The 288,358-nt window shown below is 37.6% G+C and overlaps 6 protein-coding genes and 2 long non-coding RNA genes across 10 annotated transcripts in view; 5 read left to right on the top strand and 3 right to left on the bottom strand.

Annotated features, from left to right (window-relative positions):
- klf13 (Kruppel like factor 13) overlaps positions 1–13,067 on the top strand; it is a 22,809-nt gene extending 9,742 nt beyond the window's left edge. The window contains exon 2 of the mRNA XM_055191691.2: positions 6,466–13,067. Coding sequence (XP_055047666.2) covers positions 6,466–6,791 — 326 coding nt within the window. The 3' untranslated portion in view covers positions 6,792–13,067. The remainder of the gene's footprint in view (positions 1–6,465) is intronic.
- A 15,036-nt stretch (positions 13,068–28,103) lies between these two features.
- On the bottom strand, positions 28,104–115,253 carry otud7a (OTU deubiquitinase 7A). Its single transcript, XM_055192383.2, has 13 exons — positions 115,072–115,253; positions 77,197–77,329; positions 72,686–72,816; positions 61,593–61,775; positions 60,532–60,750; positions 56,223–56,324; positions 55,834–55,961; positions 51,035–51,147; positions 47,993–48,120; positions 47,430–47,579; positions 31,880–31,994; positions 31,099–31,183; positions 28,104–31,017 (listed from the first exon to the last, which is right to left on the bottom strand). Exons 3-13 carry the CDS (start codon positions 72,768–72,770, stop codon positions 29,503–29,505), a joined length of 2,823 nt encoding a protein of 940 aa, XP_055048358.2. The 5' UTR covers positions 72,771–72,816; positions 77,197–77,329; positions 115,072–115,253; the 3' UTR covers positions 28,104–29,502.
- A 1,507-nt stretch (positions 115,254–116,760) lies between these two features.
- LOC129434157 (proprotein convertase subtilisin/kexin type 5) lies at positions 116,761–141,602 on the top strand. The gene is made up of 16 exons (XM_055193034.2): positions 116,761–117,054; positions 119,871–120,074; positions 120,676–120,744; positions 120,983–121,025; positions 124,181–124,326; positions 126,274–126,468; positions 127,471–127,557; positions 130,063–130,261; positions 130,539–130,762; positions 132,827–133,069; positions 133,476–133,721; positions 134,748–134,946; positions 136,275–136,480; positions 136,566–136,666; positions 139,148–139,319; positions 140,584–141,602. Exons 1-16 carry the CDS (start codon positions 116,847–116,849, stop codon positions 140,982–140,984), a joined length of 2,943 nt encoding a protein of 980 aa, XP_055049009.2. The 5' UTR covers positions 116,761–116,846; the 3' UTR covers positions 140,985–141,602.
- A 4,482-nt stretch (positions 141,603–146,084) lies between these two features.
- On the top strand, positions 146,085–147,616 carry gcnt3 (glucosaminyl (N-acetyl) transferase 3, mucin type). Its single transcript, XM_055193184.2, has one exon. It carries the CDS (start codon positions 146,198–146,200, stop codon positions 147,515–147,517), a length of 1,320 nt encoding a protein of 439 aa, XP_055049159.1. The 5' UTR covers positions 146,085–146,197; the 3' UTR covers positions 147,518–147,616.
- Positions 147,617–176,914: 29,298 nt separating this feature from the next.
- On the bottom strand, positions 176,915–197,332 carry bnip2 (BCL2 interacting protein 2). Of its 2 annotated transcripts, XM_073868815.1 has the most exons (11): positions 196,492–197,332; positions 189,339–189,434; positions 189,202–189,251; positions 188,887–189,063; positions 185,027–185,215; positions 183,004–183,109; positions 182,624–182,752; positions 182,459–182,545; positions 182,283–182,381; positions 181,903–181,938; positions 176,915–177,761 (listed from the first exon to the last, which is right to left on the bottom strand). In XM_073868815.1, the coding sequence occupies exons 1-11, from the start codon at positions 196,821–196,823 to the stop codon at positions 177,704–177,706; spliced, it is 1,359 nt and encodes a 452-aa protein (XP_073724916.1). In that variant the 5' UTR covers positions 196,824–197,332; the 3' UTR covers positions 176,915–177,703. The 2 variants fall into 2 exon arrangements, with proteins under 2 accessions (XP_073724916.1, XP_073724917.1); XM_073868816.1 differs by lacking the exon at positions 181,903–181,938.
- A 41,017-nt stretch (positions 197,333–238,349) lies between these two features.
- LOC129434345 (uncharacterized) lies at positions 238,350–271,631 on the bottom strand. Its single transcript, XR_008640722.2, has 4 exons — positions 271,457–271,631; positions 264,205–264,307; positions 263,424–263,555; positions 238,350–238,867 (listed from the first exon to the last, which is right to left on the bottom strand). It is a non-coding gene; the product is annotated as an uncharacterized lncRNA (long non-coding RNA).
- Positions 244,934–284,593, top strand: LOC129434360 (uncharacterized). Of its 2 annotated transcripts, XR_008640730.2 has the most exons (4): positions 244,934–245,092; positions 271,995–272,058; positions 283,491–283,646; positions 283,733–284,593. It is a non-coding gene; the product is annotated as an uncharacterized lncRNA (long non-coding RNA). The 2 variants fall into 2 exon arrangements; XR_012370065.1 differs by having other exon boundaries at positions 283,491–284,593.
- On the top strand, positions 265,267–268,584 carry foxb1a (forkhead box B1a). The gene has a single exon (XM_055193273.2). It carries the CDS (start codon positions 266,641–266,643, stop codon positions 267,577–267,579), a length of 939 nt encoding a protein of 312 aa, XP_055049248.2. The 5' UTR covers positions 265,267–266,640; the 3' UTR covers positions 267,580–268,584.
- Positions 284,594–288,358: the final 3,765 nt, after the last annotated feature.

The raw sequence follows: 288,358 nt of genomic DNA on the forward strand, positions 1-288,358 counted from the left end.
AGGACCTTTGTTAGATGTCCACCGCATGACGGTTTGTCTGTCTTAATGTCTGCCTGTCTTTATCTTAGCTACGTTTTACTGTTAAAGAAACCTGAGGAATTTTATCTCAATCGCACAGAGATGCTGGCACTCTTGTTGGAACAGGTGAAAGACACAGAGTCTGGTAGACCGGCATTCAGTCTGCACTTGCGTTGCTCTGATAGTGGCATGATCAGATGTCTGTGCCTTAGACTGCTTACCTCAAAAGGTCTCCATCTCCTATTTCCTAATGATTTATCGCAAAGCCTGGCCTAGTGATGCATTTGCGAGGCATGGCATGGAAAGTTTAATTACTGACCCACTGGCCCTGAAAAGGAACAGTTGTGTAAGGCTGCTGTACGTGACATAATGGTATCGCCACTGTAGGGAAACACAGTTGCTCAGCTACCTTTGCTATGGGATGCCACTGTGATGTAACTGCAGCAAAGGGTAACTGGGTCACCGTGTTCGTTAGTGTGAGGGTTGAATCCAAAGCCTCTTCTAATTATCCCCTGTTGCAAAAAAGACTTGGGCACATGCAGTGCTGGTAGCACCACACCAAGGAGGGAACATCTCATAAGTAGGATCACATTTGCCAGCGAAACAAGTAGCAATGCTGCGAATAAAATATAGACAGAGATACAGTTGCGTCATGGGTTGTGGCCTTGCTATTGGTTATTCCAATAAGGAAGTGTTCCCAATGCTGCCCGTTATGGTTCTTGACATGCTGACCTGAACCAAAGCAACTGCCATCTGTTATGAAACTGCCACATGCTAGACAGCACGACCTGTTTATATAAGTCTTCTTCATACACACGTCAGGAGTGCCCTCATTGATAATAAGATTCCTGGAATTGTGCCCCACTTCTGCATGTTGGTGTGACCATGACTAAGCACATTGTTTCTGAATGGCCATGATTTTTTTTGTTGTAAAGTGTTTTGAGCACACACCACATACCTGTAGATATGTATATGACTTTCTGTTGAACTGCTTTATATTAAAGTGCTATCTTCCTATATATGGGTCAACATGCCAAAGCTTCAAAAAGCACATCCATCCATCCATCTTCAATGTAATCCAAATGCCCCAGGGAGTTAACATATGTGACCCTGGACCAGAAAACCAATCATAAGTTGCACAGGGATATTTGTAGCATAGCCAACAACACATTGTATGGGTCAAAATATTTTTTAATGCCAAAAATCAGGATATTAAGTAAAGATCATGTTTCATGAAGATATTTGGTAAATTTCCTACTGTAAATGTATAAAACATGTATGTATCATTAGGAATATGTGTTGCTTGGGGGAACACTCCACTTTTTTTGAAAATAGGCTTATTTTCTAGCTCCCCATAGTTAAACCTTTGATTTTTACCGTTTTGGAATCCATTCAGCCGATCTCTGGGTCCGGCGGTACCACTTTTAGCATAGCTTAGCATAATCCTTTAAATCTGATGAGACCATTAGCATCGCGCTCAAAAATGACCAAAGAGTTTCGATCAATCAAGGATTTTACTGCCGTACCATGGCTGCAGCAGGCGCAATGATATTACGGATTGCCCGAAAATAGTCCCCTGCTATTAAAAGATACCAAGGGGACTATTTTCGGGCACTGCGTAATATCATTGCGCCTGCTGCAGCCATGTTACAGCAGCAAAGTCCTTGATTATTACGCCGGAATGAGAGTATAGTTCCTTGCCATATCGGCCTAGAAATCACAATTTTTAATTTTCCGTCAGTCTTAGTACACAATGTAACTACAGAAGAGACAAAGAAACTCTTTGGTCATTTTTTTTTTAGTGTGATTCCAATGGTCTAATCAGACTCAACGGTCTATGCTAAGCTATGCCAAAAGTGGCAGCGCCAGACCCGGAGATCAGCTGAATGGAGTGTCCCTTTAAGACTTGGTTTGCTCAAATTTAAAAGCGATTTTCTCAATATTTAGATTTTTTTGCACCCTCGTTTCAGATTTTTATCTTGGACAAATGTTCTCCTATCCTAACAAAACATAAATCTTATTCAGCTTTCAGATGATATGTCAAAAAGTTGACCCTTATGACTGGTTTTGTAGTATATCTAGTCCACTTGTGGTATGTATGTATTAGCCTGGTCCAACCAGACTCTCGTACATTCATTTCGTTTGTACAGAGTGTCTGGCCACGCTCCATTGCAAAGTGTTACTTCCGTTAAGGAGGGTCCTCTGTTGAAGTTTTAAACTATTGGATCTGCCCAGAGTCACTCTGAATCTGCCATAATCAATCGCTAACGTTTGGTCGTGACGTATTCACTCTGTCTGGCGCACGACCTCAACGTCATCGTTCTTAGCCACCCCCCTCTGTTCGCTGATTGGACCTGCAGATTTTTGCCAGAGAAAACAAAACTATGCAGCAGTCCCAGACGTTGTGCTGAAGCGAAATGAAAATTAAGCGGCTATGTATGTCTTTTAAAGCAAAATTATATACATTTGTGAGAGAAAACAGTTCATATTTTGAGCTTATTGAGCAATCGAGATATCACATATCCATGAAAACGGATCAGCGTGGTAAATTGAAATATGGTGGCACATTGATAGCGTTGACTCTCATTGTTTCTTTTATGTCTTTTTTGTGACGAAGCACACATATTATATTTGGGCTTACTAATTCTTAGATTTAGCTCATTCCAATTGGAAATCTACAGAAAACCTTGTGGTCGCAAGGTTTTTATGGAGGTATGGTACGACTAGCACCTGTGCATTGTATTGCAGTCGCTGGTCGCACCTTTAAAACTCCAAGCCCTGCTTGTTTTAACCTGTGAAATATTCATGCTACTCTTTTAGGTTTCTGAGCTGCCTCACACTTTTTTCGAACCCATAACTCACAATTTACATCTTCTGGTTCCCATACACTTATTCATATAATAATCAGACCTTAATGGGACCTTTGGGTTGGTTTCTATCATCACAAAAAGGGGAATCTCAACACTTCCACTGTTCCACCCCCTAATGTTTCTTTAAGAACTAATTTAATGTTACAGCTTCTCTATTTATGTTTATACTTCAATCATGGCCAGATTGAGGATGTTCGAAGAGTGTCCCTCCTAAATTAGTTTTATGGGCGCGTCACATTTGCGTGACATTGTGACTGTATACAATCCACGTATGAATGTGTGGGCCAAATGAGTATCAGATGATGCGCGTCTGGGGGAATGTAGTGATATGGGTTAACTTACACATTATGTACACAAAACTTTGTTCAAGTGCGTGTGAAGGTTTTAGTTGTTGACATAAAACACAACAAAGAGATATGTTAAAGTGTGCACGGTTTGTCACGTGGTTCTGCCTACGTTTTTGTATGCATTCGAGTGTGGTGGGAGCAGGACTGTGAGAAAGCGAGTGACAGGTTTTAGATTTAGACGGGGACAGTCTAGACTTGCTTCGCCTGCTGCTTTTTCCTTTATAACGTAACCACAGTAGGGGGAAGGGACCCTAGCAAAGCAACCGGCCCACACATAAATTTGGCATCACATAGATGTTCATTTGAAGTTGTTTTCAAGTGGCTGCTAAACAAAGGCAGCAGCTTTAAGCTGTCTGGATCACTGTGTACTTTGCCTGTTCTGTGCAATTTACCCAGGTAATGACTGAAATGTCTGGGGAGACACCGCTTTCATACACGTTTTAGCATTAGTTTTGGGCGCCACACAAGGAGTGTGATAAAATGTCAACCCTGTTTTTAAAAATCCAGCTGTGATGTACTGTTTCTCACATAAAATCATCCCACATAATGTAAAGAACATTCCGTTGAAAATATAACCTTGATATCTTTAATATTGACTGAGTAAGATCATGTCAAAGTTTGAAATCAAACTTTGTTGCTCTTTATCTTATTATTCGATTATCTGATACACATATACTGTATCTACTCGTTTCAGGTGAAACAGTGATGAAACCAATCCGAGATGTATGGTTCCATCTGTGTTAATTTTGTACACATTGTTGTGTGTTATGCTATTTAACAAATTATATGTTATTTTAACACATTTTGTGTCATTTGGTGTTGATTTTGTGTTCAAATAAATAAAACAGACAACACAATATGTGTTAAAAAATAACACAAAATGTGTGGTTCCAATAATAACACAGAGATGTGTCTAGTTAGGAACAACACATTAAGGGCCAGATTTACTAAACGGGGCTAATTAGCACGAGAGTGCAATTCCAAAAAAGCGCCGATGGGAGTGGTAATATCTGCGAGTTATTTACAAAAAAAAAAACACAAATTAAATAACACAGGCGCAACAGTTGATTTCCATAATGACCAACGGAATCTACTAACAGCAGCGCAAATTAGATCAGGGTCGCAAATAAGCGGAGCTGATCTTGAGTTTAGCACCACGGACATCGCAGCGGAAAATTGGGGTGTGTAATCCCAGCTAACAAACCCATAGTACCCTGGAACTGGATGACAAAAAAGTGAAGGTTTACAAGATTTTTTTAGCAACAATTGCAACCATTTCAACCGCAAAATGATTTAAGACATGCTTTATTCGCCATTAAATAATGCCGCAAATACCATTCATAACACACGCGCAAATATTAGTAAATTGCGTTGCGTGAATCATTTAAATATTCTCCTCCCATAAATTTTGTATCTGAAAGAAAAACCCCTAGAAATGCATATGCAATAAGGTCCGGCGCAAAAATAACTAGACCACACCTTTTCAGCGCTAATTATCCACTGCGCATCTTTAGTAAATCCCGACAGTCTCTTGCTGTTAGTAAAAAAAGTAGTCCCTAAGTGTTGTTGTCTATTTCCCCGCCATTGACGAGTTATCCTGTCAATTAAGGGAAAGCATTTGTGTGAAAAAAAAACGTGTTTCTGATGAGTTTTTATGGTTATGTAATACCGCGATTACCCAATTTATAAAAAATGAACATACATTTATTAATTTTACACTTCGTGTATGTTTTGATAATCATTCTGAATCTGGTCTCTAACAAAATTCCTTCACAAAAAATGCAATTATTTTAGCTTTTTGCTAAAAAAATTTTTTTTAAGAAAAATACCCATATTTAAGAGTTTATAAGCAGAGAAAAAATATTATATTTGTTTATTGTTTGTTTGAAAGCAGAGGGTCTGTTCTTTCATTTGATATATTTGTATGTTTATACGTTTTTAGAAGAAATTTTTTCTCGGAGGCACTTTGTAAAAATAAAAAAAATTCTGCCGAGCAACTTTTCAAAAAAAAGATTGGCGGGGAATGAGTTAAGAGCGTAGATTTGTGTCAAAGCCTACTTTTATTGTCTGATGAGGAACCGGATAGGGTATAATTTCCCATGATTTGAGGCGCTGATAGATTCATGTCAGAGTGTCTGCTGAGGCAGGGTGCCACAGTAAAGCCCATTAACCTCCCTAATTAAAGTCGCTGTCTGACTCGGCAACATGTGGGGGTGATGTGGGAAAATAAAATCATTGCTAACTTGCTATTTTGACGTGTACCGCATAAACAATACATCAGCAGATGAGTTTATTTCCATAAGGTATCTCAATAATAAGACGATAAATCCCATAATCCTCTTTAGAGCAGCCGAAGTGATACGTGTCCTACTAGCGTTCCCATGATTCTCCAATTAGCATGATGCAATGCTTAGCGAGGTAGAACATATGGTTCATTTTTAATGCAGCGCATTTCGGTTTTAATGCGTGAGCTTTTCGCTCGGCTTAAACTTTTTTTTAGACTTTTGTAGGGTTCTATAGGAGAGGATTAGCCACTCTCATGAAATAGTTGGGCATCATCAGGTCTTTCACGTCTGTTTCGAAAGTGCCTGCTTTGTAAACCCCCGCGTGACCTGGATCCCAATGGTCCAGATCATTCACCATAGCTTCTGTTGTCTTTGCCGTGAGTTGATTCTTGATTCCATGATGGTTTAGTGTGTAACAGGTTAAACTTTATGGTCACTGATTGACTATTTGCGTACCGTACTCGGTTCGCTTTGTGGCTCTGTGTATGCTTAACACAGCCATGATATGAGAAACCACAAAACTGGTTGTAGATCAGCCTAAAAGATCATATTTGACCAATGAGGCATGTCTGCACTGGCTTAAAGGGGGCCGTGTGGGAATAAAAAAGGGCGCTGTAGGGCTTACTTTGCTGAAAGAGTTCATTGTCCACACAAGGGCTGGCAAAAAAAGTCTAGGTTCACATCAGTTGGCGCATTCACCCCATTTGTCACTATTAGCCACACATGGGGGTGTTTATGAGATGTGGTCTCCTTAACACTTTCGTTTTTGTGTGTTTTTGAATTTCCTTCAAGAAATCAAAGTCAAAGGCAGATGTTATAAAAAAGCATAGTATAGTTAACAGCAACTTTGATGATATAGCAAAATACAGTTTCTCTATTTTGAAAAGTATTATACATCTAACAAACACTAACAGCTGTATGTTCTCCTTTATGTGTTTGTCACAGGAGAACGCCCCTTTCCTTGCACCTGGCCCGACTGCAGTAAGAAGTTCGCCCGTTCCGATGAGTTGGCACGGCACTATCGCACCCACACTGGCGAGAAGAAATTCGGCTGCCCGCTGTGCGACAAGCGATTCATGAGGAGCGACCACCTGATGAAGCACGCTCGCCGTCACTCCGACTTCCAGCCAGCCATGCTGAAGAGACAACACGGAGGAGGCAACGCCACAGTCTCAAGCATCACACGCCCCGGCTCCCTCAGCGATTACAGTCGCTCTGATGCGTCAAGCCCCACCCTTAGCCCCGCCCTCAGCCCAGCCAACTCGCCTTAACCTGTTCGCACTTTCTGCCTGGATCGCCAGGCTAACGCTTTTTGTTTTCCTTCCTTAAAATATTGCTGGCGGAATTAGCGCCCATGCTAACATCCTCCTCCCCCTTCGCTCGCTGTGGTGTACTGTACTGTACATAACTGCTTCTTGTAGTGCAATTTTCTCGTGCGAACCCTAAAAGAGCAGAAAAAAGAAAATGCCTTTTCCACATGGCAATATTTACACGATGTACCATATGTCTGTATTTTTATAGCTTCTGGCTGCGGCCTCTTTTTTTGTTTCTTTGATATACTACCGCTACGTTCAAAAAGGTCAAAAGTTTTGAAAGGTAAACAATGTTTCATCCTTATTTTATTTAAAACGGGTGAGGGACGGGGGCACACATACACCTCAGGATTCAGAACAGTTGTTTTTTTTCTCCTTTAATTTTCACGTTGACTGCACAATACAAGCATCGCTTTACTCCGAAATTCAACAGAGGTTGAATTTCGCGCCCTGCTCAGGAACGGCCTTGTTAGCTTGAAAGAATGAAGACGTACGTTTAGAAACAGCCTTACACTTGGACGAAAGGAAACTTTGCACTCTTTTGTTTTTGGTTGGGTGGTTTTCACATCAGGGGAAAGTCAGTCGTTTAAAATAAGAAGAGATAAGAAGAGTTTGGATAATTGTAATTAAGACTGGAATGACTCAAAACTTTCTCTTCAATGTCGCTATCTCCGGAAAACTTTGTGTAAACAGAGCTGTGCCGGCCCTAGTCCTTATTTCAAAGGGAATCCTCTCCATATACCACGAATGTAGTGATTGGTTCTTTACACGCTCGATGAAGGGAACAGACCGCTTCGACTTCTCTCAGTGGACTCAATGAAAACTCCCCTTCACAGTTCTGAGGCTAAAGTTTCAAAGCAGCTGTTTCCTCAATAAAAACAGCACATTTCATCAACTTCAGGGTTTTTCTCCACAGAACACGACACATTCAGGGGGACTTTTCTGGACGCTCGCCTACTTCAGACTGCGACGACAAAAAGCAAATGATGCGCCGAGAGGTTTTTTGTTTTAACGCTGCCCAGAGGAAGCAGGGTGGTAGTGAGGGAGGGATGTTGGCATCCTCTCAGGTAACAGCAGAAGTCCTGGCCCTTTGCCCTCCATCTGCATAGGCCTTCCACTTAGGAAACTGCATCTACCCACACAAGGCTATTCATAGCATACTAGGCAGGGAGACGAGAGCTATTACAGTGAAGCTTTACACACTCTTGTCTCACTCGCTCTATCTGATGAAAAAGAGTGGGAGGTAAAGGGAAATAAGGATGGAGAGGCAAAGCAAAAGCTTAAGTTGTTACGCCGCATACTCACGACAACTTTTCGAGTATACCTTTGCAAAATTCGTCTGTGCACCGATTAGCAAAGCTAGGTTTTTATCCAATAAGGGTTGCACTGTGGGTGGAGAGACCATCGAAATGTCTCAGAGCTTGTCGTTGGGGTTAAGATCTGATATATTGGTCTATAAGTTAGGGCATGGGTTTTAACTCAATGAGGACTTGAAGTGTCAGGGTGTGTATGTTTAGCTAGCAATACAATGGGCGGTAAGGACCGAGACATCCCTCCATTAGAACAAAGACGGCTATCTGCAGGAGGCAGGAATGAGGGGGTTGACCCATAGCGAGACAGATAAAGACTGAGGCTTTATCACAAGCTGAGCACTCTTGCAGAAGAAACACCCAGACATACCCTCCCCTTTCCTCTGAGCTACCCACCAACAGCATCCCACGATGCATTGCGGCTGGGAAAATGGTGTCATATGATTGGATGGTATTCAAGCAGAAAGTGGGGGGGTTATAATACAGGAAGTCGAGACCCAAATCATAAAAGCTGAGAGACAATGGCCATGATATGTTATCAAGTCAGACTTCGAATGTTTGAAAGGGAATTCTCAACAAATGAGATGTTATCAGTGTTTTTCTTTGCCAGTTTGGCACCGTGGGCAACTTCGCAGACAAGTTTCTCTTCTTTTCAATTACTGTACTTTACAAGCTTTTTCACAAGCACAGGGAAAACTTCACACACACTTTTTTACTGTTGTGGACACGCTGGGACGTCAGTGTGGCCGCTGAATGCATTACCTCAGTGAACCATAAAAGCAGCTGCTTTCAAACTTGGCTCTCATGACATTACTACTCGACTTGTACATACATACATATCAAACAAAAATTTACCGTCCATTATTGCTTCAGCCTTGACAAAGTTAACCGTGAGAACCAGTCTGCGAATCTAGCCGGGCTCGCTCAGGCGAAAGACCTACAAACCCTTTAGGAAGTGCGGCAGCACTATCTAAACTACTGTGCCGCTGCGTCTCTTTCTTTCACATGTACACTTTAATGTTAATTTATTAAGCTTACTATTGCAGTTATTGTTATCTTTATATTCATAAGCTCAACACCTCTACTTCATCTCTACTTTTATTCCTACCCGCTGACCAATGCAGATCGACCAGCGCAAAGCTGCCCAGCTGGATGAGCGCTCTAGGGCTTGACAAGCAGGTGGGGAGGCCTGTGAATGCTAGGCCTTGTCCCCCTTTTTTACTTCCTAGCGGCCCCCCGATCCCCCTCCCAGGGCCCCCTCATAATCACGTCTTTCTTTCATTCTCTCAGCTAAAAAAACACCCCCGATCTAAATAAACAGTGCCACGGCAGCAGTGTTTCTGCAATAAAACCGCACATAGTGCGGACACACCCATACCCCTCAAAAAAGTGATTTCATTGTGACGTCACTGACTTTAACTAGGTTGCATCTTTTCACTCGCCAGCTTTGCTTTATCAGCCAGGTTGGCACGTGTACTCTCTGCGCAAGATTTCAATCCTATATAGCCATTTATATTAGCTGTCCCGTGTTGTATCTGCGAATACTCCCCGCTGCTGGACAGGGGAGGGTATTTTACAGGTTACACGGGCAGAAACGGACGGTCCAACCTAATATCCACTTTATAATTCAGTAAGATGGTGCCTGCAGTAAGAAGTTGTAGCTGTAAAACTCTGTAGGCAACGAAAGGCTCTCGCATTTGGGTACTGGTTACACAACACACAACAATAAATATATATTTTCCTCGTGATATTTACTGAAAAAAATGTATTTTCTCAATTTAAAAAAAAACCATTCACAGTCTAGGTTAGTATCAGGAATACTCTAGCCAGATAGCATAGACACTGGATCCGTGCCGGAGCTGCCGACTTCGGAGCGGATTCGCCCCGGAGTCTATTGCTATCTGGGGAGTTTCCTGTATTTTTCACTGTATCGATACTACTTGAATGAAGAGCAAGACCATTGAACAACCAGAAACATTTTATTAAGTCATGACAGGCACCGTTTCTTACATTACAACCCAGCAATCACAAATCATTAGAAGGTGGATTTATTAATTTTTTTCATTTATTAAATATTTCTGAATTGTGTTGTAATTTTCTGATTATTTTATTGTCATGTATTATTATTATTATTATTATTGGCGATTATTGTTATTGTTGTTTTCTTTTCTGTCTTCTGCGACGATTTCTAAGTCCTATGCTAGTTGAGAGCTCTGTCGATAGCGGGATGCAAGTGTGTAATCCCTACATAAATATCCTGACGTCTCAAATGCGTAAGACTGAAAACATGATACTCCAATATCTCATAACCATAGAGACCATGTCATTGTGAGTAGATAGTCACACGTTCATTTTGTTGTATCTTCTTTGTTATTTAACATATTGTGTTATGTATCTTTTCAAGCTCATACCTCTATAAAAATTAAGAAGAAGGTTATGAAATGGATTTTTTTTATTCATATCTGAAAGAATTGTACTTTTTATGAATTATCAGGGTATAGCAAGAAACAAAGCATCATACTAAGCCGAATCATTCATGAACATAACTGATTCATAAATCCGCAGCTCATTTTGTATTTGTTTCGTGTATACGGATGTCAACGAATGGTGGCGTTTGAATGAATTTTGGCATTTTTAGGCATGTTAATAAATGTGCCAAAGGCATTAGAAGGGGATCTATACGTCAACGCAAACCTATAAACAACAATACAGTGATAAGAAAATGACCTTGTACAGTTTTCTATGAGTGATGTACATTTTTATGTGTATGTAGCCGAGTGAATGATGTGTATTAGATGCGCAAGTATTTCTAATTTTTTTCTTTTGCCGTGATCTTGATGTACTTTGATTTATATTGTTTTCCCTTAGTTATGTTATACATCTGTCATTGTACAGTTCAGAACAAATGCACATATTAGTGAAAACTCAACATGTTTATCTTAAGTAAAAGCTCAACCATTCCAAAGGATTGCAATTACATTTGCTATAAATTTGCTGCTTGTATCCAACCAATGCATCAATGCTTCATTTCTTGTTTGTATTTATTTTACAATTAGTCTTTTTGACTGTGATACCTGTACTTTCGGTACTTTTTTCCCTCCTTTCGCTGTGCTGTTTCTTATCTGAAGTTATCTACGCAGTCTGTAAAGAGACAGCCACGCCATGTTCTGATAAATGAAGCAGAACCAAGACCCTTGACAAGACAAGATGGCTTCCAAGTGTCTGTGCTTAGTTATCAGTTTAAGGTCTTCCCCTGCAAAACGCGATCAGTTTTGTGATACGAAAGCAAGACGACGTCTAAAGCTGTAGGATGCTTTTGCCAAGAACACTGTAGTGCCATGACCTATAGTTTGGTTGAATGGCCCTCACTTTTAACATAATCGAATGCACTGGAAGTCTCACGTTGAACTCGTTACCAAAGGCTTTAGGAACGAATTTATGAATGTCGCAGGAGTTGGAATTCAGCCATTTGATGTTTCAGACGAACATTTGAGGAAAAGTTAGGACATGTATAACTTAAACAAGGTATAACTCATTAACTTATTTCCTTTAGTACTTTTCTATTTGGACAGTTTGCAACGGGTATACTGGAAAATCATGGTAAATAATACCCTTAAACCTACTAGACTGTCATTTTTATTTCTCATAATCCAAGAAATATGATACCTGTGAATAACATGTAAACGAACTGTCCAGCAAACAGTTCACATCTTTTAAGCAGGTTTAAAACAGGTTTGTAGTTTTTGTAAAACTTACACTGTGCATTTGAAGATGTCCTCCAAAGAATCTACGAGTAGATGTGTAAAAACGCCATACAGTGATTTATTATCAGGTTATCGAAGCTTCGGAGACGTCAACGCAATTTAGGAATTGCTAGACAGCAACTGAATATTTACACGGGCTAATAAACATAATTTCATTGAGGTCTGACTAATAGATGCCTTTCAGGGTGAAGTGGATTTAAGTTTAGCCTCGGCTTAGGTTCGACTGTTGTTTATGTTTCGTCTTGTGCTCAAGAAGAGAGACACAAACTGCTTTTGAGGGCTGTGGTCATTTCAACAAGTCTGGTTGTCTGCCGAGTTGTGTGGTATAGGTTTGAACAAGCTCACTTCTGTGAATAGCGCAGGAAGCCCATTCATCGCCGAATCCCAGGTGTTATGGCGCGAGGTGACCTAGAAACTCATCTAGCAAACATCACCGACAATACATCATCAAAGTCGTATCAAACTAGCATTTGAGTCCCATAAATAGTTTCAACTATGAAATTCAGACACTGTGAAAATATTGACTGAATATTACATTGTTTCTAATCATTCCTGACATGGAATAAAATTAACCCCGTTTTCCAAATCTACAAGTTAAAAGATTTCATTCAAGTGTTGTATAGCGAATTATAGTGACGCATTAGCGTCTCATGCTAACCTGTAGATGTTTGCCGCGTGAACTCGACTCGCCTTCCTATACGTATCTGTCTGTATTTTAACAATATATTTTGATGATGCCGTGTGATGCCTGCTCCGGGGGTTACACGACGCTGGGTTCCTGTCTCCCAGCACTTCTCTACTTTGTAAAAAAGCTCTTCTTTAGCAACGGCCAGTTCCACTTTTCATAACCTCATTCAAAAAACTGCCGCGTAATGCAACTTTTTCTTTTTTGTTTTGCAATCAACCAAATCACTACAGTAAAGTATTACAGTTGTACAGTTCCTTGAAATATTCAGATTATATTATTGTTGCTGGTCTATGGTTGCTCTGCTGTACTTTTTATGACCTTTTTGTTTTTTACATGTTTAGACAATATTGTGACTATGTCCTATGCAAATACGAGAATTAACAAGAATTTGTCAGATGATGTATGTTGTCTTAACTTGTATGCATGAAATAGTGAAGTTTACATTTGAGAATAAATTCATAAGTAAGACGAAGTGCTCGGGTTATGTCGTTCTTGTTTACTGTAAAAATCAAGTTAATTCAGCTCTAAAAAAGTAAGTTAGCCGGTTGTTTTAAAATTTTAAGTTAATGCAACTTAAAAATATTAGTTGACAACAAATTTTCCCCACTTTTTTTAAAAAAAACTAATATTTTTACAGACTGATCTCACAGAAAGTCGTGTTACAGTCATGCAAAATTTGATCAATTGATTTGTGTCCATGGCACGAAATTCAGCTTTTTTGCGTGCCTTGAGCACGAATGTTTTTTTTTTTTTTTGGGACACTCGCATGAATTTCTATGGTTTTTCGTGCGTTGCATGACTTTCGTTTCATTTTAAGTTGTTTTTCATAGTTTTTTCTTATTTTCTTACCATTGTCGCTTGGGGTTGGGGTTAGAATCATTTTCTGTTACATTTTTAGACACCCAACTCTAACCCCAACTCCAGGCGAGAATAGTTTTATAAAAGCGGAAGAAAAACATGTAGAAACCAATGCATAAAAGTACATTCTAACCCAAACCCAAGCGACAATGATTTAAAAATGGGGGAAAAATTTGAAAACAATACATAAAGTGACACGAAAAAGAAAGTTGTGCCACGGACACGAAAAACTATAGAAATGATAGATAAACTATGGAAATTCGCTTGAGTGTCACGAAAGGGACATTCGTGCTCAGGGCACGTAGGGGGGTTGAGTTTCGTGCCATGGACGCGAATAGACTGATCGAATTTTGCATGACTGTGGCATGACTTTCCATGGGATCATGTTGTATTTTTAAGTTAAATCAACTCAAAACTTTAAGGCAACCAGATAACTTACTATTTAAGTTGAACCAACAAATCTTTTTTACAGTGTGTAATTTTTTTCAAAATCAATATACAAACCTATTTTAGAAGGTGCCTGATTCGTACGAATTTGTACGATTGCACATGTACACTTTAGTACAATCTGCCTTTTGTTTTTGTGACATTTTGGTTGGGGTTCATGCTTTTTCCGCATAATCATACGTTTATACGCTTCATATCATGCAAAACTGCCACTTCAAACAACAGGTACATGCTCCTTTGAGGTCAGGTGTGCAATACGGTTATTTTGCCTTTATTGTATGCTGTTTATGGGGGTCAAGCAATGAAGGTAGCAGCCTTAAACTGAGGTCCTGAACCCTTTTTGAGTTCATTATTAGGTACATTATCATACCAAAGCTTGTTTTCACCATTGCTGACATTGTCACACTTGTATTTTGTGGTGATTCAAATACTTTTGAAGAGTTGCACAATGCACAGCATACAGTATAACTGTCTCAAACTATAAAACAATAAATTTTGCTCATTTGTATGCCCAATAACTTCAAAACAGACATTGAGAGCAAACGGGTGACACGCACATTATTTGGCAGGCTTCAGCGTGCTGCAGTCTCTGGCTCCCATATCAAATGCTTTGGCAAGCAGAACCAAATTCAAGGCAGACTTTGAATCACAAATTCACCCGAACCCTTTATAAGGCAGCCAATGGATGCATTCGTTGCTCAGGAGGATGCCAATAAGAACGGACAACAGAGAAACGCCCATTGTGTGAAATTATATGCTCCAGGAAGTACAGTACACCTTGTTCTTGGCATATCTGCACCCATGCAAATATTTACTGGAACCAAGTCAACAAAGTGCGTGAAACAGGTGGCACTAGGGGTTTCTGTCTAGTCATTTGCAACACTGAACAAGGCCTAAAGTCGTAGTGGTTCAACAGTGCAGGATATTAAAGGAACAATGTGGTTGACACTGTGTGCACTGCGTCATCCATGTGTGTAAAGCAGATGGTCGCGTTCGCTCCATGTGTAGAGTTGCTAGAGTTTTACAGTAAGTTGTACACATGCAGCTTTTTGCACTTTAAATATGCTACAATGGGTGCAAATGTGAATTGGGTTTAACAGCTAACTGTTGCAAAAGTTAAATATGCAAGATGCACACTGATGCAAGGGTGCCAAAAAGAAGGCCTGACATACAGTAAAGGGTCAAAATGGTAGGAACAAAATGTGGTTGACACATGTATACTGTGTGGTCCACCAAGCGATATACTGCATCTTAAAAAAAAACTATGTCTGTAATGAATATCAGGGCGGTTGCTATATCAAAAAAGAAGTGATTCAAATGGAAAGAATGAGTGGCCCACATTTTGTCCTACTCAGTTATGTAATGATATAACACTTTACAACCACCCACCAACTTGCAAGTACTAGTTATTCTCATTTCCAAGCATGTGGAAAAAAAGACTAAAAATATATGAGAATGCTGATGTGATATTCACAGCGTCTGCTCACCTCCTGTCATTCTGTCTGTCCATCATGCACATGTGCAGACAGATATTATACAGTAGTCAACATTTGAAGTGGATCAGAAAAGTTCATCCAAAGACAACAATGGGTAGGCCTATTGGGAATTGGTTTTAAGACGAATTTTATGAGAGGTTTTTATCCACTTCAAATGTTGACTGTATATTTTCTTTATTCTCACCAACTCTCTCTGGACACTTTTTATATTTATACTCTTTTATATTTTTAACCATTTATATGCATACCCTATGTGCATGTGTTACTGACTAACCCTGTGTTTATATCTTTAAACTGCTAATTATACCAATTATATGTTTTTAATACTACCATAATATTAATATAGTGTGCAATTTGTATTTCTGCAGTACACTGCCAGAAATAAGTGGTCAAAAAAGGGTCCCAAGCCATCCCTGTTGCAGTACACTTATATATATAGGCCACTTTTAAAAAAAGGTACAGATGTGTATATATTTGGTATAAATATGTACCTTTGATGTACTAATATACACTCTTTGGTACCAGTATATACCTCTGAGATGCTAATATGAACTCTTTAGGCGCAAAGGGTCACTTTTTGAAAGGGTCCCTCCGCCCCACTAAAACTTAAACATATATAGGAGTCATTCTATAATGTCATGACCATGGACTTATAATTTGTACTAATTTTTCATATTTAAAACTTGAATCTTCTGTAGTTACATCGTGTAACTACGCAAACTACGCAATGCCCGAAAATAGTCCCCTGCTATTTAAAGTTACTAAGGGGACTATTTTCTGCTGCTGCGTAATATCATTGCGCCTCCTACAACCATGATACGGCAGCAAAGTCCTTGATTATTACGCCAGAATGGGAGTATAGTATAGTATATTTTCTGTCAGTCTTAGTACACGATGTAACTACAGAAGAGTCAAGTTTTAAATAGAAAAAATGTCAAAACTCTTTGGTTATTTTTGAGCGAGATGCTAATGGTCTAATCAGATTCAATGGATTATGCTAAGCTATGCTTAAAGTGGTACCACCACACCCGGAGATCGACTGAATGGATATTAAAATGGTAAAAATCAAATGTTTAACTCTAGGGGAGCTGGAAAATGAGCATATTTTCAAAAAAAGTGAAGTGTCCCTTTAACTTTTCACTTCAAGCAATGGTCACTTTTATATTAGGGTATCCAACAGATACCTATCTTTTATCTTGCAAAATTGGCAAAGGCCTATTCTATGCTGGAATTTGCTGTTTTTGTGCTGTCCTATTTGGTAAATGTGAGGTTTTGTTCTTTAGATTAACTCTAAAATACGTTTATGTATATATTCCTTTTGTCCAAAATGATCATTAAATTATGAAAAATGTGTTTTTTAAATATTTTGCTCATGCATCTGCATTAAATCATCCATTTTATGTATGTCCGAAAAATCAGTGTCAACTGTGTTACTCCCGATAAAACCCACTATAAATCAGCAATGTTTTTTTCCAAACTCACAAGTCCAACATCAAGGGATGTAATTTCCATTTTTAGATAAAAAACCTCATAAAAGTCATAACTTCTCTTCAATATTTTATCTATATTATTGTCTGCACACAGAGTAGATTAAAGCAACAAACACTAAAGAGTTTTTGCTCTTTGCTTCCCCTACAGGTTGGAAGCGGAATAGTCCATTACCACTGTCATAAATAATTTAGCCTACTGCAGCCAAGCTGGCTCTGATTGGAGTGTAGGTCTGCCGTTAAGCAAGTTTTTGTAGTTTTCACTCGTACTACAGGACCGTGACCCAACGGTTGGAAACTTCTTTAGTGCGGTTTTGGCCAATAGAGGGCTGCAAAGCAAATGTGAAAGTGCCGTTGACTCTGTTTCGAGTGGATGAACGACTGAAACTTTTTTGGAAACGTTATTTTAAGGTAAAAAAACTCTTAAGTGTTACTTTAATTTACCGTCAACTATGTTATCAACATGCTCTAGTGAACTTGCGTCACGTTTATTTATAAATATGTTGAGAAAGAATATAAAAATATAAGTTAATCAAGGTCATGTACTCACCAGTCAAAGGTCAGCAGTTTGCACAAGGCCCTAAAATTGCCCTGAAATGTCAACTGTGTTACCTGTCAACTGTGATACCCATCAACTGTAACATAATTGACAAGGATTAACACTTGCCAAATAATCAATTTAGCACATTAAGTGGATATAATATTTAACCAACTAATTTATTTATTAAAAAAGAATACTGACTTTTTGGCTGACACAAAATGTACCCCTAAATATAGAATGACTCATAAATACAAAATACATTTGAGATTTGATTATCACTCATGACAAACGACTTGATCTATTTTTTTATATACACTATTGAGTGGTTTCCCGGAGATGGATTAGCTTAAGACAGGACTAGGCCTTGGTTTAATTAGGAAATATAACTACTTTTAACAGACATGCCTTACTAAGACATTACTTGTGTGCATTTTGAAGCAAAACAAAGGGCACGTTTGTATTTTAAGATATGTCAGTGCAAGTTGGTTTCAGTTTGGACAGCTCTTACATTTATTTTAGTCTAGTCTAATTCCTGTCCGGGAAACTGCCCCTATAAGAAACAAATGGTCAAAAAATGGTATGATGAAGTCTATGAAAGTGATAAAACCTTGGATAACAACAGCTGTCCAATGCCATACTGCTCCACCTAAAAAGCTGGATTCAACAGTTAATAAAGACACATCGTTCCCTTCCCTCCAGCACATTTAGTGATCATACTGCAGTAAAAGTCATTGAGTATATAAGAACACACTGTTCCTCAGTGTGCGTGTATGTGTGTACACTGACTGATGGTGGGTGGAGGGGTAAAGAATCAAGATAGCAAGACGTTTCATTCTTTCAGTTTCTCTCTCTGGGTATCGGCTTTCAGTGTTCGTCAGTTGGCACACTAAATACCAGCCTGTGGTCGATTGATGTGAGGTCGGCAATAATTTGACTAGCAATTCATTCAGTTTTTTTCATGGCATGTCCGTGCAGTGCTCCTGTCTATATGCTGCAAAGATGTTGAAATTATGGTGTTTGTGGGCGAGAGAAAAAAAAAGAGAGAGAGAGAGATAAATAAGTGGGCTGCGTTGGGTACTTTATGATCAAGAGCTCAGACTGTGGGTGGGTGGGTGTCTGACTGTGGGTGCTGTCGTGGTGTGATACTCACAGTCTCCAGCATGGCAGTGGGGCAGCACCGGCTGGCACTGGCGCTAATGCTACGTGCCGTGTCTGTCCAGGAAGTTGTGGCACTGATGGGATGGGCAAAGAGCAGAAGTACACTACTTTGGACTTAAAGGAGCAGTGCAAACTAAAATGATGTCATCATTTACAGTACTTACTATTATCATTGCAAACAATCATATTCTGGTCATTTATTATCCATAATGAAAGACTAAGGGGCCAGTCACACCAAAAGCGTTTATGGCAGTTGCAGGCGCCTTTTTTGAATGATATTCTATGGGCAGGGCGCGTTTGCGCGCTGTTTATGCGCGCCGATCGCCTTGCAGTTTTTTGCCGCCTGCTGCGCACGCGTTTTTGAAGGAGCGCTGAGAGCGGAGAAGCGCCCGACGTCATTCACTTCTTTCCATTGTCCAATCGAATGAGGGGAGAGGCGGGCCTTACGTTGTGGTGAGGGAAGTTTACAGTTGCTTTGAAGAACCGGACACCACTCACTCACTCTCTCTCTCCTGTGTGTTTGTGCACCTCTCACCCTCAAACAAGGTCAGAGCAAGCCTCCTCTTTTTAAAGTTTCTGCTAATATGACAGTTAACAGCAAAAGAGCGCTCACGCTTCAATATTTGATTGACAAGACAGCTGACTCGGTGGTTGCTTAGCAATATGAAAAGCCGCGTCGCACTGCTCTTTTAAAAAAAAGGCAGTGCGTCGCGCCTTGCGTTTGCAAGCGTTTAAAGCGCTTTTGGTGTGACTGGCCCCTAAAGCTGTCAAACTCCAAAATGAAAGGAAAGGACAAGTAACATTAATTCAGGCCTTAAAGTTGTTAAACAGAAAGAAACTTACAATTTAGAAATTTGACCCACAATAGGGTAAAAGCTCATAGTCTAATGATAAGATTAGGAGCATCAACGTTTGATTTTTAATTTTTGACAGTCAGTATTAAAGACATCAAGGTTATATTTTCACACAATGTTCTTCTATGTAGGATGATTTTATGTGTTTATGTGTAGGTTTAAATCATTGCTATTGATCCATTTTCAATGACACAACCGTCCGGCCTCTTGTTTGAATTTAAATGCTCGATGATCTTGGCAGGAAAACAAGCATGCATATTTATTAGAAGCTTCATTTCCTCTTCTATCCTCTTTATATGAGAGCCAAGACAGTCACTGTTGTTACCAACATGAAAGCAATGATAATTTGCGTTTTTGATGAGCTTTTGTTGTTAAATGACTACAGCTGACAAACACAGATAGCTGGGTGTGTCTCCATTTTGGGGCTCCTGCAGTCCCAGCCAAAAGAGCAAAGCTGTTGATGGTTTCAATGGCAGCTATAAATCTTATGGACACAGAAAAGAAAAGACAGTTTTGTCAAGTAGTCTTTCAGAAAAGCGGACACTCCCACCAGTATTTTGAGTATTTTTTTGTTGTTGCTTGCTTTCCCGGCTCATCCGTGTCGCCTCCACAGGGTGAGCAGGTTCACCTGTTGAAACTTTCTGTTTTTCTACTCATTTTACATGGGTGTAGAGAAACAAGGATACAGTTATAAAGTCGTGTCTCTCAACATGCATTTTTTTTAAACATCACAAAATGGATCTCCACAGAAAAGATCTTTAGTTTGCAGTTCATATGCACACCATACTACTAACTTCATATTCCTACTAAGTTACTGAGACACTCCACTTTAAAAAAAAAATAGGCACATTTTCCAGCTCCCCTGAGTTTAAAAGTTGATTCTTACCATTTTGGAATCCATTCAGCTGATCTCCGGGTCTGGTGCTAGCGTTTTTAGCATAGCTTAGCATAATTCATTAAATCTGATTAGACCATTAGCATTGCGCTAAAAAATAACCAGTTTCAATATTTTAAAACTTGACTCTACAGTAGTCACATTGTGTAGTAAGACAGACAGAAAATTTAAAGTTGCGAAGGCCGACATGGCTGGGAACTACTCTGATTCTGGCGTGGTGGTCAGGGACTTTGCATTTGATGTGGCATGGCTGCGGCGGACGTTGTGATGGTGCGCAGTGCCCAAGAATGGTCCCCTTGGTTATTTCAATAGCAGGGGACTATTTTTGGGAACTGCGTAATATCACTGCACCTGCTGCCGCCATGTTGCATCGGTAGGGTCCTGGATTGTTGCGCCAGGGCGAAGTGTAGTTCCTAGCCATGTCTGCCTAGAAAATCACAGCTTTTGGTTTTCCGTCGGTCTTGGTACACAATGTAACTACAGAAGAGTCAAGTTTTAAATAGGAAAAATATCAAAACTCTTCGGTTATTTTTTAGCGTGATGCTAATGGTCAAATCTGATTCAATGGATTGCGCTAAGCTATGCTAAAAGTGCTAGCGCCAGACCCGGAGATCAGCTGAATGGATTCCAAAACGGTCAAATGTTTAACTCTAGGGGAGCTGAAAAATGAGCATATTTAAAAAACCCTTCGCCAAATTCGTTATAAATATGCCATAGCTATTGTAGTCAGCTTTCTCACAAGGTGACTTGTAACTTATCCTGGTCCAGCAGCTTTTTTATGGGTCCTGGTCAAACAACGATTATTAGAAACCCAAAATGAAACCTTTATCTAAGCCAACCCCTAACCCTACGGGCAGGTGCAGATCGAATTAAAACGTACACTGTCCTAAAAATTATCCCAAGCTGTCACTGGGCCTTTAAAACCCTTTAAAAAGGTCCAGGTATTGATATGTATACATTATACTAATATGCACTCTTTGGTACCAATGGTACCAATTTTGTACCTTTGATGTAGTAATAAGAACTCTTTATGTGCAATGGTGTACTTTTTAAAAGGGTACCACCCATAGTGATATCTAGGGACCATTTTTTGACAGTGTACAACAGCCAATTCATAAAACAAAAAAAGTTAATATTAAGAATTTCTATGTATTTGTATGTCTTGGACTTTCTTATGCGTAATATCCTGAACCAACTGGAATTAGGGTACTGTGAAAAACAGCCGTACAATAGCCGTGTGCTGGTATATACTGTACAACACAATAACACATTAACAGTCACATCACATGACCTCTTAACATTCAGTCCTGTAAACATGTGACAGCGTCGTGCCCAGCTTTTCCTTTCCACCACAACTGAATCACCAACATCTCTGCACAAATGCACATTGTTTGCACTGGATGACTTTATGCCCTTTTTTTTTACATTTTTGTGCAATTCAGTACTTAGCATGTGTAATGCAAACTAGTTCATGGGAGACCCGTAAAGGGGCCGTCGTGTTGATTGATGGCAGTGTGTTTTTGTGCATGCTTCTCTCACGTGATCATCTAAGAAGAAAAACATCTTTCCCCTTTGCTCACCTCCCCAGAGGTCAAAGCACTACATGCATGTCAGTAATGTTTTTCTCTCTCAACGTAAAACTCTCACTTTGAACTCTTTGAACTCTTCACAAAACATCCACCATGCTCACGAGCCCAAAACATATAAGATTAAAACATATAAGTGATCTACTTCCTGCATTGGCAAGCTTATATTTTGGCTTCTGATTCAATTGTGCACATGTGTGTGCCTGAGATCATTTTAAGAGTATCTTATTTCATAACAAAAACCTCATAAAAACTTCTCACGCATGATGCAAATTAAAAACACTGACAACGTGTATTTTGCATTTTAAGACATTTTGCTTCACAGATGAAAGTGGCATATTTATAACTTTTTTGTGTGTGTGTGTGGGGGGGGGATTGACTACCAATAATTAAGATCAATACTTCAGTATTATTGTAAACAAATAAGGTACATTCGAGTCGAAGAAAATAATTCAAGATGGCGGAAAATGCATATTTCTGTATATATCTGATAAGATTGGCATTTTATCTCATATATTTTGTTACTTTTATCTATAAATAAATACTTTTAAATCCAAAAACATCGTTCTTGTAACTTAACAATACCTCTGAAGTGACTTTTGATACCGCTTTTAGATACCAGCCAAGGAACGCCCATCAAGCGAGTGCGCGTCGCTCACTTTTGTAGCTAATGTGACTGTCCCCCCATTCATACAGCCAGCGACCAGCAGTAGCAGAGCGACGCGATCTCATTCATTTCAATGGAAACCGGGCAATTTCCGGCGGTACGAGCGAAAGTGACCGTTGGCGACCGTATGGGCGTGTCCAGCAACGCAAGAAAGTTAAGAAAAGTTTAACTTTATGCAAATGTAGAGCGAATTTCGGGAGCGACTACCAATGAGAACGAAGCAGTGGAGTTCACGTCATCCTTCTCTCGTCAGTTACTGGAGTGGATGGTCCTCATTTGTTAATGACAACCAGATTTAAACATGCCTCATTGAAAGAGATGGGCGACACACAGTGATAACGTCACATTATAAGCGACTTTGTCGCTCGTCTCTTTCAAAAGAGCCGTTTCTATATCTAGTTGTCATAAACAAATGAGTAACGTCCACTCCAGTAACTGACAAGAGACGGATGATGTGAACTCCCCTGCTTCGTTCTCATTGGTAGTCGCTCCTTATTTGCATAAAATTAAACATTCTCAACTTTGTCGCGCGACTGGACACGCCCATCGTAACACGGTCTCACACCCATGGCGTCAATATTTGACGACACTTGACCATGCGTCAATATGTTGACGCGGAGGGTATACCTTTCGCGTCATTTTTTGACGAACTGGGGACTTCAATACTATTAGGTACGCGAAATTAAATAGTTGTCGCCTGGCATTGGGGTTAGGGAAAGGTTTGGGTAGGGATGTCATTATGTAAATCTAACCCTAAACCGACGCGAAAATGGTAGAAAATGGTAAGAAAATAGGAAAGAGAATGCAACGGACTTAATAGTATTGAAGTCCCCAGTTCGTCAAAAAATGACGCGAAAGGTATACCCTCCGCGTCAACATATTGACGCATGGTCAAGTGTCGTCAAATATTGACGCCATGGGGTGAGACCGGGTTGCCCATCCAGCCTTCAACACCATACTGGCTGGCAGTCAGCAAACATAATGCATCGCTGCATCCGAAAACGCATATTTCCCAACTATATAGTAGGCAAAAAGCAGTAGGCGAGGCGAGTAGTATGTCCGAATTCACAGTATTTGAAAAACAATAGGCGAAAAGTACTTCCGGCAAGATTCGGAAGTGTTAATTCGATGGACACTTTACTATCCCGTGAGCCCACGGGAGAGCAGTCACCCAACGAAAAATAAGAAGGAGAGGCGTTGTTATATTCAAAAATGTCCGTAAGCGGTAACACGGCTCTATTCAAATGCAAATACATTTTTAAACAGCTGTCCCTTCTGGTTAAATTTAGCTTGTTTAACATCATTCCAGTTAACTAACTTGTTGTTATGACGAGGTACGTCATGTGATGCATCAACATGGCGGATGCAGTACGTTCGAATTCATTTATACTATCCATATTTATACTACTGTTTTAATGAATTTTGATAAAATGATACTAAATAGTCCCCTGCTATTGAAAGATACTAAGGGGACTATTTCGTCTACTGCGTAATATCATTGCGAGGTCATTGGGGGCTTTTCTAAATCTGGTTGTCATAAAGAAATAAGTAACGTCCACTCCAGTAACCGATAAGAGGCGGATGACGTGAACTCCACTGCTTCGCTCTAATTGGTAGTCGCTCCAAAAAGTTGCTTATCATTTGCATAAAGATAAACTTTTCTCAACTTTGCCACGCAACTGGACATGCCCCATCCTGTCGCTCGTGTTGCCGGATGTCGCAGAGCTTCCATTGAAATGAATGAGATTGCGACGCTCTGCTACTGCTAGTCTGAATGCAGCTTTATTGCGCAGCACCCTTAGCAACGTGTCGGTCAAGGACTGTATATATTGCTTTATGAAAGTTGTGTTGATACATATATTCTTGCTTTAATATTTGTATTGTGTGGTAAACGTTTTATAAAAACAAGGTACTCGGGGCTAGTGCTGTATCGTGAATAAGTCTTGACTTATTCACCATACAGCACAGTGTTGGACAGAAGCCGTGTAAACATCTCATTTTGTAATCTATAAAAGAAATACCTTCAAGCTTGCACCAACATGGAGCCAAGTTTCGTTTTTGGGTGTCTGTCACTTTAAATCTGAAACTCGTGCTCACTTTGAGTGACATGCATTTGAAATCCTAGGCCTCGAAAATACCTCTGGGTACAGTATGCAAAGAATGTCCATCTTTAGCGCTTGTGCAACACTACAGGGACTTCATTGTCAGTTTGGGGCCCTTAACAGATGTTAGACAGGTGACCTGCATGACAGCTGTTTGGTGCTGCGGATTATACAAAGGACGACAACAACTACTACAGATATACAACTATAAACTGAACCGCACAGGATGTGCAATACAGGATTCAATTCAGGTTTTACAGGGATCAATCAAACGTGAATGCAGACGGTCTAATATGGGTGTCGTATGCATCAGACTGAAACATCAGCCTAGGGCAGTGCTCAAATTACAGGACGCCGGGGAAAAACACACACTCGCAGGCACGCAAGCCTGTTGGCACACACAATTGTAGATGCACAAATGCATGCACCTTGCTTCTGCAGTATATTTACAATAAGGGTATTTGTGACCCTCAATGGCACTTTGTGTTATAGATAAAAAAATATACACAGACAACGTTGTTAACAATAAACTAATCTTATTTGTCTTTTTCTCCTGCTATTTACATTGGTACCTAATGTGCAAATGAATAATTTAAAGTAGTGTAAAACTCTCAAATGAATACAAAATCATATTTTACAATTCTAAGACAGCGAGAGTCCATGAGCTTGTCGAATATAAAGGAGGGGAGAGAGCAGGAGGATGGGACAGGAAAGACATACATGATTAAAGAGAAGAACAAAGAAAGCAGTGGACATCCTTGGCCAGGAAAGACAAAAACACTCACTGAGACACAGCTGGCGTGGGTTAACCTGGACATCATCACACAACTAATACAGCAAGCATTGGTCTCATGGTAATCTTGCCCATGTAGAAAAGCACTTGGTGGGGCCTTTGCTCAGCAGCGAGACACAAAATGGCTAGCATGCTAGTCACATTAGTTGATGGCATAAAGTCTCGTGGTGTTGCTACCCACAGCATGCTAAATTACTAGCACATAACGAAGACTAGCATTTTCAGCTGTGGAAAGTTTGGTGGAGAGTTGACACAACCATGTAATCAATGTCTTATCTGGGTGATAACTTGCATGTTTTACATTTATTTGGTTTTGTGTTAATCACAACTGCACTGTTAATGCTGTGCCCCAACTTCATAAAGCGATAAAATCATGTTGGCCAATTTCGTCAAAGACTGTAGATTTAAATAAGAAGCCACAGTTCTATTATTATGAATGGGGGAAAGTGCAATACAGCCAATATAGAGAAAGAAGTCCCTGAAGGCAATACCCATAATTTCACTGTCAACTTTAGACCCAATATTTGACCCAAAACCAATCATAAGTAGCATGAGTATATATGTAGCAATAGCCAACAATATATTGTATGGGTCAAAATTATAGATTTTTAATCATGTTGAAATTTTCTACTGTAATTATATGTCAAAAATGTATTTATCATTAGTAATATGTGTTGCTAAGGACTGCATTTGGACAATTTTAACTCTTTCCCCGCCATTGACGAGTTATCTCGTCAATTAAGAGAAAACATTTGCATGAAAAATAAACTGGTGAGTTTTTATGGTTATCTGTAATACCGCGAAATTGGGAAGACTTACCCAATTTATAAAAAACTGAAGCAAAAAAAAATACTTATTAATTTTAAACTCCGTGTATGTTTTGATAATAGTTCTGAATCTGATCTCTAACAAAATTCCTTCACAAAAATGCTATTATTTTAGATTTTTGCTAAAAAATATTTTTGAAGAAAAATACCCATATTTAAGAGTTTAAAGCAGAGAAAAAATATAGATAGGATGAAAAAAATGTTCCCGTTTTGTTTGTTTGTTTATTTATTGTTTGTTTGAAAGCAGAGTGTGTGTGTTCTTTCATTTAATATATTTTTATAGTTTTTTATATAAATTTTCCTAGAAGGTATTTTGTGAAAATCACCAAAAATGCTGGAGGGCAACTTTAAAAAAAGGCTGGCGGGGAATGAGTTAAAGGCGTTAATATTTAGTTGAGTTAAAGGTGCAGTGTGTAATTTTTAAAAGGATCTTTTGACAGAAATGCTAAATAATATACAAAACTATATTATCAGGGGTGTATAAAGACCTTTTTATGATGAACCGTTATGTTTTTATTACCTTAGAATGAGACGTTTTATCTACATACACCGAGGGTCCCCTTATGTGGAAGTCGCCATTTTGTCCCACCATGTTTCTACAAAAGGCCTTAACGGACAAACGGTTTTTACTTATTTGTCTCCGTCAATGATATTTTTTTGGTGGTGGCTACTGTAGCTTCTCTATGCGTTTTAAAAAGCGAGGGAAGAGCAGTGCACTCAGTCATTGGTTGCAATTCGCAACCTCACCACTAGATGCCGCTAAAATTTACACACTGCACCTTTAATATTTAGATTTGTTGCACCTTCAGATTATCAAATAGTTGTATTTAACAATCCATACATTATTGGAAAACTTATATATTCAGATGTTTTTTAAATCTAAAAAAAAAACATATACACTTATGACTGGCTTTGTGGTCCAGGGTCACATGTAGTCCGGCTTTGAGTAAACAAATTTTAGCCGAAATAAACTCGAATTTGGTTACATATAAAATAACTTGCGAGATATCCCATAATGTAAGCAAAGTCAACAGTAATTACAAGGTGTCAAAAAAAGGGAATCCAAAGTACTCTTCGTATTTCAAAAAATATTAAAAAAGCCTTTTTTTAAACATGACTATATAACATAAAAACATTAAACTGGGCAGCAACCAACGCGTAGCGGCACAGATAGCCTTCTTCAAAGAATATATATAATGTAATATAATTTATATTTAATTTATAATATTTTTTGAAATACGAAGAGTGCCTTGGATTCCCTTTTTTTCACATTTTTTATACCCTTTACCAAAAAGCACCTTCAATTTTTTTCTAAATAATTTCTTCTGCTATTTCTGAGCACTTTGGATTTATTTTTGATTTCAGTGATTACAAGGTGTTTGCTTTCATTTATTAATTTTTGGGCTATGGTTAGACGTCTATAAAATTTTCACTGACAGCCCAAGTTTTAGCCTAGACGTCTGGGCTGCGTTTGGACGACTATAGATGTCTTTCAATCCAAAATTATTTGCTGGGGTCCAACCTTTCAATTAAAAGAGCAAATCATTAAAGACTAATGATTTTCTGGGGGTCGAGCTCTGTATTTGCCAACCTCTGAGTTAGCAGCAAGTTTATTGTGACCTTGAGGACGAAGTATGGTCTAATTTATACGTGTACGCGAGGGTCCGCCTATAATGCGTGTGATGCAATTTTCATCATCAGAAGAGTACTGTGCACTGCCGGATGTGCGTAGTTCGCACATGCATGTACAGGAGTATTTAGTATGCAGACCACGAGAGGTATTGCAATTTGTTTCGCAATGCGCATGCGTCGAACGTCAGCACACGTGTGTGGGTTAAATGAACTATGCTTTGCACGGCTGTGCGTTCGACTGTGCATAAAAACAGACTGTACCCAGAGCTTTTAGCAAGTGATTTTAAAGGTAGCAGTCTTCCCCCATTCACGTTGATAGGACTTGGTCTTGTATGACTGAAATAATTGAAACATATTATTTATGAGAAAACGACCCTGCATTTATATATGTGATAAATGATAATTGTAACTGCATGGTTAAAACATTCCTGAGAACAAATCAAATGAGGCTGAGGAGCTTGTTTGGCATGTGCGAGGCTAGCATGGCAGAGTTAGCATGAGTGCTAAAGAATGTTGAAACACATAAAACGTTTAAACTCTCCACCTTTAGTCCACTGCTGATGCATATAAGGGTTTGCATTTCATACATATCCTCAGGTTGTGTCTCAAAGATGGTTAATGTTCATGATTTACTAGGATGGCTGTATTATTTACATTGCAAATACAGGCAGCAGTGAATGGAAGTCAAGTGCTTACTGTATTACATGTCAAGTAGCACACAATAGAAGGATTCAATTGATATCATGATGGAATGCAAACCCTTCTACATAAAGGCTTTATATTACAAATATGCTGAATATGATGAAAAGCCAGTATGTGCCAGTTTTGTGTGTGTATATACTGTATATCTATATACTTTATACACACACACACACACACATACACCACAATAATAATAATCTGAAAGGACATTGATATGCCACATATAGAATAATTATTCTTTTAATCCCACCCACTTCCCTTAAAATCACATGGGAAAAAGTAGAATATGGCTGACGTTATGAATGCATAGATAAAAGGGGAGGGGGGTAGCGGTTGTTAGCAAACTTATTGCTTTCAAATAAATTCCAGTACTGAACAGTGCATCTCCCTCCCTTTGTACTTATTTGCAATGCACAGCAAAATCAATGGTATTCGATATTGAGCTATGCTGTGAAGTATTGCATTATAATGACCTCTAAACAGAGTCGCCCCTTTGATGACTGGGAAGCTCCTATAGAGACTGACATATGCTTTTACATCTCTTTCAGCAGGTACAAGGAGTTTTACAACACAGACTGAGCAAAATGCACAGCTTTTACTCTAGAACAAGTAAAAGATTGAATTCGATTGGACGTAAGACAATAACACAAACTCTGGCCAAAGCTGTAAACTGATTCTGGTTGCACTTCCTGTCATTTTAAAGCAGTGTTCGGTTGCTATTGAGAGTAAGGTAACAAGAATACAAGGAGGCCAATCTTAAATAGAGTAGGAAAATGTTATGCCAGTTCTTTGTATCGCTTGCAAAGTGCAAAAAGGTGGTGACGTCGCAGTTGTTTTCACACACATCGGTGGTGTATTCGGGCTATCCAGGCCGATGCACCTTCAACTCCCGTTCCCTACGTTTCAACTCTTCTCTATAACAGTAGGAGCAGAAGTTCTCAGTCTCAGGCCGACCATAAAAGGTGCAGTTGTCCCTCCTGCAGCGTTTCTGCTGAAAGCAGTACATTGGACAGACGGTACCCTGCCCTTTGGTTTTGTCCTGTCCCAGCCAACTATGTGGCACAGGGTCCTCATCCGCGTACTCCAGACAGTCCCGCATATCACCCGTGTTGAAGCCATTGGTGTAAGTGTGAGACTTGTGTTCCCCGGGCATGTTGTAGGGGAAGTCGACTGCATTGATGGTACGAATCCCAGACATGCGAGCAGGGCTGTAGCTCTGAGAGGACAGTGATCGGTTTTGCTGAGGGTAGGTGGCACAGGTTTTGAGCGTTCCCACCAAAGGCTTGTAGGACTCATCCTGATAGCTGGACGACTGCACGTTGACATCCCTCAGGTGGATGACACTATGCCGCTGGATAGGTGGCGTATGGCTATAGTGGACTGAAACGGGGACTGGTCCGGATCTCTTAGCACCATTACTAGGAGAGGAAAAAGGGATGGGAGACATGGAGGATCCTTGAATGGATACTGGGATGGGTATTGGGATAGGAGAAGCAGCAAGCTTAGGGCTTCCCCGTTCTTGGACCTTCACAGCCTGCGTGTGATTATGGCTGGGGTGCAAAACCGGTGAGCAACTATCGGGTGGAGAGCTATCCGAACGCTCCCTTTGAAAAGCGCTTTCCTGCTCAGGCTTCTTCAGTGGCACACCATTAGTCTGTGGTTTCTTCTCAGCATCTGCTTTTCTCTTCTGTTCCTGCTCGGCACTAAAACGTTCTTGGGCGCTGCTCAGATAAAAGCTAATCATCTCTTCGTGAAACTGGTGTCTGTGACTGGTGAGCAGCAAACCAGCAAAGATAAACTTGCGCTCACCCTGCATGGCTGCCCGAAGGATGTTCAGGCTAAGTTTGACATCTGTGCTGTACTTCCAGTTGTCCAGTGTCCGGTCACCCGAGTTTTTGCCTGATCCTGGTTGTCTCTCGACAGGTGAGCTACCAGATGCGCGGTCCGTAGGAGAAGGACTGGTCGTCTTCTCTGAAGAGGAAGTACTGGCCGACTGACCTGACTCCTCTTTGCTGCCTTTTCGTATTTTAGAGTCTTTTTTCTTAGATTTCTGCTCTCCGTTCTCTACCGTTCGTCCGTTCGTTGAGTTGGACTTGCTGATCTTGCCATGGACAAGTCCTCCTAAGCCACCCATGTTCTTCTTAAGTTTGATACCCAACGTCTTGCTGAAGCTGCCCAACTTGTTTGCCACTGAGTCTGCCCTAGTTTTGTCTTTGTCTTTTCGCTGCTTGTCTTTGTCCTTCTCTTTATTTGATTTGCCGCTATTCATGTTGGAGTTACTGCAAACCGACTCCCGGTCCGAATCCATTGATTCTGCCAAAGACTGTACGTCCTCTCCTGCAGAGGCAGTGGGCGACTCAGGCTGAGCCAAGGGAGCCTGTAAAAAACAGATAATCAGGACTCATACTGTAATTACATTTAGTAAAATACTATCGAGCATCGGTAGGCGAATCCTCACCCTTGTTTCAGATGGAATTCGAATCCATGTTACATTCATGTAGTTGTGCAGAAGGTTTAGTTTAGCTTCTAGTGACAGAATAAGACTAGAAGCAAAGATATAAAAACACTGTTAAACATCTCTTTATTATCCGATATGGTCAAAATGGCCTGTTACAGAAGGATACAAGCAAGTTGGTCTTGGATACTCCATATCCTGTCCTACTTGTCAGAGAAATGGTGCAAATCAAGTGAGGCATGCAACTAAAAACCTAAGTCAGTCCACAAATCTAGTCACCAAATGATGATAGTAATTAGTTTATATTCATCAGTCTATTACAGAACCAAAGGAAAAACTGCCAACGCATTACAGCTATTTCAGCACAGATGTTTGTTTTGGTACTCTGTTCTTCCTTCTGTAAATCATGGGTTGGGTGGTGCTCTAGTATATTATTTATATGCTTTAATTGGCAGACCTCTGGACAATAACTCAGATTTAAAAACATCCTACACAAGTCAGCCTAACCATAGGACTCAATAAAGGAAAATGCAATACTGATAAAAGTAGTACAAATGAAATATTTAACATTGCATAGGCTTTGAAATTCATATATACTGCCTGTCAGGAGCAGTCCGTCCTCTGTGAGGATAACATGGCCAGGGACCTGCTAAATAGATTTAACCCATAATCCGTCAAATTTCTTTCTTTTTTAAGTACGCCTCATGCTAAGAAGTGAATTTGATTTGGCTAAGTTTGCCGTACTGGTGGTATGAAGGATGATAGAGAAAGAGAGGTTTCTTACTTTGCCAGCTTGCCATTGTCATTGTCATCCCTCCCCCAGTCCCAATCTCTCCCTGGGTCCACGGCAAAGTGCAGAGGCAGCAGCTTGTGCTCAGAGTCGGTCAGTGGGATAACAGCTAAAGGAGAGGGACAAAAAGGTGATGAGGCATTTAGATGTAATGTTAAGAAGCTGGATCTATTTTATGCAAATGCAAACCAGGCTGAACCCAGTTTACATGTAGGATTGCTGTGTTATGTATATTATTAATAATTATTTGTGTACAATATGTTCCTCATAATAATCATAATAACACTACTAATATTAATATTAAGCATATTAATAGTATTAATAATAATATTAATAGTTATAATAATAAAAACATGATTACTACTAATATAAATATTAATCATAGTAGTATTAATAATAATATTAATTGTAAAAATAATAAAAATAATAATATCTTTTGATTTGTGTACATTATTTTTATAATAATAATAATAATGATGATGATAATAATAATACTATCAATATTAATAATATGATTAGTATTAATAATATTATTAGTATTAATAATAATATTAATAATAATAAAATAATAATCTCCTTTGGTTTGTGTACATTACATTTATGATAATAATAATAATATTAACGATAATAATAATAATAATAATATATTTTGATTTGTGTTCATTGTTTCTTATAATAATAATCATAATAATAATAATATAATAATAGTATTAATAATATTAGTATTAATAATCATATTAATAGTAATAAAATAATAATATACTTTGATTTGTGTACATTATGTTTATAATAATAATAACAATAACAATAACAATAATAACAATAATAACAATAACAACAATATTATCACTACAAATAATATTATTAACGGTAATAGTATTATAAACATAATAATAATAATAATAATAATAAACATAATAATAATAATAATAATAATAAAAATAATAATTATAATATATTTTGATTTGTGTTCATTGTTTCCAATAATAATAATAATAATAATAATAATAATAATAATAATAATAATAATAATAATAATATTTATCATATTAATAGTATTCATTATCATATTAATAGTAAAATAATAATGATATAATTTGATTTGTGTACATTATGTTTCATACAACAATAATAGTAATAATAATATCAACATTAATCATATTAATAGCATTACTAATAATATTAATAGTAATAATTATAATATCTCCTTTGATTTGTGTACATTATGTTTCTTATAATAATAATAATAATAATAATATTAATAATACCACTACAAATAATATTAATAATGGTTATGTTATTAATATTAACTACAACAACAACAATAATAATAATAATATTAATATTAATCATATTCATATTTTTATTAATAATAATACCACTACAAATAATATAAATAATGTTTATGTTAATCATAATAATAATAATAATTTCAATATTAATCATATTTATAGTATTAATAATAATATTAATAGTAATAATAATCTCCTTTGATTTGTGTACATAATGTTTCTTATAATAATAATAATAATTATTATTATTATTATGAGATGACAAATGCTTTCATAGTATCTTATTCAAAATCAAATCAAATTTACATCGTTTTTACTACATTTAAACGAAATATATTTGAGTTGTATTTTAGAAAAAACACGTTGTTTCTTCATTTACTTCCACTGCTCTACGTAATGTGATATCTAATTTCTAAAATACTTATAACAGAAACAAAAAACATATTTTCTTTCCTCCATCCATTTGACAGGAAAAACATGTCAACGTTAATTAAGGGGTATGCTAGCCATACAAAAACAGGTCTTTTTGACACTGCATGGGCGTGGCATTGTTTTGTGAAATTGAAACCGTCCGAACCTTTCGACCTCCCTTTTCCTTTTTTACCACTCTATTCATCAACTACACCTGACTGGTCTTTTCAGAGTACAGGCTGAAAACAGAATGAAGCAAGTGTGGGTTGAGTGATTCAGTTCTCGTGAATGTTGGAAACTACAGCATGTTCAAACAGAGAACGTTCCAGACCCTTCTGTCACAACCCTACACACTGATAGAACAAACTGTCTCCTCTCCTCATGATCGGACTGCCGTTTGCCAGGTGACTGCTGGGTAACTCACGGTGTACCATACTGCACTTCGATGACTCATTTAAATGACACTATGGGTGTAATGTTCAATGCAGAGTGGGTGTCGGTGAGAGACACACAGTCACAGAAATGAATAAGTGTGTGTTTCGTCTTTATATGCTTTTTTTGAGAAAAAGAAAAGGTCAGGGATTGATGGGAGTATGTGTAGACAAGTGTATCATTCAGACACAGTAAAACAATAGTGCACCCTCAAAACATGCCTGTCGAATTTTCAATGAGCACACGACTTTGCCTCCCACTCGCGTCTTTTAATTCACAATCCTGTCAACTACGAGTGCCAAAAATGACCAGCTGGTCTAATAAACATTCTTATCATCCAAAATCTCAAAGTTTCTACAACGTTTTACTCAATCCAGTGGGACATTTTTTCTGAATAAGTACCGAAGAAACAATGAATGATATAGTTCATGAATGTTTACGCAAAGGTTATGGATATATACCATGGTACTACCAAGATCCAGAGTTTTGTAAATTTTTAGACTCACTTCAGCAATGAACAATATATGAAGAGTTTGGTTCCAAAACGCAATAAACGCCATTTAAAAAAAATAGTTACCGCCAAAATCAGTATTGTATCAGGACAGTATTAAAAAGTAAATACTTCATTTTACGCAAAATCCGATATCCGCCGTGTTATTCTGTCATCTTTTTTCCAAACGGCGACAAACGCCAGTCTCTTTTTCTGCAGAATGAAATAAATCTGCTTAACCAATGGCGGCGCTTTGAATACACACTTAATCCTAGTTTTCCTCATCTACTTTGTACTTTGTGATCAACAAACAAACAATAACAAAATAGTAATTTTGATGGCATTGATAAACCTGTGGTGGGGAAGAAATGTAAGCCATCAAAATCGAATGATTTACGTGAGAATCGCGTCACCGCACGTGCATCCGATGAAACCTTCTATACAGCGAGTTTCATCCTAAAGTTGTCTCAGACGACAACTTGTTTGTCCTGTGGCAGCTACCGTAGCTTCTCATTGCGTTTTGAAATTGAGGTTGGTTTACTAGATGCCGCTAAAACACATTACACCTTTAAAAGTACCAAAAAGACTAAATTAACTCATGACAGCAAATGTGAATTTGCCAAGCAGTTGGCTAAATGATCATGTATTAGCACTTGTTAACCTATCAAACTATATCTATAGTTAAAGTCGGGGTGCATGATCACTGAAAGCCAATGTTGACATTTGAAATCACCTAAACAAACACGCCCCTATACCTCAACAGAATCTGGACCTTCTTTTAATAGACCCGCCCCACACATACGCAACCCAGGCAATGATGTCAGTTAGTAGACACGCCCCTTACTGCTGATTGGCTACAAGTGTGTTTTGGTACTCGGCCCAACTCCCTTTTCCAAAGTGTTTTTTTTTTTCAAAAATCATGCACCCCGCCTTTAAAATATTACACTTATGTGTGGGCTATTGGCTTGCTTTTTTACTTATTGTTGGCTTACAAACAAAATTTTACGTGTACTCTCATTTCTAAGTCACATTGGATAAAAGGGTTAGCTAAATGAATACATGTAATGGCAACCATTTCCCTTATTTGTTGTTGTTCATAGTTAAGGTAAGACCTATGTAGGATAGACTTTGTTTCTTTATTAGGAATTTGGTTCCAAGACCAGGAAAAGTTGAAAATCTAATTTGGCAAAACCCATTTACCCCACCCTTTACCCTTCATGATATGCCAAGGTTGTCTGAGCAGCAACCGCTGACGCACTGGCAACCTCTCTTTAGTATTTTGTGGGTCAAATTCTTGCCGGGTCACTCCAGGACAAGAAAGAAGCTATCCAAGGTCCAAACAAAGAAAAACGTAGGTGGAATTCTCAATTCAGAGCAGACACTGTACACACTCGCAATTGTATACGCAGACTCTCACTCATACATTAGGCCGACCAACAAATACCCAATTGTGCACCCCCCCTCCCTCACCCGTCTAACAAACAGATATACAGTTTCCAGCACGGCAGGGTCAGGCGGCGAACGCTAGCACTATGTGGGGTTGTGTCCTGACTCCTACGTTGCAGCTGCCTTAGCCTCATTGCCCCGGCAAACACACTCCGGTGGACTCATGCACACTGGGTGGGTTCCAGGTCCAAACACCACCGCTGCCAGTTTTACCCCCGAGGAACTGGAGTATAATGTTTTTAGTATCCCGTCTGGCAGGCATAGAGATATGTCCTCAGCTGACCCAAATGAGCTGCATACACACAGAAACATTACGTCAAGGTCCCCTGCTCTCAAGGAATGAGAGACGATTCAGCTGATTCCTGAATTGTCTGGGGGGGGGGGTAGATGCGAAAAAGTGAGACAGAATATGGAGGTGGGAGTGAGACTGAATATGTGATTTGATACCCCTACGCTGTCTACCCGTTGTTATAACTACGCTACGTGTCTACCTAATAAGGAAACCTGCACACTAGGAAAAACAATAATGGGTCTTTGTGGAAAGAACCGGGTCAGTTCGAAATCCCGAAAAAGTGAACTATTAATTGTATTTCTCTATAAAGAGATAATTGGTCAATTGGTAGTGCATTGTGTTAACAGCGCAAATGTCATGGGATTGATTCCCAGCGAACATGCACACTCATAAAATGCTTACTACACCGTGCATCGCTTTGAAAAAGAAAGTCTAGCAAATGCATCAATGTAAATGTGACTGTAAACTAGCGTGCAGACGCCTTAATCATAACTTGGCAAGAATGTAAATGAGATCTGTTGCCACGCTTTCAAAAAGAAGTTGTTGACAGACATTTGCTTATGGAGTCTGGCACGCTACATTACCAATGCATTATTCCGTTGGCACAAAGGGAAAGTTGATGTATGCCGAATGGGTGCAGATGCACAATGTGGCACCAACAACGGAAAGTTAGACAGGCAATAAGTGGAATGTCTGTCATGCAAGGGAGGTGTGATTTAATCCTTTTAAATTGGGTGCTTCCAAGGAATTATTTTCCTGGGATGACTGTGGTTTTTTCCTGATTCTCCCCCCTCTGGTGGAAGATATCAATCACTGCAGTCGCACCCACCGGGGAAAACAATTAGTCGGCTTCAGTCACGCAAAGCACGCTTGCGCTTAATGAGGTGTGTGAATTCAGGAGTTTAGCATTTTCCTTCCCAGCTGTGTATTTTACGGCCACAATAAACAATAATCATGTGGCTAAACAAAGCTCGGTCCTCGGAACAAAAATAGAATTTCCAACTTATTTATCAGGGTCATATAAAACATATGGGCACACACACACACACACACATGCAGACATTGATACATTTATATTGTTTTTTTTAAACATCATATACACACAGTAGGCCTACTGTGCAAAAGTCTTAGGCCACCACCACCAGACATGTTTTTAATGTCCATCCATATTTATTTTTCAATCTATTTTATGAAGATACAAACAGAAAATACAGGAAATATGTACAAAAATGTATTTTCTGGATGTATTCTATTATATATGATCACTATAACATTAAAAAAACAACAAATCTAATTTTGGCGTGGTGGCTTAAACTTTTGCCCAGTACATTCTTCCACATTTTTAAATAATAGTGGGAATTATGGTGTGACAAAAAAACTACAATAAATCAAAACTAGGTTATATTTAACCATCTTCACTGTATTTGTACAAAAAAATTAAGGGCTCTATCATACACCACATGCGCGACGCAAGTGTCTTTTGCTAGTTTCCACCCTGCGCAATTATCATTTTTTAAGTTTAGCGCAACGTTGTTTAAATAGCAAATACATTTGCACCCACTTTTGCGCCCATTGCCGTTCTGGTCTGAAAACGAGGTGTGTTCAGGCACATTGTTGGCGCATTGCTATTTTGAGACAACTAAAATAGACTAGGCCATTGACCAACAAAAACCTGGTCTAAAGTCTAAAGTCAATGGCGCAATATGTTTTTTTGTTATTTAAAGAGCGCGTTAGTAATATGCGCCTATAAACGGGACGACAACGCGGGTTTGCATATCACACACATGAATGCGCAGCAGCACAAAAACGCTTTTAAATATGAAAGATTAAAGGATTGAAATGTAAAAGATTATTATTGAGTCTTTTGGATATAAATGAGGACCGATTATGAGACGTTAGAAGGCGTAAAGAGCTGCTTCACCTGTAGCATTGTAAGTAAATAAATGTTTTTTAAATGTTTTCTTAAAATGTTTTTTAAATGCTTCCCTACGGATTTATTGCATATGATGACTCTGTACCTGTGGATATGGTGAGATGAGAATTTTTTTTTAGTAATGCTTTAAAAAAAAACATGGCGCTGTCGCTGTCCAAGTGCTGAAACGCTTCGGCTTTCTCTTGTATTTTTAGAGCACAAACCCTTTCTTGCATATTTGCTAATTATTTTATGAGATTACAATGATATATAGGATATCAATACATTTACAGCAAGTAAAAGCCTGCTATTTGTACTTCTATGACTGAAAGAAAAAGGCTTTTAAAGGTTTTAATCCAAAAAATTAAAATTTTAATAAAAATGAAAACAATACAACACAATTTTTTTTTAAATTATTCTTAAACTGGTGGTCTTCTTCCTCCGCTTAGTTTTTCAGTTTACAAAGTCCGTCATCTAAACAGGGATTAGACATAGCGCCAGCGCAACAGGCTTTTAAAGGGGATGAGAGATAAGACTCTCATTGGTTTATTGCACGTTACGCCCAAAACACACCCATTACTCATTAGAAGGATAAGAACCATGCTTTTTGACCATGCGCTCGGCGCACAAACCATTTTTCCTGTAGTTAAATTAGCAAAAGTGGCATTGGACACGCCCATTCAGACCGTGCGCTTTAGACAATGCGCTTAGATCGTTAAAATAGGACCCTAAATGTACTCTTGGCATTTTATCAAGCAGCTTCTTGAGGTGCTTTTCAAACAGTATGTGATAAGGGCTCTTATTGGCAGATTTTCCTCACTATTCATTAAGGGTGTCACGATTTAGACTTTAAATCGAAATCGATCAAAATTAAGTCACAACCTCGAACTTCGAACGCGTGCACAGCAGAACGGCGTCTGTGCCAGGACCGTTCATTTCTCTGAACTGAGATCTGTTTAAGTTTCACAACAACTTATTTCAATTGCTTAAGAGTTATGAAAACAGCATTTAAACATAACTTACTGGGGTATAGTCTCACAATCTCGTCTGACGGTAATAAAGGCGCGTTTTTAAAATGCCATATTTTTCCACTGACAGCACGAATAACATGTCAGGGCATCTCTGGTTTCAAAGTCAGATATTATATTTCATAAAAGTCTAGTCTAAAAATGGCATAAGCAACCTGTTCTTTAAAAAAAAAAGATTAAAAACCAAGAGTTGAATCGAACCGTGACCTTAGAATCGAAAATGTAATCGAATCGAGGATTTGGAGAACCGTGACACCCCTACTATTCATTCATAAACATTTTAGTTAAATTGAGATATACAGTAGGGTCAGGTTTAGGTTAAGCCAGGACTAGGCCTTAGTTATTTTAGGCCATACCTTACAAATAACATAACTGGTGTGCATCTTGAGACAAAACAATGGCACTGGTATATTTTAAGATGTAAGCTGCTTTTAGTTAAGATATCTCAATCAAGCATTTTGGTCTGAGACTAGACTTAAACCCTGTCCAGGAAACCAACCTATAGCCTATATACAGTACTTAGTTTTCGTTTTTATAAACTTACTGTACAGCAATTTGTGTAACTTGCAATTTTCACCAGGGCCTTAGTAAGGCTGTGCACCGAGCTCGGTGTGATCTGCTGATGTGGGTACAAAAAGGTTTTTCACTCTAATACGTTGAAACTTTAAAAGCTGGTTGTCGAATGCCAAATAAAACAGACGTCTTAGTAAAACTGCACAGGCACATCTCAAAATAGCAATGCATGTTTCCTATTGGCTGACTAGTTTCACATAAAGTGCAACCACAGAAAAAATAAAGGTGCGCTAAAGTAATACTGGCAAGTATGTCTGTAATAGACTTCAAAGGCCTTATGTCAACGGAAAGTTTAATTTCTGTTTAAAAAATTACATATCGGAAATAAAAAAGTAAAAAAGAAAATGTTAAATGTTTAATTATTTTAATACATTTTTTTCACTGGGGTAGAAACCTTTCCAAAAACAAGTACACATTTCCTCCTAAAAAGTTAATATTAGTACTTTAGAGGTACATATTGGTACCAAATGTATAAATATCTGTACCTAAATGGTACATAATAGGTCTTTTTAAAGGGTACTGCCCCAGTGACCACAAGGGACCATTTTTGGACCTGATCAGCTTTGTATTAAAATAACAACAGAAGTTAATAACAGAAACTTCTCAATATGAGTACAAATTTGAAGACATATTTCTATCCCACACCTTCTCTATCTCCGACACACACACACAGAGTCTCAGTGTTCTTGAGAAACCGCTGGCACCTGAACACACACAGGGCAGACAGGCACTCACTGGCAGACCAGAGAGCGGAAGATCCGGGAGGGGTGAGGGGGGCTTAGGAAGGGAGCTGATCAGCCACCAAAACAGCCACACAGATAGACAGACCCTCCGTTGGGAAAATTAAGAGAGGAAGGCGGGGACATGGGAGGAATAGATTAGGGCCCAGACTAAACGTAGTGCAATTTGGGTTGGACCGGACTGAACCTAAATAGCAAAGTGTTTTTTTTTAGGAAAGGACAGAGAGAGAGGTTAAGAATAGAAACAGAGGAAATGAGTCAGAGTGTTTGTGAGCAGATTTCGTCTACATTGCGGGGTCCGGCCAACGGCCCCCCAAAAGGAAAACAGCTTAATAAACATGTCTTAATAAAAATGCAAACATTCAAAAATGTTTGTGAGAGGTTTTAGAGGAATTTAAGGTATAATAAACAATAGACGTAAATGGAAAGTCCACACCATGACAGAAAAGCAAATATGTGTGTGTGGACAAATTTGCCTCCAGAAGTGAGCAAAATTTGAAAAACCCTCTCTTGGGAAGATTTGTGGACATGGTGGAATAAACGATTCATACATAAAAGTAATTTACATTGATTTTATTCTAAAAAATGCAAACATTAAAGTCAAGGTAACCCACATGAAAAAATACTGTATACTATAGTATTTACTATAGTAAACTGTAATACAGTTCCTATGTACTACAGTGGTTTTGTCGTAAATATTAATATTGTAACTATTAAAGGAAAACACCACCGTTTTTCAATATTTTACTATGTTCTTATCTGAACTTAGACGAATTAATACATACCTGTATCTTTTTTCAATGCGTGCACTTAATCTTTGTACAGCGCGTCGTGAATGTGTTAGCATTTAGCCTAGCCCCATTCATTCCTTAGGATCCAAACAGGGATGAATTTAAAAGCCACCAAACATTTCCATGTTTTCCCTATTTAAAGACTGTTACATGAGTAGTTACACGAGTAAGTATGGTGGCACAAAATAAAACTTTTGTTTGGATCCTAAGGAATGAATGGTGCTAGGCTAAATGCTAACACATTTACGACGCGCTGTCCAACGTTTAAAAGTGCACGCATTGAAAAAAGATAGGAATGTATTCATTCGTCTAAGTTGTGGTAAAAACATAGTAAAATATTGAAAAATGGTGGTGTTTTCCTTTAAAGTATACTATACAGGGCTCCAAACTAACTTTTTTCACTAGGAGCACAGTGGCCCCCAACTCAAAATTTTAGGGGCGCAACCAGAAAATTTAGGGGCACACACCGTAAATCAACATGCTAACCAAATATTCACATTTCTACTAATTTTCACTGTATTACTAATAAATACTTTGATTATAGATGCAGAAAGTACAATGTGCAGTTTCAAATTCAGTGTCACATCACAAAAAAAAGGTCAATTTAACTGGTCGCACATGTGCGACTGGATGTAAAATTCAGTGGCACACTCTCAAATTTTGGTGGCAAAATTACACCATTTGGTGGCAGTCTGCAGCCCTGCTATACAGTATTTACTACAGTTTATCAATTCACAATAGGTCACTATCAATTTACTAAATACGATAGAATACTATTATATTATATTTAGTATAATACAGGGGGTTTCAAACTTTATAATGGCAGAGACCCCACATATGATGAACCTTTGGCGAGGGACCCCTTTCCTAAAATATATATCGCCATATTTTGTATAAAAGAAAAATTTAAACTGTGTTAAAAAATAGCAATTGTGATATTAGAAAGACTCCAAATTGTTTACAAACTTAAATAATTGGCTACAAAGTAGACTTTTCAAATTTTCTGGGGACCCCTCTGAACTTGTGGGGGACCCATGGGAGCCCCTGGACCCCAGTTTGAAAACCCCTGGTGTATTATACACAATTAAACTACAATTTTACTACACATCTTTATGTAGACGCTTTCAGCAGTAACAACATAAACAAGCGGCTTTTGTGGTCAACACGTAACTTCCGGTAAACCCCGCTAAGTAAAAATAACAACAAAGTCCTTTTAAAGTAGTTTATTTATATAACAAGCAAAATAAACAACGCGTAGACTATCTACGAAACCAAAACATTTGTTATTTTCGACGAGGTATTTGTTCAAGAGTTCAGTTTAGCAACTAGTCAGACCATTAAAAAAACTGACACCGGAAGTAAAGTTCGACCAGACGCGTATCGTGTCACCGCACGTGCGTCCGATGAAACTGTCTATACAATGTTTTCTTGTGGAAAGTCTATAAATATATTATACACAGAAATATATAAAAACAATAAAAGTAGGTATAGGGATGCACTGATACACATTTTCTATGCTGATACTAATCTAACAATACAAATAGTTTTTTGTATTTACTGCTTGTGTCATGAAATCTTAGTATAGTGCAGAGTGTACAAAGTACAATTCGGTTGTCATTGTGACCCAATTCAAAATAATCACACAGCATGAGTTATGATGTGTTTTTCAGTCCTTTTTGTTTCCAGGATACAATCTGCTGTTTTTAAACAATCCTTCAATGTCCGAAATATCCTTTTATCTGCTGATACCGATTATAGGTGGTGCATCCCTATTGATTTGTCTTTTCAATTCAGATATATCTAATTAAACATGTCCACATCTACTGAGCTATTGTAAGGGAAAAATGCATGCCCAAAAAGTGAAAATGATCCACTTGGGTCCTTATTTGGAAAAAGGATTTATGAATAAAACAACATTTTCTGTTTGGGTTTGAGTTAGCCTGCAGTAATTAGTTTAAATAATAAACAATAGAGGTCTCCCGGTGTCACCATTTAGATAGCTAAGTAAACATCTACGTGTGTGGATTTTTGTTAAGGCCTGCTAAATGCATTTGTGGTGCCTCGAGGCTTTAACTGCATCCAGACGCACAGCAACAGATGACCTAATACAGCTCAGAGGAAACTCGGGGCAAATGCTCTTTCACACGTCGAGCGAGTATCTACAGTATATATCTCACACCTTCTCCACATCTGAACTCCCACATTTCCTGCATAGATAAAACACACAACTGCAGGAAAACACCGAGGTATTCTACATTGTGAGTGCTGGTAAGGTGCCCTTTAAGTTTGTTTATTTTTTTATAGGAGTCAGTCACTTATATCCTAAAGAAATGTGGCTACAGGAGAAGCCTCTAATCTGTCAACAACCCGCGGCTTCAAATCCACCACATGCCTACAGGGTCAGCGGGTACATGAGGGTGTGATCGGAGATTCCCTGTGCTAAACAGAATGAAAGTGCGCCACCTATTGGGATGAAACGCATGGGTCTGTTCTCTTATGGCAAGAATATGTACATGAACTACAGACAATCCTGACTATGTCTCTTTACAGTCGATTCAAAAGATTTGTTGCATAAAAGCACATCAAATACTTCATTTAAAGGAACAGTATGTAAGAAATTGATATCAATAAATCATAAAATGGCCCTGATATGTCACTAGACATTAAGAAATCATTTTCATTTTAAATACTTGTATCACTGACAACAGTGGTCTGGCCAGGATATTGTCATTAAAAAAGTGGAGTTGCAGCCCTCAACTGATGTTTATGTTGTCATTTTGTGTATTGGCCACCAGTTGTGTGATTGCAGTACCAGTTTTAGCCACAAGTTTTGTGATTGCAATACCAGTCTTGGCCACAATCCTACATACTGTTCCTTTAAATAACTTACAATTGATATAAAAACGTTTAATGCTCTGATTGTTTTAAAGGGAAACACCACCATTTTTCAACATTTTACTATGTTCTTACCTCAACTTAGACGAGGTAAGATACCTATATTTTTTCAATGTGTGCACTTCTTTTTTGCACAGCGCGTCGTGAATGTGTTAGCATTTAGCCTAGCCCCATTCATTCCTTAGGATCCAAACAGGGATCAATTTAGAAGCCACCAAACACTTCCATGTTTTCCCAATTTAAAGACTGTTACATGAGTAGTTGCACGAGGACGTATGGTGTTACAAAATTAAATGTCAATTTTTTAAGCGAATAAAAAATAGGAACTATATTGTATGGCGGAAGAGCACTTAGTTTGCGGCACTTTGACCTCTGGCGCAGTGACATCATCACTCCTTTGAACCCCCCCTTTCGCTCAAACTCAGTGAGAAGGGGAGTGATGATGTTACTGCACGCCGAGGTCGAAGTGCTGCAAAATAAGTGCTTCAAACAGTCTTTAAATAGGGAAAACATGGAAGTGTTTGGTGGCTTCTAAATTCATCCCTGTTTGGATCCTAAGGAATGAATGGGGCTAGGCTAAATGCTAACACATTCACGACGCACTGTGCAAAGATGAAGTGCACGCATTGAAAAAAGATAGGTATGTATTAATTCGTCTAAGTTCAGGTAAAAACATGGTAAAATATTAAAAAAGGGTGTTGTTTTCCTTTAAGTACCAAATTCGTTGTTTTTTGTTATTTTTCATTCTTGTGGGAATAACATATTTTTATATACTGGGTTCTGATGGGATACCACGTTTGAACGTCTCATGCTATAGAAAATAATAATGGTGTAGGATGGGGGAGAAACCCCCCAAATAATAAAAAACAAGCAATTACAACCCCCCCAAAATGTACTGTATATAGTGATTAATGAAAACATATGTACAGTTGACACTTCAACACCCGCAATGTTCAAACCGAATCTATGTCCTTGTACCAAATGTTGACCATGTCTGTGTCTGAGCAAATGTCTGTGTAAAGAGATCAGCTTGTACTGTACTGACAGCATCAGAGAGAGAGAGAGAGAGCGAGAGAGAGAGCATGTGCTAATCTGTGCCTGCATAAATAGCTTTGCCACTCAGCCCCAGACAATAACAGCCTGTTGTGAACCTGATCCTCAAATTGGCACCGCTGCAGTCTAAAAATGAGACTTTGGTGTGTAAATGGATGTACAGATTAAAATATATTGTGCTTGCTAAGTCATGTATCACTTTACCTACTCCAATTCTCTCATTATGATTGTACATCGACTATGATGTGTGCCTTTAATAATTGATCAAAGGTATTTATATTTCAGGTCTGCATTATTCATTCAACTGAATATTGAGTCGGTGCTAAAATATATGTTCAGAATATCAAACTGCCATCTACTTTTCTGTCAAGGATGTGTCATTTTACCTTTCATGGATGGCCTAGTGCACTGGGCAAAATCTGCCGTATATAGTAACAAAGTTTACAGTGTTGTGGTGTTACAGTAATGCATTGTGCTCATTTTAAACATCCATTTCAGCTCGATATGCACAAATGAGCCTAATCTGTGATTGTTCATCTCTCGTGAGTTGAACAGACTGCCAAGACTTTAGACACTTTTATACAAAACTGGAAATGTAATACAGCATACTGCTATTTTAAGTGTATACTAGCATGCAGTATAGACTATACACTCACCTAAAGGATTATTAGGAACACCATACTAATACTGTGTTTGACCTCCTTTCGCCTTGAGAACTGCCTTAATTCTACGTGGCATTGATTCAACAAGGTGCTTAAAGCATTCTTTAGAAATGTCAGCCCATATTGATAGGATAGCATCTTGCAGTTGATGGAGATTTGTGGGATGCACATCCAGGGCACGAAGCTCCCGTTCCACCACATCCCAAAGATGCTCTTTTGGGTTGAGATCTGGTGACTGTGAGGGCCATTTAGTACAGTGAACTCATTGTCATGTTCAAGAAACCAATTTGAAATGATTCGAGCTTTGACACGGTGCATTATCCTGCTGGAAGTAGCCATCAGAGGATGGGTACATGGTGGTCATAAAGGGATGGACATGGTCAGAAACAATGCTCAGGTAGGCCGTGGCATTTAAACGATGCCTAATTGGCACTAAGGGACCTAAAGTGTGCCAAGAAAACATCCCCCACACCATTACACCACCACCACCAGCCTGCACAATGGTAACAAGGCATGATGGATCCATGTTCTCATCCTGTTTATGCCAAATTCTGACTCTACCATCTGAATGTCTCAACAGAAATCGAGAATCATAAGACCAGGCAACATTTTTTCAGTCTTCAACTGTCCAATTTTAGTGAGATTATACAAATTGTAGCCTCTTTTTCCTATTTGTAGTGGAGATGAGTGGTACCCATAGGGGTCTTCTGCTGTTGCAGCCCATCCACCTCAAGGTTGTGCGTGTTGTGGCTTCACAAATGCTTTGCTGCATACCTCGGTTGTAACGAGTGGTTATTTCAGTCAAAGTTGCTCTTCTATCAGCTTGAATCAGTGGACCCATTCTCCTCTGACCTCTAGCATCAACAAGGCATTTTCGCCCACAAGACTGCAGCATACTGGATGTTTTTCCCTTTTCATGGTTGTGCGTGAAAATCCCAGTAACTGAGCAGATTGTGAAATACTCAGACCGGCCCGTCTGGCATGCCACGCTCGAAATTGCTTAAATCACCTTTCTTTCCCATTCTGACATTCAGTTTAGAGTTCAGGAGATTGTTTTGACCAGGACCACACCCCTAAATGCATTGAAGCAACTGCCATGTGATTGGTTGATTAGATAATTGCATTAATTAAAAAATTGAATAGGTGTTCCTAATAATCCTTTAGGTGAATGTATACCATGTGTGGTATGCAAGAACTGTATACAGTCAGAAATGAAGGTACAAAAGCTGTCACTATTACGGTTGGTGCCCTTTAAAAAGGTCCTAATATGTACCATTAAGGTATAGATGTGTACCTTTGAGCAGTGTTTCTCAATCCTGGTCCTCAAGGACCCCCTTCCAGAATGTTTTTCTTTTATAAATCTGATTAAACTAAAGACTCTTCGGAGATATAAAGGATGTAATACTACTCTATAGGTACTCTAGATTAACATCAGAAATGCAGAAACGGCGTGTGTTATGTGAGCTTTAAGTCTGGTTTGATTGTCTCCTGTGCTGTGATTGGTTGATGTAATGATGTAGTGTTTACCTTGCTCTCTCTGTTGATCCCTCTGCTCCATGGACACCAGGGCGGAGAAGTGGGCCTGGTCGTAAGCCAACACCAGCGGGGAACAGTGACAGCGGTTGGGAGGCACCTCCAAAGGCAGGTACAGCCCTCCGAAAGGAATGGGTGCAAAAGCTACAAGGCAATCAGAGAATTCTTTTTTTCATTTGGCAGACGCTTTTATCCAAAACAACTTACAGTGCCTTACAAGCAAATACATTTTATCAGTATGTGTGTTCTGAGGGAATCAAACCCATGACCTTTACACAGCTAACCAAATGAGCAAGGAACATGTTGACTTTTTTCTTTAAATAAAATTTAAAGCATAAGCTATAAGATGTTTTTGGTATATCTTTGACCTCAGAGAAATTAATTTATACGTTGTTGTTTTTTTTAAACAGCAGTTGGTTTTCAACCACATATTTATCCTTTCTCTTTCAACAGGTTTGTTTAAATAGAAAGTGTTATAGAGACCTCTAGTGGTCTGAACATGAACTGCACAGGTGAAATTTGTGAAAGTGAATGTGGGATTAGATTTTGCCTCTTACCTTCACCTCCAGAGTCTCTAAGCATGGTGTCCGCTATCACCACTATAGGTCTTCTCAAAACGTGGGCCAGGACGAACACGTGAAACTCCTCTAAGCTTTCATAAACCGGGTCTTCTGAATTATCAACACTTTAGGACCAACAAACAAACACACAATGGCTGCAATGAGGCTATTGGATGGATATATTATACATCTCTCGTAAAAATATTTGTGTGTCATATTCATGATTTCACATCTTCAGATAAACAAAAACAAATAATTTTATATTAAATTGCCATCATGTTGTCTTCTTATATTAACGGCAACATGGTAACGCTCCAAAAAGCACATACATCATTACAGTAAATTAAGACTATAGTTTGGATATTAATATAAGTTGTTGGCATCTTATTTAACTAAATAAAATGTAAACAAACAGATCACATAACAGTGTACATAAAAACATGGTGGTACGTTGATAACTCTCAAATCTTATTTTTTTCTCACATGGTTATGACTACCCTGTTCTAATGAAAAAACAACAGACACCATCACAGAAATTCTATTGGTTTTAATTGGTAAAAGAATGGTTCCTATTGGTTCTAATGGAATATGGCCCATTAAACACACTACAGTGTAGTGGTTTTCAATGGCTAAAAGCTAATGGTTCCTATTGGTATTTTAGTGGAAACATTTTTTGATTAGAACTTTTCTGTAATGGTTTTTATTTTTTGCGTGACTTTCATACACATAAGAAGAGAACCAATAAGATATTAAGTAATTAACGTGTTTGTTTACATTTCAATTTCTCTAAAAAAAAAAGAGAAATGATTTTTTCACATTTCTGTGGTCAGGATTATTCGGGTGAGGGTCGTGAGGCTAAAACATCGAGCCACCGAGCATGGCCCCGCCCCTAACTGCAGCTTTATTGCGAATGGGCGTGGTTTAAGCGCAGACAGAGGACACGCCCCCAGCGTTTAAGAGCAGATAATCCTTCCTGTTTTTCCATGATTTTATTTTATTCATGCTGCAAAAAAATTTACTTAGTATTTTTGTCTTGTTTTCAGTAAAAATATAAAAAATTAAGATTTATTAAGATTAAGATTATTTTCTTGATGAGCAAAATGACCTATGAAAATAAGTAAAAAAAGAAATATAAAAACTTTAAGTAAATTAGTGCTTAAAACAAAACAAGCAAAAAAAATCTACCAATGGAATACATTTTTTGAAAGATTGAATGACATGTCCACCATAGCCTGATGGGGTCTATATCGTTTTTACTCATACTTTTAAACTTGGGGTTTCGGGTAGTAACCCGAGCACAAAACAAAAAACTACAAAAATCTGCTTTACGACACACGTCACTTCCTCCACTTCCTCAAATTCGGACATGAGAGCGCAACTTTTTATTTTCCTGATGTTTTTGTCATGGCCGAAGCAGCAACTAAGAAAAAGAAACCTATGGTTTTGTCGGAGGATACCAGAAAGCGAAAACTGGAGAGTGACAGAATAAAAAGAAGGACGAGGATCAATTATATTGGGCCAGTGTTCGCTCGCTGGCGTGAACTGAAGAAGTAGGAGGTGTTTCTCACCGATGCTGACTTGGCCCCCATGCTTTTGTACTAGTTATATTGCTTGCATATACAAGTCCTGTCTGATGCCCGAACACAATTTTTTTATATGAATTTTACTCACCAAGAAAATACATCTTATTTTAAGAATTTTTAGATATTTTTACCGAAAACAAGACAAAAATACTAAGTAAGTAATTTTTTGAAGTGTACTTGCTGTTTTTTTAATCTTTCAAATTTGTCTGGGTGGTTAATAACCTATTTTTCTTGCGTGTGACAAACTACACATTTAAAATCTGACTTTGCACAGACTTTAATGATGGATATACAATAGTGCTTATTGGAGCAATGCTGTGTTGATCCCCATATAAGTAAATAACATGACAGCATTATTGTGTTAAGCTAAAGAAATAAAGTCATAAACATACAGGATGGCATGAGGATGATTAAATTATTTTTGGATCAACTATTCCTTTAAAAAAAGTGACAAATCTAGAAAACCCACTAAAGCCAAAGCTCATATTGTATTGGCAAAACATTAAGACCTGTCATTCTGTGTGTGGGGTTGACAAAAACAGGAAGCTAATTCTATACGATTTTCCGACTCGAGGCTGTAAGCGACGGCTTGAGAGTTAGCGGTTACTACTTTCACCTCCACTGTGTTTATTTAACTTCACGTTAAAGGGAGATGATAGATATAAAGTAAGAGATCAGTTTCCTCTCGAAGCAAGGTTTGGTCGAAACTGTCAACCACATTGCTTCAGTTGACAATACCGTGTGGGGAAACCAAAACAAGCTGCTTTCTGCTGGTACACATTTTCCACCACGTTGTAAACCGTGACCCAAAATGAACTGGATTGGGTATTTGCATACTACTATGCCATATACGTACTGCAATAACAGTACTAGTGCTATCCCAAACACTCACGCTTGTAAAATCTTTAGGTAAAGTGTGACGGTACCATAAAGTTCCAATTATGGTCACTAGGTGGTAGTGTCCCACATTCCCTATAGCTTCATCACTTTTAAGAGGCAGTAGGTTCTTCAAGTCTTCCATTTGTTCTTTGGATGTTCATTGATGCTTTCTATTACGTAATGGGATTGTCTTCAACTAAAGATGCATTAACTGTGGCTTGTGGATCTCTAGTGGCCTTTAATGGTGTGGGTTTGTGAGTGGGTGCATCTCTAAACTGATGGAAGCTGGGATGCCAACTGCTTGTACTGTAGTAAACCTCTGATTCGAGAAACTTGAGTTTCACAACTATACACGCATACAACAATAGAAAAACATTGTAATAACGATTTTGGGGTTTCGTTTTTTCCTACGGAGGGTGTAGACAGCAACCATATAATGCATAATTTGCATAAGAGCGAGTGGTTGTAACTAAATGGAGCATCTATAAAGTGGGTGAGATGGAAAGGAAACCGAATGTGACATAATAATCGATGATTGTGTTAGTATATATGAAAGTGTGATATGTGGGTTAGTTACCCTCCACTGGTGTTGCCGTTCTTGCTAAAATGTGTGCGTGGCTCACTGGAGGCCAACTTCAGCAATTCATTCCACTCTCTTTCCCATTCCTCCTCAGTGTACACCAGTCCCGACTACAGAGAGAGAGAGAGAGAGAGAGAGAGAGAGAGAGAGAGAGAGAGAGAGAGAGAGAGAGAGAGAGAGAGAGAGAGAGAGAGAGAGAGAGAGAGATTAAACCTTCGAAAGGAAACACACCCACAAATTCTTTCTTCTCCACCCTTTTACATAAACTTTCCACTCCATACCCTACGCCTCACACCCACAATAAATCACTTGACATCAATAATTCACTTGCAAATTATAATATTTCTCACTATTTACTAAATTCCAACCCAAACCTGTAATACCAAAATATTTTGCACTGATATTTCAGTCTGTTCCTCATACAAAACATTGCCTGGCTTCAGAAGACATTTAAAGGGTTAGTTCACCCAAAAATGAAAATTCTGTCATTATTTACTCACCCTCAAGTTGTTACAACCTGTATAAATGTCTTTATTTTGCTGAACACAAAGGACGATATTTGTAATCAAGCAGGGAAAAGGAGCACCATTGAGTTCTATAGCAGGAAGGAAAAATACTATGGAAGTCAATGGTGCTCAAAGACGGTTCTGTTACAAACATTGCTTAAAGGACAAGTTCAGTATTTTACACTTAAAGCCCTGTTTTCAGATTGTTTATGATGAAATAGAACGGTTTTGACTGAAATTTGGACATATGATGCTGGCGCGAGAATTTTCGGTGTTTGTTGTATCACCTCCCACCTCTAAAATGGCTGCATAGGTGCACTGGAACAATCCTTCCTAAAATTCATTAAACTTTCGTTTACAAAGACATGAAACTCACCGAGTGGCCAGGGGTGCTCACCGACACGCCCACACAAAAATCGCTGCAAAAGACGCACCCCAACAGGTTTTATGGTAGTTTTTGTCCAACTCCATTGACTTGTATTAGATGTGCTGTGAGGTATTACTCCGCGGCGGGAACGTTGTTTGTATTCTTGCCATTGGCAAAGGCGGATTATCGCCACCAACTGGGCTGGAGTGTCTATTATTTAAATTTTCAACGGAAGAATATACAGGTGTGAGGCGTTTGGAAAAATAAGTCCACAAGTTAACAACAAATGCTAAAATAAAACGTAGCGCTTTTCTAAGCGGATTTAAAAAAGGAACTATATTGTATGGCGTAATAGCACTTATGGGAGTACTTCGACTCGGCGCAGTAACACCCTCCCTCTCCCATTATGAGAGGGAGAAGGGGAGCGGACTTTTCAGGCGAGTCGAAGTACTCCCAAAAGTGCTATTACGCCATAAAATATAGTTCCTCTTTTAAATCCGCTTAGAAAAGCGATACGTTTTATTTTGTACCACCAAACTTGCTCGTATAACTACTCGTCTTAAATAGGAAAAACGTTGATGTGTTTGGTCACTTCTAACTTTATCTCTGATTGGTACCATTGAATGAATGGGGCTAAGCTAAATGCTATCGAAGCGTCGCAGCGCGCTCCAGCGCTTACGTGCACGCACACAGATGATAGAGGGATGTATCAACAATTCTTAGTTAAGGTAATAACATATTTTAATATTGAAAATGAGTAGACTATTCATTTAAGTGTAAAATACCGAACTTGTCCTTTAAAGAGCAACTATGGTAGATTCTCGATTTTACATTTCCTTTGGTGTGTAAGTTTGTATTAGTACATGTTAATGATATGCAAAAGGTACAAACCCCAAAGTAAACGATGACGCGAGTTATTGTCTCCAAAGTAAATCTCTTTCTGACTGATTTTTATTTAAAGTGAATCGTTTCTTTAATCACTGATAATGTTAAGCAGAAACGCGTTTGAGATCTCCGGGCATGCAGTGAAAACAATACAGAGAATAAAGAATTCAAGAATTTGCCATCGATCAAACAGCTGATTTCCTGTCCTCCGCTATGCTGTTACAGCAATAAACTCTTAAGCTAAAAGCTGTGGGGGAAACTCGCAGGATAATCTGCAGAGGTGTTTTATGGGGAGAGCCATTATGATACAGGCAGGAACCGCAGAGTCGCAGAACAATGTATACATTTTACAATAATGTACTTGGCAGATGCCTTCTAACCAACGCTACTAGCAAGAAGTCCATTTATTGTGTTTTCTAATAAGAAACTAAGCAGGCAGCGAGGGAAACAAATCGAGTCTACAATTTGCGCTACAGTAACAGTATAGTCCTTTAGGATTCAAGTTTAAAGGTATACTGCACTTTGAAAAAAGGAATACTGCTTAAAAGTTTAAAGGAAAAAGGTTTAAAGGGCACCTATTTCATTGTTAAAAACAATGTAATTTTGTGTACTTGGTATAATACAATGTGTTCGCGTGGTTTATGGTTCAAAAAACACATTCTTTTCCACATACATACATTTATTTGTAGCTCCAGATTTCAGTCTCTTCCTGAAACTGACTGATTTTGACCTGATTGGCCAGCTATTCTGTACGTTGTGATTGGCCGGAATACCTCTGACGTCAGCAGGAAATGTGACGCTCCTTACCATGTTTGAAAGATTCGGTCACAATGCAATGCTAACAGGAGTTAACTTACAGGCTGTGAGTCCGAAGCGGGAGGAATTATGATAATGTCGGTCTTGTCTACATCACCAAGCCCAGGAAGTAAACTGTTGCCTACAATCCGTGTGTTTGTTGTAGTTCAAGAAAAGAGATTTACGTTGGAGACAATAACTCACGTCATCGTTTACTTTGGGGTTTGTACCTTTTGCATATCGTTAACATGTACTAATGCACACTTACACACCAAAGAAAATGTAAAAACGTGAATCGGACAATAGGTGCTCTTTAAAGGAATACGGCCCCCCTTAAAACCGAGATATTCATGAATATCAGTCATGTGACCTTTTAAGTCATCTGCTCTTTTTCCGCCATTTTGAGTACCTACTGAGTACCAGTAGGTTACTGACAAGCATTAGCTAGCTTGCTACGATTTAAAGATTTCTTAACTTTTACTGTCTATGATTCGTACGGATAAAGTAAATGGCTAAGAAAGACAACATTTCGCACCTTGACTGTCAAAAAATATAATTGTTAGGGTATGATGCCTACTTAATCCCTGATGCGTTCTTCCAGCTGCTGTTCGCTGCTAAGAAAGGGTGACACAACATGACACTTTGCTCGAAGTATCACCTGGATTTCTACACATGAACGCGAGCATTGAGAACATTATTTGTGTACACAGAGTTTCCTAAAAAGAAAGGTTTTGAACAACTGACTTTGGTTGTTTTGGTGTCCGCTTGCCATCTTTGCCTGACATAAAGAATCGATCTCCGAATGCGAATAAATCATGAATCTTACATTAGGCTCCTTTTTTATCTAGAAGGTCAATATTGTTTTTCACTTTCGACAAAACAACGAATTATTAGTGCATTTATATGGAACTATGCTTTAGGAGCTATCCATCTTTACTCTCCTCCCTCCTTACGTCGCATTCGAAGATCAATACATCTTGACTGGCAAGATGGCGGCGAGTGGACACCAAAACAGACAAAGTCAGTTGTTCAAAACCTTTCTTTTTAGTAAACTCTGTGTACACAAACAATGTTCTCAATGCTCGAGTTCACGTGTAGAGACACAGGTGATACTTCGAGCAAAGTTTCATATTGTGTCGAACCTTCTTATTGTTGTAAAAATAGCGATTTTGATGCTCACAACATATTGAAGGCATAGCTTCTAGTTCTTTTGTGACCACTTCAGGTACTCAAAATGGCGGAAGACAAGCTTGAGATGTGAGTGACGTCAGCTTATATTCATGAATAAGGGTCTTATCTAACGAAACAATCATAATTTTCGCCAAAAACAAAACAAATATGTACTTTTAAACCACAACTTCTCGTCTGGCACTAGCCGTGTGACGCGCCATGCGAGAGACGTATGCGAAACTACCACTCCAGTGTTGGAGAAAGAGGACCATTCCAACATTGTTGTATGTGGAATGATACTAGTCTTTGTGTTAGTTTATTGTTTAAAATGGTCTTCAAGTGTGCGTTACACATTCAACGTGATTACGTAATATGTAAGGTCACGCTGGTGCATCACACGGCTTATACAAGACAAGAAGTTGTGGTTTAAAAGTACTTTTATTGCGAAAATGACGATCATTTAGCTAGATAAGACCCTTATGCTTCGATTGGGATCGTTGAGAGCCCTTTGAAGCTGCACTGAAACTGAAATTTTAAACTGCATTCAAACTGCAAACCGTTGAGGTCCATTAAAGTCCACTATATGGAGAACAATCTTGGAATGTTTTCTTCAAAAAACTGACGTGGGGGTGAGTAAATTTTCAAGATTTTTTTATGAAAGTGGAGTATTCCTTTAAAGCTATGTATTTTACACATTGTGTGAAACCGGACATAGCAGCTATTTGTCTGAAACTGCTGAATGTAGCATCTATGCACATATATATCTATGGTCTGAGGTGAGTTACATTCTAGCTGTTTTTAAGCATGAAGAAATTACTGTCACACCAGGAAAAACTTTTACATATGCTATTATGATGCTCAGAGATGAGTTTTAAGCGATATAATGATCGACTACAGGGGGACTTTACGCTAAACGCATCTGCCAAATGCACACATGTAATAGGACCACTTTACAGAAGTGCATTATTGAAAAACGTTAAAACATCAAGTCAAATCAAGTCTGAATTAAGCAATCTGATATGAAAGAAGTTCACACGGTTATCTTTCTGCTTTATGCATTGGTAGTTGCTGACCTCTTTGTTTTGTTGGGTCTGCTGCCACCTCCATCTTCTCTTCAAAGCTTCTCTCTCTGCCCCGTTCTTCATCGTAGCATACAGACTCTTCCTCAACACCAGATCTCGGTCATGGAAGCCCCACATTCCTGAAACACACATTTAACACGCAGTCAAACATGTAACATATCAGCATGGAGCAGGAAAAATGGAGCCTTTGAACTAGATTTCAAACTCATTGATTTTCAGTAAAAATAAATTAAATTGTATTCACAATGAACAATTGTGTGATTGTCATTTGGTGCTCATGTGACACACTTGACATGCGCATGTTATCGGCATCTTCGCTGCCTTGACTTCTTTCCGCCCTTCACGAGCATTGTAATTCTGCAAACCAGAAACAGTCTAACCTAAAGAGGCTGCGTGCAGAAGGCAGTTTCCATCTCCTGTTGTGGCCAGAGGAAGTAGCTTCTTACAGCTGGTGCACATTGTCGACCACCAGTTTAAACGACCTACAAAATACCATAAACACATGTTAGTGTGGATGCTCTCCTGAAGATTGAACCCATGACTTGGGCGTTGCAAGCAGCTACAGTTGAGCTACAAGATTACCTATTCAAACAGATGATAAACTTCACTTGCTAAGGCATCTTACAAAAACAAATGCATCCAATGCAACTGTTAATAGTTAAGTTAAAGGCGGAGTCCACGATGTTTGAAAAACGCGTTGGAAAAGGAGACGGGCTGACTACCAAAACACACCTATAGCCAACCAGCAGCAAGGAGCGTGTCCACCAACCGACATCCTTGCCGGGTCGCGCATGTGTGGGGCGGGTCCATCAACAGAAGGCCCAGATTCTATTGGGGTAGGGGCGTGTCTGTTCAGGCGACTTCAAATATCAACATTGGCTTTCAAACATTGTGGACTCCGCCTTTAAGCTTAGTTTAAATGTAGCCTTACCCTCGTTTTCATAGGATGGTCCTAGACATGTTTGAACTGTCTCAACTAAACTGTTTTTTTCTAAGTCATGTTTATAAATTATTTTAATTTAACTAAGGCCTAGTCCTGGCTTTAGCTAAGCCTTGTCTGTGAAACCAGGCCTTAGTGTTTTGCTTGGCACTTTTATGAGATGCTGTAGATAAACCAGTCCAGTGCGCTGTTCACTTCTGCTTTCCGTGGTTTACCAATATCCCACTCCAACTTCTGCAGCTTATACCGTGGTAAAAATCAGTCTTTCCACCCTCATAATCACGGCCCCTTGGGGTCACGTCTTCCACCCACTGCCCCTGACCACAGTCCAAAAGCTCACTGCTGTTTTAAAAAACCCTAAGGCCATCCAACTGCCACATTTACCCATCTGAAATCTAACTTGCTGCTGTGGACAGAACATAAGTGCATCTTGCTACAGTATATAGTTTCTGTTAATTCATTTTAGCTATTTACAGAAAAGGAACTGGAAGGTCCAATAGTAAACAATCCTAAAATACTGGGGCAATACACATGGATGAATTTCGGCTTTACATTACACATATTTTCTTAGAATATCACAACATAAGTGGCATGTTTTATACGATGCTACTGTTTATAAAGTTAAGGTAGTTTAAAAACTTCTTAACCCAGTTTCATGTGAATGGCCCACAAAAAAAGCTGGGGTACTCAAACTCTAGTCCAGTTTTGAGTGAACTCAGACTTTTCTGATTACAGTTGAGTCCATCCTGAACAGAAAGATTATAAATAAATAACAGCATGAAAATAAGAAATGAATTAATGTCTTTCTGCTTGCGAGCAGTTATTTTTATCACCTCACCAGCAGGTAGCAGTATAATCTTGCAGACAATCACACACTAGGGGCTCTATCTTACACCTGGCGCAATGCAGCGCAATGCGCGACGCAAGTGTCTTTCGCTAGTTTCCACCCTGCGCAATTATAATTTCCACGTTTAGCGCCAAATGCATTTGCGCCCCCTTTTGCGCCCATGGGCATTCTGGTCTGAAAACGAGGTGTGTTCATGCGCATTCTTGGCGCGTTGCTATTTTGAGGCAACTAAAATAGACTACGCCATTGACCAACAAAAACCTGGTCTAAAGTCTAAAGTCAATGGCGTCATATGTTTTTTGTTATTTAAAGAGCGCATTAGTAATATGCGGCTACAAACCGGACGACAACGCGGGTTTGCTTATCACACACATGAATGCGCAGCTGGGGTACAAATGTAAGTTTTTGGTATATATATTTGGAAGCTTAAAGGATTGAATGTAAAAGATTATTATTGAGTCTCATGGACATAAATGAGGACCGATTATGAGAACGTTAAAAGGTGCAAAGAGCTGCTTCATCTGCAGCCTGGTAAGTAAATAAATGCTTTGCTTTAAACAAAATGCTTTTTTTTTTAATGCTACCTCACGGATTTATTGTATATGATGACGCTGTACCTGTGGATATAGTGAGATGAGAAACATTTTTAAATAATGCTTAAAAAAAACTCTTTGCTTAAAAAAAAAACGCTGTCCAAGTGCTGAAACGTGCAGAAAGACGTTTTTAAATTATTTATCTCCTGTTTGTTACAAATAAAGTATTTTTAGAGTACAAACCTTATCTTACATACTTGTAAATTATTTTTTATTTTTTCAAGCCTACTTTTTTACTTCCATGACTAAAAGAAAACGATTTTTTTAAGGTTTTAATAAAAAATAACAATTTCAATACAAGTGAAAAACAACACAATTATTTAACATTAATCTTAAACTGGGGATCTTCTTCCCCCGCTTAGTTTTTCAGTTTACAAAGTTCGTCATCTAAATAGGGATTAGACATAGCGCCAGTGCAACAGTCTTTTAAAGGGGATGAGAGCTGAGACTCTCATTGGTTTATTGCACGTTAAGCCCAAAATACTCTCATTACAATAGGACCAACCCTTTTCGACCATGCGCTCGGCGCACAAACCATTTTTCCGGTCGTTAAATTAGCAAAAGTGAAATCGGACATTTAGACGTTGCGCTGTGCGCTTTAGACAATGCGCTTAGATCGTTAAAATAGGGCCCTAGATCGCAATGCGTGGCTAGGACGATGTCTTCAAAGCTGTGCATAACTAGGCCCTTTTTAGGTAGGCTTTAGCCCGCAGAAATTTCTGCACAGACCCCCTAAAATATTTTTGATATACTCCACAATTTGTACACAAATAGTAATCACTTTAGTCCTCTTTAAACCTAAAATGAAACCAAATGAAATTAAACCTTCAGTGGGCTTTGACTCTGCCCCGTCTTTCAGTCATGGTCATTTAGGCTGGATTTGAGGGCTGATTATAGTTGTGTGTATGTCCTACAGTGTAGCCACGATGGCATAGGTTACGCGTCGGTTTTCATATATACTTCTGCACCGTCGTCCGCGTCGACATGCAAACACACATGCAGACCACTGGTAGGCAGTATCCAGGCGTGTAACCACAGTAGCAGCACGACCGTCAATGAAGAAGCAGTTTGGCAAGTTTAACCCACAAACGAAGAAGAAACAGAAACTTGTTTCCCATCGGCCCATCTTTGTTCTCACCGTTACAAATGGAAATACCCATGACGCAGTTTTTTTACCCGATGGGAAATGTACTAGTGGACCAATCACAGCGCTTGCGGTCCGCGTAGAACTGACGCTCTGTAAAAAAATTGGCAAGGTGCACGTCAGACTACGCAGAGCTACGTACAGGTTACGGATAACATGCGGCGTAGCTACGGCGTAGACCTTATGCACGTCTATAAATTGGACTTTACACTACAAATCTTGATGCTTAATTTCGATTTGTTACCTGTATACAATATTTTGATGACCCTCTTACATTATCTTTTAAAAGCGACTCTTATCTGCATTTACACTTGGCAAAACATCTCAAGGTAGACATACTGACCCGGAACAACTAAAATGTTGCGATATGCAATAGACACAGACAAAATAATTATACAAGGTTGTAGAGCTATATTTCTGTACAAAGACAAAGCTTCAACATTACTCCACTAAGCGTAGCCGTCGTCTTTTATTCCGCTGCTAAGAAGAGTTCGCACGCAGTGTCCACCTGAGTTGACGTCATTTGCCAGCTTTGCTTTTTTAATGACGCACGACACGTCTTGAAATGGGAATATCCGATCTGTCCGCCTACATTGTGGATTTCCACATATGAATGAGGCCTGACAGCAATCGGGGAATATCGGCATCTATGCGAATTTTTCCTGCTTACACACTTCTGGGTCATATCCTTTCTGTGCCAAATCTGAATTTAGTCACTTCAAACATTCAGTATTCAATATTTAGTGCCTTTTACAAGTTCATTCTGATTCCACAGCCATGGATGGCACAGAGCAGAGCGAATGTCAAAATAATAAGGATCCAGAGGTCTGTTTTTGGTACTTTCATTGGTGTACTGAGCCACACACCCCTTAGGGAAATATGACTAGATGGGATGTTAATCTCTCTGAGACCAATACAGATGTTTAGTAAATATCTTTATCTTAGTCGTAAATCAAAAAGCTTGGGAATTAACATGAGCTTTATTGTTTGATAGCACAGGTCTGCGTTCATCAGACATGTCTTTGTCGTTTATCCAAGATCGGGGATTACTTTTGCATTCAGCATAATAGTTTGCGAAATCTAATCTGACATTAGTTCATATCATAAATCTGTGCTTATCATCACTGTATTGAAGGACTTGTGACTAACTGCACTTGGGTCTCACCAGCCTGCTCCAGAGCCACCATGGTGGATTGTTCGATGAGGTCACGTTCGATGAAGCTGCGGAAGTCCTCGCTGTACACGCTCAGGTCAGGCAGCTGGAATGTGTAGATGGGCATCTCCAAGGGAAACTGCTCCCTGGCACAATCCCCCGAGACCTGCAGTCGGGCCAGAGACATGATGGCAGAGCTGGCATGGGAGATACCCCGAGACAGACGCTTCTCTGGAGGAGAGAAAAAGAGAGGATAGAGAGTTAAGTCATTACTTTTCTGCACCTACACTGTCAGAGAAAATACTGTCCTAAGCTGTCACTGGGGCATTACCCTACTGGAAAATCCAGCTAAGACCACCATAAGCTGGTAGCGGGTTTTAGCTGGTTTAAGGCGGCAGTAGCCGGTTTAAGCTGGCCCTCCCAGCCTGGCAAAGCTGGTGGGTCAGCTAGACCAGCTTAAAAGGTAACCAAAACACAGCTAGACCAGCTTGCTACACCAGCAATACCAGCTAAAACCAAGCTGGTAGACCAACAATCTTTGCACTTTTCAAGGAAATCAACCTACAAATGACTTGCATACAGTAGTTGTCAGAACATATTAAAGGAAAACACCACCGTTTTTCAAAATTTTACTGTGTTCTTACCTCAAATTAGACAAATTAATACATACCTATCTTTTATTTAAGCATGTACTTAATCTTTGTACAGCGCGTCGTGAATGTGTTAGCATTTAGCCTAGCTCAATTTATTCCTTAGGATCCAAACAGGTATGAGTTTAGAAGTAAAAAAAAATACATTCATGTTTTCCCTATTTAAAGACTGTTACATAAGAAGTTACACAAGTAAGTATGGTGGCACGAAATAAAACGTTTGTTTGGATCCTAAGGAATGAATGGGGCTTGGCTAAATCCTAACACATTCACGAGGGGCTGTACAAAGATTAAAACTGCATGCATTGAAAAAAGATAGGTATGTATTAATTAATCTAAGATGAGGTAAGAACATAGTGAAATATTGATTGGTGTTTGAGTTTAAGTTGGGATAGGAGAAGGTATTAGAAAACAAACACTCACCCTGATTGTTGTCCTCCTGTTTCTGGAGACATTGCTCAGGCTTGTTGATGTGCTGCGGGGTGCTGCTACGCTCCGGCTGCTTGTAGTATCGGCCCTCATTAAAGACGTTGGGCAGGTTGGCAGTGTGGACCTGCCGGAGCTGCTCATAGTCATTCAGAGCAGCGCTCAGGTCCCAGTTTTTACCTACATCCACCAAACAAACAGAGAATGCACATATTAGAGATAGCATCGAGCAAAAGAGGCGCTTGCGTTGGAGCAGAGCAAGCTGTGCCCTAAGCCTGTTAAGTTAAGAAGTCATTTGAACAATTCAAAGCAATCTTTTCAAGACCACTAAATGCCAGGTCATTATCAATAAACATGGCCTGGGCTTCCTCTTTCATTTCGCCCCGCCACTGTTTGACTCCACCTGCCGATTCCCATAAGACCTTTCAATCGAATCCCAATTACGGCGACTGCCAACGCAAGAACCACAAAACGGTTACGGTTCACATCAAACTCCAAACAATAGATTCCTACTCCACATCAGGTCTGATAATAAAAAGAGACAAGACATGCTTGTGCTTTCTGCTTGGGGTGAAGACAATCTGTTGAAAATACAATAAGGCTTTGATTTACATTTTGTTTTGTTAATGTCAGTGTGTTCAGTCAATAGAGAGAGAGTCGAAGTTTATACTTAAGGGGATCGCACACCGGCCGTGCAGCTCAGCGTCACGTCGAGTCACGTCTAGGACAAATATAGGAGGTATTGTAAACCGGAAGTGCACATTAAATAGCGCAAGCTTCGTCAGGTAGCGTCTATTTCAAAATGCTAAATATACGTTAGCAGCCAATGTTAATCGTTAATGATTTGGGACAAATATGATGCTATTTAATGTGAGTGGCGGCACCGGTGTGCGTATACTCATAGAAAGCAATGTGTTCGATTTTTTTAGAACGGCGCGGCGCTGAGCTGCGCGGCCGGTGTGCGATCCCCTTAAGAAAGAAAGGATGGAAATACAAAGCTAACATAAGCTGTTCATAGATGGATTTGGAGTTAGTTGATCTTAAACAGGTTAGAAAAATTTGAAAATGCAGAAACGTTTGTCTAAAGTAGCGTTTACAGTGGGTTCACACCAGATGCGAGTTCAACATTTTGCGCGAGTAAATTACATACAAAGTCAATGCAAAGACGTGATCAGAGTCAGACACGTCCTTACGTGGGGCGATGCAAATGACACGTTATTGCTGCGAAAACACGCGCTATTCGCCTCAAACGCGTCTTCCCCCAAGTTTAAAATATTAAACTCGAGCTAAAAATTCACATGACACAAAGTTAAATCCCGCAAGCGCAATGCCCTGTGTTTGGTGTGTACGTAGCATTACACCAGCCGCGGAAGAGGCGGCAAGAGCGAGTGATTTACATGATAAGTCAATGCAAAGATGCAAATAGGCATCCTGTGGCGCGGTAAGCGTGAATGGCGCATTCCGCGTGAAATGAGCATTACCAAGTAATCTGCACGAGTTGAAAAATCTGAACTTTGGTGGATTTACTGTACGCACCGCGTTAACCAATCAGGAGTTTGCTCTAGCAGTGACGTGATTACGGGAAGCGAGTGAAGGCAGGAAAACAAAACAACAATGGAGGACAATCATCATTGTACACGAGACATCTTCGTACTTTTACAGGAAAGAAAGTAAGTGAGGAGGTCGAACAATCTGATACGTTTACGCAATTTGAGCTATATAAGCCCCTTCCATGATACAAATTTACGTGTGAATGTCTCGAATGAATAGAATTTCACGCGAGACTTTCAAGCGCGAATGAAAATGTTCAAGCGTCCAACTACGCAAGAGTTTTTGCCGCCTCTTCTGCATCTGGTGTGAACGCGCAGTAACGCTTGGGTTAAATGTAAAGGATATACATGATTTATGATATAAAAAAAGATAGACAAACTGGAATGTGTGGATGTTTATAAAAGTAATTTATTCTCACCGCCTAACTAGTCTGGAAAAAGCTAAAACCGTTTTCATCGCCTATTGTATACAGCATTCAAACCCACATCAATCAATACAAATCTCATCATAGTTTATGGATTTGTGCATCTTTCAGCCAGCCAAAGATTTAAAAGACGCTTTAAGGTTTAATCGAATGACCACTGAGAGCCTCTGAAACATGTGCATCCGCACTTTGCCAAGGATTATGGGTATTAATCAATGAACGAGAGGCGGTAGACAGTAACTTCCTGTCCAATCTCTTTACTGTCTGTTTTTCACATATTCGTTTAGATTGTGTAGGCATTATCACATTGTTTTACTATATAAGATAAAACTTTTCAAGAATGTTTACAAAAGGAAAAATAGTCCTTATGATAAGTCAGTGCTTTCAAATTCTGGTGCTTGATGAGTTTTCAGCTTTCAAACTTGATCAAACACAACTGATTTAATAATTTAAAAAAAAATGCTGGGAAAAGCAAAGAAATATGTTTAATGCACTTACTGCATTTTATTCCTACAACCAGACACTGTACAAATAAGACAAAATGACCGAAGGGATAAAAGGAACTGAACAAATGACCAGCTTTAATTTAATTCACAGCAATGTCTCGACTAATGAACGGCAACATTCACAATCTCTCCATAATTAACCTTTGCAATTCCCATTATTTAGCCACTACACTTGAAGAACATTTGTTATTATAGTAACACATAAATAACAAATTTGATGTGAACGGATGACACAAGCTGGTCCCAAGAACTGATATATTTGTATTTTGGTAACATCTGAGCATGCATAAAGCATCTATATCATGTTATACAACAGTTGTAAGTCTAATCCCTGTCTGGGAAACACCCCTATATGTTTCAAATCTGAAGGCAATCTTGTAAATATTATTTTACCTTGTCTGTCCTATAGAGGGAGACAGAACACCCACCACAAGCCACAACTAAAGACTTGGGTCAGATGTTACTGCTTCTTTTTTAATGGCTGTTAAATCTTGACTTAATCCATTTAATCTTGCAAAGATTAAACAAAACCTTTATCTCACTGATTTCCTGAGCAAAACTTAATCACAACACCGGCTGTCCAAATCCAGTACAAGAGTCAGATCAAAATGCCTGCTAGTGATGGCTGAGTCATGTTTCCCAGAACCCTTCCAACCACACGTATTGCCTGTGCTGTAAGGATGTGACGGCAGAGCTTTGGGTCCGAGATGAATTTGTTTTCAACAACAGTTTCTGTAAGTCAGGTTCCACTGGGAAACAGTTGGCGGAGGGCAGGCAGCAGGAACAGCCAGGTAAGGTGACAAAATCAGGTAATCAACCCTTAACCAGACCTTGTGGCAAATCTCTGATCTCGTCTGGTTAAAGGAATAGTCTACTCATTTTCAATATTAAAATATGTTATTACCTTAACTAAGAATTGTTGATACATCCCTCTATCATCTGTGTGCGTGCACGTAAGCGCTGGAGCTCGCTGCGAGGCTTCGATAGCATTTAACTTAGCCCCATTAGAGATAAAGTTAGAAGCGACCAAACACATCAACGTTTTTCCTATTTAAGACGAGTAGTTATACGAGCAAATTTGGTGGTACAAAATAAAATATAGCGCTTTTCTAAGCGGATTTAAAAGAGGAACTATATTCTATGGCGCAATAGCACCCCTGGGAGCACTTCGACTCGGCGCAGTAACACCCCCCCTCTCCCATTATGAGAGGGAGAAGGGGAGCGGACTTTTCAGGCGAGTCGAAGCACTCCCAAAAGTGCCACCACGCCACAAAACACAGTTCCTCTTTTAAATCCGCTTAGAAAAGTGCTACGTTTTATTTTGTACCACCAAACTTGCTCGTATAACTACTCGTCTTAAATAGGAAAAACGTTGATGTGTTTGGTCACTTCTAACTTTATCTCTGATTGGTACCATTGAATGAATGGGGCTAAGCTAAATGCTATCGAAGCGTCACAGCACGCTCCAGCGCTTACGTGCACGCAAACAGATGATAGAGGGATGTATCAACAATTCTTAGTTAAGGTAATAACATATTTTAATATTGAAAATGAGTAGACTATTCCTTTAAGGGTTGATGGAGTGGATGGTACTAATTTGTTTATGACAACCAGATTTAGAAACGCCTCCTAATGACCTCATTGAAAGAGATGAGCGGCGGCACACAGCGAGAAAGTCTGAACGAGACGTGAGGCTCTGTGATGGGCTTAGTGCATAAATTAAACATTGCGGATGAAGCAAGTGAAATGTTGATTATAAACACATTTTATTTAATAAGCTCACTATACTGTATGTCGTTTTCTCTCTCTTCTTATACTGTATGTCTTCCTTTTAACAGTTCAACAAGCCGAGTCCTATACATATGTATGAAGTAAACGACATTGCAAATGTTTTCTACGGCATATCCCCTTGTCTTCATTTTCTGCAGACATCCAAGCACATGTGTAGGTTGATAACAACATTCCTGCCTTTTGCTTTCTGGAAATCGGCTCAGTCCTGTGCTTTAAGCTCCGTAGGACACAATGGATTACATAACAGAGCAGTGGGACAATCATCATTTTACTTTCAAACCTAATAACCCATAAACAAGACCGGGCTTGGTTTCCGACTCTTTCCCGATACAACGTACGTTGTGCTCGACTGAAACGACAGCCATTTATTTTGGATCTTCTATAGGGGGAACTGGAGGCAGTTGATACCCTTTTCATTCATAACTACGGCTTGTTAGAGGCAAGATTGTTGAAATGTCAGCAGCAAGCCCATTAAAAGAGCATTAGCAAATTGCTAATTCTGAATAACAAGCTTCTACTTTTAACGGCACCTCATATCGACAAACTGAACTGAGGCCAGTTTTGCTCGTTTGCAGAGATATGTGGGAATAAGATTGAGTAAGTAGGTGCTGATCCTAGATCAGTGCTAGAGGAACGTGTCTACTAAAACATTGAACAGCCTTAGAGAGAGGTTTAAATGCACGTTACAGCACAAAGATCGTAAAATTGCTTATGCGACATCCAGAATGGCTGGTTCAGTACATTCACTGATGTACGCCATGATTTATGAAGGATAAAATGCTGTATTAGACAAAACACTGAGCTGACTTTTTAATCTATGGACGTGCCTGCAAAGCAATACTTTTGGTTTTATATTTTAACAATATGTGACCCCGGACCACAAAACCAGTCATAAGTCGCATGGGTATATTAAATTGTAGCAATAGCCAACAATATTTTGTAAATTTCCTACTGTAAATATATAAAAATGTATTTATCATTAGTAATATGTGTTGGTAAGGACTTCATTTGGACAACTTAAAAGGCGATTTTGATATTTTGGCACCCTCAGATTTTTAAATAGTTGTCTCTCGACCAAATATGGACATATCCTAACAAACCATCCATCAATGGAAATTGTATTTATTTTGCTTTCAGAAGATCCAGAAAGTGACCCTTATTGCTGGTTTTTATAGTTCAGATTCACATAATTTTGTTTTATAATTTAAGCTATTTTAACGATCTAAGCGCATTGTCTAACTCGCACAGCGCAACGTCTAAATGGGCGTGTCCGAATCCACTTTTGCTAATTTAATGACGGGAAAAATGGTTTGTGCGCCGAGCGCATGGTCGAAAAGGGTTGGTCCTATTTATTTAATGATTAATGGGAGTATTTTGGGCGTAACGTGCAATAAACCAATGAGAGTCTCGGCTCTCATCCCCTTTAAAAGCCTGTTGCGCTGGCGCTATGTCTAATCCCTATTTAGATGACGGACTTTGAAAAACTAAGTGGAGGAAGAAGATCTCCAGTTTAAGATTAATGTTAAATAATTGTGTTGTTTTTCACTTGTATTGAAATTGTTATTTTTTCATTAAAACCTTTAAAACCCGTTTTCATTTAGTCATGGAAGTAAAAAATGAGGCTTTTAATTGCTTTAAATGGCTATCCAATATCATCAAAAAATAATCTCACCATATCCACAGGTACAGAGTCAACATATACAATAAATCCGTGAGGTAGCATTTAAAAAAAACATTTAAAACAGATGCATTTGTTTAAAGCAAAGCATTTATTTACTTACCAGGCTGCAGGTGAAGCAGCTCTTTGTTCCTTCTAACGTCTCATAATTAGTCCTCATTTATATCCAAGAGACTCAATAATAATCTTTTACATTCAATCCTTTAATCTTTCATATTTAAAAGCGTTTTTGTGCTGCTGCGCATTCATGTACTTTGTGTTAAGCAAACCCGCGTTGTCGTCCCGTTTAGGCGCATATTACTAATGCGCCCTTTAAATAACAAAAAAACATATTGCGCCATTGACTTTAGACTTTAGACCAGGTTTTTGTTGATCAATGGCGTAGTCTATTTAAGTTGCCCTTAAAATAGCAACGCGCCAACAATGCGCCTGAACACACCTCGTTTTCAGACCAGAACGCAAAAGGGGGTGCAAATGCATTTGCTATTTAAACAACGCGACGCTAAACGTGAAAATTATAATTGCGCAGGGTGAAAACTAGCAAAAGACACTTGCGTCGCGCATTGCGCATTGCGCCGGGTGTAAGATAGAGCCCATAGTATTTCTTTAATAAATGTTACTTGTTTTGTTATTTTGCTTCCTGCATGCATTCATACATACATATTTAATTAAATTGGGTGTCTGGTGACACTGTGCATACAATGCAATTTTTCAGAAGGAGTACACAATTTACTGTCAATAAATTATATTTGACTGTGCTATATATGAAGAGTTTAGTTTTTTTTTAAATAGTTACCACCAAAATCAGTATTGTATCAGGTCAATATTAAAAAGTAAATTTTTAATTTTATGCAAAATATGATATCCACTGTGTTATTCTGCCATCTTTTCTCCCTTTTTTCCCAAAATGTGATAAAACCTGTGGTGGTTTTCTGTGGCGGGGAAGAAACGTAAGCCACTCGGGCATTCAAGCAAAGGAAAAATGCCGGCTGTTGTTTGTTCTCACACGACAGCATCAAGCTCTGTCATGTTTACACACTGACACCAGCGGATCTTATGAAAAATTTTCAATTTTTAATTGAAGTCAACGAAAATCGAGCAGGACCAAAACATTTTACAGCTGATCGCTGTCAAAAAAGTTCAGCGACGACGTCACAAGTATAACAGCAGCAATGAAAGTGTTGTTAATACGACAAAGTAAGTGTTTTGATTAATGACATTTTTGGAAAATTATGGATTTGAATTTTTTATGTTTTACAACCTAAAGATGCTATGAGAACGTTTGTAACAGAAAATAGTGGTTTTCATCTTGTCACTTTCTTGGTATAATTTTTTTTACTGAAATTAGTCAAAACGGATTTATTGCGTTTTGGAACCAAACTCTTCAAAAATTCAAAAATTATAATTTATAAAAAGCTATACAAAACATTCCAAACTCCAATATTGTAATTGGGGTCAACTGATTGAAAGTTAAATAGAGTAGTAGCGCAAATATATACATCATATAAAAAATATACAAATATATAACGCTCCAGTTGCAAACCCAAACACTACACACAAATGTTTCACTGTTGGTGTTGCTATGTACATGTAATTTGCAATACCATGTAATCTTTATATTTCATAAGCCTCATTTTATGTCTATACTGCCTGTGCTAATATGTATTTACTGTAAAGCTGCTTTGCAACAATGCAAAGCTTTATAGATATAAATCTGAATTGAATTCAAAACAGTTTGCTGTGTCAGCGTCAAGCTGGTTGCTTTTTAAACAGATGGTTAATTTCATCCCACGCCATACAAGTTGTATGTCTCTGGGCCGCTGAGTGATTGTGGTGGCCTTGGTCATGCAGGTGAGGACAGTGTTAGCACCTGGAGAGCTGACTAGCTGATGCTGAACAAGAACTGGATGTTTGTTTTGGTGCATATGGGATGCAAAAACTGCATCTGACATGTTTTCTTGTGAGCATTTTTATCAAGCTCTTATGTTATTACATACAAAGCATGCTTATGATGCCTTAATATGCTGACTAAAAAGGCAGCTCGCTAGGGTTTGGAGCAGAGCCATGAGGTTTATTCTTCTCGTTTCCTTTATTGAAGGATGTGCTCGTCTGTGTTGTTCCATTACATTGTGTTTCAAAAGGTTGCCATTCTTTTTTTCTGCCAGCTCTGTTTTTTTAAGGAAATATTTCTTGCCTTCCTGTTTGTCGATACGTCTCCTACTCTCTCTATGGTCTGCATCCTCCAGACAGACTGTACCTCTGTGCCAGTGATTGTGGCCACTCGATGAGTTCCACTCAATGGGCACAAAGGTCTCCTAGGGGACCCTGCTCGTAAAGCCGTCGCACGGGGCCCTAAATCTGCCCCGACGCCCACTGCGACCGGCCCTCCCGGCTGCCAATCAGAGCAGAAAGTAGACCCAACACAAAGCCCTTATCACAGCAAAAAAAAAAAAAAAAAACAAGACCCATGAGACCCTCAAGAGAGTTGAAAGCGCTGAGCTCCAATGCGTCATATGACTACAGCCAAAAAGGCTAGAGTTAAAATACAGGTCGAAACATATAAATAAAGAATCTCTAAGGCACTCGAATGATATAGAAAAGTTAAAAAGCCTTTATTTCACATGGCTTAATCTTTTTAAAAACAGGTGACAAATACACCTACGCGTTGCAGCTTACAAGTCAGGGTGTAGGGTTGAACCATGACACACTGCAACTATTTGGCCCACACAAAGGTTATGTAGATGAGAAACAAAATAAAGATGTGCAACTGATAAAACTACCCTGCTGGAAAACAATATACACCACAATAAACAACAAACACAGGGCCACGTAGACTCGACAGTGCATTTTCCGGTTGACTGAACACTGTCGTGCATAAACGTAAAGACATCTATTCGGCACAACTATTCCAACTGCAGAGTCTAGTAAATACATTTTTTTAAGAGAAATCGAATCTTAAAGGAACAGCAGCAAGAACCCCAAATCACGAATCAAAAGGTTTAAAATATTTATTGAACTAAAATACTGTAAGACCACCATCAAATTTGACTGACATTATTGCAAGTGCACCACACTGAATAAAGAATAAATTGAATGACATAATGAGGTTGAAATGGCTTCTTAACCAAACAAGAAACGCATATTTCTCCTCTGAATAGTGCAATGCTGCATAATTTATAGTACACAGCTCATATAACATACAACATTTCCTGCAATTATTGATTTAATGATTTACAGCAAACACAGCACGCACTTTATAAATCAAAGGCATGCTTGATGATAGCATAAAAAATACAGCAAGACAAAACTTTCCTAAATAGTATACCCTAAAAATTATGTTTTTAAATCCAGTACAACGCACACACACACACACGCACACACAAACTTTTTGCATTAATTACAATTTTTAAAAAAAATTATTATATTTTATAGTGTTTACCAAATGAGGACATCACAACATGGAGGCTTTGCTAAGTTTTGCTCCCAAAAGTTTTGTAATTTGTCCCCAAAATACACTGTAAAAAGTGAAAAGTTGGATCAACTTAAAAAAAATGCTTGTTAGTATTATAATAATTTGTAACACCAAAAAAAGTTGTTTCAACTTAAATCTTTAAGTGAAAAAATAAGTTGAAACAACTTACATTTCTTAGCTGTTACCATTTAAAGTATTTTAAGTATATTCCAACTTTTCACTTTTAACAGTGTATTTTGGGGACATATTTTTTCAAAACGTAACAAACCGTAGCCAAGCCTCCATTTGGGGATTTTTGAATTGCAAAAATTCAAAAAGTTGATATGTGTGTGTGTGTGCTTGTGTGTGTGGTACTGGATTTAAACACACACGCATGTACGCACACACACACACACACAAACCTTCCGCATTTTTACAATTTTTAAAAAAAATTACTTTATTTTATAGTGTTTGGTTAAGTTTTGCTACCAAAAGTTTTGTAATTTGTCCCCAAAATATACCGTAAAAAGTGAAAAGTTGGATTTACTTAAAAAAAAAACTTTTATTAGTAGCGCCTTAAATAATTAAGTTAATTTAACTTATATCTTTAAGTGAACAAAATTTAAGTTGAAACAACTTACATTTCTTAAGTGTTATCAATTAAAGTATTTTTTAAGTTCCAACTTTTCACTTTTTACAGTGTCATTTGGGGACACATTTTTACCTAAAATGGAGCAAAACTTAACAAACCGTAGCCAAGCCTCTATTTGGGGATTTTTAAATTGTAAAAATGCAAAAAGGTTTGTGTGTATGTGTGCTTGTGTGTGTAGTACTGTATTTAAACACACACACACACAAACTTTTCTTTTACAATTTTGAAAAACTTTTACTATATTTTGTAACATTTTTACAATGAAAACATCCCAAAATGAAGGCTTTGCTAAGATTTGTTAAGTTTTGCCCCCAAAAGTTTTGTAATTTGTCCCCAAAATACACTGTAAACAGTTGGATCAACTTAAAAAAAATACTTCAGTTGGTAACACCAAAAAAATAAAGAGGTTTCAACTTATATCTTTAAGTGAAAAAAATAAGTTGAAACAACTTACATTTCTTAGGTGTTACCAATTAAAGTATTTTTTTAAGTTCCAACTTTTCACTTTTACAGTGTATTTTGTGGACACATTTTACCCAAAATTGATCAAAACTTAACAAACCGTAGCAAAGCCTCCATTTGGGGAATTTTAAATTGTAAAAATGCAAAACAGTTTGTGTGTGTGTGTGTGTGTGTGTGTGTGTGTGTGTGTGTGTGTGTGTGTGTGTGTGTGTGTGTGTGTGTGTGTGTGCAAAGTTGATGATTTAGGAAACTACCTAATCAACAATAAGTAATTTATATTTAAAGTATATTTCATCTTTTACAAATCACGATAAATATTTCAAATTCATACAGTATATGTTTCAAAGCAGCTTTACAGGAAAACTTGCATAAATGTCTTAAAGCCCCTAGTCAGGAAGCCAAAGCGGACTGTGACAAGGCAAAAACTCATAATAGCGCACTGTATAGCATTAAATGTAAGATAAACAAAGACACAAACAACAACGGGCCAATACAGTAATCCATGAATGTATCGTCAACTGTAATCAAACACAACATTTAAAAGTGTTGCAAACAATGTAGATTAAGTTTCTTACCTTCAAGCAGGTCTCGTGCCAGACCCGGTTCTGCCCCCGTGGACCGAACAAAGTCTGACAGGACCGCGTCCATGTCCAGAGTCATCGAAACATGTGGCTGCGCTGCCTGCCCTGCAGCTTCACACTCTCATCTGCATAAATGTAATATCAATACAATACAAATGATCAATATAAAAGATATTCAAAGAAAACAAATACATTAAACACAGAATGAATGAGAGGGGGCACATGATGAAGAATTGCTGAATGAATGTAGTCTAATAAATTTGAGGTGATATAAAGCTAACAGACACACAATATATTAACTCCTGTTATTTTTTAACTGTAATATAAGGTCAATAACTTGTTGCAATTGTATGTGTATGAGTGTTTATAGGTGTGCATGAGATGTCAAACAGCCCTATAAGTGAGTCAGACCACTGGACATCGGACAAGGTGGTGTGATGTTCCCGATTGAAGTCGCAGCGCTCTACTGTCAGTATTCGCACCGCATGTTGCATTCTTAAGCCGGGCCACGCTTGCTGTGACATTCTGCTCAAAGCCTTTTTGTCATTGGCCTATGAAATGCAGCGTTGTTCGATGTTGATGAGATCAGCGTGCTTTAAACCAAGCTATGTTGGGTGGAGGGGGTAACACCTACGGGTTAGCTGCAATAACAGAGCACTGTTTATCCGCACGTGTGCGGCGAGCGAGTGGTCGGACGGCCGACCGGTAGCTTCGGCAGCATGTACGGAGTGTGACACAAAAATGAGAGGAATGTGAAACTGCCCACGGTGGATATAAATGACTTCCCACTTCACAACAGGACAAAAAATCAGCAACACAAATACGTGAACGCAGATGTTTCAAGCTGTTTTATGCTACGTTTCATGGAATACCGATATTTTAACCAGCAGTGCTTTAATTACAGAAATAATGAACCTGAATGATTTAAGGCTTAAAGGGGTCATATGATGCGTTTTCATGTTTTTCTTTGTCTTTGGCGTGTTAAAAGTTGTTCTTGCATATAGAAGATCCACAAAGTCGCAAAAATTAAAGTCTCAAATCCAAAGAGATATTGATGTATGTATACACAAATAAAAATTGACTTTTTTAACTAAAAAAGCTTATTCTTCCAGTAAGTACACTGTAAAAAAATCCTTATTGCACTTACTGTACGTTTTTAAGTTTAAGCAAAGTTATTTCAACTTTCTTGACTAGCAAAGAGTTGGTTTGAATAAAAAATAAGGTTGAATAAAGCAATAAACCCCAAGAAGCAGTGGGTTACCAGTGCATTTTATAACAGCTAAGGGGCGTTGTTAGGCACGACGCGAAGCGGAGTGCCTAAACCCCCTTAGCTGTTATAAAATGCACTGGTAACCCAACGCTTCGAGGGGTTTATTGCGTTTATAAAACGGTTACTTCATATTCATAACGTTAGCGGGATTTTATAAAATAAAACACAAATAAGTTGTAATTATATTAGTATAAATATTACTCTTCCGCCAAACAAAGTAGTTCCTCAGAATCAAGTGTGGCTGCAACAGAGCGCAGTTCACAAACAACACAGATGCAGCAAAGGCACAATGAAAATATCTGATTAAAGACTGTGGTGTTTATTTTATAAATCAACATTCATCTAATTTATACATTAACATTTATATCGTGCAACTGTTGAAGTGATGTTGATCAAATATTTTTGGAAGCATGCTTAACTTTTTCCCCGTTTTTTTTTTACGTTGCCACCCAGTTTTAGTTGAATGCCTTACAGAAAAACTATCTTCTTTAAATAAACATAAGATATCAAATGAAAGAACAGTCCATCCGCTTTCCAACAACATCAAAAAACTTTCATCCTACCTTCATTTGTTGTCTTATCAGTTATCACCTCTCAAATTTTCAGCTAAATGCGGAGATAATTCCATTTTTGTGAAGAACTTTGTAAGAGATCAGATTCAGAGCCTGATCAAAACACACGCCACGCTAAATCCACCACAACGCTGTTGTGTCGAGTGAATGCCTCAGTGTTTAAGTTGGATAAGATTGCCATCTTGTGGATAATAGCGGAAATATCAATAAGACAAAAAAAACTTCAGAGAACGTTTTCTTTTTATTGACGAAATGTTTTATTTATTGACATTTATCTGGATATCGCCATAATTGTGCAAAGGTAGAAAAATTAAAAAATGATTAAAGACTGGTGTTTATTTTCATAAATCAGTATGAAGCAACAGTGGCGCAGTGATACTTGTGATGCGGTCTGAACCGTGGGTTTACCGGGGTATTTTATCACGGCTTAGAACGCGTTTCAACCAATCAGAATGAAGAACCAGAACGAGCCGTTTTATAATGGACTTTTTATTACAACTTTTTTTAAATAATTTATAGCAACTTCTAACTAATCAAAAAAACTTTAAATGACTTATAAATTCAAGTTGTTTAAAATTTAACTCCGTAAATAATCAATAACAACAGAGTCCTTTTAGAGTAGTTTATTTCTGAAAACAAGCAAAATAAAAAGTAGATTACCTTAGTTACCTTAGATAGCTAAAGCGTATCAAAAACTACACTGAACTAACGTTAAAATGTGTACTATATACTATATATGTATACAATGTTAACTACAGATCGGCTGCCAAATCTCCCTTAACATAGCAGCCCAGTCTCACGAAATAATGTACCGATAATCAAGTAATTTTTTGATAATTTTATTCGTGATACTGTCACAAATTTCCGTGTTTTTTCATGATTGTATCACAAATTTCTGTTTATGTGTCATTGTCACGTATTGGTTACTCAATTGTTTTTCCTATTTTCTTACCATTGTTTACATAAAATGGCATCCTTACCCAAACCCAACTCTAACCCTAACGCCAGGCGATAATGGTTTAAATTTAGACAAATAAATCAGAAAAAAATGTATAAACCAATACTTAAAGTGACATCCTAAAACAAACATTAAATCTAACCCTAAATCGAAGCGAAAATGGTTTAAAAACAGGAAAAACGCAGTTGAGTAACCAATACGTAACAATGACACATAAACAGAAATTCGTGATACGATCACAAAAAAACTTGAAAATTCGTGACAGTATTACGAAAAAGAATAAAAAAATTATGTGACTATAGGTACATAATTTCGTACGACTGGGTAGCACATATTGGTGATCCACCTTCTCCCCTCATCTTTAGGAAACCCAAAAATTTTTACAAGGTGTTTGTTCCAGAGTTCAGTTTAGCCACTAGTCAGACCATTAAACAAACAGAGACCCGAAGTTAAGTTTCACCCAAAAGCGTAACCGCGTGTCCGATGAAATGTTTGCCTGCCCATGCACATGTAGAATTTGTTAACCTTGAACAAACCTGTATTGCATATATTGTATCTGTGTGTGTATGTACCAAATAATAACCCTCTTATACAGTATCAAGATAAGGAAACCTTCTTTCGATATCTCTTGCTTTATTTACATAACAGCACTACACTTAAGCGTAGACCCAGATACATCCAATCCTTTGCATTGTGTGATATGTGGGCTTTCCTGTAAGCTAAACGCACTCAAAATATCAACGCAAAAATTCCCAGGGAATCCATATTTAAACCACATTTAACTTGAACATGTTTGCGTATAAATGTTTATAAAGCACCTCACCCAAATTTTAATTGGGATCTGCTGTCCACCGCCTGACCTATACTGTAATACATTACAGGGAATGATCTTTATCCACTTAAACTCAAACATAAATACGTCCAAAGTTATGACCTAAAAACCCTTAGGATTGTACATTAGATGCCAATTTTCCTTTTCAAGATGTGCTTTTAAGAAGGTAAGTCGCTGGATTCGATAAGATTTATGGCAGCCACAAATGTGGCTTCTGTATTTAAAGGGATAGTTCACCCAAAAATGAAAATTTGATCATCATTTACTCTCCGTCATGTTGTCCTAAACACATAAGAGTTTTTAATTCTTTTGCAAACGAAAGAAGATATTTTAAATAATAATGTTAAGCGCACAGTTAAGGGTACCTATTGACTTCCATAGTAGGATAAACAATACTATGGAAGTCAATGGGTACCGTCAATTGTGTGAAACTCATACAGGTTTTGAACAACATGAGGGTAAATTATCCCTATAAAAAAATCAAATGCACACTGCTAGTTTCATTTCAAACTGACTTGTACCTATTTAGGTTCAACAGAGTAAAAATTGAAGTTGCTGGTGCTTGCAACAAACCGGATGACAAATGAACAGTGTTGCGGTTAATGGTTGAAACTAATGATTGCTGTTGCCTGAAGGCGTAATGCTCTGTCTGTGTCAGCCACATCAGAACGCATATTTCTGGCTAATGTCTTGAGAAAGGCAGGTCTGCAATGAATGTTCTGAAGTGTCCCTTTCTGCCGGGGTATGAGTATAACTTTCAGGAATGATGGCCATTTGATGGGAGTCTTGCAAACGAAGTTGTGTGTCTGTGTGTGGGCCTTAACTAATGCACAAATAATACTTAAACAGATGAAGACAGGAAGTAATTCTTACTTTGTGTGTTCTCAATGAGAGATGAGCCACCTCACCACCATGGTTATGTCCAAAATCATACACTCGCTAACGCACGCTCCTCTTCTCTAGTCCATGGCTGGCAGGTGAGGAAGACTTAGACTCAAAAACAGGCCTAGAAAGAGAGAGAGAGAAAATTATAAATTTACAAATTTCACAAACTTTTATGTCTTATTTTTCTTTCAATATTGTGTACTATTTATTTTTCAATTTTTAATTCTTGAAACTGTTGTTGTTGTTGCTGTTTTACACTGCGTGGTTGAGGAAATGATATTTTGATACTCTGGCACATTCAGCAGAATTGTGCTTGGGCGTCGTGACGTCATTACTTGGCGTGGCGGCCATGTTGCTTGCCTCCTTTACTGCTACTCAGACTACTGCGCTATGTTTATAGACATAGTTCCTCTCAGTCATGTGTCTTACTGTAATTTGATTAACTTGGCGTTATTATTTCAACCATGGTAAACCGTTGCTGTATTAACAATAAAGTAACACTTTACATTAAAAATGACAGATAACGCACAAAATACGGGAAAATTTCAACATTTATCATTCTGTTGCTATTCCTCTGCTGATAGCAAAAATTCGTACTACAAAACTGCTGCATTAACTAAGCGAGTTGTGAAGCTAGGTCGTATGTGACTTTGCTAACAGATTGGCGTGAAATCGTGCTCTCACAACAACCACACTATTATCTTAAAAAGGCTCTTTAATCACTATTTTTCAGATCCAAACCATTAATAGTTCAGATTTTGTCCACATACTAGTCCCTGGCTTCCCCATTTAACGTATCCCAGTAAATTTCACATCCTTCTTAGGATTTTAAGATCTTTTTTTTCTTTTCATTCTCCCAACTCTGCTGCTTCTCCTCGTACGACTTGCTGTATATTTACATAGGTGAGGCCATCAACGTGGCCACCACGTCCCAGAATGCACTGCGGCGCCAAAGCCCTATTGACAATAAAGTTGACTTTGACTTTTACTATTATGCTTTACAAATGAAAATATGCTGTCTAACCAAATGTTGCTTAGATGTTGATATTGTCTGTCTATTATTGACCAATGATAGCCAGTCAGACAGTGTTTGATGTATAGTTTTGTGGAAAAGGAGCAATTTTTTAGATTGTGGGAGTGGCTGGCTACCCAGTGCAACATCACAGCAAAAAAAAATGACATGAACATGACTGTTTGAGCTGAAAACTCTTTCCCCGTCATTGACGTGTTATCTCGTCAATTAAGAGAAAACATTTGCATAAAAAAAACTTTTATGTTAATCTGCAAAACCAACGATTATACAGCACTTACTCAATTTATGAAAAAAACTGAAGCCAAAGTATGATGTACGAATTTTAAACTCTGTGTATGTTTTGATAATCGGTCTGAATCTGATCTCTAACAAAATTCCTTCACAAAAATGCATTTCAGCTTTTTGCTAAAAAAATATTTTTAAAGAAAAATACCCATATTTAAGAGTTTATAAGCAGAGAAAAAATATAGATAGGATGTTTTTTTTATTGTTTGTTGGAAAGCAGAGGGTCTGTTCTTTCATTTGATATATTTGTATGTTTATATATTTTTAGAAGAAAATTTTCCTGGAAGGCATTTTGTGAAACTTCTGTGAAAATCACAAAAAATGCTGGCGGGCAACTTTTCAAAAAATCGCTGGCGGGGAATGAGTTAAGCCAAAGATAGTTATTGCTAAATACTGTAACGTTATTATGTCATGCCAGGTTAAGACAACTTCAAGTCAAGTCATAATATATCCAACATAATCAATAACCCAATGACGTGCTGAAAGACGTCTTGACATTCTTTTATTGCTTTTTTGTTTGTAAACAAAACACCCATATAAACTCCCATATGAACTTTTTTTTAGTATCTTAGTCTATTTAAATATTTAAAACAGCTAACTTTACTGAAAAACAGTGGCGGCTCGTGACTGCTCATCCGAAAGGGCGCTAATTCGAAATAAGTGTTCGGAGTGTCATGTGTGTTGCTTGCGTTTTTTTAAAATATGTGTTTGTTGCGTCATGTCAACCATGTACATCACGTGTTTTGTCAAAAGGAGTGCCTGCTGCACATGCCTCAAAACCGTTTATTATAAAAGAGACGCTCACGTTCACAAAATACAAGCAAGCCACTCGCTTAACAGTAAACTCTGATTATGCATGAGATTATGCGAGTATCTGGCAAACGCGAGTGTCTCTTTTATCATAAACCCTTTGGACGCGTCTGCAGCAGGCACTTATTTTGACAAAACAACACATGCACATAAATTCACTCGACGCGCAGAACACATATTTTGAAAAAAGGAACCACACAAATGACGGGCTACATACATGTTGTGACGAACTTCGCATCGTGCGCCCTTGAAAAAAGAAGTCACTGGCCACCACTGCTAAAAACAGATTTTAGCTAATTAAAGGAATAGTTCACCCAAAAAGAATATTCTGTCATCATTTACTCAGTCTCATGTTGTTACAAACCTGTATAAATTTCTTTATTCTGATGAACATGAAGGAAGATATTTTGAGGAATGTTTGTTACCAAACCATTCATGAGCCCCATTCACTTACATAAAATTATTTTTTCCTACTATGGAAGTGAATGGGGCTCATGATCGGTTTGGTTACAGACATTCCTCAAAATATCTTCCTTATTTGTTTCAATGATCAGTTTAGCTACTAGTTCAGTCGTTCAGTCGTGTAACCACGACAAACCATCAATATGATATGATATAGTTTAACATTGTTCTGAGACATTCATAAAAAAATCGGGTACCATCTAGACACATTTGACAGGTTTCTTTTTGAAGCTGGTCTAATGTTATAATGAGTCAAACCTGCTTCTACTTTTAGAGATTGACCCTGATATCCTTTTTCCTTTGTGCAATGAAACAAGAAACACAACTGACAAATACACGGCTTCCTATTCACATAGAAAGTCCAAAATAGGTATTTTTATGTAAATTTAAAAGTTCAGAGAAAGGAAAATGAAGAAAAAACATCTGATTATAGGTAGTGAAAGTTTCCATTTAACAGACTTAAGCCTTCACCCACATATGCATTCACAAAAACACACACGCATTGGAAAAAGGAAATATTGTGTTGTTTAAACAGCATGCTGCATCGACCCGGCTGCTCAGGGCCCTGCAACAAGTCTTGTAGTATTTATGAGCTCACGTTAACAAGCTAGAAAACATTCATGGCGCAAATGTGTGTGAAAAAATTAAATACAGAGAGCACTTCGTTCACACCCACATCTACAATCTGGGCCTTCTCACCCAGCTAAAAACAGTCATCTCAACCGCGCCGCTCACAGTCAACAGAGAAAGCGTTGTCACAGTCGACAACAGCCATGCACCCGTTCACCACGTTTCCCTGTTCTCCCACTGATGATCAATGTTTCCAAGGCTAAATTTAACACGTTAACTTTCATAATTGCGCTCGAAGGCTGCCAGGTTTATTTTCAGAGTGTCAGACGTCTAGCAGCGGTGGAAAATGTGCCATTGCACCCAACTTATATGCTATACAAATGCGAGAATTATCAGAGGATATTATTAAAAAATTTCTCATAGCATGTATATCGAATAAGTGTGTGTGTGTGTGTGTCTGTGTGTGTGTGTTAGTGTTTGTTTGCGCAATTATATTAATAAGAAATATAAAATAAATTAATATTTTTTTGGATTATTGTTTTACTTAAACCACTAGTGATTTGGCCCCTATTTTTTTTTTTAAGTTGCCAGCCAGTGCCAGCATTTTTCATGATTTTCACAAAAGTTTTATGTCTTCCAGAAAATGTTCTTCTTTAAATATATAAACATACAAAAAATCAAATTAAAAACTAGACCCTCTGCTTTAAAAAAAGTTTTATCCTACCTTCATTAGTTTTTTATCACCTCTCAAATATGGGTAGGTTTCTTCAAAAACACCAAATTTTGAGCAATTTTGTGAAGGGCTTTTCGGATAGAGATCAGATGCAGGGCGATCTTTAAAACTTACACGGACATACAGCTGTTTGCCCTAAGGCGATACTTCCGGGTTTTATAAGTTGCGGTATTGTGGAAAGCCGAAAAATGAATTGACGAGTTAACTCATCAATGGCGGGGAAAGAGTTAATGATGGATGTATGTGATTTTTGAAGCCATGTGTTCATTGTATGCGTATGTTGCATATAGGAGAACATAATATGTGGCCCAATAAATGCGTTGCAGTTTATCGCAATGCGCATGCATTTCCCTCCTAGGACTTTTTTTTATTTCCTCGGCTAAACAGCCCGGGGTTTTTTTTCTCCTAGGGGTTTTTTTATCCCGGGGAGGCAGCCTTCTTGGGCTTAACTTAGCTTCCTCTTCTAGACGTTACATTAGTAATACGCTAGCTTATAATGTCGAGTCATAGCCGCAGCAAATTTGACTGCTAATGCTATCGTGTATTATGTTGTGCTATCTGTCGTTTTTCTGTGCTTTTACTGCTTCTATTAATGTAAAGCTGCTTTGAAACAATTAACTATTGTGAAAGCGCTATATAAATAAAATTGAATTGAATTGCTCCTCGGGTCCACATGCAATGCACTCACACCTAAATATTTCCTGCGAATACCTGACGGACGTTCAAACCGAGGCCAGACACAGCTGCAGGTCTAGCAGCACCGCAGAATTCTGGGATACAAGCCCGGTGATGAAAGTAAGACTCAGGACGAGTCACACAGTGCTCATTCAGCCGTGGGTGCTTTAACAAGCCCACGTGGTTTACAAAACTGTGAGCTGTGTCTTTTTGATTCTTGCTTCACGCAGCAAGCAAAAAGATATTTTAGAGATACTTAGAGACTTAAATATGGAGTACCGGTAAGTTATTTATTAAACACTTTTGGGTCATTCTGAAGCTTTAAGGTTTTTGTTACTATGGGAGTGGATGGTGACCAATGTGTTTACTATGCACTCCCATACTAACCAGAAAACCCCAAACAACACTTAAAAATCTGCATTTGAGTTCTGAACAGCAACAAAAGACATTGGGGGATCAAACGACATGAGGGTAAGTAAATAATGATAGATTTTTTGGGTGAACAACTGTAATAACCTAGAAGACCCTACAGCACCTTTTACATTTTCTCCTATAGATGCAAAATATAGTAAATCAAAATTGCAATTAACAACTGACCTCAATCCTTGAAGACATGATAACAGACGGGTTGTGCACACTGTCAGTGTACCGCTGACAAGTAAAAATTTAACAAAGACTAAGGTGCTCGTACAGCACTACTCTATCGATGAATATCACTTAAAGGGACTGTAAGTATGATTTACACCCATCTAGTGGTAAAATGTTATTTTCCATTCAAACGAACAGTGCTCTCTAGCACCGTGCCTTTCCAAATGCGTGTTGCAACTACGGTAGACGTTATGTACACCGTGATCTCCTTCCATTGCAGCTGGTTCACACGTTCTGAATGAAAACGCGTTGTGGAAACGCATTGGTAGGCTAGTGCTTTTTGTCCCTCTCTGCTATTATAGTTTATCAATACGTCGAAACGACATGGAAACCTCCTTGGACTTACCCGTTCAATGTAAGTAAAGAGGACAAATTCTAGGCTTACAAAGAAAAGTCAGATCATTGGCAGAGGTCATTTGAAACCAACGAGGACATATTTGCGATCAGCTGATCTCCCGGTCTGGCAGTACCACTTTTAGCATAGCTTAGCATAATCCACTGAATCTGATTAGACCATTAGCATCGCGCTCAAAAATGACCAACAAGTTTCAATATTTTTCCCATTAAAACTTGACTCTTCTAGTTAGATCGTGTACCGATGGAAAATTAAAAGCAATGATATTATGAACTGCACGAAAATAGTCCCCTTGGTAACTTTCAATAGCAGGGGACTATTTTCGCGAGGTGCTTAATATCATTGCGCCTGCTGCAGCCATGTTACAGCAGCAAAGTCCTTGATTAATACGCCAGATTGAGAGTATAGTTCCTATCCATATCTGCCTAGAAAATCGCAACTTTTAATTTTCTCTCGGTCTTAGTACACGATGTAAATACAAAAGAGTCAAGTTTAAAATAGGAAAAATATTGAAACTCTTTGGTTATTCTTTAGCGCGATGCTAACGGTCTAATCAGATTCAATGGATTATGCTAAAATATGCTAAAAGTGATACCGCCAGACCTGGAGATTGCCTAAATGGATTCTAAAATGGTAAAACTCAATTTTTTTACTCTAGGGGAGCTGGAAAATTAGCCTATTGTTAAAAAAGTGTGTCCCTTTAACATTAGCCTGGTTGACTCTGGTTCCAACAACTCCTGCTTATAAATATTTATGAAGTAAGAGGTGTGGCCAACTAATAAGCACAGTCATTTGGAGAATATGAATTTTTATATATTATTACTTCACATAAAGCAGCTTAGTGCATTCAATGTACACATTTTTTTTACCTTTTGTGCTGCTAACACTGTGCTCTACAAAAGCACTGAACACCAGATCACAGATATAAAAAAATCACATTGGCGAACAATGATGAAAGTCTAGAGTCATAACACCTGAATATTCTTACAGAGACACATAAAAGGACTTGGCCTTATTTGTATCCTGAAGCATACCTGCAAGAGGATCAAGACACATGTCGGAAAAAACTCAACTAAGACATCGGAGAAAAATGGTATTGCTCAGTTTCCTCTTTCATAGCTTATGCGACTTAATTACACGTCTAAAAAAAATAATTGAGATGTTAAAGAGATCTTATGGGATGGATTCAACCTCAGATTTATGTTAATTTGCTTATGTTAACATGGTGATGTTTAGAAGATAGTTGTGTTAAGTACTATTCGGACGGGATTCGTTTTACATAGGGAGGTGGGGTAAAGCAATTATTATCAGAGCTTCTCAGTGATTTTAGTCCTGTCCGAATGCTCCATGTCAGTAATCATTACGGACAATGTCAATAAAGATTATGGCGACTTTTACCTTCTGTAAAAAGGTCTGGAGAAATTACCTCAATACTAATCCAGTGCGAATAGACCAGCTGTAAATATACGCGTAAATTGCGTCATTTCCTTTTAATTTGCGGGTTTCTTTTAAATATAAAAGCGCTTAAAGCAGCATTTACTTGCGTTCTAGGCAGAAAAACAAGTCAGTGGCAAGTCAGTAACACGACACAAACTTAAAAAAAAGTCAAATTTACTTCTCAGAGGCATTGAACTGTTTCTGAAACTGACGTTCTCCCCAAACTGAAATTAAACACAGTGTTTCGCGTTTTCCTTGTCTGTGTCATGTTGTTTGCAGATGTGATATCAGGAAGCAAGGTAATGTGCACGTGATGACGAGAGGTGACGCGCTGCGCAACCGAGTTACCCCTCCCACTTCTGAATGTTTTACTGAGATTTCTAATCCCGTCCGAATTGACCATTAATATTACAAACGTCCTGTGGTAAAATTACATTATGCCATCTACCCCTGTAAAACTAATCCCGTCCGAATAGGGCTTTAGTCGAACTGGGATCAGCCTGTTTCCATACCTGATCCCGAATGATGGCTAATTACAAGAAGCTAATATATCTGTGTTCATTGGTGCTCGGCGACAAATCAGAAAACACTAAAGTGTACAGGGATTTAAAAGAATCAGAACCCCTCCTGTGCATCCACACTTTATATTTAGCAACAAATCAGAGAAGGCCTAGTTAGAGAAAAACAGAGAAAGGTGTAATCCCTCTTTAAGATGCATTTGGGATGGGCGGCTTGATGGAGATCTTGAAATAAACAAAATTGACAGCCAATAAAGAAAAGAGTTATAAAACTGACGTGGAAATAATATCTCAAATCATTTGGTATTGTACATTTTTTTTAAATGTAATTTCTCTATTAATATTAATTAATTAAATATTCCTAAATCTTATGCCTTTTTTATTGTTCATCTAAGCCATGACCTCCAAAATTGTAAGGCTTGAACGTATAACCCTCACCATGGCAGGATGCCTCATATGTGAAACAAGTCCGTCTCTAAAGGCGACACAGTCTCGTGGGTACGCATGACCCCTCGAGGTCTGTGAAACAAGGTAACCAACAGTGCACCTGCACCTATGGGAAGTTTATGTCTCTTTGTTTTGCTGAGTAATATCGGTAGACAACCCAGCTGCACAAGACAATGTCTACAACCTGAAAACAAACACTATATACAGCATATACTCAGTATTTCTTTGCTATACAGATGGTCTTTTGTTCTTGAAAAATGGTCATGTAAGCTGTTTATGTTTTTTTAGAAGCAACACGCAAACAATATTCGTACTGTCTGCTTTAACACAACACGCATATTGTTCTTCACATCCCACTGGACCAGCCGAGCTATAGCTAATATTTACACATGCCTCGACTAGCCAGAAAAATGTAAATTATTCAAACATTTAAATCTACCTACAACAATGGTTGTTTTATTTTTTGCATTGCACCAGTTCTTGCAGAAGCATGTTGCAAAATATGCCAAAGTGCTATGATAGGTGAGACTACTGTGCAGTATTAAGGCCCATCGGATGCCAGGCACACCAGATGGAAAAGCCAATAGGCTGTGCCACACCCCTCTGCCAGCTTCAGTTTGATGCCAGCTTCTCAAATTGCACTCCAATGTGCAATCTAATAAGGGGGGTGATGACATAATATTTGCATTACTGTAGTTACTGCTAATGCTACAGAAAAAATGACGTTGAAATAACAAAAAAAATTATATTATTCTCATCTCTGCATCTAAAAGTGACAACTGTTTCATAAAACATTTTTACGTAAAGACTTAGCAAAACTGTCTAAGGAATAAAATGGTATTTTTGTTTACTGGCTATTCAGTGGTGGCATTAGGAGGAGCATAATATTTAAATGCATTATAAGTCATCAATATTTCTTGGTCTGTTTTCCTGGAAGATAATTTGTCATTGTTTAATAACAACATAACATATAAATAAATCTCATGATGTCAGACATTTACATGATGATACAGAAACTGTTGTTGCCGTGCAAAACTAAACGGTTATGGATGAGCCATGTTGTCACTGACATTTCTGGCGTGTCCTTGCGTTCGCAGGAACAGATTGCTCGGTCAGATCATCACAGATATCCGACTCATTCACACTTCTGTTTTTTCATCTGTCATGTGTTTTAACACATCGCTATGCAAAATAGGGGGTTATTTTTCTTTATTTACACCGAGTGTATATTAAAGGGGACATTTCACAAGTTTTTTAAGATGTAAAATAAATCTTTGGTGTCCCCAGAGTATGTATGTGAAGTTTTTCCTTCAAAATTCCCCACATATAACTTATTATAGCATGTTAAAATATCCACTTTGTAGGTGTGAGCAATAATGTGCCATTTTTGGTTGTGTCTTTTTAAATGCAAATGAGTTGATCTCTGCACTAAATGGCAGTGCCGTTGTTGGATAGTGCAGATTAAGGGGCGGTATTATCCCCTTCTGACATCATAAGGGGAGCCAAATTTCAATTACCTAGTTTTCCACAAGCTTGCAGAGAATGGTTTACCAAAACTAAGTTACTGTTTTATTCTCACATTTTCTAGGTTGATAGAAGCATTGTATATAAACATTTAAAGCTTACATAACACAAGCTGTTTCTGCATTTCTGATGTAAATCTGGAGTACCTATAGAGTAGTATTACATCCTTTATATCTACAAAGAGTCTTGAGTTTAATCAGATTTATAAAAGAAAGATTAGCTTTACCGATTCTTTCCTATAACGTATGAAAAAATGAAGAAGGAGGAGTTACTACCGCGGGAGGAGCGAGTACGAGTCATGCAACACTATACAACACTGTTTTAACTTATGATTCACTACATGTTTGTGTCATTTATCTAATATACACGCGCCAACATAAGACAGAAATCTTACCGTGGGTTCCCACCAGCCGCGTCAAAATCGCGTATACCGCGTCTAGTTTGCAGTTTGAACATTTTGGTTTACTCACATCATTTGCACGTGAAAGCCGCGCGTGAAATTCTAGTCATGGGAGGGGCTTCTGCGACTCTGCTCGCTTTCTGTAATTACATCACTACTAGAGCAAGCTCCTGATTGGTTAACGCGGCGCGTTTTTCTTTCAAAGTTCAAATGTTTCAACTTGAGCGTTTGCCGCGGTAACGCTAAATACGTGGCTTTGCACGAACTAGACGCACGAATGAGGCAGAATCGCGTCGCACTAAACGCCTCATTCGCGGCACGAGACCTCCAGACGCACGTCAACGCCTCTTCACATTGACTTAACATTGAAATCACTCGCGCTTGGCGCCTCTACCGCGGCTGGTCTGAACGCAGCATTACTTGCCGCATGCAACTCATGACCCGGTTGGGACTTTTCAATGAAATCCAGCGCATCAAACACACATGCAAAACTCCGCTGCTACCCCGGATAATAAACTATATCCATTGTTTCCATATTGCTGGCTTTCTTCTCATTACATCCAAAAACACACTTCTTCTTTCTTGCCATTGTTGAGTTTTGAAATTAAACAAAGCTGTCCCGTGATATGATGTTTGTAAGTTCTAGCGTCTCCCGCTGATTGACGGGTGGGCGGGGTTTTCTTGGGGAAGTGGCCATAAAATTAAGTGACACGTATAGAAACCCCTGATAACGTCAACTGGACCCGTAATCGAAAAAAAAGTGCATTCGGCACAGAAATACTCGCAACTGCTTTTTTGACACTTTGCATTTGTTTAGCATGAGGAAACAACTCTTAAATGGTGTTAATAAGTCAAAATGCATGAAATACCATTGAACCACCCCTTTAACCCCAACAAGTTGTTTAACTTACTTTGTTAAGTTCAGTGTTATATATTAAAACTATATGTATTTACTGTTATGTAGAAAACAATAAATCATTAAAAATTACTTTAGCTGGGTTTTCACAGACTGGATCACGTATTTTGTATGTTAACTCAATAGATGACAATTCAGCACCCATGTGTCAACACACAGATTCAGCCAATAAGCATGCTGCTTAGACAAGATATCTGTTTCTTAATAAGTGATGCAATCTATTTAGTGTATATGTTGTTCTGTACCCAGTGAGTCACATGTGTGCGGGTTAGGTGTGCATAGAGAGATTGAGATTCAGATGTCACATTATGTTCCATCCTAATATCATGACGTTTGGTCTTACCACATATGGCTGATAATGTAAGAGGCTTATGCAGTACATTGAGTCTGAGCTACATTTGGCAAACCAGATGCATTATGATAATGTGTTCATCCCTGTACAAGTCGATGCTGCGATAACAAACTTTGGTGTGAATCTTAATGGTTTAAAGTCAATAAAAGCCCCAGTTTAGAACAAAATAGATTAAAAACATAGATCATAGCCATAGATAAACTTGCATTAGCATTAGGAGGCGGCTGACACTTCAGCTATGTATAAAAACACATAGATGTGATTAAAAAAACAATTAGATTGGTATTATTATCCCTTTAATACATCATTTGAAAATAAAAAAACTATAGTAAAGCCATAAATCACTTCTAAAACTAGGAAAAATTAACTTTAAGCTTTGTTCCAAAATAAAGTGAGTATCATGTGTTGGCTATGAGGATGGCTTTATGTAAAAAACATTTAAAAACATATGACAAATATCAGGGCTCCAGACTAACTTTTTGCACTAGGAGCACAGTGGCCCCCAACTGAAAATTTTAGGGGCACAACCAGAAAATTTAGGGGCACACACCGTAAATCAACATGCTAACCATATATTCAAATTTCTACTAAGTAATACACTGTATTACTAATAAATACTTTGATGATAGATGCAGAAAGTACAATGTGCTGTTTAAAATTTAGTGTAACATCACAAAAAAAGTCAAATTTACTGGTCGCACATGTGCGAATGGATGTAAAATTCAGTGGCACACTCTAAAAATTTGGGGGCAGTCTGGAGCCCTGAGTATAGTATTAATTTTTAGGTACCAAAATGCTTAGTGTACATTTACAAAGAGACATAAATATCACAACAAAACACAACCACAACAGTACTTTGGTATAGGCCGTAGCAGACACCGAAGAGTAGTACGGTAAAGTGATACAGTTACGCTACAAACCGCAATCACAGGAAGTGCTTCTGATCCAAAGCACGAGATTCAGTGACTGAATTTCAATGCAGGAAAAAAGGTCAACCCATTCAGCCAGCGAATCAATCACTCGGTTCCCATCTACCCTCCTCCAGCCACAATGGTAAGCCTGTGTCGCTGGTGTGTCTGCATGTTGGTATGGAAGCAAAAAGCCGGATGGAAGTATGGGGAAGAGGATACGTACCGGATCCGTTGAAGACTCAAGCATTCCCAAAAGCGATTCAATGTGTTTGCTTATCATGCTCTAATGGTACGGCGAGTACCATCTTCAGCTATGACTGAACTGTCTGTCTATCTGCCTATCTATCTTATTAAAGCTAGCTAATAACGTCTAAGCTGAGCAATTTGAAAAAAAAAAACTTTAAAATTGAGGAGAAAACATCTGTGGTATTTTTAGGAAATGGCTTTAATAATTTTAGATTAAATTTACACATTAATTTCAATGTGTAGCTCTACATGAATGCAACCAGAGATCAATAAGGTCAACAGCACTGAAACAAATGGAAAATACTTATCCCAGACGCCTTGGCTCGTGACTTGGCATGTGACGGCATCTCAGAACGTCTGCGCCTGTCACCTCTGGTCGAACTCGCTTGTGTGTGTGTGTGTGTGTGTGTGTGTGTTTGTTCCTTAAGCCAATGTTTTTTGACAGACAGTTCAAACTGCAGCAGATGTTGTACCCAGCAACAAGTTTGTAGACATGCCTGGCAGATAAATAGACGTCTAGAAGACGAAACTATGAGACAACAGGCCCTATATATAGTAAAACAGCATCCCTGGAATCAACTATAATCTGTTTTGACCTTACACTTTCAGAAGAAAGGTACAAAAGCTGTCACGTACATTGTGTGGATTGAAAAAAGCCACCCACTCGGTGTTAACGTCATTTTTGCCGCGTGCTCATGCGGACGCATCGAGTATAAACAATACCTAAACGGTACATTTTAGGAATAGGTAGCGTCCTGTGACCGCTTTTGTACTTTTCGTCTGAGAGTGTAGCAAACACAATAACAATCAAAAATCTGTTAGAAAACAAATTTTGTTAGAAAAAAAAAATTATGAATTTTAGGGGCTTATAATTTTTCGTATAAATAGTTTAATATAATAATGTGGATATCCTGTAACAAAAAATTACAACCGCACTACTCTAATCTGGTTGTAGGCTACTAATAACTACTGATAAATTAAAACTGCTATGTTGTTATTTTGGTTAACTTTCAAAATTTGATACATTGTGTACATACATGTGCACATCGACAGGCCCTTAACAAGAAAACCTCAGTGGCCCTGCTATCATAAGAATTAACTCTGTAATTTCTGGGCAGATTTCTTAAGATAATCTAATTGATAACTTATTTGTCAAAAATATTTTTAAAAATCTGGTGGTGGGGTTAAGGAGCGCTGAATGGGGGTTCGCCAAGGATGCCACACATGCTAGAACCGCTAAAAACTAATCGGGATTACAATTACAATTGCCAAAAGCCTCAATTACAGTTGTCCACTTGAGCTCATTTCTGAGCGTTTCGGCAGTATGTTTGCGCATCAAATACAGTGGTAAATAGAGATTTTGAAATTGATAAGTTGACGTGTCTTTATTCATTAGTTTTGGATTTTTTTACTTACAACATAACTCTAATATTTTTTTTTACATTATTTATTTAGATTATAATATGTAGTTTTGATGATAACACATTTAAAAACAAGTCTATTCACATTTACAATATCAAGGTGAAAAAGGTGAAAGTATGATTTTTGTAATCGTGCAACACTACAGAGAAAAACAATGCAGTGTAAGGATGCCTTAAAGTTTAAAGAATTAGCCACTCCCATACGGCCAAAAATATATTTTAAATGTATTTCAAAATAAATGGCCAAAAAATATATTTTCTGAAATATATTTTGGAATATGTTTACAAAAATATATTTTTCACATTTTTTTGTATATTTTGGAATATATTTTAAAAATATATTAATTTTAAAGACTTAAAAAATATATTTGGCCCTTAATATATTTCAATCCAAGGAAATATATTCACGTTGCATTGGAAAAAGAACTTTGTTATTGTTACGAACCTGTAAACATATTTCCATGTTTCAAAAAGGTTCAAATTCAATATATTTTCAACTTTAAAAATTTGTTTTAAATGAACTTATAAAATATAAAAATGTCAGGGTGACCATTCTTCCAGGCGTGTCCTGGCCAGGATTTCGGGTGCGTCTTGCGGAAGTCAACCGCATACGTCATAGAGGATTATTATTATTATTACAGAAAAGCAAATGTTAAATTTTAAGGTAAGAATGAAGCTACAAGACGCACCGAAATCCTGGCCAGGACGCGTCCGGGAAGAATGGCATGTATGGTCACCCTAGAAATGTATTTGTTTGCCCTTGAAATCCCTACTGAAAAATCCAGCCAAAACCAGCATAAGCTGGTAGCTGGCCTAAGGTGGTTTACGCTGGTCCTCCCAGCCTGACAAAGCTGGTCATGCTGGTGGGCCAGCTGGTATTCCAGCATGACCAGCTAAGTCCAGCTAGACCAGCTTAAAATGTGACCAAAACACAGCTAGACCAGCTTGCTACACCAGCAAAACCAGCTTCTTACACCAGCAAAACCAGCTAAACCAAGCTGGGGACCAGCTAAAACCAGCTTATGCTATTCTTAGCTGGATTTTTCGGTAGGGATGCATTTTGAAATGTAGATATATGAAGGTTAAAACTAAATATATTTCCAAATTCAAAAATATTTTCAATTGAGCATTACTTTCCACAAAATGTTTTTAGCATACATTTAAAATATATTTTTGGCCAGAGAAATGTATTTTTACCAAATGGGCTGGTCAAACATCTACTACAGTATATCATCCCTAACAAGTATATATTTCCTGTAGCTTCCGGTACATGATAATTGTTCCCGTAGCTCATCTGCTAAAGTATTGCATTAACAGAGCAAAGCAAAGGTCAAGGGTTCAAACCCAGACAACATAAGGACATTAGCTCATTTAGCTTTAGTATATTAGCATATTTGCTTCCTGTCAGATGCTATTTTGTTGAAGGCTCTACGTTTGGGTCTGGCTTGACTGAAGGTAGGATGACTGACTGTGCCAGAAAAAGGTCTTTCCCATTCTTTAAATGCGTCTTTTTTTGCTTCTGTCCTAGTTTTTCAGGCATTCGAACAAGAGCTTGGTTAATACAACATGAGATGACCCAAATCTGTGAGGGTCTATCAGGTGCTGTACATTAATACAATTCTGAAGAGTAGAAGCAGATGATTTCCCTAAGTGAGACGTAATTTGTTATAGAGTGCCATATGGAGCAAAGCGCTGAGAGAAAAGAGTTGCGTCTCGGTGCAATTTCACAGCTGAACATCGACACAGAGGTGCCAAGTTGTCTGTAGAGGAAAAACCGACAGCGAGTACAAATGAGATTTTAGTTATAACCTGTACAGACATAATGCTTATTACCAGTAAAACAATTGGGGTTATTACATTAAATCTCTTATTGTGGGTTAAAGGCGAAAATACTAACGAAAGTAAAAAAATAAACGTTCTGAAATTCAACAATTTTGTTAACCGCTTAGTAAGATCAGGTCAACACCAACTCGTTTGTAAATCAGCCAATCATATTTGTTTACAACTATATGATAAATAAATAGATAAAGTACATTCCAAATAAAGAATTACACTATTAAATGTTAAAGGAATATTAAACTATGTTATTACCTTAACTAAGAAGAGTTGATACATCCCTCTATCATCTGTGTGCGTGCACGTAAGCGCTGGAGCGCGCTGCGACACTTCGATAACATTTAGCTTACCCCATTCATTCAATGGTATCAAACAGAGATAAAGTTAGAAGTGACCAAACACATCAACGTTTTTTCTATTTAAGACGAGTAGTTATACGAGCAAGTTTGGTGGTACAAAATAAAACGTAACGCTTTTCTAAGCGGATTTAAAAGAGGAACTATATTTTATGGCATAATAGCACTTTTGGGAGTACTTCGACTCGCCTGAAAAGTCCGCTCCCCTTCTCACTCTCATAATGGGAGAGGGAGGGTGTTACTGCGCCGAGTCGAAGTACTCCCATAAGTGCTATTACGCCATACAATATAGTTCCTCTTTTAAAACTACTAACGTCTAACTACTCGTCTTAAATAGGAACAACGTTGATGTGTTTGGTCACTTCTAACTTTATCTCTGTTTGATACCATTGAATAAATGGGGCTAAGCTAAATGCTATCGAAGTGTCGCAGCGCGCTACAGCGCTTACGTGCACGCACACAGATGCCAGAGGGATGTATCAACAATTCTTAGTTAAGGTAATAACATAGGTTAATATTGAAAATGATTAGACTATTCCTTTAATAATTAATAAACCAAAGTACAAAAAAATTAAGACATCAAAAATCTGCACACAAATCTGATTTATTTTTTAAATCTTGAAATGAAATCTTGAAATTCTTTAGCAGTTCTCTACCATCTATGAATTTCTAAATACCACACATTAGATGCTAACATAAAAGATCAAATTTAGCAGAAGAGGGTATTATAAATGTTATCTTTCTTTTCTCTGGATACACCATCACCAGTTAAAGCTGGAGTCAATCCCTTTAGGTGTACTTGACAAGCAGAAGAATATGAATACGGCTTTTGTGAACAAGTGCTGTGTGGTGGTCTGATAAGGGCCTGGCTTTTTACCACAGAGAGAGCACATCACTTGACCTTTTCTCTTTTTGAAATACGTTTCACCTCACTGACAAGACCTGAATACCTTAAATATCTGCGCCACAAGCCTCACCAAATGTATTGGCAAAATTATATGTATGTAATTTCAGTAAAGACAGGCACTACTAGGCAGCCGTGTTTGCAACGGCTCCAGGCAGTTATTTCAGTCATGCAAAACTAAAGTCCTGTATACTACTTAGGAGCGAAAATAGTCCCCTGCTATTGAAAGTTAACAAGGGAACTATTTTCGGGCACTGCGTAATATTATTGCGTCTGCTGCAGCCATGTTACGGAAGCAAAGTGTCAGGATCCCGAATGTTATTAAGTGTATTTTGTCTTGTTTCTGGTGCCGGGATCCTGACACCCCCGTATACGTGTTCTGTGTCTGTGTGGAGAGTCATGTGGTCTGTGTTTATGTTTGGTGTACCGCATGCTCTCCTGTCTTTAGTCTTAACCTTACCCTCCTGTTTCCTTGTTAAGTCTTGATTAGTTAATTCCCTTCACCTGTTTGTCATTGTTCCCTAGTTTAGTTTTCCCTATTTAAAGCCCTTGTGTTTGCTGTCCTGTGCCGGTTCATTGTGTATCGTATGATACTGCTTGCGTGTGCTTTGTCTGTCCTGTTAAGTTTAAGATTATTTTCTAGTCATTGTCATTGTTTGCCCCCTCGAGGGTATTTATGTTTAATAAACATCTTTCAGTTAAGAGCTGTCTGCGCTTGGATTCTATCCACCACCACACCCTGACAGAATGAACCGGCCATTCTTGAACCCAGCAGACAGCTCTGTTTTGGTTACCTTGTTCAGTTCGTCTTCGTCGAGTGTTCCTGTCCGTCCAGTCCTGCCTTGTCCTGATGTCTGTCCAGTCCTGCCCCGTCCTGCCGTTGTCTGTGGAGTTGTGTTCCTGTGGCCGTGCAGTGAGCCCCGCGGGTGTGTTCCTGATCGGTGGCGTCTACGGTAGGGCTACTGGTCGACGAGCTTCGCGGGTGTGTTCCTGTTCGGGGAGCTCCGCGGGACGGATCCAGATTGACAAGCCCCACGGGAGTGGGCTGGTCGGTGAGCCCCGCGGAGAAGTGCCAGGATGGCGTGGTCTGCGGGAAGTTCCTGGTCAGCGGATCCCGTGGGAGTGTTTGTTCGTTGGAGTGTCGCCGCGATGGAGCTCTGTTCAGCGAGCCCCGCGACAGAGGATCGGCCAGCAAGCTCCGGGATGCTCACTGGTCAGTGAGCCCCGCGAGCGTTCCTGTACGGCATGTCCTGTGTCCTGTTCGGGGTCGGCGGGCCGAGCGGTGCTGGGTTCCGGGCCCACTTCCTGGGCGGAGACCGTCTGTCCCGTCTTGTTTTTGGGGGTCCGGACATTGGGCACTGTCGGCCTTCTGGCCGTTGGACTTTGTTTATTGTTTTTGTCATGTACTGTTGTGTTGGGTTGCCATGTGGCAACCCTTAAGGGAAGGGTAGTGTCAGGATCCCAAATGTTATTAAGTGTATTTTGTCTTGTTTCTGGTGCCGGGATCCTGACACCCCCGTATACGTGTTCTGTGTCTGTGTGGAGAGTCATGTGGTCTGTGTTTATGTTTGGTGTACCGCATGCTCTCCTGTCTTTAGTCTTAACCTTACCCTCCTGTTTCCTTGTTAAGTCTTGATTAGTTAATTCCCTTCACCTGTTTGTCATTGTTCCCTAGTTTAGTTTTCCCTATTTAAAGCCCTTGTGTTTGCTGTCCTGTGCCGGTTCATTGTGTATCGTATGATACTGCTTGCGTGTGCTTTGTCTGTCCTGTTAAGTTTAAGATTATTTTCTAGTCATTGTCATTGTTTGCCCCCTCGAGGGTATTTATGTTTAATAAACATCTTTCAGTTAAGAGCTGTCTGCGCTTGGGTTCTATCCACCACCACACCCTGACACAAAGTCTTTGATTATTACGCCAGAATGAGAGTATAGTTCCTAGCCATATCGGCCTAGAAAATCGGAACAGTTAATTTTCCGTCTGTCTTAGTTCACGATGTAACTACAGAAGAGTCAAGTTTTAAATATGAAAAATATCTAAACTTTTCTGGTAATTTTTGAGCGCGATGCTAATTGTCTAACTAGATTCGATGGATTGTGCTAAGCTATGCTAAAAGTGGTAGCGCCAGACCCGGAGATCAGCTGAATGGATTCCAAAAAGGTGAAAATCAAATGTTTAACTCTAGGGGAGCTGGAAAATTAGCATTTTTTTTTAAGTGGAGTGTTCCTTTAAGCTCAAGTTGTGCTAAATAACACAATATCTTTATTGATGGTTGACTCATAATTATCACTGCTTCTCCTCACTGATAGATCTTTTAATTAACTAAAGCTCTGATTGGTCACTTCCTAAATCTGAACGCTGTACATGACTGATGACACCATTTTAAAAGCAGATGTTGGATTCATTCTTCACTAAATGCCATCTTTTGAGCCTTTAATAATATATAAATATTTCATGTCATTGTAAAAGAAAAAATTACGACTTTATTTTAGCCCTCTGTGAACCTATACGTTTTTTTTATGCAAGCATTATTATTACTGTACGTTCAAACCGCCGCCGACTAGAGCTTCCAAAGTTACCGGAAGTCATTCATTTACAATGGAAGCTGGCATCTCTCAGCGGTAAGGAGCGTCAAATCCATTGGCGTCACGTTTTGGGCGTCAATCAGAAAGTTGAAAGAAGCTCAACTTTATGGTAATGAGCTATGACGCGGTTCAGCGGCAAGCAGCAGCAAAACGCCAGCAAACAATCGGAATACAGCCTAGCCATTCTTCGCTGGCTGATTCCGGAGAAACATACAATTTAAATTTTCAGTCCTACCAAAACATTAGTTCCGAGAAAACAGACTTCAGACTGGCCAAAGCGTCAACAAACTTCCCTTACTTTTTGACAAGCGCCCTTGACCGGGCGGCCTAAGCTTCTTTGGAAGCTCAAGTCGGCAGCGGCGGCGGTTGCTCATACTTAGAACAAATACTCAACCCAAAGTATTTATCAACACATAATTGTATTGGGAAGAGGTGTTTAATTCCCAAGGGGCAACCTTCTGATTCTATCGTGAAGCCAATACGGAAGTGACTTAAACTGCAATTCATCAACTGGCCGCTATACTGGCTCAAAAAGGGAGTAAATTCCCATAGACCCCAATGTTAATATGCCCAACTTTACAGCAGAAGTAAATGTGTTTACACATTTAGATACAAAAAGTGATTTTGGTCTATATAGCTAATTTTGCCCTTCATGACAACTGTGAGGGGGTGAATTGTTTTATAACTCAGTCCGTTTAAATTATATTAAGCCTAAAGTTCTGCATAATTAAGGGCGTGTCACTACCGTCAAGCTAGGCGGGCATGGTTTCAGCAACCAGCTACTTCAGCTTCACCCACGTCCCTCCTGTTTACCCATTTTCGGTTATCGGCGAGTGATGTGCGGCCAAGATGGCAACGGCAAGCCCCGCCAACTATTGCCTTCATAATATCTCTTCACAAACCTATGGGTGATGTCACGGACACTACGTCCATATTTTTTACAGTCTATCGTAATTACCCATAAACTGTGAAAATAAGGTGAAATACTGTAAATACTTTTAAAAAAGTAGCTATTTTGAAACTCTAGCCTCCTAACACATGTTTGTACTGATAGCAGTATAAGATGTTGAAAGTGTCATGTTGCAATCAGATTGCAGCTGACAAAACGTTGCACTATTTCTTGCAAAATAAGACATGAAGTAGTTTAAAACTTGGAGCTGCTTGGCACACAGGGCATAACTGTAATTGTGTATGTGTGTTGCTCAATGTACCCAACTTGGATTTCAGTTTCTGTATTCAAAGGACCAAACTAGGACATCCCACGGTATTTGGATAACTTCTGCATGTTTCACCAAGGCAGAAGTAGGACATAAATTAAGACAATCCGATGAGACCAACAGCATTTTTAACAGAACAAAAGCAGTATAGAAAAGTATAGACGGATAGGTTAAGGCAGTGGTTCTCAAACTTTTTGGCGTGGCCCCCCACTCTCATTACGCAGGGTGCCCCCCCCCAAAATAATCATGACATAAACAATCCCTAACTTAGAATTTGAATTAATAAAACATATAAGGTTGAATTACACAGAATTTATGACAAATTAATATATTTTATAACCCCCCCAGTTTGAGTTCCACTAAGGACACATGTTATAAACCAGCCAATGTGAAACGTATCTGGAAGAGTTATTGACACGCCAAAAATTCAGTCTTCGCACAAATACGCCCTCACTTGTCACACAAACACGCAGAGGGCTGGTAACCAGTGATGACAACGATGTTGTGATGTCTATTCTGACTTGACTTGGGGGGAGCGTGCGAAAATATGACAACCCAGATACAAAGTGACACACAGCAGTTCGACAGACACGTCATCTCCACCTAAAACCCTGCTGAGCCTTTGTTTCTCATCAGCCCCCTCCCAAGAGACTGCAAGGAGCTGCTGTGCACCACTTGCGGGTTTTGGTGTAAGATGGGTGTAGGAACAACCTGAAAGGATGGGGGAGGGACACCTTATAGACATGACTCATGAATATTAATTAGGTGTTCATGTATAGCTCAGTGGTAGAGCATTGCGTTAGCAGCGCAAAAGGTCATGGATTCGAACCCTACTAATAAAAACGCATACTTTGTAATGCACCGTAAGTTGCTTTGGATTAAAACTCAGTGGCGGCCGATGACTTCTTTATTCGAGGATGCTCGATGCAAAGTTCGTCACAACATGTACTGTATGTAGCCCGTCATGTGTGTGCTTCGTAATTTCAAAGTATGTTTTTGGCGCGTCGAGTGAACCTGTGTGCATCACGTGTCTTGTCAAAATAAGTGCCTGCTGCAGACGCGTCTAAAAGATTTATGATAAAACAGACACTCGCATTTGCCAGATACTCGCATAAACTCATGCGTAATCAGAGTTTACTGTTAAGGGAGTGTCTTGCGTGTATTTTGTGAACGTGAGCGTCTCTTTTATCATAAACGGTTTTGACGCATTTGCAGCAGGCACTTATTTTTACAAAACACGTGATGCACATGGTTCACATGACGCAACAAACACATATTTTGGAAACGCAAGCAACACACATGACACTCCGCAAACACTTATTTTGAATTTGCGCCCCTCGGATGAGCAGACACGAGCCACCACTGTTAAAAGGTAAAAGGTCGCTTTGGATTTCACAGATAAAAACATCTGCTAAATGCATAAATGTAACTACTTGCTTGGTGGCAGAGAGCTTCCCTTGCAAAATAATAAGTTAATCAGAAACAATAAAAGATGGAGATACACTAAACCACAAAGTCCACTTGTGATATATTGTGTATTAAAAGCATTTAGGTGTGTAATAAACTCCAGCTTTTCTACTTGAATCGCTTACAGATAACACAATGACAGGCCATACAATCAATGCTAATTGAATTTCCGCTGTCTACTCTAATGCTGACATCTTCACTGCAAAAAAAAAGATTTTCAAGAAAAAAAATTCTTAGTATTTTTGTCTTGTTTTAAGTTAAAATATCTACATTTTTTTAAATTGCTTTTTCTTGATGAGCAAAACGACCCAAGAAAATAAGTCTAGTTTTTAGACCAAAAAAAATCTAATTTAAGTGATTTTGTACATAAAACAAGCAAAGCAAATCTGACAATGAGGTAAGAAAATATTTCTTGAATTTTTCTTGAATTTAGTGTATAAAAAATGTTTTTTATTAAGATTTTTTTGCTTGTTTTATGCACAAAATAACTTAAATTTGATATTTTTGTTCTAAAAACTTGACTTATTTTCTTGGGTCGTTTTGCACATCAAGAAAAAGCATCTTAATTTAAGAATTTGTAGATATTTGTACTGAAAACAAGACAAAAATACTAAGAAACTACTAAATACTTTTTTCTTGAAATTTTTTTTTTGCAGTGTTGTAGATTACTGTAAATGCCAATATTCAAATTAAAAGCTGTGTAGTTTTTTTAATACGACAAATTAGCATTTTATTGCATAATACTATTGGAAGATAGCCTGGTCCAACCATTTCATTTGTACAGAGAGTCTGGCAACGCTCCATTGCAAAGCGTTACTACCGTTAAGGAGGGTCCTCTGTTGAAGTTTAAAACTATTGGATCTGCCCAGAGTCACTCTGAATCTGCCATAACCAATCGCTAACGTTTGGTCGTGACGTATGTCATGGGCCGAAACCGGTCGGAAACAAAGTCCGAATGATCAGACCAACAAAACTTGGCAAACATTGTTCTTGCTCCGGCTTTTGTAAATTCGACAGTTTGGCAACAACGGACCGAATATCTTTTCTTGCGTCTTTCTCCGCTGCCATTACTAAACTCCGACTCAAACTGACGCACGACCTCTACGTCATCGTTCTTAGCCACCCCCCTCTGTTCGCTGATTGGACCTGCAGATTTTTGCAGGAGAAAACGAAACTCTACACAGCAGTCCCAGACTTAGTACTGAAGCGAAATGAAAATGAAGCGGAAGCACGTAGGAGGGCGGAGCCAGGCTAATTGGAAGATGGTAGCATGATCAAAATAGCCCTTAAAATGATGATAAATGTGACCCTGTCTGTGAAATCAAGGCTAAAGTCTCCTAATCTGATTTAAGGAGATAAGGAAAATCAAAAGGTGACTTCACTCATTGATTTCCTATTGATTTCAGTCTTTGACATGACCTTACTCAAATCACAAAAAATGCTATGTAGCAATCTGCCCCAAATCAAGCACCGTAACCCCTCCAGGGCCCTGCCCTTAGGCCTCCATAGCAAACCTGTCCACCTCCACAATGTTCTTCAGCCTCTCACCACAGAGCCCTAAAATGACCTCGCGTCTGTCACATTGAGCATCATTTTACACCCGTCATGCCCTCAGTCCGGGAAACCACCGTTCCTGGTTCAGCCTCCAAGCTGTCAGCAAGATTCCTCACTTCACTTTGAGTATCTCCACAGGCTGTCGGTTCAACTGATGACCTCACTTAGGCACATAAGGACAAGCTGATATTTTCTGAGGACATCTACACTAGATAATTCAGATGATAGGACATTTTCCAGTTAAATCAGGCAGTGAACGTTTAGTAAACAATAAGTGGTACTGTAGTTAAAGTTACTCCCTGGTACGACTACTTTGGCTAATTTGTTAACATTATTCCATGTTTAAGTGCTATAATTTGGTCTCCAGTGCTTGTATCAACCTAGAAAATGTGAAAAAGAACAACCTGGTAACTTAGTTTTGGTAAACTATTCCCTGCAAGCATGTGACAAAATAGGTCTTTGAAATTTGGCTCCCCTTGTTATGTCAGAAGGGGATAATACCGCCCATTAATCTGCACTATCCAACCACGGCACTGCCATTTAGTGCAGAGATCAGCTAATTTGCATTTTTTGCTCACACCTACAAGGTGGCAATTTTAACATGCTATATAATAAATTATCTTTTTGAGCTAAAACTTCACATACATACTCTGGGGACACCAAAGATTTATTTGAAATCTTAAAAAAGTCTTGTGAAATGTCCCCTGTAATGCATTCAGTGGCGGCTGGTGACTTCTTTTTTTGAAGTTTGCCACAACATGTATGTAGCTTGTCATGTGTGTGGTTCGTCATTATGTGTTTTGCGCTTGAGAGATCGTGTGTGATTCGTGTCATGCCAAAATAAGTGCTTGCTGCCTTGAACTTGAAAGGAGACGCTCACGTGTGCCAGATACTCGCACAATCTCATGCGTAATCAAAGTTTACTGTTAAGGGAGTGTGTTGCGTGTATTTAGGGAACGTGAGCGTCTCCTTTATCATAAACGGTTTTGACACGTCTCCAGCAGGCACTTATTTTGACAAAACACAGGATCTCTCCACACCCATCACACATATTTTGGAAAACGGAACCACACACGTGACAATCCGAACAATTATTTTGAATTAGCGCATCCTCGGAAGAGCAGTCACGAGCTGCCACTAGTCCCTTTCACACATACAGTCTTTACTGGTAATTTACTGGTAAATTGCAGTTAACAGATCATGTGTGAACAGAACCTTTCCGGTAAATCAGTGCTCCCAATTTACCAGTAAGACAGGTTGTAAGATTACCAGTAATTTACCGGTAAGCGCTATGTGTGAACGAAAATTATAGGATTACCGGCATTTAGAACAGACGACGTCAGACCGTGCTGACAGCTTCGGGCCAATCATAGCGTTTTAATACAGATGACGCGTTTACCCCCGCACTGTTTACGGACGTTTCCACACACATGCTGCTTGAAAGTTGAGCACACCTGAAGTTTACGTCCACATTTCCTCACCAAAATGGTTAAAACAGCTTACCGCCGAATTGCCGACGTCCTTAGCACGCCCTCTGTGAAGCCTAAAGTGCAAACAGTACTGTTGTTTAAAATGCATTTTTGGTTTGACGTCGTCTCATTCAATGTTGTTTGGTCATGAGCAACTTCGTGACTGTTTACACAGACGTGAAAACAGCAAAATACGGACCGTGGATATGAACGACGTGGATTGTTTACAAATACAACACTGAGCTTGCCGCGTGCTACAGGTACTTCCGCTTTCTCAACGAATTTACCGGTATTTTGATACTGATGTGTGAATGATGTCTTACTGGTAAAATAACGGAACGCCACTGCGTGTGTGAACAGCACATTTTTGTATTTACTGGTAAATTCATTCTGGTAAATTCATGGTAATTTACCAGAATTACTGTGTGAAAGAGGCTACTGAATGCATTAGCTAACATGATCTAACAATGAACAATATTTCTAAGAATATGCAAAGCATAGATATACCAAAGCCAAAGACTGCGACAAGCAGCAAAGGAATACATACAGCACATTCATTAAAATGAACAAGGACATCATGGGTGCCTTGTAGAGTACGCCTATGGGTCAAAAATCTATTAAGAAAACTACTTAATAAAATCACAAAATGAATTGCAGGTCAGCAAATGTGTTACATAAAGAAGCTTCATTTAATTCCTAAAAGGCGGTACCTCAACAACCTGCTTGACTCGACATATTCTCCTCTCCCTGTTTCGTTTCTGTCAGTTCTTATCTGAAGGGCTTCTTTGTAAACGGTCAACAAATTTCAACCCCATCAGCACAGGGTTAGCTAGTGGCTGTTTGCAACTATTCATTCAACCGTATTTAAATAAACAATATGAACATTTGTTTGACCTTTTCACAGCACACATATAAAAGAGTTTATAACCATTTATTATAGGAGTCAGCGGTTAATTTATCTTTAACATGAGTGCAGGGATAATGTTGGTGTACATATCACATTTACGACCGTTCAAATTAAGTGAAGGAATATAAACTTAAATCCATCTTGAATGCAATTCTTTATATAGATATACAGTATTAAGGCATATGCATCCTCTTCATGTAAGCGTTACAAGAAACCCTGTACATACAACATGCAAATGTCTCAATAAATATTTGAGTTCATACTGTAGTAGTTTATCTAGAGGTTGTGCAGGCATGTACTGTAACAAGTCCTTGGTGATTTCCCTTGGGATAATGTGGGATTCAAACACTGATAGAGCTCCTGGTTGGTGACCTAATAGAGTTTAGGGTCCCACTATTAAACTTTAAATCAGTGGTTGCCAAACTTTTTCATTCTGTGACCCACTTAGACATATATAATCTGCCTCAGGACCCACCAAAATGTTTAAATAGATCCCCAAAAATCCCAAAATACCTGATATCAAAACCATTGCCATTAATTGTCATTTTTTGTCACTTTTGTGTCATTCACTACAACAAGTGACTTTGTGCAACTCACCTGATCCCACTGTGTGACCCAATAGTGGGTCCTCCTAAAAACCCCTGCTTTAAATCATACAGTTTCTTCGACGTATAAGAGCTCTAGGAATGACCCTGAGCTAGCCGATGACCAGATCTGGTATATCTACAATCACAGGTCTAACTTAAGTATCCCTACTAAAAACACCAGCTAAAACCAGCTTAAGCTGTTTGGCTGGTTTAAGCTGGTCTCCCAGCCTGATTTTAGCTAGTTATTTTGGTGTAGCAGGCTGGTTTTAGAGGGGTTTGGCCTCTTTTTTTAACTGGTCAAGCTGGTCTTAGCTGGTCAGGCTGGGAAACCAGCTCACCCACCAGCTAAAACCAGCTGACCCTCTAGCTTGACTATAGGCTGTAGTGGCCGGTTGCATAAACATACCCGTGAAGTTAAGACTGCGTCTTAAGAATGAGCCTGACTAACCAACAATTAGTTAGTGCTTTTGAGTCGTATTATTTGGATTTAAATTAGACCAATCTATCTTTCCATGTAACAAATTTTAAACAGTTATGATCAGTCTAGAAGAAAAAAATTCATGACTAACTTTTAAGACTAGTCGTATTATCTTATGCAACTGGCCACAGCTTAACCAGCTTTGCCAGGCTGAAGCACCATCTTAAACTGTCTACTTCCATCCTAAACCAGCTAAGATCAGCCAACTAGCTTAGCCAAGCTTCCAGTCTGGTCAAGCAGCTGGTTTAAGGTGGTGTGTGAGCTGATCTTCCAGCCTGACCAGCTAAAAAGAACAGCAAAAAAGTGTTCAAAACCCCACTAAAACCAGCCTGTTACACCAGCTTAACCAGCTAAAACCAGGTTTGGAGACCAACTTTAGGCTGGTTTTAGCTGGTCTTTTCAGTAGAGATAAGCCTACTGAAGTAAAAAAAAATAGAAACGACACAGCCCACTTGAAAAATTAATGTAATATATATTATTAACTATAGTTAACTCCAGTAAATAATAATAATATTGTATTTAATAATTACAGTAACACTATAATATACTACAGTACAGTTTACAATAGCAAGCACTACAGTATAGTACAGTAAATATAATATAATTTTTATTATTATTATTATTAGTAGTAGTAGTAGTAGTACTAGCAGTAGTAGTAGTAGTATTGTTATTATTATTATTATTATTATTATTATTAAATGTGAATTATGAATGCAAAATATTGTTTTAAGCCTTATGAAAAAAAAACATTTATGGATAGTACATTTTCTTTTGTCACTATTGGCAAGTTTATTATAGAAATTGGAAAACACAAATGTGTTTTTAACCTTAATATTGTATTAAATAATTACAGTAACATTATATAAAACAGTACAGTACAGTTTACTATAGTAAGCAGCACTAAAGTATAGTACAGTAAATATATTATTATTATTATTATTATTTGTATTATTATTATTAACTGTGAATTATTTATGCAAAATATTGTTTTAAGCCATTTATTATGGCTGATAAATTTTCTTCTCTGCATGTGTCACTATTGGCAAGTGAATTATAGAAATTGAAAAACACAAATGTTATTGGATAGGCAATTGACATTTTTCTAATCGACTGCATAATGAATAATCAAATGCACTACATTTTCAAGGTCAGAACAATGCACCTCCTACCTTCAACAAAACACATACTACTAAGTTTTAAAGTGCCTGTCCGGTTTTGATTTGGCCACAAAACCTTGTGACCCTCTATTAACATTGCATTCAAAACAAGCAAGTTATCTGGAATCCGGCCATATGTGTAGCCTGACGATCAGTACAGACGTCAACACTGAGATTAGAGACACAGTCCCTTCTGATCAAGAGCACGAATGAGAGATCACAGAAAATTAAAATCATCACAGGGTGACCTGACCGCCCCAGATAACCACTCTCTGACCCAACACTCCATCAGCTTTCCCTGTCTCCCTGGACCGATCCTCCCCACAATCCCTTTCGCCCTCTGGGTGACCTCTCCCTGCTTTTGGACAGACCACTTAACATCGCTACCCCACCTGCGGAGCCGCGGAGGGAGCGGGTGGCACTTCAAAGAAGCCGTGCGGTGATTGAGCACTGATTGCTGTGGGCCACTTGACTCATTTCATCTCATCTCAAGGACTAAAACTCCTGGAGAATTAGGTGGGAGGGAGATGGAATGCTATAGGAAAAACAAGAAGCTTTCTCCATGGGATGAGCTTCCATTTACGCAACCCTGAGACGTCTCGAAATCAAAAGCAGCACAATATATTCTTGTTTTTCACAAGTTTAAAAGGGAATATTTATTGCACGTCTTTAAATGTGCTATATTTAAACAACTTTTATTCAAGCTGGCTAAATATAACTGAAGTAAAAATAAAAATGGGGAGTGTTTTTCACTGAAAAAAAATCTTGTATAACAACAGAGAACTGTACAAGAAGATGTGAAAGAACATTATTTTTATGTCACTTTTAATTACATAAACATTTTACATTAGGCATACAAATGATTTCTCACTACAGGGACTTTTAATAAACTCTTGTTATCATTTTGTTAATGGCAATTCACCCAAAATAAAAACTGTTGTGGCATTTTGTGCTCCTGTATTGCTCAGTGATAGAGCATTGCATTAAGTCTGAAATATGGTCCAGTTTTTATGCGTACGCAAAGGTCCGTGTGACGCAATTTTCGTCATCAGAAGAGTGCAAAAAAAAAAAACATGCATCACCCGAGATTTTTAAAACCCTGCATACATTGTTCAGAAAAGTCGTGCATGTACCTACAGGAGAATGTAATATGTCGTTTGGGAGGTTTTGTCGCAAAGCGCATGCGTCAAATTTTTGCGTACACCTACAATCAAATAAACTATAGACGGTTTCAGCAGTAACAACAAAAACAAGCGGCTTTCCTGGAACACACATAACTTCTGGTAAACGCTAAGAATAAATAACAACAAAGCCCTTTTAAAGTAGTTTATTTATATAACAAGCAAAATAAACAACACATAGATTACCAAAACATTTGTTATTTTCGACAAGGTATTTGTTTAAGATTTCAGTTTAGAGTAACAGTTAAACACACAGAAACCGGAAGTAAAGTTTCAGACCAGATGCGTAATCGCGTCACCGCACATGCGTCCAATGAAACCATCTATACTTTGCAAGGGTGTGCTTTAGACCGTGTGCATACGTTTGCGTATACGTAATAAAACAGACTATACTCCGGGCTTAAGGGCTCGTTATAGTTGTGCGTAGGTCATACGGAACGAATATTCAAACGAATAGTGCTCTCTAGCGCCTCGCTTTCCAAATGTGTGTTGCAACTACGGTAGCCGTTATGTAATCACTGATCTCCTTGTCCGTTTCAGCTAGTTTATGTGTTCTGAATGAAAATGCGTTGTGGAAAAGCGTTGGTAAGCTAGTGCTATTTGTCCCTCTCTGCTATTATAGTTCATCAGTATGGCGGAATAACATGGAAGCAGTGGTGGACAGTAACGAAGTAAATGTAATTCGTTACTGTACTTAAGTAGTTTTTTCGCGTATCTGTACTTTACTCAAGTACTTTTATTTTGGAAGACTTTTACTTTTACTTTACTACATTTTAAAGTCAAATATCTTACTTTTTACTCCACTACATTTTAAAAAATCGGTCGTTCCTTTTTATTTATCAGTGGATAAAAAACGTAACTGGGCAAACTAAAGCTGCACAAAAAAAACTAAGATGCACACGTGATGCGTCAAACCACCAATCAGGGTACAGCATACGCTTCGTTTTGAACTTGTTTTGGTTGCCGGGCTGTTTCATGTAAGCTACGCGAGTCACGCGAGTGCAGCAGCCAGCCAATGCATCGTTTGGAGAATGAAACTGCATTCAAAAACAACGGAGGAGATAACTGACCCGTCACAACAACAATGGCCTTATTTACGCGAGTTTTTTTAAGTCCTTGAATAAAAGAACGAGTCCTTCGTGTCTTCTCTGCCTGCCTTGAAACTGTGCTATTTCGTTTTAAAAGAATACTCTTTCAAATCTAAGGAAACGCGTAGAGGTAAGCCATTTTTATTCTGCTTATATTTTTAAATGAGCAATCTTAACAGTAGCTTGCAGAAAACTGTTAATAGTGTTGCTAAAATATATACGACATTATCATGAATGAACTTTAAGCTATGCAGGCTGAAGCTATTTTTAGCCGTATAGTTAGCTGTTTCACTTAAGTTCATTGTATTTAAAGCTCAGTGTTCTGTTATTTTGAAATGACAATTAATCACTATCAACACTGTTGTAAAATATAAATGACATTTTGACTAGCCCAGAGTCATATAAAGAGAGAGTTACGAAACGCTTTGATCTCGCCGCCGCGCGGTCACGTGATTCATGTAACGTTCTACAGTTCCTAACCAAGCAGGGCTGTCAATCTGTTTGCATAGGTTTTCAGCTATTTTAGGTAAATATTAGCTTGTAATGTGAATTGATCACTATACTTACTATGTTTATAACGTTTTTTTTTTACTAGGGAGTGATGGAAATACAGTAAATCAGTTAATAAAGATAAACAGTTAATGATGACCCAAAGATAACTGTGGTTATCTATACCAACTACAGCAACACAGTTTATCTTTTATTTTTATAGCAAAAATATGGCTATATAAATGGCTATCAATCTGCTAAAAACATAATTCCTACACTTTTACTATATTAAAATCACAAAAAAGATCGCCAACGCGGTTATTTGTAACAGTGAAGCATAACAGAAACACACTAAATTCATATTTAATTGTATTTATAGTACACATTAAATGTTAATATAATTATACATGATTTTCGAGGATACATCACTCGTATTACTTACCAAACACAATGAAACACACAGCAGCATTGTGAAGCAGTGGGACTTTCTTATAAGGCATTTAGCTTGTCGCTGTTGCCCCCTAGTGTTACTCGTAATATATAAAAAAGATAAGTATAAAGTAGATGGCCACCAGTAATAAAATATTAAACCATTAAATCTATATTATTCACACATTATACACAACTCATTAAAATATAAAAAAAATTCTACTTATTATTAACGATAATCATTACCTACAGCAGAGTTCATAAAATATCACTGTTGACTATATTCATAAAATGTCTGAAAATGTAAAGAGAAACGGTAATTTCATCGATTTACCAGCAGGTGTCATTGAAATGAATGGGCTTCAGTGCTGCGTTTGGAACTATGCGTCACTACCGGTCACTACATGACACGCTGTTACTTCCGCATTCCATTCTTACAACGGTCGTCTATGTGAGTGTCGTAACTCTATTTTTATACGACTCTGGACTAGCCATTCAGTGTATGATGCTTAAACAGGCAGGTAGATTGGAGGGCTCCCTATTAACTGAGATTGTTATTAATATTTTCAAAAGTTTTGCTTCCAAAATATATAAATACACTTAATTATGTATTACAATATACATATGACATGCTAAAGCACATGAAACGTTTCTGAAATTATATTCTGTAAGGCTTGTTTTATTTGTCAAAGAAAGGGAGACTGATTTCTAGATAACGTTATGTATTTAATGTTTTGAAAACTATTGTGAACCTGTGCTTAAGTCAAGTTTTTATTACACTTAAACTGATAAATTATTTAACAAATAAATCTTGAAATGAGACTTACTGCTCTCAAATCCTGTTATTTCATTTGATGCTAAAGGACATTTTTTTGTTTTTAAGGTTTTAGGCTTATGATAATTTTAATAGACTTCAGTGTCTGATTTATTAATGTCCTTTTATTAATTGATTGGTTAGCCAAGAGAGTTATTTCACATAATTTAAGTTTTATGACAAAAATTATACGGCCATAATAAATCACAGTACTTTTGTACTTAAGTACATTTTGAGGCAGATACTTTTGTACTTTTACTCAAGTAAAAATTTTAAGCAAGTACTTCTACTTTTACTTGAGTAATATTTTACCCTGGGTATCTTTACTTTTACTCAAGTACACGATTTGTGTAATTCGTCCACCACTGCATGGAAGCCTCCTTGGATTTACCCATTCAATGTAAGTATAGAGAAGAAATTATAAGCTTACGAAGAAAAATCTGATCATTGGCAGAGGTCATTTGACACCGATAAGGACATATTTATGAATAATGACATTGATTTTGATTAATAAAACACTTAAAACCCTACATACTGTCCCTTTAATCTGCACTATCCAACCCAAGCCATTTAGTGCAGAGATCAACTCATTTGCATTTAAATCCCAAAACGGCACATTTTTGCTCACACCTACAAAGTGGCAATTTTAACATGCTATAATAAATTATATATATGATATTTTGAGCTAAAACTTCACATACGTACCCTGGGGACAACAACGATTTATTTGACATCTTAAAAAAGTCTTGTGAAACGTCCCCTGTAGTTTAATATCAAGATGTGGAGAGGACCAGACTGATTGTGACATCATCGTCTCTCAGCCTTTCTGCTGATAAAGTGTTTGTGACATGGACACAATTTTATGAAGCGACAAATCAGATGCCAAACATTGTCCCCCTGATGCCCTGAAACACACAAGCCCTCAGTGGTTTCTGCTTTCATGCCTTGCCTTAATCGACCCATCTGCGTCCGTATCAATCCATATTTTAAAAATCAAAAACCTAGAATGCCTCAGACCTGGGCCAAATGTGTGTGGTAAATGGTTGGACAGCGTCTAAAATATAAAAGGTGTCAAAGTATGCATTAAAATAATGTTAAATTATTACATAGAAGGTATGTGGCTTTATCAAGTACAAAAATTATCCAGAGAGAGTTTTGCATGTCTATTTACAATCCTAGGATTTGCCTTTAAAATGAAATAGTCTATTTTTGCCTTATTTGAAAGTCTCATGAATAATAATGTTGAGCTCTGCTCTAATTGGCTGTTTCACAGAGCAGCTCCTTCAGTAGCTCTGTGTGTATGTACACAGACCTTATATTTGAGCCTGTATCAGACGAAGATACGTAATTTGAGAAATAATCAATTGTTTGGAGATTGTTAATGGCCGTTTCTAAATGCCTAAATGTTAGCATATAACATAACTAGCATATAGTGCTAACTCAGCAGTCTGACTGTTTTTAGCATTGTAACAACATTGTACTTAATTTGATGTGTACTATGGCACCTTTAAGTGAAGATCATATCATTTCTAATTTGTGAAACATTTAATAATAAGACAGAAGCTATGCTATTCTGCTTTCTGAGGAGAATCACGGCATGTACTGGAATGCAGTTTCCTGTTTGTGAAGCAACGTGTCTCGTTTCTCGCATTTGAGTGGGACTTGTTTGGCCTTTTCGAAATTTCCCCCCAAGGATCAATAAAATATCTCTCTATCTCTCTATGTCGCTTTGTTATTTCCGTGTACCCTCTAGTACAAATTACAGCTGTCAGCCGAAATTGTAAGTCACTATTAAAAGTTTTCAGGGGCATAATTTTTATTGCAGCTTTAGAAATTAATATTACTGGTGGCATTTCATTTACGTGGTTAGTAAAATATTAAAACGCAGAATGGCTGAGCGCTCAAAGACAAAACAGGGAGATGAAAGACATTAGCTTTTATTTACGTCCTGCATGGACAATTGAGGACTTCCCAGAAATGTCCACAAAACCTCTCTTGACAAGCTGTTTATTAAGACCACATAAATTCAATGAAAACAAAATTCAAGTGCTTTATTGCTTGAGATGCTGTCATCATCCAGTCATCAGCCAGTGATCCTCTGGGTGCGGTCTGATGCTAAAACAATCAGACAAGTGCGTGATAGTAGCCAAGACTGAATTCAGCCTTTATGTAATACTTTTCTGGACTGACAGATTTAAATTGAGGTTTTGTCATTATTTATTCATCTCCTTGTGGTTCAACTTGTATGCTATAATTTTTGCCATGGGACACAAAAGAAGGAATTTTAATCAATCTTCATTCAGCTGTTTTTCATACAATGACAGGTCATGGTGACCACGTCTGTCAAGCTCCAAAGACACAATAAAACATCATTATTTAACGTAATAAAGTAGTTTGCATGACCTGATTATTCTGAGTGTGAGGTACAGATCTTAATTTAGGTTGTTTATGACTTTATAGCTATTAAGCAAACAACTTTAAAACTATGGTGGAGGGAAAGACTGACTTATTTCCAACATAAAGGGGCAGTTTTCCAGACTGGGTTTAGATTAATCCAGGACTGGTCCTTAGTTATATTAGGGCATTTAAGTAGTTTTACCAACGAACCATACAAAAAAAAACAATACTGGTGTGCATCTTGAGACAAAACAACAGCACTGATATATGATAACATATGTCAGTACAAGGTGTTTTGAATTTAAGGCAGTTTAGACATGCGTTTTGCTCTGGGACTAGGATAAGCCCTGTCAGGCAAACTGCCCCAAAGACATTTATGTTTATATTTTTGTCCCTTCCAGGACCTTAACAGCACTATACATACACTGTTAATACACTAGTGAAATAAATAGCTATAGACGGTTTCAGCAGTAACAACATAAACAAGCAGCTTTCATGGAACACACGTAACTTCCGGTAAACTCCCCTAAGAATAAATTACAACAAAGCCCTTTTAAGTAGTTTATTTATATAACAAGCAAAATAAACAACAAGGAAACCAAAACATTTGTTATTTTCGACGAGGTATTTGTTCAAGAGTTCAGTTTAGCAACTAGTCAGACTATTAAACAAACAGAAACCGGAAGTAAAGTTCCAACCAGATGCATAATCTCATAACGCACGTGCGTCCGATGAAATCGTCTATTACCAGCCTAAGCTTGGTTTTAGCTGGACTACCAGTCTGGTTTTAGAGGGGGTTTGGACTCTTTTTGGCTGACCCAGCTAGCTAAAGACGGTTTCAGCAGTAACAACATAAACAAGCAGCTTTTGTGGAACACGCGTAACTTCCGGTAAACTCCGCTAAGAATAAATAACAACAAAGTCCTTTTAAGTAGTTTATTTATATAACAAGCAAAATAAACAACATGCAGATTACCTAGGAAACCAAAACATTAGTTATTTTCGACGAGGTATTTGTTCAAGAGTTCAGTTTAGCAACTAGTCAGACCATTAAACAAACAGAAACCGGAAGCAAAGTTCCAACCAGACGCATAATCGCATAACGCACGTGCATCTGATGAAATCGTCTATTACCAGCCTAAGCTTGGTTTTAGCTGGACTACCAGTCTGGTTTTAGAGGGGGTTTGGACACTTTTTGGCTGACCCAGCTAGTTATAGGCTGGAAGACAAGCTGACCCACCAGCTAAAACCAGTTTGACCAGGCAGGAAGCTTTGGGCAGCTTGGCTAAGTTGGTTGGCTGGTCTTATCTGGTTTCTGATAGGGCTGTCAGGACTATGAAATTTGGCTGGTGGTTAATTGTCTAATAAATTGTGCAGATTATGACGATGAATTGCCTGTTTTAGTGCTTTGACGATTATGACGATTAATTGTCTGTTTTATTGCTTTGACATTTAATTCTCAAACATTTTTTGTTTGTTCATGAAATAATTTTCACACATTGTTGTGATTATTTAAATGAAATCTTTTGCAAGGTTTGCCACATATTTAAAAGTAATTATTTAACGAATATGTCCTTCAAAAAGTGAAAATTCTTTATAACCACAAATAAACACAATAAATTGTCTAAAAAATAACTCAAAATAAAAATGCAATCAAAATAAACTGTACCAGAGCAACCCTACTAAGATCATATTAGTACTGGACCACATGTCTATAGTGGCTGCAAAAAATAAAATTCCTGCAGCTCCCCCTTGTGTTTTTAGAGAGATGTGCAACTGCAATCATTGCGGTGATATGAAATTATCGCGATAAGGTCAAACAATCACGATAAGAGGATTACTTATTCATTGTGACAGCCATAGTTTCTGATGAAAGTAGCTAGTTTAAGCTAGTCCTCCCAACCTGGCAAAGTTCGTCTACCAGCCTGGTCAAACTGCTGGTTTTAGCTGGTGGGTCAGCCTGACCAGCTAAAAATGTGGCCAAAGTCCATCTAAAACCAACCTGCTACACCAGCTAAAACCAGGCTGGGAGACCAGCTAAAATCAGCCAACTAGCTTGGGCTGGTTTTAGCTTGTTTTATTCAGTAGGGATATGGAAAACTGCTCTATACGGATTCTTTAAAGATTCTAACTTTGGGATCAGCAGGAAATGATAATAGTAAGTGATTTAGGCAGATGGGTAACATTTGATAACAGAATGTCGAGTAGATTATATTTTGTAACATAACTGTCTATGTCAAAATACGTCCAGACAATAATATATTAAATCATAACTGTATGTAACAACATACATCTTTTGGCCTGTAACAAATAATACACCATTAAAAATAAAAACAGTGATGCCACAGAAGAACCATTTTTGGTTCCGCAAAGTAACCTTTAGTCAAAGGTTTTTAAAAGAACCATGTCTTTTTAGTCTAAAAAACCTTTTTCAACTACCATAAACCTGAAACAAATGTTTTAATATGTAATATATAAAACCGTGCAACCATATGGTTCTTCTGGCTTTTAACACCTATTTGTTTAAGTGTAAACGTACGTACTAAAGGCAGAAAGACACGTAAATCAACAGCCTAACCTCAAATAAATGAAAAGTAAATACTGAGGCTAAAACACAACTCAAGGCCTAAGTTGTTAGCCCAGGAGTCTGCATGGGCCATAGGTGGGCTATTTACAGGTACCCACTGCCTACAAAACCTATAAAATATGATATATATATTAAAATAATTAATTGGCTAAATAACCAATAGGTCTGTTTGGCACATATAAAGCAAGGCACGCTCATTTCAGTCTGCAATTAGCAGGTATAGAAAGCCAACAAGATAACATCAAACCCTTACATGAAATATATTTAATCACATTTTTTTTTCATCCATGAACAGATTTTTGCCTTATCAGCGCTGTTACGCAACAATCCCAGCCTATATTGATATAGTCATATTATCTCTACAGACAAAGACAATTCAACCCCCCATCCAGTCGCAAAGCCTTTGCTGGTGATGGGATAAAAAACGCCCTCATAACCATGTTCATTCCAGACACCATCAACCAAAAATCACTGTATACCCGCAAGATGTGCCGTATAGCGCCCGGGCACGTACAGAAGACAGGTGCACCTGACCCGGGTGCGCACTGCCTCTCAATGCAGACGGATGCTCCATATCCCAAAATCATTTTCCTGAGAAAAGCCAAAGAGACATGTCTTACCGTTTCTCGGTCAGCCCTTAAAATAATCCTCATCGTCAATATATCGGTCCGTTCGAGGATGGCTTAAAATCATACGGCCATATCGAGCCTCCGTCCGTCTTGCTGTCGCTGATTCTCTCTCACATCCTCATGTCATTCACTGATGCAGCAGAGGCTCCGAAAACACGCCCACCTCATCTCTAACCCCCTTCTGAATGACGTAAAGGAGAAACAGATCCCGCCCACCGATGGCTCTCACGTCTATGGTCACGCCTATTGAATGACGTGTAAAGGCGTTCCAGGCCCCGCCCACTGGAAAATACTGGCACAGCCTGTGGTGTTTACGCGATTTAGTTTGCGATAAAAATAAGATACATTTATTTTTTATATTTTTTATTAAGATTACATTATATATATATATATATATATATATATATATATATATATATATATATATATATATATATATATATATATATATATATATATATATATATTAAAATACAGAAAATGTATCTTATTTTTACTAAAACAAAATATTTGATTTTACTTAAATTCAACAGTTTGTTGTAATAATTATTACATTTTTTTCTAATTTTTTCAATATAACTTTTTTGTTATATATAGTAATATTGTAATTTTAAAATAATATTGTAAAAAATGTGTTTTATATTTTACAATTTTTTCCCCTCTTTCTTAGTAAGTTGCATTTATTTATTTTTTTTGGAAAGGATGAGACAGACTTTAGTCGACGATACCTGTACAAAACACAACTATGAAAAATAAATATAATTTTTAAATGTTAATTTATTCAAAATATTGATTCAAGACAGCTGTTTAGTGGCGAGTGTTTATACTGCCAGAAGATGGCGCTTTTGGCTTACTTTCAAAATTGACGGTATTTCATTTACATTTACGCACTGGCACTGGCAGACCCTTTAATCCAAAGTGACCTACAGCGCATTCAAGAACGTAATGAGCACGCGTGTTCCCTGGGGATCGAACCCATGACATTTGCAATACATACTAAGTTCTCCACCAATTTAGCTGCAGTACAGGACCGCCATCTGAACGTCATGTCATAATAAGGGAGTCTTATAAAAAATGTACAATCAATGCAATGCAACATGAGCATACATCATTTTTAATGTATGCATTTAAAGGAACTTTTATATAATAAAGTCTTTGAAGAATTGGTCTAATGTTATAAACATTTATTGTGTGAGTTAATTAAAAAAGGCACATATATACTGTTAAATAGCAAACACCTACAATAAAAACAAACGAGACCCTGTAATTTAGACCAAATATCACCAATACAGTACCCTGTACCTCCCTCTGCTGGTGGCATAATGATATGAAACAATTTCACCATGCAATTACAATGTCATTTACCTTAAGAGAAATAAACAACTTAGTAATTTTTTAATTTGAATATATTTTTAACTTTAATTTTTTATATTATCAAATGTATCAAATCAAATATCATAATTATGCTATATATATATATATATATTACAATACACAAACTTTGTAAGAAAACATTAGAAAGTTTGAATAGAGGTTAAATATGCGCTTATTGTAGCCTACATCTAATTACCACAATGCATTAAATTATCCTTGTTTATCTTGAGAACTAGACCACAGAAGTGGGTGGACCCCTAGGTACTGTTGACCAATCCCCTTGTAAGCAACTTGTCGGGCAAGTTTTGTTATTTAGACGGCTCTTTGTCATTGGCAGAGGAGGACTGACTGACCCACTTCATTGAATGGACTTTACAGTGCATTGCGAATAGATGCGCTTTGCAACATCGATAACGATGAACGCTGATTTGACGTTGTTTTTTGTATTCATCTGTTTAGGTTTTATTTACGCTAAATCTCAGCTGGTATCTTCTTGTCCCAGCGGACAGTTCTTGCTTAAAAATCAGTGCGTTTTATGTCACCCCACCTGCGCGGAGTGTGATGGTCACGAGTTATTCGAGTGCACTGTATGTGGTATAGGTAAGTGATTGCTCACTTTTAAGTTGGTTAGTTTAACATTCAAACATATTTTAAGTTAATCAGGTGCTTTGGTTATTCCTCAGCGAGCCGCTGAAGTGCGCATGCGCAGCACGCGCACAATACCTCCGTAAGAGTGCTTTGAAGAAAACCTAAAAATTGTTCTCCCGCATAAAAAATACAGTAGTTTAATTTATTATTATTTAGTATAGTAAACTGTAATAACATTTCTAGATGGTGTTTTACTATGTTTTTGAACTTTACCATAAATATTAAATTAGCCTATACAGTATTTAACGTCAATTATATTATAGTTATTATAGTATATTAATAATACAGAATACGCTTCTATAGTACAAATTAACCTAACAAAGTGTAGTAATTGGTATAATTTACTACAGCATGCTATATTTTACTACAGGTAACACTACAGTATACTTCAGTGAGTTTTTATGTAAGTTTTAAGTAATTCAAAACTAAAGCAAATACTCACAGGAAAATCTTCTGTTCATATTAGTTAATTATGCCACATGCATAAGTAGACATTAATAATAATAACTCCATATACTGTATATTACGTGCATGCATCACACGTTACAGTAATAGCATGTTATGCCATTACATCATTGGTGGTGCATTGTGCATTTGTGTTGATGTCATACCATTACAAATGACTTTTCCAAACAGTTATTCACCAATTTTTGAAAAAAACATTTCTGAGTCAGGTCTGGTTCGGTCATGGAGCGGTGCAAGTGATCTGGTAGCATTGTGCAGGTTCACAAAGGGCTTTTCCGCAGACAATTGTGAAGGCAAACCTCCCGTTCTCCATGCACAGCTGCTGCTGTGAAACAATGAAGCGGCTCTGCCTATTTATCAAAGTGACAAAGAGCGCCCTACCTCAAAAGAGGGCTTGTTTTATGACCCCTCACATGAAAGTGTCTTAAATACTTTAAATTAAGGCAAGATCCTTTATTGCATATATATTTACTTTTAAACATAAAGAATATTTATTTTAGGCTAGGAGGAAAAAATGAAAAGGTGAACTCTCTTCTGCATTTGTTGAAGCGGTTAATGTTTTTGACGGTCAAAAATACGTAAAGTTATCTGATACCTATGATAGCTACTGACATATTTTTGCTGCACTGTGTGTCCAGAGTTCATAAACAAGATTTGAACCCTACCCACAAACCCTTTTCAGCTTTAAAACTATACCTTTATGGCACTATACCTTTTATCATGGCAGTGTATTGTATAGTGGCGGTATTGTATGTGTGCAGATATGTGCAGATCATCGCGTTTGTTACAAACCCTCATGTTGTTGAATATTGTATTAAATATCGAATCAATGTAAATATTAAATAAAAGACACAGAATCATATGAGGAGTAAATAATGCATTCTGTTTAGCAGGGATTTGTGGTTGCTATCCCTCAAGCATCTCAAAGACAGAGTCCCATAACTCTTAATCTTTCTCTTTTAGTTGGTTTAAGGGGGGCGGGGGTCCACGTCTTGCTTCCATCCGTGTGTGATAAGTTATAACTACAACACTGCCCCAGAAGTTCCCATTCACTTTCTATAGCTCTTGTCTATGTGTCTCAGTCTTGGCAAAAGCTGTCAGTCAGAGCTGCGCTTGTGTTTCTATTTAAAGTAGAGGTTGTGATAGACACAAGCAGATGATGAGATCTGGGTTTCATCTAGTAGTGTTTTGTATGCAGAAAGAAAAACTTAGACATTTATCACTTTCAGTGCATATTTGATGGTATGCATCAACAGCATGATATTGCCAAAAATAATCAGAAGTTATCAAAATATGTCAGAAATGTCTCTAAGGAATGGTGGGGTTTTTTCAACCCAGTGTTGGGTCAAAAAAGGACGAACCCAGCTGTTGGGTTAAAATATCTGGATTTTTTTTATTTGATCCAATAATGGGTTAAAACAACCCAATATTTTCAGTTGAAACAACCCTGCATAGTAAATTACAACCAAACGGGTTTGGTTTTGTTCCCTTTTTGATCCACTGTTTGGGTCATATTACACCCCAAAATCGAATATAAAAGCCTATAGTTAACATTCTCTTCATATGACTCGAAGTTTAGTAATGATCCCTAAAGTAACCTTTATTTCCTTACTGCAAAATATATGGTTTTATCTTTTTGTTTTTGGGGTGAAATATGACCTGGCCATGTTTTCGTAAGCTTAACATTATTTGAATGTCCTTGGTTGATTGTGTATAAATCCCTAAAACCCTGCTTGGACACGCTGTTATTCATGAAAAGGACAAAAGCCTTATAAAGGGGACATTTCACAAGACTTTTTAACAATGTAAAATAAATCTTTGGTGTCCCCAGAGTACCTATGTGAAGTTTTACAATATAGATAATTTATTATAGCATGTTAAAATCGGCACTTTGTAGGTGTGAGCAAAAATGTGCAGTTTTTGGGTGATGTGTCCTTTTAAATGCAAATGAGCTGATCTCTGCACTAAATGGCAGTGCCGTGGTTGGATAGTGCAGATTAAGGGGCGGTATTATCCCCTTCTGACATCACAAGAGGAACCAATTTTCAATGCTTGCAGAGAATGGTTTACCAAAACTAAGTTACTGGGTTTATCTTTTTCACATTTTCTAGGTTGAAAGAACCACTTGGGACCCAAATATAGCAATGAAAACATGAAAAAAGGCAGATTTTGACATAACGCATCTTCTACCTAAAGCCAAATGTTATAATATCCTCTACGCAGTGTTAAATCATAGATTTAATGAATGGGTGTAAATTGTATTACAGGTCTCTGTGTTAAGTAGATTTTCTGGTTGGTTTCAGATGAGGACGGAAAGGATCGCTTCCTATATCAGGGCCACTGCAGACTTCACTGTCCACGGGAATTTTATCCAGACCGGGACCTGTACACCTGTCTTCCGTGTATGCCCAACTGTGAGATCTGTGCGGATCCCAATGTGTGTGCCAAATGCAAGGGGGGCTACAAGCTTCAGAATGGCGTCTGTCTGACGGTCCTCTGTGAAGTTGGTAAGCCCATCAGTTTATATATTGCATTATTCTGGAATGCTTATTGTTTAAAGGTGCAATGTGTAATTTTTAGAAGGATCTCTTGACAGAAATGCAAAATAATACACAAAACTATATTGTCAGGGGTGTATAAAGACCTTTTTATAATGAACAGTTATGTTTTTATTATCTTAGAATGAGACGTTTTTATCTACATACACAGAGGGTCCCCTTTAGTGGAAGTCGCCATTTTGTGCTACCATGTTTCTACAGAAACCCTTAATGGACAAACTTTTTTTACCAAGTTGTCCCCGTCAATTACATGTTTTTCCAGTGGCGTTTACCGTAGCTTCTCAATGCTTTTCAAAAGCGAGGGGTGAGCAGTGGACTGAGTCGTTGGTTGTAATTCACAACCTCACCACTGGATGCCGCTAAAATTTACACACTGCACCTTTAAGCCACAGTAAAACACACAATAATACAGTAATTCGAACACGCCAATTTTTTTATTACCTGATTAGGTGAATGGTATTGTTTTTGAAATCCATCTATTTCTGCAACAAATTCATTTTTTATTTGTTTGTGTATTGAAACTGTTGTGCTGTGTTTGTCTGAATTGCAGGCCAGGTTCAAGACCCAGATACTGAGGAATGTATAGACTGTGGTATAGGCTGTAAAACATGCTCTATAGGTAAAAGTCCATGCAATCTCTTATCTATATTTTTCTGAAATGCAAAATACATGTAATATTACAATCCAACTACTTACTAAACTAAAATGTAATACTATTAATATTAATATTATTTTTTTATTTATAATGCAAATCTTGCAACCAATTTTTTTAATCTATTATTTTATTTACTTGCTTTTATCTTACCAATGACCCTACTTTGGTATAATAATATTTGCCTGTTTTGTTCCCGCATCAGATGACCCAGAAGTTTGCAACAGCTGTACGAACGGCTATTACCTGTAAGTTTCTTCATGTTTTTGAAAGCACGTATTCTCAAATGTTTTTTCGAAGCTTCATGCAGAGACAGTGTAGTGAGAACAGAGGTCCGATTGTGCATTACGGCCTTCGGCTATTGTGTGCATCGGATTTCATTTTTAGTTAAATATCAGTCCTAGGTTACCTGAGATCTGCGGCGCTCGACACAGAGGAATCTCTTTTGACTCAATATGTCCTCTCTTGACCCCTCTCTGTCTCTCTCGCTCAGTTAAAGCTGAAGAACGTTCTTGTACGAGAGGCTGGTTGTGTAGTTTTTGGGGTAATGAATGTCCACTCAGAGAGGAAAGAGTAATGTTAATCCCCCCGTACATTCCTCATGCTTTCATTGTGCTTGCTCGGTTGCCATGGCAGCAGTTGTCCCGCTCCAACATCTTGGTTAAGTGTCGAGTTCCAAGTAAAGGCACCTCTGTGTCTCACACCGTAACACTTGATCGGCCATGCTTATCAGACACTTTACTAAAGTAAGATGTGTGTTTAACTGTGCAAACATGTGGTTTGCATTGTTAAATAATTCTTGTTTTTAGTGTTTGGTTTCTTTTGATTGTTTTATAGCTCGAATAAATGCACCACTGATCAAAAGTTTGGACAGATTAAAAGGGATTTTGTGCTCATATTCTCTTACTTTGTCTTATTATTTAAATCAAGTTTTTGTTTTAATTTAATTTAACAAATTAAGTTAAATAATTTTTTTTATAAATAATTGATTTTTTTTAAGTGTACTTCCATACTATATAGCCTAGTAGACAAAAATCAGTATGCAAGGCTAGAAATATGTCCGAATTCATAGTATTTGAAAGACAGTAGACAAAGATGATTGAAACAGGAATGGCAGAATAGCTTTGAAACACATTGACTGATCACTTGAGGTTGTCTTGTAGGTTGTGTTTTTTCCAATTGGTCTATAAAATAGATTCATGAATCATGATAGAGTTATGATAACAAATTTCAAACTCCAAGGCCCTTAGATTCACTTTCATTTCTGAGTGTTATTGAGGTTTCAAGTCAATTCAAAGCTTTAAGCTTTGATGGATGAATTGTTGCAGTAACACTGCTGCAGGTGTGCTGTGGTTTTGAGATTATTTTTTTTTGCTTTGGGGTGAATGAAGTTCTCTGGTTACTGATCATCCAGACGTCCTCTATAAAAGCACAGACAAGTCACTGCCCAGGGATAGTAAAGTCACAAGCTTTATGTTACTGTTTAACACTCTTTAACTTTCACTGTCCCACAGGTGGGACGTTTGGCATAACATATTTAAAACAATAATTTCATAGTCTAAACCTTCACTAGTCTTGACAAACTATATATTTTTGGGAAGCTCTAAGAATGTAGTTTTTATTTTTCGAGGCTATTTGAGGATAGACAATGTATAGTGACTATGCTGTAGTCATTTTAGTCACTGACCCTGTAGGAGTACATATGAATTCGTTTATATTCATAATTTTAATATTCTTCAAATTAATCTATGAATCTTCAAAAATCTTCACAACCTATATATCATTGGAAAACTCTAAGAATGTATATTTAAAAAAAAACAATCATTTACTCACCTTTAAATTGTTACAAACCTGTAAAAGAAAATATTTGTAATCAAACAGGAAACAGAAGCACCATTGACTTCCACAGTAGGAAATAAATACTTTAATGGTGCTCAGGATGGTTTGTTTACAAACATTGCTCAAAATATCTTCCTTTGTGTTGTCCAAACAAGCCATTAAAAAATCCAATAACAAATAATAACAACGCACAGACAGTAATTTATTAATTTGTGACAAGATATAGCAGCCAACTGCTGACACCTAGTGGCCTTTGTTGGTAAAAACACTAAAAGTGTGACAGAAACCAAATTTTTTTAGATTTTAACTTGAAATTTGGTTCATGAGACTTTATTTTTGACTCACAAACCCCTGGCTTTGTTTTAAATCATTTTGGGTGTAAACCACTTTCATTTTTATGTGTTTTTTAAATATAAAATACATACTTTATTGCATTATTTTTATTATTTAACCCATTAACTGTCACTGTCCCACAGGTGGGATGTTTGGCATTACATATTCAAAACAATAATTTCATAGTCTAAACCTACAAACTATATATATACATTGGAAAGCTCTAAGAATGTATTTTTTATATTATAACACCACTTTGCAAAAAATTACATAGTAAGAGTCATTTTCTAAAATGTTGCAGGCCAACGGGTGGACCCGAGGTGTTATTACATATTTATTTGTAAATATCCTATAAACCTGAAATAGCATTGACAAACTATATTGTTGGAAAGCACTAGGACTTTAGTTTTTATATTATTAAGGCCATTTGATGATAAAATTGTGATAGTCATTTTGTAAAATGTCACTGAACCCATAGGAATACATATGAATAATTATATATTTATAACACTAATATTCTATAAACTTGAAATAATATTGTCAAATTATATATTGTTGGAAAGCTCTAAGAATGTAGTTTTTATATTACGTTTTTGCAATAATAACGATTAATAATGCAGAGACAGTAATTTATTAATTTATGACAAGATAATGCAGCCGACTGCTGACACCTAGTGGCCTTTGTTGGTAAAACCACTAAAAGTGTGACAGAAACCTAATTCTTTGACATTTTAACTTGAAATTTGGTTCAGAACTAGTTGAGAGTTGTAGCTTTATTTACTATATATAGTTTTGGGTGTAAACCATTTTGTTTTTTAAATATAAAATACATACTTTATTGCATTATTTTTATTATTTAACCTGAAGGAGGAGTTTGTGAGTCAGAAACGTATATTCATTACAGATGATTCTTGTTTAGAAGCTCCTGTAAAGTCTTTTGTAAACAAGTGTATTATAATTAATTGTTTTTATATCAGAATTGAGCTATACCCTTTCTATGGAAAGTATGCAGTATTTTTTTTAACAAGAGAGTAGGCTTTACCACAGAGATCTCCAATATAGGACCCAACCCATTTATCCAGTGCCTTACAACAGCTCAACCCAACATGCTTACTTTTCGAAACAACCCTCCACCTAAAAACATGTTTGACACTGAGACACTGTTTAAACAAAGCCGTAAATGTTTAACCTCAAAATGTGACAAATCTATTGTCTGTTATCTCTCTTAAAGATACAGACACCAGTGTCGTCAGCACTGTCCCCAGAGAACCTACGAGGACCGTGCTAGAGGACTGTGCATGAGCTGCCCTGAACCATGCGTGGACTGTCGGAGCGATGCTTTGTGTCTTTCGTGCCAGTCTGGATACTTCCTGAACAGTGTGTACTTTACTTCCTCTGATCGAATCTCATTTTCCTGTTTGATAGCCACTGATGTTTTAGTTACATTACTTTGGCCGGGTTAATATGGCCTGAAGTGTTCCCAGAAGAGCCCTTCATCATTATTTTAAAGCTACAATCTGTAACTTTTTGAGCAAAATATTTTGTTTGAAACTGCCTTAACTTAGCCCAATTCACAATGATAAGCTTAGCTGCAGGGAATATGAGTTGTTTTTTCAATTAACGTTAATTTAAGTACATAAAGTAACTTGCAATTTTATGTTTCAAACAGAGATGGCGATAGAGAGGCAAAAGTTACGGACTGCAGCTTTAAAAATTTAGATGAAATCATCTCAAATCTAGTTAACTAAACTATACTTTATTTTAGCTACAAAGTAAAAACTTGGTTCAAACAATAACACCTAAAAATTTTAGTTTATTTAACTTGAAATTTTCACCTAAAGTGAAACTAAAGTGAAATTTTTAGTTGAATAAACTTAAATGTTAAATGACTTAAATGACTTAAATTAAGTCATTTTTTAAGTTGATCCAACAGATCCAACAGTGTATATTTTTATTTTATAAATGTTTAGTTTGAATTAAATTTAATGTTAAAGGTGCAGTGTGTAAATTTTAGCGGCAGTGGAGAGGTTGCGATTGCAACAACGGCTCAGTCCAACAACGGCATATTTTTTATTGTTAGTATTACTACTAATATTACTTAATGTGCCCAAATACATTTGGTGGCCACTGTACAGTAGGTGCTTTACAGAACGAATATTGTTGTACAAAGCAGTCCTGTGTGTCTCAATCATTTGAATAAGGAATGATTACCATAGTGGCCATGTGATGCAAATACATTTAATGCAAAATCGTCCCAGGACAGGTGTTGTCAATATAAAGACGTTTATGCATGCAAATAAAAATTTGTGTTATTGTATTTTTATTTTTACATTTAATTTACTAAAATCTACTTATGCTTGTGTATGTTAAAGCTAAAATACATAAAGTATGGTTTTATCAGTTTTTATCAAACCCATGACCTTTGCATTGCCAGCTTTGTGCTTCATCAGTTGAGCTTTCCTGTAGATTTTCATGTAGGAATACTTTGTGTATTTTAAATCACCCTCCCACTTTTATTGTGTCTCTTCTCTATGCCAGGCATTGTTTATTAAGATCCAGTTTTGGATGATTATTTTATGGCTGGCCAGTCATGTAGAATGTGAAGAGTGTGTAGAAAAGACAAAAAATCAGATAAAAGGAGACACACAGTGAACTTATTGGTCATGGATTTACTTATGTTAACTTATGACACGTGACCCCTTAGAACTGCTAATACTTTTAAAACTATTTCTCAATGCAATATTTACTGGTTAAGCATGTATGAAATAAGCTATTATGTTATTACTAGATTATTTAATGGTGCAATCTGCCACAACTTTTTTAGACTTACCTTGACCTTGGCCTTGAATTTCACAGGAAATATCAGTTGTTTTTCAAAACACAATTTTATTTTCTAAACAGAGATGGCGATAGAGAGGCAAACGTTACAGATTGCAGCTTTAAATAAATGGATGATAAAATATACTTTTGTAGATGCCAAAAGAGTGGCGCAGGGGTGACGTATTTTTAAAGGCCAACCCGGAAGTTAGCGGGACGCTGGTTCCCTCGCAAAAAAGGCCATTCATCTTAACGGGTAAATACAAATTTTATGAATTCTAAAGTGTAAATGCGTTTACTAAAATACTAAAAGCCGTTTTTGACTTCAAAATTCATAACATATATGAGCTTATTTTTTGCGATAATCTAAAAGTGTATGAGAAAAATAATTGGGCTTTTTGCAAAGGAACCAGTATCCCCCTTCCGGGTAAGCCTAAAAAAAGCGCGTAATCCCTGCGGCACTCTATTGACATCTTACTAAATGTTTTTTTAACATCTCCCCTTCAGATGGCAGCTGTGTTAAAGAATGCCCAGCAAACACGTATAAAGACACCAGAGGGTGGCGCTGTCAACCATGTCACAGCTCCTGTTTGACGTGCCGTGGTCCTGGAGTGAGAGACTGTGACAGATGCAGTGGCTGGAGTCGTCCAGTGTATGGAAAATGTCCAGTGGTCAACTGTCTGGAGGGCCAATTTGTTGATAGTGAGAAAGCCAATATGTTGATCATTACCATGACATCGAAGTCACATGAATGATTTCTGTTATTAGTTATTAAAGGGATAGTTCACCCAAAAATGAAAATTCTGTCATCATTTACTCACTCTGATGAACACGAAGGAAGATATTTTGAGAACTGTTCATGAGCCCCATTCACTTCTATAGTATTATTTTTCCTACTATGAAAGTGAATGGGGCTCATAATTGGTTTGCTTGCAAACATTCCTCAAAACATCTTCCTTTGTGTTCATCATCAGAACAAAGAAATTTATACAGGTTTGTAACAACATGAGAATGAGTAATGATGACATCATTTTTGGGTGAACTATCCCTTTAAGGATGCTATTTAGAAAATCTGTGCTGCCCTCTGCTGTACATATTGTATTACTACACCCAAAACCTCTTAAAGTTATGCATTTTTACTGCTGAAGACGATTTAACTGCTTAGATAACACACATTCTGTATGGAACAACACATATAAATATAAGTAATGAAATAAATGTGGTTTATTTATTTTAAAGGCTTACATGGATGATGCAAACAGAGCTTAAATAAATATATAATAAATAATTAATAATGTAGTCAATTACCATGATGGTTCTTATCATGTTTTGTGACAAAACATCACAAGATGCTTTAATGATGGAAGTATGTGCTTTTTAAAGCTTCACCATGTTGGCTTCCTTATAAGACAGCATGACAGGATTTTAAAATAAAATAGTTTGTGTTCAACTTCAAAAAAATATCTAGAATAATAAAAATCTAAGATGGCATGAGGGTAAGTTCATATTTTGGTGAACTACTTTTACTCTTACTTTGGACCTTGCTAAAAAACTAAATATAGCAGTTGATGTAATTATGCCCCCTGTTGGACACCTGACAATACTACACCTATAAATGATAATCCTAGGGGCCTAAAAAGAAGTCAGAGATTGTATTAAGCTGACCTGTAACCAGTTTACCATCTTTTCTTTCTTATTGTAAAGGTGAGAGTCGCACCTGCCGTTATTGTGATCCATCCTGCAGGACATGCTACGGCCCCAGAGCTCAGAACTGCATCACCTGTGCTACTGGTAACGTATAGGTTAGCTTTCTTTTACCTCCAACCTGAAAAACAGACTTTTAAACACCCCTTTTAATAACATTTTACTTAAAGAACCTATTACTTGACATTAATATTAGTATCATGAGAGTGGCAGTAATGATTTCCAAGGAACACACTGATGAAAAAGTATATCTTAAATGCACTGTAAGTCGCTTTGAAAAAGTGCATAAAAATATGTATTTTGCTGAATTGAAATTGATTTATTAATATTTCAGTCTCATCATATAGAGATTGAGGGATGAGGGACACAGTCTGCAATTTTTTTGTAAGAATAAGAAACATACTAAAGAAATTTGACCAAACACCAAACTTAAAAGCTAATAATATAAATGCTAATTTTATACCCACATGAAATTAAAACATGTAACTGTTGTAAACTGTACTAAAATTCCTAGATACTGTAGTGTTTTTGAACCTTACTATAGTTTTAAAGTACTGTATTTACTACAGTTTATCAATTCAGTACAGCAATTATTACACAATAAGTAACTGCTATAATATACTACAGCAGTGGTTCCCAACCTTTTTCATTTTCTAGGCACCTTAGTTGCCCACAGCAAGGCCCCCCACTCACTCAAATTTTTTCCAAATTAAATTAACTAGAGCTTGGAATGACTAGACAGGTGTATACTCGCTACTAAAATGGCCAAAAAAAGAAATATTTTTTATTTTAAGGCTTGTTTTGTCCAATTTTTAATAATTTTAAGTCATCTTGAGGCCCCCTTGGAAATCTGCTGAGGCCCCCCTGTGGGCCCCGGCCCCCTGGTTGGGAAACACTGTACTACAGTATACTTCCTATACAATTTACCACAGTTATAGTAAATACTGAAGTATACTAAAGTATTTTTATACGGGATAATTGTAAAGGGGACATACCATGAAAATCTGACTTTCTCCATGTTTAAGGCTATATTTGGGTCCCCAGTGCTTCTATTAACCTAGAAATTGTGAAAAAGATCAACCCAGTAACTTAGTTTTGGTAAACCATTCTCTGCAAGCATGTGAAAAAATTGCTCATTGAAATTTGGCTCCCCTTGTGATGTCAGAAGGGGATAATACCGCCCCTTAATGTGCACTATCCAACCACGGCACTGCCACATTTTTGCACACACCTACAAAGTAACAATTTTAACATGCTATAATAAATTATCTATATGGTATTTTGAGCTAAAACATCACATGTGTACTCTGGGTAAAAAACAAAGATTTATTTGACATCTTTAAAAAGTTTTGAGAAAAGTCCCCTTTAAATAACTGAATGCCTACATTAAAGGTGGTGTGTGTAAATTTTAGCGGCATCTAGTGATGAGTTTGCGCATTGCAACCAACAGCTCACCCCTCAATTTCAAAACGCATACGGTAGCCGCCACAGGACAAACAGATTGTCGTCTGATTAAAACGGCTCATTCTAAGGTAATAAAAACAACATAGTTCATTATGTAAGGTCTTATAAGGTCTTGTAAGGTTTATACAGCACTGATTATATAGTTATGTATATTATAGGGGAGAATCGGGGCGAAAAGTAACGAGGGATAAAAGTAGTTGATATTATTGATATTATATTATTGATATTATTCTAATATTATTTCATTTCATTTTCATAGTGTTCAAACTGTTGACATTTTTTTTATTCTCAGCAATTTAAGTTTGCACTGTTAATAAAATAATTTAATAAAAACAAGTGTAACACAAAAAAACTATCTTGTTTTGTTGTGTTACTTTCGTCCCTGGAGGTGGGGTCGAAAGTAACAATTCACTTCTTATGTTTAAAGTAAAATTATACTGAAGTCGTTTTACTTTTTTTTAATTCCACCTGATATTGATAGACCACACTTGTGAGTTATTGACCACAGCATAAATATATCTCTGTCTATAATATTATTTTTTAAAATCAAGTTTTCCTGAAAAATTTTACTTTCCCGCTCTCCCCTCAAGAGAGCCTGTAAAGGTGCAGTGTGTAAATTTTACCAGCATGTAGTGGTGAGGTTGCGAATTGCAACCAACGGCTTAGTCCACTGCTCACCCCTTGCTTTTGAAACACATAGAGAAGCTACGGTAGCTGCCACCAGACAAACATGTCATCGTCTGAGACAACTTAGTGAAAAAAATGTCCGTTAATGGCTTCTGTAGAAAAATGGCGGCACAAAATGGCGACTTCCATATAAGGGGACCCTCTGTGTATGTAGATAAAAAGATCTTGTTCTAAGGTAATAAACACATAACAGTTTATTATGAAAGGTCTTTATACACCCCTGATAATATAGTTTTGTATATTATTTTGCATTTCTGTCAAGAGATCCTTCTAAAAATTACACACTGCACCTTTAAAAGTTACACAATTCGCTTTTAAACATAAAAACACAATAAAGTTGTACTGTGAAACAGATTTCAAATAGTATGCTGCTTCACATCTCCACCTCTGAATGAGTTACTTGCACTTCTGTTTACTGATATCTTGTACTCTTATTTGTAGGGTTCATGTTGGAAGCACAGGAGTCAGTGTGTGTGGACCGCTGTCCTCTGGGTTTTTATGGGAACAGCTCCAGTCTGCTGTGTGAGAGATGTTCGGCTAACTGTGATGCCTGTGAAAGCAGAGATGAGTGTGTGAGCTGTAATGCAGACGTATATCAGCTCTATCTCTTTCAGGGTACCTGCTATTCAAACTGTCCTGAGTGAGTCCTGCTTTCTCATATTTTAATTCTATGAATGCATAAAATTGCTGGCACATCCTACATGAAAAACTAATTACTTTTTATTTTATTTTTAATACAAATAACTTAAATGAAGATGAATTGATGTTTTTAACAAAGGCCAAAACTTGTCTAAATGAACCAAACCCTATCGTGACCCATATTTTTATATAATTGCATAATTATGTATTTATTAAATGTGAAATTATACCAAATGTCAATGCTGGGATACTAGATCTAAGTTGCGTTTTTGTTTCAGTGGTTATTTTGAAACAGATCTGGGGGCATGCGAAGCCTGCGATGATCTCTGCCTGACCTGTGACGGCACAAGCACGCAGTGTCTTTCGTGCCGAGAAGGCCTTCATCTGGCTAACGGGCAGTGCAGGCAAAACTGCGCCCCCATGAGTTATATTGGGGAAGATGGCACATGCAAACGTTGTGCACCTCATTGTGATTTCTGCACCAGTTTTGACACCTGTACAAGTAAGTGATGACAAAAGAATATAAAAGCTAATAAGATTCTTGGGATTGTACTATGATGTATTATTCAAAATAACTCACATGGAGTACCATAGCACATACATATGGTAACAATTCTGGGCCATGGCATGCAATTTTTTGCAGATTCATGTACATTATTGTTTTATTCCCCTAGCAAACTGGGGAAAATGATTTAAAAGGGCCTACACACAATTAGAGACATCCAGAAGATGAAACTATTATTAAAATGGCAAATGTAACCTCAAGGTCAAATACACAATTATCAATGTGTTTACAATTCACCATACTTACTGGTGTAAGTACTCATGTAACAGTCTTTAAATAGGTAAAACATGGACGTGTTTGGTGGCTTCTAAATTCATCCCTTTTTGGATCCTAAGGAATGAATGGGGCTAGGCTAAATACTTACACGTTGATAACTCGCTGTACAAAGATTAAGTGTATGCATTAAATAAAGATAGGTATGTATTAATTTGTCAAAGTTGAAGTAACAACATAGTAAACTATTAAAAAACAGTGGTGTTTTCGTTTAATACCCCGAATAATCAAGCCCTGGATTCATAATTTATTTTAATAAGTAAAAATATTAGAAAAGCATTCCCCCATTTTTTAACAAATCACATCCTGCATAGATCACATGATACAATAATATAACAAACCAAATTAAAATATGCATAAATAATACATAAACTCGGGAATGCAAATAACATGGAAAAACAAAGGAAAAATCTATTCTATCACGAAAAATGCAAAAATCAAAATGATGTATCACAAAAAATGTACATACATACAAAATTATATAATGTTGGTAGAAGTAAATATATACGATTGGAAAAAAATAAGTTTTGGTCGACGCGCCTTAGTGAAATAATAATTAAAATTATTTTGCAATTATTTGTATTTTCTTGTACCAGCAATGTATTAAAATTTGGGATTGAAATGTGGTAAACAATGTGGTACATATTTGCAGTGCCAGTTTAATTGAACAATAAACAAAACCCATATTATTTATGGTGATGTGTACTATTTTTAATATATATTAAAATATTTAAACCATTCCTTGTTTAATATGCAAAAACAACTCTATTTGTAGGTTGAATTATTTATTTCATAAAGTTAAAAACACATTTAAGTTCATTGTTTCTGATTCCTCCTTACATTGCAACAACTCAACGAATGGCATGAGTTTATTTTAGCTTTTATTTTAGTTTAATTCTGGTCATATAAACATTTTGAATCAGCTTTTATATTTACCTTTTTTTTAAGTTTAGTTTAATTTTTAGTAATTTTGTTATATGTTTTAGTCATTTTATTACATGTTCAATATTGCTATTTATAGACGGTTTCATGGGACGCATGTGATACACGTCTGGATCCGAACTTCACTTCCGGTTTCATTTTTTTTAATGGTCTGACAAGTTGCTAAACTGATCTCTTGAACAAATGCCTCGGCGAAAATAACAAATGTTTTGGTTGTTTTTTTGCTTGTTATATAAATAAACTACGTTTAAAGTAGTTTGTTGTTATTTATTATTAGCGGAGTTTACCAGAAGTTACGTGCGGACCGCGACAGCTGCTTGTTTATGTTGTTACTGCTGAAACCGTCTATAAGGGGCTGTTTCAGATTAAACATGTACTAACATGTGATGTGCTCAGCATTTTTCAGGACACCAGAAACTGAATAATATTAATTAAATGCGGGGTGCATGATCTCTGAAAGCCAATGTTGACATTTGAAATCACCTAAACGAACACACCCCTACCCAAATAGAATCTGGACCTTCTTTTGATAAACCCGCCCCACACATACGCAAAAATAATCATGCACCCCTCCTTTAAATCTGTAGAATGTGAACGGACCAGGTGGGGGCAGTACAGCCAGAACATTTAGAGAAAACAAATATAGTCACACATAATATTTGACTAGCACTTAAAACCTGTTAGGGGTGGCACTTTACCAAAATTAAATTCCAGAGCAATTCTGCTAACACAATATTTACTCTTTAACCACAGTGAATTTTACATGTATATTTATTGTGCTTTCAGGATGCAGCTTTCTCTATTTACTCTTAAACGGTGAATGTAAGGCTGTCTGTCCAAAAGGTTACTTTGAGGATTTGGACCAGGGCATCTGCGTGAGCTGTCATCACACCTGCGCCGCCTGCTCCGGTCCTCTATCTGATGACTGTGAAACCTGCTCTCCTCTCACCCCGAAACTCTATGAGGGCACATGTTTTGAGGAGTGTCCAGCGGGCACATATTATCACACCTCTGCTAAGGAATGCCAAGGTGATGTATTGTACAGCTATGCAGTTCCAACGAAAAGGCCTTTGATGTGCTATTTACCTACTTCTGTGTAGATCATCTTTGTCAGGCACAATGCATTTATACAGGCATGCAAATATTTTTGTTCCGGGATAAGGAATTTATAGGGAAATCTCATTAACATATCTCTGTTATATTTAAACACTATTATAGGGTTGTGTACAGTGTATAATATTGTCCATGTATTGTGCGTTAGCGATAAAGCCAGCATTAAAGCATAAATGTATGTTTTTTAGTAATTTAAGATAATATAATAATTATTCTTTTTAAATTTAAAGGTTTGTGCATTTGCAGCACAAACGTCATGGGTTCAATTCCCAGGGAAAACGCTGTGTGTATTTAATTATTTACATGTTTTATGTCTTCACAGAATGTCACCAGACCTGTGCCCGGTGTGAAGGTCCTGAGCCCACCCAGTGTCTTCAGTGTGAAAAGAATCTGGTGCTGGACCCCAACACCATGATGTGTGGAGTTACCGGAGAATCTGACTGCCCACCTAAAACATTTCTTCAAAACAACCAATTCACGTGCCAAGCGTGCCATCGGCTTTGTCAATCTTGCGAGGGCCCCGGGCCTTTTGACTGCCAGACCTGTGCCATACCCAATTACCTTTATAGTATGATTACATTTTTTTTTCCGTAAATTTGTAAAGGGACATTCCACTTTTTTTGAAAATATGCTAATTTTCCAGCTCCCCTAAAGTTAAACATTTGATTTTTGCCGTTTTGGAATCCATTCTGCTGATCTCCGGGTCTGGCGGTACCACTTTTGGCATGGCTTGGCACGGTCCATCGAGTCTGATTGGACCATTGGCATCGCGCTAAAGAATGAACGAAGTGTTTCAATATTTTTCCTATTTGAAACTTGACTCTTCTGTGGTTGCATTGTGTGCTGGGACGGACGGAGGATTCAGAGTTGTGATTTTCTGGGCAGATATGGCTGGGAACTGTGCTCTTATTCTGGCGTGATGATCAAGGACTTTGTTGCTGTAGCATGGCTGCAGCGGGCGTAGTGATGTTACGCACTGACCGAAAATAGTCCCCTGCTATTGAAAGTAACCAAGGGGACTATTTTTGGCACAGTGCGTGGTGTCGCTGCGACTGCTGCGGCCGTGTTGCGGCGGCAAACTCACTGATTTTTGCGCCGGTTTGAGAGTATAGTTCATAGCCATATCTGCCTAGAAAATCACAGCTTTTAATTTTCTGTTGGTCTTGGTGCATGATGTAGCTACAGAGGAGTCAATAGGTCAAATGGGAAAAGTGTCGAAACTCTTTGGTTATTTATAGCGCGACGCCAATGGTCCAACCAGACTCAATGGACTATGCCAAGCCACTCCAAAAGTAGTACCGCCAGACCCGGAGATCAGCTGAATGTACTTCAAAACGGCAAAAATCAAATGTTTAACTCCAGGGGAGCTGGAAAATAAGCATATTTTCAAGAAAAGTGGAATGTCCTTTTAACTATTCGTAAAACAGTTTACACTAGGTTCAGGTTTTCTGCTTTGCTTTGTCTGGCTATTGTTTGCCTTTTTAATCTACAGTATAGTTGAGAGAAAAATTTGACAATGCAACCAGCAGATAATCCCAGTTTTGCTTACACAACCCATTTGGCGTGCTGGTTTTTACGGGAACGTGTGTTTCAGATGGCTCGTGTGTAACCAAGTGTCCCGCGGGCACTTACAGTGCCCATGAGGAGGCAGATGGGGTAGAGCTGGGTTTCTGTATGCCCTGCGATCACGTATGCGGCACATGTACGGGATCATCTCCTCGAGACTGCCTAATTTGCGCGCCGGGCTACCTTCACCTGCTGTCTCATCTCTGCGTGAGCCACTGTCCTACAGGGTGAGACTTTTGCTACTTCAAGTGCATCTGAAAAACTCTTACCTTAAAGTTGGGGATTTGTTATTAGGACATGTAACACATTCAAGTTGGAAAATAACACAATATAGTGTAAACCCAAAAATATCCATAACATTTTCCAGTGGACATTATGATTAATTTATAAAACTATAAAGTGCCCAGACTGGTTACCCATTACAAGAGTCACATATACTTACACGTACATACATATGGCTTTGGTAAGCAAACAGTTGAAAGTTGAAAAAGTTTTTCACGTCACTGGGTGTTGAAAACAAATAGTATGTCTGAGTCAGCTGTTGAATCTTGGCGTCCCTTTAACACCAGTCAAACATATTAAATGACTAAATTACTTGGCCACTACCTGTTCCCATATTAAAGATATTAAAGGTTTAGTCCATTTTCTTAAAAAAAAAAACAATCCAGATAATTTACTCACCAACATCCAAAATGTTGATGTCTTTCTTTTTTCAGTCGAGAAGAAATTGTGTTTTAAAAAAAAAAAAACGTTCCAGGATTTTTCTAATTTTATTGGACTTTATTGGACCCCAACACTTAACAGTTTTTAATAGCGAAACGATTGTCATTTTTGGCAAGAAAAATAAAAAATATGCGCTTTTGAACCAGAACTTCTCGTCTTCCTCCGGTTCTGTGACGCGCCAGCGCGACCTCACGTAATTGCGTTGTGACGTAGAAAGGTCATGTGTTACATAAATAAAACGCACATTTGTGGACCATTTTAAACAATAAACTGACACAAAGACATCAATTAGTATCATTCGACATGCAACCACATCGGAACGGTCCTCTTTCTCCACACTTGTAAACACTGGGGCATAGTTTCGATACATTATCTGTGACCTCTTGATGTGATGGCGTATTTCGTGAGGTCGCGCTGGATCGGAGGAGGACGAAAAGTTGTGGTTTAGGAGTGCATATTTTTTATTTTTTCTTGCAAAAAATGAAAATCGTTCCGCTAGATAAGACCCTTATGCCTCGTTTGAGATTGTTTAGAGTTCTTTGAAGCGGCAATTTAAACTGCATTAAAACTGTTAAGTGTTGGTGTCCATTAAAGTCCATTAAAATGAGAAAAATCCTGGAATGTTTTCCTCAAAAAACATAATTTCTTCTCGACTGAACAAAGAAAGACATCAACATTTTGGATGACATGGAGGTTACTAAAGGTTAAGAAAATTGACTAATCCTTTAACTCTCTGGTTTGTTGTGGTTCCTGAAAGAACAGAAATAATCTGTAGTACATATTATCATATATTACACTTAATGTAAACTGTATTATATAATCCTTTTCTCAGGTACTACAGCTCAGGTGAGCGTTGTGAGAGGTGTGACCGCTCCTGTGAGCAGTGCACAGGTCCAGGACCGGATGCGTGCAGGGTGTGCACACCTCCTCTGCTAGATCTGCAAGGTACCAGGCAGTGTGTTGAGCAATGCCCACAACGCTTTTATGAGAACGGGCACAGCTGTGCGCAGTGCCACACCAGCTGTCGATCCTGCACAGGTGTGTGATCCAGAACATTCTCATGTTTTCTTATTAAAGAAACATTGCCCATGTCGCCTTTTTTATGTGTTTGTTTCGTTTACAGATAACACTCCACAGGGATGTTTGACATGTGACTGGGGCAGTGTCTTGCAAGATGGGGTTTGTTACCCTCGCTGCGAAGAAAGGCGCTATTATTCCCAGGCTGTAAGTGTGAGAGGGTTTGTTCAGGAATTTTGTGTACCAATGCTAATATCTTATACTAGATGCGATCCTGTCTGTGAAATCCAGACTTAAGGCCGAAATACACTGCAGGAATTTTGCACTCCTATAAGATCATTACTGTGCGACATGGATCATTTAAACTTGGGTACGAAAAGTATGTAGACTGTACGATGATATCACCTATTAAGTCGGAGGCTTTGACGGCCAGGTCACACGTTAGAGCAACGTCACCAGCATGCGCTAGTGGTTAACAAATACCGGTACGTATATCGTAGGTTATCTTTGGACGCAAGACCAGGAAAACGTCTTTGAACCTCTCTCACGGTACGACATAGGACCGTCGACGAAGAGCCACAATCACAGAAAACGTGACGATTGTTTCACAATGGCTCTCCTGATGGAGTGGTTGATGCAACGTTATGTTGACCCTGGTACAACATTTCAATCAACCAATCAGATTTCAGAAATAAGTTTACAGTTTGTTTTAAGTTTAAGCTTACATCCAGGATTAGCTGCTTTTAGACCATTGCTTTTCACTTATCATGTCCCGCTGATTTTAGGGTTTGGTTATGGTTAGGGTTGGGTTTAGTTTTTTTTTTAGAAAAATGTCCTTGGGTCAACACAATATGTTGCCCTGAGGACATCAACCACTTTGCAAAATCAGTTCGAGCGTTTCACGATGGGACAGCCAAAAATCTTGCTGTGTATCCCAGGTACTCAGTAATTATTAAAGATATCATGATAATGACTTTATTAGTATTTTTGTTTTGTTTTTCAATACAAATATCTAGAAATTCTTAAATTAAGATGTATTTTCTTGATGAGCAAAATGAAGAAAATAAGTCTAGTTTTTAGACAACTATTGGTTCTTTGGCGACAATAATCCTAACACAGAAAATGTAAGTTATTTGTGCTTAAAACAAGCAAAAAAAAAATAAAAAATCTGCCAATGGGCAAGAAAAAATATTGAACTTTTTTTGAAAATCTTTTTTCATGTTTAAGTGCTATAATTGGGTCCCCAGTGCTTGTTTTAAAGGAATAGTCTACTCATTTTCAATATTAAAATATGTTATTACCTTAACAAAGATTTGTTGATACATCCCTCTATCATCTGTGTGCGTGCACGTAAGCGCTGGAACGCGCTGCGACGCTTCGATAGCATTTAGCTTAGCCCCATTCATTTAATGGTACCATTTAGAGATAAAGTTAGAAGTGACCAAACACATCAACGTTTTTCCTATTTAAGACGAGTAGTTATATGAGCAAGTTTGGTGGTACAAAATAAAACGTAGCGCTTTTCTAAGCGGATTTAAAAGAGGAACTATATTTTATGACGTAATAGCACTTTTGGGAGTACTTCGACTCGGCGCAGTAACACCCTCCCTCTCCCATTATGAGAGTGAGAAGGGGAGCGGACTTTTCAGGCGAGTCGAAGTACTCCCAAAAGTGCTATTACGCCATAAAATATAGTTCCTCTTTTAAATCCGCTTAGAAAAGTGCGACGTTTTATTTTGTACCACCAAACTTGCTCGTATAACTACTGGTCTTAAATAGGAAAAACGTTGATGTGTTTGGTCACTTCTAACTTTATCTCTAAATGGTACCATTGAATGAATGGGGCTAAGCTGAATGCTATCGAAGGGTCGCAGCGCGCTCCAGCGCCTACGTGCACGCACACAGACGACAGAGGGATGTATCAACAATTCTTAGTTAAGGTAATAACATATTTTAATATTGAAAATGAGTAGACTATTCCTTTAAATAAACTTACTGTGTATACTGCTGTGTCATTTTTGTCAGATCCAATATTAGTGGTGTTTTTAATCACAGTCTCTATGCAAATCCAGCATCGACTTCTTTACAAATGAATCCGTGTACACAAAGTAAACAAACATGAGCTGGAACTTCTTCAAAAGCAAACTTTATCCACGCATTCCTAATGTTGAGCCTCCGTAATCCAGCATCTGTGTTCTTCCTTTCACAACCGAAAATGCGTTTCCATGGTTACTTCAGATCACCGCGTCAAAATAAAAGTCTCTCAGAAAAAAATTATTTAAAAGTCATGTTGGTTACATTTGGGAATCTTTAAAGACATGTTTACTTATTGTTGAGACACACGTGTCACGCGAAGCTGTGGTAGGGGCTACAAAAGTGGTCCTTGTATTTGGCTATGGGGAGGTGCTTCAGTTCTACTTTGACGTCATATTTTTCCGAATTCCACACTTTGTGTTACACTGGCTTGGTGCCAAAAACTGTTATATTTCAGTAGCACGGACATTTTCAGTTCTGAAACTTGCAGGATGTTCATTTAAGTATGATGACCTCTTATATAACAAATTATCAAGTTAAAATTGAGTATTTGATTCACCGCTCCTTTAATGTATGTTAAAAAATGTTTAAAAAACCCTCTGGCTCACTTTGAGAACCAATGAAATACAGTATTTGTCTCTTTGTATGTTATAGGGGGTTTGTGAGCCCTGTGATGAGTCTTGTAAACACTGTTCTGGTGCTGGACCCCGGAGCTGCGTAACTTGTCATCCAGGTTTCGCACTGCATGTGGTTGACAGTCAGTGTTTGCCCTGCTGCCAGTCTGGAGAAAAGGCGAAGAACTGTTGTCTCTGTGATTCAGGTTCAGGTAATGAACTTTATTTTTAATCTTTAATGGGTAAATCGTAAAGACATGTTTCCCTTGTTATTGTGTTATTAACTGTAAAGTTTCGCTGTAAAGTAAGTGTAAAGTTATTTGTCTGTAAGTGTAAAGCAATGATTTAAGGCACAATATGAAAGATTTGTTTTGAATCCAGAGAAATGTGCTATTTTATCAAGTCGCTCATTTGTCAGCTATAAAAGGTGCCATGTTTATATTATCTGCATATGCCATCAAAGTATCGTGAAAGCGAGTTTACCATACTGCTTTAAAATAGTATTGCAATACCAGTGCGGCCGGTGACTTCTTTTTTCGAGGGCACGCGATGCAAAGTTCGTCACAACATGTATGTAACCCGTTGTGTGTTGTTCGTAATTTCTAAATATGTGTTCGGAACGTTGAGTGAATCTTTGTGCATCCCGTGTCTTGTCAAAATAAGTGCCTGCTGCAGACACATCTAAAGGGTTTTTGATAAAAGAGACGCTCGCGTTTGCCAGATACTCGCATAATCTCAGGCATAATCAGAGTTTACTGTTAAGGAAGTGTCATGTATTTTGATAACGTGAGCGTCTCTTTTTTCATAAACGGATGTGCAGCAGGCACTTATTTTGACAAAACACGTGATACACATGGTTCACATGATGCAACAAACACATATTTTGAAAACACGAGCAACACACATGAAACTCCTAACATATATTTTGAATTTGGGCCCTTTGGAAGAGCAGTCACGAGACGCCACTGCACAATACAATGATGTCATACGCCAATTGATCTGCATTGCGATGTAATGAAAATGAATTCTGTCATCATTTACTCACGCTCATGTTGTCCTAAACCTGTATGGATTTCTTTATTCTGTAAAAAAAAACAGAAAGTTATTTTGATAAATGACGATTGACGGTACTCATTGACTTCCATAATAGGAAAAACAAATACTATGGAAGTCAATAGGTATCGTCAACTTACCATCATTTATCAAAATGTTGTTTGTGTTTAACAGAATAAAGAAATTCATACAGGTTTTGTACAACAATTCTAAACAAACTTAAAAAAAATTCTGTGAACTATCCCTTTAAATTGTCATAATTGTGCGATTTTCTTTCTTCTACTTAGTACAAAAGGATATTTACTGATTTTGGTGATCAGGAAAATGTTGTCCTTTTGTAATTATAAAAAGGAGTTTAGCCAGTGTAGTTTGTTTACCATTTGGGACGTGGCCCTTATTGTATTCCGTGTGCTATTTTTACAGCATTGTGTCTTGAAGCCCCGGTACAAAGTGAAAACCAGGACAAGGTCGTTCAAAGGTCCCAGGCAATACAGCACTCATCCGCGGCCCTACCCGCCATCCTCCTGCTAGTTGTGGTCCTGTCGCTTGTCGTCTTCGTCCTGGTCCAGGCCCGGGCCAAGAAGAGGTTATGCTGGAGACGGAGCTACGAAAGATTGAGCGGGGTGGCCACAACACAGCCTGACAATCGGCCAATGCCTCACGGCGTACCAGAACCAGACGACAGCGGTGATGAGGTGGACGTGGTCTACACCAGTCGAGACGGATCTGTTTATCGGCGTTACGGCTTCGTCCACGAACCAGATACGGAAGAGGAGCAGGAAGAAGATGAGGATAACGAAAACACACACCTGAATAAAGCCTAAAATACGGTTGCTAACCCTAATACATGCACACTTCAGTTGTCAAAACCCATTGGATTGGAAGACGATAAAGCTAGTCTGTGTAATATAACCCGCTAGTACTTTTATTTCTATACTATATATATTTATATGGGCGTCGCCAGTGACTATATAGATGATGATTATGTATTGAAATGTCTTAATTAACCATGTGTTTCAATACTGTATATATTTTTCAGACTTTACAAATTATCGCCAGTGCCTATATAGATGATGATGAATATAAATTGAAATATGTCCTTTAAAGGCAGGGTGCATGATTTCTAAAAGCCAATGTTGACATTTGAAATCACCTAAACAAGCACGGCCCTACCCCAATAGAATCTGTACCTTCTTTTGATAGACCCCGCCCCACACATACGCAACCCAGACAACAGTGTCGGTTAGTAGACACGCACCTTACTGCCGATTGGCTACAAGTGTGTTTTGGTACTCGGCCCGACTCCAAAAATCATGCACCCCGCCTTAAACTCTGTGTTCCATATGCGACACTATTTGTCTATAAAGTGTTACCAAACATTGTTTTTGGGTACAGTTCGAAGCATATTTTATTAATAAAGATTCAATATATGTAAAAAGCCATTACTCATCTCCTAATTAGATTTTACACCATACTGTTTAACACTGTGCCCTGGAAACTCATTGAAATAGTTGCAAAGCCAGACAGCTTGGCTTTGTACTGTATACTCAACTCGTATTTCCTCAGAGTTCAAGAGGTAGTGTTAATAAATTAAAAAAAACCATTGCGTAAAACTATTTGTTTTAGAGTACATCTTTACACTCACACCCTCTGTATACTGAACACGCCAGGACTACATCAACTATTAAAATATAGTATATTGTATATATACACACACACACCCTCAAAAAATAAAATATCTATATATATACATCAGGGACACAAAGTGGCCTATTGACACAAAATTTCCATCAGAAATAGCCATCAAGCCAAATATTAAATTCATACAAAGAAATCAGAACATTTAAGTATACAAGTTGAGTCATAATAAATAAAGTGAAATGACACAGGGAATAAGTATTGAACACACTTTATATAATACTTTGTAGAAAAGACCAGTCGTCTGCATTGCTCAGGAATGATTCTGGCCCATTCTTCCACACAAATGGTATTTAAATCTTGAATTTTGATCTTCAGTTCTCTTCATAGATTTTCTATGGGATTTAGGTCAGGGGATTGACTGGGCCACTTCATTGTTTCCTTGGCCTTGTGTTTGGCATCATTGTCTTGCTGAAATGTCCACCCTCTTTTCATTTTTAGCTTTCTGGTAGATTTTTATCCAGAATGTCCCGGTATATTTCCCTATTCATCCTGCCCTCGATAATATGAAGTCTGCCAGTAACCCTTGCTGAAAAGCAGCCCCAAACCATGATGCTTCCACCCCCAGACTTAACTGTCGGTATGGTGTTCTTGGGGTGGTGGGCAGTGCCATTTCTACTCCAAACATTGTGTGTAGAACGACTGCCAAAAAGTTCAATTGTGCTTTCATCTGACCGTACTATAGTCTCCCGATAATCCACAGGTTTCTCCAAATGCTCTTTCGCAAACTTAAACCGAGCCTTAACATGGTTTTTGTTCAGCAATGGAGTCTTGCGTGGTGGGCGTGCATGGATGTCATGGCGGTTCAGTGCATTGCTTATAGTTTTCTTTGAAACAACAGTACCTGCTGATGCAAGGTCTTCCTGAAGTTCTGCTCGAGTGGTTCTTGGCTCTTGGAGAACTCTCCTGATTATTCTTTGGACTCGTCGGACAGGGATTTTACGTGGAGCACCTGATCGTGGCCGGTTTATGGTGAAGTGATGCTCTTTCCATTTCCATATCATGGCCTCCACAGTGCTCACAGGAACATTTAGCATTCTGGAAATGTGTCTATAACCATTCCCATCAAAATGCTTTTTACAATAAGATTACGAAGACAGTGCGCGTACAGTCCGCGTACAATAGCGTATGCGCGTAATACTTAGCCAGCACAGGACACTCCACTACAAACAATTATACAAATGAAATGGACAGCATTTGCACACACTAGGGGTGTCACGATTCTCCAAATCCTCGATTCGATTACATTTTCGATTCTAAGGTCACGATTCGATCCGATTCTCGATTTTTACATATTTTTTATATGGCATATAATTTAGACAAAAATTATATGCCATTATTTATTATTATTATTATTATAATACTTTAACATTAACATGCACATTGCAAAACTCGCATGGGGGTTTGTGGGCTTCACTTAACGCGAGAGCTTGTAGAGAGAGGATTCCTTCTTGCACGCACATGACTATGCGCGGTTGGCAGTTACATGGATCGGGCGGATGACGTGACGAAAAATAATATTTTAATTAAATTCGGGCGGGTGCCGGATCGACTACTTGTTATTAGCTCTGTCCTTCTAAGCATGCGACATCTCTGTCTTTCATAGTGGCAGCCTCAGAAGTTCAAGAAAAGAACTGAAATGAGACGGTCTAGCCTTCTGTGGACCCAAAATTTGCGTCACCTGCTGCACACGCCCCCAGTAGCACCCACCGCGCCTGTCAGCAGAAAACAGCGGAGACATTTCTGACTTATTAAAATAAATATGTAATCAGAAAAATATTAATTTATTTTAGAACATATGACACATTGATGTAGATTAATCTATTCAACAGCATATCAAATAATCAACCTAGAAATATACGCAACATAAACAGAATAATATTAACACAAAACATAACTTATAATACTAAAACAGTGACAAGAAAAAGTTTTCTAATAAATACACACTTTTATTTAATAAAGCTTTTAATTGTTTGGGAAATCCTCGGCTGTTAAAGATCCATTTGTTCTATCATTAACAGCGCGGAGAAATGAGGACGCATTTTGACACAGCTCTTATCAACGCTGGCGAAACTCAAAAAATGAGAATTAAAAACAAAGGAAATAGAATGTGAGAAAGGGTTGCCTGGAATAAGTTTTCCAACGTGGTAAATTAGGATGACACCAGTGCAGGCTATGAAATAATAGTCCATCCGCGCATCTCTAATATGGACTTAATGCGCGTGTCTTGGACTCATAGCATCTGAAATAAATCCAGCATAATAAGCAGCTGCGCTTCTCTCTGTCTCACGTGCACGTGCTCGCATCTGTCCGATGTCTGAACATAAACTAAAGTAGTAACCCTTACGTATTTGTTCAGTTTTATGCGTTTCATGCAAGCTGAGGCAAACTATCCTTTTGTTTAATATAACCCGCTGCATCTTTGCGCCTCCCTCGCTATCGCGCACGTGCAGAGAGCTGCGCTCTGTCCAAAGTCAGATCACTGGTAATCCGGTTTATGATATGCATTTCAAGGAGTTGTAGCATCCCTCGTCTTTAAAATATGATCGCGTTCCGCTGGACAGATGTTTTTAAAGGCATCTCTGAGAGTTTTTTTCCTCGCTTGGCAAGCCGACCGGACGTGAAATGGGGGCGTGGCAGCATCGACGATCCCATTTTTTAATTCGAAGTTCGAAGCTGTGATTTAATTTCGATCGATTTCGATTTAAAATCGAAATCGTGACACCCCTAGCACACACACTATCATTTTTCTTCTTTAATTTTTACTTCTTCCAAAAACAGAAAGCTGTGGAGCATGTTCGTTACCATAATGTTTGATTCCTGTTCTTTGTTGTCTTCTTGTTTGTTCTAAACTTTGTTTGCAATTGTGGATCTGTTACTTTTCTTCACCTATCCTAATGTTTTAATGTACAGTAAATGTCACCAAATCAGTGCTGCCCTGACGGCCTGGTAGAGTAATAATTTGAATAAGAAATCATTTGTATTGCATATAGTGTCAAACGCGGCCATCTGCTGAGGGGTATACTTGAAAAGCTGCACGGACGCGTCACCTGTATTGTTTCTGGTGATCTCCTGGCTTTCTATGACATTTGGCACCTTGTTCTCTTCATGTGTTCAATACTTATTCCCTGTGCCATTTCACTTTATTTATTATGACTCAACTTGTATACTTAAATGTATTGGTTTATTTGTATGAATTTAATATTTGGCTTGATGGCTACATTTGATGGGAATTTTGTCTCAATAGCCCACTTAGATATCCCCTTACTGATAAAAATGCTGATGTGTCCGTGTTGAAACAACCCAGCAGTTGGGTTAAAACAACCCATTATTTGGGTCATTTTAACCCAGAAATGTGTTCTGTCCTATAGTTACCCAGCCTGGGGTTAAAAACAACCCAATATTTTTTAGAGTGTATATATATATATATATATATATATATATATATATATATATATATATATATATATATATATATATATATATATATATATATATATATATATATATATATATATATATATATATGTATATATATTTATGTATGTATGTATATATGTATGTATATATATGTGTGTGTGTGTATATATATGTGTGTGTATATATATGTGTATGTATATATATGTGTGTGTGTGTATATATATGTGTGTGTATATATATGTGTATGTATATATATGTGTATGTATATATATATATATATATATATATATATATATATATATATATATATATATATATATATATATATATATATATATATATATATATATATATATATATATATATATATATATATATATATATATACACACATACACACACACACATAGATTTTTTTTTTGGGGGGGTGAAGTATTTATGTGCTTGCAGAACAGATTAAACACTAAAAGCCACCATGAGCCTGCTGACGTAAAATAGTACCTATTGTCACATAAGATACTATATAAACAAAAAGATCCTATTCTAACAGTCAACAAAACTGCTTACATAAAGTTAAGACAGGTTGTTTGAGTGCCAGTGTAAGTATTAATTTGAAATAATCTTACTGCTTTACTCATATATGATTTATATTATTTTTTAGAATTGTTTTGATGTAAAATAAATGTATACTTTAATACTAAATACTCTTTAAAAACAGCTACACAGTCCTGGTTGAAAGCCCCTCCTCTGTTGTGCAATAATTATTATGCACGCCAAGAGTGGTCCACCCCTCCCCTGTTTGACTTGGAGTTATTGTCTCATTTCCGTGCTATATAAACAAGAGAGAGGCTGTTTCATTTGCTCACTGACACCGCTATTCTTCTAGAAGTAGTTTCTAGCAGTTCTGAAAATATAATGCATGCAAGTTAAAGGACTGAAAATGAGATTAACCAAGCAAAGCATTTGGAAAATAATCTCCATCTTGTTTATGGCCATAACAGTGCCCTTCTTACTGTATTCGCCGAAGAAAAAATGCTCTCAAAAGCCAGAACTGGACCTGAGTCACTTGATAAAGCAAGATGTTGGAGAACTTCAGGCTTGCTCTGCTATCATCCAAGGAGATATGGACGGAGTGGACAACGAAAACTTCGCCAAGCTCTTGACCTTCAAAAAAAGAACATCTTTTCTATCCGAGACCTTCTATTTTAATGCAACTAAGGACTGTCAAGCCTTCCTGATGGACCGAGGGTTTCTTACAGTTTCTCTTAGTAAGGAGGAGAAAGATTTTCCCATTGCTTTCTCCATGGTGATTCATAACAAGATCGAGATGTTCGAAAGGCTGCTGAGAGCTATTTACACTCCACATAATGCATACTGTGTTCACATAGACCAGAAGTCTCCGGACGTTTTTAAAGAAGCCGTCCGGGCCATCGTGTCTTGCCTGCCAAATGTTTTTGTGGCTAGCAAACTAGAAAACGTGGTCTACGCGTCCTGGTCTCGAGTTCAAGCGGATGTCAACTGCATGGAGGATCTACTTAAGTCACCTGTTAAGTGGAAGTATCTACTCAACACATGTGGCACAGATTTTCCCATTAAAACCAATGCAGAAATGGTGTGGTCTCTAAAACATCTGAATGGGAAGAACAATATGGAGTCGGAGGTCACAAACGAATTTAAAAAAAACCGTTGGCTGTATCATCACAATGTCACCAACGATGTGATTCGGACGGACGTTCAAAAGTCGCCCCCACCCATAAAGTCACCTATGTTTTCAGGGAGTGCCTATTTTGTGGTTTCGAGAGAGTTTGTGGATCATCTCTTCAAAAGCAAAGAGGTTCAGGAATTTATGGAATGGGAGAAAGATACGTACAGTCCGGATGAGCACATGTGGGCTACTTTACAAAGGATGCCTACGCTGCCAGGATCCAACCCGCCAAACAGTAAATTCGATCAAACGGATATGAACTCGATTGCTCGTCTGGTAAAGTGGAAATACCACGAGGGGGATCTAAAAGATGGGGCTCCTTATCCGCCATGCACTGGGGTACACAGACGGTCAGTGTGCGTCTATGGAGCCGGGGATTTGAAATGGATTGTAAGACAAAAGCATATTTTTGCAAACAAGTTTGACCCAGAAGTAGACGATGTTGCAATCAGGTGTATGGAGGCTTTTTTGAGGTACAAGGCTGTTTATGGTCGATCATTGCTAACGGTACAAAAATCTGAAATTTATTTATGATGCCTATATAGATGTATGTATATTTTTGTAAATACTGTAGATTTTTTATTGAATATCAAATTTGTCAAATAAATGTGCAAATGGATGAACTTTAGAAAAGCCTTTTGTGTGTATTAATGCAAACCACATGTTTTAAATCTACAATGAAAGGATATTTAAATGCACATTTAAATCAAAATCGATCTTTTTAATAAATTAGTATGTCAATGTAGTATTTAAAATACTAGTAATATATTGACATATTTTCCAGAAAACAAAGTATATCAATGCAATAAAATCACAATGTCACAGGTTAAGGTTTATATGCCTTTAGCTCTTAATGTAGTGTGTTGAGTATCAGTTAATGCACTGTAAAAAGTGAAAGTTGGATCGACTTAAACAAATGATTTCAATTGGTAACACTTAAACAATTAAGTTTGGTTAACTTTTAAAATTTAATAAATATTTTCACTTAAAATAAGAAAATTTTTGGTGAAAAAACTTTTTAAAATTACTTAAATTGGTAACACTTAAAAACATGTAAGCTATGTCAACTTAAAGTGAGAACATTTAATTAGAAAAAAATATTATTAGATGTTACCAATTGAAGTATTTTTTAAGTTAATACTTAAAATTTTCACTTTTTAAACTGTACGTACTTTAAGACCATAAATTATTTACTTTGTCCAATTTGAAAATAACGTTTGGCCAAATACTTTCTATTTCACACCCACCGCACCCTGCTCTTCCTGTCAAGCAAATGAATTGGAACAGAGATCACACTAGGTTCTTAAAGGGATAAAAAATCTGTCATCATTTACTCACCCTCATGTTGTTACAAACCTGTATGAATTTCTTTGTTTTAATGAACACAGAAAGATATTTTGAAGAATGTTTGTAACCAAACCAGTCTTTTCTCCTATATGGAAGTGAATGGGGCTCATGATTGGTTTGGTTACAAACATTCTTCAAAATATATTTCTTTATGTTCATCATCATCATCATCAGAAAAAAAAGAAATTTATACATTTTGTAACAGCATAAGAGTTGCTGCACTCACGCGCGCCGCCATCGCCGCCTGGAAATCGAACGGCATTCAATTCAAATAAATTTTTGATTTTTGAGTGAACTATCCCTTTAAAATGTGTCTGTGTTCTGCCCCAAATATGAATATAAACAGTCATTTCCTTAATGTAGCCTAGATAGATACTGGTGTCTCTACTAGACAAAATCAGTTTGTAAACTCATACATCACTTGCTCTAACTTTAGTTAGTGCGTAATGTTGCTGTTAGAGCATAAGTAATACCTACAAAATGATAAAGCTCAAAGTTCACTGCCAGACGATATGTAAGGAATAATTGACGACGGGCCCTTGAACTATAAGAAAATAATGCACACCAAGGTGGTAATGCGGCACGGCGCGAAGCGGAACCGCAGGTGTGCATTATTTTCAAATAATTCAAAGGACCGGAGTCAATTATTCCTCTTATACCACGGTTACCACAAACATTGCTCTGATGCCTATTTTTAAGACATTTGAAAAGTTAGGTGTGCGGTTTACAGAAAAATAATCAACACCCATAGAACATTTCTCAGCCAATCAGAATGCAGCATTCGACAGACCCGTGGTATAAATTTCTTTAACAGAATTTGCTTTTCAAAGCCTACAGCGAACGGCCGGTTTGGACTACAGCTCTCTACTTCCCGGTTGAATGACGTCAAATTAAGAGTTTTTGACTAAACTCCGCCCACAGGAATACGTCAGTTGCCAGCTTTGGCTTAAACGGCGCCGCTAAGCTGCTGTCGAATTACAACACACTAAACCACACAATCAGAACTCGTTACGTATTTCTGAAGGAGGGACTTCATAGAACAAGGAAGACATCAGCCCGTTTTGAGGACAGTGAAAACAGCGGTATACAGATAAGTAAATTGTACAAAAAATACCGCGTTTGTGTATACATGAAACATAAACACATTTATATTGCAAACACATCAAAGCTTCCAGAACACAGAAAAACAGGACCTTTAACGTGTGTGCGCGGTTTAGATAAAAGGATGCTTGGGAAATATAGCTTTCCAGGCTTTGCTTTTGTTCGTAATTATGAAACATGACCACAATTATAGCACGTTACATATGCTGAAACGCACACACATATGTATATGTAAGGAGTAATGTATTGCAGTTGAATTAACCCACAAGTGTGATCGCCCTACTGAAAAAAACAGCATAGACCAGCATAATTCCCATGCTGGTTTAGCTGGTGGTCACTGGTTTAGCTGGTGGCAGAACCCGCAAAGCGGAAGGGCTTTTATTATACTGAAGAGAATTTCACAAGAACAGCAGGCTGCATGTTTATTACACGGCGATTTACCTCAGAAGTAACATTAAATATTGATTTTAAATATTGCATTAGTTAATTTTTAACCGCATAACCTTCCGCAAAGAAAATACTGTCACAAACACACTATTATTTGGTTTTATCGTTTGCATGTCATAACTGTTATTAAAAGACATGTTTGTATTTAGACAGCAGTTTTATATTAAAATGATTTGCCTCAACCGGATTACCATGCGTCATTTATTAGTTTTGAGCGGTTAATTGTTATATGGTAATAACAAACAAATGTTGCGTCTGGCCAATCAGAATCAAGCATTCCAACGAGTGGTGTAATAAACAGTATAGCCTACACAGCAAACCCGCAGTATTAAATTAATATATAACGTTAATCCACATCTACACTTAATGAAGACTGAATGTGAAAAACAGAAACCATCACAACACTGCTGTATTATGGGATAAAGAGCGCAAAATTAAGTCTTTGTACCTAAAGGGTGCATATCAGTACTTCAAACCCTGCTAAAAAACAATATAGACACCATCACAGAAATTCTATTGGTTTTAATTTGGGAATTTTATTGGTTCTAAATGGCCCAAAACACACTACAGTGTATTTGTCTTTGTTTGTCTCTAATGGTATGTATAGTTTATTGGTTCTATGTATTGGTTCTAGTGGAATATGGCCCAAAACACATTACAGTGTAGTGGTTTTAATGGTGAAAGCTAATGGTTCCTATTGGTATTTTAATGGAAACCATTAGAATTTTCTGTAATGGCTTTATTGTTTTTTTTCAGCAGGGAAAGATCCATATTGGTACCTAAATGGTACATATTAGGTCCTTTTTACAGAGTACTGTCCCGTCCCAATGTACCGTTGTTTCTGATAGTATATGTACTGAGGTACACTTCGGCTGTAACTAAATAATAAATGATTTACTTTGTCCAATGTGAAAGTAAATAAAAAATATGTTTGGCTCAGTATGCTACTTTCCACTTCACAGCCCCACCTGCTCTTCCTGTCATGCCCCCAATGATTAACAAGTCATTTCCTTAAGGTAGCTTAGATACTCGTCTTCTAACTGTAAGACACTGTAATAACAAAATGTGTGTGTAAACTCATACATCAGTACTCGAAACAACTACAGAAACTCCTCTTTAGTAAATTGAATGTACTGTAAAATAAAGTGAAACATGTTCACCGTGTCAATTTAACATGTGTGTGTGGTTTAGATAAAGGGACGCTTGGGCGCCGCCCAGGCTTTGCTAGTGTACGTAATTATGAAATATGAGCACTCCAGATAGCAAATTGGTTATTGGCTTTTCGGCACATAAAATAAAGTGAACCATAGGCCTACAACTTGTCGGTTTAACGTGTGTGTGGTTTAGATAAAGGGATGCTTGGGCACCAACCAGGCTTTTGCTAGTGTATCCTACGTAATTATGAAATATGAGCACATTCATAGCAACATAACACACACACACACACACACACACACACACACACACACACACACACACACACACACACACACACACACACACACACACACACACACACACACCTATGTTATGTAAGGAATATGGCAGCCGAAATAAGTCCCAGTAGTGTGATCAGAACCAGACACAAACCGGAAGGTCTTGTAGGCCTATCCAGCCTGATCTCACGAGAATTCGTACATATTTTACAAGTTGGCTAATTCGTATGAGTTCATACGAAGATAATCGTGCAAAAACGTACGATTCTCATGAAAAAACAACAACAACGAAACCTAACCCCCCAGCTAACCCCAACTTTACAGGGGTCAAGCCTATTCGTACATAAAGTTACGAATGTGGTTGTATGAATTAATACAAATTAGCCAACTCGTAAAATACATACGAATTCTCATGAGATAGCGTTGGCCTATCACACTGCAAAGGGCTTATTTCACCATAACAGTCTGCCTTGTACATATCCTGCTTCTTGCATTGCTATTTACTTCATAAGTAACTTAAGGGAAATTAAATATTGATTTTAAATATTTTATTAGATAATTTTTAACCGTGACCTTCCGCAAAGAAAACGAAACCTTTTGTCAAATGTCACAAACACAAACTATTGTTTAACCATTTGTAAATACAATGTCATGTTATTAAAATACATATTTGTATTAAACTTTTGTGCCATATTAAACTGTAGCTGTCAAAAGAATTTGCCGCATCCCAAATTAACCATGTGTTTTTCGTTTTGAGCGGTTGTTATATGATAATAATTACAAACAAATGTTGTGACTGGCCAATCAGAATAAGACATTCCGACGAGTCGCGTAATAAAAAAGTGTATAGTCTATAAAACAAAACCACAGTATTAAATTAATATAAACCACATCTAGAGTCTTAACACTTCAGACTGAATGTAAAAGACAGAAAGCATCACAACACTTGTATTATGGGGTAAAGAGTGCAAAATTAAGTCTAAATCTTAAAGGTAGAATGAATCACTGTTTAGGGTGACTTCTTGTTATTCATCTTTATTTTAGTGACAGTTAACAGTTCATCATATTATTCATCACTTCATTATCTCATTAGATTCAACACTGAACCAGTGTTACTTTAACACTAAGCACAAAGAGGTTACCCAAAAACATAGTTAAGGTCCAGGGTAATGGGACAGCCAGCAAACAATTACAGAAACATTTGGCATTAGTCAATGCAACACGGAACAAGGAGATAAAAAAACAGGAAAACAAGGAAACAAGAAACAGGATGTGCTCGAAATGCAGACAAGGCTAACAGACTTTGCAGTAAGACAAGGAACAGGGTTTAAATAGTCCAAAACTGTGTCCCTATAGGTCCCTATAGCCTCATTTACTATTCCCTACCTCAGTCCACTAATATTTTCACTTGAAGGGTGAATGAAAACGAGTGATTGATTTCGAACACTTGAGTGCTTCACCACAGTCGCGAGAATTCATTTGGCATGAGCTAAATATTTTGTATGGACGAGCTATCTGTGAGTGTACATTTGTTGTTCACTCATTATTGTGCTGCATTGTGGGGTTCAATGAGTGCACTCCGTATTTTCCACTATGATTTCGAACACCACTTAAAATGGATGTTCCCTCAAATATTACACTATTTAAGGGTATAGGGGGCTATTTCGGACACAGCCGAATTCACTATTGAGCAATTCACTGTTGAATTTGATATACACATTCAGATGCACTCTCCTCCTGGAGATGTCCCTGAAGTGTCACAGCAGTGACGCAGCGCAAGTTCCCTCGAAAGGAAACTGTAACAATGTATCGTAAAAGGTAATACGATGTAACCTTGCTCTCACTTAAAATGTGTCGCCACATTTAGTCCTTGAATTTGAGGGTATTGGACCTGGAAAGTCCTTAAAAGGTCCTTGAATTTGAAGTTAACTAAGGTGTGGGAACCCTGCTACTTGACCCAACGCAGGGGCCAACAGAGGGATCATAGTGACTTTTGAACAATGGTAACCACAAAACTAAAAAATGGCAAACTCTTCTACATCTCCAAGATAAATGAATGTTTAACACTGTTAAGTCTTTCTCTTTACTGAAAACCACATAAAATACCTCTTAATGCTGGCTAATGCAAAGCATGCTTATTGGAAATCCTCCTTAACAAATTGTGCTGATTTAACTTTAAACTGATGTAAATTTAGTGCCAGACTCTTTCTGTAAGGACTCTGCCATAAGGGTCTTGTTTTATATTTATGTTTTATCGTGATGGCAGGATTCTGACAGTCTCTTGTTTTATGTGGAGGCTCATGGCCTTGTATATTGGTCATGTGCCTCTGATGTCTCGTTCCTAGTCCCCGCCCCCTTGTTCTCCTTGTTAATTATTCATTATTAGTTATCCCTTTCACCGGTGTTGCCCTCGTTTAGTTCCCCTATTTAATCTCATCTTGTCTCTTGTCTTGTGCTGGTTCATTGTGTTTATACGTGTGATGTTATGCTGTCTCTTTGTTTATTAGGGCCCGAGCACACTGGGGTGTGAGGACCCTATTGTTCTTCAAGGAGTTATTATTATTTTTATTTTTTTTCTCCGACTTCAGCGGGACTTTAGAGGGCCTAAACATACTCGAAATTGACAGATGTCAAGAGTGATGAAAATTTACATGTGGTGTAGGCTTTGGAATTAGGCATGGGAAAATGGCTCTATAGCGCCACCTACAAATTTTCAACGAAGCAGCCCTCGGACTGTGTTTGACGTACAATTACGAAATTCGGTACGCTTCTGTAGCATGACAAGACCTACAAAAAAGTCTCTTGGAGCGAAGCCGTAAACCAAACAGCAAGTCAGCTATTCTGAGTTATTTTTGTGATTTTGGCACAGTTTTTCCAGGCGTCATACTTTAACTAACTCCTCCTACAGTTTTCGACGGATAATCATTATATTTGGCGAGTCTTATCTTAAGTCCTTTGTGATGCTAAATTGCGATTTGATTCTACGTAAATATTTGTGTCGGTTCTGGCCCGACAAAATTTGATGTTTTCCAACGAAACAGGAAGTTGCTGGAACTCATGCATACAATGTCCGATCTGTCCCAAATTTCACATGATTGCTAAGAGTCCTTACCTGAACACATCTTTATACCCATTTTCATTTATAGTCATAGCACCACCAGCTGGCAACCTGAAGGAACATGTTTTTGCGCCACTTTCAAATATTGAATGAAGCAGCCCTTGGACTGTGTTTAACTTACATGTACGAATTTCGGTATGCTCATGTTTTATTACAAGCCCTACAAAAAAGTCTCTTGGAGCAACGCCTACACCAAACAGGAAGTCAGCTATTTTGAATTATTTCTCAGATTTTGGCTCAGTTTTTCTCATTTCCAGCAGTCATACTTTAACTAACTCCTCCTACAGTTTTCGTCGGATCATCATCATATTTGGCAAGTCTCATCTTAAGGCCTTTGTGATGCTAAATTGTGAAGGATTTGATTCTATATTAAAATTTGTGTCTGTTTCGGCCAGCCAAAGTTTGATGTTTCGCTATGAAACAGGTTGCTGGAACTCAGGCATACAGTGTCCGATCTGTCCCAAACTTCACATGATTGCTAATGGCGCTTTTCCATTGCATAGTACCCCACGGTTTGGTTTGGTTTAGTTTAGTTTGGGTCGGGTCAGCTCACCTCACTTTTGGCGTGGTTAGCTTTCCCATCGAGTTTAGTATCACTTCGCAGTGGGAGGGATTATAGGTGTGTCGTTATATTTGCGCTGCCTACTGCTGTGACATCATACAAGTGAGAGTGTTGTTGTTCATTCCCATACAGGGACGTGCACAGACATTTTGAGGGGCAGGGGCTCAAGTGAAATAAAGGGCACTTCTCATAATTATATATATATTTTTTTTTTTTAAAAAAAGGATATATATTAACGCAATTCTGACTTATTCTAAAATATTTTGCTGTCCTTCCTCCACTCCAAACCACACGCTACAGGAAGAATAACTTCCGGTTCAAAAGCCAAACTGCAGTGTCGTCCAATCAGCGATGTCTCATGTTGCCCACTGATACCTACCTTTTCCGGTAGGTTAATGTAGTTGTGTTTTTTGTTTGTAGTTGTGTTTTTAATTTGTTGTTGTGTTTTTAAATTTGTAGTTGTTTTTTATTTTGTTGTAGTGTTTTTTTAATTTGTTGTAATGTTTTTTTAACTTGCTGTTGTGTTTTTTATTTTGTTATGGTTTTTTATTTTGTTGTAGTGTTTTTGAATTTGTAGTTGTGTTTTTAATTTGTTGTAGTGTTTTTTAATTAGGGCCCGACCACCGAGGAGCAGAACCGAAAGGTGGGAAGCCCTATTGTTTTTGCTCGAATTTTTCATTTTTTTTTATATCACTTTTGGGCATTTTGGGTGCCTTAACATACGCGAAAACTCTTGAAATTTGGCACAGACGTCAGAGTCGTCCGTCATTGTGAACGTGCAAAGGCTGGAACACGGGCGTGGCACGGGGGCTCTGTAGCGCCCCCTGTAATGCAAAAAAAAACCATTGGATCTCATCAACCCGAACAACTTTCGCCCTCTAACATTTAAGCTCCGCCCAACAGGAAGTCGGCCATTTTAGATTGTTTAAAAAATGCATGCAGTGAACTTTTAAATACTCCTCCTAGGGGATTCATGCAAATGACACCAAACGTGGTAATCATGATGTCGAGACATTATTTGCGAAGGGATTTTTGATATCTCGAACGGTGTTGCCATGGCGAGGCGACAAATTCATGGTGAAATCAGAGAAACAGAAAGTATCTAATTTCTATGACAAAAAATGTCTTATAGTGATGACACGCGGGGTGTTTGTTCGTCTGAAGATTCCGATCGCATCAATGTGCCTATTGTGACTCCCGGGTATAGCGCCACCACCAGGCGCCAGGAAATGTGTCAGTCATGAACTTTTAAATACTTCTCTTAGGTAGGGATGGGCGATATGGCCTAAAATCCATATTGCGTTATACATTGCAGCCTCTTGCGATAGCGATATGTATTGCGATATAATAATTTAAATAGACTCATTTCAGAACAGGTTACATAGACCCTTAGAAAAGCCAAACTGCTAAAAAAAGTAAGTAAAAGAAAACCGTTATGGCCAGATTAGTCTTGTTACCTCTCTTAGCTGGAACTTTTGCCTGACACACTCTACAACAGGGGTGTCCAGACTTTTCTGTGTGGTGATCTACTTTTAAAATGATAAAGCCGACAAGATCTATCTGCTAAAAAACACAGTTAATTATTTTTATAACACTAAACACTTGAAATGCTTGTGAGGACTATACTGCATGTTTGAGAATTACTAGACCATAATGCCAATTTCGCACGTGGAGCAGCAGTTAACTTATGTGCGATCTACCAGCATTGCCGTATTGAACACCCTTGCCCTACAGAGTATATTTTCCTGCTTATTGTTGGACGCCTTAAATCCAAATAATAGATGTTGCATCAGCCTTTTTCATGAGCTCCTCTGTTTCGCTGATGCTTTCATCCATGTTTATTCGGCTGCAGCTCGTGGCTCTAAAGTTCGCGGGTAGATTGAGTCATCAACACGCATTATCGCGATAGTGCAATAGATTTAAAATCTCTATCGTATGCCAATTTTATATCGTTTATATTGCATATCGTTTATATTGCCCATCCCTACTCTTAGGGAATTCATACGAATGACACCAAACGTGGTGAACATGATGCTGAGACATTAGACTTGCTAAATTGCGAAGGGATTTTTGATATCTCGAACGGTGTTGCCATGGCGAGGCAACAAATTTATGGCGAATTCAGAGAAACAGGAAGTGTCTAATATCTAAAGCAAAAAATGTCTTATTAAGATGAAATGCATTGTGTATGTTCGGCCAAGGATTCCGATCGCATCGATGTGCCTATTGGGAGTCTCGGGTATAGCGCCACTAACAGGCACCAGGAAGTGTGGCAGTCACAAAAGGTGGATTTTTTGACAGTTCCATGCGATGTTCTTTTAAATAAATACTCCTCCTAGGATTTTCATGCGATTGACACCAAAAGTGGTCAACATGATGCTGAGACATTGTAGCTGATAAATTGTGAAGGGATTTTTGATATCTCGAATGCTGCTCCCATGGCAACACGTCAAACTTTATTTTCATTTTCAGCCATATTTAAGCATTTGGCATGCACTTTGGGTGCCTTAACATGCTCGAAAACACCGGGAATTTGGCACAGACCTCAAAGTCGTCGGCCATTAGGACCGGGCAAACGCTAGAACACGGGCGTGGCAGTAGGGCTCTGTAGCCCCCCCTGTAATGCAAATAAAATATTGGTGCACAAATCGGGCTAACATGTACGCACATTTATGAGAGTTGGTCATATATAGATCCCATCGACCCAAACAACTTTCACAATCAAACCTATTAGCTCCGCCCAACAGGAAGTCGGCTATTTTGGATTGTTTAAAAAATGCATGTGATGAACTTTTAAATACTCCTCCTAGGGGATTCATGCAAATGACACCAAACGTGTTGATCATGATGTCGAGACATTGGACTTGCTTAATTGCGAAGGGATTTTTGATATCTCGAACGGTTCTGCCATGACGAGGCGACAAATTCATGGCGAAATCAGAGAAACAGGAAGTGTCTAATATCTAAGGCAAAAATGTCTTATTGTGATGCCATGCGGGGGGTTTGTTCATCTGAATATTCTGATCGCATCGATGTGCCTATTGTGACACTCGGGTATAGCGCCACCACCAGGCGCCAGGAAGTGTGTCAGTCACAAAGGTGGATTTTTTTGAAAGTTCCATGTTATGTTCTTTTAAATACTCCTTCTAGGATATTCATGCGATTGACACCAAAAGTGGTCACCATGATGCCGAGACATTGTAGATGATAAATTGCGAAGGGATTTTTGATATCTCAAACACTATTCCCATGGCAACCTGTCAAACTATACTTTCATTTTAAAGGCATATTTAAGCCTTTCAGTTGAATACAGTTAACTTTTAAATACTCCTTCTAGGATTTTCATGCGATTGACACGAGAAGTGGTCAACATGATGCCGAGACATTGTAGAAGATAAATTGTGAAGGGATTTTTGATATCTCAAACGCTGTTCCCATGGCAACCTGTCAAACTTTACTTTCATTTTAAAGGCATAAAGGCTTTGTTGATCGAGAGGCATACTCTAAACTGCCTCTCGAAGAAATAATGGTTGAGGGACAGGCATTGTTGTTTATGGTAGACTCTGGTGCAACTGACTCTGTCATACGCAAAGATGAATTCCCATTTGTCACCTTGAGTGGGCAGTTTAACTCATCTATGAGTGCTACGGGGCATATAGGGAGGGAAGAATTTACTGCTCCACTCTGTTGTACGCATGACGGTAACGAGTTCATGCATATGTTCCTTTTATCTGACGCGTGTCCGGTAAACCTCATGGGGAGGGATTTGATGCGTAAAATGAATGCTAGCATCTTATGTAACAACCAAGGCCTGAATATTTCTTGTTGGGATCCCAGAATGCTGTCTATGTGTGTGTCTCTGTTATATGTGTATGAATGGGCCTTTCAGAGTGAAGAGTTGCATGCTGAAGGGAAGATAAGATTGCCAGCAGCCAGCGAGGTCATTCCAGCTGATAACATGCATTGCACAGCTCATGTTGTTGACATAACAAAGAGAGAGCGGGAAGAGAAGTGTTTTTTCTGTAAAAACAGAGGGTTTGACTGTAACCCATATATGCTGGAATGACTCATGGTGTGTGGCACTCGTTCAATTGACAGAAAAGCAAGAACAAATTTTTGATGTTGAAAATTTGGTATCCCATGTTTTCCATTGCAAAAAATACCAGTCAGCCATGGGAAAAAGCAGGTGAATTTGCAAAGGCCTGTAGCAAGGCTGTTGATTGGGAAATGTTGTCAGATAACGTGCAGTTCTCAGAGCAGATAACAGCACACAGGAGAAGTTGTGTTTCTTTTTTCGTTGCTGAGAGAGAGAGAGTTGTAATACAGAAAGCTGTTTCTGCAGATTCAGGTTCACAAAACAATTTGCCAGCACACATGACGTGTGCTAGTATTGATTTACCGCAACAAGTTCTTGACAAAGTATGTGATTACCTGTGGGCTAAAGATAAAAATGATGTGGGTTTGATTAAATGGTGTGAACCAATGTTCCCTCTAATTTTTTTCAGCACTGAGCAAATTCTTTTTTTTCTGAGCGCACATTTCAGTACTGTGAGCAATTTGCTACCACACGACCTGCCGAAAATGACCATGAGCCTGCGTTAACCATAGGAGATTCAAAGAGATGACAGTGTAGCGTGTAACGGGGTTTAGTGTATACACTCGTATAATGTTCAATGTGGGCCTGTGTATAAATCCCAATACATGTAATTAACACTCTCTTTGAATTTACCAGGTACCTGGGTTTAGGAGATTGAACCGTTCAACTCAAGCTGAAAATCAGTTCTCATATACTACAGTGCAAATAAATAAATAAATAAATAAAATACTTGTAAAAGTGTAACACTGTTTCATTTTGTTTGTAATCCAAATTCTTGATTCACTTAAATGACTCAGTTGGGTTGAATTCATGAATCAATTGATTCGGTTCAAAGGACTGTTTGTTCCTTTAAATAGTTCAAATAGTTCAGTTCAAAGTCAGTGTCCTTTGAAGAAAATCCAAGAAAATACGGAAAATTAAGTTTCAGCGAATTAGTAGTAGTTGTCCGAAACAAAAAGGAAAAATATCCTCCTACCAGTTCTGATGAGTTCAAAGCACAGTTCTGGTTGGCTCGCCTTTTAGTATACACCTTCAGTATATACTTAATTGTCTCGCGTGTCCAAGATGGAGCAGGAGAACTTCACAGATGTTCGCAATTCTCACAAAAAAACCACAAGGCAGAACAGTTTTTAATCTTCAATTCAACAGATTTATCAATAAGCATTATGTAAACATTTCAAATATCAACCTAACTCAGGATTTCAACACTTATTGAACATATTGACACTTAAAATGTTATTTTTTAATCACATTTACGTTACTTGACTGTAACTTTCAAATGTCAAATTTCAAACTTTCTAATTCTCTATTTTGCTCTCTCCTCACTCTAGCGACAGCTTTTCCAAGTTATCGCGTCACTTCAGGAATCCAATAATTTGTTTTAAATCACTGTTTTGAATCACTTTTTCCTCTTAATAAATATTTTAGTTTCTTGAGATCGCCCCGTGCAGCTGCTCATCTGACTCGCTCTCACTCTGTGCTCGTGCTGGCACCTGTGTGAACTGAATGCGCTGCTACCATTGGCTCATAAAAGTGTCTGTCACCGTAGCAAGATCAGCGATTGGTTGAAAGTTTCTTCTCCTTCTAGAACACTCGCCTTCTCTCTCTCTTAATTCTTTTACAACAGCAAATGCATCAATGTTTATGTGCGGTCTAAAAAATGTGCGCCGTCTGACAAATCTATTGTGCGGCCACTTTGGCTGGCCTGCGCGGCCGTGCGCGCGCAGCTTAGAGGGAACATTGGTGTGAACCAGTAGCTATCACCCCAAAGAGTGATTATAGACCATGTAAACCCCAATACCCTCTGAAAAGGGAGGCGTTTGAGGGAATAAGGCCACTATTTCAGGCCTTATTGGAAAGAGGGATAATTGTTCCCTGCCCACACTCACCTGTAAGAACACCCATTTTTCCTGTACAAAAGGTCAGAGAAGCAAGTCAGCCCACAGAGTGGAGGTTTGTTCCAGGTCTCCAAGCAGTAAATGCTGCGGTACAAGCAAGGGCACCTAATGTGCCAAACCCTTACACAATTCTCTCACAGATACCAGCTGACAGGCGTGGTTTTCTGTAAGTGGATATTTCGAATGCATTTTTCAGTGTTCCTGTCCATCCTGATAGCCAGTTTTGGTTTGCAGCGGCAAAACAAGCGTTTCTCATGACAACTAACGTAGATTTTTCTCTTACACAGATTTCCCAGGAAAAAGGAAGCTGAAACAGCACAGGAGTCACTAATAAGCATGCAAACATTTTCTCTCCTAACAGAAATAGCTCTATGGAAATCGTGTGGAGCTACCAAGACTCCTGAAGGGATTTGGATGGGTCCAAATCAAAAACCTTGTTTACCTAAACACTTTTATTCCAATTTTGCTAGGTTGACACATTGTAACGACACAATAAAGTGGAGGAAGCAAGCGCAGGCGATCAACACAGATTTATTGTAAATGATGGTAAAGACAGATAAACAATAGAACATGTGACAGAGTCCAGGATGTTGGCGATGGTGATCGAAGGTCTACGGTGGCTGAAGAGTGTTGAAGCGTGAAGTCGGTGAAGAGTGTGATGATGGCCAATGGATGAAACCAGGAACGGACCCAACACTCACACGGAGACGACAAACACGAACAATGATCACTGCACACGAAGACGGGAGACGATAATCCAAAAGGTACTGCTGGAACATGAAATGTGGATCTGACAACAGGAAGAGAACTGAGTGAGTATATGTAGCTGATGGGTAATGAGGACCAGCTGGAGCAAGGCAATCATACACAGGTGACAACACTTAATCAAACGAGCACATGGCAGAGGTGAGTGAACAAACAAACACACACACACATGACACGGAGGAAACAGAGGATTTCCTACCGTGACAGTACCCCCTCCCCTAGGAACGCCCCTTGGCGTTCCCAGCCTGCTTTACCTGAAGATTGTAATCATCAATAAGGCGGTGATCCAGTATGTCCCGAGCAGGAACCCACCTTCTCTCCTCCCAATCCACCAAGTACTGAAAACCGCGTCCCCTCCGTCTAGAGTCCAGAATACGATTAACCGAATATGTGGTTTCCCCATTAACGATACGAGGCGGTGGGGGAACCGGGGCAGGCGGATTAAGACGGGAAAAAATCACCGGTTTAATTTTGGACACATGAAAGACGGGATGCACCCTCCTGTACGCCGGTGGAAGGCTAAGACACACTGTTACCGGATTAATGATTTTGGTAACAGAAAACGGGCCAATAAATTTGGGAGCCAACTTATTCGAAACGGAACGCATCGGAATGTTCTGGGTTGAAAGCCACACTCTTTGACCGACGACGTATCGGGGAGGCTTCGACCGGTGGCGATCGGCCTTAGCCTTGGTGCGCGACCTTGCCTGGAGCAGAGCTCTACGAGCTCTGGTCCAGGTGCGGTGACACTTCTGGACTAGTGCGTTTGCAGAGGGGACCGACACCTCGGATTCAATACTGACAAAATTAGGTGGTTGGTACCCTAAACTACACTTAAATGGAGACATGCCCGTAGATGACACTGGCAGAGAATTGTGTGCGTACTCCACAATTGAGAGTTGTTGACACCAGGACGAAGGATTGTTGGAAGCCAAACATCGCAAAGCCCTTTCGACATCCTGATTGGCTCGCTCGGTTTGACCATTGCTCTGGGGATGGAACCCGGACGAAAGACTAACAGTCGCCCCTAACAATTTACAAAATTCTCGCCAAAATTTGGACACAAATTGGGGACCCCTGTCAGAAACCACGTCTGTCGGAAGGCCATGTATACGGAAGACGTGGTCAATGACAGTTACCGCTGTTTCCTTGGCTGATGGCAATTTGGGCAAGGGAATGAAATGAGCCGCCTTCGAGAACCGGTCCACTACGGTTAAAATCACCGTATTACCCTTAGAGGGTGGGAGGGCGGTAATGAAATCTAGCGAGATGTGGGACCAGGGTCTCGAAGGGACAGACAGCGGTAAGAGTAACCCATCTGGAGGTCGATTGGAAGTCTTACCAACAGCACAAACCGAGCAAGCCAAGACGAAATCGTGGACATCACGAGCCATACCAGGTCACCAAAATCGTTGCTTGACTAGAAATTTAGTTCTACTAACCCCTGGGTGACAAGCAACACTGGAACAATGACCCCACTGGAGAACGTCTGACCGTAACCCCTCCGGCACAAATAAACGGTTCGGTGGGCAACGAGCCAGGGGCGTTACCCCTTCTAAGGCAGTCAAAACCTTCGATTCGACCTCCCATCTGAGCGCGGAGATAATGATGGTCTCCGGTAAAATGGGCTCGGGAGTAGCAGTACGATCGGAACGCTCAAAAAGACGGGATAAAGCATCGGGTTTGATGTTTTTGGAACCCGGCCGGTAAGATAATGTAAAATCGAAACGACCGAAAAACAATGCCCACCGAGCCTGCCTGGAGTTAAGTCTTTTAGCAGTTCTAATGTATTCGAGATTCTTATGGTCCGTCCATACAATGAAAGGTACACCCGACCCTTCAAGCCAGTGACGCCATTCCTCCAGTGCCAATTTGACGGCCAACAACTCCCGATTGCCAATGTCATAGTTAACTTCCGCAGGGGATAAACGATGAGAATAATACGCGCAAGGATGAACCTTTCCGTCTGAGGATGCGCGCTGGGATAACACTGCTCCTACCCCCACCTCTGACGCGTCGACCTCCACTATGAATTGACGTGAGCGATCAGGGGTGACAAGAATTGGAGCTGAAACAAAGCAGCTTTTCAGTTTGGCAAACGCAGCCTCAGCTGCGTCTGACCACCTGAACGTCAAACTGGGGGAGGTCAAAGCGGTCAGAGGTGCGGCTAGCTGGCTGAAATTGCGAATGAAACGCCGATAAAAATTGGCGAACCCCAGAAATCTCTGCAGGGCCTTGCGAGACTCTGGGGATGGCCAATCTACCACAGCCTTAACCTTCTCAGGATCCATGCGAACACCCTCAGTCGAAATGATGTGTCCTAGAAAAGAAACAGACTGTGCATGAAAAACGCATTTCTCCGCCTTGACAAACAATCCATTCTCTAGCAACCGCAGAAGCACTCGTCGTACGTGTTGCACGTGTTCCTGGAGAGACGAAGAAAAAATCAATATGTCATCCAGGTAAACATATATGAACTGATCGACCATGTCTCGCAACACGTCATTAACGAGTGCTTGGAAGACTGCCGGCGAGTTAGATAGCCCGAAAGGCATGACGCAGTACTCAAAATGGCCACGAGGGGTGTTAAACGCAGTCTTCCATTCGTCCCCCTCCCTGATGCGGACCAAATGATAAGCGTTACGTAAGTCCAATTTAGTGAAAACGGCCGCTCCCTGCAACCTCTCAAAAGCTGAAGACATAAGCGGCAAAGGATAAGTATTCTTTACCGTTATGTTGTTCAGCCCTCGGTAATCAATACAAGGTCGCAAGGATCCGTCCTTCTTTCCCACAAAAAAGAACCCCGCCCCCGCTGGAGAAGAGGAAGGGCGAATGAACCCCGTTGCTAGAGAACTGGATATATATTTCTCCATGGCCGCCGTCTCTGGAATAGACAAGGAATATAACTTGCCCTTAGGCGGAGAGATACCTGGCAATAACTCTATCGCACAGTCATAGGGACGATGAGGAGGAAGAGAATCAGCTCGCGACTTACTGAACACCTCCTTCAGGTCGTGGTACTCCGCGGGCACGTTAGTCAAATCCACTGCTTCCCCCTGAAACACAGACTCAGAAACATTAACACCAGCAGACAAAAGACAAGACAAATGACACTCCTCGCTCCAGCTAACCACAGATCCGAGACGCCAATCAATCCTGGGGTTGTGTTGATGGAGCCAAGTGTGACCGAGAACAATGGGAGTCTGAGGTGAGTCTGTGATGAGGAATGAAATGTTCTCCGTATGATTACCAGATGTGATGAGTGAAACAGGAATGGTGGTCTGAGTGATGACTGGAAGCTTGTGTCCATCAAGTGCAAAAGGTGCAATGGGGTGTTTGAGGGAGGTGAGAGGAATCTTGATCTTGCGTGCGAAGTTGAAATCCATGAAACTACCCTCGGCCCCAGAATCCACCAAAGCGTGCTGATCCAGTGTATGTGTGGACCACCGTAGTCTCACCGGAAGGAGTGTTGATGTTGATGAGGTCTTCCTGGCAGAGATCCCACCCGATAGTAGCCTCAGATTTACTATCGGGCTTGATCTTTTACTGGGCAGCGCTGGATGTGATGTTCTGGGCTGCCACAGTATAAACACAGTCCAAGGGATCTCCGCCTGATCCTCTCCTCCCGGGAGAGCCGAGCTCGCCCCACCTGCATGGGTTCCAAATCTCCAGGTGGGCTGACCGCAACCTCTGGCCGTCGATGCTGAACCTCTGGACTGGTGGTGCGAGTGGTCTTCCCCCTCCGTCTGGCTGCTTGATCTAGCCGGTTGTCAATCCGGATAGTGAGATCGATTAAACCGTTGAGTGAAGAGGGAAGTTCCACGGCTCGAATCTCCTGTTGGATGCGGTCAGCCAACCCATGCAGGAAATGATCCCACTGCGCCTCTTCGTTCCACTTACACTCCGCCGCCAGGGTGCGGAACTCTATGGAATAATCAGATACGGACCTATCCTCCTGCCGTAGGTCCGCTAGAAGCCTGGCCGCCTCCCTCCCGGCGACGGAGCGATCGAAGACCCGTCTCATCTCCTCCGAAAGGGTGTGGAACGAAGCACAGCAGCGATCTTGGTTCTCCCACACCGCCGTCCCCCAGAGGGCAGCTCTCCCCGTGAGTAGGGAGAGAACGAAAGCCACCTTCATCTCCTCGGTGGTGAATGTACAGGGCTGCAAGGCGAAGTGCAGAGAACAATGAGAAAGAAATGATCGACAAAACTTTGGCTCACCCGCATACTTCTCAGGAATGGGGAGGCGTGGCTCGAACTGGGGAGAACCCCCAGTGGTGATCGGCGGTGTGGGTGGCGTGGGGGGCGCAGTGGGCGGCGATGGATGATGTTGTTGAGCCTGGAGGGCGAGCTCGGAAACCTTCGTCACCATCGCTTGGAAAGCTCGACCCATCTCATCTATTGCTTTCTCTTGACGATCCATACGACCCACTGTGCGTTGTAAAAATTCCTCCAGATGAGATGAGGAGCGATCGCCTGCTGCTTCCATGATGGTCAGATCCAACTGTAACGACACAATAAAGTGGAGGAAGCAAGCGCAGGCGATCAACACAGATTTATTGTAAATGATGGTAAAGACAGATAAACAATAGAACATGTGACAGAGTCCAGGATGTTGGCGATGGTGATCGAAGGTCTACGGTGGCTGAAGAGTGTTGAAGCGTGAAGTCGGTGAAGAGTGTGATGATGGCCAATGGATGAAACCAGGAACGGACCCAACACTCACACGGAGACGACAAACACGAACAATGATCACTGCACACGAAGACGGGAGACGATAATCCAAAAGGTACTGCTGGAACATGAAATGTGGATCTGACAACAGGAAGAGAACTGAGTGAGTATATGTAGCTGATGGGTAATGAGGACCAGCTGGAGCAAGGCAATCATACACAGGTGACAACACTTAATCAAACGAGCACATGGCAGAGGTGAGTGAACAAACAAACACACACACACATGACACGGAGGAAACAGAGGATTTCCTACTGTGACACACATGGTTTAGACCACGTGTCCAAAGGAGGAATGCTGACAGCCATGGCACAAAATTGGTTCACAAAGGGTTTTTCTCCTGTAGCACAGAGACACTGTGAAAACTGTCATATATGTCTGGGTAATAATGTTGCAAGAGGGGTAAAAACTGCACCTGTGGGGCATCCCATTCCTGAGGGACCATTCACACATGTAATGATGGATTACATTGAATTGACACCAGCAGAAGGTAAACGTTATTGTTTGGTGATGACAGACATGTTTTCGAAGTGGACTGAAGCCACGCCCACCAAACATGCAGACAGTGCTGGGGTGACAAAAATGTTGTTGGAAGACATTATTCCCAGATGGGGAATCCCAAACAAAATTTCCAGTGATAATGGAGCACACTTCACTGCTCAGGTGGTGAAAGATGTGGGTAAATTTTTGCAAATCAATTTGACCAATCACTGCGCCTACCACCCACAAAGTGAAGGTGCAGTGGAAAAAGAGAATGGCACCATCAAGGCAAAACTAAGCAAAATGTGTGAAGAAACAAAATTGAATTGGGTTCAGTGCTTACCACTGGTACTCATGTACATGAGAATGAGGGTCAGAGACCGAACAAAATTGTCCCCTTTTGAAATACTTTTTGGAAGACCCCCACATATGGGGTGGGAACCACACAGGGCGACAGGTGATACCCTTCAAAATGAAAATGACATGTTGCAGTATTGTATTTCTTTGTCTTCTATCTTTCAAAAAATCTCAAAACAGGTTAAAGCAGCACTACCACGCCCCGCAGAGGGACCTTTGCACAACATCAAACCAGGAGATTTCGTGTTGGTGAAGAACCTGAGGAGGAAATCCTGGAAGGCGAGACGGTGGGAGGGGCCTTTTCAGGTTCTGCTGGCGACCCACACTGCCGTGAAGGTCGCGGAGCGTGCCACCTGGGTGCACGTTGCCCATTGCCGGAGGGTTGGTCCTGGACTGCAAGGTGTGAACCAAAGGGAGGACGACTCCAGTATTCTAGGGGTGGTTTGGACACACGCACACGACATTTTTAATAATAGCTTGGCACAACTGCACCGTGTGGTCCTACCAAACCCGAACCTACAGAGGAAATTAATCAAGGGCTCACGACCCCAACTCTAACTGTGCTCCAGGGCTCACGACCCCAACTCTAACTGTGCTCAATCCGAAATCATCAAGGGCTCACGACCCCAACTCTAACTGTGCTCAACATCTTCACTACAATTCAAAAGACACTATGTAACGATGAGAGTCATGAAGTTATGAATAAATCATAAAAAGGGAGGAGTGTAGTGGAAGATTTTTATTATGCTTTTATTTTCATATTATTATGTTTTATTTTTCATCCTATTTTTCATTTTTTAATTACAATCATAAGCTCATAAATTGTGATTCATATGGAGATCATGTTTTTCTGCTAACGTACAGAATTATGCTCTTTCTGTCTTTTGAGCAAAGTACAATGTCCAAGGACTTAAACATCATGTACTGAGAACAAGACATACGTTTTATGATTTCACTAGATTTGTGTTTAACTGTTTATGTTCTTAATCACTGACAAATTGAAGGTTATCTTCTAAATGACGTGGAAACTGATGACTACACATGTTTCAGCATCTTACTATAAATGTGTGTTCAACCTTGTAATCGAGGCTCTTGGGTTTAGACTTCTAGCACCAGGGAGTGAGAGCCTATTCTGCAGAATATATAAAATTCTGTCGACAGTGTGTCTGTGTGATCCTTGACTTTCACTCTTCGTGAGTATTATTTTATGCGGCTAAAATTCCATGACATGGGCTTTTGTTTTATTGTTCTTTGTTAATAAATGTTCTATGTTCACCCCCCCGACATCGTTCTCTTGTCTCCCGTCCCAAACCCTGACACTTTCTTAGCTTACCTAGCAAACTGACTGCCATGAAACTCAACACAACCACCCAATTTTGCAAGTATTTGCTAAAATGAGGCTGTGGTTTGGAACCTTCATTTTAAATGAGTACATTGTACTGTTCGGGTTTAGCAGTTTTAAGCAGTTTTGAGTGTGGCATGGTTGTTGGTGCGAGTATTTCACAATCTGCTCAGTTACTGGGATTTTCACGCACAACCATTTCTAGGGTTTATAAAGAATGGTGTGAAAAGGGAAAAACATCCAGTATGCGGCAGTCCTGTTGGCAAAAATGTCTCGTTGATGCTAGAGGTATGCAGCAAAACATTTATGAAGCCACAACACGCACAACCTTGAAGTGGAAAAGACACCACCAGGGTACCACTCATCTCCACTACAAATAGGAAAAAGAGGCTACAATTTGCACAAGCTCACCAAAATTGGACAGTTGAAGACTGGAAAAATGTTGCCTTGTCTGAGGAGTCTCGATTTCTGTTGAGGCATTCAGATGGTAGAGTCAGAATTCGGCATAAACAGAATGAGAACATGGATCCATCATGCCTTGTTACCACTGTCCAGGCTGCTGGTGGTGGTTTAATGGTGTGGGGGATGTTTTCTTGGCACACTTTAGGCCCCTTAGTGCCAATTGGGCATTGTTTAAATGCCACGGCCTACCTGAGCATTGTTTCTGACTATGTCCATCCCTTTATGACCACCATGTACCCATCCTCTGATGGCTACTTCCAGCAGGATAATGCACCATGTCACAAAGCTCGAATAATTTCAAATTAGTTTCTTGAACATGACAATGAGTTTACTGTACTAAAATGGCCCCCACAGTCACCAGATCTCAACCCAATAGAGCATCTTTGGGATGTGGTGGAACGGGAGCTTTGTGTCATGGATGTGTCTCCATCAACTGCAAGATGCTATCCTATCAATATGGGCCAACATTTCTAAAGAATGCTTTCAGCACCTTGTTGAATCAGTGCCACGTAGAATTAAGGCAGTTCTGAAGGCGAAAGGGAGTCAAACACAGTATTAGTATGGTGTTCCTAATAATCCTTTAGGTGAGTGTATACTAAAACATACAAATATACTCAGGTATGCATGTCAACACAATCCTTGGTGTAAACAGGTGTTTACAGCAAAACTGTCCATTTACTAGAAGCAATGCTGTTTGCATTTTTGTGTGTTTCACATTTTTAGGGTTAGGATTGAGACAAAATAATGGCACTGATATATGTCAGTGCAAGATGTTTTTAATTTAAGGCAGCTCAAACATGCATTTTAGTCTGGGATTAGGATAAGCCCTGTCTGGGAAACCGCCCCGTATTGTCTATAAAGTAAATTATAAATAGCTTATTGGAAAAGTTGTTTGTTTTTTAAACAGTATGGGCAGTGAGCCCAAACATTTCATTGCAAAAATTTAATTAACTTAAGTGTTTAGATTTTTTGGATCTGCTAATAACACTTCCTGAGACAGCCTACACTGGGAATCTTTCGACGTGAAGTGGCTCCATTCAGATATAAAATCTTATAGTTTTCAGCTATGAGCAGGTCTCCTATGATCTATATCTCATAAGATTATACAGCAGACAACCAGGCAGAATTATTAAACTGGCTTGATCATTAAAATATTTTTATTTTTCATATTTCATTTACATGTTAAAACTTAATCAAAATGGTGCACGATTGAATAAAATAAATGTATGTACTTATTTGTAATATTTTTACACATAATATGAAGCAAGTTTAAATTAAAATATTTAAATACTAAAATAATTGTAATGTCTTCATGAATTTTTTACACGTAAGTCATAGCTTAAGACTATTCTTAAGAAACATTTGTGAGACGTTTTACACATATGGACTCCGGGGCTGGACTCACAAAACATTTCTAAGATAGAAAAAAAGAACGTTCGTAAGATAAATGATAAGAAGTTCATAAGAAGCAATTCTCAAACATTTCTTAAGAAGTTCTTAAATATTTACATTAGAACATGTATTTTTCTTAAGAATAAAATGACAAGCTTTGACATCATTTATACACTGCTCTTAATCTGATTCTCTTGAAGCAATTCTCATTTCCTAAGAAGTTCTCAAATATTTACTTAAGAACATCTTCATTTTCTCGAAAAGATCCGCTTTTCCAGGATCAATGCTTCTAAAAAATTGATAAAATCTGGGGCCCCTTCCTTGGGTATCTTTTTAAGAGTTGATTTTACTTGAGCGTTCATAAAGGGATAGCTTTACAGATGTATTTTTTATGTAGTGGTTATGTTTAAGATTTTTATATTCATTGTATCTGGTGCCTGTTTGTGGGGGGTGGGGTTGTTATTCTGCTTTTTTTGTTTTTTCTTGTGTATAATATATCTTTGTGAGACTTTTATCTGTTTTATGTGTATTTGAAAACTCTTTAAATATATATATATATATATATATATATATATATATATATATATATATATATATATATATATATATATATATATCTATATATATATATGTTGAGTCAACTAATATATTACACAAATACAATGTATAATGAATAAATATGTCTTGCTGCTTTAAAAAAAATCTTGTTTTTTATCCCAAGAATAAACTTAATTTTAAAATTAATTATTGTACCCTGCACTAGGTTACAATCAGTCCATTAATCTTTTATCACCTCACTATCCTTAACACAATATATACTACATAAACGATGCGTTAAGACTAAGATGCTATTCGCTGTTGTAGAGGCCAGCTAGTGTATGAAGCAGTGGCGAGGAAGATTTTATTTAAACTGAGTGGACCCCTGTGAATAGGGTGGACCCCAATGCCTACTCTCAAATTACATTATTTTACAATTTCGTAGTGGTTAAATAGATTATATTATGTTTTTTGAGTTAAATATTTTTCTAGATTAGCAAAAAGGGAAATAAGGAAAATAAAATAATAACAAATCTAGAAATTAAATGAAAATAGAAAAGAACAAAGTTACAAATAAAGTATAACAGAAGTATTTAGGAACAGTCTATTTCCATAAATTAAATATAATTAATTTAGACACAGAAGTAATTTCCTTTTGTCTTCTGTTGGAAAAAAATATGGAAGTCAATTGGGGCATAAGTTTGGTTACAAACATTCTTGGCCAAAACAAGAACAAATAAGGCCAAAACAAGAACAAATAAGCACATATATATAGGGGGACAGGGCTGTCAATAGATTATATATCTTTTAACAGACCTATGGCCATCCAAAGTGCTTTACAATTAGCCTCACATTCACTCACACATTCATACACCCACGGCGGTGTCAGCCATGCAAGGCACCATCCAGCTTGTCGGTAGCCACTGCTACTCAAATCTATGTGTTTTAAAACTTAAATGATTTAAGGCAATCGGTTTCCTTAAATGGTTTGAGTTAAGATAACTGTTAGGTTTTACATATATATCACAATAAGAACAAAGAAGCATATAAGAGTTTAAAATAAATGTAATTTTAATAAAAACATTTTAAAATATGTTAAAAAGAAAAACAGGAGTAAAGGTGATATGAATTTAAAGTGTATAGCAGTACAGTGCTCATTCAGTAAATGCAGATTTAAACAGATGTGTTTTTAAACTAGATTTAAAAGTGTCTACTGTTGAAGCACATCTGATCTCTTCTGGAAGCTGATGCCAGCTACAGGTGGCATAATAACTAAATGCTGACACACCTTGTTCTAAATGAACCCTTGGTATTTCTAACTGACCCGATCCTTAATGAACTTTATTATTATATGTATATTATATAGAATTAGTATGAAATTCCTCATTAAACTAATCTTTGTGAAGTACTAAACAGTTTAAATTGCCATTTTTTCTGACTACACAATACATATCACATTAAAAAAATCTAATTAACTTTTTTTGAGAATACAAAATATTCTTAAGTTTTTTCTTTAGTTTAAATTTTAGAAAACAATGGCAGTTAAGAAGAATTTTCTTTCTTTCCAGGAAATGCCGGATTCACAAAACATTCTTTAAACAAAAAATAAGATCACTCTTAAGATAAACTATAAGAAGTTCGTAAGAAGCAATTCTCAAACATTTTCTTAAACAAACAAGTTCTTAAATATTTACTGTATGAGAACATGTATTTTTCTTAAGAATAAAATGATAAGCGTTGACATTATTTATTCTACCTTGCACGTGAGGTTACAGTATTATCAGTCTCTAAATCTGATTAAGCAATTCTCTAACATTTCTTAAGAAGTTCTCAAATGTTTACTTAAAAACATTTAAAATGTTTATCTTAAGAATAAAATAACAAGCTTTAAAATTAATTATTGTACCCTGCTCATAAAGTTACAATACTTATCAGTTCATTAATCTTTTTACCACCTTGCTATCATTAACACAATATACATAAACTATGTGTTATTCAATGTTGTAACAGAGGCCACAGTGTAAAAAAAATCCGTAAAAATTACAATGTTATTGCAGCTGGGTTGCCGTAGATTTACATTTATGTTATTTACTGGCAAGAGTTTGCTCAAAGTTAAATAAATTTTAAATATTAACAAGTCTTTATCTTTACAGAATAAAACTATACAATAACAGCCTCATACAAAGCATTCTGGGAACCAGAAATCATCATCAACCTTTTTCTGTTTTTTCCTCCAGATTTTGTTTCCCAGAATGTTTTGCTTGATGCTTTTTTTAGTTTTACTCTGTAAAGACAAAAACTTGTAAATGTTTAATGTTCATTTAACTTCGAACAAAATGTTGCCAGTAAAAAAACATACATTTAAATCTACGGTAAGTTACCGGCAACCCAGCTGCAATTTCTACGGATTTTTTTTTACAGTGAAAAGGCAGAAGTGTACAGAAGTGTAATATGAACTATACATATAATCACTGTTTATCATAATTTACTGTCGTCCGTCTTATGTTCAAGGGCTTCTGGAGAAAAACAGCTTCCAATTTAAATCCAATTGTTCTAAATCTTCGTACCCCTGTTAGTTTCTACTGAGTTTTAGTGTTAAAAGCGTTTCTTACATATAAACATAATCATAATGATTTATTGCGTGTGCATTACCGAATATAGGATCAGCAATAACCTGCCCATGCTGAATGATGTGCCATATGTTAAGGTGCTGACCCTGTGTTGCCAGATAATACGAAAACAAACAAAATAGGCCATAAAGAAAAAAATAAGTTCAGACAGACCTTTATTTGTTTCAGAAATAAATCAACACTAACCAGCACATTCTCACTTTATAAATTTCCCAAAGTGTCACATTAATTGCTAAAATATTAAACACTACATATAAAGAGGATTTTTCACGATGGGATCTGGCAATATTCCGAATGCTGCACCCGCCAGCGTCTCACAGTCTCCGTCATTTTACGCTTAATTACCCAGTAAACGGTCCAAACTTAATTACGCGGATGCCAATATGAGTCGTTTTGCCGATGCAATGACAGGTCTACACTGTTCTCGCTCTTGTGCTTTAAACTTTAAAGCTTAACCAGACGCGTGTGAGCGAAAGGGAATGAGACGCTGTATCTCCCTTGCCATACTTCCTGCGTCCCTGTAACGCCGTCCTTGGCAATATTTCAGATAGCGATATACTTCTTGGCTCCCGCTTCACCCTGTCTTTGTCGTTAAGCGTCACCATTGGTTTAAATTTGATATACACATTCAGACACACTTACCCCTGGAGGTGTCCCCAAAATGTCACCACAGTGACGCAGCGCGAGTTCCCTCAAAAGGGAACTGTAACAATGTATCTTAAAAGGTAACACAATGTAACTCCTTGAATTTGATGGTATTGGACCTGGAAAGTCCTTGAAAGGTCCTTGAATTTGAAGTTAACTAAGGTGTGGGAACCCTGCTTTGTATTCTCAAAAAAATCTGTAAGTGTGTTTGTTCTTCTGGTAAAGCTGTCACATGTATGTTTACTACACATAAAATGATGGGATACAATGTAAAACTTGAGATTATAAACTATATTCACTGAAAAAAAAAAACTTCTAGACATCGGTTGCACATGATGATTAAATTAGGTTTTCTTTAAATGAAATTAACATTAATTAAAATTATTTTTAATTTAAACTTTATTCAATCATGTGGAACCAAATATTTTTTTCAGTGGAGATCAGCTATAGAGACGCCGAGCCTCTTTAGGTTTTTAGATCAAGTGAAACCTAACCAATAAGAATGCCAGATGTATAGATGGTTTCATCCATAGACAGTAAAAGGTTTCATCGGACACACGTGCGCTGACGCGATACACGTCTGGATCCGAACTTTACTTCCGGTTTCGTTTTTTTTAATGGTTTGACTAGTTGCTAAACTGATCTCTTGAACAAATGTCTCGTCGAAAAATAACAAATGTTTTGGTTTACTAGGTAATCTATGTGTTGTTTTTTGCTTGTTATATAAATAGAACTTTGTTGTTATTTATTCTTAGCGGAGTTTACCGGAAGTTACGTGCGGACCACGACAGCCGCTTGTTTATGTTGTTACTGCTGAAACGTCTACAGGAGCCGTTTCCCGGACATGGTTTAGATTAATCCGGGAGCAGGCCATGGTAATTTTAGGAAATGGATGTAGCTTTAACAAACATTACCTTACGAAAAACAGTAGGGGAGACCGGGGCTGGTTGTCTCACGGGTTGGTTGTCACACTGCTTATTCCAGACATACTACATGGCACTGTGGTACAATTTTGATATCAATTTGTTAGCCTTTAATAGCTTACTCATTTGGACTTGAAATTTTGCTGAGCAGACACAAAACATTGAGGTTAGGAGACCATTTTTTATTTTTATGGGTCAGAGTAAATTTTCATGTTGGTGTTGTTTTTGTGTTGAGATCTTGTAGGATATTAGTCATTCAAAAACAAAACACTCATTAAAAAGCTAAAAGTAGTAGCTTTATTTTGAGTCATATTTTAGCTATCAAGTTAAAGCCGTGTGGCAGCTAGCTTAGCATGTTTGTCAAGAAGTCAGTTGGGGATGGTTGTCACATAGCTTGCGGGGTTGGTTGTCACATAAGAATATTGGACATGTAGACCTTTTAAGACTGTTTGTCTGTTTGTTTGCTGTTAAAATAAAATAAAGCATTAAATAAAGAGGTTTTAACACTAAAAATGATTTCATTTTATTTCTCAACACAGTAGACAATAGGCTTTATGCCCAGCTGCACTACTTCCTGAACTTCGGCCGGCTTCTTGTTTCCTGTCTGCCATTGTTGGGCGGACTGATTAGTCCAGGTGTGCCTGACCTCAGTAGTCCCAAAAACAATAATCGGACGCACCTGGATTAATGAGTTTGTCCAATAATGGCAGACAGGAAACAATGAGCTGGCTGGGGTTCATTGTGCAGCTGGGCATAAAGCCTATTCAAGTAACTGATCACCCACTTTAATCTCATTGTTTAAACATAAGGGGCATTAATAACAACTATCATAGGGGTGAATTCATAAAAAAACGTATTTGCCGTTTCTAGCTTAAAAAACTAAAAAGTTACACATTATCTTTTCAGATCCCAATGTATCACTGAAATCCTATTGAATCACTATAGGGACAACCAACCCCATGATGGGGTTGGTTGTCACATTGTGTCAGAGTGTCTTTGATGGTTAATTACTTCCTGTTACAGTACATTCTAAAAGTAAAAAGTATACAAATTTAAAGCCAAGACTCCAAAGTTTCATTTTATGTAGGAATTACTGCTGAAAGATTTTTTTAAGATGAGCAATTCATGGATGAGTAAAAATTGTGACAACCAACCCCGGTCTCCCCTACTGCTATATGAAAGATGTCAGTGCAAGTTTTTTTTTTTTTTTTAATTAAGGCAGCTCAAATATGCATTTTAATCTGGAACTAGGATACCCTGTACAGGAAACCATCAATAAATTAAATTAAAAAAGCCTATTAGAAATAAAGTTTGTCTTTTAAACAGTATATGCAGTAAGCCCAACCATTTAATTCTTGTTGGGTAAAATTTAAGGTTTATAGATTTTTGGATCACTATTACTACAAAAAAAAAAATGCTTGGTTGTTTCAGCCCACGGTTGGGTCAAATATGGATATTTTCTAGGTTTAAATTAACAGTTGAGGTTGGTCATATTTTACCCAACCATGGGTTGAAACAACACAGTGTTATTTTTGAGATCTAATAAAGCTCATGTAAAATATCACAAAATTGCTAAATGGCGCCCTCAAATGGCGTCTACTTAATTACACCAAAATGTAAAAAAGTCATATGATGGAGCACAAAGTGAAGTACAAATAATATAGAAATGCTCATTTTGTTCTGTAGGAGCTCATGTTGTATTGTATTATAATCTATACAAAAGAGCTTCATCAAATTCCGTTATCTGTTAAAAGAAAACAATGACACAACACAAGTGGTTGCAGAGTGTTAAACAGCATTCAGTTCCTTATACATAATGACAATGTGATTTTTGTGTGGAAGTTTACTTGCAAAAACACAACACACACAAAAGCCCCTACCTCCCAAACCATTTAGGGTAATGAATGTGAACTGCAGAACTGTTACTGGTGCAACATGTCTACATAGTATCTCATATTGTCTTTATCCTGGTGCACAAAACACTTATTGAGATATTCAGCAGTAAACAACGAGACGATCAGCAAGCAGATGACAATCAATGCAGCCCTAAAAATAACATTTTTCAATCATAAAAATATATTAATCTTTCTCCTTGAACACCTTTTGAATATAAATACAGATCCTTAAATGTAACGTAGACCATGCATCAACTAGTTCAATAACGGAGTGCCTTAACTACAAGCAAGATACAATACTAGAACAACGTTGACAGTATCTACTTATTGAAATGATGCATAAAAGAAGATAAAAATGCTCGATGCACAAAAATCAGATGCCTTCAGACAGATGTTTGGCACGCAAATGCGACAGCGAGGGGAAGAGACAGTCCCATAAGGTACAGTAACAGGCAGTGGCAAAAATAAAGGCACAATTCTGACATCAAGATCTTGTGTTCTCCAGTTAAAAGAAATCCGACGTGTTTCATCCTCCAGCTTATTTTCCTTCGGCTTACTCAGGCACGGCAGCGGTTGCTATCTCCACTTTTCCATGCATTTCCTGGTCAATCCTGTAGTGACAAAAATGTGTGTTTATAATGATAGTATGAAGAACATGCCAACACATTTAAAGATTTGAAAAGTATTTTGGCTCCTAAAAAGTTTTTAAATTATTAAACACACAAATGACACTGAAAAGAGATGACATAGAACGACTCGCAGGGTTAGTTTGATCTTTAAATATCTCTTTGATTATGGTTAAAACACTGCGGTACAAACTCAACACTGCAGGATTAATGTGGAACTCAAGTCAGTTGATTCTGCATTCTTTATTGTTCAAAATGTAAAAAAATATATTTAACATTTACAATACTGTGCAAAAGTCTTACGCCACAATGCCAGAATTAGATTTGTAGTTTTTGCAATGTTATAGTGATCATATATACTCATTTCTCAGTTTCTTTAATAGAATACATCCAGAAAATACATGTAATGTGCATATAGTATTAAAAACTGTATACAAATGTAAACTGATGTGTCAAGTTTTTAGGTTAAACTCCCCTTCCACTTGAGCAATAGCAGGAAACTGCAGGATCTCTTAAACCTAAATAAAATTAAATCCTACCGTATTTTCCGGACTATAAGTCGCATCAGTCAATAAATGCATAATAAAGAGGAAAAAAACATATATAAGTTGCACTGGACTATAAGTCGCATTTATTTAGAAAATTATTATTCTTTTGGGGGCATTTTGTTTGTTAAGTCTTTCTCCGTTGTCTTTAAGTTAATGTTTCAGTTAACAGTTTATTCAGGGGTAGGCTACAGGAGCGCCCTCTCGTGGTTGTAGACGGTAATGTTTTCTTTGGGTTCATGTTAGTCAGTATTAATTTTGACATAAGTCGCACCTGACTATAAGTCGCAGGACCAGCCAAACTATGAAGAAAAGTACGACTTATAGTCCAGAAAATACGGTAATTTCTTATTTCAAAAAGAAATTAGTCTTTTTACTTCATTCTGCTCAAAAACGCTCAAGATGTGTTTAGTGCCAAGAGAGGTCACACTAAACCCCGATGATGCCTAAAGACGACATTCAGTCCGGATTTTTTTTTTTACATATTTCCTGTATTTTCTGTTTGTATCTTAAAGGAATAGTCTACTCATTTTCAATATTAAAATATGTTATTACCTTAACTAAGAATTGTTGATACATCCCTCTATCATCTGTGTGCGTGCACGTAAGCGCTGGAGCGCGCTGCGACGCTTCGATAGCATTTAGCTTAGCCCCATTCATTCAATGGTACCATTTAGAGATAAAGTTAGAAGTGACCAAACACATCAACGGTTTTCCTATTTTAGACGAGTAGTTATACGAGCAAGTTTGGTGGTACAAAATAAAACTTAGCACTTTTCTAAGCGAATTTAAAAGAGGAACTATATTTTATGGCGTAATAGCACTTTTGGAAGTACTTCGACTCGCCTGAAAAGTCCGCTCCCCTTCTCCCTCTCATAATGGGAGGGTGTTACTGCGCCGAGTCGAAGTACTCCCAAAAGTGCCATCACGCCACAAAATATAGTTCCTCTTCCGGTAGCGCCGCCATTTTGGAGTGATGCGCATTCAGGATGAGAGCTTACGCAGCGTACAGAGTTTCTCTGCTGCTGCTCTGTGCCCCCGCCCTCCGAATTTGTCATACGTCACTAAGAAAAGTGCGTACACTACGCTAATACTCTCTCGTGAGTCTAAGATGGCGGCGCTACCGGAAGGTAGTTTATAATGTTAATAACATTTTAAATATGGATATTTCTACAACACCACCGCACGAATTACCCTCAGAAGACCTTTGTTTATCATCCTGGAGCCGTTTGGATTTAATTTGTGAAGGATGGACGCACTTTTTTGGACTTGAAGGTCGTGGACTATTGCTGGACCCCGTAACATTACATTTAATGAACAGAAAGATCTAAAATATTTTCTAAAATATCCGAAAATGTGTTTGTCTGAAAAACGATGGACATATGCAACTCGGACAGCTTGGGGGTGAGTAAATCATGGGTTTAATATTGTTTTTGGCCGAACTATCCCTTTAAATAGGAAAAACGTTGATGTGTTTGGTCACTTCTAACTTTATCTCTGATTGGTACCATTGAATGAATGGGGCTAAGCTAAATGCTATCGAAGCGTGCAGCGCATTCCAGCGCTTACGTGCACGCACATAATGATAGACGGATGTATCAATAATTCTTAGTTAAGGTAATAACATATTTTAATATTGAAAATGAGTAGACTATTCCTTTAATAAAATAGATTGAAAAATAAATGTGGATGGACATTAAAACTTCTAAAACAACAAGTCTGGTGGTGCTGGCCTAAGACTTTTGCACAGTACTGTATATATTTAATATTTAAATATTAAATATATTTAACATTTTTTTTTAACTGTCACAAACTCCCTTGACTTCAAACCTATGTTGCGGATTAAATATTCAACATATAATTATGAGATCAATGAAATGAATTTATTACTATTGCTTGAAGCCACTCCACATACAGTATCATAATTTAAAGGTGCAATGTGGAAAAGATCTCTTGACAGAAATGCAATATACGTCCCAATCTCACGAAATTTCGTTATACAGTCACGTAATTTTTTTAGTCTTTTTTTCTTGATATCACGAATTTCTGCGCTTTTTCATGATCGTACAACAAATTTTTGTTTTCGTGTGATTATCACGTATTGGCCACTCAACTGCCCTGTCCCACTTTCTTATCATTGTCACTTCGGTTTAGGGTTAGATTTACATAAAATAACATCCCTAACCAAACCCAACTCTAACCCTAACGCCAGGCGACACATAAAAAATAAATCCGAAAAAATAGTATAATAACAATGTATAAAGTGACATTCTAATGCAAGCCCCAAATCTAACCCTAAACCGAAGCGACAATGGTTTAAAAATAAGAAAAAGCAGCTGAGCAACCAATATGTGCCAATCAAACGAAAACTGGAATTAGATCACTAAAAAACTCGGAAATTCGTAACAACATCACAAAAAAAAGAATCAAAAAACTACGCGACCAAATCACGAAACGTCATGAGACTGGGTGGCACCATTTTATCATATTATATAATGACCTCAGCATTTTCCGACACACACAATCCCTAATAAATTGAACAAATTTACAACATAAAACCAAGCAAGCGCAAACGTAGCGCAGCAAAAACTCCAGTATGTTAGTGTCATTACTGTAGTGTTTACACAATGAATGTGGTCATGTGCAAAGGTGCTCAGTGGTGGCACATGCAGTTACCAGTGAAAATGTGCATTGCCCAGTCATGCATTCAAAATTGTGATTTAAAGGGGACATATCACGAAAATATGACTTTTTCCATGTTTAAGTGCTATAATTGGGTCCCCAGTGCTTCTATCAACCTAGAAAATGTGAAAAAGATCAACCCAGTAACTTAGTTTTGGTAAACATTCTCTGCAAGCATGTGAAAAAAAATAGGTCATTGAAATGTGGCTCCCCTTGTGATGTCAGAAGGGGAAATACCACCCTTAATCTGCACTATACAATGCACTGCCACTGCAGAGATCAACTCATTTGCATTTTAAAGGACATTTTTGCTCACAACTACAAAATTTTTGAGATAAAACTTCACATATGTACTCTAGGTGGGGACACCAAAGATTGATTTGACATCAAAAAAAGTCGTGTGAAATGTCCCCTTTAAGAAAACGGCTATGAAGGTGTCAAAAAGATGTGAATAACCCGTGACAAAGTTTTAAATCCAAAATATATCTGAATTTATTGGCATGTTCATGTGTACCAAACCAACAGCAGCAGACTGGACAGATACAACCAAGATGTATTGATCTTAAAACATGTTGGATAAACATGTTTAAAAAATTATTTGGTTTAAATGACTTTTTGTAAAATCTATCTGAGACTGAATTGTTGTGGATCAAGGCTAAAATGTTGGTGCACATCTAACTTCCTGGCATCTTGTATGTCAAAACTGTGCACAACACTAAAGTGCAAAAATTGCAATAGAAGATAAGAAGATGGCACACAGAAGGAAAAAGGACAAAAAGCTCATTTTGACAAAAGTATAATAGCAACATTTATTAAAGCCAAACAATTGTTAGTTTCATGCAATGCAGCTCAGGTCAACAGAGATCTGTGAGGGATCTCTGGATTGAAAATACAGATACCTTTTATGTTTTTTCCTATTTTTTTCTTCGTCAAACCTTAAGAGGAAAGGCAGGGAGAAGGGGTTAAAGCATAAAGACACTAAAGCCAACAGCAGGCAGCACCTGGATGCAACTTCATTGTATAACGGTACAATTATAAAGATAAAATAATGATAAAAGAGGAGAAGCTTGGAAGATAATTATTTATTGTAACCTGTAACTCAATTAGTATTGTGTTTGCAATGCAAAGGCCATGGGTTCGATCCCAGTGAATACACATACTAATAAAATGTATAGATTGTAATGCACTGTAAGTCACAAGTTTTGCATTGCAAAAATTATTTTCTACAGAAAAGGGAAGTGCAAAGAATCATTACGCAACATATTAAAAGAAAACTTACTGTTTAATGCACTCGGGTATGGATACATACTCCATCGGGACAAGCGTCGCCAGGTCCGTAAGGCTGAACACATACTTGATTTTCTGGCTAAACTTTGTGCTGTAAGTGAAAGTGTTTTTATGCATTAAATGATTCTGTATACAGATTCTGAAACATGTACTGAAACAAGAACTGACCTTATAAAAGGTTTCGTGAGGGCCAGAAGAGTGCGAATAAACCAGGACGGGTGCACGATTATTAAAGACTTGAGATTCTTTCTTAACCTGTGACACAGAATGATGTTGAACAAACACGAAGGACTTCTTTGAGTTTTCACAAAAATTCAACAGCGGATACCTCACCTCCGATCTATCTGCTGATAACACTTCCTGAGCCAGCCTACGCTGGGCATCTTTCGACGTGATGTGGCTCCATTCAGATATACAATCATATAGTTTTCAGCTACAAGCAGCTCTAGGGTTCCTATGACATACTTGAAACAGACACACATGCTTTATTAGTTGCTTAAGTTATATCTGTCCAGACATTTTAAACCTTTGAACAATTATATCTAAGAGATCCAAGCCAGATTCATAGTTTCAAGGAAAGATTGACAACACCCACAGTTTGATGGTTATTACACAAAAATGGCAAGCTTTTGATATGAAAAATTATCTAATTGGTTTGCACGGGAGTTTAAAGTAATAGTTCACAGAAATAAAAGTTTAGAAATAACAGAACTTACTTGAACAGATTGTCCATGATGTATCTGTAATTTGGTTGATTGCTCTCGGGCATAAAGCAAACGGCGAAGACGATGATGGCGTTCAACCCATCGCCATAGTAACCTGTGAAAAGATAAACTTTTTGGATCAAGACAGCTGTCATGATGAATCATTAGCTTGTACTTTTATAACAAGTAAACAAGTTGACTAGTCCGAGTAATTGTTCATTGAATTGGAAGCAAAATATTTATTTACAATGAAAAAACCCAAACAGCTCTCAGATTGTAATTTTTGTTAAATTTGTTATAGACGTGTTTCTGCAGCTTAGTTGGTACAGCATTGTGTTAGCAGTGCCAGGTTCGATTCTCAGGAAACACAAATGTGACCCTGGACCACAAAACCATTCCTTTTATTTATTTATTTGTACATCATCTAAATAAATAAGCTTTCCATTCATGTATGGTTTGTTAGGACAATATTTGCCGAGATACAACTATTTGAAAATCTGGAATTTGAGGGTGCAAAAATCGAAAAATTTAGAAAATTGTCTTTAACTCTTTCCCCGCCATTGACACGTTATCTCGTAATTTTAAAGAAAACATTTGCATAAAAAAGTGTCCCTGATGCGTTTTTAAGTTAATCTGTAATACCGCGATTATCCACCAGAATATGGAGGACCACAAGGGTCATGCAAAATGTAATAAAGAACTTCAATATTTAATAACTACCTGGACAATAAAAATAGCAATTAATAGATTTGTTTAAAATTTCATTAATTAATATATAAATTAATAGAAAAAGTAAAAAAAATTATTATAATAGATAATAGAGATTATAAAAATAACGTAGAAATGAAATATTAATCCATTAATGAATAGTTCAGAGTAATGTGACAATTTGCAGAGACAACATGGAACGCTCAACAAGTTCATCATTTTAAATTGCATTTATAAATTCTTAATTAAATAATGGAACTTCAAAATGTATTTCAAAAAGCGATTTAAAAAGAGAAATAAATAACTGTGGTTATAAATTGAACTACAAATACAGGTTTAAATTAGGCATTTAAATGGGCATTTCCGTTTAACATTCCTGCTTTCGTTCCCTGATGGTTCTCATTCTTTTCGCTATTCAATTTGCTTTTCATTTTAGCCTCTCTATTTAGCTTTTCCGTGACTCTTTGGGTCCTTGCAAATGGTCAAATGAGAAATGCAAATAAGCTATGGTCAGGTGGATGTAACAAGCTCGCTGATTGGCTCTGATTGTACGTCATGCGCAGATTTATAGATCTCGGATGAGGACCCAAAGCGTCACGGAAAAGCTAAATAGAGAGGCCAAAATGAAAAAGCAAACTGAACAGCGAAAAGAATACGGAGAACCATCGGGAAAATGAAAACAGAAATGCTAAACGGAAATGCCCTTTTAAATGCTGCAACGATTAATCGCGTGTCCCATTAAAAATGCCACTGAAATTGATTCTGTGTTTCATGCACAGCTTGTGCGTGTGCTACGGCATTTATTCAGTAGGAAATCCTTATCAATCTAAAATCATTATGAGTCGGAGTCTTTTATAACGTGCATTAAAAAAAAGCAACACTCGTTAAACAAAATCATTAAAAATATTCTTTATTATCATGAAAATACCTAAAACAATTTGAAGAACAGCGATATAAATATTCCTATAGACATTTCCTGGAAACGCGTTTGTAATGCTACTTTTTCTGTGGCACAAAGGGAGTTTCTGCACGAGAGCGCCCCCTGGCTTTGGGATGTGCCAAGATTCACCGTAATTCATTAAAATTCATTCATTGAAAAAATGCAGATTTGCATGATTAATCGATTAATCTTGACAGCCCTAGAGTTAAAGTTGTGTTTAAGTCGCATTTTAAGTCTACATGCGCAAATGTAATTTGACTGACTAGTAATTATTGATTATTTACGAATAAATAGAAATCCACTTCCTGGATAACGCAAATACCGATTGTCATTGTACGCATCGACTCTGAAAGTTAAAGATAAGCATAAAATGCAGTTGCTGACCTCCATGGCTGATGACTTTCTTGTAGGGTTCAATGGCCTTCATGTCCACCTTATGGTCCTGTTCTCCGATGCGAAACACTCTCCATCGTCGACCCTCCTCTCGCTCATGTTCCTCCGCGCCCGAGTACTCCCGCACCGACTCTACTCCTTTATGCAGCAGGTCTGTGTTTTTAGGCTTGGGAAGGTCATCTGGCAAGAGAATGAATGAGTGTTATTCGCTTCATCGTTTGCTTTTGCGTGCGGCTGTAATTGTGACACCGCTTCGGGGTGCAACATGCAAGTATATGATCAGGAATGATGATTTTAATTGCACATTAAAATGAAAAAAAAAAAACTGAAACCCTGCTTGAAGACACTTTGTATAACAAGCGAGGAATGAAAATGGTGCATTGACTTTGGTGTGCCAATACTAGCAAACAAATGGGAAAAAACATTTTCTAAAAAACAAATCTGATACCAGGATGCTGCTATGTGGTCGCTAAACGCCTTTTTAACAGGTCACAGACAAAAGCGCCTACTCTCAAAGTCTCTATAACGTGTGTCTTTATGATATGTCAGATGATATGTGACCCCTAGATCACAAAACCAGTCATAAGTCGCACAGGAATATTTGTAGCATAGCAAAAAAAACAACAAAAAAAGCACTGCGCATTAAAATTACAGCTTTTCTCAATATTTTGCTTTTTTGCACCCTCAGATTCCAAATTTTTAAATAGTTGTATTTCAGCCAATTATTGTCCTATCCTTACAAACCATACATCAATGGAAATCTTATTTATTCCGATGTATACATCTCAATTCCAAAAAAATGTAACCCTATGACGGATCACATGTGCTCACATATGCGTCACATATGGCCTAGGTTTTCTGCCTTCAAAGTAGGTCTACTGTATTTTCTTTCAGTTTCCACAAGTCTAACTACTAACAATAGCACTTCTCCATAACAAACCTCATGACTTGGTGTATCACTTGTACCTGTGGCACATGGTGAAAGATTTTGTATGCAAAATAGTTTAATCATTTGAATAAGACTTGTTTTACCAGTCAGAAACCAATATGGATTTATGACCTTGGCAACCAATACTTCAGCAAGTACTTGAATATGACTTCTTATATCTGTTATAAAATGTTGTTAGACAGCCATATGTAATGTATGTTTTTACATTAGAAATACTACAAATCAAGCTTTTCGTTAAAATAAAAAATAAAACATAGCCAGGTGAAAAAGTAGTACACTTCCATAGTGTACTTAAAGTGCTCTATTTTCGCACAATGATTTTGTACTTAAGAAGTACTAAAGATCAATTTTTTTTATATTAAGATGTTCTTAAGATTATCTAAGTGTACTTATTTGTGGTATTTTGCAGAGGCGGACACTACTTAAGTATTTTTACTTTCTACATAAAAGTTAATTTTTAAGTATTCGTATCTGTTTTTTTCTGTTTTTAGCATATTAACATAATTTTTACTCCACTACATTTAATAATTTCAAGTTTTTGGTTTATATTTAATATTTAAGTACATTAAACATCTAGTATCTTTTTACTTTTACTTAAGTAAAAAGTACTTTTGTATTTTTACTCAAGAAAAGTAAAAGTACACAATTTTTAGGTAATTAAATATTAAATAAATTTTAATATGCAATATAAAAGTAATACACAGTATGATTTTATGCTTTAGAACGTAGTGAACATTTTTTAGTAAAGTCAATTTTTTCCAAGACAAACACCTCTGATAAAGCACAGATGCTTAGAAAAATGTACTTAAAATACTCAAGTAGCGTCCGCCTCTATTTTGAGACACCATGAATACGAACTAAAATGCACTTTTAACATAATATCTCTGTATTAAGAAATCTATTTAGTTAACACTTTCATACAAAGATGGGTTCAAGTATACTACAAGTGGTACCTATACCTAAATACATTTTTAGCACATTTTAGTTCATATTTATGGTGTCTCAAAATAGCACAGTGAAGTACACTTAGATGTTCTTAAGATTATCTCAAAAAGTACTAAAGAAAAAAATTTTGTATATTAAGTACAAAATTAGTGAGCAAAAACAGAGCACTTTAAGTACATTTTAGAAGTGTACTACTTTTTCACCTAGGCATGCTTTTTTATAAGGGGATGTCCGTTGAAATCATATTTTTAATGCGTAGTTTGACACCGATATAAGAAATTACACAACCACTGTATTTCAAAACTTGCCACTCATTTCCTGTAACTCGATAAAGCGATAAAGCATTGCGTTAGCATCGCAATGGTTGTGGGTTTGATTTCCAAATATATACCTTGAATGCACTGTGATGGGGCATACACACCAAACGCGAATTCAATGATTTGCGCAAGTGAATTACAGACAAAGTCAATGCAAAGACGCAAACTTGCACAGGGCAATGGGAATGAAGTGAATTGGGCAGCATGACTGCTGCGAAAACACAAAAATATTCAACTCAAGCAAAATAAATGCATGACAAAGTTAAATCCCATGAGTAATCTAGTGTGAGAATCGCGTTTGGTGTGTACGCAGCATAAATCGCTTAAATCGTTTACACCAACCGCGTTTCAGGCGTCAAAATCCGTCTACCGCGCCTAGTTTGCCGCTTGAACAGTTTGAATGCATTCGCGCGTTGTGAGCGAAGTAGACGCGCGGAAAAAGCAAGCATGTGACGTGTGTCAGAGGCAAAATCCGCTTCTTGTGGGAGGGGCAAGTGCTATGCGGTTGTCTGTTTGCAAGATGACTGATGTTGATTGTGCATTTATCGAGAGAGTTACCAGTTTGTCTTTGGTAACCTTACTATAGGGATAAAATAAACGGCGCGGGTCGATAAACGTCACGTGACTCAAATGTGAAATGTGTATTACAACTTACCAGGTTGCCCAATATCCTCACTGACACTTCCAAGCGAGGTCCTTTTTATTCCTGTCTCTATAGAAATAAAAACTTGTGTTGTATAGCTCCGAGTGACTGCTCACGGACAATATCAAGCATTCCTTCATGTTGAATAAGTGACTCCGGGTGGGGCTGCCGCCACAGCAGCAAGCAGGCTCCTGATTGGTTAACACGGTGCGAAATTCCGCCAAAGTTCTAATTTTTCAACTCGGGCGTCAGCCACAAATTTGTGTCAAACGCAAAATGCACAAAAAGCACCACTTGCGCGTATCGCGACAGGAACTCAATTCGCGCGAACTAGACACGCGAATAGGGCGGAAATGTGTCTTCCGCGCCACAAGACCTCCAGACGCGCGTCAACGCGTCTTCACATTGACTTAACATTGAAATCACTCGCGATTCACGCCTCTATTGGTTGGTGTAAACGCAGCATAATACTCATTACATTTTTTGACAAAAGCAGCAGTTGATCAGTAAACTAAACCAAAATGAGCTTGATTTAAAGAAACTGATTCGATGAGATTGGAGGAAAAGACATGCACAAATCAAAATCCAACAAAAAACATTTCCACCACGAAAATAATGTATAACACCTGATTTAAAGTGCCATTCCATACCATACAAAATGTGCCACTTACATACAAAAAAAAAAAAAATTGAAATCAGCCTTTTTGTATTTGATCAGGGTTCGAATGAGAACGATCCATGTGACCTTACCACAAACCGCAGGCCTGAGGCCTGTCGCAAACCAATGAGAAGAAACAATCCTTCCACGACAGACAGAGGAGAGCAGAAGGACAGAAGAACAAGAACAATACTATTTAACTAAGCTGTACTTTACATTACGTCCATGATTTATAATGTCAGTATCTTATAAGAAGAAGGCTAATTCACTGACTACAGCATAAACAATAGCATTAACATTTTAAACCTACTGAAAAAAAAGAAAAAAATCCTATTTTACCTTCCCACTCAAACTCATTGCTATTGTCGGAGGGCGTGTCGATATCATCCAGGTCCAATTCTGTGCTCTCATCTAGCTCATCTGACAAGACCGAGCCTTCACTGCGGTCCAGGTTCAGGCTGATATCTGGAGCCAAAAGCTTTTTTTTGGTTTTCTTCGCACTGTAAGATTGCGCAGCTGCAATAAGAAGACAACCAGAGTGTCCAAAACCTTTTGTCTTGATTAACAATTACACATCAATTGTAACAGCATTTTTTAAAAACGAATAACACAATATAATATTTGGTTATATAATGCAATACACATGTGGCCTACCAGGTGCTCCGTCGCCAGTGAAAAGCTCCTCTTCCTCCTCTGGAAGTGGCCTAGCAACCCAAAAAAACAACAACAATCAGCCCTACCGAGTATATATCCACATGCAAACACACGCATGTATTCACGTCATCACCTACCTGGGGAAATCTTCATCCTGCCACTCCTCCTTTAGCTCCACCCCTTCCATTCTCAGCCGCGCCTCTGTGGTAGCGACCGACTCCTGGTGCTCAAAACTGTAGAAAACAATGGACAAACATATTAGGTAACAACTTTGGCATAAAGAAACATCCATACTTAGTACCAAACTATAGCATGTGACCACTCACTAAAAAATCCAATACGTCAGTGTTGAAAGGGGCCAAAAGTCCAAGTCGGATATTAGCGGGGGCTCATTTATAGTTATGGAGGTTATACAGAGCGACTAACAGCTGTGGTAAATGAGAAATGTTTGAAAAGAGCTTCAAGCAGCCTAATAAGACCACTGTCTTAAATGTCCTGGGCTGCGTTCCCCGAAACCTTCTTACGTCGTTCATAAGTTGTACCTTAAAGGATAATTCCGGTATTTAACACTTTGAGTCTCATTTCTGGTTTGTTTTGGATGAACTACAGTGATGGACACAGAAATTTTGACAATGGATCGTGTCTTGAGTTTTTGACTCGTTTAGAAGCGTCTCTTGACTGCTTCAGAATGGAAGTCAATGGCCATGCACAAACATGTCATTAAAACAACACTTAACGTTCATTTTCAAAACAGTGCTACTCACCGAGTGGTTCGTGATGTTCGTTGATGATTAAAAACAAGTTGTGTAGCGAAATACAGTTTCTGTCGTGTTTTATTTGGCATTTTGTAAAATTCCATTGACTTCTCTTGGAAGACTCATTGCTCGCTGATATATCACTCTAAATAATTTTTTCATAAATTTTTCCCATATTTGTAGGGCTGGACCAGAATATTCGAATATTCGTTCCGTGGGTTGACAATCGATTTTCAGTTTTGAGATTCGAATATATATATATAAATATTTTACAGCGTTAATGCAGAGCTTTTGCCAAGCAGGAAGTGCGCTTCACGCTCCCGCTCTATAGGTGGCGCAGAGAGACCAACATCCATAGCCAACAGCCACCAAACGCCATCAGTGGAAGAGATCGCCTCGAACGGAAAGCACGCCTCCTACTTTGGCATTCACGCTAATAGTGTTGTAAATAACGTTCAGTTTCTTGCAAAAACTGATTGAGTTGCTTCACAAGACGTCAATACGTCACACGGAGTTATGGGGGATTACTTTTGTATTGGATATATATACTTTAGCTCTTAAAGTGTGCGGATCTGTTGACTTGCATGACGGAGCACTGGGGTTTCTGCAAAATATCTTCTTTATTGTTCTGCTGATGAAAAAAACATATTGGATGGTGTAAGTGTTATAAATAAACTTGATTTTGAAAGTATGCTACCGTTTTATTACAGTTTGTTGGACTACGTTCATTCATGCTTCAGACTCAAATATAGAGCGGAAGTATATACGCGGTTGTGAGGTATCTGAAAAAATAGTTCCACTATAGCAAATAACACGGATTGAAATCATACATTGCGCCGATATATTTGTTTTTGGTCATCAACGAGCACCGCGGGCCACTCGGTGAGTGGTACAGTTTTGGAGATGAGCGTTGAGTGTTGTTTTGATGACGTGTTTGTGCATGGTCATTGACCTCCATTCTGAAGCAGTCAAGAGACGCTTCTAAATGAGTCGAAAAGTCGAGACACGACCCATTGTCAAAATGTCTGTGTCCATCACTGTAGTTCATCCAAAACAAACCAGAAATGAGACTCAAAGTGTTAAATACCGGAATTATCCTTTAAGCTGTACCTTATCGTTAATACGTTACCCAAAACGTTCTTAGTTACGTATCCCTTGTGTAAGTCATTCTTTCGGAAGGTTGGTCTGAATTAATGGCTAAAATCAGACTTTGATGCTCATGATCTCAGAATTTGATTTTGAAACTGTAGTATGATTATTACAGACTGGGTCACAGGGACTGGGAACTATTGTTAGAAAAGGGCTATGGGGTAAGTTGTAACGTGCAATTCTGTCATGTTTGGTGTAATTGTCCAAGAATGGCAAGTAGTAGAACCAAACTTCAAATGTTCATTTGTAGCAGAGTTGTGTGTGTTGGTTGTGTAAAAATATAATTAAATCAAACTCAAATATTTTTTGAATGGTTGAGCTAAAACCAAAAAGCGTTAGGTTGTGCCCACTCTCCCCTATTGCGTCTTATGGCGTAAAAACATGTTCAAGTCCTTTGCATGTTTCAGGATACCCTTAAGTATACAGTGCCTTTTTATGTGTGTTAATCTCAAATACAAAGCCAAATAAGCAAGAATTTTGTGCAACGGCTAACAAAAAAGCTCTTTAGAAATGTAACCAGCTGCAGGACTGTTCACCTTGTTAGTAGGGAAAAGATTTGGGTGGTGATACTGAGAAAAGGCTGAAATTTTTGGCCGGTGTTCAAAGTTCAGCTTTTTTGTTAAGAACAAACCCGCTGTAATTTCTTAGACAAGGGTGCCCTTTCTGCTTGAACTAGTCATTTCACAGCAAGATCATTGGTAGGACAGGCCATTCCTCAAGACCACAGGATTGTTTCAGAGCAGATAAATACTGAACCACTGGATCCAATAATGTTATGGTTGATAATATGTTTATAATTTAGTCTACACAGAACAGCACGAATGACAGACAGAAAGTTACGCAACAAAAGCATTGTGTGCTCCACTGTCGTCAGATGACAGCATGTTTAATTCAGCGTGCAGTTATCACCCCGGAATTAAAAATGGTTATTTGGCATTTCTAATCCAATTCGGTGTAATTACGTATTATCTCTTAGCAATACATTTATATAAGCCAAGGGTGCGACATAAAAAGGTTGGCGGATATTAGCCACACTAGAAATAAAAGGTCAAGTTTGCTCTGGGATCTGCTCTGGTGAAAGGTTGAAGGAATACTGAAGGGAAATGCGACATCTTGCTAAATGATGTCACGGTTGAAAAACCTATTTGAATTATAAAAACACATTTAAAACGGAAAATGGTTAATTTTTTTTTATAAAAACAGTCTCTCTGCTATCTGATTTTCCTATTAAATTCATGGAACAATTAAATTCTTATATTGTTTTTATCTCTTGAGAACAGAACATATGGTAGAAGGGCAATGGAAATTAAATTGCAATAAAAAGTAAATAAAAATGAAAAATATCAGAAGTAGTAAAGAAATTACAATAAAAAGTAAACATTAAAGTAAGTTTTGCAATAAAAAGTAAAAAAAAAATCAGCATCAGATATTTTGATAAAATATCACTGTAATAGCACTTTTGGGAGTACTTCAACTCGCCTGAAAAGTCCGCTCCCCTTCTCACTCTCATAATGGGAGAGGGAGGGTGTTACTGCGCCGAGTCGAAGTACTCCCAAAAGTGCTATTACGCCATAAAATATAGTTCCTCTTTTAAATCCGCTTAGAAAAGCGCTACGTTTTATTTTGTACCACCAAACTTGCTCGTATAACTACTCGTCTTAAATAGGAAAAACGATGATGTGTTTGGTCACTTCTAACTTTATCTCTAAATGGTACCATTGAATGAATGGGGCTAAGCTAAATGCTATCGAAGCATCGCAGCGCGCTCCAGCGCTTACGTGCACGCACACAGATGATAGAGGGATGTATCAACAATTCTTAGTTAAGGTAATAACATATTTTAATATTGAAAATGAGTAGACTATTCCTTTAACGGACAAACTTACTAAGTTGTCTCCGTCAATAATATGTTTTCCAGTGGTGGCTACCATAGCGAGCGGTTAGCAGTGGACTGAGCCGTTGGTTGCAAGTCACAACCTCACCACTTGATGCCGCTAAAATTTACACATTGCACCTTTAAGATTAATAAAATATTTTAGTTATTGCAAACCATTGCAATATGTGCAATGAAGTTTATTTAAAGGATTAGTCCACTTTCTTAAAAAAAAATCCAGATAATTTACTCACCACCATGTCATCCAAAATGTTGATGTCTTTCTTTGTTCAGTCGAGAAGAAATTATGATTATTAAGGAAAACATTCCAGGATTTTTCTCATTTTATGGGCTTTAATGGACCCCAACACTTAAAACTTAAATCAACACTTAAAAGTTTTTTCAACGGAGTTTCAAACGACTCTAAACGATCCCAAACGAGGCATAAGTGTCTTATCTAGCGAAACGATTGTCATTTTTGACAAGAAAAATAAAAAATATGCACTTTTAAACCACAACTTCTAGTCTATCTCCGGTCCTGTGACGCGCCAGCACGCCCTCATGCAATACGTCATCACGTCAAGAGGTCACAGATGATGATGTATGCGAAACTACACCCCAGTGTTTACAAGTGTGGAGAAAGTTCCGACGTTGTTGTATGTCGAATGATACTTAAAGCAATTGTGTAGTGTTGGGGTCCCTTAAAATGAGAAAAATCCTGGAATGTTTTCCTCAAGAAACATAATTTCTTCTCGACTGAACAAAGAAAAACATCAACATTTTGGATGACATGGTGGTGAGAAAATTACCTGGATTTTTTTTTAAGAAAATGGACCAATCCTTTAATTAAGTTCAGGAGAAGCATGGTAATGTAATCCAACCAATCAGGGTGAAGAGGTGTCTATATATAGCCATATCACACCTCCGTCCCGTGACAGTTTGTGCAGCATCCCTCCTCCACCCATCACCTCACTCTCAGATAATACATCTATCCGAGTTAAGGGGGGTTGGGAAATATACTCTGGGTTCAGGGTAAAATTCCAAGATAGGAGCCCTTCCCTCTGACAGCATGCCAAATATGCTTTATCTCATTACCCTATTAAATGTTAATGCAAACTTGCGAAATGCAACACGTGCATTTGCGATATTCCGATCTTGTCGCTGTATACACATTTTGGCAAACATCAGGGTTTCTGCAGGGTTTAGACAGTCAAATTTAAGACTTTTTAAGACCTTTTTATGACCATTATGATTTAAATTTATGACCTACACGAATAACGAAAAATAACATTAAAATTCCTTCCAAAAGTCTTTATATATTTTTTTAACTTTCATTAAAATTAGTAACAAGTTTATTAGTAAAGGTAAATTTTAGTAAATTTTCTTAACAATAACAAATTGAAGGCTCCCTTTTCTTAAGCATCAAGAACACAGGAATAACACTTAACAATTGTAAATTAAAAATTATTTTAAAGTAACAAGTCAGTTAGTGCTTGTCTACATTTTTCTCAGTTCGTCTCCTTTAATGGTTATCTCCTCCTCAACTTTTTTCAGCTTAGCCAATTTTTCCTTGCTTGCCCGTCTGAGGGCGTTTGATTTTGAAAGGAGCTGGGCCATCTTTGACGGGTTTCTGAAGTACTTCCTCGAGAGTTCGGAGTTCGCGCGGGACAGCGGGTTTCTGAAGTACTTCCGACAAGTCTGTTTGCTGCACTGCCGCATGGACCTTGTAGTCCTGGATCCCACCCAGATTCCTCAGACAGAACTACAACAGGCAAAACGAGTGAATGCCGCCGCCAGCGCATTTTTGTGGGGAAAGGCAACAATGAATGAACGAGTATATAAATTTAAGACGTGGCTAAATCCGGATGTTTTTATGACTTTTTATGGCCTAAAATTTTCATTATTAAATTTAAGACGTTTTATGACTTTTTATGACTCCGCGGAAACCCTGAAACATAGAAGATTATTCTGGTTTTTCCATGTATACAGCAAAGTGTATACTGTACCAGTACACAGCCACAATCTGCTTGTTACGTCTTACGCTTCCGGGTCCAACTGATCTCAAAAGCCGTAAGAGAAAAAACATGCTTGTATCATAACGCAAAACTACCCAAAACCACCAATCCTAATTTTTATCTTTATAACAAAATCCCAGATTTTGGCCAGATTTTGATTTTTTACGAACGAATAATATATTGCCATCTGTAATTCTGTGAGCCTAGAGACGGCAGTGTACACTGTGAGTTTCTAAATTTTTTTTTGTTTAAATGTGTGATACTGATATGAATAAACAGTGCTCATAAATGACTGTAAATAGTAACCTCTATTAAAATGAGTGGAGGCATGGACCCGGAAACCGTATTTCTTACGTCATGACTTAACAAGCGGACAGCGTGTAACCCACGTACAAAACACCCGTCCCTTTAAACGCAAGTTGGTCTGTTTGTTTTTCGTTTCAGTGATAAGCTGCAATGTAGACCGATTAATGAATTAGGTTCGGCAAAGGAGTCATTCATTTACCAGCTGTTTATCCTTTTCAAAGAGAAGCTGACATTTAAATGTAAGGGAGAGACGTGGACACTGGTTAACTGTGGCAGGGAGCTAATTGCCATGCCATCCATGTGGTTGTCGTCAAACTGCTTCAGGGAGGATGTTTGCTGCTCTTTATGCCACCCTCCCAAAAAAATCTGCGAGTCAAGTGAAGCTGCAATTCACACTAACTGTTTGGAAAAGACTGCGTCATGGGGCACATCGGGGCATGTTTTCTCATGTCACTGGTCTTTGAAACAATAGGTTTCCATTATATCTGTGCAAAGATTTCTTAATCCAGTGTACTTAACTAAAACCGAAATGTAAATCTAACTAGATTTGCACTTCCTGAAGAAAATACCAGCGCTTACCTGGCAGCAAACATTAGCAAGGCCATTGTAACATTGTCATCAGTGACTAAATCAATGAAAAGTACAATAATTAAACAAATTAAACTATTTTGGAAATGCTTTTATCCAACTAACTGTGTCCCTGAATGCCAATTAATACGTTCCAAAACAATGTTGGGTTGTTTTAACCCATGTTTGAGTAAAATATGGACAACCGCGACTGTAGAGTTTAAATTAACCTACTCTGGGCTTTTTAACTCAAAATGCTGGGCTGTTTTCATATAAATAACATATTCACATATATACACTTAAAAGGTGGCTTTGACATGATTGAATACACCGCATTTCAACATACCTGATAATTTTAACATACTTTAGTGAGTATCATGTATATATGTATAGCCTACAGGCACACCTTTTGCATGTCAGTCCACATCCTTTGTAAAAAGGTAACAATAGCTGCATAAAAACTGTGACAGCCAAGGGCTGCGTCTCAAAGCATGGTGAGCTCCCTACTCCCTAGCAAGTTTAGGCATAAACGGTGCAGAATTTTGCAAAACATAATCGAATTCCTATATTGTCTACACTAAAGTGCTCACTATTTTGAAACATAGTATATTTATTATAACACTACCTTCCATTGTGTTCAGCTGATGAAAAGAGCCGGACTGGAGTTGAGGTCTTCACGCCTTGTTTTTGTCCATTGTCTGGAGTTGCTACTTCCGGTGGCGGATCTCCTGTTTGGATCGGACTGTCTCCATTCGCCAGCGAATTCCCTGCTGTGTAGTTATCAGATATTTCCTCTCCAGAATGAACCGATGATGTTAAAGAGCTACTAATATTAATGTTTTGAATATCCGATGTCCGATTGGGTGTGTCGGATTCAGGGGGACTTTTGTTGTCATTTATATCGCTCAAGTCTCTCTGATTCGAGACTTCTTCAGACACTGTTACGTCAGTGGCCATGATCAATCACGCCGGGGATACGTCTGATCGATTTAATGATCGATCAGCAAAGACACAAGCAAAACAACCCTTGGCCCTAAAAACAAATGACGAATCACACGTAATAAACCAACTACCAGAACTTCACATAGTCAGATATACTAAAGTAGTCTTTGTGCGTGTATAAAAGGACTGTGTTAAAAAATACAATCATTTATGATGATATAAAGTACGTTGCTGATATAAGTAATCGTCCATAAGAGTGTCGCGTTTGGTGGGCCAACAGTGCGCAGTCAGTCCCTTTTCCTCTGCTGTTTCCTTCCTACAGTAAAGCTGCAGTTGGTTAAACATATAACGGTGAGAAAAAAGTGTCGATCATGTCAAAATCTGTGGATATATCGCTTTAAACGCCCGGTTACAGTCTTTAGAGGATTGTTTTAAAAGCTGACAAACTGCGCAGACCCATCTCTGGTGTTTCTTTAGCCGGGCGTCATTCTTCTTTTGGAAGTGTTGGGTGAAGTGAGGTGAAGTCTGACTTAATAATACACGCAACATCCGTCCACAGTTTGATAATATTCAAAGTAAAAGTCCTCAAGCTTCTTAAAAAAGTCACGGATACTGTAAGCAGTATACAGGAACATCATAAAGATTTCATATTTATTTCGAGGTGAATCGCTTATTGTGAACTGACTGTAAAAACAAAGAACAAGTGATCGTATTAATCAATAATTTGTTTATTCTGATAACAATATATTTTAAGGTGCTACAATTTGCCAGACCAAGGGCGGTTTCCCGGGCAGGGTTTAGATTAAGCCAGGACTAGGCCAGTTATATTAGAACATATATATATTATTCAATTAAATTTTATTTAGATAAAGTTAAATTTTTAAATTGTTTCAAAGCAGTTTTACATTAATAGATGCAGCAAAAAACACAGAAAATTTTTATTTTTTTATTGGTAGGACCGGCCATTCCTCAAAACCACGGATAGTACTATTAGTAGTTTTTACAAACAAACCTTAACTGATATATGTTGTCAGTACAAGGTATTTTAAAATGAAGGCAGAAATATGCATTTTAGTCTGGGACTAAATACGAAATGAACTTTGAATTTTTTTTAAACCCCACTCTTCGACGACGTGCACGGATGGAGATTTGAGAAAAAAATGCGTATTTCAAAGTAGGTAAATAGCAGACTTCTCGACTTCAACAGTGAACTCGTTTTTACATTGTGTTTGTCTTTGTAAATATGACATGACATTAGTTGTCGAAAGCAATCTTGTGCAACTGAAAACCATCCACGTGCAACAAACTAACCGCTTCGTTCCATATATGGACAACGCGCGAAATTGACAACTAACTTTAGACACAGCCAGATGAGCTGAACCACAATCTCATTGCGACCCGGGCCGAGGCTTTTTATGTTGCAGTGTACACAGGTCTGCTAGGGGGACGAGTGATATTTCAGGTAATTTCTGTCAGGTAATAATTAAGGACCCTATCATTTTATTAAAACAACCCATTACATGATCATGGTGTTTCAAACATATGCTAGTGTTGGCGTTTTTTAAAAGCATTGATTTCTGTAATCTACGCTGCGTTTTAAAATCTAAACATTTATAAAACACATTTTAATGGCTACAGAAAAAAACGGGACATGACACACGTTAATAATAACTTCCGGTTTGTAGTGAACACCAAATAGCGGCAAATATTGAAATGCTAAGGGTGTGTAAGTGTAAATTTGAACTCCAGATGGCGGCAAAACATTACCTGTTAACCTTGCTGTTAGTTAACTGTAATTAATCTTTGACATTAAGATCCTTGGAGATTCAGAGGCAGCATAGAAATAACAATAGTTATATGTTTTCGCCTTTTTATACGTCGAAATGTGTTAAATAAAAGTTTGATCTGTTATTAAAGCCTTTTGAAAACTTTAACAAATAAAATAAATCAATAATAATCCACCTGCTGAGGACCCAAAAACTGGACGTTTGTATGTCATGTATTTATTTGCTTTCTGTAATAAGACTTCTGACTATTCTGAGTCATTGGCATTTTTGTTATGGACGGTGCTGTCTGTCGCGCGTTCAAAATGCAACCAAGGCACAGTGACAACTTAAATTTTCACCAAACATATTAAAATCTACTATTTTACTTTCGGTCACTTTTTTATATTTGTAAAAAGAATGTACACACATTGTAAACGGTACCTGAACACGTAATTGAAAAAAAGTGATTTCTGAAAAGAATATGACTACTTTTATCTCCTAAAAATGAAAACCAATACAACAAATTAGACAATACATAAAAATTGCCTTAGTTCATTTTTAACACGTTTTGAAAACACAAAAACAAAGATTTGTAAATGTCAAAATAGTTTATGGACTGTAACGAGTATTTACTTGAAATCAAGACCATGATTTTAAATTTGTGAAATGGTTGACAATTAATTTTTTTAAATGAGTAATTTTATAATTACACATTTTCCATGTGTATAAATATTTAGTACACAATAAACATAAACATTTAGATAAAACAATCAATATTCCCCCAGGAAGTTATACATTTAATGATGAAGTCCATGATTAATTGGTCTTGTCTTATTATCAAATGAGGTTACTTCATACTGCATGATGAGAACCAGCAATTAGTGTATGCAAATGAGAGAGGAGTCCACGCTTTCAGTAATTTTGTGACAGAACAAAGAAAGATTTACTGAGCTTCTATAGGTTAGAGACTGCAACCCACTATCTAATAAAAGAAAACAGTAAACATTAAAAAAACAAGAATCACAGTAGCACAAATAAATAAAACCCTATTTGGATTCTCTGTGTTGCATATTTTTAATGCAGCAATGCATTAATATGGAATTTTGGTTTATTTGCAGATAATATCTTGATTTCTGACTATTAAAGTCTTCTGATAAATATGATCATGCCCCGTAATACCATAGATATCTCAACTGTGTGCACAGGATCATTGAGTATAATGACTAATTAACATACTGCTATTTGCTCTGTCTGATCGGACAGCCTCATTAAGTAACCTGTAATCCCAGTATATTCAACGTTTACAGTACCTTTTTATTTCCGCTTGCAAAGATGTTTGCAGAGGCTCTGTGCAGCCGTTATTCACAAATAAAGACCAGATGCCGACTTTGATGTCGACAAATGTGCGCTTCCGTGGAGTCAGAATTATCCCGGACGTCTGATTATAATCCCTATATTCTCATTAACTAAAACAAATTTGCTCAATAAGACATTAAATAGGTTTTGCAAACAACATGTTTTCTCTCCATACTTTTGTTTCATTCCTATTTATCTTATTTTGTTAGAAATAACATGTTGTTAGATGTTAAAAACAAGGATCTTATTAGATATACTTTCCATATTAAAATACTTGTAATATGTATCTTAAAGCAACAACCTTCATGTAAAAGATTGCTAACAAATAATACTGTACAACATATTGAATGCTTCTTTTATTTCAAACTGTTTTGATATTGTCATAAAAATGGTCACTGGGGCAGTACCCTTTAAAAAGATATAGGTACAGATATGTATATATGGGTATTTCTCAGATTAAGGGCCAAATTGGGTTGCTGCAATTTTGAAAATTAAAATTCCAAATTTGACTAACTGGTATACATCAAATTATCAGTCCTTAAGTCAGGAGCGACGTTATGAGCTGAGACCATAAGATAAGGGAATTTAGGATTTTTTTGCCATTTTCTTAACTATGTCAAGTAAATGTGTCTTTTCCATCACATCATCGAATATATATAAAAAATAAAACTTAAATGATAAATCAGTGCTTTTAAAACATTTTGTGTTTCACATAATCTGATTTATCTTGAACCTCAGTGAGATTTTTACTTGCAAGAGGAATTATAGTCATTTACGTATCTAAATTTTTGATTCATCAATCTACCTTGCTTGGAATCTAAGCTTATTTTAAGCGAATGCCATATATCAAAACTTTTTAATACATTGTCAGAAATGTATAATTGTAGGATGCTTTTGCTGTTTATACATAATTTATTGGCAAAATTATGTATTGTGCTGATAATGACTGTGCTGGTAATGACATTTTTGTCAAAAAACTAGCCCTGCTAGCTAAGATGATGCCTAAGCAAGTGTAGCTAGCTTTCTACATGTAATGTACACCATTTTAACTATTAAAGTGATAAAAATATTTTAAAAATACAGAAATACAACACATATGGTAATGACGAATAAGTGTACTTGCACAAAGAATAAAGAGTAGATTTACTTTTTTTATTAATTTGTGATAAATACTGTTTGAGATATGGCACGATATGTGAAAACTCTGGAGAAGGACAACACCAAAACACTGATATTGTACCACAAAACACCAATAAAATATGATAAAATTATTAGTAAGAGGAGCTATAAAAAAGTCTATGCTTGTTTTTGTTTAAACTAATTAATGGTGCTCAAATTTATTAGATTTGATTAGTTTTTAATAGAATTACACCCTGGGGAAATAAATAGGCCCGAATACCCATATATGGTACCAATATGTACCACTGAGGTACTAATGTGCCCAATATGTACCTCTAATATAAACTGTTTAGGTGCAAAGGTGTACTTTTATACTTTTTTTAAGTCTTGAACTTGATATGGCAATTAATAAATGAATAAACACATAACAGAAAGTACAGGGAACAATACAATATTGATTTGCTTGTATGCGAATGAATTGCAGCATTAAAATCTGCTCACTCCTCACGAGCGATAATCCGCCCATGCATGAAAACCTCTTCTCAAACATTTGGAAACTTGTGTGTGATCAGGACTTCTTCAATGGGATTTGATTCAGTTGACAGCCGGAGTGAGTATTGGATCCCTTTTTACTCAGTTAGTCTTATGAATGTTTCAAAAGCAAACTTTCTTTCCTTGAGTCAGGGCACAAGATGTTTGATATTTTCCTCTTGCGCAGCGCAGCGAGATGAAGCGAGTTCTTAATTTATGAGGACATAACAAGGAAGCTATTAAGCAAACATATTTCCCTGCTTCGGCTGGCATGAAAGAGCCACTGAGGGCAAGAAAGCCAGCGCTTTGGCTTTCAAACAGATAATTGCCTAAATGTTTACAAGTTACTCATAGCAAGAGTTTAAATTGCACGAACGGTTACACTAACAAAGCATCATTCAGCCTACAAATGTAACCGGCTGTTAAAGATGACCCATTATTCCATATAAAGGTAAGAAAAGGAATTAAAAAGGCAACTTGTTTTTCCCATTTCCCTGCAATACCAAGAGGCAATAACCAATTTAAGCTGTAATATTGCAGGATAGAATATCCAATTTCCACAAGTGGGGCAGTGGGAAGTATTTAGGCTTCTTGAAGTACACGTCTTAATGAGAAAAGACAAAAAAGAATTGGCGTGCATGATTTATGCCGTCTGTTTCTATACAAGCGCATGAATAATCTTGATTGCTGAGCCTAAGAAAAAAGCATGTGGAAAGATGCAGAGAAGAGAAACTACTAAAAAATTGAACAGCAGAAGTTAAATGAATATTTAAGGGAGACTGAAATATTTAAGGGTAACAAATGAGAAAAACATTTAAAACGGCATGAGAAATAATAGTGGGAGTTGTCAGGAAAACTATTCGTGCCTTGTTGAAAGAAAACGATTGCCACAAGGCCTTAAAACTGTGTCTGATCCCAGACCTGGCAATATGCTGTGGTCCATATGCTGTGGTTACAGGGGCACGGTCAGTACAAGACCTAAAGTTGGCACGTTCAGGAGAATATTAGGATTTTGTTGAGAGTGTTTTGGACGGATGCCATTGGCTAGTCAGAATTTAATGCCTTGACTGGTCTGGTACAATGGGAGGGCAGGACATTGGCACTGACAAGATGATGGTTTATGCCAGGGGACCGGCCTACATTGGGAAAGGACAAATTAAAGCCAGAATGGTTTTAGGATTTAATTAATTAGTGTAGCATGTTACTCTGACCTTTTATGCATAGTTTATATTTGTCAACAATGCTCATAAGAAGGAAATATCACAGATGAGATCTTAATTGTTGTAAAAGATGAGCAAATAGAAACGTTTGTGGCTTCTGTGTCTGCATTTAAAAGTTAATATTATTAAAGATTTTGATATGAACTTAACCATTTCCAATGGAATGTATTTTAACAAAATTGTCTCATTTGTTTCTATTTTTATTACTTTCAGGGGAAACTTCAGAGATTAAGTTGATACTTAAATCAAACACAAATGGGAACTTCATCAAATCTTTTGAGCTATGAAAGAGCAAACTCCGATTTTCTTCTGGGTATGTACGCAGCATGTACAAAATACTATATGCAATACACCATAACATTAATATAAACAAAATGATTATGGATTTCTAGATGCAAAAATAAAGTGTAACCGAAAATACAATTATGGTGATCCGCAAATGTAATTATTTTTACCTATTTATGAAATAGTTCAGTGTAATAGTAAATTAATCATTTACAGGTTTGTTTAAGTTTTGATTTCTGGCAACAGTAATCTGCCTCTTGTTTAATTTCCATTTTTCCAGATCTGAAAATAATTAAATCAGCAAACAAATAATTAATTGAGTCAATGAGAACAATTAGTTCAAAGACGCCTCTGAGAATTGGCCGCGCATAGTGAATTGCTTCATTATCATACTACAAAATAATTGAGTGGATGAGCTCTTTGTTAACGTGTGCATGTTTGTGCGCATTTTGCGCATCTGCACATGTGTGCTTTTAAAAAATGACTACGTCAGCAATGTGTGTAGCATCATTAGTAGTTGAGAACATGTTACAGGAATAATTACTCGAAAAATGAACATTCTGTCGTCATTTTCTCATCCATGTGTTGTTTCAAACATGTATAACTTTTACTGTGAAACAAAATAGCAAATGCTATGCTCTTGTCCGTATAGTTATAGACAGGATATAGAAAGGTTTAAGTGGCAACAACATAAATAAACAAAGCAAAGAAGAACAATAGAGTCGTTCTAGAGACAAGCCAGCCACTTTTTTTTGAAAATATACTCATTTTCCAGCTCCCCTAGAGTTAAACATTTGATTTTTACCATTTTGGAATCCATTCAGCTGATCTCCGGGTCTGAAGCTACCACTTTTAGCATAGCTTAGCACAATCCAATGAATCTGATTAGACCATTAGCATCACGCTCAAAATAACTAAAGAGATATTTTTCCTGTTTAAAACTTGACTCTTCTGTAGTTATATTGTGTACTAAGACCGACAGAAAATTAAAAGTTGTGATTTTCTAGGCAGATAGTTACTAAGGGGACTATTTTCGTCTGCTGCGTAATATCATTGCGCCTCCTGCAGCCATGTTACAGCAGCAAAGTCCTTGATTGTTACACCAGAATGAGAGTATAGTTCCTAGCCATATCTGCCTAGAAAACCTCAACTTTTAATTTTCTGTCTTAGTACAAGATGTAACTACAGAAGAGTCAAGATTTAAATTAAAAAATATCCAAACTCTTATTTTAGCGCAATGCTAATGGTCTAATCAGATTCAATGGATTATGCTAAGCTATGCTAAAAGTGGTAGCTTCAGACCCAGTGATCGGCTGAATGAATTCCAAAAAGGTAAAAATCAAATGTTTAACTCTAGGGGAGCTGGAAAATAAGCATATTTTAAAAAAAGTGGAGTGTCCCTTTAACTTCGGGCAGGCGTGTAACTGTTGCAACAGGTGTGACATGAGAACACAGGAAAGTTTCATTTTACTTGCACTGTTATTATATTAAGAGAATAAAATCTTTCTTGACTGCACAACTGTTTATTGCCATTTTATAAACTTTAGAAATTTGGCAGGTCACTATCCTCAAGACCCAAATTGATTTTCTGTTGACTTTCATCATTGCATGTAATATTGTTGTCTTGCACTGGCCCGTGACAAAAGTAATGCAATGACACCCATATTAAACTCAATTATAATGGTTACTGAAGGTTGCGACACTAATCGCACTGACCTACACAGCCCATACATCAGAGCGTGACAGTGTGCTGTATCTTGGGGCTTGTGTCGCTGGTGGGGCCATGAAGCAGAGCGATAGGAGCCGTCACTGTAACCCTGTCCACGGTCGGAGATCATTACCCCCGTGACTGATGTGTGAGGCAGTCCAAAGTGAATGTGTTTATTTCCCCGTGCAGGGGCAGGTGGGCTGGCCCCACGAGAAGAAGAAACGCGGCCCTTCACGTTCGGTTAGCGTGGTCATGGCTCTCGCGTAAAAACGTAAACCTTTAAGCGCTCACACACTTTGACTCATCCTCCATCCTTGTTTCTAGGGTCAACCATCTGTGCATGCTGTGCTTGACTTTGTAAAAGAATAGATGTGTTGTCTCTTTATACAAAAAATAGCTATCTTTATCTGTAGTCCTACATGTAAACATGGCTTTGTAGATTACACTTATTGCTACACTTATTAGACACGTTTCCATTATTGAAATATATATCTGCAAATTGAAATAGTGAATTACGTAAATTTAGCAAAAACTTTTCACTTTTCACAAAATAGTATTTATGCTTTGGTGAGGTAGTTTTCAGGCAATTCGAAAAAGTAATTTGCAAAACTACAATGGAAACGTAAGAAATGTTTTACATGTGTAAAAGTCACATGATTATGTGGCGTCGCAAGAACCGGCAAGCGCATGATATCAAAGTACAGCAGGATATTTTGATGTCATTCGACTGTCGGCCTGCACAGCGCTGTATAAAGTTGAACACACCCATCGCCATGGTGTTCGCAATGACGTATCACAAGAGGAAAAAAATGACACTTTAGTTAATTACAATAACATCGGTTGATGATAACTCATTTCATAAAAGTTTTTATCAACATTTAGAAAATATCTTTAAAGTTTTGCGTAAATCTTTAATGGAAACCAAGCTTTTGTTAGATTATATACAAAATGTTAAATGTACTCACAGTTCACAGCTGCTGAATGAATAAATGTATAATGTAAAAATAATAGATGTTAAAGGTTAATGTAGAGTTAGTCAATCAATATAAAAAACAATGCTTGATGAAATGTTTGAATTTTGTTATGATTCTGACTACACATTATATTGCTTATTATTAGACATGAAGCAACATGAAACAGTCAATTATAGAGTTTGGTGGTCATCAAACAAATATTTTCCCACAAATGCTGCGATTGACCAATCAGAATGAAGTTTTCTAGAGAGAGCGCGATAACATTTAAACATAGTAATGCACTTTCTTACATTTGAAGAGTTTGGTGAAAAAAAAATAGTTACTGCCAAAATCAGTATTGTATCAGGTCAGTATTAAAAAGTAAATTCTCCATTTACGCAAAATCCGATATCCAGTGTGTTATTTTGTCATCTTTTCTCCATTTTTTTCCAAACCGTGACATACTGCAGTCCTCCTTTTCTGCAGAATGCAATAAATCCGCTCAACCAATCACAGCGCACCATTCCACGCATTGTAAACAATAATGGCAGCGCTTTGAATACACACGGAATCCTAGTTTTCCTCATCTACTTTGTACTTCGTGATCAACAAACAAACAAAAACAAAAAAATACTTTTGTTGTCATTGATAAACCTGTGGTGGTTTTCTGTGACGGGGGAAGAAACGTAAGCCATCAAAATCGAATAATTTACGTGGGAGGCACTCGGGCGAAGGAAAAATGCCGTCTGTTGCCTGTTTTCACACGATAGCATCAAGCTACTGTCATGCTAACACACTGACCCCAGGGGATCTTATGAAAAACTTTCAATTTTTTACACAAAGTCAACGAAAATCGAGCAGGACCAAAACATTTTACAGCTGATCCCTGTCAAAAAAGTTCAGCGACGACGTCCGAAGGATGACAGCAGCAATGACAGTGTTATTAATATGACAAAGTAAGTGTTTTTATTAATGCCATCAATTCTCATTTTTTTAATCAGTGTATATCACTAGTTAACTAAATGAATATAACATGGCAAAGATGAATGCACATTTATATATTGATTCAATAGATTTATAGCATTTTGAAAAAAAAACTTGTCATGGATTTATTGCATTTTGTGAAAGAAATAATCAGTTTTTATAATAAATCTTTAAAAAAAATCGAATTATGGATTTACATTTCACATACGTGTTATTATAACCTAAACCGAACGTTTGTAGCAGAAAATAGTGGTTTTCATCTTGTCACTTTCTTGGTATAGAAAACACATTTTTACCCAAATTAGTCAAAATTGATTTTTTGGGGTTTTGGAACCAAACTCCAAAAAATACAGATGACCAGAAGATAAAATTATACCAAACCAGACTTTGTAAGCCAAATTTGTGTATATATTGTTTTTTGCACTCATAAGATAGATTGGGTATGTCGAGTTTACCTAGATTGAGGAGAAACATCATAAAATTTAGGAGAGACACTCAGAAAAGTTGAAAATTAAATTTCCATTAGGGTTGGTATTAGTATATAAGATGTTTGTTTAAATTTAGTATAAATACTGGATTGAATTTTGATAGGTTTGAACCTAATTATTTCTTTGAGAAATGAAAGTATCCTAATGTGACCTTGAAGGAGAGAACTTTATCTTTCGAAAATGATAAGCCCTGCAAGAGCTTTTATGTGACAATATTTAAAAACAGCAAAAATTAGAACCAAAACTACAAAGTGTTTATTTATTACCTGCTGTTTCAGGATTGGGTAGCTCTTCTACGGTGGTCTCAGAGGGCCAAGTGAATGTTACAGCCCGGATCGTTCGTCTTGCCATGACAAAGAATGCAAAATAAGGCAAGCCTAACCATAATTTAAACCCCAGGTTGGATTTCAACCATAAGTCAGGTTTTACAACTAAGGTGAACCATGGCATCGGTGTAGTACTTTTAGATGAGCCCATAAAGTAGAATAATAGCTGTGTTTGCCTCTTAAAGACAACCACACACAGCCCAGATATACCTCCACTACGCTGTTTCAAAGCTAATGAACAGAGCAGACCGCTACGACCATACTGTCCAAAAATCTTCATTTCACACCTTCAGCATTTTCAGCACCGTTTAATTCATGCGTTTACGACCCCATGATTAAAATCTTTGGCCCTGTGACCCAAAGGATCATTGCGAGTGATGATAAATGGTAAGATGGCGTACTGACACATCTTCAAGGTTAAGTTGATAGTGGATGGTCAGCATTGAGAACAATGGACTGTGTCTTGTACCTTATAAAGTTAAGAGTTTATTCGAGCATAAAAGTAAGTACTGTGATAATAGTGGGGACTGTAAAGATATAACAACTAGCGTATCATAAATAAAAAAAGTTTTTTAATAACTAAGGATTCATTTGTATAGTTTTGATCTTGCTTTGGAGTTCATTCATAATATTAAAGTGTAAATAAATTTAAACTAGACACAGACTTTAAACCTCACTCAGCATCATATCAATTTTTCATTTATTTGTGGTTAAAGATAAATAAGTTCCTGACTATGTCTATGTTGCTTTGTTAGCTTTAAATTATGTTGATATGTTCCATTTATTGCCAGTGGAATATTCCCCTCATAATATTGGCTCATCATAAATTGTAGTTATTTTAGGGATTTGACATGGCAAATGCAATGCAAAATTAAATATAAATATGATGAATATAAATACATTTGAAATGAACAAAGCCCCCGTGAACAAGATTTGGAAAAAAGCAACGTTTGTTCCTTTCCATCTTAGCGGTTTGTCTGTCTGTCAGAAACACAACTCCGGACGTTTTTGTAGACTTGACAAGCGCGCTGTCAGCGCTATCCGTTTGAAGTTTTCTTGCTTTGACTTCAAAATTCTCAGGATACAAGCACAAGCTCTGTTTGAGCTGATCCGTGTGGGAAAAGCTAATTGACAACCATCAATCCATTGATCTATAGCAGGGGACGCAATGCAATGGCATAGCAGCTAAACTTATAATTGCGTTTGCTGCCGTCCGCATCATGAATGTTTAACCGATTACTAGCTCGCAATGCCAAACAAACAGCGCTGGCGAATGCGCAGTAACCACCTCTCTATCCTGGTTCGTCTGTCCTATAAAGAATTTAACAGATCTTAACTAGAAAACGACTACAAAAATACTTACCCCTTTCTTTCTTTAAAGGAAGAAGATGAAATATTTTCTCTCTGGTTACTGAGACCTCTTTCTGTATTCAAGTGATACTGACCTAAAAAGTTTGATCAAAGCCTTTCGGAAACCCGCAGCCTGCAGCGAGCAATAAATTGGACCATTCGATGTTTTTGCACCCGACAAATTATCCTCCCGAGTCCTAACAATCTTGGTAGCAACTCAATTAGATGGAGACAGACGTAGCGAGCATTCAGCATTTAATGTTTAATAGATTTTTCAATATTTTAACATTCCTAGCCCTAGTTAGAATGGAAATCCTCTATTTCATGAAAATAATAACTATTTGCTTATAATTCCCACATAAACGGTGAGTTTGCACGGTGTACGTGACATCTGCCAGAGATGCTTCTCGTTCTGTTTAAATCCCCGCAGGCCGTTCTGTCGTGTTGAAGTGGCTCACAGCATCACTCCTTTCATGTGGCTGTTAAAAGACAATACTTCTCCTTTATCGTAGAGGATATACTTTCTCCACATGCTTTTATTTCCTGCTTTAGGCATGGATGATATGAAAAAAAGAAAATTAGACTGAAAGATGGAACAAATCTAACGGTCTCCGAAAAGTTACATATTAACTTGAAGTTGCTGCAATTGGATAAAGTGTGTACATACAGCTTTTATTCATAGGCTATTTTGATATAAAAAAGACATTTCGGTAACACTTTAGTATGGGGAACACATATTTATTATTAATTATAAATTTACTGCTTATTGATACCTTATAAGGTAGTTGTCGTAATGTTTAAGTGTAGGTAAAGGATGCATACATTAATATGTGCTTTATAAGTTTTAATAAACTGCTAATATGCTATAAGCAACTTGTTCAAAATGAAAATAGGTCTATATACTAAAGTGTTGCTGAAGTTTCCATTTAAAAAACTGCTAAAGCTGCTTTATGCTAATGGAAATTATTATATATTATAAGTATTAGTTTGCCCCTCAAAAAAAAAAAAAAAATCAAATTGTGTTATTCTGTATTGCTCCAAGTGGGTGATTCTCACGCAATCCAGACTAAGAAGGTGTCCAGCATCAGATTTTTTTGCACATATAAGATTAAGGTCTGAACTTACTATAACCATTATTTTTAGAGGATTTAAAAAAATATTTCCTATAGAATTATTTAAATTTTTTAGATTATCATTATAAAAAATGATCATTACCGCAACATATTACATTAAATATATGCATTTACAAACTCATGTTTCGGTAATGAGAACTAAAAAGTTGTCTAGGTACTATGACTATTATTATCAAAAATCATCATTACCGCAACATGATATTACATTAAAGGGGCCATGGCATGAAAATCTGACTTTTTCCATGTTTAAGTGCTATGATTGGGTCCCCAGTGCTTCTATCAATCAAGAAAATGTGAAAAAGATCAACCCAGTAACTTAGTTTTGTAAACCATTCTCTACAAGCACATGAAAAAATAGGTTGTAAAAATTTGGCTCTCCTTATGATGTCATAAGGAGCTCTTATTATAATAATACCGCCCCTTAATCTGCACTATCCAATCACAGCACTGCCATTTAGTGCAGAGAAAAGCACAATTGAGCTTTAATTGCAACAAACCACCATCATTGTGATCAGTGTTTGAATTTCATCAGCTCATTTGCATTTTAAAGGACACACCCAAAACGGGACATTTTTGCACACACCTACAAAGTGGCAATTTTAACATGCTATAAATGATCTATATGGTATTTTGAGCTAAAACTTCACATATGTACTCTGGGGACACCAAAGATTTGTTTGACATCTTAAAAAAGTCTTGTGACATGGCCCCTTTAAATATATGCATTTACAAACTCATATTTCGGTAATGAGAACTAAAAAGTTGTCTAGGTGCTATGACAAACAAAATTTCAATTTTTATCTAAAATAAGAACTGCTTACCTGGCAGCCATCTTGAGTGTCACAGTCAATTATGTCTCTTCCAACAATTTTAAAAAAAAAATTTAGTTCCTTGAGGGCTTAAACAATGATTGAAAATTGTTGCGGAGGATGAGAAAATTGGTCTTGGACACATTTATATTCCTTATTATTGTCTCTACATTTACCATTGATCACCAAATACCACATGTTTCTTGACTGTAAATGTTTATAGTATAGCCTGCACTGAAGTTTTTTTTTTTTTTTTAGATTTTTTATATATATATATTTCCATGTCAAAGAACCCAAATCCAGTCATGGACACATTGCGGTAATGAAACATTTCAAATCATGTGCAAAATAGAAGAGATGTTTGTAACTGTATGCTTCTTATTTTGATAACATTTACTATTTTTATCAAAATGTTTCATGACACCTCATAAGTCTAATTTCTCGAGAATCACCCAAGCCTGTTTTATGATTTTTTATAAGATTCATAGAAAAAATGTCTATTTCTTTCCACAGAAAGAAATGAATAACCATCAGAGTCCTTAACAGATAATGGATTGTATTTTTAGCGGTACTTGACCAGTCTGTTACCATTGAACACCTTGCTAAAACTGGTGTCTTGGGAAGAGCTAAATAAATGACTTGCTGTCGTTGAATTATGGGGCCACGAAAATAATCGCGTCAAGATGTATGTGTCCATATAACATATCTGCATCGACCCTACCCATCTGTCATTTCATCAAAGAGCCAAGGTTCTGGTGTGACAGTTATATGTGCTTAGCCTCTCATTGTTTTGGGAGAGGGCATGTTATATTAACCCTTGGAAATGAAGTTGTGGCAGGCAGATTTTTAACAGTGACTGATCTAAGTGATTTTCAAGCATCATTTGTCACAAACGGCCAGACATGGAGATATAACTGATCTTCATACCTAGACACTTTGGTTCGAGATAGAATTCAGGATGGAAGGGGTTTTAAAGTGGTTGTTGATGTAAATAGATATTAACATTATTCTTTCTTTGTGTCTAATTTGTGCATTTAATTTATTTTAATATGCCATGCAAACCTTTACATCATTTTCAAGAGAGATTTTAAAATCTATAAGCAGTTTTCCACTGACAGTTTTTAAAAACAAATGTTTGTGGTATATGTCTATAATAATAATAAAATATATAGTGTAATACAAAATATATATTACACCTCTTAATCAATGAAATGATTGCAAAACTTATTTTTACTGTCTTATATGTTATGTATGAATATTTAGATGTTGGCCATTATCAATAAACATCATTTTTATTGCACTGTACTTACTAATTATAAAGAGTTATTAGCTGTCAGGAAAGGTTATGCATAATAATTCAGACCTGATATCACTAAACCACAACCCTGTCATTAAAGTTAAATGTTGTGTTACAGATCACAACCCAATCTACATGCATTTTATTGACAAACTTATCTAATTACATTTGGAAATTAATTCTCATGGTTTATTTGTTTTAATGTTGGTACATTTCGGACTCACTATTGAACTCTCCAGTCAAGGCATCATGTTAAATTTAAGATGTGTCAACATGTACTTGTGGAAAGCATTCGGTTTATGATCACTGAAGCACCATAGCAGTCAATTAAATTAGTGAAGCACAGAGGAGACATAAATAACACGAGACAGAGTGTGAGTGAATAAACCTTCTAGAAAAATAACAACTCAACAACCCATTTACCGCCCGGCAACAACATCATAATCCCTCTGTCTCCGGGGTTAAGTGGAATGCCAATACAGTATTGACAAAATGTCAGATATCTGTCTAGTGCTCAGTCCTTGCTTACACCTCTCTGCTTATTTGAGGATATAGTGTGTGAAGATAGACACGGGTTTATTACTCAAGGTCAAGCTATCAAATGTCATGACGGGCTTATATTGCATTGATTGATGTTTGATATTAAATGGATTTGTACTGACTAAAATGCAAAAAACTGCGTCTAATTCACTAACCATCATAGTCTATTTTAATCATGTGATGGTTACTTTAACTTGAAATAGCAATGTGATATACAATAAAAATCTTCATTCTAAATAAAATTCTGATTGACAATGGCTTTAGTAAAGTATTGATAATTTTCATTTGGATCAATCAGATTAATGAAGGTGTTTACATGAGGGCTTTTCAGTCCGATTGAGCCATCGATCTGATTATTTGGTTGCATGTAAACGTAGCTATTGAAACATCATAGCTTACGTTCACGATTACAATTGAGGAGCTCAGATGCAAAAGCCTCTAAACACCACCTCTGTCAAAATTTAGATAATGATATTAACTGAGTGTTCCTGGCACGCATTATACAGTCATCAAATAATTTCCTTTTAAATCCGCCTAATCCCGGATTCCATCTATTCAGAAATACTGGTTTGTTGGCAGAATCTATTAAAGGGGTCATATTATGAGATTTTTTTAAAGATGTAAAATGAGTCTTTGTTGTTTGTTTGTCTTTGTCAAAATACCCCACAGATAATTTTTTATAGCATGTTAAAATTGCCACTTTGTAGGCCTAAGCAAAAATGAGCTGTTTTTGGGTGTGTCCTTTAAAATGCAAATGAGCTGATGACTACAAACACTGATCACAATGATGGTTGATTTGTTTAAATTTAAACTCAGTTGTGCTGTCAATTATCTTTTCTCTCTCACTTTCTCTCTGCACTAAATGGCAGTGCCGTGTTTGGATAGTGCAGATAAAGGGGCGGTATTATTGTAATTGGCCTTGCTACCTACCTCACAAAACAGGCGACATCTAAACGACCTATATTTTCACATGCTTGCACAGAATGGCTTACCAAAACAAAGTTACTAGGTTGCTTTTTTATCACATTTTCTAGGTTGATAGAAGCACTGTGGAACCACTTATAGCACTTAAACATAGAAAAAGTCAGATTTTCATGCTAGGACCCCTTTAAGAGTCTAGATCAAAAATGCTCATATACCAGAAAACATGCCAGATGCACTTAGATAATTTTGCATCTGAGCTCTTCAATTGTTACATTTTTTTCGGATGGACTCTTGATTCGTCCTTGATCTCCATAATTGCATCTATACTGCAGCGTTACACTTTTACTAACCTTGAAGACTGCCCTCTTAGTGGCTTTAAATAGCTAGTTTCATGCTAAAACATGCTTGTTTAATGCTAGCATCTTGTTTAAACATGCTAATTTCATGTTCAAACAAAAATGTAATGTAGCAAAATGTTGAAACATGATAGATTAATGTTTAAACATGCAAGCAACAGGCCAGGTGACGTGAAAATGTTTATCTAACTATCAAACTGTGAAATTTCAAAGTTTTCAATCTTTTATTTAAATTTAAAGCCACGCATTGTCAAGCCAAAACAAAGTTTATCAGTCCCTCCAGAAAAATGTGATTGTGCAATCGCGCGATATATTGCATAATCAGCCAAAGTCAGCATATTTATGCGGGGCTGCATTTTTTCCAAATACGACGCACTTTCGCCGCATTAATTACATATTTCCGCGCACATAATATGCGGGGCTTGCATGATTTCATAATCTCCGCATTTTCGTAGCAAAAAGTCACATATATATTAGCAGAAAGTTGAAAAATGTTGCATTTACTTCCCAAAAGCGCAGCCGTGTCCTCTTTTGCCATGGGAACATTATGAAGTGACGTGATTATGTGACGTGAACATCATTGCAGCTTTAGCAAGTTTCCGCAGTTTTTGCAAGTTCTGCAATTTTCGCAAATTTCCGCAATTCCATTGCATAAATTGCATAAATATCCCGCATATTCCATCGCATTTTTTAAGAAAACGTGCCGCAAAATCGAGGATTTTTGCCCGCAACAATCACAAAAAAACTTAAAGTAAATTTAAAGTAATTCCTAAAACTTGCTGATAAAATGATAATTAAAGTCATTTCTTTTGAGAGTTATAACCATAGACATTTTTACACGCGGTTATGTATATTTGAAGAGTTTGGTTCCAAAATGCGATAAACGGCATAAAAAAATTAGTTACCGCCAAAATCATTATTGTATCTGGTCGGTATTAAAAAGTAGTGATGCACCGATGTATCGGCCGCCGATATTTATCGGCCGATATTTGATGAATTTGAAGCCATCGGCATATCGGTAATAGCACGAGAAAGGCCGATACCGATTGTTTTTTAATTAAATAAAGCCAATGAATTGCATGTCTGTTGTTCAATTAAAATGATTTAATGTTCTGGTGTGCACTATACTTAAGCACCGACAGAAAACCTTTGTTGAGCTGGCTCAAATGTCTTGGACAATAAAAGAAACAGACTACACTTTAGTGGGGGAAAAGAAGTCCAACTTTTTTTGAAGTTGCAATAGCACTGGCATTATTTATGTTTATTAAAGAAATCCGTTATATGTAAAAAATGAGTTAATGTTGTTAATAAAAGAAATGCTGAATTGCAAAAACCACCTTTGAAAGTTGTCATGTTGTCGTCTTATATTTGTTTTAGCTTAATTTGTGCCTCTCTTATTATGTTGGTCAGTTGAATGTTAATTAGATCCAATCCATGTTCAGTAAAAATAATTTGATGCAGAAATAAACTAGCTAATAGACCAACTGTATAGTATTGTATATAAGTGTTTAATATCGGCATCGGTATCAGCAAGAAGTTGTCTGTTTAAATCGGTATCGGCATCGGCCCAAAAAAATCCTATCGGTGCATCCCTATTAAAAAGTTAATTCTTAATTTTAAACAAAATCCAATATCCGCCGTGTTATTCTCCCTTTTTCCCAAATCGCGATAAACGCCAGTTCTCATTCTCTGCAGAATGCAATTAATCCGCTCAACAAATCACAGCGCACCATTCCACGCATCGTAAACAACAATGGTGGCGCGTTGAATACACACGGAATCCTAGTTTTCCTCATCTACTTTGTACTTCATGATAAACAAACAAACAAAAACAAAATAATACTTTTGATGGCATTTATAAACCTGTGACGGGGAAGAAACGTAAGCCATCAAAATGTAATAATTTACGTGAGAGGCACTTGGGAGACGGAAAATGCCTGCTGTTGCTTGTTCTCCCGACAGCATCAAGCTTCTGTCATGCTAACACATTGACACCAGGGGATCTTATGAAAAACTTTCCATTATTTTACTCGGAATCAACGAAAAACAAGCAGGATCAAATTTTTTTACAGCTGATCGCTGTCAAAAAAGTTTAGCGACGACGTCCCAAGGATGACAGCAGCAATGACAGTGTTCTTTATATGACAAAGTGTTTTGATTAATGCCATTAATGTTCATTTTTTTAATCAGTGTATACCACTAGTCAACTAAATGAATAAAACATGGCAAAGATCAATGCACATTTATATATTGATGCAACAGATTTATAGCATTTTGAAAACAAAATAACAGTTTTATAATAAATCTTTGAAAATATAATTATGGATTTGAATTTTTTATGTTGTTATTACCTAAGGATGCTATGTAAAAGTTTGTAACAGAAAATAGTGCTTTTCATCTCGTCACTTTCTTGGTATAGAAAACAAGTTTTTACCCAAATTAGTCAAAATGGATTTATTGCGTTTTGGAACTAAACTCTTAATTTGTTTTGAGAAAGTGTTCTTTTTTGAATAAAAAAACTAAATTCCTTTTAACATTCAAATTCCATATTTCTCACATATATTTTTAAGTCACATTAATAGCGTTTCCGCTATTTACCGGCGTTGACCTAAAGTTGACCTTTTCGTTTTCACAGTGCTTCCTTTGTAAGACTGCAGTCCTCAACTATTTCATTGTTCCATTGTTCATTAAAAAATGGACCTTACTCAACTCTCCGAGGTAGCTGCAGAATTGCAGATCTCTCTATTTCTCTTCAGAGAGTCTGTCTGGCTCTATAGCAAGGCAAGAATCCATTGGTTTTGGCGCTGAATGCAGCTGTGAGTGGGAATTGGCAGCGGTATAACGGCTTTTATTGCTCCACATTGGCTCAGTGGGTTCGAGACGACCACTGTGCATAATTAACTGCCAATGAAATGTTCCCTTGAGTCAATCTGTCTGCTTTATTAACAAAGTAATGTGGTTATGCTTTAATTGGCCCTTTTATTGTTAGCCAAATGAGATCAAATGATAAAACACATGGTTACAAAGAGGAGACCATTAGTGGTCACAAGCTCTATAAGTGGGTGTTAGAGAAGGTGCAATATCTTGATCTCCTGCTTGCCATGATGGGTTTTTGTTTGTTTCCGTAGCTTAAAGCTGTTCCCTCAGAAAGTGACATGTTTGGATATGGCTCGCATTACTACGGTTGGTTGAAAGCAGTTTGTATAATCTTAATCTCAAGGATAACACAACCTTAAATTGTGTATAATGGAATTGCCACTGGTTAGCATTGTGTGATGTTTTGTAAGCCTTTTAACTCTTTCACCGCCAGCGTTTTAAAAAAAAAGTTGCCAGCCAGCGCCAGCGTGTTTCATGATTTTCCCAAAAGTTTAATGCCTTCCAGAAAATGTTCTTCTTTAAATATATAAACATACAATATATCAAATGAAAGAACAGACCCTCTGCTTTAAAAAAAAAAAAAAAAAAACGTTTCATCCTACCTTCAGTAGTTCTTTTGTAATCAGCTTTTGAATATGGGTAGGTTTCTGCAAAAACACCACATTTTGAGCAAAAATCAGAGATAATTCCATTTTTGTGATGGACTTTTCATAGAGATCCCATTCAGAGCGATCTTTAAAACAGACACGGACATGCAGCTGCTTGCCATAGGGCAGGGGTCGGCAACTGGCGGCCCGCGGGCCAAAAGTGGCCCGCCAGCAATATTTTCTGGCCCGCCAGATTAATTTGAAGTCCGTTTTTTATTATTTTTTTAATAAGACTTTTTTATTTTACAATAACAGTTTACAAAAATGTCCCCGTGTATCATTCCTTCATTCGTTTTTTCAAATCAAAACCAAAAAGAAAATAAAGAAAAACGACTTGTTTTTCTATTATTTATTACCTGAACTAAAATCAAACGACTCGTTTTCTGTGCGCTCAGATCAAAAATAAAAAAATGAATGAAAACGGGTTCGGACAAATTTTAATTGAACACCTTAGCAGACATATACCAATGAAATAAATTTAAACAGATCAGGTACTAACAGATTACATTTTAATAAGGGTTTTAATAAGGGTTTGAATAGCAACCATGCTTTCCTGTAAGTCTCATTCGCTTACAGTCCGACTTTTGAACTTTTTTCATTATTATTTATTCGCGTATATTATTATTATTATTATTATTTATTGCTACACTGACAAATAGCAAGAATGTCCTGAAAAAAAATGCGTATAATAGCTATCTTAACGGGCCGCTTTTTCTCGTTCTCTTTCTCTACCAGCGCATCCGCGATCATAACTGTCATTAGAGTTTGAGCATACTTCTAAAACACAATCGATCAAATAATTGCAGAGGTATGACTTCATGAATCATTTGCAAATTTACCTCGTAAATCATGTCAATTCATCACGCGTGAAGACGTTAAACTCCGTGACATTGCAAATTACTGAAAAGTAATTGCTGGCTTTTAGAAACCACTACAAAATATGATAAAAATAAACTCTTTTACTGCAATAATATTTTAACTAATACACTTTTAAAGTAGATTTGAAAGGAATACTGTTGTTTTCTGCTACTTGAACTTGGGGCTCGAGCGCCCGACCTTAAGGTTCGACCTGCCTTCGAAAACAGCAAGTCAAGTTCGTTTACCGTTAATTATTAAGACTAAATGGGCAGGTAAATTCGTTAAAAAAAAAAGAAAGTAATCCGCCAAAATATGGTTTTACATGTCTATTAAAATAAAGCCATTATTAATTTTCCTAACGCATAGTTCTTTGATCTTTACCTCCGTTTAAAACGTTATAAATTTGGCAAAGGAGGATGTTCAGCAATTTGAACGGCAACTCCGCAACCAACTCGGTTTATGATGGTGAGAAATTTGAGTGAGAGGCTTTGTCCTATTTAATTTATTATTTATATTTCATTATAAATACAATGAATACAATGTTAAAATAATATTTTTATTGGCACGAACACAATTTTTGTATAACATTTAAAATTATCTGTCTCTTTTCGTTAGAGACATTTGAATGTGAGATTCTGGAAACGAAACGTGACGTTAAGTTTTGCGGACCCGTCAGGTCGGGAAATAAAGCGGGTGAACACAAATTAATCTATGAATAGAACCTTGTCGGAGCTGGACAAAAAACAGTCCAGCGGAGACCTCCTTAAACCTTAGCTGTGTATGTGTGTGTCCCGGATAAATATTAATAAAAAAAGGAATAGTTCAAAAGTCGGACTGTAAGAGTATTTCATGAGAGCATAAATGCCTGTAATATTACCACTATAGTACTTGATCTGTTTAAAATGATTTCATTGATATATTATGCCTATAAAGGAGTTAAATAAAAAAAATGTCTAATCCAGTAATACATTTTTTTATCTGAGCACACAATCAGAAAACCCGTGGTGGTTAATTTTTTCATTTTTGTTTTTAATTTGAAAAAAAAAAACGATCGAACGAATGATACACAGACCCATTACCATGTTTTTAGCAATTTTTAATGCCGTCTTTCGTCTTTTAAATTGGAAATAAAGACAATGTTTCTTGACAAAAGATCAGATAGCCTATACTAGGCTAATTCAAAATAAGACGTAAGTGTGCCAACAACAGTTGGCCCGCCATCTACTGGCTAAAAAAAATATTGGCCCGCGGCCAAAGTTACTTGCCGACCCCTGCCATAGGGCAATACTTCCGGGTTTAAAAAGTTGCGGAAGGGATAATAACGGTATTGCGGAAAGACGGAAATACTCGTCAATGGCGTGGAAGCGTTTTCTCTTGATTGACGAGATATCTCGTCAATGGCGGCGAAAGAGTTAAGGTGTTAGCGTGTGTGTGGGCAAGTGGATTAGCGAACTATGCTAGTTATATTCCCTACTGAAAAATTAAGCCAAGACCAGAATAAGCTGGTAAGATGGTTTCAGCTGGTCTCCCATCTTAGTTTTAACTGGCATTGCTGGTGTAGCAAGCTGGTCTAGCTGTGTTTTGGTCACTCTTCAAGCTTGTGTAGCTGTGTTTTGATCACCTTTTAAGTTGGTCTAGCTGGACTTAGCTGGACTTAGCTGGTCAGCCTGAAACACGAGCTGACCCACCAGCTTTGCCAGGCTGGGAGAACCAGCTTAAACCAGCTACTGCCACCTAAACCAGCTAAAACCAGCTACCATCTTATGCTGGTCTTAGCTGGATTTTCCAGTAGGGTTAGCAAAAACAGTTAATTTTAATCATTGCGTAGAAGCCTAAACATCTTCCAGAAAAGTTCACCTTACAAGTCTGAAAATCCTAATTAAAGTTATTTTTAATGCATTGGACATTATTAATCAAAAAAAGTGGTGGAAATTGAAGTCTTGTTACCTTATAGTCCATGTTAGCTTTCAACCTAATGCTGCGTTCAGACCAGCCACGGTAGCGGTGTCAAGCGCGAGTGCTTTCAACGTTAAGTCAATGTAAAGAAGCGTTGGCGCGCCTCTGGAGGTCTTGTGGCGCGAATGAGGCATTTAGTCCACGGTACATGCAATTCCGCCTCATTCGCGCGTCTAGTTTGCGCGAATGGCGCGAATTGAGGGTTGCCGCGGCAAATGCACGAGTTAATTTTTTTTTACTTTGGCGGGAAAACGCGCCTCGTTACCCAATCAGGAGCTTGCTCTTGTAGTGATGTGATTATAGGAAGCGAGAGGAGTCACAGAAGCCCCTCCAAGGACGCGAATTTCCGCGTGAATGACTAAAATTTCACACGCGGCTTTCACGCGTGAATGAAGTGAGTAAACTCAAAATGTTCAAGAGGCAAACTAGACGCGGTAGACGTGATTTTGATTCCTCAAATGCGGCTGGTGTGAACGGTGTGGTAATGCTGCGTTCAGACCAGCTGCGGTAGAGGCGTCAAGCACGAGTGATTTCAATGTTTAGTCAATGTAAAGACGTGTTGAAGCGGCAGACGCAATTCCGCCTCATTTGCGCGTCTAGCGCTAATTGAGCGTTGCCGCGGCAAAAGCGGGAGTTGAAATTTTTTTTAACTTTGGCGGAAAAACGTGCCACGTTAACCAATCAAAAGCTTGCTCTAGTAGTGATGTAATTACAGGAAGCCAGCGGAGTAGCAGAAGCTCCTCCCATGACGCGAATTTCCGCGTAAATGTGTCCATGACTAGAATTTCACGAGCGGCTTTCACGCGTGAATGATGCAAGTAAACTCAAAATGTTCAAGCGGCAAACTAGACGTGGTAGACGAGATTCAAACGTGGCTGGTGTGAACCCATGGTAATACTTTCAAGCAAGCCTTGGTGCTTCAATAACAGCGCACAAGACAATCAACATTCACAATTGGTACAAAATGGGACAATTAATACGCCACCATTGATAATACGCCAATAATTGATGATACGGCAATAATTGATACGCCACCATTTAGATAGTTTAGGGGATCTACAGGCTCTGCCGCCTCCACAGTATGAATGCTTACAAACACAGTGACATCACATTGTAATTGATTGCATCACTTCAAGGTCTTTTGTAAGCTAATTGAATCGAAATGCAAACATATTACATCTTTACGGTGACAACTTTGCTCAGGCGAGATTCAAAACTGCCGTTTGCTTTAGCTGAAGGTTTTGCCTGAGGCAGAACCGGCTCTCACAGCTATAATGACATTGAGCTGTCAGATTTACAATTTATTAATCATATTTCATAGTGAACACCAGAGATTTCTGCTACTGTAACTGATTATGGTGATCCATCTAGGACATATTTATCGTGTAAGATTGTAATTAATTGTGGGAGCTGCTGTAATTGTAATTTTAAGTAGCAGTAAAGAGACTTCATTCAAGAAGGCCAGTTTCCCACCTGCCCAAAGTTGGTCGGACAAAATCATCAAGAGGCATTGGTGAAGAGTCTGGAAGCATTGGATTATTTAAAATGGCTACCTAGAAAAGTTGTGTGCAAAAAGACAGCTTTTACTTTTTACTTCAAGCAATCCCTAGAGAACACAACCAAGGACATCAAACGCACCTTCAATGTCTTCAAGTGAATCCAGAGGCCCATTTCCTGTGGTTCATTGCTATCACAGATTTTAGGGATGGTGCAACTCTTAACAGCAGGCACAAATCAACAGAGAATTACCAGCAAACTAGGTCTTGGAATGAAACCCTCTCCTCCCAAAATAATGCATCATTAGCATCCTGCCAGAGATAGATGGCGACTTTCCGCATCAACTGTTGGCCACCAGAGGGAAGGACCAGTGGGCTTGCTCTTGGCCTGTAAGCTGACCTGCCCATGGTTGTTATTTAACAGTCAGAAGGCCACAACCAAAAAAAGCTGGAATAAAGTCTCAAACTTAAAAAAAAAATCACTTGGCAGGAAAACCAGGGTCCCATCCTCCCCAAAGAAATTAGGGCCAGTAATGAATTCAGAGGCAACCCTCAGCGAATGGTTAAGCATTATGGCCCTGTTTCTGCATACCTGCCCGTCCGCATCAGGACAGCAGGCCATGGTTAGAAGTGTCCAATTTTATTGAGCGTCCCTCCGCTTGACAGGTCAAAAGTGACGGATGGCAGTCGATTCCTAAAGAAGGTTATATTTAAACACAGCGCAAGGCAATGAGGGGGAATACGGACTGCTAAATCATTGTCAGGGAAACGAATGATAAGGTATCATAGGACAACGAATAGCATGACAGATCGGGCGCAATCTCGCGCATCTTAATCACCCGCTGTCTGTCTCCCCTAGCATTCATCTTTATTTTGCATAGACATGCACATATTCCTCCGCCTCTTGAATGGATGTATCAGCTTGTCTGCAAGAGTGTCACACAAAGCTTTATTTAAATTGTACATAGCGGGGTTCTTTGTTGTGGGCCCGGGTGATGAATGGAAAGATATAATCATGACAAAGCTGCTTCAAGCTCCTATGAGAGCCACACTGCAATGCGAGAATGCAGAGATAAGCTCACGTGATGGAGTAATTTTTTAGTGATTTACTGTTTTCAACATAAAATCATCTAATCAGTTAATTTAATTTTTATATTTTCTAGAATTAAAAAAAAATAAATGTACAGCCCCTACGTAAATGCTTGAATAGGAAATAATTTAAATTGTGATTATTAATTAGCAGGCAAGTAGCTCCTTTGTCTCATTTGCATTGAAACATCCAAGGCTGTTGTTATATTAATCTGTCGCACCTGTTGTAGTCATTTCAAAAACACACAAGTGAGAACAAACAGATAATAAGCTGGAGAACGCAAGGAGCAATAGTGGCATCTTGACAAGTCTTTAAGTAATTCCTTCAAGAACAAACACCCCGGGGCTTCCCGGCTTCATTGCATAAGTTGTTGAGAGGATATTTTCACGCGCCATGATGAGAACGGCACATTTATTGCAAGTCGGTAAGCAAGTAACCATGACGGAGAAAAACTTAAATTTCTGTTCATTTTTAAAGTTCTTTATAACTTGCACAGGATTTTTTTTGTCTCACTAGTTTCTCTATATTGGCCTATATCATTTCAATTAATTTGTTTCAGGAAAAACACAAAATGTATGTTTAGGCAGTATTGCTAATTTGGATGCAGTTGCAGTAAGTTTCATTAAATGCATTGGGTTTATTACTTCCTTTTATTGATGCTTGCTTGGGCAGGCATCATTGCTTCTTGCACTGAACTAATGTCTTACCTTACATATTAACTCGTCACACATCTTCTGTGCTACAGACATAAATTCAGTTTGTTTATTTTGCTCCCGTTCCACCACATCCCAAGATGCTCTATTGGGTTAAGATCTGGTGACTGTGGGGGCCATTTTAGTACAGTGAACTCATTGTCATGTTAAAGAAACCAATTTGAAATGATTTGAGCTTTGTGACATGGTGCAGTATCCTGCTGGAAGTAGCCATCAGAGGATGGGTACATAGTGGTAATAAAGGGATGGACATGGTCAGAAACAATGCTCAGGTAGGCTGTGGCATTTGAACAATGCCCACTTGACACTAAGGGGCCTAAAATGTGCAAGGAAAACATCCCCCACACCATTACACCAACACCACCAGCCTGCACAGTGGTAACAAGGCATGATGGATCCATGTTCTCATTCTATTTACGCCAAATTCTGACTATACCATCTGAATGCCTCAACAGAAATCATCAGACCAGGCAACATTTTTCTAGTCTTCAACTGTCCAATTTTAGTGAGCTTGTGCAAATTCTAGCCTCTTTTTCCTATTTGTAGTGGAGATGAGTGGTACCCGGTGGGGTCTTCTGCTGTTGTAGCCCATCTGCCTCAATGTTGTGTGTGTTGTGGCTTCACAAATGCTTTGCTGCATACCTCGGTTGTAACGAGTGGTTATTTCAGTCAAAGTTGCTCTCCTATCAGCTTGAATCAGTCGGCCCATTCTCCTCTGACCTCTAGCATCAACAAGGCATTTTCACCCACAGGACTGCCGCATTCTGGATGTTTTTCCCTTTTCCCACCATTCTTTGTAAACCCTAGAAATGCTTGTGCGTAAAAATCCCCGTAACTGAGCAGATTGTGAAATACAAAGACCGGCCCATCTGGCACCAACAACCATGCCGTGCTCAAAAATCACCTTTCTTTCCTATTCTCACATTCAGTTTGGAGTTCAGGAGATTGTCTTGACCAGGGCCACACCCCTAAATGCATTGAAGCAACTGTCATGCATTAGTAATTGCATTAATGAGAAATATATAAATAGAATGAGGGGTACAGACTAGAAACATTAGGTAAGCTCTTCTGGAACAATAAAAACCATCCAGATCATCTTAGCAGCTACCTAGCCGCACCTTAACAAGCCACTATAATACTGGATTAAAATGTGCTTAAAAACCATGCAGAAAACCTCAGCGGCTATCTAGTCACACCTTGGCAACCCCCAGAACACCCTAGCAACCGGATTAAAGTGTGCTTAAAAACATCCAGAATACCTCAGTTTGCTACCTAATCACACCTTAGCAAGCCCCAGAACACCATAGCAACTGGATTAAAGTGTGCTGAAAAACCATGCAGAACACCTAAGAAGTTACCTAGTCACACCTTAGCAACCCATAGAACACCCTAGCAACCGGAAAAAAGTGTGCTTAAATAACATCCAGAATACCTCAGTGGCTATCTAGTCACACCTTGGGAACCATCAGAACACCCTTGCAACCAGAATATAAAGTGCTTAAAAACCATCCAGAACACCTCATGGGCTACCTAGTCACACTGTAGCAACCCCAAAACACCCTAGCAACCGGATTAAAGTATATTTTTGCAACCAAAAACCCTCATAGCATCTAATCAACTTTTACACGGGCAACATTTAAATATATAAACAATGCAGTACAACCCCTTTATTAGTAACAGGCCAAGCCACAGAGAAAGATTTCCTCCACTTATCTTAAGGTTATGTGGACACCGAGTGTCCAGGAATCTCAAGGACACATAAGATCTCCCAGATTAAACAATTTTTACTCTCTAACAAACATCCCATTCCCAAAACTGCCAAGCCAGAGGAAAACGAGCCCCCCACCCGGGTCCCTCTCCATGCTTGACAGAAGAGTGGGGGATATTCTTTGGCCTGAAGGAAAGACCAGACAGTGAAATAATCTTTAATCTCTGTCCCTTCCAGGCAACAGCAACACCTGTTATCCTTGATGGCATCGTGCAAAAGGGCAGCACAGACTCTTGTTTTAAAGCTGGTAATTATTGTACTAATTATTCACATAGGTACCGGGTGATTACCAACGCTCGTTCAGGTGAACGCCTGTCCCGTGCAGCGCCAGATGAGGAACAGTTGTTACAGTCCTTTGTTTCCCTTCCAGGTATTTGACCTCTTGTTGTTGTTTGCAATCTGCACTCGGGTGGCAAAATAACGTGGAAACTTTTAATTGCGAAAACACCACTCAAAGATGCATCTGTTAACTGTTTAGCTATACACGATTTTTTCTTGTCCTCCGAATGTGAAAAGGATGTGTTGTTTTGGCAAAAACGAAAGAGGAGCAGAGGGTTGCTACTGTTTTTTCGTGCAGGAAACAACATTTTGGATTGCGTGCAGTGATGAGTTGTTTGTGGCAAACTGTATGAAAAGAGAAATTGCTGTAAAACAAATGCAATATGAGCGGTATTTTGCGTGGCTTACGTTATCCTATTAATATTTTATGAATCAAATGATTATTTTTGTGTTTTAAAGACTGTATATTTAATTAGGGCCTGGAGGGAATTTGGTGCCTTTAAGCCAGATTTGACTCTTCATCGGACTGAATTTAATTCAATTAATGGTGAGAAACCATATTACAGATTTCTTGCTCTCTTTGTTGAGAGTTTTCATGAATTTTTCATTTTAAGGCGCCATTTTTGAGGCAATTAACTAGCAGCACAAACTGTGTTCTGTTTTTGTCTTAAAAAGAAAAAGATAATTTATTTTTTACCCAAAAAGACATCTAAGAAAGACATCTAATACACAATATTGAAAAAAGCCATTTGTTAAATGTAAGATGTGTTTTTATTCGAAAGCACAGACATCACTTTTGAAAAGTCCAGCATTGACAGTGTCCTCTGGTTTGCGGCTCTTTCCAGCAGACACCTTAAAGGGGTAGTTTACCCAAAAATGAAAAAAATCCGTCATTATTTACTCACACTCAAGTTTTATTACATTACATTTGTTTTGCTGAACACAAAGGAAGACATTTGAAATCAAGCAGGAGCACTATTGACTTCCATAGTTGGAAAAATACAATGGAAGCCAACGGTGCTCAAAAATGGTTTGGTTGCAAACATTGCCCAAAATATCTACACATTTATACAAATTTGAGGGCGAGTAAATGATGACAGAATTTTCATATTTGGGGAAAGATTAAAGAGAGTGTCCTTAAAGAGACACTCCACTTTTTTTGGAAAAAATGCTCATTTTCCAGCTCCCCCGATCTCTGGGTCTGGTGGTAGCATTTTTAGCATAGCTTAGCATAATCCATTGAATCTGATTAGACCATTAGCATTGCGCAAAAAATAACAAAAATGTCAATATTTTTCCTATTTAAAACTTGACTCTTCTGTAGTTACATTGTGTACTAAGACCGACGGACAATTAAAAGTTGCTATTTTCTAGGCTAATATGGCTAGGAACTATACTCTCATTCTGGTGTAATAAATTACTTTGCTGCTGTAACATGGCTGCAAGGATATTACGCAGCACCTAAAATTAGTCCCCTGCTACTGAAAGTAACCAAGTTCCTACCCATATCTGCCTAGAAAATCACAACTTTTAATTTTCCGTCGGCCTTACTACACGATGTGACTACAAAAGAGTGAAAATATTGAAACTCTTTGGTTATTTTTTAGCGTGATGCTAATGGTCTAATCAGATTCAATGGATTATGCTAAGCTATGCTAAAAATGCTACCACCAGACCCGGAGATCAGCTGAATGGATTCCACACAAGCGTCCCGCACAAGCCCTGAAAAGTGAAGCCAAAACGTCTCGATGCCCCCCCCCCCAGTGTCTGGTCCCAGTATAGGTCATAAACCCCGCCTCCCCATGTTATTCAATGGGACTTGAGACAAACAAAAAAATTGAATTACACTTCAATTATCTTTTTTCTGAACCCGGTTTCTGTCATTTATTGTAGTTTTTATCACGCTGATGTAAATTCAAATGTTTGTTTTTAAAATAAGTTTGTGTTTAGTTAGTTATTTAATGAAATAAAAACGGTGGTGTCTCGTCATGATTTACAGCTGTGATATCGTGTGATATGCGCATTCTGCGAGAGCGAGGGCGGGGTCTTGATTTCGCGACTTTACTTCCTGCTCACTACTGCGCAGGACTGGTCCTGAAATCGCTACTGTGCAGACTCAAGACCCAAGATGCCAGCGCCATATCGGGACACTGGCGGCTTCACTTTTCACCAATAGCGAACAGGCTTCGTCCATCTTTTTTACAGTCTATGATTCCAACTGTAAAAATCAAATGTTTCACTCTAGTATGGAGTGTCCCTTTTAACCAGCAAGACTCCCTTAATTAATGCCGGTTACCAGCATTTTTTTTCTAGGTTTATCTAGCTATCATCTAGACTAGTACTGACCAGCATAAAACAGCATGGAACTCAACTCAGGCCTATGCTGGTCTACTCAGCATTAAAACAGAAAACTTTTCATGAAAGATATCGAATAGAGCTACCAACATAAAGAACATTATGCAGATACAGTCTTCCATACAGGAGCACACAATTAAAAAGGCTACTACCCTCAAAATGATGTTATCACTGGCATTATGGGGTTGTGCTACAGAAATCATTGGCACATTCTTAATGCCATTTACAGCAGTTTCCGTAAGTCTCGAGATCGATGCCGGTCGCTATTAAACGAAACAAATCAGAGCGGTTTAATGACCACTTTGAGGAACTACTCGAAGTGTTTGAGTAACACACAACAGATCAAAAGGTTAAGTGAGAACGCAAGCAGCGCATTTATCCTTTTAAGACTGTCTTTTGCTTCATTTGACGGCGTTAATGTCCATCCTCCTTTATCACTCAAATTGCCTGAATTATAAATATGAATGCGCGGCCCGCCTCAAATCCCCAGTGGTCACTCTGCGTACTTGCACGGCATATGATGAAGCGTTTAAACACGGGGGGACGTAAGTGACAATGACACTACAAAGCTCGACGATGAAGCCAGACAGGACCTCATTATATCAAAGAGCTGTTAATGATAAATCGTTGCGAGTCAAATGGGAATGCACCTCATGTCCTTAAGTAACTAGGTTAGTACATTAAAATAGATTATTATGTTTTTGATTCACAGAGAAAATTAAAGACACACAGTTTTTGTTATATGAATTCATGATTTGGTTTTATGAGCATTTTTTTCTTTCCTGTGTTGATGTATTATATTTTTTATTGATATACAATGGATGGGTTATTTGTTACCCACAGGGTAAGTATTAGACAGAACACATGCTGGGTTAAAAATGAACCCAGTGTTGGGTTGTTGGGTTATAATAAACCAGCAGTTGGGTTAAAACAACCCAGCATTGGGTCAAATTTAACCCAGTGGTGTGTTCTATCCAATATTTACCCAGCATGGGTTAAAAATAACCCAGTTATTGAGAGTGTAGGAAATTGGGACATGACATTTTAAAGCGCTTGTACATTTTTGAAGTAGTAATACCGCAGCTGCCATAAATGTTAAATAATTACAGATAATCATTTTGTGATCAGAAATTAGTTAATCCTTCTCAACTAAAGTAAAAAGTCGATGTCTAACGTTTTCATACAGGTGATCATAAGTAAATATACTTACTATTGGTTGTGTAAATTATTCTGACGTGAGGTTGATATTTTATATGTGTATATCTGGCAAAGGTGAAATTTGTCAACTTTTGCCAATTTCTACAGCTATATTTTATGAATTTTTTAGAGCTGTCAAAAGATTAATCGCAATTATTCCCATACAAAATAAAAGTCTGTTTTTGCATAATATGTGTGTGCACTGTGTGTGTAATTATTTTGCATATATAAATACAAACACATGCACGTATATACTTAAGAAACATTTACATGTGTGTGTATATATTTATTTATTCATTTATTTATTTATTTATATATATATATATATATATATATATATATATATATATATATATATATATATATATATATATATATATATATATATATAATACATAACATTTTTCTTAAATTTATACATTTATGTGTGTTTTTATATATACATAATAATTACACAAAATAAACACAGAAATATATTATGCAAACTTTTATTTTGTATGCGATTAATCGCGGTTAATCTTTTGACAGCCCTGGCATTTTTTTATTTTTAACAAATAAATAAATTAGTATATTTATATTTTCAAAATATTATGTTTGTCACTACACAACTTTGTCAGTGGTCTATACTAGTATATACAGTAAACTGTAAAAAACTTACATTTGCTTTCATTTCATAAATATTTGTGCTTGTGGTCTATCCGCAGGGGAAATATTCTTGTTTTATGGTCAAACGTGCAATCTTTCTGTTTGGCGAGCTGTCTCGTCCCTTCGGCCTGTTTGTATGACAGCAGTCACATGTCATAATAGTCGTCCCAGAGAGCTCAGGTCCAAATACCTAAATTACTCTGTGCTGTCCAAAGATCTCTTTCCATCATTCAAGTGTAGAAATATATCCCCCTCTCTTGTCTTTCTACACTTTCTCTACTTTATATCCCTCTATTCTCTCTCTCTCTCTCCGGTCCCAAATCCACCACGGTATTAGGTGAAACCGATGAATCTAAACCCACAGACCACCTCGAGGAGAGCCGAGTCCAATGACAAACATAATTCTTCAAGGAAGTTTGAAAAGACACGGACAGCAAAAATCGAGTTTGGCGGCGGGGTGCCTCGAAAAGGTCAAGATTTGCTGTTTGGAAACCCAGCTTAAACGTAAATGCTCAGTAATACCGTTTCTGGTGATTGCTTTACTCTCTAGACAATGTCAATTTTGTGGAAGGAGTTGCAGATTAAGTCGCCGGCGTGTCAAGGGCCCTCATAAGTACCGGTGTCTAGTCTCGGAAACGGGTCCTAAAGCCCATGCCTATTACTGCAGGCACCCACAGGACAGATGTTTAAAGCTTAGGGGCGCAATGGAGAATAATAGCACATTAGATTCCTAATGCCTCCGTTGATGCTGTGTTCATGCGGGAGGGACGTCTCTGGTGGTCCATACACCTTGGCCCTCGTTTCTCCTCCCTCCCCAATCGTTCTTATTTTTTTACCTCCATCCACATTCGGTTCCTCCGTCTCTCCTATGAAATCCTACCCCCGAGCAAGACGCCACACACACCATTCATCAACATATGACCCGCTCGGATGAAGCAGAGGATACAATGGGCTAATGAACTCATTAAAATATGAGCGCATGTGTGTCCGCGAGTGGGTGGACATGGACGTTTAAGCGCGCGTCCCGGTGTGTGTTTAATATATATGTTTGTGTGTGTGAAAGGGACACTCGCGGTGGAAAAATGGGCCGCGGATGTAAAACCATTAGCCCCACCTCGTAGTTCAGATTGTGGGCATTTATCTTCACAGATATGATAGCTGTTTAAAGCCGTGATGTATATCTGCGATGTGCTGTGTTTATCTGACTATGGTGAAAAATTATCCTGGATTCAGATCCATCATTTCAGAATTGGCCCCATGCCTCTAGTATAAAACACAAAGCATACAAGTACAGTACATATTGTACAAAAGGAGGCTTTTGTAATGTGTTTTTCATAAACTTGACTTATTGAAGTGACGATATCTCTAATATCTGATAATAGACAGCATCTCTGATAATCTTTCAAATATTATTTAAGATTTATTTTTATATTGTGTGTCATATTGCATAAACAATATTGAATAGAAAAACAATAAATAAACAAAAATAGTATAACAAAATAAACAATAGAAAATTATATTTTAAATTATATCATTTCATTTACTGGTTTTATTTGTTAACATTAGTAAATGCTTTAGGTAACATAGTAGTTTTTATTTTATTAATCTTAGTTAATTCTCAAACAATTGTTAATTTATTGTGCAATAATGTTGTAGTAAATGTTGAAATTAACATGAACTAAGATTAATAAATGCTGTAGTATTGTTCATTGTTAGTTCATTTTAGTCAATGCATTAACTAATGTTAACAAATACAACCTTATTGTAAAGTTTTACCTTAATCAATTTGATAATCATTTAATTTCTTTAATGCTTTACAATATTTCACTGAGAAAAAGGATTCATTGAATTTAATCAATTATTTTAAGGAAAGTGGTTGCAATCAATTTATTTAAGCTACATTTAAACAAAAGTTTTATATTTTATTTTACTTTACTAATCTTTTTTATTTAAATGTAGCTTAAATAAATTGATTGCAACCACTTACCTTAAAAAATTTTGTAAATTCATCACCATGATCAATCTTTTTTTTTAGTGTAAGTTTGTGTCTCATTTACAATTAATAATTAAATAAACAAATTAAAAGGACATATACCAAGATAGTATAAAATTATTATGTAATTTAAATATTTTATTATTTACTTTTATTAATTGACTTGCATAATTGTCGTGAAAAATATTTCAAGTAATATATTGGTAAGGGTTATAAAATCTATCCAGATATGCTTAGTTAAAAAAAAACACTAAACTAACTCAATTTCGCTTTTACAGATAAACATTGTGTTCCACGCTGGGCTGTTAACTTTATTTTACATGCTTGTGTCTACATCTGTAAGGTAAAATGTGTTCTGTACCTCACCCCTCCTCCTTCTTTAGAGACCCCTTACACCCCACCCGGGGTCGGAGATACAGGAGATACACCTTGATGACAAGAGACCGAGGGTAATTCACACCGTAGGCTTAATTAATCTCACGTCTGACTTGATGAATGGCTCCCAAATATTGCCGTAATGGTGCAATATCTCTGAGCTCCGAGCCTCTGGTGTTGACAGAGACTGTGTGAAAGTCAAAACTACGAATCGTTTTCACTCCAGGCTTTGTTTGCAAAGTTCCTCCAACACACACACACACACACACACACACACACACACACACACACACATTGTATGGGCGTACAGACCTTCCTCCCACCTCATGCTGTGCTACTCAGTTTTGACAAAAAATGATTTGTTGTCTGTAAAGAAAAAGCGTCGAGCCTCAGGGGGTAAACACATTAGTGTGAGTAATCTAATGTTGATCTATCTTAATGAGAGGTGCTTAAATGATTTTAAACATACTACTCTAGTTACTCATTTGGGAGGCATTGAAGTTGACTTTACTATGTGTGTAAAGCCATCGGTATAGCAAGGTCATAATAATGGATGGTTGTTCTTTGGTTAATTACCTGTACAACAATCGTATTCCCTCAATAGGAAAAATTAGCATTTAGTGCATTTGAGTGTTTCGAAATCGGTTCCCAAACCTATTCCCTGAGATTCAAACCCATTGCTAATGCCATGTGCTACTGGTTGGTAGTTCACCCTAAAATACAAATTCTGTCATCATTTACTCACTTGTTTCAAACCTGTATACATTTCTTTGTTCTGCTCAATACAAATAAAGATATTTGGAAAAATGTAACCAAGCAGATCTGGGGCACCATTGACTTCCATAGTAGGAAAAAATGTAAAGTCAATGGTGCCTCAGATCAGAATTTTCATTTTTTGGGTAAACTATCCCTTGATCTATTGATTAACATTGGAAAAATGGTTTTCCTATAGTATCCATGGTTTTACCATGTTTTTTTGTAGCAAAACCAAGATTATTTTGTTTTAAACTTTATTTAAACCAATGTTAATTTTTATGAGGAGTATTCAGAAAATCCATAGATATAAATTAGCACACTTTATTATTCTTAAATCATTCTTCATTTTGTTAAAAAAGGCCAAATTATGTTTTTCCCCCTAATAAACTTACAATAGATGTTTTTATGGCAAGCACTTATGGAGACTTTAAAAGCAAAAATGTTCAGGTCATTGTTTCGGTATGACTTATTTAAATTTTTTAGTACACTAAATGTCACTTTGCACAAACCAGCATAAACATTTATTAACACTAATATCATACTGACACAGATCAAATTCAATTCTCATGGTTACCTTGTGTAAATGTTTAAGCAATCCCACTGCTTAAACTTAGTGTTATTGAACCTGAAATGTTCCTTTAAAAGACTGTGGTTCTCAAATTGGGGGCGTGCCCCTCTGGGGAGGCACAAGATTATGTCAGGAGGCCCCAGTTTTATGAATAGGCATGGGCTGGTATGAGATATTGGCGGTATGATAACCCTTAAGCAAAAATACCATGGTTTCACAGTGTTGCGGTATTGCCATTGCCACACTAAAATGTGTTATTTTCAAATGTCTGCATATACAAACAACAACTTTTCAACTGGACACAATACATTTTAATTTTAAGCAACATACAACATGTATGTCAGGCGAAAATAAGGCCTTAAATTATCATATTATTTCAAAAAATTATAAATATTATAACATTTAAAAAGTATTAATATTAATAATTTTAAATGTAAACATCAAATCAATTACATGACTTAATTATTTAACTTAATTTTGTGTAAACACAGCGTATACCTTAAAAACGGGATCACATAAATTTTAGTGGTTTTGAAACCTTGACTCTTTGAAACCTCGGTATACCTTGAAACGGCCCATGCCTATTTATGAAATACATTAATTTATCATAAATTTTGTGTAATTAAACGTAAAGACAATAAAGCTAACCAACAGCACTACATTGTATAAATAATATGTTTTGTTTAATAAAAATTCTAAGTTTAAATCATGAGTTTTCTTTGGAGGGATGCACGCCAAAAATTTGAGTACCACTGATTATAAGCTTGTTTCAATTTGTAATTTATCTTTAAACAAAGTCATCTCCAAGTTAAATTTACTTGTATATGTATTGTACAATTGAAATAACCATAAATACTTCTTTCATTTGTGTTTTGTTAAGGAGTCTCTAAGGAATAAGAACAGAGAAACAAATGCAAACAATAACAGTTGCACCATTTAAAATATCACGCATGCATTATTAATCTCAGCGTAAAGTCCTTTTCTGTGCAAATTATTGACAATCTGTTGTGCTGAATGAGGGATGGGAATATGCCTGACACTGACAGTTGTTAGTTTGGGATAATAAAGTAAAACCCACCTCTTTAATCTTTAATAGGCCCCCTCTAATCCCCAAGTTTAACAGGCGTACCCCAAGGGAACGTTTCCTCTGTCTGCATCATACTGCAATAGAGAAGCAACTCTCCGCTTTGATTCCCGCTTTGATCCGTCCAATGTGATGCTAATTTCAGTCAAATTTCAGCATATGGAAATTTACACTCCTTTTGTGTGCACGCCCATGTGAGTTTGTCGTGCCAAATATCTTTCCGAAATCTTATGGTTGAAGAAAACCCTATACCCTTTTTAAAGGTTAGAGCAATCAGTACGGCCTAAACTGTGTGCTTTTGCTGCCCACACCTCTTACAAATCATTATAAGTCACGTTAGCAAGACTTTAAGTTATACCCGTCTTAGCGTGACTAGCGCTCAAAGCTGGTGAATAGAAAGTGCAGGCCGTGATGGCAGATGGGTTGAAGATGTCGAAAGTGGAGGGGCATAGTGATTAGTTTCACAGGCCTTGCCCAACTTATGGATTTGATTAAACTAATCTCATCTCTATCAAAGCAACGCAGGGCGACAGACCTGCCATTATTCATGGGCGTGGGGTAATTACAGCCAGGCATTGAGCGGAAGGTGGGGGGTACAGTGTTGAGACCCTGGTCCTTAAGCTATTATACCTTAAGGCTGCTAAAATTCACGCCGTCCTGTATATTTTTATGGGTCAGCCCTCTCCTTTCTTGACCCGGTGAGTCGGCTATACGATAAGGAAACTACATGGGGCTTATGCATTGCAGGACCAAGGTCATCGTTACCCGTTGCTCCCTCCAAAACAGCCCTGCAGGCAGCCTGCAACACTATAGCGGCCTTATGAATATTTATGATAGTTTTTCGAGTTTTTGTAGAAAGACTAATAATAATAACTACAGGTTAGCCTTGGCAACAAAAATTATATTATTACGTTATTAGAACATAGTGTAGATAGTATTACACTTTTCTGTAGATATTTTTAAATATATGTTAGTTTTAAGCAATTTTAATGTATTGAAGGAGTAGGTATTTTTAAGTTAAATACAACACATGGTAGAAAAACAACCACATCTACGTACTTTGAGTTTTGACTCATTATTGGCGGTTTTCCAGACAGGGTTTAGATTAATCCGGCACTAACTCCTAAGACCTCCGTTCATCTTTGGAACAGAGTTTAAGATGTTTTATATTTAGTCCGAGAGCTTGTTGACCCTAAATCTACGTACGGTGTACTGTCCATGTCCAAAAGGTAATAAAAACATCATCAAAGTAGTCAACGTGACATCAGTTGGTCAGTAAGAATGTGTTGAGGCATCGAAAATACATTTTGGTCCAAAAATAACAAAAATGACTGTTGTGAAGCGCATGCGCGAGACTAAAGTCACGTGACTGCAGTGACGCGGATGACGTACGACGCGGCTGACGTGTTATCTGGTGCACCCCAGCTGTTTTTTTTGTGCGCCCTCCGTTTACAGTCTGAGGGTGACGCACGCTGTAAGTTTGAAAAAAACAACATGTAACATGTCATTCGCGTCACTGCAGTCACGTGACTTTGGTCTTGCGCATGCACTTCACAACAGACTTCGTACTTTTTGTTATTATTGGACCAAAATGTATTTTCGATGCTTCAACACATTCTAACTGACCCACTGATGTCACATGGACTACTACGATGATGTTTTTATTACCTTTCTGGACATGGACAGTATACCGTACATAGATTTTCAGTGAAGGGTCAACAAGCTCTCGGACTAAATATAAAACATCTTAAACTGTGTTCCAAAGATGAACAGAGGTCTTACAAGTTTGTAATGACACGAGAGTGAGTCATTAATGAAATTATGGAACTATCCCTTTAAGTATAATTTATAGTCAAAAATCCACAAAAAAATGTGCACATTTAGTCAGCACAAAGTTTTAAGACAGTGACAACCACAAATGACCAGTGCCAAAAAAGTAATGTTGGCACACCACAGCTCCAAAAATTATTATCATTTTATTTAATTTTATGTAATTCAGCTATAGTGTGTCAACTTTATTGTCATTTATTATTTTTAATAGGCACTCTCAATTCAACAGCATTTCTGCCCTCCATAATACCATTAAAGAAAAGACAGTCAAGACCTGCCGGGCATTCAGAGAAAAAATGCTGCCGGCACTGGGCAGAGAGCAGTGTGTATTAAACCCTCAAATGTCCATCTGTTATCTATCCATAGAAGTCTCTCTCTCTCTCTCTCTCTCTCTCTCTCTCTCTCACATACAGCCTCACAAATTCACTGTGATGGATTAATCAGGATGAAGAGCCACTTGTGCTTTGCGGTTCAGTCTGACTAAAGCTGTCCATCATGTCAGGCCGGTTTATCTTGTCTGATAACCGTCAATGTGAAAACATTATAAAATCTGTGCTTTCATTTTATTAGATAATACATTAAACAAATATAGTAAAAGTGGCCGGGCAGAGAAGATTTACGGTGTGGGAGGATCTGAATTATTTACTGCACTGTAGACTCTGAAGACCACAAGAGATAATTTATCTGAATTAAAACATGCATATTCATATGCTGCAGTGTTTTCAAGAATATGAAACTGTAAAAATCTAAACCTAAATCAATGACGGCATTTATTTGTTAAATAAACAATCATGATCAATGTTACACATCAATTTAATATCAAAAGGGTTTAAGATTTTTATTTGGTCTGTTATTAGTTACTGTGGATTTTTTTTTGTTTAATGCAAAATACATTTATAGCTTTCATAACTTTGAACTATGCCTAAATTTGTATTAGTGTATTTATTTACAACCACTTATTTTGCAGATGGGTGATTCTCATGAAATCTAGATTTAGAATGTGTCCAGCATCTGGATTTTTAAAAAGCCCTTGAAGCCTAGTTTTTGGACATATAAGATTAAGGTCTGACCTTACTCTCTTACCATCATTTTTAGAGTATTTAAAAAATATTTCCTATAGAATTATTTACATTTTTTTTCAAAAATGATCATTGCCGCAACATGATATTACATTAAATATATGCATTTACAAACCCATGTTTCGGTAATGAGAACTAAAAAGTTGTCTAGGTACTATGACAAACAAAATTTCAACTTTTATCTGGAGAGAAAAAATAAGAACTGCTTACCTGGTAGCCATCTTGTGTGTCACAGTCAATTATGTCCCTTCCAACAATTTTTTTTAAAATGTTAGTTCCTTGAGGGCTTAAACAATGATTGAAAATTGTTGCGGAGGATGAGAAAATTGGTTTTGGACACATTTATATTCCTTATTATTGTCTCTACATTTACCAATGATCACCAAATACCACGTTTCTTTACTGTAAATGTTTATAACATGCACTGAAGCTTTTTATTTTTTTAGATTTTTTAGTTATAAATATTTCCATGTCAAAGAACTCAAATCCAGTCATGGACACGTTGCGGTAATGAAAATGTTCCCTTTAAATGTGGAAAAAACAACAAAATTGGTTCGTATGATGTCATTTGAAATCATGTGCAAAATAGTACATGAAGAGATGTTTGTAACTGTATGCGTCTTATTTTGATAGCATTTACTTTTTTTATCAAAATGTTTCATGACACCTCATAAGTCTTATCTTAATTACATCATTCATTTCTTAAAAAAAACGAAAACATATCATATCATGATAATGATTCTTAAAAATGTACCTTTATACAGATGATTAGAATAATTTATATACTTCAAAATATACACTTTATTTTATAGTATACACTGTATAAAATCATACACATCTTTGGGTGCTTACATTTTACTTGATTTGTTATTTACATTTCTATGCAAACTGCATTTGTGGCAAACATGGTTTAAAGTAAGTTAGACTTTATTTTTCTGATGTTATTTTCACTTCAAACAAAATATCTGTTATCATATCTCTGAATTAATAAGATGCTGTCCTATACATAATAGCTGTTGTCATGGACAGCGGGTGAGATGTTTCCCCATGTCAGTGTGTTATGCGAGGGGCCGGGCTGAAGAGACCCATGGGGTTTCTCCCGGAGGAAGCGCTAGATGATGGGGGAGATAGGAGTAAGTAATTAGATCCTGGGGTGAGAGCAGATCTCTCAGACATGACCAGCGTTGTGTTCCTGGCTCTGTAGATGTACTTCAGGCCGTGTTAGCTGTCTCTTTGAGGTTCCCTGGCCCACGGTCCCGAGGATGTTTTCCACCAAGTCCGCCCGCAGAGCCGAGTCTTCCCTTGAGACGGGCATCCAGTCATTAACAACTGGCCGTTGTGCCAAGATCTAAGAGAACAAGTTCAACACATTGAGATCTGGAAGTGATCACAAAAACAGAGCAGTGTCTTTTTGTGTCTGGTTTGGAGTGCAGATATAACAAGTCAACGGTCAAAGGTCCGGTTCCTTTGTTTGAGTGGAAGGGAGATAAAAGTTTTGTTTTGGGAAGCAGCTTTTCATTCGTAGCTTTTATCATCTCAATGAAGCCCCCAAGCTAGAAAAACAAGTTCGTAACCAGCCGAAAGCCGTCATGGCCGTCTTGAGATTTTTTATTTATTTCTTTATTTATTTAGCTGTTGTCTCCCAAGGAATGTTTGTACAGAAATGAAAATCAATGGAAAATGTCATGGGAAAAAGAAATATGTACCTGAGTTTGCAAACTTGTTGTTAGGAGCTCTATACACAGTTTTGATAACTTTTTTGTGTATGGGTTTTGGTTTCGTGTACCAAAGAAACGGCTTTTCCGTGAGATTCATAATCTATGTTTGTAGAGTCTTGGTTATATTTTTGAACCATGAAATGTTTCTGTTGGTAACATAAAAATGGTTTTGTTCAATTTAGAATTATTTAAAATCTGACATATTTCAAAATGAAAGTCTCTTTTAGGATTAAATTGGGCAAGAACACAACTAATGAGCTTGGATTGCCATATTGAGGACCACAGCTCAATGTGTTTATGCATTAAGGCTGAAGTATGGTCCATTTTTTAGGTTCAAATTTGCGTGATGCGGTTGGGTCTCCCATAACAATTTGGTCTCCTTAGGACCCCGACTGCTACCAAGCGCTAATGCCTGATCAAAATTAGTTCTCTCGATATCTTGTTACTACTTTGTACAAAAAAGCAAAAAAAATATTTTAAAATAAAAGCCTACAATTCATGTATTAGACATCTTAGCAGTAGCAGTTTTTTGTTATCATTTGTTTAAAAAATACTTCTGATATTTTTGTAAATCATAAACACACCTTACGAAAATTAACTATATTGTATTATGATAAAAGTGTAATTATGTCTCATAAATTATAATTTAAAGCATGGTTCAAATATATAGTAATAATGTTTCTTACAGGCATTAAGAAAACAGATAAAAATTCCATACATATATGAGTAAATCTGTAAAAAATAAATAATTAAACGTATATAAATGCTATATTATGGTGCATTCACACCAGCCGCGGTAGAGGCGGCAAAACGCGCTATTAGCCCGTAGTTGGACGCTTGAACGTTTTAGTTTACTCTCTTTATTTGCGCGTGAAATTCTAGTCATTTGAGACATTCACATGGAAATTTGCGTCATGAGAGGGGCTTCTGAGACTACGCTCGCTTCCTGTAATCATGTCACTACTACAGCAAGATCCTGATTGGTAAATGCGGCACAGAAATCCGCCGAAGTTAAGATTTTTCAACTTGCGCGTTTCCCGCGTCAACGCTCAATTCGCACGGAACTCACTACCATTGACTTAACATGTAAATCACTCGCGCTTGCCGCCTCTACCGTGTCTGGTGTAAACCCTGCATTACGCTACTAACGTCTGATAAGTAATGCATGAGAAAAACATTTCTAATTTCAACTGATGTTTATGCTAAGCTAGCCAACCAACCCGATAGCTGTATGCTAAGCTAGTAAGCTAACTAAAAAAAGTCAAAGAATGAGATTTGTTCAGCCTGATCTCACAAAAATAGTACATATTTTACGAATTGGCTAATTCGTAAAACGAAACGAAACGAAACTGAACCTCTAACCCTGCCCCTAACTCCAACATCACAGGGGTTAGGGCAAATCGTACCAAAACTTACGAATGTGGTCGTGTGAATTAATACGAATTAGCCAACTCATAAAATTTGTATGAATTTTCGTGAGATAGAGTTGGATTTGTTTATATAGCCTCTGTTATATACTACGATATGAAACATGTCATTTATCAATCAATTGTAATTTTAACAAAGTTAAAGCAATATTAATCATAACGCAAATTTTGTAGGAATTGTATTAAGGTTTTTTTTAACATAAGGAATCAAGCAAGGCAATCTATAAATAATAATGTCAGGGGAGACCAAACTACTCATGACACCTGATTTTTTAAAACCCCCGTTCATTGTACGCATAGGTCGTGCATGCGCCTGCAGGAGAATGTAGTATGTAGCTACATTCCATGCGTCAAACGTTTGCAAGGCTGTGCACATGTACACATAAAAAACAGACTGTACTCCGGGTTTTAGTGCCAACCACAAAGCCACAACTCAAACTCATTGAAAAACATTTGTTAAAACCGAAATGTAGATTTGAAACCGAAATGAGAAATGAAAACTGGTTTCTTACGATGTTACAGACCTCAGTCCACTGCAGTGTAAAAGCATGGAAATACAGCCTTGGGGTCTTAAAACGCTCTTCAAGATCTCCATTTATATTTTACTGGTCTCAGTGGTCCCATTCCAACCAACTGCTGTGGACTCAGCATCTATTCTAATTCGGTCAAACAGGCACAACATTTCTGGCCATTTCTCCCCTCCATTAGGATGACTTAAGTGATTTTCTCTTTGCGTGTGGCTTAAGTAAATCAAATACGTCTCTCAAGCCCAGTTATTAAAAACAGTGTCCTTTACTTCGCCCACCCCTTTTCTATCAAAGCACAGTAATCCTGATTTACACAGTTTAAAAACCTCTGCCATATCCCGCTTGCTTCCCAAGGAGATGGAGTAATTAAATTGGTACTTTTTACAAGTCGTACTCAATAAATCTGAATAAATTAACAAGGTATTACTACGACTGCTACATTAAATTTGCATAGTGTATTTAATGAATATGCAACCGCTAGTGAAAAGGTCTGTGACTGTGAACCTTGCGAATTAGCATAACTACTTCTAGCATGTTTCTTAAATAATGCTCTCATTTGCACATCACTGAGTTGGCTAATTCTAACTTCAGTCAGGGTAGCCTCGTAATTAAGACTCTCGCTTTAATTTTTAATGAAGTTTGTGTTACATCAATCCTGACAGTAATGAGGGGGACACAGAAACAAAAAGGCTTCTAATAATTAAATTCACAAACCAGTACTAGGGATAATAATTCCCGAGGAGGTATTACATGACTAATTATTAATTAAATATTCATACTGTTGCGTACGTTGGCTCAGTTAACTGCTTGTCTTGTAGCCAGCAATGCCAAGATGTAAATCGCCATCGCTATCGCCGCATCTACTCGGAGTTCTTTTTAGTGCATGATTAATCACGACGACACCTCGGACGAAATGCTTTTTGTTGGCTCGCTTTGCCGAGCTATATTACCTGAGTTGGTTTAGCTCCTGTTGAGATTCATTACGGAGGTCTATATGCGTAAATATACTTGGAAAGAGAGAGAAATAACTGTGTGCTTGGCGTTGACACCGAGTTACGTTCTGCGCAGATTAGCGCGATTATCGTTGGCTAGTGCGAATTTTGCAGGATAGCTTGAATATTTCACAAATTTCCAAAGTTTTCAAATCAAACAAAGTACAAACCTTCAAAGCATATAGCATTAGCCTTTCAGCCTTTCGCATTTGCTCGGCATTTGTCCGACGGAAATTTGCGAACGCCTTATTTAACAGTATGTTGTTTTTGACCTTTTCGAATTGGTTATTATCTGCAACACGCGGCCGCCCTTGATCTCTCTCTGAGGTCTGAAGCGGTCCGTTTTAACATCATTAAAGTGCTAAAATGGTCCTCACAGCTTTGCAGTCTTTGGTCCCAATTGAGGTTTAAAGGCAGACTCAGATTTGCCCATTTAAAAGGCAGCGTGGCTAATTAAGCTTGGCTAATCAGCCGGTCTGTGTCAGCCTGTGTTTTAGCGCCTGTCTCAGCAGATATCCGTACGCTAGGCTAATTGCTACAAAGACCATGACTGATATCTGCTGAAATCCACTTTGCCCCCCGATTGTCATCGTGTCTCTATTGACCACAAGAGAGAAAACTGAACACCTGCTGATACCGGTGTTACCATTTTTAGCGTCTTTTCTTTGTTAATGCCGTCTATGCTCTGGATAAGGTAGCTGTAATGCAAAAATGTATAGCAGAGTTTTTAAAATGTGACCATAACTGTGAAATCCAGTCTTAACATAACCTAATGTTAAAACTAGGAGCATCATAGTTTGATTTCAGTCTTTGACATGACCTTACTCACTTAATATTAAAGATATCAAGGTTATATTTTCACAGGATGTTCTTTGCATTGCGACTGGGAATAATTTTATGTAGAAAACAGTAAATTACAAAAATTATGCTTTTTATGTAACCTACAATATTATATATATGATTTACTACATAAGTATTTTAGATTTTCTTAAAGAGTATGGTGTCATGACATTTGGAGTTATCTCTCTATTAGGTCACAGTATTTCATACATTTAAGTGGATATCTATTGAGTCCATTAGTATAAAAATGGGGTCAAGGTTCACAGTGCAGTTGTAAAATGGGCTTTTAGGTGATATTGCAAGTCTATGACATTCAGCTTAAGGACAATCCAGCGGTGGTTTTATCATTTAACCTGATAGGGAACACTGTGCCATACGGCACACCCCCCGCGGAAGTGAGGCTGCATAAACTTCATTGTAACTTTGAAGCATTAAATCTTCAAAATATATGGTCATGCAACTGTAATCTAGTTGTTACCTGAACCGGGCAACGCTGATTCAGTTTGTTTACTTGCCTTCAAATTCTTTCCTTTATCCACTTTGGTGAAATTGTTCAAAATTAATTTTTCCATAAGTCCCCAAGAGTGAAATGGAATATCCAAGCCGAAACCAAAACGATTTTTTCGCCTCACGATCTTGACATTACGATATAAAAAACTGTAAATAATAAGTATATGGGAGCTGTAGCACTTTTAATTTGGGTATGTCGTTCAGACTAAAAACGTGGAATTTCAGCCATATCATAAGAGGTTAAAGAAAATCTCTTTCTGATTTTCAAGTGAATGAGTTAACTGGGTGGCAGCATTTTGCAGATTTAAGCTGTAATATATCGGAAAGTCTTACATGACGGGAAGGGGAATCAGCATTTGTTGGGAAACGCTGTTGGTATGTGATTCAGTTTTCCTGAATGGATTAGTCTGCCAGTATGCTTTTCTACTGGGAATCTTCAGATTAATGAATCTGACACTAAGTGGTGATTCAGTTTAGGGCATTTGGCTGTCCCAACATTACAGTAACTGGAGTCATTTTAATGCTCCAAAAAAAAGTTTTGTAATTATCATGTGCTAAATGAGTTTTATTGACTTTGTATTGTGCAATGGTTAATTCGAATCATCTTTGTGTGGTTTGCAAAGCTTTCAGAGTCAGTATTAAAGGAATAGTCTACTCATTTTCAATATTAAAATATGTTATTACCTTAACTAAGAACTGTTGAATCATCCCTCTATCATCTGTGTGTGTGCACGTAAGCGCTGGAGCGCGCTGCGACGCTACGATAGCATTTAGCTTAGCCCCATTCATTCAATGGTACCATTTAGAGATAAAGTTAGAAGTGACCAAACACATCAACGTTTTTCCTATTTAAGACGAGTAGTTATACGAGCAAAAAACATAGCACTTTTCTAAGCGGATTTAAAAGAGTAACTATATTTTATGGCGTAATAGCACTTTTGGGAGTACTTCGACTCGCCTGAAAAGTCCGCTCCCCTTCTCACTCTCATAATGGGAGAGGGGGGGTGTTACTGCGCAGAGTCGAAGTGCTCCCAAGGGTGCTGTTGCGCCATAAAAAATAGTTACTCTTTTAAATCCGCTTAGAAAAGCGCTATGTTTTATTTTGTACCACCAAACTTGCTCGTATAACTACTCGTCTTAAATAGGAAAAACGTTGATGTGTTTGGTCACTTCTAACTTTATCTCTGAATGGTACCATTGAATGAATGGGGCTAAGCTAAATGCTATCCAAGCGTCGCAGCGCGCTCCAGCGCTTACGTGCACGCACACAGATTATAGAGGGATGTATCAACAATTCTTAGTTAAGGTAATAACATATTTTAATATTGAAAATGAGTAGACTAAAGTATTCCTTTAAGTGCCGATTTAAAACTTTGTGTTTTGCCCCTTTTCAAGTGTGGTACCATTTGACTTCACCCGAGTCATTGGTTAACTCACTGGGCCTCTCACAGGGGCCAATGTTGTTTGTCCCCGCTTGATGACAGCTCCAAAAAGACAGTGGATTTTCCATTACAAGGACCAGATCTTTGAAAATCTGACCACCAATAACCTTTATACAGGTGCATTTTTGAAATCCAATGCTGGAGATAGCTCCACTTCAATCTATTGTTCTCTATTTCTTTTTCTGTTGCTAAGGAAACAGATCTTTAAAAGTCAATTATTTGGGATTGTAATGGTTTTTGCCCAGATAGGCGAATTGGACTAACTATATGAGTTAGGCCCTTATAGCTACAATGGTGCAAAAGTCATACACATGGAGCGACTGATATCTACCATCCAGTGGTACTTGACATTTGGCAGATCTGCGCGCTGTGGTTTTTCGGTTATAACCACTGTTCTGCACGCTCCCCCGATGCCCGCCTTCATTAGATCTGACAGAGCGGATGTGATTAGTTTCAACATTTCTTCTGTATAACAAGGCCGTGTTTAAAATTACAACATGATCACAAATATGGGCTGCAGGAGATCCTAAAGCCTGCAAAACGTGAAAATCTTTTTAGATCAAAAATGAACTGATTTTTAGATAGTGCTAAATTGTTTGTGTTTTGTGAAGGATTGACATCTATTTTTAAGGTTTATCTTCAAAAAACAGCATTTAGCATTTTATAAGGCTTTGCAATAACCATTTTGTGCAAAGTTGAGTTATTTTTTATCAGTTCAGTAGTTGTGGGAATACATTTTGCTTAGGATTGAATAGATTTTTCCAAAAAATATATCAGGGTTAGATTAAATACAATATCACAGAAATGCCAGTTCATTTACAGATTAATTTACGTTCATGTTACCTTCATGACAATAATCCATTTTTGTGATGCATTTAATGTGGCAAATTCTTGTGCCTTTAATTCCTTATCTGTGAACTAGTCTGATTTGTACTTCACCGCTTCACCTTTGGCTTCCCAGACATCCCCTCCTGAGAATGTCATTATACGGCATGTAATTAGATGAACAGACCGTACGTCATGATTATATTTAAAAGAGAGTAAATCCATTGAACCATAATCTGCGATCGTATTGCACATAAACCGTAAATAGAGGAGGTTTGACCTTTAGAACTGTCTATCCGACGTAGTTGTTTTGCGTCTGTGTCGTTTTTATGTTGTTTTTATTACCAGAATCGAGACACAAGGCATTAAACAGCCTCTCGGTAGAATAAAAGCACTTTTCCCTTAAAACACTAACACGGTTCTGGTTAATAATTATTAATACAATAATAAACGTCTAAAACTGGGAAATGTTGCATGTACTCCTGTATATTTCAGAACACAAGAAATTATGAAAATGTTAACACTTATAAGTTTGTATTTGAAGAGCAAAACCCTCTTAGTGCGTTTGACATGAGCTTTTTTTATCAGACTCTTCATGGATTCTGCCAACAAACCCAAACCGGTATTTCTGAATGACCTGAGGTCGAGATTTAGCAGATATGAAACAAAACTATTTGATGAATACGTGCTGAGAGCATTCTGTTAATATCATCTCATTTTGAAGGAGGTGGCGTTTAGCGGCATTTGCATCTAAGCTTTTGTTAGCATTAGTTAACGCATAAGCCAACATAATTGGGTCAATGACGTGACGTTAATTATTTTGTGTTCGTATGGTTCAATTGAATGTAAAAGGGTTAAGAATTTAAAATAAAATTTTTAAGTGGTTGCAATCAATTTATTTAAGCTACATAAACCAAAGTATTTTATTTTACTTTATTTTTCAATTTTTTTGTTTAAATGTAGCTTAAATAAATTGATTGCGACAACTTACCTTAAAAAATAAGTCTAAAATTTTTTACTTTCTAATTTTTTCTTTTTGAAAGAATATTTGGGGGATAATTGCAAAGATGTCAATGCGGTGTAACCGGTCTGTGTCAATTGGTGTAACTAGTATTTTTTTAAATGAAAATATAAATATATTCATAAAAAATTTGGAATAAAATATAATCATGTTGTTTAGTGTAATATGATTTTTTTTACATACATTTTTACATCATTTGTCAAATTATTTAAAAAACATGCTGTTTTCAGCATATGTCAGGACAAATATTACAAAAATGCATTAAAGTTTACATTTAGAAATAACTCTATAATATTTTAAAATGATTTTTATTTTTTGATGATTACACTTAGATGCCATCAAGGTGGATAAAATATTTAATATTTCTCATTCTTTGGCACAATTGGCGGTTACACAATTTGACATGTTCAGGTCCATTCAGTCTTGACTTTCATAAAAATATTGCAAATGTAATTTTTTATTGATAACAATTCACATAAATACACTATGTGCATTGAATTAAAACCTGATGCATGGTTTTAAAACAAGTTTTTTAAAAAGATTTCAGAATTTCTCATCTTGCCAAAACGTTTTTGTCACTGACACAACTACCAATGACCAATACTTTTACAGCACTTAATAATCACAGTTCCTGTTAATTTCAGCATTTACTAATACATATTTGTAATCAAAAGTTGTATGTTAACATAAGTCAATGCACAGTGAACCATAAACAACTGTACTGGCATTAACTAACATTACCAAATATAAATAAATGCTGATAATCTCATTGTTAGTTTATGTTAGCTAATGCATTAACTAACGTTAACAAATACAACATTAATGTCAATTGTTATCGTGAAAATAATAATAGAGAAATCATTGCAGTTTAACTTATGTTATTGTTATTTAAAGGTGCAGTGTGTGAATTCTAGCGGCATCTAGTGGTGAGGTTGCGAATTGCAACCAACGTCTACGGCTCACTCCTCGCTTTTGAAAAACATAGAGAAGCTACGGTAGCCGCCACAGGACAAACATGTCACAGTCGGAGACAACTTAGTAAAAAAAGTTTCTCCGTTAATGGCTTCTGTAGAAACATGGCGGCACAAAATGGCGACTTCCATGTAAGGGGACCTTCTGTGTATGTAGATAAAAACGTCTCATTCTAAGGTAATAAAAACATTACGGTTCATTATGAAAGATCTTTGATATTAAAGTTATGTATATTATATTGCATTTCTATCAAGAGATCCTCCTAAAAGTTACACACTGCACCTTTAATGCTCAATTGCTGATCTAGAATATCTATAGTTTCACTTTTAAATTTTTAATAGCATTTACATTGGACCACAAGCTATAGGTATTAAAAATTATATTTGAGTTATATTATCGCCCAGATACTTCTGCTTCGGTGTATTAATGTTTGTACACCTGTCTGAACGAATGGCAAAATAGTTGGTTATACAGAGTATGGTTACATGATTTGTCCAGAGATGAATTCTTATTCTTCCCTATGGAGGTTTTAAAGCGGGGCTACTCTCCCTGGACACTCAGTCGGGATAAAGCATCTCCTTTATTATTTATCACACGAGCTTAGTGGTCTGTCTGATGTCTTAATCACAGTCCTCTCAGGCTATTGAAACACATGGGACTTATAGGGCAGTCCTTTATTGTATTTTTACCAATCCTTCGTAGATAATGTAGTTTACAAAACAAATTTCTCTAATTAAAGTCAGACTTTTAAAATTCTATTCGTGTGAAGACAATGCACTCTGAGGTACGGCCACCATTGGCACCTCACGGTTCCGATTACCCATAATCCCACTTTTCTTTATTAGAAACTTTCCAGTGTAATTGATGGAGAGCTCTCAATCAACAGTTTTCTTCGAAAAACAATGCGACAGCACCTCCAAACATTACGTATGCATTGAATGACTTTTCTTTCGCCAGTCAAGGGGTTTCTCGCGAATATAATTAAACAAGCGAATATTCTCCTGTATATTAGCATTCTTTAAAAGCAAGCCAAATATTCCACTATGGCAAATTTCTGTACGAGACACTTTGCCCTTTGATTAGCCATGGATTAATAGTCCCATTCCGGCTTGCACCACTCGCACACTGTTTTCGGCTCAGGTTAGCACGTCTTATTATTAAACAAATGAATTAGTGCCTGGAAATGTGTCATGCATATTACCTTACAGCGGGAGGCGACCAGGGCTGCACTCAAAAAAATGATACTTTAAACGAACACAATTTTATTGTGGACAGTGGTTCCACACAACCCAGTTAATTTATTTTTACATTTAAGGGTTGTTTTCAGTCAATGCCAAATTCTTTATTTGCAGCAACACAATTGAATAATAAATAACTAATGTGAAGTGGTAATGTTCAACAAAATTATCTTAGTTACTTATCCTCAACTTAAGATTGTTACGTTTTCTGAACATGTGTTTAACTTGTTCAAACGAATCAAATATTTTTTGCTTGTCCAACTCAAGAGTAGTTTATTCATACAACTCAATTACATTGTGGACAGTGGTTCCATCCAATTACTTTTAGTTACTTTAACACAACAATGTCTATTTCAAGGACATCACACACAAAAATATACTTTTTGTAATAAACTCTATGTAGCATTCATTTTATTCAAAAAAGAATCTCATACACCAGTTCTTCAAGCCATGTTTATTGCACTTAAACTACAGATACCGTAAAGGATATACCATCAAATGAGATGCACTCATCAACTTGCAAAAGCTTGCAAAGTTTTTAAGGACTTTGGATATTACAATGTAACCTTATAACAACATTAAAATTTTTTACAGTTACTGACAAATGAAATGCATGAAAACTCCATTTCAAAAACATGGCATTTACATATGAAATATTAAAACATTCCTTTCTTAAAACATCTGCAAAAGGCTTGGCCTTCAGCGTCTGACTCTGAACTTTATGAGATAGTTACTTCCCATCTAGCTCCAGAAACATCAACTGCAATACTTCAAAAGTGTACCTGAATTCAGGAAAGGAGCAGTTCAGTGCATATATCAGTCACATCAGCATGGTTGTCGCATACACAATGTTGTTGAGGTCCAAGAACTCTTAATCCCTTCAATAACACTCCAACATGTGCTGGGCTGTCTTCGATGTCTGAACCATACATTTTTACAACAAGGACTCCCAGCACCATCTTCTGGATCGCCTCCTGGGTACTGGGTGCATCTGTATCCTGCAGGTGAGAATGACAATGATACAATTATTTTGTGTTTATTAATAAGTTCAGAAAATCTCTTATTTACCATTTAATGTTATTCAAAACCACATCACTTGATTCTGTAAAACTGAAGTATTTTAAGAACGGTCTCATATTCCATAATGTACAACAGCCAAAAAGTCATAGAGGGCAAGTATTGTTTCCTTACCAACATTATTATACCTTGTTTTCTGCATTAGAAAGAAACTCGTAGGTTTGAAATACCATGAAGATGAGATAAAATAAAAAGTTATCCCAGGTGAAAAAGTACACGTCCATAATGTACTTAAAGTGCTCTATTTTCATGCACTTATTTTGTACATAATATACAAAAAATTATTCTTTTGTACTTCTTAAGATAACCTTAAGAACATCTTGTACATTGTTCACAATGTCAGTCTAAATTAGATTTCAGGGCATATCCGATTTGACAAACTCATTGTCCAACCATTCTGTGCGTCCTGTAGCGTTCTGCCGTTTTCTGGATTATCTACAATGTTTCTATGGCAATGACGTTGCACTGGCACGACAATCTGCCTCAACATCTGACGTGTTTATGTTTTACGTGACGCAACAGCATGACATAACCGAAAAGCTACACAAATGCGATCAGAGCGGTCAGACTGACTTTTAAACCACCGATGGATGTAGCCCGAAACAGATTTGAAAAAACACTCATTTCATGTGGTTTTTGGCCGTTCACACTTTGTAAATGTGACTGGATTCAAATATGCACCAAAATCAGATTTAGACTGACAGTGTGAATAAGGTATAATTGTACTTCCCTGTTCTATTTTGGGGGCTGTTTACACTTGGAATTGGGATGTGTTTTCGTCGATCGGATCACAAGTGGACGAGAGAGACACATTACGTTTACACCTGGTATTTAAATCCGTCTCTTTTGTCCACTTTCAACCGCTTCTGTGCTGAATACTATGAGGGGGTGGTCTGTGAGACGGTGGGCGAGTCTCTCTGCTGTCATTCAAACCCGAGCGGGAGTAATTATGAGTTTATATGGACACAAACTAATATTATGTCGGAGTGCACTGCTTGTTTAGCAAGTAAACATGCTGCACAGTGTTTTGTACATGAGTATGTAAGAGCTTTCTTTGAATTTTCAGCGCAATTGATGAAATAGGATCACGCAACTTTCACACGCTTTCAAAACGAAACTACGGAGATCAGCCGCTTTAGATTTATCAATGAAAGGCTAAAAATAGCGCTGTTCACCGAATGTTCACGCCAGGAGTCAAAAAAGACGTAAAACATGTGTTTAATACCTCAGATTAGATAAATGGGCGGTCGCGTGTGGCTGTATGAACGCATTCAACCACATGTGCGTTCCGCAACTCCAAAGCGATCCGATCGAAAGTGGTTTCGACCACCTCTGGATGTGGTTGAAAGTGGTCGAAAGTGGACGAGCTCAAAACGTTTTGAACACTGTTTACACCTGGCATTAACTTCGTCCACTTGTGATCCGATCGACGAAAACACATGTTAATGCCAAGTGTAAACAACCTCTTAGAGACACCATGAATATGAACTAAAATGTGCTGAAAAATTATTTAAAAAATGTATTTAGGTACCACTCGTAGTAAACTTGAACCCATCTTTGAAAGTTGGGTTCAAGTTTACAAGTTTTAACTAATACATTTTTAAAACAGAGATAGTATATTCAAAGCACATTTTAGTTCATAATCATGTTGTCTCAAAACAGCACAAATAAGTACACTTAGATAATCTTAAGAACATCTTAAAAAGTATTAAAGAATAATTTTTTAGTATATCAAGTATAAATTAGTTTAAAAATAGAGCACTGTAAGTACATTATGGAAGTGTACTACTTTTTCACCTGGGATACCCCAACATTTCAATTCCTTGATAATACAGCAAAGTATATATATGCACATATACTTACCAAATACTCTTTAATTAGACTGGTCAGGTCTTCATTCAGGTAGACAAAGAAAGATCGGAGTCTGATCACTGTTGTCAGTCTAAATATGTAAATATCAAAATTGTATTAATTGTAGCATTCACAATATCAGGTAAACATTTACCTTTATTTTTAGATTATTATGCAAAATACAGCATGTAAGTGGAAAACAACAACAAAGAAGGGACACCTTAAACTGTACCTTTGTTTCTTTTTTACAAGTTCCAGAAACTTTCTAATTCCAATTTCACCAGTGCAAAAATAAGTTTTATTATAAGGTTTTAATGAGTGTAGTTCTTCATACCTGTGTTGTGGAAACCAGCAGGTTTTTAATTCTCGGTCAATTGACGACTCCTCGTTTTGCATAGATCCTTATAAGCTTTGCAGAATATTGATCCATCTTCGCCAAGTATGTAGACACCAATGGGGCTGTTGCGATTCTTTTAAACTCTGCACAAATCTACAAAACACAATAAATTATTGTTACCACAAAGCCAACAAAGTTAAACATAAATGACTCAAAAACTTTTCACTCACCTCTTCCCTTCTGAAAAGAGCAGGCCATCTAGTTTTGAAATCTGCTATTGAAGGCGATTCCTTGACAACCTCATGTCTCCTGATAAAAAAAATGTCCATCAGCATTCATAATGTTTTCTCATTGTTCTTTTTAATTTCAGACAGAAGTATTACACTGACTACTTCCAGTGTTTTGGATGTCTCCGTTTGTGGATGGTAAGGGCAGTAGTTGACCTCAGCGTTGCATGTTTTTTTTATATGGTAAGCAGCACTGGAAATTCCAGCTGGTTTGGGCTTGAGTAAATTTAATTTCACTTAAAAACGAATTGCCCAAGTCAGAATCCATGAACTGCATCCTTAAATGTCCTTGTAGATTACATTGTTTTTCTATTTCCTTTGACAGGTCACTCACTGAAGAAGGAATGGCATACTGAAGGATCACCTTTTGTAACTTTTAGCCAGACTGGAGAAGTCATTGTGGTATGACTGTGGAAAACAAGTAAAAAATGTAGTTAATTATTTTTTTTTAAATCAATTGTAAGTATGGTTAAGAAACATTAACTTATAATTGTCCATTTAACAAAATAAAAGCATATTTTACAACATATCCGTGGACTTGTTTTTTCAAAGTCACCATCAAACAAAGCACCAACCAATATAAGTCAAGCAATGGATAATCATGAGCTAACTAAAATAGGCACTGACAGACTTTAACATACAATGCAGTTTAATTAGTTTTAATAAAACACATCTGGCTTCAGTCATGAACAAAAGCATCACTTGCCTCATCACCATAAAAACTTTTGACCTCTCATAATATTTCAGCAATGGAAACTACACCAGGCTTAAAATCACTCAGTGAAGGCTGGTTGTGTTTTCTGTTTTTGTGTGATATAGAAGTCCCATTGACATTTGATTGGAAATCACAACCTGATAACATACAAAATACCGTTTTACTCTTCTTTAAGGGACTGTTTATGTGAGCAAAGTATTATTTTTCTGATGACAGTGCACTGCATGCCATGCACACAAACTACAAATGAAAGTGGGCCTTTGTCGTCATGCAATATTACATCTGTAGCATAATTCCTACTTAAATGAACAAGTAGAGCATAACATGTCTTGAATATATCAATTAATATGTACAATGATATCCATGATAACCCCCACAACGCACTTGCAGCAGTCTTTAATGTTTTAGATCACAAATTTTACATTTCAACATAACTTACTTTAAGTAAATATTCATTCAGAGTAACAACAGAAAATAAACTTTAAGAACCCCTTGAGAAAATGCTCTAACTAAACACAGGAAAATACGTTTCAAAAGCACTATTTCACCAGTAAAACAAGTTCAATGGCTAAAGTTATCACCGGAATCGCAGTTCAACTCACCACGAACACGTGAAGCAATGCATTCATTTTGAAACGCACAAATCACACAGTTTACAACACTGCTGCTATCATAAAACCCTACAAAGGACCCGAAATTGAACAACACGTTTAATACTGTTTAAACACGAGTACATCACGTTTAATACGGTTTAAACACGTCCCACGACAGATCGCGTGAAGCACTCCATTACATTTGAAACGCACAAATCACACACTTTACCTCATCGCTGCACAAATTACGTAAAATCATCACCATCAAATACAAACACCATCGACTTAAACATAAAATAAAGTTGCCTCAATAATGTTTTAAGATAGATTGAAGAAAAAACGTATTTTGTTTACTTACCCGAAACACCATCACCTGCGCGCCGTCTTCGTGCGTGGAAGTCGTTAAATGACGTCACATCCGGTATTTGAATCGCAAAAGTAAACCAATTACTTTAGTTTAAAGATAGGTAGTTAGGTAAACAAGAGTGAATGACCAATTGATTTAGCATAACACATTACACTTGTATTTTGTCTTAAAAATAAATGTGTATGTGTTAATGTAACTAAATACATTTGTGTATAATGAACAGTGCTACAAAACCCATTTTTTGAGTGTGGTCAACACCCGAGGAGACCAGGAAAGCTTTGCCATGCTCAGTTGACTGTTTGCCGGGCCCTATTAACAGCACCATGATTTACTGTGCGCCCCTTGTTTGTGCTCAACAATGGAGATGCTGTTAATTCAGGCCGGTGTAAATCAGGCCCAATTAAAGTATTTGGATGTCTGTGACAGGCCCTAACTGCTTAAAATGATACTCGGCCATAAACAAAGACGCGGGGTGGGCAGGGACAACGGAGGGTGGTCTAACATGAGTTAGCGGGTAGGAGCGCACCACATCTTAAATATAAAGCCTATTGTGTGTTAAGTGGCTAACCTCATTAACACAATGCTAATGAAAGGAAAAAAATACGCTGCGGTGAGAGCTTTTCCATTTGAATTTTTATAGCCGAGATGTCATTGCGATCATCAAGGTCCCCTACAGATGACCGAACCCCGCGAAATACTTTTTCCATAACTTCAGGGTGAAGAAAATCCACGCAGCGCTAAAATATGTATGCACTCCTCATTATTCCATTACCTGCCCTTAGGTTAGACTCCACATTGTCCTGACATTAAAAAAGGTGTTGTTGTTTATCAGCGCGGTAAACACTAATTTAGGCTGGGGTGTGTGGCATGCGGCTGTGATCTTTAGTGGTATTAGTGGCGTCCTGGGAGACCGAGGCGTCCCCAGACGCATGAGATGAAAGATAGATGCAATGCCCCTTCGCCCGGTCCCAGTTGGCTAAGTGTCTCTCGCTCATTATCAAGGCCGCTATGAATATGTGGGCCGCACCGAGCAGCCCAGCCTCTCCTGATCATATTAAAAGGAGAGCTCATCTGGTGACGCCATGCTGTTTACCAGAGTGCCCTGTAAGATAGTCAGTGATATTCAGGAGGTTGAATGGTTTACAGATGAGGATAGGTCAGAGGTGCATGTTGTTAAACTTAACTTGTAAATTGCATTTTTTGTGTCGGAATATTACGTCATACTTTAAAATTATTTCCTTTACAGGCTACGCCCAACGTTTATAGTTGAGTTTTTTTAGGGGGGTTACTTTAGAATTATATTTACTATTTTATTGATGACAGACAGGTCTGTTTTTCTCTTTTTATCCTATGGGTGTTTACTAAAAATAGTGAAGAAGTAAATTGGACATGCAAGCGAGTTTTGAAATTTGTGTTAGATTTTTGTTAAGAAATATTAAAGGACTCTTTCGTGATACATCTAAGTATATAAAAGGAAGTAAAGGCAGGCCGACGTGACTTTATTATGTTTCATGTGATACAATGTGTCTGAATTGAATATACGTGACTTAAAGGGTCAGGGGGTCAAAGGTCAAGTGCACTCAAGGGACCCTTGGGTCAGTTCTGAATGTTACAGTTCATTTTATTTGACCAAACATATTGATTCATGGTGTGTTTTTCAGATTGTGTGAGTGAGTAATACAGCGGTTTTCCTATACTGTATGTATCTTAAAGGATTAGTCTATTAAAAAAAAAATCCAGATAATTTACTCACCACCATGTCATCCAAAATGTTGATGTCTTTCTTTGTTCAGTCGAGAAGAAATTATGTTTTTTGAGGAAAACATTCAAGGATTTTTCTCATTTTAATGGACTTTAATGGACCCCAACACTTAACAGTTTTAATGCAGTTTAAAATTGCAGTTTCAAAGTACTCTAAACGATCTCAAACGAGGCATAAGGGTCTTATCTAGTGAAAAGATTGTCATTTTGGGCAAGAAAAATAAAAAATATGCACTTTTAAACCACAACTTCTTGTCTTCCTCCGGTCGTGTGACACTAATCCTTTAATAACTGCACTTTGGGTCATTTTAAACCTAGCATTGGGGCAAAAATGGACAAACCCAGTGGATGGTTTAAATTAACCCAGCATGTTGGGTTGACACAACCCAACATAGATTAATTTAAAACCCAGTAGGGTGGGTTTGACCCAACGCTGGGTTGAAAATAACCCAGAAATTCATTATTTGGCTCTTCCTAGGCTTGTATTTCATTGTACACTGTATTTCACAAAATGTACACTGATTAGTTTTGTTTATATTCATTTATTTTAAAATATTTAACAGCACAGATAACTCTGTGAATGCATTTAGTGTTATATTGTGTTATAATGAATGGGATATAAAAATACCAGTATTTAATAGTCTATGGATCTGGTTAGGGCTCTAAATAATATAAAACCACTTTCTGCATGCTTGTGTACCGGTGTTCTTGCAACTCAATTGATGAATAACAATGCTAAAGTCATTGCTTTGAAGCATAGACTGTAAAAAAGATGGACGTAGTGTCCGTTACGTCACCCAGTGGCGTAGCGTCTGGGCATGCAGGATATGTACTTGCAAATGGGCCCGGGCCAATAGGGGGCCCGGCCCTGAGCCCGCCCCAGCTTTTAATTAAAACATTTTTTTTCAATTTAATTTTTATTTGTGGTCCCAATATTTATTTAAAGCTGCCCTTTAAAGTAAAAAAGTAAAGTAAAAATATTTGACTACCTTATTAAAAGTATATGTTGTTAACAGACCTGCGTGCCACAGTTAATAGTGCCAACGGGCAAGGTTGGGGAGGGCTTTGGTTTAAGGGGGCCCGTAAATTTTTTTGCATATGGGCCTGGGACTGACTTGTTATGCTACTGACGTCACCCATAGATTTCTGAAGATTGTTTTTGAAGCTTAAAGTAGGCGGTGTCTGCCTTCGTCATCTTGGTCACTCACAAATATCCGAAAATGGGTAAAGTGGCGGGACGTGGGTGAAGTTGAGGGGGCTGGTTGCTGAATACATGCCCCCCTAGCTCGACTTTAGTGACAGCAGTAGCAGTTCAACCGTCACTTAAGTGGCCACGCCCTTAATTATGCAGAACTTTAAGGCTTATTATAATTTAAACGGATAAGTTACAAAAAAATTCACCCTCCTCAAAGTTGTCATGAAGGGCAAAATTAGCTATAAAGACCCAAAACAATTTTTGTACCAGGCTGTAAACATATTATTTTCTACTGTAAAGTTGGGTATTTTAAAATATGGGTCTATAATTTACTCCCTTTTGGAGTCAACCTCTAGTGGCCAGTCGATGAATTGCCGTTTAAATCACTTCCGTATTGGCTTCATCAGAGAGATCGGAAGGTTGCCCCTCGGTTTGAAGTCGTGGCTTTAATAATTTAATGCAGTTACTGTACACTACTCTTTGATTTATCGTGCTATCTGCTATCAGTTTAGCCAGTTAGTTCATGATTTTATAGTTTGCAAAAAAGTGTAATAAAAAAGTGAATGTTTTTGCAGTTGTCTGCCGTTATTTAATAATTTATTCATTTTGTGAGGTTTACCATCCAATAGAAAACCGGCACACGACGATCCTGTGTCTGTAATAAATTATGTAGAGGTTTGTAATGCACACATTCCTGGTCACGCTCAATAGCACAAGCATGGGCCTCAGGTAGAGCACTCATCACTCCTGCTGTTATTCTCCATATGGACCCAATGAACTGGGGAGAGATGAGACCCTTTACACCAACGTTACCAATCGTCCATACGCTTGTGTGGTGTACACAAAGACACACAGAGAGATAGACTGGAGGCGTTGTTCATTTTAGCAGCAGTAACCAGCTGTGTGTCTGGTTGTGTCTAACAAATGTGCCAGCTGTCTGTCAGATGCAGATGGGAGTGGTGGAGAGTTTTACATAACCCTTAGTTCTCTCTCTCTCTCTCTCTCTCTCTCTCTCAAATAATCTAACACATTCCTGCATACACTGCAATAATGATGCGTTGCATGTGTTTTTGTCTGTGCACAGGCATATGAAATCATAACAACAGTGTTTCAGAGCAGAGGGTGGGCGCTGTGGTATGTGCTGGAGCTCTCCACGGTGCTGAAACACCCACTGTTGTTTTTCTGTATACGAGTATGAAAATATGATTTATAAAAATCATCTGTATGATTTATAAAAATGTAAATATGTACCTTAATTTAAAATTAACAATAATAACAATAATATGATAATTATTGTAAATGATAGAAATTGTTTTATTGAAATAAATAAGTACATAAAATGTCTTGAAGGGAAAGAACAGCATTCAAGTCAAGTGTTGGCATCGGTGTAAAGGATTAGTCAATTTCCTTAAAAAAAAAAATCCAGATAATTTACTCACCACCATGTCATCCAAAATGTTGATGTCTTTCTTTGTTCAGTGAGAAGAAATTATGTTTTTTGAGGAAAACATTCCAGGATTTTTCTCATTTTAATGGACTTTAATGGACCCCAATACTTAACAGTTTTAATGCAGTTTCAAATTGCAGTTTCAACGGACTCTAAACGATCCCAAACGAGGCATAAGGGTCTTATCTAGCGAAACGATTGTCCTTTATTTTGTCAAAAGAAAAAAATGCACTTTTGGACCACAACTTCTCTTCTTCCTCCGGTCCTGTGACACACCAGGGCGACCTCACGTAATACGTCATTAAGAGGTCACGGATGACGTATGCGAAACTAGTGTTTACAAGTCTGCAGAAAGAGGACCATTTCAATGTTGTTGTATGTCGAATGATACTAAGTAATGTCTTTGTGTCAGTTTATTGTTTAAAATGGTCCGCAAATGTGCGTTTCATATATGTAACACATGACCTTTCAACGTCATTATGCAATTACGTGAGGTCACGCTGGCGCATCATACAGCCGAAGGAAGAAGAGAAGTTGTGGTTTAAAAGTGCATCTTTTTTACTTTTTTGCCAGAAATGACAATCGTTTCGCTAGATAAGACCCTTATGCCTCGTTTGAGATTGTTTAGAGTCCTTTGAAACTGCATTAAAATTGTTTAGTGTTGGGGTCCATTAAAATAAGATAAATCCTATAACGTTTTCCTCAAAAAACATAATTTCTTCCCGACTGAACAAAGAAAGACATCAACATTTTGGATGACATGATGGTGAGTATTATCTGGATTTTTTTGTTAAGAATTTAACCCATTGGTTGCGTTTTGAGGCTGGGTTGAAAATAACCCAGCATTTCTTAAGAGTGTATCTACATATAGATGTCTCTGTCTTTCTGTCTTATGTTCATGAATGAAGGTATTTAGCTTTTGATGCAAGCAGCCATATTTGTCTAAAGTCCACTTGCTGGGTTGTAATTTAACCTATGTTGGGTTGTTGCAACCCATTTTCTGTTAATTTATCCCAACCGCTAGGTTTTGACCCAACACTGGGTTGTCAATAACCCAGCAATTTTTGGAGTGTATTTTCACCTTATTATCAATGAAGAAAAAATATGACGGGGACAAATGAGTCTTGACCGGCCTTTTAGTAAAACCCATTTCGATTCCCTGATCGTCTCAAACACGGCTCAATTGAGACATCCTCCACACCTGATGTGCTGTATAATGAATGCCTAATTTATGTCATTAGTCCATTAACTGTAATCCCAACATATGTTCAGCATGCCCTGAAGGCATCGTCCTCCTAGGTACTCCTTTTTGATGTCACTGAGAAGCAGCTAATTAATTTTACATGCATACTAATAGGGGACTCGGTTTAGTGGCCAACCTTTGTGTTTATCTCTGTAACCTTGAACCTGCGAATAACAATGACAGTATTGATAATAATCGCTGTCACATTCAATTGGAAAAAACTTTTTTTTAGATTAACAATCCCAGAAGTCGCAGTTTGTACAGAATCCATAATTTACCCTGTTTTCAACAATTCCCAGCCTCTTCCTCCTTCACACTGTGAAAACATTGTATACTTTAGTATTTACTATAGTATAGTATAGTATAGTATTAAAGGGGTGATAATATCATGAAAAAAGAATAAAAAAAATATCACGAAACTTTGTGAAACTGGGTAGGACATTTCACAAGACTTTTTAAAGTTGTCAAAAAAATCTTGGTGTCCCCAGAGTATGTAAAGTTTTAGCTCAAAATACCATGTAGATAATTTATTATGACATGTTAAAATTGCCACTTTGTAGGTGTGAGCAAAATGTGCAGTTTTGGGGGGTGTCCTTTAAAATTCAAATGAACTCATGAAATTACGTACCTATAGTCACATCATTTTTTTTTCGTGATACTGTCTCGAATTTCAGCGTTTTTTGAAATCCTTACCCAAACCCAACTCTAACACTAACGCCAGGCGACTATGGTTTAAAAGTCAGAAAATATTTTAAAAAATCAGAAAAAAATTTGTATAAACCAATACTTAAAGTGACATCCTAATGCAAACACCAAATCTTAACCCTAAAATGAAACGACAATGGTTTGAAAATTGGAAATAGCAGTTGAGTAACCTGTATGTGACAATGACACATAAACAGACATTTGTGTTATACGATCACCAAAAAAACGCGGAAATTCGTGACAGTGTCACGAAAAAGAATCAAAAAAATTATGTGACTATAGGTACATCATTTCGTAAGACTGGGTAGCAGCGGCAGTGTCGTGGTTGGATGGTGCAGCTTAAGGGGCGGTATATATGATCCCCTTCTGACATCACAAGGGGAGCCAAATTTCAACCTATTTTTGTATGCTTGCAGGGAATGGTTTACCAAACTAAGTTACTGGGATGATCTTTTTCACATTTTCTAGGTTGATAAAATTATAGCAAAAGTCAGATTTTCTTGACATGTCCCCTTTAAATAATTCCTAGATACTGTGTTGTTTTTTAACCTTATTGTAAATTTTAACGTAGGTTAGTATTTACTACAGTTTATCAATTGTTAATACTACTTACTACTATGGTATACATTACGACAATGTAGCAATTTCTATAATATTCTACAGGAAACTATAATAAAAAATAAAATACAACATTATTTTTCATGTGGATCAGATCTCTACTGCTGAATACCAGTAAAAGCTATTTTATTAATTTTTATTAATAACACCTTCACAATTTTAATTGTACACATTTATTCTATTTTATTTTATAATATTAATTAATAATCTAAATTATAAACATTATGACTATCATGCGTTTGCACATCAGACAAAACTTACAACGAATGAAAAGCACAACCTGTCCTTTTTTAATATGTGCAATCTATATTAAATTGTTAGATTTAGGCCACAAAGGTACTTTTTCATGCCTATTTCTGTCTGCAGTATAAATTCGCACTGGTTCCTTTAAGTTATGCGATGCGATTCCGCTAAGAAACCATAAGCCTATAATTAAGACAAAGTCCATCAAGCAAATGAGGGCAGCGTGAGATAATAGCGTTTAACTGGATTGGCGCACTACCCCTCCTCTATAGTTTCCTCACCACTAAAAGGGTTTTGAGCATCATAATGAGAGCCCTCTGTCTGCTAATTAATTGACATTCTGTTGAATATTCATACACGGCATCACAAACACGCTCTTAATTGCGCTATAAAACATCTCAGGGGAGAACAGATCACCGCAGACTTCATTAAAACAATGCTGATCCGACTCAGAAAGGTGTGCTGTCCGATAGGTTACCTGCAACTGTAAAAGCTCAAAATATCCTTAAAAATTAAAGTTCCTATAAAAGGTTTATTGGCAGGTTCTGTAGTTCCATAAATGAGATTTAACATCAACAGAACCTTTCTGTTTTATGAAAGCTTGTATTCATGTAGACTAAATATAAAATGGTGAGTTTGGGAACCTTTGACTGAAATGTTCTTTGGAGAACCAAATATGTTTCTTTTATGAAATTCCACATGGGAAATTACTGTAGGAAATTAATATAAATGTGTTTTAATATTAAATATTATAGTATTTAGTTAATAGTTAATAATAATAATAATAATATATAGTGCAGTAATTAATACAATATACTAAAGTTTACTACAATTTGCTATTGTAAAGAATTAATGATACTACGGTGTTTTTCATGTGAGTGCCATGCATGCAACGAATCAATTTGAGCACGTTTATTAAAAATATATAAAAATAAAACAAATATTAAAAAATATTTCGCACATGTAAAACATTACGTATAATGGTTTGAACATCCATTGATTTTTCATCACTGAACTCCTTCACAACAACTACAGGAAAATGGAAAGAAGTTAAATGTAGGCTAAATGATTTTAAACTTAAAATTGGATTTTTGACCGCATGCGCATACAAATGTTTGTATTATGATGTGAATTACACCGCCAGCAACTGCAATTTGTTTATTCAATAGTTCTTCAGTAAATCTACATTGCCTGCAGACAGAAGAGGCTCATAATGCGATGAAATAGCCTACACATTGAGTTTGCTGAGAGCTCAGCGGGGTTGGGCTCGACAGCAGGTTTGACGTGCACTCAAAAAAGCCGCATGCATGCAGAAAAAAATCCAATACTGCAACTGTTACTATTGCTTATATTGTAGTATGCTGTTATTTAATAATAATTTAATGCAAAACAATAATTATTTGTAATAATTATTTTATACAATACCATCGCTGTTATAAAGATGTATGTGTTCTTATTTTAAATATTTATTTAAATGTATTAATTTGCTGTCTTATGCGTTTTGGTGTATAATCCAAAAGCAGTTTTGCGCCATTGGCTATTACGCATTCGGCAGGCTGAATATTCCCGTGTCCCTATCTTTTTTTCCTGGGTGGCAGCATATCCCAGAGTTGACTCAGTTTGACAATATTGTTTTGCTATCATTCGCTGCCTTACAATGAATGGCATCGATCCTCTTTTAACAACATTTGTTTCCTATTGTATGGCGGAGGGCAGACGTGTGAAAGTGGCTGTTTGATTCTCTGTTTCATCCGCATGACCTCAGCCTTTGTGTCCCATCGCCCTGGGAATGTCACGCCTCGCTACTCTACTTTTAGATGCTTCAGAAAGTGGCTTTGTTTATCTGCCTTTTTCATACGCACACAAAATTGTTCTCGGTCCCCCCAGCTGTAAAAGATACTTAAGACCAGAGCCCCCGGTTCACAAGTGCAATGCAATTTGGCTTAGACCAACCTTTGTTCAGCTTGTACAAATGACCAAACTCACTCGCACATTATACAGTTGATCTAGTGCTGCAGCCATTCAGGAATCTTGGTGCCATTTTCAGTTGGCCATTCGAGCATGCACTATCCATAGCGTATAGAGCTGGGGAAAAAGGAGAAAAAAACGCAACAAATCTTTAGTGAACAAATACGCACGGATCGTCTTCGTCACATTGGTTAACCGTTCAGTTAAAGGACAAAGCTGATTTCCATGACAGCTGCCGGAAACTTTATACGGAAAAAAATGGAAAATGCGCAATGAGTTGGGTGGTCCCTCATCACAGGTTGATACTGTGCCATTGTGCGCATGATTAACTGTGAAAACATTTGCCTGCATGACTGTGTAGGATCGGCTGAGGAGCGCGCAGGCATGCGGGGTCATTTGCATAAAATTGCGAATATATTTTATTTTGTATATATGCAATATGCATACATTTCATTACATAAGTTCAGACTTTATTGTTACATAGTAAATAATAAAGTGTAGCCTGCTGTTCCTGAATTCGGATCTCGTTATTTTACGCCTTGTTTTTGCATTCTTGCTTGAACACTGCAAAGTCACATAGTTGTTTTTCTATTGTTTCTTGTCTGGGTAAACATTTGGGCAGAGAAAAAAAACTATTTATAAGTGGTAGTACTCCCACACACGCACACACTCTCTCTCTCTTTCTCTCTTTCACTAAGGTGTCGGATACTTGTCGCACCACTATAATGGCATAATGGCAGATTTATTGAAGAATACTTGCTCTTACAAAACCTTGGCTTGATCGACGTTGCATCCCAAAGATATCCTCAGAAGAACTCAGGAAAAGGCATGTGAAAAAGCCTGGAAAATCAGAATCCTTTGGCCCTTTTCTGTCAATACACAAACAGAGAATTACAAGTTAAAAGAAGCACTTCATGGCGCAGGGAGAAAAAAAATGCTACTTTAAAAGGACCGTGTTGAAGACGCAGCGTGGAACTGCACGACTTTCTAGCTTGGAAAGAAAGTGTTTGTGAGACAGTGATTGTGTGGCAACCAAGGAAACTATAAGGCTTTGCTTGGTACTTTCCTCCTGTTTTGTAAATATTAGCTGCCTTGTAAAAGTTTTTTTCCCTCGATTTAGATCCAGATTTTCCCTCCAAGAGGCATCAGAATAAACAATGCATATTGCATATAATCACTTGTATGGCTGATTCTCCTCGTGATCCGTCAGAGCGGTCAGGGGTCTCATTGGTGGATTTATGGTGGAAAATTTGCATAAATTATGAGCAAATCCGCGAGCGCGTGTGTGGTCCATCGCATTGCAAACTCAGCAAGCGGAAAGGTGGCCCTTGGTGAGCCTTGAAAAAAAAGCTTGAATGGCCATTGCTCAAAATAGGCTTCCATTTGGTTTTCACATTCATATAATTGACTTATGGATATTTTATACAGTTTTCACAAGACCACTCTGAAGGCTTTATTTGCATATCTGAAGTACTTTTCAGTTTCTTTACATGGACACAAAAGGCCGCCTGGCATCATGAAGTTTCATTTCAAGAAGGTTTATTGTTTGTTTTGTTTAAATGTTTGCGCATTTTCTTATGCACCCTTCAGGTCACGTTACTTGTGTTTGGAAGGAAACGCGCTAAAAAAAAGTTTTAATCAACTCACCGTCTACTTTTAAATTTAAATCAAGCATTTTAAATTTCGCATGAGTCTTGCAATTTAACAGTATCGAATTTTGCACGATACCGACAAGTATTAATATCGTTATTATGCTGCTGGTACACACATGTCGTTTCTTTTTGTATTTATCCCGTCGTCTGCTTCGTGAAGAGGTTTCTCAAGTATTGCTGTTAATATTGTAGGATGTGCTTGCGCATTTAAAACCGCGGTAATGAGTCTCTCTAGATTTGGCTACATTTTAAAATTAGGCGAATATTAATCATTGGCAAAATCTGTTTGCACGTTACTTTAGTGTTGGTGTTAATGTGTATTTGCATAAGTAAGCACCGTGTAATACTAATGAATTACACGTAATTAATGTGTAATTATTTTTTAAGCCGCCTGTGAGTAGACTAAACATTACCATTGTTATTACTATAGTAATTACTTATAGTGACATATGTGTAGTGACATATCATGCATTATAATGTAAAGTGTTACTGATTATTTCTAAAGTAGCCTATTTTGCCTGATTGTGTAATTTAAATCCTAAAACATTAGTACTGACAGATAATTTCCTTGTTGCTAATAAACATATGCTTATGGTATAAATGACACCGTACAGGCATATGGCTCCCTTGGCTCATTAGATAACGAAGCGTTCGGGTGTGGAAATACACAAAAAAATGTGTTGTTACACGCTTTAATTTGCTGTCCACATGTTTACGTTGGGATGCAATTGACATTTTTGCTCTAAAGAGCCGCGACAAAAGCCGGCAAAGTCATATGCGCTGTGTCACAGCAAAACAACAAAAAAGTAACAGTGACAATACAATGCACACTGCAAGCAAGTTCCAGCCAATTTCCATGTCAAACATCCCATTGCTCAGTAGCTCCATTTGTACGTGTGAATTGTAGACCAAGCACCCTGCGAAGCGCACAGAAAGGTTCACACACATACCTTCACACACTGTTACCGGGTGCCATCGCAGTTCAATTCCGGTTGCCGAGCCTTTTCACCCCTTTGCTCTGTCTTCAAATGGAAATGATTTCTATTGGCCCAAGGTGTCCATGTAAATAGGTGTAAATGAAACCAGATTATGCCTTTCTCCCAGCCCCCCTCCTCCCAAGGCGATTGTCATGTGATAGCAAAGAAGTGGCACATTAATGAAGCGCCTCTACAGGGGTCTTTTCTGCCCATGTCGACACATAAAACTATCAGATGGTTTGAGGAAGGACATGGATGCAGCCACTTAGCTCATCTTATCAGGAAAGAGGGAGAGAGAGAGGACGTAGTCCATTCAAGCTGGCCTGGGAAGAAGGAAGTCCTTACTTCTGTCTTCAGATCACAAAAGTGAACTTGTTTTTATCAGACGCGTCTCGGCAGTTCCTTCACATAAACTGTGGATCGCGCATCACGCTGAACTTTCACTGAAACTTGGACGGGCTGCATATACGGTAAAGTCTCCATATCCTGCTTGTATTTTATTTAATGCGCTTTTGAAGAATTGTGGACACGTAAATACATTTCAAGGCTTTGCGCAACACAAATTGTGCAAGGATGCCCAGACCCGGGAGAAACACCTATAGCGATCAGAAACCTCCATATTCTTACATTTCTCTCACCGCCATGGCTATTCAGAGCTGTCCGGAGAAGATGCTACCCCTAAGCGAAATTTACAAGTTTATTATGGACCGCTTTCCTTACTACCGAGAGAACACCCAACGCTGGCAAAACTCCCTGCGCCACAATCTGTCCTTCAACGATTGCTTCATCAAAATCCCCCGCCGCCCGGACCAGCCGGGCAAGGGCAGCTTCTGGGCTCTTCACCCCAGCTGCGGCGACATGTTTGAGAACGGAAGTTTTCTGAGACGCCGCAAACGCTTCAAAGTCATGATATCCGACCACCTGGCACCCAGCAAGCCATCGGACGCTGCCCACTACCTCCAGCAGCAAGCCAAGCTCAGGCTCAGCGCCCTGGCAGCGACGGGCACCCATCTCCCCCAGATGTCCAGCTACAACTTAGGAGTGACCCAGCCGTCCACGTTCAAGCATCCCTTCGCAATCGAGAACATTATCGCCCGAGAGTACAAAGTGCCAGGGGGACTGGCCTTCTCCACCATGCAGTCCATGTCCGCCGGGTATCCTCTGCACAACCAGCTGACCACGGCTTGGCCACATATGTACAGCACAAGTGTGATCGACAGCGCGGCCCCCATCTCCATGGCCAGCGGTGAATACAGTGCATACGGCGTACCCATCAAGTCTCTGTGCCACGGGGGACAGACCTTACCGGCGATCCCTGTCCCGATCAAACCGACCCCGGCGTCGGTGCCCGGCCTGTCCGCTTTGCCTCACCACATCCCTGCTTTCCTATCGAACTCTCCACAATCTCTGAGCCCGACGTCCCCGCAGACAGCGACCAGCCAAAGCAGTCCTGCCACCCCAAGCGACACCCTGACGGGTCCCTCAACACTCCAGTCGGTCGCTGTGCACTGACAATAACAGGTGTCTTTACCTGAGAACTGGGCCTTTTGGTCAACACCTACTCCAAAGCTGAATTTTAATGATGGACCTTGAAAACGTATGCCGAAAAACACTCGCTATACAATCAAGGCAAGAGCTTATCTATGTTGCAGTGATGTTAATTTATGTGTATGTGTTTCCAGTTTTAAATGTTGCTTTTCGTCTGATCACATGGATCAAACACGGATATAATATTGTAAGATTGTCAGTGTTTTCCAAAAGATCTAAGAGGTTTTACATATTCAGATTTTATGGGTTTATTTTATTAGTTGGCTGTTGGAAAATCTCAAGCACTCTGCTTCATGTTTGAATTGCACAAGTGCTAGTCATTTTACAGAACTATTTACGTTTTCTTTAGGTAATAGTTTTAGTTCGATTTGAAGGAGAATCACATTTTCCAAAATGTGCTGAAATAATAATAAACTTGATTTTAACAGTTGACATCATAAGTAAACTTCAGACAATGTTCAGCTTGAAATGCTAATTTTTTTTGTTAGTTGTTAGTAGTTATACTACTAACTTTTTCGACAACTAAACTCATTTCAGTCTGCATACCAAATATACACGCCAACTTGATCTAAAACACCCAGGCACACACACGTACAGTATTTGCTACAATGTCAAACTTGAAAAGGAAAAAAAAAGATTTAAATAGTAGGGTCATCACTTTTATGGCGAAGCAAATATGTAAATAATTGCAAATAAGTGATATTGAATTGTGTAAAATGCACTTTTTAGTTAGATGTTTTACATTATATTTTGCAGGAAATGTTTTGTGAGCATTTAATTTAAAGCCGTGGTGACCATGTGTATTAAATGCCGTACATTTGTACTTTTTGTTCAGATACAAAGCATGCCTTTTCCAGACTTTGTGTTGTTTTGCTGCAAGCATGCGTGCTTTTAAAAGATGTGCAAAACGTCTGCATTAAATTATAAACTTGGTCATCAGAATATTTTTTCATTAAAATTGTGTAAACTTATAAATGTTTTCCTGTATATTCTTTTTAAAGCGCATTTATTTTTTCTCTACACACAATACGTAAAAATATAATATTTGTATTGTTTTAGGTAACTTTTAAAGTATTATTATTATTATTATTATTATCATAAATAAAAGCTCTAATAGACCTTTTTGCTCTTTATCTTCACGAACTTTTGATGTAGTTAAACCATATCATAATCTCACTAACGTTGTAAAATTTCTAATTAGCTTTACTTTATTATATTTATTTATTTCATATTTATATTAAATATTTATTGTAAATTATAAATTATGTTTTTAGAGTATATAAAGTAATATGAATACAGGTACATCACGCAGGTAAGCACTTATCCACCAGTCCAAACAAACACGAGTTCCTCGAGTCAAATCACAACCGAGCCAGAAAATAAATGAATGAAGCGCTTGATTAGAATGCATGAAGTTACTACACCACAGTCACAGCACAGACAACCGGACTCATTCATTAGCGTTTTACACAGGACACCATCACATGTGTTTTTACCATTTTATTTTACACGGTAGTCAAACAATTTGCGGCTTTCGAGAGAGCGATTTTTATTTTTTTTAAATATAACTTTTATGTATTTAATTCTAGCAAATTTTACCATAACTTATTTTAATTTGTTTTTATTATTTCTGAGAACAAACAAAAAACCCCAATCAATATTTTCGTTTTTTACATTTTTAAATTCAAAATATTTTTAGGCGGAATTTAGATAAACTCGTACATAACTGCGAATATAATATCTGTCTTTTTTACTGTAAAAAAAGTGCACTTTGGTAGTTTAATTTTTTTAATATTTAAAATTATTTTTTTGTTGCTGTCTCACTATTATTTAGCTTCTTTTCAACGTTTTAGCCCCTTTTTTACTCTCACATTTAATGGGGGGTCCATTCATAAAGGATGTGTCGCGGTCAGAAACAGGTGCATTGTTTGCGTCCCGGCATAGAGAGCAACAGCCTTCTTCGGGATATTAAGCAAATACATTAGAATTCCGTCACTTTATGCAATTGAGCTGATCAAATAAAGGGTCCCTGGCCACTTCATTCACCCTCATTCACTTGAATAGAAAGTGCAAAGAATTGCAAACTTAGACTGGGCCACCGATGTAGATTTAGTCTTTTTTTCAGAAAGACAAAAAGACCGATTTCTCACAAACACATAGCTGACTGGGGGACTAGGAAACCAGTTCTGAGACCCTTTTGGAATTTAAATCCAGCCCCTCCCCCTGAGAGACTGTTTGCACAACACTGCAAGTTTTTTTCACTCTGCCCCTTTTTGCTTTCCTTTTCTTTTTATTTACTTTATTTTGGGGGGAGTTGACATTGTGTTGTATTGATGTTTACTCTAAGTTATCATACTGATTACGGAGAAGTGTATGTTTTGGGAGTTTCTTTTCAGATAGGGATTTCTTTAGATAAATAAAAAAGATAAAGTAATAGACATAATTTAAATAAGTGAAATAAATTAACCTGTGCACATATATTCAGTACTAAAATTATTAGTAAAATTACTATTATTTGTTATATTAATAATACTAATATTTACTATTTCTAATTATTATTAGTAAATACATTTCTAAATTAAAGTATGCTAAAGTACAAAATATCCTGTTACTAACATCATACAAATGAAAAATTTAAAACATGACATTGCTCGACACCAACTGAGAATTAATAGCTGTCTTAAGTGCAAAAACTAAACGCAGTGTGTGCTTTAATAGCATGATGTCATGCTGTTTAGCATTAACAAACAGAATCTACATGGTCATTTAACACTATATATTCATCCTGTATTGTATATATTTTAACTACTGACATATTTAAATGTTTCTATTTATGCACACTTTTGCTATGTTGATTGTATGCACCTTTCAAATCAACATTTTCATTCAAACCATCTCCAAAACATACTGGAAAGCAGAAGCATTAGCTTGTTGTAACCAAGGGCCTCTGTTGTCTTGGAGTATTAGCTTTCTCTGTTCATTAACACTGACGTGAACTCTGTTGTGTAAGCAAAGACAAAATGATGCCCCCCACCCACCCACTCACTACATGATCCACTCTTACGAAGAAGAAGGTCATCCTAGGCAGGGGATAAAATATAGAGCATGCCACACAAAACCACAACGTGGTAGTTTAATTAAAAGAATTCATTATAGTGGGAGCCCAAGGTAATTAGCATGCATAATTTATGATTTGCCTAATGCATGCCGGCCAAAGCGTCAGTAATAAACTCGACTTAACCTCCAGCGGAAAGAGATGAAATGGACAGTGGACGGTTATTTATATGGTGTTTATTGTCGAGCAATAAGTCAAATCTGAGGAGAAACGTTTGACAGAACTTTGGTTAATACTTGGCTTTTTCTGATCCCGGAAGACTCGATTTGTTTTTGCAGCAGGAGAGAGAGCGCTTGCTCGTGAACTTCAGCAGGTAACGCGCATAGACGTCCATCAGGAGAAAATGGCGCTAAACAACTGTTAACCTACATAAACCTTATTACAGCACAATGGGTTTGATTGTGAGAAAATTCATTGTAATATTCTAGTCAACATGAAGTATGCAAATCAAAATACACAAAAAATAATTGTGCTATTAAGAGCTGCCATAGACGAACGAATTTTGGTTCCCAAAAACCTTCTTTTTTACTACAAAAATATCATTTTGTGCAACATAAATCTTCTGTGTACTTTAAATGTGATTTATGGACATACAGCCTGAAAAACAACCTTTAACTAACATTTATTTTTAAGAGTTTAGCCGTAGCCTCCTATCGGTTGTAACTTCCGCTTTTCCTCAGAGAAAAAACTAGCAAACAATTAAAGCAAAAGTCTCATTAGCAGTACCTGAAGTTGTCTAAAGGTCCATCGTGACAGAATAAGGCCAGTGTTTGTGGTTCATTCTGCACTCCTCGTGTTTCTACTCATATTATGGGCTGTCAAAATACTGTTTGTAAAAGCGTAAAAATTAATCGACTCTAAGCAAAAACGGCATCCAGTTTACTCTGCAAATGTGACAAACTGCGCGCTGCTTAAAGAAGACGTGATGTGTTAATACTTTGCTGATGGCTATTTTTCTTTTCAGCCACACGTTGATTTTTACTAAAAACAACTGTGATAAACAAATATTGTTATACAATGCTTTCAGGCCCTGAAAAGTTAAACCATAGTTGAAGAGAATATGCTATAAGTAGCAAATTTGCTATAAATAATTGTATTTATGAAAAAGAAGTTTTTACAGAGATGAGATGGCATTTCTGTGACGTGCTAAACCAATGTTTAATAACAGGTGGCTGTGTAGCCTAACTAAATCACCCTACCATTGAGATGTATAGATTTTGGATTGGTACATATAAATATTCATTGACATGCATGCTTGTTTCAGAGATTTAGAGAATTAGAGGACACCACCGGCGGATGTCAGGCTGATCCCAGAAGCTTGTTTCCAGGTATGTTGTTGGATGTCAGAGAAAGAGGGGTTGGGCCCGGCACAGATCATGACTGGGCCGAACACCCATGTGTGCATGAAATTAGAATGTCAACATCTGATTCATGCTGGTGGGCAGTGACTGTGAAACAAATTATGTCAGTGGGAGGCGTCTGCCATTTTCAACTCTGGAGTGTCTATCTGAATGTGGAGCAAGATTGTTCTTTCTTTGTAGTTGTATAGGAATCCAGTGACTAGATTCTGGGTTATTTTCAACTCAGTTTTAGGTCAAAAGGGGATGACACTTATGATGAATCATGGATTACTACAGTTAAAAAAACATGGTTAAATCCATGGTATCCGCGAAATAACCATGGTTTTGCCAATCATGGTTTTCTAAAACCATAGTTAAACCATGGTTTTGCTAATAGTAATCAATACACACAAAAAAAATTTTGTTTACTACAAAACAACATAGTTCATTTTTAGAAGGGAAACCCAACCAATTGGGTTGTAATTGAACCAATGCTGGGGTGTTTTAACATTGTTGGGTGAAATATAAGCATTTTTTGGGTTAATTTAACCCAAAGGCTGGGTTTGTACCTTTTTGACCTAACACATTTTTTTTGTATTTCTAATGATGGATGGTTGGATGGACAGATAGATGGACTGATAAATGGATAGATATTGATAAATGGGTGGATGAAGGGGTGAATAGAGATAGATATATAGATCGATGGGTGGGTAAATAGAAAGATATATAGGCCGACCGACTGATAGATAGATAGACAAACAGACTGAATGAATGGATGGATGCATTGTAAAAAAAACGCAGCATGAAGTTAAAACCAGTTTTTTATTAATTGTTTAACCTATTTAAATTATATGTTGATTTGATATCATTTTTTTTACAATGTGGATGGGTGAATAGAGACAGACAGACAGACACACACAGATTTGTCTATATAACTTTGTGCTACTGAGGCAAACCACAGCTATGCCACTTTAATGTCTCTTTTTTCAAATAATACAATTATAGGCTAGCAAAGCAAATATCATACTTTATATAATATATAAAATGAATTGGGATTATTTGTAATAAAACAAACAATTAAAAACGAACTTTTTACAATTATGACAGATCATCTTAAGTTTCCTCCATTTGGGTGCACCTGGTCTCTTAGCTTATTAAGATGTTAAACGCATTTCCTCCCTGTTAGTGTTAATGGGGCTGACTTAGCATAGCAGGGGCAGTAAAAGAGTCCCTAATTGTTATTCAAGATAAGGATGTGTATTGTCTCAGGAAGGCGATAACAGGAACCATTAACTGGGATCTTAGTTTTTTAAAGGTCTCTACTTTCACCTGAGCCGAGGCGATCCTGTCATACCAGTTCACAAGGTCAACCGAACAGAGGTCTCAAAGCACAAATGTTTGAATTCATGACTTTGCACAATTTATCACCAGGCTGCATTACAGACCGAGCACGTAAATTCATTTATTTATATCCTTTCTAATATGTAACACTATTTGCATTGTTATAAGTTTGCTGCAAGACATCTCCAGAATTTTGGATAATGGATGTTCAATAAGAGATGCCATAAATTAACACTTGTTCTGACACAGCAACATCATTACCGAGTGAAGGCACGCCGAACCCTTCAGCCTCTGCAGGGCTGCACGAGTTCAGACAGAACCCAGTGTGAGTTTTTCCCGCTCCTATTCATCACGCTTTAGGCTTCGGATCTGTCAGCTAAGGCCTCACTGCGCCTCGGCACAAAACGGAAGCCAGGGTGCTTTCAACGTACGTTTATTCCAGATCTCAGACGATTCTGGCCATCAGCCCACAATGTTAAATTTGCGGTTGCAGTGTTTTGACGTAAATTGGAGAATTATTGTGTGTGGGGCTCGGCGGCGCGGAGTTAATCGTACACTTGTGTTCAGTGTTGTTTGTTTTGGAGGACAATAGCCATTTGGCAAGATTCCAAGTTATTGCAGTTTTGAAACTGAGCATGTCTGTGCAGTGTGCTTTTTATTTTATAAATCGTGTACTTGGTATATATATATATTTGGGTGTATAACCTCTGGTGATATTCAGTTCATTTTAAGTGTGTTAAATTGATTTGAATTGATTTTGTGGAATTTATTATCAAAACACAAATTGCACTATAAAAAATTAGGTTAGGCAAACATGTAAACACAGTAAAACCACAATGAAAAATATATATATATATATGGGTGATTCTCACGAAACCATTGAAACACCACGGCACTAATGATTTTAGCTTTAAAATGTGTAACATAGTAACATTAAAAAGCATCAGAATTAACACAATACTGTGTTCTACCTTGCACAATGTGTGATTTCAACATAAGAATTTATAATTGTAAATTTTAAATTTGAATAGAAGCATAATACTTTGATTTTAAATGCATGTGCAGAATCTCCAAATTATGTTCTTTCAGGTTTGTCATGTCATTTTGAAAATATGTCAGTGTTGATGTTTTCTGACTGTTGCGGTAATGAGATTTTTTAGGACAAATTTTTTAAATTATGTTACAAAAAGTGTTAAATGATAAGTAAAAGTTTTTAAATTAATGTTCCCATTTACTCCAGACTTTGTTTTTCAATGTCTGGTGGGAAAAAAAGAAAATTTAAGCAATTTTTACATTTCATGCTTGACATTTTTAAAACCAAGTTTTCGTGAGAATCACCCATATATGTCTTTATAATGAGGATATATTTTATCTATACATTATCTTACAATTATGTACTCGGAACAAAATATTATATTATTATTATTATTATTATTATTTTATATTATTAATTTATAATATGAGATTGGGTTTTGAGATTAATTAATGTAATTTTATGCAATTCAGGATGTTACCTTTTTAAACTGTATTTTTTCTGAGGTCAATACAACAAAACAAAAGTAATATTTTAATAATATTTAACCTAACATTTGTTCATATTATGTTGCAATATTTTACTTAACCTCTCTCCCTCTCTCTCTCTCTTTCTCTCTCTCTCTCTCTCCCTCTCTCTCTCTCTCTCATTCCCTTCTGTCAAAGCTCATTTAACAGCAAACATAAACATCTCCTTTTAATGATGAGACGTAACAGATTTGGCACTAGGGTGTTTCGGTGCTAAAGGATCTTCGCTGCGAGGCGTTAAATATGTTAGGACAGTAACAGCCTCTGTGGATTTTTTAGTATCCTTGCTATTTCCCCCGCTGCGACAAGCTAATCTATCACCATAGATCTTATCTGTGATTTCGCTGCAGTAAGTAACACCCTACGCCGTCACTTCAAAGGCCAGTGTGGTGAAATAGGTGCTGGAAGGAGGCTTTGAGAGTTTAAGGCTACGTCCAGGGGTGAGAAGGGATGATGCTGATTAGTGGTGTTAGGAGGGATCCACTACAGGGGGGTAGGGTGGGGTGCGTTCGAGGGTATTTTCCAGGGATATTGTGGCTGGAGAGAGTGCCCTGTGGGTTGGGAGTGGGTTCGAGGTGTGTGCTTTGACAGCAACCGTCTCTTTAAAGGGTGATTTATACTTTTGCGTAGGACCTACGCCGTAACCTCTACGCTGTTGTGCGGATGTGTTGTTACATTTTTGGAAAGTCAAGCTACGCACAGCCTCAACATAGGTCCTACACAAAAGTATAAGGGCGCACTCATACATATCCCAACCAAACTGTGCCCGAGCATGATTGTCCCTCCTCCCTACTCCCCCAGACAACATGATCTCACAAAGTTCCATAGTCACGGAATATTTTGCTCATTTATCCGTGTCATTGCAACGGATCTCTGCATATTTCCGTGTCCATACCACAGACTTTCTTTTCCGTGTCAGTTTCACGTATTGGTTACAAAATTGTTTTTCCTACTTTTAAAGCATTGTCGCGTGGGTTTGGGGTTAGATTTGGGAATTGGGTTAGGATGTCACTTTAAGTATTGGTTTATACTATTTTTTTTTCCGGATTTTTGAACAATTGTCGCCTGACGTTAGGGCTGGGTTTGGATGTCATTTTATGTAACAGAAAGTTGTTCTAACCTCAAACCCACGTGACAATGGTAAGAAAACAGGAAAAACAATTGAGTAACCAATACGTGAAACTGACACAGAAAAGAAAGTTAGTGGTACGGACACGGAAAATGCGGAGATCCACATTTTTTAAATGAGCAAAATATTCCGTGACTATACCACAGAAAGCATACACTCACACTGTACTTTGACTGATCCGAGCCCGGACACGCTTTCTTCTTTAGGATGCAATTGTTTTGAAGAAAACAGGAAGTAAATCGCTCTCGAAACACGCAATTAACCAAACAGCGCCCAGGCACAGTACAGAGCGATCAAACTAGTCAAACAAACCAGCTTTTGGGGGTCAAACGTGCTCGGGCGCGGTTTGGTTGGGGTAATGTGAATGTGCCCTAAATCGCACTTTCTTTCTTTATGTTTTAGTATTCCTCTACTTCACCGTACACATAACTACATTATATTAGGGTTAAAGCTTTAATACATAACTTTTGCCTCTTTATCGCCACCTCTGTCTGAAACATAAAATTGCAATTTACACTCTGAATAGTGCTTCACATAAATAATAAAACAAATTTTGCTTTATGCAACTTGTGGTTATATATCAACATTTACATTTTTAAGCAAAGTTTTCATTCCTTCTGTTCAATAAACAATCATGCCCCTGCGTTGGATTGCCAGTGCAAAACCAGTTTAAAACAGGGTGCATATCACAATAGTTTGCAATAACCTAATAAAATGTTAATACTTTCAAAAGTTGTGCATAGTCAACATATCAGCAAGTCTGGGATGCGATTGTTAATGCTTGTGTGTGTTCTGATGGAAGATGATCAATGATCAGGAAGAATGTGAAGCGTTTGCTTGTTATATATTTTAACATAGTTCAAACTGATTGTACAAACATAAAGCATTACCATATCGCATTATTTAGGAAGTTATTCGTGCAGCCCCAGTCAGTAACCACAGTGGTAAAATAATATACAGTAAGATCAACCCTTGAGAAACATCCATCAACCTGGGAGCTAAATTTCTGTGCACTTGAAATCTACCACATTGTATTCAGTGGCAGAGGAAGCTGATAGTTGACTAGAATGGACTCCTGTGACATGCAGATGGATGCCTCTTGTTGTCGAATAACAAGGCCCCATTGTCCCGCTAATGTAACTCCATCGGCCTTTGATCCAATCCCATGTTGTGACGATCAGTGTGAAAATTCTCCGTTAAGAGCACGATCCACTACTTTGTCTTTTGTTATCGTGATAATCTGCCGCATTCAAATTCGACTTTGTTCTTTTGTGTCTTTGTCGGTCGAGCACAATGGCGGGTTAATTAGCAGCCGCCACAGCGCTTCGCGTTCCTCCGCTCTTAATCACACGTGAAGTGTCCTCGTGTTAGTTAGCGACTCTCATCAGTGGCTCACCGCAAACACATCCGAGGTCCGGCTTTTAACAAACAAACAAAATAACAAACAGAGCGTTGGTAATCCCGTCTTGAGCAGACGGCAGAATCGCACCTGTTCACGTTGGCCGTAGCTGTAGTACAATATGACTGAACTTCTGTAATCAAACCATATTATCATTGTAATGTAGTAAATATTTAGATAATAGTGGAGGAGGGCCAAAGGCCAAGTCTTGATGGTAGATTATGTCTGTTTATTAGTGTTGCATGTGGGCACATACCTTTACCCAAAATTACTTGATTTTTACCCTTTTGGAATCCATTCAGCTGATCTCCGGGTCTGGCGGTATCACTTTTAGCATAGTTTAGCAACATCCATTGAATCTGATTAGACCATTAGCATCGTGCAGAAAAAAACCCAAAGAGTTTTGATCTTTTTCCTATTTAAAACTTGACTCTTCTGTAGTTAAATCGTGTGCTAAGACCGACAGAAAATTAAAAGTTGCGATTGTCTAGTCAGATATGGCTAGGAACTATACTCTCATTCCGGCGTAATAAGGACTTTGCTGCCGTAACATGGCTGCAGCAGGCGCAATGATATTACGCAGCGGCTGAAAATAGTCCCCTTAGTATCTTTCAATAGCAGGGGACTGTTTTCGGCGGTGCGTGATATCGTTGCCGTGTTGCGGCTGCAAAGTCCTTGATTATTACGCCAGAATGAGAGTATAGTTCCTAACAATATCTGCCTAGAAAATCTCAACTTTTAATTTTCAGTCGGTCTTAGTACACGATGTAACTATAGAAGAGTCAAGTTTTAAATAGGAAAAATATCGAAACTCTTAGATTATTTTTTTAGGCGCGATACTAATGGTCTAATCAGATTCAATGGATTATGCTAAGCTATGCTAAAAGTGGTGCCGCCGGACCCGGGGATCGGCTGAATGGATTCCAAAACGGTAAAAATCAAATGTTAAACTCTAGGGGAGCTGAAAAATGAGCATTTTTTTTTTTTTTTTGGTGGAGTGTCCCTTTAAGCCTGGGTATGCTTCACTTTTTATATGTTTGGAATGGTCAGCGTACTTAAAGAAACGCTAACAACCACTTACAACAGCATAACATATTGCACCACTTTTTGCAGCATTTTACAAAATTACAAAAAAACAAGATCAAAATTATGTTTTACTATATAATTTTACTTTACTATAATTATATTGAAATATAATTATATTTTACTATATAAACACATTGTTTTGTGTTAAACTATTTAACAAATTATGTGTTATTATTTTAACAACATTTTGTGTTGATTTTGAGTTCAAATATATGAAATGGACAATGCAAGATGTGTTAAAACAACACAAAGTGTGTTGTTCCAAAAATAACGCAGAGATGTGTTGTCCTTAACTAGGCAAAAGATGTGTTATTTTAACACATTCATTTTAAGAGTGTGTCATGATTATATTTTATTTGTATGGTATATGAGATTTGAACTCTTGACTTTATAAGTGGTCCTGTTATTGAGTCCATCCAAATATTTCGGAGCTCTCAGTCAGATGCGTAGTTTGCCCTACATATTTGGATGTTAAAGCTTTCCACACGTCACAATATTACCCTTCTTCAGAGTAAGATCTCCAACATTCCCTGGTGGTCTAATTTATGTTAAGTCACCAACCTCCCCCGTGGCTGTTTTAAAATGTCTGCGAATGGAGACTGTATTGGCACAGATCTGCGCAGAGTCTCTGGTGAGATCACTCCCTATGGACAAATAAAAACGCTCACCGAAACCATCTGGAAGTCCATGGGGCAGTTTGGGAAAAAAGGCCAGACTTCTAAGGATCTCCACTCACAACTTCTTGTGTGAAGTAATTAATTCAGTTTCCAGGGAAGTCAATGGCTGTCCTTGGATCAGTGGTATGTGCATTACACAGAGGCTTTTTCTCTGAGGATACTGCATTATCCTGGAATAGACAATAAAGTGCTTCAATGATTTGTTTTTTAAGTTATTATATTTGTTTGAAGGTTTTTTCATTATTGCACTCCAACATAATAAATTCAACCTATAAAACTAAGATTTTTAAAAATCTGTGCTGAATTTTTAACTTTTTTTGGATCCTAGAATTTCTTGTTAGTCACATGACAATGGCCCCCAAGGTGATGTGTGTTAGTCGCAGTATCTGTTTACACATGTAGATGCTAATGAAACATTGATAAACAAGAAATGGCGCATTCCTGAAGTCAACAGCTATCGCAATCCCAAAATCACAAAGTTCTCCAAGGAGCGTTTTCCTAGCCCAATCGTAAAAAGAATATAGGTCGTTTTACAAAGAAATGCACAGAATGATGAAACATGATGAAATTAAAAGAAGTGTTAAGCATTACAAGAAATGTATTTTTGGCAGCAATAACTTTAATTTATATTTATTACATTTTTGGGAGATGCTTTCATCAAAAGCAACTAATAGTGCATTCATGCTATACATTTTACCAGTATATGGATGTTACCTGGGATTGAACCCATGACCTTTACCAACTGAGCTACAGGAACACCGTAGGTCCAACTTCAGCCATATGAATGAATAACGTATCTTTTTGATGCTGGTATTCAGACTGATCAGATCTACAAATGTTATGTCATTAACATAAATGCAAGTTTCTACACTTTAGGCGGTGAGATTTCCCCCCAGGCACAGCATAACTCACACCTCTTGTTTATAATTAGACTGACTGGTATTTCTCACGCAGTGCTGAATCTTACTATACAAAGAAAATTCTGCTTGGGTTTTGGTTAACGTTTATGTTAAAGGGGCCATGGCATGAAAATCTGATTTTTTTCATGTTTAAGTGCTATGATTGGGTCCCCAGTGCTTCTATCAACCTAGAAAATATGAAAAAGATTAACCCAGTAACTTAGTTTTGGTAAACCATTCTCTACAAGCACATAAATAAATAGGTCATTGAAATTTGGCTCTCCTTATGATGTCATAAGGAGCTCTTATTATAATAATACCACCCCTTAATCTGCACTATCCAACCACAGCACTGCCATTAGGTGCAGAGAAAAGCACAATTGAGTTTTAATTGCAACAAACCACCATCATTGTGATCAGTGTTTGAATTTCATCAGCTCATTTGCATTTTAAAGGACACACCCAAACGGCACATTTTTGCTTACACCTACAAAGTGGCAATTTTAACATGTTATAATACATTATTTATATGGTATTTTGAGCTCAAACTTCATATATGTGCTCTGGGGACACCAAAGATTTATTTCACATCTTAAAAAAGTCTTGTGCCATGGCCCCTTTAATCTAAAATCAGCCAGTCAATCTGTGTAGAGAGTTGGTGAAGCTACACTGTATTGCCAAGTTAATACAAGTTTGAAACTAAAAATTAAATATTAAAAGTATCTCAAACTAAGATTTTTTTTAAGGACACATTCAGAACTTTTCTCTCTTTCTGGCTACACTTTTACAAAAATGTCCAGTCGATATTTAACTATCGGTTTTGTGCAGAAATATAAATAAATAATCAAGGTTTTTACATTTTCATTCATTTTTACTTTGGAAAATTTGAATAGGTCTAAGTTGTCACATAACCTTAACCTTAAAATATAATGTACTTAAAAATATAACTCACATCGGAGTCATACATAAAGTAGTGGCTAAAAGTGATGCCAGCCCGGGGATATAATAATATATAATATAATATATTGTAAAATAATATATTGAATATAATAATATTCAATATTGGCCTTTAGTGCCTGGTCAGGTTATAGTGTTTGGTACAAAATAGACAAAACACTAAACTTTTAAAGGAAAAACACCACCGTTTTTTAATATTTGACTATGTTTTACCTCAACTAAGACCTCAACTTAGACGAATTAATACATACACGAGTAAGTATGGTGGCACAAAGCTCAAAGTGCTGCAAACTAAGTGCTCCTCCGCCATACAATATATTAGCTTAAAAAATTGGCACGTTTTATTTTGTGCCACCATATTTACTCGTGTAACTATTTATGTAACAGTCTTTAAATAGGGAAAACATGGAAGTGTTGGTGGCTTTAAAATTCGGTTTGGATCCTAAGGAATGAATGGGGCTAGGCTGAATGCTAACACATTCACAACGCGCTGTACAAAGATTAAGTGCACGCATTGAAAAAAGATAGGGATGTATTAATTTGTCTAAGTTGAGGTAAGAACATAGTAAAATTTGAAAAACTGTGGTGTTTTCCTTTAAGGTAATTATTGGACAAAATTATTGCAAACCACAGCATATCTGAGTTTTATTCATCTATACAAAATTAATAGTTAATAATATTAGTAATATTTTATAGTCATTGTTATGGGCTATGTCTTCATAAACTTTGCAGATGTGTTGTCTGTCATTTTTTGCCAAGCCCCCTTAAATTCTTTTCAAAGCTGAGCTTTAGTTTATACTCCAAGCACAGCAATGCAACATGCATACAACATTTTTAATGGATCTTTAATAAAATTATTTGAATATAGAGAGAATATTTGTTCAAAGTTGGACATCACTTTTGGTCACTACTGTATATATTTATATATATATATACACTGGGCTGTTGAATGCTTTATGCTGATTGGTTGAGAAATGTTCCATGGGTATGCATTATTTTTTGATAAATGCACATCTAACCAGTCAAATGTTTTAAAATAACTACGAGAGCAATGTCTTGTCTGTTGTAACCGTGGTACAAGCAGAAAAACTGACTTAGGTCCTTTAAATTATTTAAAAATGATGCACCACCTTGGGTGTGCATTATTTTTGAATAATTCAACGACCCGTCGTCAATAATTCCTTACATGTCCAATATGGTATATGTTTTTTTGCTGTATACACTGCAAAAATGATTTTCAACAAAAAATCTTAGTATTTTTGTCTTGTAAAAATATCTAAAAATTCTTAAATTAAGATGCTTTTTCTTGATGAGCAAAATGACCCAAGAAAAAAGACCAAAAATATGAGACTTAAGTGATTTTGTGCATAAATCAAGCAAAAGAGTCTGCCAATGGCGTAAGCAAAAAATCTTGAACATTTTTCTTAAACACTAAATTCAAGAAAAATTCAAGAAAAATTTGATTACCCCATTGGCAGATTTTTTGCTTGTTTTGTGCACAGGATCACTTGGATTTGATGTGTTTGGTCTAAAGGCTAGACTTGTTTTGTTGGGTCGTTTTGCTCATTAAGAAAAAGCATCTTAATTTAAGAGATTTTTTTAATTTTTGCTGAAAACAAGACAAAAATACTAAGAATTTCTTGTCTTGAAAATTATTTTTTGCCGTGTGTATACATACAAATATTTTAGTGTTTTTTTAATTGTCATTGCTGCTTGTTTATTAAAAATAAATAATCAAAGTTATATGTTACTATATAACAAATTTTATGTTCAGTATAGACGGTTTCGTCAGACGCACGTGCGGTGACGCGATTACGCATCTAGTCAAAACTTTACTTCCGGTTTCAGTTTTATAATGGTCTGACTAGTTGCTAAACTGAACTCCTAAAATACCTCGTCGAAAATAACAAATGTTTTGGTTTCCTAGGTAATCTATGTGTTGTTTATTTTGCTTGTTATATAAATACTTTAAAAGGACTTTATTGTTATTTATTCTTAGCGGAGTTTACCGGAAGTTACGTGTTTTCCACGAAAGCCGCTTGTTTATGTTGTTACTGCTGAAACCGAAATAGGAGACACCCATGGTTTTACCAGTGATTATTATGGTCTTACTATGCAAGAACTCTTAAAATTTTAACATCATGTGTATTAACAGGCTCTCCACACCAGTTGTCATATAGCCAAGCGAGTATGACACCATTGTGGTTCTTGTCCGTTAGCCAGTTAGCTCTGTGTACGAACAGTGTAAATAACCATCTCAATAACAAACAGAGAAATGTGGGAGCCAGTGTGTTAGTACCGGGCCACTTTAATGACATTGTCAATGGGGCCAATGGAAGACACTGCTAATTTCTTTTCTTTGGCTTCATTAGGTGCCACTGCAAAGAACAAATAAATCACAGAAGCAAAGTGGGAGAGAGAGGCCTGTTGTTTTGTCTCCCGAGTCACCTCTCTTGCCCCCATCGATGACTTTTGCAAACAATATACCAACGGTTGTGTTACGGGTGAATGGGTATCTGGAAAAGCAGGTAAACCAAACCAACTTCAAATGAGAATTTTGTTGAACTCATAAAGTTTAGTCGCATTTTCTTCACTTTCACCCTGGTCTCATCAGTACCTCAACAGAGACCACAGTGATTTGAAGAAGGGCTCTCGAGCATGCACCGGGGCCCTTGGGTTTGTCCCTCCAACACCATGTCCCCGGGAGGGGGGCCGCTTACTCTTTTGAGCTCTTCTCCGGAGGGGCTGTAAAGCGCTGGCCTCCGCAGGCCACAAATCAGCTCCTGAAAGCAGGCATGCATCTTCAAAGGGTGGGCTGCCCTTCTGTGATATACGGCCCCCGCCGAGAACAAGTTAGCCACGGCCAGTGTCTTTGCACCTGGGCCATTATCAGGCGACCGGGATCATCTCCTCTCACCACACATTCAAATGTACAAGTAGCAGATTAGGCTGACTCAATCTTCTTTCCTTCTGAAGGATAGGGTGAGAGAGAGAGAGCGAGAGAGGGAGGAAGAGAAAAAGAAAACCCCGTGGACTTCAAAAAGAGCTCGCTCTCTCTCTTTCTAAGAGAGTGAAAGGGGCAGGAGATGAAATCGGAGGGGGGCTTGTGTATTCAGAGAACTAATTCAGAACTGATTTCTCTAATACACTCCTGAAACACTTTTAATTGTGTTAGTTTGCATTCAAAAGGCGCATTTGCAGCTTTTAATTGGCGAGCGCTTTGAAATAATTGAAATGTGTGACTTTGTGAGGGACAATTTAAACAGTTCTAATGTGCTTTGCTGGTAGGTGCTGACTGCCTATTATTGCCTCATTCTGACACGGTGGCATTTTGAAGGGGTCTTGGAGATGTGTTCGCCAAATAAAAAAGCTATCAAGGATCGGCACAATGGAAGCTACATTGTCTAATGTGGTAAACACTACATAGTACCTGGTAATTGCAATTAGGTTGGATGAAACCTCTCATTGTGGTGAAGTGTTAATGACCTTTAATCAAAGATATACAAAAGCACTTCGATTTTTCTAAAGTGTTGAATTGCATTTTTTAATAAGCATGACTTACAAAATGCTCTACCAATGACCTAGGTGCACACGAGTCCCTTTACCTGTAAAAAATAAAATAATATTGAAACGTGCTTTCAAAATAAGATAATAATGATCTGATAAGAATGGTATATAAGCCCTTAAGTGCACCTATTTTTTGCGAAAAAACTTTATTTTGTGTATTTGGTATAATACAATGTGTTTGTGTGGTTTATGGTTAAAATAACACATTATTTTCTACATACCGTAAATTTTTGTAGCTCCAGATTTCACTCTTTTCCTGAAACACACGGATTTGAAAAACGCCGTGTCCCTGTTTGGCCAGCTAATCTGTACGTTGTGATTGGCATGAATACTTCTAACGTCAGAAGTAAATGTGACGCTAGTTACCATGTTTGAAAGATTTGCTCACAATGCAATGCTAACAAAAGTTAACTTACAGGATGTGAGTACGAAGCGGGAGGAAGTAAACTGTTGCCTACAATCCGTGTGTTTGTTGTAGTCCAAGAAAAGCGATTTACGTTGGAGATGATAACTCGCGTCATCTTTACTTTGGGGTTTGTACCTTTTGCATATTGTTAACATGTACTAATACACACTTACACACCAAAGGAAATGTAAAAACGTGAATCGGACAATAGGTGGTCTTTAAACCAGTCCTAAATCTTAACCTAATATTGACAACATTTACCTGAGCTGTAAATGCTATGTGACTAATCACCCTCTATAAAAACCGCTACATCAGACACTGCTGATTGGCTAATTGGAAATGCAATTTTTTAAATATCTTTATTATAGTGACTTTATTATTAGGGCATGAGATGTAAAGTCAAATACACAAGCAGCTCGTGACTGCTCATCCAAGGGGTGCAAATTCAAAATAAGTGTTCGGAGTGTCTTGTGTGTTGCTTGCGTTTTCAAAATATGTGTTTGTTGTGTCATGTGAACCATGTGCATCATGTGTTTTGTCAAAATAAGTGCCTGCTGCACACGCGTCAAAACCGTTTATGATAAAAGAGACGCTCACGTTCACAAAATACACGCAAGAAGCTCCCTTAACAGTAAACTCTGATTACGCATGAGATTATGCGTGTATCTTGGCAAACGCGTCCATCTCTGCAACAGGCACTTATTTTTACAAAACACCTGATGCACATAGGATCACTCGACGCGCAGAACACATATTTTGAAAAAAGGAACCACACACATGACGGGCTACATACATGTTGTGAGGAACTTCACATCAAGCGCCCACAAAAAAAGAAGTCACCGGCCGCCACTGATCCAAAGAAAAACTTTGTACAGTGTTCCCACTTTAAATTCCCTGACTTTTTCCTGACTAAAATGCTGAATTTCCATGACTATGTCAGGGATGCCATGAGCCTGGATAATGTACTGTAGTGTACACAATGAGTTGTAAATGTTGCTTAAATGTGTAAAATAAATATACACTGCCATTAAACAGCTGTTTAAATTGTAGTCAGCTGAGGCGTGGACCTGGAAATGGTATTCCTTGCGTCACGGAAAAAAAACGGATTACATATAAATAAATAAAAACTAACATTTAAAACAGCAAACAAAAATCCCAGATAGACCTGGACAAAAAAATACAAAATCCCCTGACTTTCAATGTGTGGAAAAGACTTTTAAAAATTCCATGATATTCCAGAAATTCCATGAACCGTGGGAACCCTGTTTGTAGAGTCCCTGTGAAATATAATAAAATATTTACAAAACATGTATTTAGTCAGAACACACAGCTGGAAATAAAAACTTTACCTTAGTTCATGTATTTATAGTTGCGTAGTTATGGCATTGACCAGCAGAAAGTTAGCCAGTTAACTAACTTGAAAACATGACATATCAATATAAGTCTAATGTTTTTTGGGGGGGGGTTCTGAATTTTTTTTTCATATTAGTGCTGGACAAAGATTAATCGCGATTAATCGCATACAAAATAAAAGTAATAATATATGTGTGTGTACTGTGTGTAATTATTATGTATATTCAACCACACACACATACATATATTCATTTTTTAGAAAAATTGTATTTATATATAATTTGTCTTTATTTATATAGCATATAGAATATATACAAATATAAATGAATATATACACATGTAAATGTTTCTTAAATACATACATGAATGTGTGTGTATTTATATATACATAATAATTACACACAGCATAAACTCATATGTTATGGAAAAATTACTTTTATTTTGTTTGAGATTATTCACAATTAATCTTTGCCCAGCACTAATATATATATATGTATATTTATATATATATTATGTATATATATATATATATATATATATATATATATATATATATATATATATATATATATATATATATATATTCTTTTTTTTTTTTAAGTGCAAGAGCACTTTAGTATGAGCTTTAATATTTTTTCCCTTCACTTCTGCAGCAGATCAAGATCTGTTTGAACTTCAACCTTATGTTGAATTCGCTGTTCTCCCATCGGCAAAGAGCTGCGAGCTGTCAATCTTTTCTTTTCTGCCTTTCCCTTTTAAAGACTTTTATTTGTCATGGCAAGGTCTGCTGAGTGTGACAGTGTGTTGTAAATCTACCTTATACTGGGTTACTCATCCATGTTACAGCCTTATAATGGATCCAGGTTGAGAGTGTAGGGAATATCACAAAAGATGGAGGCTACCACGTTCGATTCGTGCACTTTTTCGGATCCATTCGAAACATTACACCTCTCGGATGGGCTTTACGCCCTATTCACGCCAGTTTATCATGCAGTCTGCTGTTGCATATTTAGTTCATGTTTCAAAGCAAATCCCTGAATACGCTTCTTTACCCCATGAATCACTCTTTTTCTCGGGTCATTCTTAAATTATTATAATCCTCAGGCGGGCTAAAACTCTGGCTGTCATTTTGCTGGCCGGTGCCAGCGATCTGGCTCCGAATAAAACCAGCGTAGCGTGAATATCATTCTGTGGCTGCATGAGCTGCCTCGTTGAGCCGTGGGTTTGAAGAGCGACGGCGTCACGGCCCTCCCAGAATGCCTGTCGTCCACTCGGCAACCTTACAGTGAAAGGACCACCCACTTAGGCTGGAGAGGGGATTTGTGATGGGCTTCAGCCCCTTTTTGGTCACTGTTTGCTGTTCTTTCCCTTCTTTGCTCCTCAACGTCCTGTGGCTAAGCTGACGTTTTTTAAAATGTTCGGCCGAAGAATGAAATGGGATGAGTGTTTATGTGGATAAGTGTGGAGAGATGTCCAAACCAGATGAATTGGAGATAAGGTCAAGTCTAGATGTTGGTTTTAAGAATTTGGTGTTGAAGAAAATCCTGGTTTAATTTGACTGCAGACTTCAACCAATTTAGGATTAAGTTATGGTTAGACAGAAACAAAATATCATTTTTGTATATATTTATACATGTAAATATATTATCCAAAGTGACTTGCAGTGAATTGGTTTCGTTTTAATTTGCTTGATAACTCTACAAATCCTGGGTTGTTTTTACTCATGAACATATAAAAAATGTTTCAATTCATATTTGATCCATTAGTCACATACAGAGCCCCTAAGGCAGTGATTCTCAAATAGTGGGGCGGGACCCCCAGGGGGGGCTCGAAGCAACACCGGGGGGGCGCGCGAGACCCCGGGGAAAATACTTTTTCAGGAAGTGAATTTTTTTTTGCACTGTCACTTAAAGA

Source organism: Misgurnus anguillicaudatus, chromosome 6 (assembly GCF_027580225.2).
Source record: "Misgurnus anguillicaudatus chromosome 6, ASM2758022v2, whole genome shotgun sequence".
NCBI classification, from domain to species: Eukaryota; Metazoa; Chordata; class Actinopteri; order Cypriniformes; family Cobitidae; genus Misgurnus; species Misgurnus anguillicaudatus.

Excerpts from the sequence above, each read along its gene's own strand:
- bnip2 (XM_073868815.1), bottom strand. The coding sequence starts at position 196,823 with ATGGCCACTGACGTAACAGTGTCTGAAGAAGTCTCGAATCAGAGAGAC. Across the intron at positions 189,435-196,491 it reads TCAGCTGAACACAATGGAAG|TTTTGAGCACCAGGAGTCGG; the intron begins GTAGTGTTATAA and ends TGTTTTCTACAG. Across the intron at positions 177,762-181,902 it reads AATAGGAAAAAACATAAAAG|GATTGACCAGGAAATGCATG; the intron begins GTATCTGTATTT and ends TTGTCACTACAG.
- gcnt3 (XM_055193184.2), top strand. The coding sequence starts at position 146,198 with ATGCAAGTTAAAGGACTGAAAATGAGATTAACCAAGCAAAGCATTTGG.
- LOC129434157 (XM_055193034.2), top strand. The coding sequence starts at position 116,847 with ATGCGCTTTGCAACATCGATAACGATGAACGCTGATTTGACGTTGTTT. Across the intron at positions 120,075-120,675 it reads GACGGTCCTCTGTGAAGTTG|GCCAGGTTCAAGACCCAGAT; the intron begins GTAAGCCCATCA and ends TCTGAATTGCAG. Across the intron at positions 124,327-126,273 it reads GTCTGGATACTTCCTGAACA|ATGGCAGCTGTGTTAAAGAA; the intron begins GTGTGTACTTTA and ends TCTCCCCTTCAG.
- otud7a (XM_055192383.2), bottom strand. The coding sequence starts at position 72,770 with ATGACTCTGGACATGGACGCGGTCCTGTCAGACTTTGTTCGGTCCACG. Across the intron at positions 56,325-60,531 it reads GGTGGCTCTGGAGCAGGCTG|GTCGTTTAAACTGGTGGTCG; the intron begins GTGAGACCCAAG and ends GGTATTTTGTAG. Across the intron at positions 31,018-31,098 it reads GAATTCCATCTGAAACAAGG|GCTCCCTTGGCTCAGCCTGA; the intron begins GTGAGGATTCGC and ends TGTTTTTTACAG.
- foxb1a (XM_055193273.2), top strand. The coding sequence starts at position 266,641 with ATGCCCAGACCCGGGAGAAACACCTATAGCGATCAGAAACCTCCATAT.